At 40.0% G+C, this 288,358-nt stretch overlaps 1 protein-coding gene and 1 long non-coding RNA gene across 9 annotated transcripts; one reads left to right on the top strand and one right to left on the bottom strand.

The window, feature by feature from the left end:
- Positions 1–5,539: 5,539 nt before the first annotated feature.
- kmt2cb (lysine (K)-specific methyltransferase 2Cb) lies at positions 5,540–193,347 on the bottom strand. 8 transcript variants are annotated; one of them, XM_062022642.1, is made up of 60 exons: positions 192,590–193,347; positions 135,234–135,422; positions 104,558–104,646; positions 94,793–94,949; positions 93,068–93,265; positions 89,189–89,295; positions 86,961–87,082; positions 86,363–86,525; positions 86,086–86,257; positions 85,884–85,998; positions 85,602–85,777; positions 81,798–82,150; positions 70,493–71,151; positions 69,205–69,327; positions 66,249–66,368; positions 65,955–66,059; positions 65,699–65,803; positions 63,849–64,030; positions 63,591–63,755; positions 63,412–63,518; positions 63,250–63,321; positions 56,206–56,418; positions 55,713–55,835; positions 55,356–55,481; positions 55,131–55,267; positions 49,124–49,316; positions 47,155–47,247; positions 46,222–46,269; positions 44,734–44,874; positions 44,615–44,647; positions 44,379–44,525; positions 40,262–40,403; positions 39,940–40,169; positions 39,787–39,860; positions 38,276–38,377; positions 36,006–37,940; positions 35,407–35,720; positions 33,804–35,317; positions 32,833–32,944; positions 32,593–32,659; positions 32,451–32,511; positions 32,085–32,317; positions 28,012–29,634; positions 27,197–27,382; positions 26,895–27,059; positions 26,680–26,809; positions 26,428–26,575; positions 25,096–25,280; positions 24,884–25,020; positions 24,071–24,335; positions 23,694–23,833; positions 21,980–22,087; positions 20,781–21,897; positions 20,575–20,711; positions 20,346–20,488; positions 20,085–20,259; positions 15,187–15,303; positions 15,029–15,102; positions 14,495–14,603; positions 5,540–7,392 (listed from the first exon to the last, which is right to left on the bottom strand). In XM_062022642.1, exons 2-60 carry the CDS (start codon positions 135,419–135,421, stop codon positions 7,297–7,299), a joined length of 14,571 nt encoding a protein of 4,856 aa, XP_061878626.1. In that variant the 5' UTR covers position 135,422; positions 192,590–193,347; the 3' UTR covers positions 5,540–7,296. The 8 variants fall into 8 exon arrangements, with proteins under 8 accessions (XP_061878626.1, XP_061878623.1, XP_061878622.1 ...); XM_062022639.1 differs by having other exon boundaries at positions 26,680–26,806; positions 38,177–38,377; XM_062022638.1 differs by having other exon boundaries at positions 38,177–38,377.
- A 234-nt stretch (positions 193,348–193,581) lies between these two features.
- On the top strand, positions 193,582–205,707 carry LOC133631334 (uncharacterized). Its single transcript, XR_009821446.1, has 3 exons — positions 193,582–193,777; positions 204,991–205,257; positions 205,361–205,707. It is a non-coding gene; the product is annotated as an uncharacterized LOC133631334 (long non-coding RNA).
- Positions 205,708–288,358: the final 82,651 nt, after the last annotated feature.

Here is a 288,358-nt window from a genome sequence, read left to right on the forward strand (position 1 = left end):
CGAATGTCTCTTTCTGAAGGAGCTTGTGGAGTCCTTCAGTTATTGACAGAAGTGACTGAAACATCAGTAGTGTGTAGACTGCTGAGAACTTATAGAGCTTTGTTCTGAGACCAACAGCTATGGAGGATCCAATGGCAGAAAGGCACTCCAAAATGGCAGGCAATGTCCCAAGAACTGCACTGATCGATCGCAACTAACATGCCCAGCGAGTGTTTGAAAGTTGCGCAAGCTCACTTTTTGTCAATCCAAGTCTTGCCTGAGCCTCCATGAACTTATGATGATTCACTAGGGAGGTGCTGAAGAAAGAGTGCACACACTCCAACAAGCTGGGATGGCCTTGCAAGTATGGCACAACACCAGGTTAAGTTCCTCCCTCTGAAAATCCTATGAAATGTTTAACAAGCCATCCAATAATAATACAACAGCCACTAATGTAACAATACAATAACACAAATATATTTAATGATATTTTTTTCATTATTTTAACAATAGGCTAATGTATATTACTTTATATAGATTCTACAAGAAACACAAAACTTAAAAACTAAATTATTTACAATTGCAGACACAAGGTTTCGTGCAGCTTCACTCATTGTAAATGAAGACGGAAGTCCACGCAGGAGAAAAATTACTACAAAGATGGTGTCTGGGTTTTTCTTATACATACAGTATATACATATTAAGTCTTTCATACATATACTGTATATATATATACATATATATATATATATACTGTATATATATATATATATATGTATATATATATATACTGTATATACATATATATATATATATATATATATATATATATATATATATATATATATATATATATATATACTGTATATATATATATATATATTAAAGTTTTAAGATTAAATATAAACATATATATATATATATATATATATATATATATATATATATAACTATATATACATATATATAAATATAAATATATATATAAATATACATACATATACATGAACATATACATATATATATATAAATATATATATACATATATATATAAATATATATATATACTGTATATATACAGTATATATGGAAGACTTAAAGGTATACTAGAGGATGTTGTGGATCATGTTGACTATTGGTCCTCCTAATTGTCAATCATTCTGGTGATGTTACGTAAGGATATACAAATTAAGTCTTTCATACATATACTGTATATATATATACATATACATATTAAGATTAAATATATATATATATATATATATATATATATAACTATATATACATATATATAAATATATTGATTGATATATACATATATATATATATATATATATAAATATATATATAAATATACATACATATATATAAACATATACATATATATATATAAATATATATATACATATATATATAAATATATATATATATACTGTATATATACAGTATATATGGAAGACTTAAAGGTATACTAGAGGATGTTGTGGATCATGTTGACTATTGGTCCTCCTAATTGTCAATCATTCTGGTGATGTTACGTAAGGATATACATATTAAGTCTTTCATACATATACTGTATATATATATACATATATATATATATATATATATATATATATATATATATATATATATATATATATATATATATATATATATATATATATATATATATATATATATACTGTATATATATATATATACTGTATATATATATATATTAAAGTTTTAAGATTAAATATAAATATATATATATATAACTATATATACATATATATAAATATATATACACATATATATATATATATATATATATATATATATATATATATATATATAAATATACATACATATATATAAACATATACATATATATATATAAATATATATATATACATATATATATAAATATATATATACTGTATATATACAGTATATATGGAAGACTTAAAGGTATACTAGAGGATGTTGTGGATCATGTTGACTATTGGTCCTCCTAATTGTCAATCATTCTGGTGATGTTACGTAAGGACACATATATATATATATATTTTTGTATTTATTACTGCGTGAACATACGTAACATATATATATATATATATATATATATATATATATATATATATATATATATATATATATATATATATATATATATATATATATTTATATATATATATGTCTAAAATAAAACAAATGGCTTATCGATAAGCCATTTTTTTATTTTTTTATTTATTACAACGCCAAAATAGGACTAACAATGCCAATGGTTGTAATTCTGTAGCACTTGGAGATTTGGAATCAAATGTAAAGTAGATTACAAATACAATCTGTTATATAAATAATATATATATATGTATATGTATATATATATATATATATATATATATATATATATATATATATATATATATATATATATATATATATATATATATATATATATATATATATGTATATATATATATATATATATATACTATATATATATATATATATATGGTATATATATATATATATATGTCCTTACGTAACATCACCAGAATGATTGACAATTAGGAGGTCCAATAGTCAACATGATCCACCCAGAAATAAATAAAACAAATGGCTCATCGATAAGCCATTTAAAAAAAATGTTTTTAAAATATTTATTTATATGTATCATTATTCTCCTACTCACCTTTCCAGTAGAGGCCTCTCCCCTCTCACTTTCTGTGCTACTCTGCCCTGACTCCTACAGGTCAATAGGGGTTGTGGAGTGCCCTGTTCTCCTCCATGTGTAAAGTGAGAAACACAGCTGATGCTCCAGAAGGAAGTAACTCCAAAGATAGCAAATGGTAAAAAAAGAGTGCACATTTAACTTTATAAATAACCAGGACCTTCATGATGCATTTCAGGCTAACTAGCTAACTAAGTAGCAGCATTGTTTTAGAGCAGCAATGTAACTTTTGCCTGCAAAACAACGAATGTACGACGTGCACAGAGGTTGTCTATAGTGTGCTAGACAGGTTTTTATTTGTCAAACACAGACCTGGTGCAAAGTGGAGCTAATACATTTGACTATACAAGCAGTGATGAATACTTACTTTCTTATGTCCATTTTGCATCCGTTCATGTTCTTGTTCTGCAGCACTGTGTGCTTCAAAGTTGCACACCTGCAGGACCGCAAGCAAGGTCGCAGAGAAAATGTGGACTGGATTTTGAGTGATGTGGGCATTTTCTATATGAACAAGTACGCTGTTATGAACAGACACGCTGTTTATGTGGAAAAAAAGCGGACGTGACGATAGGCTGTCCTCACTCAGGTCCGCATGGACCTGGAGGGGGCGTGCCTTTTCGTCCGGCTGGAAATAGGGAGAAATTCGGGAGAATGGTTGTCCCGGGAGATTTTCGGGAGATGCACTGAAATTCAGGAGTCTCCCGGAAAATTCGGGAGGGTTGGCAAGTATGCCACCAACACCATGCTTGACGGTAGGTATGGTGTTCCTGGAATTAAAGACCTCACCTTTTCTCCTCCAAACATATCGCTGGGTATTGTGGCCAAACAGCTCAATTTTTGTTTCATCTGACCACAGAACTTTCCTCCAGAAGGTCTTATCTTTGTCCATGTGATATCACAAAAAAATAAGAGTTGTAGAAATTATTGGAAACTCAAGACAGCCATGACATTGTTCTTTACAAGTATAAGTAAACTTTTGACCACGACTGTGTGCATATATACATTATATATATATATATATATATATATATATATATATATATATATATATATATATATATATATATATATATATATATATATATATATATATATATATATATATATATATATATATACTGTGTACATATATATACATAAATATATATGTGTATATATGTAACGGTGTAGAAACAGACGTTCATTATGCTTGATTAAATTATGAATGAAGTGTTGCAACAGCGCCTGTTGCTGGCGAGAAGTGGTATGTACTTTACCTGCGGGAAGTGCTCAGAACTGTGACGCCTTCCAACTGGTGAGACACGTTTTTGCATTGTCCGGGATTGTTTACTAATTAGTGAATATTGACTGTTTATATTTTGATTAGTACTTTGTAATGTACACATAAAAAGGTTAGCTAATTGGTATTGACCAAAACTGTATCTTAGAGTGATATTTTGAAGACAATAACACAACTTTTACTGTGTAAACTAATTGGTGATTGTTGATGTGTTATTTAGATAATCCCGTGACCCAAGTGGACTCACAGTCTCACAATTTGCACTGTTTTGCAGGTAACATTATATTTCATGCCACTGTGATTGTTTGGTTGTTTATATAGCTGTCCTCACCTATTATTATGATGCTAATGGTAGCTTGGCTAGGCCGCAGCCTGGTTTATCAACCGCATGGTTTGAAGCAGCCATTTTGGATGCGAGGTGCGTTCAGGGACATCCTGTAAAATGTAGTAACTCAATTTACTGTGTATTTTGCATATAAAAAAAAAGGATTATTGTAAATTTAAGTATACCAATATCAGTACAGGTGAAACCAATTGAGAGAAATGAATATGATAATTAGTATGAAGATTTGGTTTAAACACTATACGATCACATCCAAATGTAACATGTTGTTTGTAAAATGAAACTGTGGTTTTATTATGTCAAACATCGGAACTGTGACGCCTTCCTACTGATAATCCCGTGACCCAAGTGGACTCACAGTCTCACAATTTGCACTGTTTTGCAGGACACTGTAATAAAAGAAATTCATAATCCACCTGGTGCCAGTGATATGTTGAAGCGACAGCAGTGTGGAGCTGAATTTTGCCACATACAGCTGTGGACCGTCACATACACACACACACACACACATATATATATATATATATATATCTATTAGGCTATAAAATAGGCCAATGATTGGCTAACACACTGATTTCCAGTTTAACATTAAAAACACACACTCAAAAAATAATTTTTTTTTCCCCTTTAGGAAAGTCTATCTTTAAAACTACTTCAGCCCGAAATACACATCAATCAATGTTTATATATATAGCACTAAATCACAAGTGTCTCAAAGGGCTGTCGAGTATCAGCTACATTTGGGGCAACTTTAAGATTTAAAGACACCAATAGGTTTACATAACTTTAAAACAAATAAAAATAAAAGGAACACACCAATTTTTACACCTAATACTTGAAAAGAAAGAAATTGGTAGCAAAGAGTGTGAAACGATGCTTTGAATGGGGAAAAAGCGACATCTAGTGGACATATATAAAACATTTAATTAGAAATCATGTGGTCTGAATTGGGGAAAAAAATTAAAAGGTTTGCAAATCACATTTTCAACTGTTTTACTGGGACATGGGGAACACGTGTCCGTTTGTGCGCACCGTTGACATTTCAGACGGACAATTAAAAAATAATCTGGCATAAAGTGGATTGGAATTTTTTTAAGTGTATAGGTTCCATTTAAAATAAAAGAGGCTCTTCTATTGGGCAAAACAAGCGTTTCCTGTATTGATTAAAGATAATAAATATATAGGACTCTTGATTGGCTATACAAACATACACAATATGTTAACATGTAAAATAGTTTATTTTTGTAAATGTTTCTAAATTCAATTCCACAAACTCCAAACCCCATACTCTGTACACTTCAAAAGGCATTTTCAAAAAACAGAAAAAAAGGGAGGGGAAAAGAAAAGAAAAATAAACAAAACGGGACTACTTTACACGACCAAGGAAATGTAGCACAAACACACTGGCAGGATGATGTCATATACAAGAGAAGAAAAATAGTCAAGAAACAATTTTGTTACAACCATTCATTGAGAAAATATATACAATTGAGCCTTCGGAAAGTTAAAAAAATACATGCCATATACATTACAAGTTCTAAGACTGTCTCCAAAATTGTTTTTTTTTTACAGTCGACTTCAAATTGTGCACGCAAAAAACTCTTCCGTTTCTACGCATGTGACTTGTGACGTGTCCGTATAAGAAATAGTTCTGGATAAAGACATGTTTTTTATCCAAAGAGAAAGACGAGCGACGGATGTAAAAATTCCCCCGTGATTCTTTCTGACACACACACACACACACACACACACACACACACACACACACACACACACACACACACACACACACACACACACACACACACACACACACACACACACACACACACACACACACACACACACACACACACCTGTCTAACTCATCATGATTAGACGCTGTTTAAAAGCAACATTAAAACAACAGCTAATATACGTCGGTGCTCCTATTTGTGTTAAAAAGTAGTTTTTTAGGGGGTGTTTAAAACTTCATTCACAGTTGTTTAAAATCAAACCTGATTAACAGCACACTTACTTGACGAGTTCCTTCTCGGATTCGGTAATCGATCATTGGTTAGGTTAGTCAACAAAAATAGTCTTCTCTCGGCGAGTGGTTAAAGGACGTGTGAGTCACAAAAACACTACAGCTACAATACCTTACTCTTACAACAAAAATACTTTGTGAATTATTGTGGTTATATTACAAATTCTGTACAGAATAATCATAATATATACTCTCAAAAACAGAAATAACGCTCCATCTTAAATAAATTTCAATGACGAACAGAACGGGGGAGGGGGAGAACAAATGTAACACCCAACATCGAGAAGGTTAAGGTAGTATTTGGTCGGTTATTCCTATACTTTTCTTTATGTACATTTTATACAAAAAAAGGTAACAGCATGTCTTCTGTTGTCAGTGATCTCGCCTTCTTCAGCTCGTGGTTTGAAGAATAAAATCCATTCACGCAGTAATAAATACAAAACCTCTCCACACACGTCACATGACAATGATAAAACTGACTCATGGAATCAAGTATTTTTTACGTTTTTTGTGTGTCTGTGTGGGTTTTTTTTGTCGGTTTTTCATTTTTGTTTTTTTAGTGCAAGTTAATATTCCCTTCGCAGTATTCATTGCTGTACATTCCTCATTCAGTGATGTCTACATTTAGTCGTACATTATGACACGCAGGCGCACACACACACACACGCACACACACACACACACAAAGGGCCTGCCCTTAGTAAGCAATAAGGCCGCACCCCACACAGTGCTTTCTCATTCGTTGGTGAAGTCCACACCAGACACACACTTACAGGTAGAGCAAAGAGGCGGGGCTTATTACAGCCTCACTCCCACATATGGCACAAGTCGCGTCCTGCTACTGTGTACCACTAATGAGCCAAAACCTCTTCCGTGTGAAGTCGGTCACATCCAAACACTGGAAGCAGGGGAATGCGTTTAGGGTTTGTCAGCCTCCTCCGTTTTTTCCTTCAGTTGATCCATTTCCGGCATTCCGGCGCTCCGCAGTGGCAGGCGACCTTGTGCCCGCCCCCGCAGACGGGGTCGAAATGGTGGTCGAAAAACAACTGGAGAATGAAAAAGCAAACATTTTGTCACGCTTCCTGTTGAAAAATCTGAACTTCGCCGGCATGTGTGGATAATTAACAGTTGTTTTTTTAGATAAGAGCTAACTCTTGGCTAGTTGTTACGCTTTAAAGGGAAACTGCACTTTTTTGGGGAATTTTTCCTATCGTGTACAATCATTATGAAAGAACAAACGTATTTTTATTTTTTTTAGGGGTTTCAAAGATGATAAAAACAATGTGGCTAATGCAAGTCACCGCTGTAGCCTTCAAAGTCCTCTAAAACAACTTCAAAACCCTCCAACAACTTTGCACAGTATATATACAAAACCCAAAACCAGTGAAGTTGACATTATGTGTAATTCGTAAATAAAAACAGAATACAATGATTAGCAAATCCTTATCTTTTTTTTTTTTTAAATGTCCTGCCCAGCTTCTCGGGCAAATCACATAGCAGATGTAGATGCCCATATCGGCTGTTCAGATTTACTTTACAAAAGAGAAGTGTAGGATACTTCTCTTGTTGCCTTACTTGTATTTTGACTTTATTAAATGTATTTATATTATCATTTGGTGCAGCCGGGCCGGAGCAGGAGGGGATAGAAAGAGAGAAAAAGGAAGACAGAGGGGGGAATTGTGGGGACAAGAGGGGGATTAGACAGAGAGACAAAAACAACAACAGCAAACACAACAACAACAACAACAACAGAGCAACATCAGCAAATACGACATGTACAAATATGATGGTAAAAGTAATAGCAAATAAGCAGTTAGCGAAAATAAAAATAAAAATACAGAAATGACAATGAGCATTATTACACTAAAAATGGAGCAATATGAATACCAATAGAAATAGTGCTATTGATAATAAACAATACCAATACTTTACCTTTATTATCAACAATACAATTGTTCAAATGCAACAATACATATACGTAATGATAACTTGAGATACGAAAGAATGCAGAAAAATGGAGGGGAAGAAAGAAGCAATCTACATTAACCTTGTAGATTGTTATAGTAACAATAGGTTAAGCTTTGTCAGTGTGCCATGTGTTATACCCAGTTTACCCTAGGGCAACAACGTTAATATATGTTTGATGAAACGTGATTATGTGCATGAGTGTATGTGTGCATATGTACTTGTATATGTACAGTATGTGTATATGTGTGCTTGTACAGTGAATGTATATGTACAGTATGTGTATATGTGTGTACAGTGAATGTATATGTACAGTATGTGTGTTTGAACAGTGAATGTATATGTACAGGATGTGTATATGTGTGTTTGTACAGTGTATGTATATGTACAGTATGTGTATATGTATGTTTTTACAGTGAATGTATATGTACAGTATGTGTATACAGTATGTTTGTATAATGAATGTGCGTGTGGATGTACGAACTTTGAGTGTGTAAATATGTACTGTATTTATTTGTATATGTATGTGGGAGCGTAGGTACCTATGTATGTCTGTATGTATGTGTGTGAGTATATGTGAATTTGCATGTACAATACATTTGACTCCCAGTGTGTGCGGGAGCCAGAGTACGGCCCCAGCCTCCCCGAGAGCCCATCCCACAAACAGTAGGTGTGGTGCCCAGGGAACCAGGGGCCACCGCCCCACGCAGCCAAGCCGGCCAGCGACAGGAACCCGAGAGCCTGGCCCACCGCGCCGCCCACAAGGGCCAGCAGCAGGCCGCAGACAGACGCACCCGGCAGAGGACAAGGCACGAGAAAAGCAGGGGGAAGCCAGACCCCAAGCCAGCGAGAGACCACACCCCACACGGACAGAAAGGCGGGACGCCCCGCCCGAGGGGCCCGGAGACCCCCCGCAACCGGACGGGAAGACCGCCCCCGTCCCACCGGCAACAGGGCCCCCACGAGCCCCCCCCCCCACCCCCGGAGAGCGCGGCGAGGCCAGCCCACGGCCACCCCACCCAAGCCGGCCGCCACAGGACCACCCAGCACGGGGCCACAGGAACCACCCACCCCACCCGCAGGGACCCCAACGATGGAGATGGAACAACCAGCAACCGCCCCGCCGAGTCCCCCCCCCTGAGGTAGGGGAATAAATAAATAAAATAAATAAATACATAATAATAATATTAATAAAATATATTTAAAAAAAAAAGAATAAATAAATAATTAAATCTATTTATAAAATCAAAAAAAATAAATAAAAAAGAATTAAAAGAAGATCACAGACATGCTGACACACAAGGTCGCTACCCCAACAACTGGCCGACTCGCAGCACCTCGGAATATGCAAATCCTTTTCAACCTATGTGCAAAGACAAGATATTTAATGTTCGAACTGAGAAACTTAACTTTTTTTTTTGCAAATAATAATTAACTTAGAATTTCATGGCTGCAACACGTGCCAAAGTAGTTGGGAAAGGGCATGTTCACCACTGTGTTACATGGCCTTTCCTTTTAACAACACTCAGTAAACGTTTGGGAACTGAGGAGACACATTTTTGAAGCTTCTCAGGTGGAATTATTTCCCATTCTTGCTTGATGTACAGCTTAAGTTGTTCGACAGTCCAGGGTCTCTGTTGTGGTATTTTAGGATTCCTTATTGCGCCACACATTTTCAAAGGGAAACAGGTCTGGACTACAGTCAGGCCAGTCTAGTACCCGCACTCTTTTACTACGAAGCCACACTGTTCTAACACGTGCAGAATGTGGATTGGCATTTTCTTGCTGAAATAAGCAGGGGCGTCCGTGAAAAAGACGTTGCTTGGATGGCAACATATGTTGCTCCAAAACCTGTATATACCTTTCAGCATTAATGGCGCCTTCACAGATGTGTAAGTTACCCATGCCTTGGGCACTAATACACCCCCATACCATCACAGATGCTGGCTTTTGAACTTTGATCTTGGTTGTTTTCCTCTTTGGTACGGAGGACACGACGTCCACAGTTTCCAAAAACAATTTGAAATGTGGACTCGTCAGACCACAGAACACTTTTACACTTTGCATCAGTCCATCTTGGATGAGCTCGGGCCCAGCGAAGCCAGCGGCTTTTCTGGGTGTTGTTGATAAATGGCTTTCGCTTTGCATAGTAGAGTTTTAACTTGCACTTACAGATTTAGCGACCAACTGTAGTTACTGACAGTGGGTTTCTGAAGTGTTTCTGAGCCCATGTGGTGATATTCTTTACACACTGATGTCGCTTTTTGATGCAGTACCGCCTGAGGGACCGAAGGGCCGTAATATCATCGCTTACGTGCAGTGATTTCTCCAGATTCTCTGAACCTTTTGATGATATTACGGGCCGTAGATGGTGAAATCCCTAAATTCCTTGTAATAGCTGGTTGAGAAATGTTGTTCTTAAACTGTTCAACAATTTGCTCACGCATTTGTTCACAAAGTGGTGACCCTCGCCCCATCCTTGTTTGTGAATGACTCAGCATTTCATGGAAGCTGCTTTTATACGCAATCATGGCACCCACCTGTTCCCAATTAGCCTGTTCACCTGTGGGATTTTCAAAATGGGAGCAGTGAGCAGCAGCGATGGCCGCGCCCGGGAATAATTTTTTGGTGATTTAACCCCAATTCCAACTCTTGATGCTGAGTGCCAAGCAGGGAGGTAATGGGTCCCATTTTTATAGTCTTTGGTATGACTCGGCCGGGGTTTGAACTCACAACATACCGATCTCAGGGCGGACACTCTAACTCCGAGGGGGTGATCAAGGGTGATGGGTCAAATGCAGAGAATAATTTCGCCACACCTAGTGTGTGTGTGACAATCATTGGTACTTTAACTTTAAATAAGTGTTGATGAGCATTCCTCAACTTTCTCAAGTCTTTTTTGCCAATTGTGCCAGCTTTTTTGAAACATGTTGCAGGCATCAAATTCCAAATCAGCTACTATTTGCAAAATGGGACCCGTTTCCCTCCCTGCTTGGCACTCAGCATCAAGGGTTGGAGTTGGGGGTTAAATCACCAAAATGATTCCCGGGCGCGGCGCCGCTGCTGCCCACTGCTCCCCACTGCTCCCCAAGGGGATGGGTCAAATGCAGAGGACAAATTTCACCACATCTAGTGTGTGTGTGACAATCATTGGTACTTTAATCTTAATCTTAAAAAATAAAGTTTAACAGTTCAAACGTTAAGTATCTTGTCTTTGCAGTCTATTCAATTGAATATAAGTTGAAAAGGATTTGCAAATCATTGTATTCTGTTTTTATTTACCATTTACACAACGTGCCAACTTCACTGGTTTTGGGTTTTGTACATTGAATATTTCATGACTATCATAAGGCTAAAATAATACATTAAAAAAAACCACCCTCCTGTTCCCTCTCCATGACATGCCTGTCAGTCTTCTTTAAAGGGTCATTTTACTTTATTTTAGCTGTACAGGGAACCTCGATTAACGAACCTCTCATTATACAAACTCTTTGATTTACGAACTATTGTGTGTCTGCAGCACATCTATTGTGGGCGGCCTGATGGATCTCCGTCAGCAGAGCAGTGTTGTCCTTAGCTGCTGTTCTAATTGCTAGTTTGTGTGATTTCTTTTTTAGCTTTTTAACAGCATTGTTCTGATTTGCACACTATGGGTTTAAAGAAAGCAACGAGCAAGCCAAGTGTGGTTTGAAACATTAAGGAATTATCCACAGTGGTGTCAACACTGCTTCCACCCTATGCCACTTTCTTTTGCTACACTACAAGAACATTAACTGACAGGGTAAAGGGGATTTGTTTTTTTTTATGCCTAATCTTTGTAGCGACCTGGTTCTTAAAGTTAAGGATTTTTGTGATTTCAAAGAGTGAGTGCACTCCAGGCCTAGTGACTGTGTGTGGGTGCATGTTGGCAGGGCAGCTACTGATGCGGACAGTTTAGCTGGTTGTTGTTGCTTTGACTTAGTTATCACCGTAAATTCCAGGCTAAAAGCCACTACTTTTTTCCTACACTTTGAACCTTGCGGCTTATAAAACAGTGCAGCTAATTTATGGATTTTCCCCCGCTGACGGCCATAATACAAAAAGTTAAAAAAACAAAACAAAAAAAAAAACAAGCAAATACACTGAGGTCTTTTTGTTTGAGCTATCTTCTTTTGTATGAATTTTCTCACTGCAGGTGATGCAGTGTCTTTCCGTTTACTGCTTTCAACCGTAAATAGAGTGCTGTTCAGTCTTCAAGCCGTCCATAGCTTTTAACGCATATGTTTTTTTTTTTTTATTTATAACTCCAAGCAACATTTGTAAGTTTTATAGTAGAACTACAATGGTTTATACTTACTAAACTGTTCCATGTGTGATGACTGTAGGAGTGTTTTCATGCATATTTGTACGTGCTACCGTATTGTAATGATTAGCTAATATGCTAACACGTTTACGAGTGTCTGTGTTAGTATTACTTACAGCATTTTTTTGCATTGTTTCAGTTTCACAAATCCCTCAGTAAATTCAACACAATGTTACTAAGGAGTTATTGAGTCTGTTTAGCTAATGAGAGAGCTAACTTGCGCAGCTAGTGGGTCCATGATGATGACTTCTGTTGTGTTTGATCAGCCGTTTTACTGCCATGTTACAAACACCGTTTGGAAACAATTAGGTATGAAAATAAACATTTACAAAATCTTTCTGTGTAAATATTTATTTTGCAACGTATATATCTGTTGCTTATAGTCCGGTGCGGCTAATATATGGAAAAAAATATTTATTTTCCCTAAAATGTAGTGGGTGTGGCTAATATACCACACCCTATAGGGCTCTATAGTCTGGAAAATACAGTAAATAGAAAGTTAATCCATTACCCCATTGTTATGTTTGTTTGATATACATTACTCTATAGTGCGTTATATGGTGTTCAAAGTATGCAAATCTTTACTAAAACATCGGCTTTTGTCGAGGCTGGAACCCAATATTCATGTTAACATTGTTTTTTTATGGAAAAATGTGCTTCAATACACGACCCTGAAAGGGACAAGGGGTAGAAAATGGATGGATGGATAGATAGATACAAACTTTTCTATGTACGAACCCTGTTCAAGAACCAGTTAATAAGTCGAGGTTCCACAGTATTTAGTTTGATGAATACAGTGGTTTGCTTTACGTTATACTCCTATGCTACTGAAGAATATCAAAAAAACACCTAAAGGGGTAAATTATGATACATTTTTTCTACATTTAAACACTCCCTTGTGGTCTACATGACATGTAATGCTGGTTCTTTGGTCAAAATGTTGCATAGGTTATGTTTTACAGACCGTTTTCAAGCTGCTTTCTAACCGTCTCTGTGGGCAGTCTTATTTACATGCCTCCACTTTGACTTAATCTTCATCCATGATGTAGTTTTTAGCGCTTCCATCGCAAGACCACTTACAGATAAGTTAAAACTATATGCTCTCTGTACTAGGAATGGCAACAGCGGAGTATGCATGTGTGTGTACGTGCCAGTCTGCCCCAAAATGACTACAATGACGGCCTCGCGCAAAACTCTTTGGGTAACTTCCGACAATATATGGAGATATGCGCTGACGTCAAAATTGTGAAAAACGTCACCAGTGGGGTAAATTCCAAACAGCTCGTTTGGAGGACGTATGAAGGAAGGCAAGATTGTTTTAAAAAAATCTCCTCACTGACTCCATTGTTTGATTTCAAATGTTTGAGACCTACGAACATCTCAAATACACAACAGGTACCAATAGGTAAGAAAAATTGGTTTTATAAAATAAGTCTCGTTTAAGAAATTGCCTTAACAGTATAAAATAAATTAATTCACATTTCCTAGGGTAAGAACTGTTGTGAAACTATAACTTAGAAGTAATCTATAACATACCTTTTAACATTTGCATTTAAAAAAAATAAGGATCATTTCAAAATAGAAGAAAATATTCCTCCCCCGTAGCAAGTAAAATGGATAGTGATACAGTATACTGATGTTTTTCTCGTGATGCCGAGCACACCAAAAGGTTTTCACGATATTTTTGATATGTAAAATCACGAAGACGCCTGGAAAAAAGTGTAAAATATAACATACAAAACCAGAGTCCCAGAACACATTGTTCATCTTTCGAGGTTCCATTGTGCAGCAAAGTGCTATTTTTTAAATGATTTTAATAAAAAAAAGCAAAGAGTATCCACCTCCTCTCCTTTTTCAACACGTCGAATGCAGCTGATGATGATTTTGTAACCCCTTTCAAACGTTACCACCTCAGCGACGCAGTTTGGGGCACAAGAGTGATTGATGTACCTGTTGATCAAAGAAAAAAGGGCTTAAAAAATGTCAGTTGTACATTTTAGTCGTACATCTGTTTACCGTATTTAGAGAAACGGATGACTGAGCAGACTTACCTGGCAAGTAGAAGTATATGCTTATTTTTTTTAATAAGTGAGAAATCTTTGATTCAAAACATTATGGAAACAGATGTAAGAAATGTCAACAAATAAAATAGTCAACTGCTGATCATGTACAGTACAAAATACTTTGAAATGAGTAGCCTGGGGCACCCTGGCCACACAGCCAAGGTTATAGTCACGAGTGCATTCAAACCAACAAAGAAAGGCCAGAGGCTTCACTTTAAGCATGCTTGAACAAACTGTGTATGGCAGGGATTCTTTTAGCGAGTTCTCTTTACTAAGAGGAGGTGCAGAGCCAGTAGAAGAATCTCACTTTACCTTGCGAGCCCTCCTGTTCTAGTTGCATCGACAATGTGCTCGCTGTCGATGCGGAACATGAACACCGCTCGATTCTGGAAAGGAGACGGGGGTGAAGAGAAACAATTGGTTAATTTTGGATAAAGTAAAGGGTTTATGGTGTACAAACAGATGCACACCTGAGATCTATAGGCCTTATCCTTCCTGATGGCAACCTCGTTTCGGAGAACGGTTCCAGTGTACTCAATCACCATTGTTTGTTTCTCCATGTCTCGAGCAGCAAACAGACCTAGACCCTGTGAAATAATTACAGGAGATATTTACTGTGTACCTTGGAGTCTTGTTCACGAGTGAGGGAAGAGTGGATCGTGAGATCGACAGGCGGATCGGTGCGGCGTCTTCAGTAATGCAGACGCTGTATCGATCCGTTGTGGTGAAGAAGGAGCTGAGCCGGAAGGCAAAGCTCTCAATTTACCGGTCGATCTACGTTCTCATCCTCACCTATGGTCATGAACTTTGGGTTATGATTGAAAGGACAAGATCACGGGTACAAGCGGCCGAAATGAGTTTCCTCCGCCGAGTGGCGGGGCTCTCCCTTAGAGATAGGGTGAGAAGCTCTGCCATCCGGGGGGAGCTCAAAGTAAAGCCGCTGCTCCTCCACATCGAGAGGAGCCAGTTGAGGTGGTTCGGGCATCTGGTCAGGATGCCACCCGAACGCCTCCCTAGGGAGGTGTTTAGGGCACGTCCGACCGGTAGGAGGCCACGGGGAAGACCCAGGACACGTTGGGAAGACTATGTCTCCCGGCTGGCCTGGGAACGCCTCGGGATCCCCCGGGAAGAGCTGGACGAAGTGGCTGGGGAGAGGGAAGTCTGGGTTTCCCTACTTAGGCTGCTGCCCCCGCGACCCGACCTCGGATAAGCGGAAGAAGATGGATGGATGGATTTACTGTGTCTAAGGAGACATTTGAAATGGAGAAGCCACAAAAATGTAACATTATAATTAGGGATGTAACAGTATTGTAAATATCGCTGTGTTTCGGTTTCAAAATGCCAGCAATAATATCTGTGGTATGACGGTAACAAATGAGAACTTGGAGTACTCAAATTAGTGTTTTTTTCTGGAGCTATTGAGTGGGCAGTTTTCAGAAGCAAACTACATCTCCAACACTGCACACCGCGACGTCTACAACAAGTGGGGGAATACGAGTAATATGAAAAGCCACTTGATGAACCGCACCCAGAAAATATCCTTGATGCGAAACCAAGAAGCCAACGAGGCCACACATCAATTTGTGAGTTATTTATATTGTTAGACATTAATTTTCCAGTTATCCTCCTGAGAATTAGCATTAGCAGTCTAAGTTGTAAATAAAGTCTGCTATAATTGAGTCAATGGGGGCTCTCTCTTCCACCCACAAAAACATCTAAATAACCATCCAAAACCCACCAACAATACTGTGTTTACATCTTGTGATCTGAATATTAACTAAATATTAGCAATATTGTTAATATAAGCACTAATGCAGACAAACTATTTTTAGCGGCGCAATGATAAGAGAGGTAACTAGCTTGTGCTGTAGCATTGAGCCAGCCGATGTATTGCTGCTGCTGCCTCGCGTCTCATCAAATGTTTTTCCAGATAATAAATCATGCCTGTCATCTGGATAATATGAGGATTTAGCCATAAATCTAGCATTTGTTCATCTGTGACATGCAATTTATACCCGGAGATGGAGACAAGGACATGACAATAGTAGACGGTGTCCTGAGAATTAGCATTCTCCAAACCAATACAAAAATGTCCATCGAGAAGGACACTGGTTCTCAGGAAGTTAAAAGTTGAAAGACACTAAACTGAACATTATTGTTTTCCACTTGTACACTGAATGTTTACATTGACAGTTTAAAGACATTCAACGAAATGTTTTCTTTTTAATATTTGGCATATTCCTTTGCTATCAAACAAGCAACAGACATGTACCACTTTTTATGGGCATTTTAGAAGCAGTCTATTGCATTGCACCATGAAATCCAATCAATCAAGACACAAAAAATTAAACTTACAGGACTTTTTTTCATAAATGATTTTTGTTAATACATATTCTAAATGAACCAATGCACCAGTTTGCAGACACACGCAAAAAGTGGTTTATAAGCGTGACTGTGGAGCAAATCTAACACAAAGCATATCTAATATATATTATCTAGTCCACAAGAAAGTGTGTTAAAGTAAAAAGATGAGAAACCGCAAAAAAAAGAAAGATGAGGATACAGATTCTGTCAAAATGCCTTCAACTCCTCACTCAGATCTCACCCCGAGTGTCTCCAACACCTCTTCAACGCCAAAAACAAGTTGACTTTATAGTCTTAATTGTGTTTCATTGCATCCACTAAACCATATCCAATTGTATTTCCAATTAACAAAGTATGTGAAAATATCGTCTAAACATCACAAAATGCCACAATTCTAGAAGGCCATTTTGAATATTTTGCTCCTTAATGTCCATACTTGCCAACCCTCCCGAATTTTCTGGGAGACTCACGAATTTCAGTGCCTCTCCCGAAAATCTCCCGAATTTCTCCCGATTTCCAGCCGGACTTAAGGCACGCCCCCTCCAGGTCCGTGCGGACCTGAGTGAGGACAGCGTGTCGTCACGTCCGCTCTTTACTTCATACTTCAGAACCGACTCCCACCCTTGCCGTCAGGGTGCGCAATATAACGTAAACCGTTGGCCAACCAAAAAGTTACTTTTTGGTTGGCCAACGGTTTACGTTGCGCAATATAACGTAAACCGTTGGCCAACCAAAAAGTAACTTTTTGGTTGGCCAACGGTTTACGTTGTATTGCGCACCCTGACGGCAAGGGTGGGAGTCGGTTCTGAAGTATGAAGTAAAGAGCGGACGTGACGACACGCTGTCCTCACTCAGGTCCGCACGGACCTGGAGGGGGCGTGCCTTAAGTCCGGCTGGAAATCGGGAGAAATTCGGGAGATTTTCGGGAGAGGCACTGAAATTCGTGAGTCTCCCGGAAAATTCGGGAGGGTTGGCAAGTATGGACATTAAGGAGCAAAATATTCAAAATGGCCTTCTAGAATTGTGGCATTTTGTGATGTTTAGACGATATTTTCACATACTTTGTTAATTGGAAATACAATTGGATATGGTTTAGTGGATATGGTTTACTTCATACTTCAGAACCGACTCCCACCCTTGCCGTCAGGGTGCGCAATATAACGTAAACCGTTGGCCAACCAAAAAGTTACTTTTTGGTTGGCCAACGGTTTACGTTGTATTGCGCACCCTGACGGCAAGGGTGGGAGTCGGTTCTGAAGTATGAAGTAAAGAGACGTAACTTCATCACCTCGCCTGGTTATTGACTCCAACCCAGAATATTACACTGCACATACCTATGCTCTTTCAAAGGCTGTGCTACTGGCTGCAAAGGATTGCACTTTCAAATACAACAATGAGTAGAGAGGAGTGTTATGTACTGTATGTATATGTGTAAATAAATGAACACTGAAATTCAAGTATTTATTTTATTTATATGTATATATATATATATATATATATATATATATATATATATATATATATATATATATATATATATATATATATATATATATATATATATATATATATATATAATAAAATACATATTTATAGCTAGAATTCACTGAAAGTCAAGTATTAATTTTATATATATATATATATATATAAGAAATACTTGAATTTAAGTGAATTCTAGCTATAAATATACTCCTCCCCCTTAACCACGCCCCTGGCCCCGCCCCCTCCCCCACCCACCCCTCTCCCTCCCCCAAATCTCCCGAATTTGGAGGTCTCAAGGTTGGCAAGTATGTTAATGTCTTTGGCAATTTCTGTAGATTCGGGGTCAGAAGACGTCACAATAGGAACGCTTCTGCACTCATACCAGAAGATCAGTCATACTGGAAATTAGAATATGATGTGCTGTCTATCATTCACAATCCCTATGTAAGACAAATCATATGTTTTTCTTTATTTATGCATTGTAAGTTGTAAATAAATAAATAACGTCTGCTAATAATTGAGTCAATGAATAACTTAGTCGATTCCGCCCACAAAACCATCTAAATACCCATCCAAAACCCGCCAACAATACTCTGTTTACATCTCGTGACCTGAATATTAACTAAATATTAGCGATATTGTTAATATATGCACTAACACAGACAAACTATTTTTAGCGGCGCAATGATAAGAGAGGTACACAAGCTTGTGCTGTAGCATTGAGCCGGCCGACTGCTGCTGCTGCATCGCGTCGTTTTTTTCCAGATTATAAATCATGTCTCATTTGGATAATAAGAGGATTTAGCCATAAATCTAGCAGTTGTTCATCTGTGACATTCAATTTATACCCGGAGATGGAGACAAGGACATGACAATAGTAACAACTTTTCCTTTTACCCTTTGTGTGGATTATGATTAATTCTTCATCTAAACAGAAAGATATGAACATCCTATCAGTCGACATCACAGTGAGAGCAGACATTATGCAGTAAGTGATTGTTTTATTATGTTCGTAGTTTATATTTCTTGTTTAGCACTTAGCAATACTGCTACATGATGCTATAGTGTTTCACTACACCTCGATCTGTTCATCACACAGCTTCTAAAACATGTAGTTTATCCTCCATATATTCAGCAAAAAAAATATAGGGTTCTGGATCATCCCGTGTCACAAGGTAATCGTTGTTGGCTCTCACAAAGTGTACATGATTTGCATTGTTGTTGTTGGGGAAGGGATCTGTGGCTCCCACCTCTATGTCACGGATCATATGACTGGTTTGCTCATTATCTCTCAAAATGGCTTGGGAATTTCTGCGAGATGAATACTATTTTCGATCATATATATTTAGTCACAAAATTTGTAAGTCTTTTGGTGTTACAAATCAGATATATATAATAATAGCTTCAATCTAAAAGCAACTTGTTTTTCTATTCTACTGGTACTTTAAATGTAGATTCAAATCGTAACAAGTCCTGTTTTAAGTTCCAGAATATGATTATACATATTAGAGTAAAAACTCACTTGAATGCGGGAGCGAGCCAGATAGACGTTGGCTCGCCATTCGCTCTTCATCCACCGATACTGAGACGATCTCGGGTGCACTACCGGAGGCTTGTTGTGGGGGGCGCCGCCTTCTCCCTGAGCCACATTCTGGTTAGACCTGGCGCTGCCTCCAGAAACAGCTTGAGGCTGCGGCCTTTTTTTTTTTTTTGTTGAGATCAGGTACATGTCATCAATGCAAAAGTAAACAATTATAATATTGATGGTTTCACCGCTTGTTACCTGATGACCAGTGAGGTGCGAGAAGAAATGGTTCTAGGCTGGGCCCTGGCACTGCCGGCCGGATTAAACACGAGAGGCAGTGCCACTAGATGGTTGCGTCCATAACGGAATGAGTACCTGTCACAAGCCTCCACTCCAGGGAGCTACAATTTATCAGTAAAATAAGACATTGTTATTGTTTTATGATGTATATTACAGTCACAATGGTTCTCAGACAGCTCCTACAAACCGATTCAGTGATCCTGACAACAGCTGATGCTGTTAACCCAAACAGGTCCTCTCCTTTAAGGTACACTGGGAAGAGCTTCAGTGTTCCTGATTCATTCCTTCTTTCAGCAACAGGACCAAGAACCTTATCCCACACTCCTAAATGGAAGAGAAGAAAGTTAAAAACAAGTTGAGAAATCTGACTCAAATCTATCTGCGAGGACTAACCCTTTGCAGATGAGTCAGTCAGGACCAGATCTTGATAGCCCTGTTCAATAACTCTGATGGTAAACTCTGGTTGTCCTTCTTTTTCCTCGACAGCGCAGACATATCGGCAACGGCGATTGCCATGGCGCATGCTCCAGTAAATACGACAAGCCTCATAGCCGACTGGAAAGATGGCGGTTGAGGAGTGGAAGGCTGCCATTTGTACGGGGATGAGTTGGCCGATGGCATGAAGCACAAGGCTCCCTATTCTCAAGGTGTAGCCCAACTCAGGCTGCTGCACAGCTGTGGCCATCTGACGCACTTCATCTCTCTGGACGTAGACGCGGCGAAAGACGGCGAAGCAGCGTAGCTCGTGCTCCAGCGCAAGCCCAGCTGTGCCACGCGGCCTGTGTGCATGACATAGCATAGTCTTGTCTTTGAAGAAGGTGCAGTGAGCTTGCAGGGCACACGTGAAATGGTAGACGTTGGTACAGCGCAAGCGATGGCAGCCGCTTGTGGCGCCAATCTGCTGGCAGTAGACACAGCGCACCGTTTGGCCACGACGGAGGGCGAGCTCCACGTTGATGAGGGCGCCGGCTTGTGTCTCGTACACCTCTGTGGACCACAGGGCACAGTTGAGATGCACCCAAGCATCCAGGTCAAGATTAAGCAACCGAGCAGGACCATCGGTCATTCCGTCTCCAAACTGGTGGCAGAAACAACATCGCCGGTGATCCCGCAATGATGCAGGGGGCCTTAAGGAGGCACCAAGTTTCTTCAAGAGGTCATCAATCTTATCTTCATCTGGGAGCTGAGAGTTTCCTCTTGGCATCACAATCTGGACAGTCCACTTCCTCCAACGAAGACCCTTTTGTCTCTTTACCTGGTGCCAGCTCTCGTGGGATCTTGGCCGGGCTTTTAGCTTTACGGTCACTTTGATGGCGTCAGACTTTGTTTCCATCTTAGGTGTCTCACCAGCCATGGGGAAGCGGATTGGAGAGGTGGATGGGGGAGAGTGTTTGGGCTCAAGCTGGGCTAGACAATGAACATCCATTGAGGACATGTTGTTGTTGTACTGGTGCTGGGCTTTAGAAAAGCCCTCCGTCTGATCTGAGGCCGAGAGAAGGCTCAGTGATTCCTGAAAGAATGAGAATGACAACCATGATGCAGTGCATTTATCCCACACTCACTGTGTTGATCATGCATTATGTGCTACAAACCTTTGATTCTGTGGAAAATCTGGACCGCACTGGTGACGAGGAGCAGTAGAGTAGGAAGCAGTTCTGACTGCAGAAGACCAGTTCATCTTTGAAACGGCCTTCAGGTTCCTAATAAGAACAATATTTTTAGAGCACTGAATATATGTAAACTTTCAAGCTCAACTTGCATCAAAAGTCTGTCACAGGGCTAGTCAACTACAATTTTCTGGGGACACATTTCCAGAAAGCTAAAGACTGAAGGGCCGGATTTCTGTCCTGCCCTCTACAGTGAACATTTTATTGTGGTCTATTTAGTCAAGAGTTACTTGAGCCCTCTGCTGTTTTAAGGATATTCTGCAAAAAAGGTAGTCAAAGATCATCTCTATGACAGCACTCTAGTATTTTTAAGAATCTGTTGCAAAAAGTTATTTTAACTCAACTCACAAGCCACTAGTGTTACCACATCGGAGTTATTGTGCAGAAATATGGGGAAATAACTACAAAAGTACACTTCATGCACTAACGGTGTTACAAAAAAGATCAGTTAGAGTAATACATAATGTTGGATATAGAGAACATACAAACCCTTTATTTATTGAATCGAAAATACTGAAATTACACAACATAGTGAACTTGCAAACAGCTAAAATTATGCACAAAGAACATACAACAATTCTTCTCAACAAAAGGGAAGAAATACAACCTTAGAGAAGAAACTTAATTTAAAGCATTTGTATGCACGCACAACATCTAAGACCATTAGTATATCAGTATGTGCAATTCAATTATGGAATGGATTAAGTAAATAAATCAAACAATGTACTAACATGATAAACTCCAAGAAACTCTTCAAACTTAAAAGTGTTTACAAAGTACAAAGAAGAAGAACCATAATAAACATTCTGATTTTTTTTTCTAATTTTATTTATAATATAACTTACTTCACTAATTATTTATTTAATGTTATTACTTATGGAGTATATTGTGAATAAAGTGAGAACAGGAAGTTAACAAAAGTGTTAGCAACTGCTATGTAAAGGAAAAGGGGTAGGAATAAATAAGCTATTCTTCTTTCCACTCCTTTTCGAACATGTTGAAAAGAAAAACTGGAAATTGTCAAGTAGCATGTTGTATGCATGCATGTTTGAAATAAACTCAAACTCAACTCAACTCAGCTAGCTAAATTGCCCAAATGGCAAAAATGAGAGGTCCAAAATGGAACCTTGAGGACCACTGCTAGTATAATAAATAAGTTAAACAAATGCCTACTTACTGCACCTGAAGTAAACAAGCTACAGCAACACCTTAGATACATAAATCACATTGTGGAAAACAATGTGTAAACGAATAGATGCAAGGATCTGCCAATGTGTTTATTGTGATCCTTGTTCCTCTGTGCAACAGGTATACACTAGTGTTTTTAGGAATTTGCTGCAAAAATATTTGTCTCCCAAGTTTTGAACTGAACTCTGGGCACCAGTATGGTTTCACTTCCGCAACAAATTTGGCCCACGGGCTACCAGTTGAATAGCCCTGGTCTATAGACTATACAAACACATGAAAAGTGTATTAGATATAGGCTATAAAACAAATAAAAAGGCTTACCAAACACATCGAGACATTAAACATCTAACACATGCAATTTAAAAAATATAATATCCTCTCGACAGAAGTCAAGGCATTTGTTTATTTTTTATTAATTTACGCCAACCCTAACAACACAATGATGGGGTACCTTCATTTGAGACGGGAGATCTTTGAGGGATTTCAGCACTCCATTGCCCAGAACAACAACTTTACAGTTGCGGCACCACTGAGGTTTACATCCAGGGCTGCCAGGAGTTCGCCGGTCGGGTCCTCGAGCCACAGCAGAGCCTAGAGTAAAACCAAATATTACAATTAGTTCACAAAACATCAACTGAAGTTAAAGTGCAGTGGTGTGATAGGGTATAAATAATCCATAGTATCACTATTATTACAACAATGGTATATGGTAAAAATCTATCCATAAATCAATGTATTTGAAACTAAAACAATTAACTGCAAAACATGTTTTTTAAATGTATTTCATTGCTCCTCAAAAAGGATAGGGATGATTGCCTTTTTCTGCACCTGGACTGTTGGGATGGAAGCGAAAATGATGCGAGTGCTGTTGCATCATTCCCTGTGGAGCACTGGGCCTGATCATCTGTCCAGGCCGACCATGAAGGCCTCCATTGTCTCCTTGTCCATAAAAAGGCATGGGAGGGCGAATGTCCAGCCGAGGGCAAGCTAGCATTGGGATGGGCCCCCGGTCTGGGGTGCTACTGACCTCGTAGCTGCTAGGAATCTTGACACACAGCAGCTCGGAAATGGCTGCCACCACACCAGTGATGTTCTTGGGGAGAAACAAAAAGACATCAAGTGTTCAAATCATACATTTTGGTGAGAAAATGTACAGTTTTAAATGGTTAGAAATAATATAGTGTGTTCCCCTGCAGGGTTTGTATGTACTAGCCAAGTTTGAGGTAATTACAGTGGGAATATACGTGTTAAAGCCAATAAATTCATCAAAAAATAGGAACACAACAATAAACTGAAAATGATAATCAAGGATATCCAGCATTTGGTCTTTTTTCCTCTTAGGTGTGTGGTTGTTTATGCGATTTTCCTCAAATGTTTGCCATATTTAGTTTTTGCTTTGTTATTGTCAATAGTGCTGTCTGTGTGTGTTTTCTTCTCTTCTATTATTATGTTTGTTTGTTTTGTTTTGTACAGCACTTTGTGTTTACCACCTGCCTGTGTTTGATTCGATTACAAGAGCTTTGTATTCTGATTCTAAAACTAGTTATGGTATGTATCCTTTATGTTAACCAAGCGAACTTTAGACAATACAAATTAAAAGACAAATCAAAGCTAATTTCCACTAAATTGACGTAGTTTTACCTCTGCTGCAGCCGGCCTCAACGTGATGGCTACAGAAACCAGCCCTGGTTTAGCATCATTAGACATGGGGCCAAAAGGGGATCCAAAGAATGTTCCTGAAATTTCCGTCTTTATCTCCCGCAATTTGACCTCTGATGCTAGGAGGCGATATTGTCACAGGTTGTTATAGATATTGCATAAGCAAATACCTTTATTCTGAGAGTGGCACCTACCTTTGCCATCCGGCGCAGGGAGCATGGGGAGAACAGGGGAGAGGCAGGGGGAAGGCGGCTCTTGCTTCACCAGTGACAGGTCTGGATAACGACTGATTTCCATGCCAACCACGCTCTCGGGGGATGAGGATGGAACAAAACTGTCAGGTGTGTCCCTTTCTTTGCAAAGCTCCTGTCCTCGGTTACTGTTAGTTTGCAGGGAGAAAATAATCACACACCATGGAAACATTTATGCTAGTGATGGCTCAAACGACACTAAAGCATTGATGCCTTATTAAACACAAGGAGGAGAGAGCGACCGATATGTTTTTTTTCAGGGCCGATATCGATTATTAGTAGTCGAGGAGGCCGATAACGGAATAATACAGATGACCTTTCTACGTGTGTCTAAGAGGAGCATTAACATTTGCATTTAAAAAAATGGGAAATCTCCTGGAAAATTTGGTGAAAAGATGGAAATTCTCTACATCACAATAACTCAGAATCTACCCAAATGGGGGTTGGCGCTGGGTAAATGGGTAAGCGCTGCGGTGAAAAATAAAAAGGCACCTCTTCACAAGCAGGGAAAATGGGCTGGTGCTTGAGCAGTGGCCATTACTATCTACTTGACTAATCATTTGTAGTTTAAAATACTAAATACTGGTATCATACATGTATATATCGTATCTGCTGATGTAGTTGAAAAAAAAAAAATACAGATTCCAATAAAAAGAGGCCGATACTGATATATGTTAAAAACAAGGAGTGATACTGTGTCCAGGGTCTACCCCGCCTTCCGCCCAATTGTAGCTGAGATAGGCTACAGTGCCCCCCGCAACCCCGAAGGGAATAAGCGGTAGAAAATGGATGGATGGATGGATACTGTGTCTCTCACAGCCTTGATGCGTGTGTCACTTTAAGAAAAAAAAACATGTGACCTATACAGCTGCTGTGTCATTTGACTGCGAAGCACCAGACTGTGATCATCATTTCACTCACAAGGGACAGCTCGTAATAACTGTAACTAAAAAAAAAAAATCCTGAGTGTGTGATCATTTTGATCTTATATCACAAATTAAGGTAAATGTTCTTCTTCTCCTGTTTACGATTTGGCTCATTGACCAGAGTTGTGCATTTCATATTCCTTTCCAAGCAAGTAAAACAAAATCAATTATTTTTTTTGTAGATCAAACGTGGTGACTTTTTTAATCCAGCAGTTGGCGGATGACCAATATGAAACACCAACACAGTATCAATACGATGTTAATACACACTCACTGAGGTGCCATTTACCCATCGCTCATTTGTGCACGTAAGTGTATGAAACACGGAAATAGGGTATGTATCAAATACCTTAGCTCCTCCTGGTTGTTGTGTGGAGGGGTAGGAAGGGAGGCGGGGACATCCACTGTTTTGGGTCCCTGGGCAATGGCCCGGGCTAGTAGATCTTCTTCAGTCCTAAACGGGACATGCAACGGCTTTGGTACAAGGCTTTTTGACACTGCAAAAAGAGAAGAAGAAGAAGAAGAAGAAGAAGCAGGTCGTCATACTACAATCGGATAAAAGCTCAGCCAAGTCAATGCTTTAATATGCGGTGTATTTTACCCATGGCAGCTGCTTTGCTAGCCAACTCTTCTGTTGTGGCAAAACCATTGATAATTTTCTGCCTATTCACAGGTGGTGGCGTGGGAGGCAGCGATGCCGGAGGGGTTGGTGGATTACTCAGGTTACTCTGCTTTAGGGAAACATGGTCAAGTGAAGGTAAGTTCTCAATTCTACTTGTGCTGTCTGAAAAATTCATAAGGATGAGCAGATCTCACCTTGTAGGCCAGCTGCGAGTAATAGTCAGACACTCCATCCAGCGAGGCACTGCCAAAAGTACCAGATAGGAGGTTCTCGCCGTTGAGCTGGCCGCTTCCGTAGGGAGCAAAGTGGGCAAAGTTGACACCAATAAGGGGCTCCATGAGGGGGAGCAAAGAGAGTTGCTGTGCAAAACAGACGAGGATGAGAATAAAACAAGTTAATAAAGGTCAGAGCTTCCAACATCCGGTGTGATGCTTTATGCCTATGCCACTTTTTCACACCTACCACCATCCTCAATGATTCATGTAAACCAGTGTACCTGTTTGATTTGGGTCATGACGGTGTCAGGGTGCACCAGTTGCCTCTCATCACCTTCCTTCTTCCTTTTCTTGTAGCGAGATGGAGGTTTCTCTCCTCCTTTTGGGGTTCTTTTATTCCTGCCTTTTTTCTTCTCCTGCTCGTGCATTAGAGGCCCTTGAATGTCTAGTGTGCCATCAGAATACGCCTGAGGATGAAACCGTACCAGAAAATTATTAACATTCATTATATTAAAGTGCTCTCATAGTTTAGGCTAGGTCGAAGGTCCCAAACAGGCGGACTGTGGTCTGTATCTGGACCCAGGCGACCAATTACATCTATTTTGACTTCAGTGTGAACAGATAAGATATGAAACAGCAAAATAATTGTTAAAGCTGTTTAGATACAAAGTATACTGTAGTTCAATCATATTTTTTAAAATACATTAACATATATTTTGTGTTGTCATTCAGTTTCAATAGGTTGTACAGTTTAACGTATTATTGTAAATGCTGGAATACTATATAGAACTGTATGTTTTTTGTTTTTTTTACATCTTATTTTATCGTGACGACAAAACATTTGGGACTGATTTATAATGCCGGTTCTACTTGATGATGTTCCGGTCCACCGCTTTAAGAGATACTTTTAATTTAGGACTTCTGAGGTTGAGGTTTTAAAATACATCAGTGAGTCATTCAAAACTATGACAGGTATGACTAATAACATATGATTTAGCACGCCTCTTAATCACTTATCTGGTGGATGACTCACTGTGCCGCCCACCCCCCAGTGCGCTACAACTACATCACACACACGGCTAACACAGACACTGACCCCATTGCTGTCCACAGAGCTTTGCCTGAGCAGGGCTTTGCAGTCAGCAGGTTCCTCCTCCTCTGATCGCAGGCTCTCCTCTGACTGCTGCTGGGAGAACCTTGGTGGAGTGGTACTCTTGTTCTTCAGAAGGTGTTTCAGTAGTTCATTGCCAGCTTCACCCTTGTTTGGTATTTGACCTAAAGGGAAAGGAGACATGCTCCCTTTGCTGCCTTCCTCCTTCACAGAGCTCATCTCTGAACTGACAGGCCCTTCTCTTGAGCCGTGACACTCACTGGCGTCAGTCTGCTCCAGCTTGATGTTGCTGAGAATCCTGTCGTGCTCCTGAGCCTGAGCTCTCGCTGCATCCAGGGCAAGTCCACTTTGTCCAGAATGCCCTCCAGAAAGTTGTCTCTCTAGCTCAGAATTACTTGGAGTAGAACACCCAAGGGGTGATCTTGACAGGTCTTGGTCTCCAAAGAGATGGGGGTTCCTGGTTGGCGTTGACGAGGTGTCTGAGATGCTCGGCGTGAGTGGGGCAGTGAGATCCGAGTGAGGAGTCGAAGGCGTTTTGACAGAATCTGTATCGTCGTCCTTCTTCTTTTTGCGGTTTCTCTTCTTTTTCCCTTTCTCATCTGGGATGATGTTGGAGTACAGCTGGATTAAAGATTGGCCTGAGCCAGGAAAGTTAGACGGAAGAGGTGTAGCTTGGTCGCCCCCAAATGGTGGGCATTCGCCTGGCATCTGAAGCATCATGCCTGGTCCACTAAACGGACGAGGCCTGGGCTGACCCTGTGGAAAGTTAGATGCTTGTAGCCCGAGATGATCAGGCCCCATTTCTGGAGGCATTATCCCATTTCCCATCGTAGGCCTCCTTTCACCTTGCATAAAGACCCCAGTTGATGAGCCCATGGCCTGCGGCTGAGGGAACATCGGTCCAAGCTGTTGCTGCTGCTGTACAAGAGGCCTCTGGGGCTGTATGAAGTCCGGCGGTAGCTCCGAGTTAAAGAACGGCATCTGAGAGAGCGGCGCCATGTTCCCATCTGGACCCATCATACCTTGCTGCTCCATTTCCATGCGGTGTTTGAGGGCTCTCTGCCGTTCAACCTCCTGCATGAGCTGCACCCGCTGTCTCTCCTGCTGTTCCCTGAGCCTCTCACGCCTTTCCCGCTCCTGGAAACCCTCGCTGAATGGATTGTTGTCATCAAACTTCACACCGCCTGCTTGCATGGGTTTGACAGACCCTTGAGGTGCTGGTGGCACTTGTGGCTCCACTGGCATTTGGGAGTGCTGAAGCACGTTACCCATTGGCATCTGATGAGGCTGTGCTGGATGTCCCACGTGCACTTGAGGGGGCATTATAGGTGGCATTCCAGGTCCGCCCATGGGAATGGGAGCCCCAGGGTGCCAGCCCGGTGGTGGCGGGTTGGGCATTCTTGGAGCAGCGTTTGGCGGGCCAGTATGAAGTGGCATTTGCATAATGGGGTTCACCTGAGGCTGGACTATTGGCGGCCCACTGGGAACCATGCCAGCAGGACCCGGCGCTGGATGCATCCCAGGAATTAAGGGTGTCATGTTGTTTTGTTGCTGTTTCATCCGGTATTCTTCTATGAGTTCAGCATGCTCCTTCTGTTGTTTTCGGATCTAAAGAAAAAAAAAAAGTGAACATGGTCAAATTTCATGTGTAAGATAGGAGAACTATGGTTTACAAATCTTGGGGGGTGGGGAGGCTTTGACACAGCAGTTGAAGATTAGAGAGGTCAAGCTTAGAAGTCATTCACGTTTATGTCATAGATCAGCAATTTCCGAAGTGCAGGGTCTCTGCAGGTTTCAACAAGTCAAATTTAAGACTTTTAAAGACTTTTTTAAGACCGGAGTGAATATAATTTAAGACAATTTCACATCCATACGGACAAAGACAAAGGAAAATCTGAGGGCCAGAATGAATTGTAGGTATATGAATTCATTCACTGCTCTTTCACATAAGAAAAGAAAAATGGTTAAACTAACTAAATACCCCTGGAGCCTCTCTATTGTAAAGTAATTTAAAAAAATATTAGCAAACATCATGACAGCCTTTTTTCAGATTTGCCATAGAATTGTTTTCTTGCAAAAGGTGCAGTATGCTTCATATAAAGTGTTTTCATGTAACAACAACAACCAGAACGTCAGCAATGGAAGAAGAAATCACAACAATATATTGTCTGTGAGAGGGACTGTTAGCATATTGGCTAAAGCCAAATGGTAAACTTTTGCAGTGTTTTTGCAGCTGTCAGAATTGAGCAAACATAAAAACATCTACTGTACTCCTACTGTATCTGCACAAAGTTGTAAAAGCCTCAACCATTTGAATGGGAATAAAGTGGATAACATTCAAATTGGCGAAGCTCATTTTGTATCTAGTGTGTATAAATTAATGTTTACCGTTTTTTTGTGACTTTTTTGAAAACATATTGTTAATACACAAGGACACATTTTTATTTAAGCATGACAAGCTAACATTCACAAATCTTGCTTGCTTTTGCTCACCCAAACATAAACAGAGTGTAAACACTAAACAGACAACTTTTATAGCCTTTATTGTCAGTTGCTGTATAAACCTGGAGAAAATATTAGGCATGAGAAGCTGACCTGAAATTATTGGAATAAATAATAGAAATAATATAAGAGAATTATGTTTTTTTCTCATTTTACTGCTGTGAATACAATACTACCACAAAGAAATGAGTGTGTGCTTACTATATGTAATAGTCTGATTTCACTAATAAAATCTCATATTGATCTCCTTCGGCAATTTGCGCCACTTTACCCACAAGTGTTTGAGGCGTTTCAGCATCTTTTGAAACAGACTTATCCCGGATTTTTGACTTTTACATTATCATTCCATTCACTTTCATCGCAATGTTTACAAACGCTTCCCTCCTCAATGTCTCCGCATCCGAGTCCTGAACACTTTATACCTTTTCATCCACCGGCTTCAAGCATGCATTAAATTTATTGTTCTAGAGCCACAAATCGTTGAACTTGTACTTAATAATCTTATGCAAGTAATTCAGCTTTGCTTTAGGCTTTTGTTAAGTTTAATTTGCTGCTATGCTAAACTGTAACCATACACCGATGCACGCGCATTTCACACTAGGTAGTGCGCGATTCATTTTGACCGGGCAGCACAGGTACTTTACTTCTGTTTTGTAGTTACATTACAGCGTACCCAAAAATCTAAACATTTAAAAGCAAGACTGAAGTTTATGCATGTTTTAAATAAAATTAATGTAAGTAGATTTTTAAGACCTTTCGAAATCGTATTTAAAACCTTTTAGGAGATTTTAGGATAATTTGAAACATTTTTGGCTTTAAATTGAAATTGTTAGATCTAAGACTTTTTAAGATCCCGCGAATACCCTGGAAGTGTAGTGACATGACTATTGGCTCAGTCATATTCTACAAATTAAAAAAACAATAATAATAAAATAAAAAAATACAACAAAATATGGTAAAAATAAAGAAAAAAGACCATGTAAAAAAAAAGGTAAACTATTGATTATTTTAACTAACAAAGATTTGTCTTTGAATACATATTGTAAACTCTAATGTTTTTAGTATTTAGCATCTCTCACATCCCCTTTAATATTCAGCCTTTAGTGAAAAAAGTTTCAAATTAAATATATAAATGAACAACCTTTATTGATTGTATGTTACACTTATACCACTTATACTTTTAAAGCTAAGGTTGCTGAAAAAAATACACATTTTTATAAGTAGTGTTGTATTATTGTATTACGACAAATTCAAAATCGAGTGGTTTGTCGCATGCCCACTATTTTCTAATATAATAAATTGCGCTGTGCATTGCAGTAGCTTGGTATTTATTCGAGCAAGTAATGTTAACGATGAAATGTGTTCTGTAAATTACAGATCAGTTCTTTTTGTGCAATGGGATTTAGATCAACAATTTTAGGGGTGAGATTTCATTCATCCATTTTCTACCGCTTGTCTCTCTCAGGGTCGTGGGGGGTGCTGGAGCCTATCTCAGCTGCATTCGGAGAGAAAAAAAAAGCATTCTGTGAAGGAGCTTGAAAGGCCTGAGCTCTTACCTGTTCCAGTTCTTTCTGCACAACACCCTGTTGCTCTGTGACATGCTTGAGCTGCTCTGCATCCTCCTCTGGGAACTCTCTCCCTGCCTTCTTTGCTGTTCTTTGCTTGGCAGACAAAGCTTTCTTTGACTTCCTGTGAGCTCCGATCTTCTCCTCCAGAAACTTCTGCTGCATTTGAAGTAGTTGCTGAGTTTCCTGCAGCCACTCTTCATACTGTGCCCTTTGAGCGTTGTCTGGAAAGAAGAAGCTCTTTTGTTAGCAACCCAGACAGAATAGGAGACATAAATACCGGTAAATACATTTCTAAATCTGACAATACTTCTAGACAAGCGATCATGCAAATCCATTTTTGTTTTTAAAACTTACTAACAAATCCAGGACCAAAATTGGGAGGATTTGGTCGTGTTACTTGTGTTAATTTGCCATCCTGATGGAAAAGGTAATCGAGAAGTTTGTTAATACATTATTTACCTGACGTAACATATTTTCATTTAAGAAGTTCTACTACCTGTCCTAAAACTTGTGGGGGAAGTGGTGTGCTTTCAGGACAAGGTGCTACAGGACCAGGTGGAAACCTGAGAGACACAAGCACAAAAATAGTATTTATGAATAATCTCTCCATGATTACAGTATTCCATTGTTTAGCCATGATTTGCTATCATATCCTCAACATTAGGAGAACGGAATTAACTTCTTTGTGTGTGTGTGTGTGTGCATTATGAGTTATGCACAAAACACAGCTTCTTACCTGTTCATAACTATTGGAGACATTCCGATGTTGTTCTGAACCATGACTTTGTTGATGCCTTTAAGGGCAACCATCTTGGCTTTCATGATTGGGTCAGTGATGGCATCAAAGTCTGAGAAAAGCAACAAATGTTATTAAGAATTAAAACTAAACTGACACTGCATAGCCTAGTAGTGTATACGGGGTGGACCAAAATTATGTATATACACTAAAGTGGGCCAAAAGTGCAGATCAGAATTTGTGTTGTGCGTGGCAGTGTTCTGAAAAAGTGTGAGCAAAGTTGTAATTCAAACATTTACCGTATTTTTCGGACTATAAGTCGCAGTTTTTTTCATAGTTTGGCCGGGGGTGCGACTTATACTCCGGAGCGACTTATGTGTGAAATTATTAACACATTACCGTAAAATATCAAATAATATTATTTAGCTCATTCACGTAAGAGACTAGACGTACAAGATTTCATGGGATTTAGCGATTAGGAGTGACAGATTGTTTGGTAAACGTATAGCATGTTCTATATGTTATAGTTATTTGAATGACTCTTACCAATAACAGTATGTTACGTTAACATACCAGGCACGTTCTCAGTTGGTTATTTATGCGTCATATAACGTACACTTATTCAGCCTGTTGTTCACTATTCTTTATTTTAAATTGCCTTTCAAATGTCTATTCTTGGTGTTGGTTTTTATCAAAAAAAATTCCCCAAAAAATGCGACTTATACTCCAGTGCGACTTATATATGTTTTTTTCCTTCTTTATTATGCATTTTCGGCCGGTGCGACTTATACTCCGGAGCGACTCTTAGTCCGAAAAATACGGTAATAGACAAAACTTGTTTCAATATTTTGGGTCTTGGATTTAAAAAAAAAAAGTATTCTTGTTTGATGCTACTATCCACTATGCTGCTGTGAAACATGAATATTCCCATTGCAGAACTAATAAAGGCTTTAAGTTAGAGCAAGAAGTACCTATGTTAGGAAAGAAAGAGTCAGTGGAGCGCTGTCGTATCATGGCTTGCATTTGTCTCTGCTGCTGCTGCTCTTGCCTCTCCTGGTCCAAGAGGTCCTGCAACAGCAGAGGTTGTTCCTCCAGCAGAAGAGGACGGTGTTGGCTGTTCTGACCCAAGACCTGGTTTAAAACCTGCTGATCCACTCCTGAGACAAGCCCCACTTGTTGGTCCGCGTCAAACGCTGTCATGGACGACTCTCCGGCAGCGGTGCCGCCGGGCATTGCTTGACTCACTGAAAGGACTGGTGTATGCTCACTGTCAGTGACTTGGTTCTGCTTGGGCAGGGTGTTCGTGCCTTGAGTGACAGATTCAACTATTGGGTTTAATGGCTGCTCTTCAGGCTGCTGCTTAATGAGTAGACTGGAGAGGACAGGGGTGGAGTCAGACAGGGCTCCTTGTTGGTTTGATTGGTTTGTTCCAGTGACTTCTGGGGATTTCTGACAGTCCTTGACCTCTGTTTTTATTTCCAAAGCCACAGATTCCTGACTCTCAGCAGTGTCATGTTTGATTTCTGCCGGTTTTTCATCAGTAACATCTGCTTTTTCCAATATGGTTGCTGAACTGGATGAAGCTTCAGTATTACTGGGATCCAGACTTTTGTTCATCTCTGCAGTGTCAGCACTATCATCCATAGGATCACTCAGATCTAGTTCTTCATTAAACATGTCTTTTTTAATGTCGTCAAGATCAGGATCCGTGTAAGCAATGATGTCAAATTTCCCAGATGTCAAAAAGTCATCAAGGTGTAGGTCATTTGTCTCAAGATCCAGATCTTTGCCATCTTCAGGATCTAAATTAAGGTTTTCCAAGTCAGAATCTACCAAGTCCTTCACCTCTACATCTTCGAGGTCTTTCACTGCCGATTCCTCGGCATCCAGTTTCTCCTCTCCAGTTTCGCTTGTGGCTACTGAGACAGTCTCATTCTGGCCAGCAGGGGGAGCAGAAAGGATAATGGATGTAGATATGTTTTGGGTCTCATTTGGAGAAGGCTGGCTCATGGATCTCATCAAATGAGACTGTTTAAGCTGAATATTTTCTGACATTTGGGCTTGCTGATGAAGATTGTCCATGCTGGTTGAAAAGTGCATGTGGCCACTCTGGTTGGTCATTGGGTCGACCATCCTGGGCCCCTGCATTAATGGAAACCTGTTGTCGAGCGTGCCTGGAAAGCCAGTAGGTCTTTGAGCATGCATGTTGGGATCCATGTTGGGGAATGCCATGCGTGGTCTGTTTTCTGCTGCTCTGTGTCGAAGCTCAATGAAGGGCTGGCCCATGATGTTATGCTGCTGAACTGGCATACCGCGTGGCGGAAAATGCTGGTGAACTGCCATTGGATTACCACCAATCGACTTTGCCATTTCGTCAGACATGGAACGTCTCATCTGAGGCGGAACATCCTGCAATGGATGTTGTCTACGAGGAAACATTTCTTGGGGTGGATGAGGTCCTAGAGCGCCAGCTGGAAATGAAAACCTACAATAGGATAAGAACATGTAAGGACAACGGCAACATATTTAGAGCAAGCGAGTGACAATACAAAGCAATTAAATTCTATTACAAACCTTGGTCCCTGATGTCTAAAATTAGGATCTCCAGGGTGTGGGCCCCTAAGCATTTGTCCTTCATTCGTGAATGGAACACGTGGATCAGCTTGAAAAGGTCCAGGACATCTCATTGGCCCTCTTATGGGTCCTTGTCCGGGGTAAGGTGGTGGAGGTCTGTTAAACATGTTCCCCTGTTGCCCTTGATCATCCTGGGGCCAAGGTCTTGGTGTTCCAGGAGCCATGTTGCCAACAGGCTCCTGAGGGCACCTCTCTTGTCGAATGGCACTCCTTTGTTGCTGCTGCTTCAAGATGAGCTCTCGAATTCGTTGACGCTATTAAACACAAGAGTGGAACGGTGTTAAATAATAAAGGTTTCATAGATCACCCATGAATTACTATATAGACAAAAACTGACGGTTAAAATCAGAACAGCCCATGCCCAGTGTTATTATCAAATATACATGCTTCCTATAAAACCGCAGCGGCAAATGTTACCCTTTTATCAAGAATATTGATGGTATTGATTGACAGTATTGATTTCTATCATTGCTGCTAAAAGGTTTTCTACAATAAACTCTTGTAAAAGAGTAAAGAAAAATAGGAAATAACAGAAGTACCTGTCTGAGCCTTTCCTCGTTTTCAGCAAGGGCAACACCCTGAGCCTCAGAGGATATGGCAGGCAGTTGGGGGTTGTTAGGAAGCTGACTCGGGTCTTGGAGTGCATTGTTACCCAGGCTTGATTGATCTTTAATTTCCATTTTCTCCGACTGTGGCCGAGGGGTCATAGGGGCTTGCTCAAATGGGTCATGACCAGGTGTTTGACTAGGTCTTCTGGAGGGTGACCGTGTAAATCCATCTTCCGGTATGCAAGGATGTTTGGGTGTTTGTGAGCCAGAGTGAGAAAAGGTTTCCTGAAGCCTGCCTTGAGGTGCAGAGAAGGGGTCCTGAGTTGCCATAGATCCAGGTCTTAACCCCTGTCTATTGAGCCCATCTGGTCCAGGACGTGGTGTTCCTGGCGCCTGGGTGTAGGGGTCATTCATCATTGATCGGGTGTTTCCGGGTTGGGAAAACATGTCGCTACTCCCTGGTCTTGATGGCCCAGGTGTACCGGTAAATGTCTCAATAGGTCCTCTCTGGTTACCTGGCGACTTAGCAAAGCGCTCTACTGCAGGGGGTCGTGGAGTACCAGGTGGCTGAGAATAAGGGTCTACAGAGTGGGAAGGTGACATCCTCTGGACAGGGTGTGGCTGATGAGAAAACTGGTTCATCCCACTGGGGTGAGGGGTGGCAAGAGCATGCGAGTAGGGGTCAGAGGATGGGCTTGGGATGTTTGAAGGTGGATTGTAGTTGTCATGTGGACGTGGGGTGCCAGGGGGTCTGGCATATGTCTCAAAGAATGGTCGCGGTTGAGCACCAGGTTCACTGACAGAGCGAGTATTACCTGTAGGCTGAGCAAATGGGTCATATGTGAAATGGTCTGGCCTCGGAGTCGAAGGAGCATGAGCATAAGGATTTCTAGACATTTGCCCTTGCTGGGCAAATGAGTGAGCTTGAGGGTGATGTTGGCCCATACGAGGAGGACTGGTAAAGTTGTCATTACCAGAAGTCCTAGGGGTATGTGTGGGCTGAGCATACGGATCCGCTTGTTGATTCTGGGAAAACCTGTCTGTAGGATGCTGACCTCCTCTGTATAAGGCATCGTGAGCCTGTGGTGGGGGCATGGGTGTTTTGAACAGGGGTACTGAGCCAGACTCATTGCTTCCAGGGATTGGTGTCAGTAAAGGTCTTGAGTAAGGGTCGGACAATATCATCCTGTTCTGGGCCATGCGTTGATAGGCCTCGTTTCTTATCATTGGTCTAGAGTATGGATCTCTGCCTGGCGAGCCCATTGGGGGTCTTCCCTGAGCAGCGTGGCTGGACCTCGGAGGCCCCATGGGCTTCAGAAAAGGGTCCATTTCCCCAGATGGCCTTGGCGTGTCAGGAGGTTTAGAATAAGGATCATTGCTCATGGATGTTGGCGAGCCAAAATTGTCATGGGCAGGAGAGGGCCTCCCTCGGTCCTGCTGTTCCATCAAAGAGTTGGGAGATTTGCCAGATTCTATGGGCATTCTTCGACAGGCATTTGGCCCCAGAGTTGGTGGTCTTGGAGTTCCTACCATCTTGCCATACGGGTCCCATGGAGAAGATGGTCTAGAGCCAGAAGAGCCTGGTGAAAAAACCTGTGGGGACTGAGGTTGGGATGACGAGCCAGATGGAGGAGGAGGAGGTGGTCGTAAGAACACATCATCGGAAGGACCTGATGTAGGTGTCCCTGGTAACTGTGGCCTGGCAAAGTTGTCCTTAGCATTCAGCTGCTGTATCGGGGATGTGCTTCCATTGCTAGGCAGGGAGGCCGGGCTTTGGTTCCCACTGTTGTTGCCATCTCCTTCACCGTGGATGTTGGTGTGCTGCTGATTCTGTTGTTGTTGCTGCTGCAGTTGCTCGTTCTTAACTTGCTCCAGTTTCTGAGTAGCTTCAATTTTTGCTTGCTGTTTGCTTTTCTGCCTCAATTGCTGTCGGAAGAACAAAATGAAAAGTTTTTGCATTAGACAATATGTTGACGACGGCAAATGTCATTTGCAAGTGGCATGCAAAAAAAAGGGAACTGGGCCTACTAACCACCACTGTCATCAGGGTTAATGCGAAGGGATAGTGCAGTTGTTTTGGGATGTTTTACTAATGCGCCTCTTAGATGTCTAAATAGAAAGTGGACCTGCTGCTGCCCTGACTTAATTGCATACCCTCTTACCTGTCTAAACTTCCACTCTTGTTCATGCTCTGACTCTTTTGGTTTCAAAGGGTCTTTAAACAGCAGTTCAGTGTCTAGTGGTATGTTGGGATCAAACACCTCAGGGGGCTGTGGATGCTGTGGATGGTGCCTCTTCACTGTCTCATTCGACATCTGGACTTTGTTGATGCGCAGGGCTGCTCGGTTATCTCTGGCCTTTTGCTGAAAGACAAACATTCAATACACAATATAAATAAAGTGCCATATACAGTATGAACTCATACAGGTAGTTTAGAAAGATAACCTGCAGGACTTAATTAGTATTACTATAGCGATCACTAATGTTTAGAGATGGGAATTGTTAAGATTTTTATGATTTGGATTCCATTTTCGATTCTGCTAAGCGACTCGGGTTCTTTATTAATTCTCTTATCTGGGAAAAAAAGTACAACAGTTGATTAGCATCAACTTTGTTTAGAAAAAAGAAACATGAGTGTACAAACACAAAAGTGAGGTCTTTGGAGACCCACAGTCTCGATGAGGTTTTGTTTTGAAAATAACATAGTAACGTAATAATAATCATAAAATTATTACGTGACAAATGATAACTACGGAAGAATGCTCAGTAACATGTTGAACATTTCAAATAGAAACTTATATGACTGGGGTTTTTTTATACACAAGTGTAGCATGCAAACAATGACAATGACAAATACAAGCAAGTCAAGTCCAATTAAATTGTGCATTATGCAATTTTGCAACATTGACCATTAACATTAACCATATATTTGCTGTGAAATAAGCATATCTGCTTTTTCAGGAAGCATACGCAATATTTTTGACCAATTATGGCACCTCCAGCTGTGGAGAACACTTCTTATACAGAAGAGGAGGCATGCACCCTTTGAGCCAGTTGGATGCTGTCTCGTTAAGTAATGTATGGGATTCCACATTAACAGTTAATAATAGCAGGTTTTACAATGACGCGCTAACATGATAGGCAGTGTTAGTTACCTGCAGTATTAACAGCAGACATCATGCTGCTGGTAGAGATATACTTCAGCCCGTAGGAAAACCAAGTAATTCATTTAAAGTTATCACATAATGTCTGCCAATGTTTCTGGTAGCATGTTGTCCCTTTGAAGCAAGTATTGTAAGTTGACTCCTTGTCATTCTTTCTTGTGAGTAACTCTCCAGCGTTTGTGCCACTGATCGGCAGTGTGCGTGTAAACGTGATTTGCGGCCACATGAATCATTGAGGGAATTGTTAGCAAAATTGGCAAATGATTCCCAGGAATTGAAACACTGTGAGCCAGTTTTCAACAAGAACCGGTTTTTGATTCCCATCCCTGCTACTGCTAGATATTTTTTCAACTCAGGCAAATAGGTCAATGCACAAAGACACACTTAAAGTTAACTGCATTAGCAAGACCATTGTGGACCGTGAAAAGCTGTTACCATTTAATTAGTTCACCCTTAAATGGCTGATGTTGCTTTGCAAAAGAGGTCTGATGCATTACAGAAGAATGCAGAAATTAATAGTTTATGCTAGTATGCACCATTTTTTGTGTATATAGCACATACTTTAGATGTTGTAGAAAACAAAATGTAAACATGCATTGTGAGCTTACCACATATGGGGCCCTGTCTTGTGAACTAGCTTTCCTCCAAAGTTTTGCAATTTGCTTTACTCTGGTGGACCAGTCTGTTGAGGACAGACCAAATGAATTAGGGAGGCTGCTTAAAGATCAAAGGTTTTGAGTGCTTTGTGGCCAAGTACTAACCTGGGTATTCCTCTTTGAGGTTAGGGAAGTTGATGTTGGTATAAAGGACAGGTGCTACCGTTGCAAGCTCCCCGAGCGTCTCCTCCTTCTCCCACTTAAGCGTACTACGTTGGGCATTTGACATGGCTTCAGTTTCCCCCTCGGGCAGTGAGCCAGAGGGTGTGGGGCCAGGGCCATGGGCAGGGGACGGCCATGGACCAACTGCTTCTCTAGGCATTTGATTAAACTTCCTATCCATGTAAAAGGAAATAAATTATAGATACATACAAAGACGAATAAATGATATACAAGTAGAGATTACATGTTGGCGGCAGTACATTACCTGGGATTGTCACTAAAAGGCATACGGTTGAGGGGGGCGAAATTTTCCGGCATTAAGGGCCCTGCTCCTGAATTCGAAGGGAAACGGTGGCTTGGTCCTATGATTCCATTCATCAATGGCATCCTGGGAAACATGGGATTACCTGCAAGTCAAGAAAGAGAAAAAGAATGGGTTCATGTAGCTGAGCTTTACAATGTGACAACAAGCCTCATACAGTGCATCCAGAAAGCATTCACAGAGCTTCACTTTTTCCACATTTTGTGATGTTACAGCCTTAAATAAATTTTTGCCTTCTAAATTCTAGACACAAAACCCCATAATGACAGTGTAAAAATTTGGTTTTTTTTCTGTTTTTTTAAGAGAGATTTTGGCAAAAAAACAAAACAAAAAAAACAACAACAATTCACAGCCTTTACTCAATACTTTGTTGATGCACCTTTGGCAGCAATTACAGCTTCAAGTATTTTCGAACTTGATGCCACAAGGTTGGCACACCTATCTTTGGGCAGTTTCGCCCATTCCTCTTTGCAGCACCTCTCAAGCTCCATCCACCAGGTTAGATGAGAAGCATTGGTGCACAGCCATGCTTCAAGAGATGTTCAATGGGATTCAAGTCTGGGCTCTGGCTGAGCCACTCAAGTACATTTACAGAATTGTCCTGAACCCATTCCTTTGATATCTTGACTGTGTGCTTAGGGCTGTTGTCCTGCTGTAAGATGAACTGTCGCCCTAGTCTGAGTTCAAGAGCGCTCTGGAGCAGGTTTTCATCCAGGATGTCTCTGCACATTGCTGCATTCATCTTTTTATCATCCTTATTAGTCTCCCAGTTCCTGCTGCTGAAAAACATCTCCACAGCATATTGCTGCCACCACCATAATTTACTGTAGGGATGGTATGGCCTGGTCAGGGGCGTCACTAGGTTTTAAGAACTGAGTTTTAGAGCTAAAACAAGTGACATAAATCAATCACCATCTTGCTAACAATTTGACTTGGTTTGCTAGCCGGGTTTTTATTAATTTATCAAAATGGGCAGCACCTGGTCCATTAATTCCATGACAATGTTAGCTCTTAGCTGGAGCTACCTGTATATGTTACTTCAAGCAGTTGTAAAAACGTACTTTCTTGAAAAACTTTTGTATGTCCATCTTGTAGGCTAGTCCTCTTAATACTGCTGCTCTCTGTCTGCCTCTACCTTACTAAGGTAACTTGGACTGGCGTTTCAGTAATGTAGGCGTTACTGGTGGAACGGATTGATTTGCATCAGAAGCGCTGACAAAGGGTCTCCACAAGTGTTCTGAGCAAACGCACAAGCTTCCTGAGCCTTTTTTGGAGCACATGTGAGCAACATCACATGTGCACATTGTCGCCACACCAGCATCACCCAAATCTGACATAACAAGTTCAATGTTTTATTATATTAGCAGCCATTTCCGTTATATTATTTCGTAACATAAATGGTTTGGCCCAAAGACAATGGAAATAAAAAATCTTGTTTTTCATGAGCTGTATGTTGAATGTCTGGGTGGGGGTCCTGCTGTGGAAGAATTTGAGACGTACCCCTTTCAGAGATCCCATTTTCTTTCACCGTAGAACTTTCACATTTTGTAAAATGAGATGTATACTGTGGCACAAGCATGAGATACAGTAAAACATTTTCTGTAAAATATATCAATACAGTTTTTATTATCATTTATCCAATCTAGTGACTGCATTTCATGATTACTATCAATATTTTAACATTCTTAATACGTAGCACTCGAATAAGCAAAAGTCTGATTGTAGAGTCTGGGTGTACATGTAGTGCCCGTTCTTTTGTCAAAATATGAGTTCGCATGCAGTATTTAACTCTTTAACTGCTATAAACTAACCTGCAAAACAGCAACACTCACATCCATCCATTCATTTTCTATACTGCTTGTCCCTCTCTGGGTTGCAGGGGTGCTGGAGCCTATACCAGCTGCATTGGGGCGGAAGGCGAGGTACACCCTGGACAAGTCCCTACCTCAATGTAACACGCTGTTAATGACATCGATTGGCTGCGTGTGAACTGCATCGGTGTGTCGACTGGGTAGTTACAGGTAATGTGTGGTGTTGGAGTTGTCCGACTGTTTTCGTGGCCGTGAAGGCATCACCGGCTGAGCACAGTGTGTGCATCTTTTGGCGCAAATGAAAGAGAGGCGGCCTCTGTCAATACAACATATGATTTGTTTTTCTTGGTGCTATTATGGCAGAAAATGTCAATTTTTGCTCGAAAGCGGTTTTGTTACTGACTTTATTTTTGTGTAGTGACGGCCGATAGTAATCGCAGTAATGCGCACCTGTCAAGTGAGGGGAAACCAAATGATTTATGATAATAGTTAAAAATGAAAGGTTATGTTATTTTTATTTACACCCATCCTGCATATTTATATTGAACTTGTCTGCACTTTTTTGTAAAAAAAATAAAAAGTCACACCGAATTATTAAGGGGGGCTTAAGAATATTATAGGGGGGGCTCCACCCACTGCGAGGCCACTGTGCTCGTTGAGATCTTCAAGGCAGCAGGTATTTTTCTGTACCCTTTCCTAAATTTGTTCCTCCAGACAATACTGTCTCTGAGGTATACAGACAACTCCCTGGACTTCATGCATGGTTTGTGCTCTGCCATGGGCTGTCGAGTGTGGGACCTTGTATATAAACAGGTGTGTACCTTTCCAAATCATGCCATTCTGAGTGTTAACTTCCAAATGGTGAACTCCAATTAAGCTGTAGGAACATCTCAAGGATGATCAGCTGAAACAGGATGCACCTGAGCTAACTTTTGAGCTTCATGGCAAAGGCTGTGAATACTTATGTACAGTGGTGTGCCTTCAGGGCCAGCAAGTCCTTCTCTGCTGGCCTAACAAAACCAGAAATCATGATCATAACTAAAGATAAAAGTAATTTAAAATTTACTTTCCCTAAATATGTAAGCGTATTCATATTCTCTTCATGTCATATTAAGCTCCTTCCAGTGCTGTTGTTTTTAGGTTAGAGTTGTTATCCAATTAGAATTCAGCTAGCTTATGTTGCAATACTGTACCAAATCTCCCCTGGGCCTTCAGAATCAACAATGCAGGCGTCACTGAACTGTAAGTGAACGGGCACATACAGATGATAGATAATTGCGATAGCCAATCAGATCACGAGTTGTTGTCAGTAAGGCCTTCTAGCTGGCCTCACGTTGAACGTGACATTTACACATCCTGTGATTGGATACTCACCGGGAGCATTAGCGGATGAATTTGAGAACACATACAGTTGATAGACAGTTGCGATAGCCAATCAGATCACAAGTTGTTGACAGTAGCCTATCCAAGTAGCCTGATGTTAATGAGACTGTGATTGGATACTCACTTGTCATTCCAAAGTGAGTGTCCAATCACAAGTTGCAATTTAGCAGGAAGTAGATAGTGTTGACCCACAAAGAAGGAGAACAAAACGTTGATTAGGTGGCAGATATAAATTTGCAAGACCATTTTCAAGAAAGATATTTAAAGAGAAACTACATCTTGTGACACGATGTCGGCGATGAAATGGGGAAATGCCTGCCATTTCCACTCTAATCAACCGACTACGAGGGGTTATACGGCATCGAATGGGTTCTACAAATTGTGAGTTCAAATATTTTATTTCTTCACATTTAATATGGTTTTTGCAATTTTAATATTGACAGTACCACATGAGATATTTTTTAATTGCTGATGCGGGTTTATTGATTTTAAATGTGCCAGAAAATAACCCGTTTTGTACACTGGTGAGGTGATTTAATGCCTAGTAGGGCGTAAATGTGTTTCTGTATAGTATGTGGTGACATAAATGATGGTATTTTGAGAGGTAATTATTGAAGTCGGACATCACTGAAGGCCTAGGTGGGAAACGCACAGCCCGCCACTGCTTATGTACATGTGATTTCCTAGTGTTTTATTGTTAATACATTTGCAAAAATCCATTAAAAAAAACTCTCTCATTGTCATTACGGGGTATTGTGTGTAGAATTTTAATAGATGTATTCCATTTTGGAATAAGACTGTAAAATAAAATGTGGAAAAAGTGAGGCACTGTAAATACTTTACAAATGCACTGTAGTTACGAATACCTGTGTTGGGATGAGGAACGCTGGAGCCAGGTGTGGTAGCAAGAGGCACTGGACCGTGGGAGCGAGGCAACTGTGGCGGTGGGGGTTGACTTGTGCTCGGGCTAAGGACTGCTGTAAAAAGATCCTCTACATCTTTTCCCTCTAGTTCTGTAACACAGCACATAAAGCCATGTCAGTACATATTGTACACGTTACATTCAAAGTCACAGGCACTATGGACAGCCGCATTTACAAACCTGGGATTTTGTAAAGTTTGCTGAGGATTGATTCTGGAAAAGAAATACGAATTTGTATTTTTTCCTGGTATGAGGTTTTACATTCTGAGTGTTAACTTTCCAAACGATGCCACACTCACCATCTGTAACCATCTTGTCCAACTCTGGACTGAGAATGCCATCCAAAGGTTCTTCTGGAAGGCTTCGAGGTGTCCTACGACCAGCCTGAGAATGAGGCGTCACTGAGGAACAGTCTGTCAGGGGGCCCATGTCCAGACCAGCTGTGCAAACATGGAAATAGAAAAACAATTCTAAAATGCTTCATGACATACATAATAAGTGCACTTTGTCGAGCTGAACATTCCATTTGTGTAAATTCTCTTGGAAAAGCAACACATTAAAGACAACAAAATAAACTCTTTCACTCTACAAAATATTTGTTAGTTGTGTTCAGCGAATACATTTAGTAGTTGAAATACGAAATTGGTCTGGGTATAATGTGGATACTTTCTCACTAAATGTTTTCATTGTATCCATTTTGACAGAAAACATTTTATGTAATACAGGAAATTTCATATGTTTTATGCTCATGCAACAAACATTCAATTGTTACTGGTGTGAATCTTTGGGCACCTCGCCATTCAATTCCAATTCTTGGGGTGAGGATTTGATTCATAATTGATACTCGATTCAACACAATTCTCGATTCAAACTGATTTTACATTGATACATTTCAAAATGTATTATTTGGTATAATAATAATAACACCTTAACAAAACAGCTTATAGGTTACAAAACCTATTTTTGGTTGCTGACGTATGACAAAAGCGCACCAAGAAAGTAAAATGTTTTTTTTAATTTGTCGAAAAAAATAGATTTTTAAAAATTAATCATTTACAATCGAGATGAATAAGAATCGCGATTCATATGTGATACAACATTTCTATTTAGCACCCCTAATTATCATATACCGTATTATAGTTTGTAAAAATAACAAGAAATACTTAAATATCTGCTTGTCACCCTGACTTATGATTTCAAAGGAAGTTATCCATCAATTTCTACGTACAATAATCAAATAACCAAATGCATAGGCAATTGTGCAATAACATAATCATACTTTTATATTTTTAAATTCACTGTTACAAGTGGCCCTCTGAGGGCAGTCGTGACTGCGATGTGGCCCTCGATGAAAACAAGTTTGACACCCCTGCCTTAGGGCCACAGTTGAACTAACCAACTGTTGGGAATTAAGGAAAGCAGCAAATACTGCAGTGGCACTTTCCGTTTGAGTCATGGAGTGGCAGGGAATAAACATTACAGCTCTTCAACAACTAACCGGCACTTTGGTAAAAAGGTGCTTCTAATTCAGCTATAGCTAATAACATGACATACTGTATACATAAGTTAAAGTACCACTAATTAGACTACACTAAGACTAAGAGTTTTTGTGGTATTACCCCAATGCATTTGAGTAGGTTCAAAAAGATTAAAAACACCACAATTATTTAGATTAGAGTATGAGGAAAACACTTTACAGGCAAAGTCAAACAGACATACAGTGTTAGAAGTGTTAAAAAGAAAGAAAACATTCAAGAAAAAGGATTAGCAGGTCATTGCACCCTTACCAAAAGGAGGAGGTGAGCTGTCTACCTGGAAGGGGCAAAAATCAAGACCTACAAGAACCCAAAACCAGATAACATGAGTGAGAAAAAAAAACTGAAACAACAAAATATGATTTGGACAATGCAAAACAGGAGGACAAAAGCGAATAATGGATATTTGATTTTGTAAAACAATTATTTTTCTATCTGACTTTGATCAATTTAAACTATTATACAAAATTGTCTTTTTAGTGTTATGATTTGACCATCGAATATTAAAAAAAATCCATCCTTTTGAAGAGACACCTCTGTAAAAAGGCAGGCTTCACTACACATTTTGAAATAAGCCTGGAGCTCTGCCAACTATCCGTCAGTCAGCTACAGACGTGAGAGCTGTAGCTTTGGTAATTTAGTTTTTAATCAGCGAATAGACTAACCTAGCATGATGTTGCTGTTAAAATGTGATGTAATGATTGTTTGCAGCACACATAGTGTCGCTATGCTAGTGTTGCTAACGTTTGTGTTCTCTGGTCATGGACAAACATAGTTTATTTGCACTAAACTGTCTGTTCCCAGTTGGGCTTATTTAAAGCACTTTTAATCGGTAGAAAATGGATGGATAGATTGATGGATAAATTTAAGACAATAGAATTGTTGAAAATAGTGTAATATGGAACATTTGATCAAAGACACCAACATATAGTATTTACAAATGTGGTACTAAAATCACAACATATATTTTATTTTTTTTAAATATTTAGTGCAACTATCGATATCATGCCAATGCAACATGGTGGCCTGCAGGGTCATGATATTTGTTTAAATATTAACAAAAAAGAAAATGTATATGGGGATTCTAATATCATACAAAGCTTGTCTGAACACTGAGGATTCCCTTTAACATCTGGGACTGGAAGCTCTAGCACCTACAAAGCGCCTATGGAATTAGAGACGCACCAGAGTCTCCGCTTGACTTTCCGAGCATTCCCAAGATGTCTGCATCAGTATTGAAAACATCAGCTAGATCAACTAATGGCTCCTCAGAAGTCTCTGTGAATGGGGGGAGAAAAAAAGAAATAAAAAAATAACAAATGTCACAAATTATAACTGATGACAATGATAAAAGGAGATGAGAGTGGGAAAACAATAGAATATAACAACAACAAAAAACCCTGGTACTTTGCGATACAGTGCTACCTCAACTTACGAGTATTTTGAGATACGAGCGGTCTCTCTGCTTTTTGTTATACTTAAAAATTATGAGCATAAATTTGAGTTACGAGCCTACCAACTGCTGGTGGGTTTAGTAAATATCAAATAAACCCAGCCCAAAAACATCTGGTCTACCTCGCTAGCAATAGCCTACAGCTATCTATGTTTTTCAACCATGGTGTGTGTAAACAACAGAAGAAGCATATCAATTATAGGGTACATTATTACTGCATTAAACTACAGTAGTTACTTGTAGTACATTCTATTGTATTCGGAGAGCTTGATTCATTCCTGTCATAAGAAAATGTAGGCGTCTATAACAGCATCAGAAAAAGGAGGACAATAAAACAGTTAAAATAGAACATAAAAATAGAGTATATGCAGTGATACAGAGGTCCTCAAACTTTTTCATTTTTGAAAACACTTAGCTTTCAAAGTACTACTATCATAACCAACATGAACATACAGTAGCATAGTAGGCCCAAGTATTCATTAAAAACAAGTCAGAGGTTTTATTTCTCAAGAATATTTCATATTTTTGGCCACTGTAACTGTACACACAATTTAAACAGTAATACTGTGTTTTATGTATTTAATTAAGTTATTCTTTGGCGTACCACTAGATAGAGCCTGCACGCATGCTCAATGTGAGGCAGCTAGTGATTTTGATAATACATAATGAATGGTAAATGGGTTATACTTGTATAGCGCTTTTCTACCTTCAAGGTATATTCACACGCTGATGGCAAAAGCTGCCATGCAAGACCCTAACCACGACCCATAAGGAGCAAGGGTGAAGTGTCTTGCTCCTGGCCCCACCTTTACAGAACGTAGGTGTCCCTGGTAACTGTGGCCTGGCAAATATGTCCTTAGCAAAAGACATGACTCAGAAGCCGGGGATCGAACCAGGAACCCTCAGGTTGCTGGCATGGCCGATCTAACAACTGAGCCATGCCGTCCCCAATATCTGTAATGTTTATTATACAATATTTCTCAGCTAAATGCTTGTTTTTATTTTTAATGGGAATTTTACATGTTAAAAGGGAGGTGTTTTGTGGGGGCAAAGCATGCATTGAATTGATTGATTTTTTTGAGTTAGTAGCTCTGTAGTGGAAGCAATTGAGCTCGTAAGTTGAAGTACCACTGTATATATGTGAGTGCTAAAAAAAAATGTAAGAAGTCGTCGTAGATCATCAATTATAAATAACTGAATAAGGGCAATCATTTAGAATTTTGAAATATAAATGGTAGCAACTAGCTGGGGGTGCAATTTAGGTGCAATTTAGATCAAAATTTGCTGCCTTTATGTTGCTTGTAGGAATTGAAACACGCATTAAGATGGTGACTTGTCCAGGGTGTACCCCGCCTTCCGCCCGATTGCAGTTGAGATAGGCTCCAGCACCCCCCGCGACCGCTTATCCCGCGAAAGGGATAAGCGGTAGAAAATGGATGGATGGATTAAGAAATCAGGGTTAAGTTTAGTTTGAAATGGTACTACAACTAGGGGCAGTATTGCATTACCATAGAAACAAAGAGTTGTATTGTAGTTAAGTGAGTGTGGGAGCAACATAATATAAAACAATGAATAAATCAAAATAGAGTAAAGACAGCCCAGCATCAACATTTTTGCAAGATGCCCAAGTATTTGAGTTAATTCGGATGTAAAATGACGATCACTGGTCGGCGGTGACATATACAGGAGTACTGTACGTACGTGCTACAACTGGTCTGTTAGGGTGGGATGCGGCAGGGGCACTGAGCAGAGGGTCTGACGATGAGTCCAGGAAGCCGGTGGTAAGGTGCTTCCTCTCAACTTGGCTTTGCCCTTCTTCGAGTAAGCCCGACTCCACCCCTTGTTGCCTGCTCTGCTTGCTTTTGTCCAGGAGGTCCTTTCCAAAAAACGCCTCCTGAGCATGACAAGGCAAAGCACTTTGTTGACAAGTTCTTCAAGATCCGTCACCCCCTGACATCATTATAGCACAGACACCTTCTCCATAGAGATCCTTCAAACATGCACTCAAAGACCATGAAAACATAAACCGACAGAAATAATGCAGATGACCTCACTTTTGTCAGCACCTATGTACCCACAAACCACTTATTCCCACAAGTCATCCACAAGACATGTAACTGTGGCAGTCCCAGCTGCATAGCAACACATTAAAAGCCCAATGTGTTACTGGTTCAATAATTAATGCAATGTGCTTGACTGAGTTGGACCTTTAGGTTTGACAGAGCACCGCCCTCTTCCGCTGTGGTGGGATAAAGAGCGGCACTGACAGCTGCCTGTGGCTTTCTACACATCACGTATCTGTGTTTTGGCCAACAGAAGGTGACAGTGAGATACTGTCTTGAGACAAGGAACGTTGAAGTCGTCTCCATTTAAGCCTTTTTTTTTCCTGGTCACTTCAAAACCCAGACACGGGGCCATTTAAAGGGTATGATACAAGAGCTCTTTCTGCCTTTATTGGGCGGCATGGCGCAGTGGGTTGAGCGGCCTTGCCAGAAACCTGAGGGTTGCAGGTTCGCTCCCCGCCTCTTACCATCCAAAAATCGCTGCCGTTGTGTCCTTGGGCAGGACACTTCACCCTTGCCCCCGGTGCCGCTCACACCGGAGAATGAATGATGAATGAATGAGTTGTAAAAATGAATGATGGGTTCTCACTTCTCTGTGAAGCGCTTTGAGTGTCTAGAAAAGCGCTATATAAATCTAATCCATTATTATTATTATTATTATTTATACAGTCGCGATCAAAAGTTTACATACACTTGTAAAGAACATAATGTCATGGCTGTCTTGAGTTTCCAATAATTTCTACAACTCTTATTTTTTTGTGATAGAGTGATTGGAGCACATACTTGTTTGTCACAAAAAACATTCATGAAATTTGGTTCTTTTATGAATTTATTATGGGTCTACTGAAAATGTGACCAAATCTGCTGGGTCAAAAGTATACTAATAGCAATGTTAATATTTAGTTACATGTCTCTTGGCAAATTTCACTGCAATAAGGCGCTTTTGGTAGCCATCCCCAAGCTTCTGGCAAGCTTCTGGTTGAATTTTTGACCACTCCTCTTGACAAAATTGGTGAAGTTCAGCTAAATTTGTTTGTTTTCTGACATGGACTTGTTTCTTCAGCATTGTCCACACGTTTAAGTCAGGACTTTGGGAAGGTCATTCTAAAACCTTAATTCTAGCCTGATTTTACCATTCCTTTACCACTTTTGACGTGTGTTTGGGGTCATTGTCCTGTTGGAACACCCAACTGCGCCCAAGACCCAACCTCCAGGCTGATGATTTTAAGTTGTCCTGAAGAATTTGGAGGTAATTCTCCTTTTTCATTGTCCCATTTAAAGCACCAGTTCCATTGGCAGAAAAACAAGCCCAGAGCATAATACTACCACCACCATGCTTGACGGTAGGAATGGTGTGCTGGGATTAAAGGCTTCACCTTTTCTCCTCTAAACATATTGCTGGGTATTGTGGCCAAACAGCTCAATTTTTGTTTCATCTGACCACAGAAATTTCTTCCAGAAGGTCTTATGTTTGTCCATGTGGTGTCAGATGAAACACCTTTAATCCCAGGAACACCAGCCCACTGTCAAGCATGGTGGTGGTAGTATTATGATCTGGGCCTGTTTTGCTGCCAATGGAACTGGTGCTTTAAATGGGACAATGAAAAAGGAGAATTACCTCCAAATTCTTCAGGACAACCTAAAATCATCAGCCTGAAGGTTGGGTCTTGGGCGCAGCTGGGTGTTCCAACAGGAAAATGACCCCAAACCATACTTGCCAACCCTCCCGAATTTTCCGGGTGACTCCCGAATTTCAGTGCCTCTCCCGAAAATCTCCCGGGACAACCATTCTCACGAATTTCTCACGATTTCCAGCCGGACTTAAGGCACGCCCCCTCCAGGTCCATGCGGACCTGAGTGAGGATAGCCTGTCGTCACGTCCGCTTTTCCTTCATATAAACAACGTGCCGGCCCAGTCACGTTATAACATCTACGGCTTTTGGCGAGTGCACAAGTGCACACACAACAAGAAGGAGACGGAGCAGAAGAACGAAGAAGACACAGTCATGGCGACGATGAGTGACAGAGAATAGAACGAGGATGGACAATTCAACCCTAAACTCACTCCTTTCCTGCAAATTAAATTTCACAGATGCTGCCTGTAATAGAGTGATCTAAGTTGTTTGTTGCCATCTCCTGGTGAATGTTGGATATAGTGTTCTGTGGTTACTTTTTGGTTGGCCAACAGTTTACGTTGTATTGCGCACCCTGACGGCAAGTGTGGGAGTCGGTTCTGAAGTATGAAGTAAAGAGACGTAACTTCATCACCTCGCCTGGTTATTGACTCCAACCCAGAATATTACACTGCCCATACCTATGCTCCTTCAAAGGCTGTGCTACTGGCTGCAAAGCATTGCACTTTCAATTACAACAATGAGTAGAGTGTTATGTGTGTATATGTGTAAATAAATGAACACTGAAATTCAAGTATTTCTTTTATTTATATGTATATATATATACATATATATATCTATACACTACCGTTCAAAAGTTTGGGGTCACATTGAAATGTCCTTATTTTTGAAGGAAACGCACTGTACTTTTCAATGAAGATAACTTTAAACTAGTCTTAACTTTAAAGAAATACACTCTATACATTGCTAATGTGGTAAATGACTATTCTAGCTGCAAATGTCTGGTTTTTGGTGCAATATCTACATAGGTGTATAGAGGCCCATTTCCAGCAACTATCACTCCAGTGTTCTAATGGTACAATGTGTTTGCTCATTGGCTCAGAAAGCTAATTGATGATTAGAAAACCCTTGTGCAATCATGTTCACACATCTGAAAACAGTTTAGCTTGTTACAGAAGCTACAAAACTGACCTTCCTTTGAGCAGATTGAGTTTCTGGAGCATCACATTTGTGGGGTCAATTAAACGCTCAAAATGGCCAGAAAAAGAGAACTTTAATCTGAAACTCGACAGTCTATTCTTGTTCTTAGAAATGAAGGCTATTCCACAAAATTGTTTGGGTGACCCCAAACTTTTGAACGGCAGTGCATATATAGTAAAATACATATATATATATATATATATATATATATATATATATATATATATATATATATATATATATATATATATATATATATATATATATATATATATATATATATATATATAGATCAAATTTATTGAAAGTCAAGTATTTATTTTATTTATATACTGTATATATATATATATATATATATATATATATATATATATATATATATATATATATATATATATATATATATATATATATATATATATATATATAAGAAATACTTGAATTTCAATGAATTCTAGCTATAAATATACTCCTCACCATTAACCCCCCCCCAATCTCCTGAATTTGGAGGTCTCAAGGTTGGCAAGTATGCCCCAAACACACGTCAAAAGTGGTAAAGGAATGGCTAAACCAGGCTAGAATTAAGGTTTTAGAATGGTCTTCCCTAAGTCCTGAAGAAACAAGTCCATGTCAGAAATCCAACAAATTTAGCTGAACTGCACTTGTCAAGAGGAGTGGTCAAAAATTCAACCAGAAGCTTGCCAGAAGCTTGTGGATGGCTACCAAAAGCGCCTTATTGCAGTGAAACTTGCCAAGGGACATGTAACCAAATATTAACATTGCTGTATGTATACTTTTGACCCAGCAGTTTTGGTCACATTTTCAGTAGACTAATAATAAATTCATAAAAGAGCCAAACTTCATGAATGTTTTTTGTGACCAACAAGTATGTGCTCCAATCACACTATCACAAAAAAATAAGAGTTGTAGAAATTATTGGAAACTCAAGACAGCCATGACATTATGTTCTTTACAAGTGTATGTAAACTTTTGATCGTGACTGTATAAAAAAAAACTTTGCAACTTTGCACTATGTGCTTCAAAGTTCTGAAAGTGTTTTTTCCAGGCAATGTATTTTAAATTAAACACCTTTCAGACAGGAGTGAATCTTAGGACACCGCAAGGCACAATTAAATAATATTTGCAATTGAATTAGCTTATGTGACAAAACAATTTAAATGCAGAGCATGAACTACGCTAATGCGGCGATTATCAAAGCAAAATAAGTGCTTGCCTTAACATGAATTAACAGTACTGTATTTTTCGGACTATAAGGCGCACTTAAAATCCTTTAATTTTCTCAAAAATCGACAGTGTGCCTTATAACCCAGTGCGCCTAATGTACGGAATAACTCTGGTTGTGCTTACCGACCTCGAAGCAATTTTATTTGGCACATGGTGTAATGATAAGTGTGACCAGTTAGTAGTCGCATATAAGAGACATGTGTTGACTGCAATATGACGCTAGTAAACAACACCAAAACTTTAAATGTTCCATAGAAAATAAAGAACATTACACACGGCACTCAAAAATCTGTCAAAATGTTTTAGTAGAACTTTGAAGCCGCACCGCTTGATGGATTGTCAGCCCATTACGACTACCGTAGTCAGAGATACAAGTATTATTATGGTGTGTGTATAAGGACTGCAAAATGGCACCCATTAGCAGATATAATATTTGCCGTTTTGTTTCACAATATTATGCAAAACCAACTTTTCTTACCTTCTGGTACCTGCTGATGTGTATTTGAGATCTGCATAAGTCCTGAAAATTTGCGTAGGTCCGCCACTGTAGTCCGTGTCGATGCCGTAATCGATAAGCTTCACCTTTTTCACTATCTTCTTGTTATGGGGCATTCACTCTCTGCTGTAGCCATTTCTAATATAAAGTAGCGTAAAGTTCTGAGTTATATCTCGCTACGGAAGCGCTAAAAACTACCAGTGTAGTGAGTTTACATAATTCACCCAAGGAACTTTAGTTACTAGAGAGTTTCGATCGGACAGTTTTTCACGAGACACATTTCCGGCGTTGTTATGCACTAGGGACGGCATGGCGAAGTTGGTAGAGTGGCTGTGCCAGCAATCGGAGTGTTGCTGGTTACTGGGGTTCAATTCCCACCTTCTACCTTCCTAGTCACGTCCGTTGTGTCCTTGGGCAAGACACTTCACCCTTTGCCTCTGATGGCTGCTGGTTAGCGCCTTGCATGGCAGCTCCCGCCATCAGTGTGTGAATGTGTGTGTGAATGGGTAAATGTGGAAATACTGTCAAAGCGCTTTGAGTACCTTGAAGGTAGAAAAGCGCTATACAAGTATAACCCATTTATCATTTATCATTTAGTGAGCCACGGATGAGAAGATGCTGCTCCGTTATTGATTTAAGTAAAGTCTGAATGTCATTAAAACAGTTAGCTCCATCTTTTGACACTTCTTTAACTCCCGTCCTTGCACGCTACACCGCTACAACAAAGATGACGGGGAGAAGACGCTATCAAAGGTGAGCCAAGTAAATAAGACTCGCCCACAAAACGGCGCATCCTAAAGCGACTGTCAGAAAGTGACTTGAAGATGATCTGTAAAACATAATCTATGCAACATTTTGACCAAAGAACCACCATTACATGTTATGTAGACCACAAGGTAGTGTTTTAAATTTAAAAAAAAAATCATAATTTGACCCCTTTAATGCGCCTTATAATCCAGTGCACCCTTTGTATGAAAAAAGACCTGAATAGACCCGCTCATCGGCAGTGCGCTTTATAATGCGGTGCCCCCTATGGTCCAGACAATACGGTACTAATGGACTCTCTTTACCTGTAGGTAAGTGGGAAAGGCTTCTTCCAGTTTGGTTTTCTTCTTCCGGTAGCGCTTTTTGATTTTTTCGGCAACCTCTGCTCCAGGAGGCGTCTCATCTATAGGTGTGTTAGGGAGCGTCTCGTTCCACGCCCCACCTAAAAACGAAAACATTCATTACAACAGTTAATTGAAAGCACTTTTACCTAACAAGTATGTAAGCATATAATACAAAGCTGCACACACCCTCATCTTTTCCAAGGTGACATTCTGACACTGAGCCAGATGAATCCTTCCTGCACAGGGTTCGTTTAGCCTTGCCTGGGCCTTGACCTGGGCGGCTTCTCTGGCGGACCATGAACCCACCAATGCCTTGAAAAGATACAGATCATCTTCCGTGGTCAACATTTAGATATGCGGTTAATGCATTAATAATGCTGGCTCTGAAGTGCATCACTCTAGTCATTGTTGTCAGCTGAGAAATGCTACATAGAGCCCTCTGTCCATCAGAGATGTCAGTGCTTTGCTACAGACATCGTATCAGGCTTGTTCTGCCACATTTTACGCCTCAGAAGAGCTGTCTCCTTCAATCAGGTGCCCTACCCGGCCGGTACGGTTTCCTCTTCCTCTTCTTGCTGCTGTCGACCCCCTTGGAGTCGTCCTCTGCGGGCTCGCGCTCCGGGCTGGAGTCAGACTTCCCCTCGCAATCTAGGAGCTCTGTCTCCGCTAGACGAAGAGAACACTGATGATGAGTGACAGCCCAGCGGCAGAGAACACCGCTACCACGCCCGCCTCCCTCATACACAGCAGCGGGGTCAAATCTATCTGAACCCCACTCAGTGGAAGGACATTAGCCTGATTGGAATCAACTTCCATTTCATTTGCTCATTAACTCCACTGTGGCTGCTTCCTGATTTAATCTCTCAGATCATTTTCCTTATCTCTCAAGGGTCCAATGTGGAGGTATCGCATAGTTTCACTCAAACTAATTATCATTAAAAAAATTATCATTCAGAAATTCTATTTATCATCTCACAGATAAATACTATACCACTGTCAACAGAAAACTTGACTGCTTGCGAGTGAAGTCAATTACCTCTGTTGTCTTCTATGTCCTCGTCACGAGAATGCTCTGAGAGCAGGTCTGAGGGTGCCTGAAGGACTGCCACACTGTTCTGGTTGATGATCTTTAGCTTTAGCTTGGGCTTGGGTTTCCTGCGACGCGATGCGGTGGCAGACAGGCTCTGCAGCTGACAAAGTCCCGACTCGGTCAAACAAACACCATCCTGTGTGTAGGTCCTGGACAGATCTGAGAAAGACCAAGTTATTGTGACAGAATGTTATAAAAAAAAACAAGTAGAATCAATAGGAATGTTTCTCACCTAAAATTATGCCTCAAAAGTCAATAAAAAAAGAGGATCAAATTAAAACCAGAGGAGACACTAGAAAATGAGGTGAGACTTCATTACAGTGAGCATCGAAAATAATTAAGCGACCATCACAGGAGGGTAACTTTGATTCTAAAAGAAAGCTTGGTGATGACCATAAAAATGAAATAAAGTGCATAAGAGCAAAGCCTGTGTCTAATCAACACAATAATATTACAATTAAAACAATACCACAAGCTTGTAGTAATACTTATAAAGCACTGCTGGGTGGCAGTATTGTTCAAAAAACACCAGAGTCTTGTTTTGAGAGAGTAGGGACAACTCTGTATCAAGTGATTGCCTCAATGATTGGGCAAAAGGCACTCGTGACAACAAGGCGTCATGTTATGTACCAGTTTGAAGCCACAGCTAAGCACACTGCACTTCCTGATTATACATTATTTTAATCGAAAAGTGTTTGCCATGTAAACATGCCCTGTTGTGCGGCATGGGGATGCGCCATTCGCAAAAAAGGCGGGTAGCAATTGCATTGCCGCAACCCAGAAAGAAGAGAAACATAGGAAGTGAAGGTTCCCTAGGAAGGCTGGAGAGCTGGTAACAACAGTTTATCGCACTCTCAGTAACAGTGAATGAATACACTTTACTGGACAAAACTTTGCTTCAAAATTGCACCTTTTCTGCATGTGTCACCAATAATCCAAACTTAATTAATGTATTTCAGTAAAAAGCAGCATTAGTTCAGTATTCAAGGTATTATGGTGATAATGAAATCAGGAAGCCATGACTTGCCACAGCAAAACCTATGGAAAATATTCGTAAAAGCAAAAGAAAAGCACAGAAATATGTAGTGCAATGATTACAAACAACACATTGGAGGCAGACACCACAGTTGACATACTTCTTACCAAAGTCATAATTTCTCCATACATAACTGTTGGTTCAAAGGTAATGAGAATTTTGGCAAAATAAAGGTAAAATGTTTTTGGTCGTGCATTTTCTGACGTATATTTTGCCAAAGGGAGAATCTTAGAGAGCCGCTGATCGCTAAGTGGAGTGCATCAAAAACAGCCGCAAAATTGCCCCAAAATTATTATTTTATATACTACTTTGACGAAATAAAAGCGTGTGATATTGTAAGTTTATGAACTGGAGTATATTTAGAACAATATTATTCTTCTTCTATAGAGGCCCTATTCTCCTTTTTACACTTCAGTGCTTTGCTACACGCTTAAAGGCCTACTGAAACCCACTACTACCGACCACGCAGTCTGGTAGTTTATATATCAATGATGAAATCTTAACATTGCAACACATGCCAATACGGCCGGGTTAGATTAGTAAAGTGCAATTTTAAATTTCCCGCGAAATATCCTGCTGAAAACGTCTCGGTATGATGACGTTTGCGCGTGACATCACAGATTTTAGCGGACATTTTGGGACATCATTGTGGCCAGCTATTAAGTCGTCTGTTTTCATCGCAAAATTCCACAATATTCTGGACATCTGTGTTGGTGAATCTTTTGCAATTTGTTTAATGAACAATGGAGATAGCAAAGAAGAAAGCTGTAGGTGGGAAGCGGTGTATTAGCAGGCGGCTGCAGCAACACAAACACGCGGGGATCCACCTCATTCATATCGTGTTTCATTGTTTACATTCCCGAACGATGACAGTCAAGCTTTACCATTGGCCTGTGGATAACTGGGACAACAGAGACTCTTACCAGGAGGACTTTGAGTTGGATATGCGGTACAGTCAGTACGCAGCTGCGGCTTCCAAACATTTGATCGCTTGCCTGTATGTGCGTGCCGCTATGTGCATGTCACGTACGTAACTTTGGGGAAATATATGCTGTATGAACTTTGGGGAGGTGAACGGTACTTTGGGCTGTAGGATTGAGTGTGTTGTGCGGGTGTTTGATTTGTATTGGCGGGTTATATGGACGGGAGGGGGGAGGTGTTTGTTATGCGGATTAATTTGTGGCATATTAAATATAAGCCTGGTTGTGTTGTGGCTAATAGAGTATATATATATGTCTTGTGTTTATTTACTGTTTTAGTCATTCCCAGCTGAATATCAGGTCCCACCCGCCTCTCACAGCATCTTCCCTATCTGAATCGCTTCCACTGCCCTCTAGTCCTTCACTCTCACTTTCCTTATCCACAAATCTTTCATCCTCGCTCAAATTAATGGGGAAATCGTCGCTTTCTCGGTCCGAATTGCTCTCGCTGCTGGTGGCCATGATTGTTAACAATGTGCAGATGTGAGGAGCTCCACAACCTGTGACGTCACGCTACTTCCGGTACAGGCAAAGCTTTTTTATCAGCGACCAAAAGTTGCGAACTTTATCGTCGATTTTCTCTACTAAATTCTTTCAGCAAAAATATGGCAATATCGCGAAATGATCAAGTATGACACATAGAATGGATCTGCTATACCCGTTTAAATAAGAAAATCTCATTTCAGTAGGCCTTTAAAGGGGAACTGCACTTTATGAGAGACAAGAACACACGTCTTTTTTGGGGGCGATGTTAAAGATGATAAAAAACATTCAGAAGATGCGGCTGATGGGTGTCACCGTTGTAGCCTTAAAACAGGGGTGCTCACACTTTTTCTGCAGGCGAGCTGTTTTTCAATTGATCAAGTCGCGGGGATCCACCTCATTCATATATATAGTTTATATTTACTTATTTATGAAATATATGTTTTTGTTAACAAGTTAGAGGTGTTTAATGATAATACAAGAATGTTTAATACATATAGTTAATATTGTTAACAAGTTAAAGGTGTTTAAAGATAATGCAAGCATGTTTAACACATATAGTTAATATTGTTAACAAGTTAAAGATGTTTAAAGATAATACAAGCATGTTTAACACATATAGTTAATATTGTTAACAAGTTAAAAGTGTTTAAAGATAATACAAGCATGTTTAACACATATAGTTAATATTGTTAATAAATTAAAGGTGTTTAATGATAATACAATAATGTTTAATACATATAGTTAATATTGTTAACAACTTAAAGGTGTTTAAAGATAATGCAAGCATGTTTAACATATAGTTAATATTGTTAACAAGTTAAAGGTGTTTAATGATAATACAAGCATGTTTAACACATATAGTTAATATTGTTAATAAGTTAAAGGTGTTTAAAGATAATACAAGCATGTTTAACACATATAATTAATATTGTTAACAAGTTAAAGGTGTTTAAAGATAATACAAGCATGTTTAACACATATAGTTAATATTGTTAACAAGTTAAAGGTGTTTAAAGATAATGCAAGCATGTTTAACAGATATAGATTCCTTTCTTTCATGAAGACAAGAATATAAGTTGGTGTATTACCTTGTTCTGATGACTTGCATTGATAGGAATCAGACAGTGGTGCTGATAATGTCCGCATTTTCAAATGGAGGAGAAAAAAAGTCCTCCTTTCTGTCCAATACCACATGAAAGTGGTTGGTTTTTGGCATCTCATTTGTCCATCTTCCGTACTCCTTTGTATACACTTAACAAGAAATACATTGGCGGCAAAATCCGTAGCTTGATAGCTTTCTGAGACTCTTATTTTGTTAGCGCAGGCAGGATGAAGCAGAGCTTTTATTGTGCAACTGTGCAGTCGGACTTTGGAGTTTTGACGACGGGTACGGCGCCAGAGTCTGTTGAAATAAAAAGTGTTTCTCGCCTTCCTGTCGGTAATTTTTTCTTAATAATGAGCTGGCAGCAGCCAGCGTCATCTCAGAAGACCCTCGGGTGCCGTGAATGTCAATGAAGTGACGAAAGTGACGTCATAGTGAAGATTTATCATGGCTCATTTTTAGGACTATTTTTTTAATGCCTGGCTGGCGATCGACTGACACCCTCCGCGATCGACCGGTAGCTCGTGATCGACGTAATGAGCACCCCTGCCTTAAAACAACTTCAAAACCCTCCAGCAACCTTTTATATACACACTGCAAGTATACATATCATGTAATAAGAGACACGTTCATAACAATATGCAATATGTACAATATTTACCGTATTTTTATCATTTTAATCTATGCCAGGACAAATTCTTTGGCACATTTATTTCTGTTTACATAGCCGTGTGTTCCTACTTCTGGATACAAAACGTTTGTATGTTCCAATCATGGCAGACTTAGTAACAAACAACGAAGACGATTATCTTGGACAAATGAGGATTCACAACCTTGTCTTTTTGAATCTGCATTTATGGAGGATGAACTACTGCTTTTAGAAGCTAGTACAGAAGAAGAGTGAAGCGTTGGAGCAGACGGAAGCCGAGAGAGTGAGGTGAAAGTGACTCGAAGATGCAAAATGTGGAAGTTGAAGCCAAGCTATTTCGACATAAATGAAGTCCTTACCCATAATTAACCGGAAAAAACGTCCCTGGCCAGCTGGACCAAACAAGACAACTGTCCATCGAGTGAGTCACACTTTGTATATTGATTATGATACATGCAGCACGTCATGCGTGTGTCATGACAGACAGCATATGCTGTCTGGCTAGTTGTGTACAAACAAAACATGAAATGTGGGCTAATACTTAACAGATACTGTAATATGATTGTTCATGTTTTTCAGTCACTACAGATTGCTGTCTTATCTAATTGTGTTGTGCATTACAAACTCAAACGCCTTTCGTGCAGATGTAGAAGCTAGCATATCTCTTGCCATAGTTAGCTTCTATGGCTAATACTATAGAACGCCGATGTGTTACTACGCTAAAAAAGAAGCTCCTCAGTGTTCGCTCATACAATACAAATGTCGCTACAGTTTGGTTTTTGATACAGGTTACGGAACATAAATTAAGTATTGGTGAAGGTTTTTGAATGCATTTTTAAAGCGATTTAGAGGTAGAATTGATTGCTTCCACCTAAAACAAGATAATTGTTACGTGTTAAAATGCAAAAAAAACCAACAAACTTTGTCTTCTTGTCTCTCATAATGATTGTGAACGATACGCCAAATTCCCAAAAAGTGCAATTCCCTTTTAAAGTTACGCATGTTTCACTTATTTGTATTCTTTCATTCAGACTCCCTACACACCCACTCTGCGTAAAGGAGACAAGTGCAAAAGTTGTGAATGAAGATCTGTGGTTCATTAGGAGGTGGACATTGCCTTGACGTCTTTTTTTTCGGCTGTGTGAAAATTGAACATGAAGTTTTCCTACAGTAACACTTCCAAACGTCATTGAAATCCACAAAAAAGATAATACTTTAAATTTGAAAAGGTCCAATCTGGGCCGTGCTGGATGTCATGTGTGTCGTCATGGTGATGTAGTGTGTGTATAATACATACTTTTTTGTGGTAATTTGTTTCATGTTTGAAATAATTGTATCTGTGTTGGCCCTGCGATGAGGTGGTGACTTGTCCAGGGTGTACGCTGCCTTACGCCCGAATGAAACTGGGATACGCTCCAGCATCCCCGCGACCCCAAGAAGGACAAGCGGTAGAAAACGGATGGATGGATGGATGGAAGTCAAATTGCATCATGGAATGCCTTTAGAGGTTCCACTCAACAGGTGGTCCTTGTATTACGAGATTTTGTTATGTACGCACTAGCATAAATTATTACTGTATAAAAAAAGAGAACTAGTTAAATCAGAGCTGGGCAAACATTTTGACTCGGGGGCAACATTGAGAGAAAAAAATGTGTCTGGGGGGCCATTGTGTATGTGTGCATATATTATATGTACACATTTAGCTGTAAAAATCTGCTATAAAGTATGTGTTTGGGTCGCTTTTTTTCCCAGGAACACTAATACTAAAAGTCACAATGTCCTATAGAATTCTAAAAACGTTATGACAGACCACCTAAAAAAAACGGAATGGAATTTTCCAGTGGGATTAAGAAAGTGGGATTTACAATATTAACTATGAACAATAAAACACTGAATATTAACAACATATGAACATCGCTCCTCTTTTACTTCTCAAACCAGCTCCTAAATAGTTGTGTATCTTTTACAATCAAGCAAAACACAACAAAAATGTGACAAACAGCAAAATATGAATGCAAAAGGTAATAAACACCTACAATATGATATATTATCACTTTTATGCAGACATTTGTTGTAAAAATCTGCTTCTCCATCTGTTCCTGACACATGCGTTTCGGGCTGGCTGCTTTGAAAACAAACCCCGCCCACTCTGCTTTGTTCCTGGTCTGAGCTGTTGTGACGTAGATTACCGTAATAACTCCTATAACACTCAAAAGCGCAGATTTCAACCATTGAAATACTTTCTATAGTTCAAGACTTACATCAATTTAAAAACAGCACTGCACATCATAATAACGGTGGCAGTTTTGATGTTAAAGGTCTAAAAAATTATGTAGAACGTCCGGCGGGCCGGATTGAAAATCAAAACGGGCCGCATGTGTCCCGCGGGCCGTATTTTGCCCAAATCTGAGTTGAATGCTCATGGTGGAGGAATATGTGGGTGGAGGAATACATACACGCACGTCGCTACATGAGAAAGGGCAACAGTCAAGCAGTCTTTCCCCCTTACAGTGTGCAAGCCAACCGCAAGGATAAAAACGTATTCTCTTTTTTTATTACAGTTTTATAAAAATATTCTATCTTACTACTGTATATCATTAATCATCATGTGTTCTGTGTATAGTGTGAGTGACTTAGGTGTTAATTCAGGTATAATTCAAGCACAAGTTCTGACTTATTGCCGTCATTTGGCAACTAAAGACCTCTGGTATGTCAATTTATTTATTACTTAACTTACCCATTTCTCTTGCTTTGGTGACAATCTGTGTCATGACAGCCGGCTCAATGGTGTCTCTGCTTTTAGTCACAACTGCAGAACAAACAAAAGACCATTAAACTGTTCATAAGATCACAGGCAAAGTCGATTCCCGGTACAGTGGCAGTACATGACTGCTTGTACCTTTTGTGGTGTTGAAGTTTTGGCACATTGTGCAATCAAAGCAGTTGTCTGCAGCTCTCTCAACATCTTCCTCTGAATGCAGACCTTGACAAGAAGCATGAAACCACCTGTGGATGGAAAAAAGGGTTTAGAAAGTGTCCCGTTGTATCGCGGCGACGTTCAGAAATAACACTGCACACCTGTCACATTGTCTGCACTGGACAATGATGGTACCCTCACTGTAGAGGACTTGGCAAACAGGGCATGCTGACAGGCTGGCACAGGGAGCACACTGGGTGTAATTATTCTGCCACTCACACCTCAGACCGGGAGTGGTGGCGCCACACTGCGTACACGACACACACCTGCAGGAGATGAGGACAACAGAGGTCATTCTTACCGGGTTCACTTCATAGAGGAGTTCAGGCGTACTTTGTGACAGTATTGACATGACTTGCCATTTGCACTTCCAGCTGTCTTTTGGTACGTTCTGCAAAGGCGGGTCCAGGCAGTAGGTGTGATAACTGATGTCGCAGTCGTCACACAACAGCAAGCGGCCAGGGTCGGTGGCCTGGCCGCAGGCCTCACACACTGTGCACTCCAGACAACGCCAGCCTTTACTGAGGACCACTTTGGTGATCTGAGGAGGGATGTGATTCGACGTTTGTGAATGCAATGTTCCATTTAACGTCAAGGTTTATCCTTTTTACATATACAAAACCAAAAACCAGTGAAGTTGGCACTTTGTGTAATTCTTAAATAAAAACAGAATACAATGATTTGCAAATCCTTATATTCAATTGAATAGACTGCAAAGACAAGATATTTAATGTTGGAATTGAGAAACTTAATTTTGTTTTGCAAACAATCATTAACTTAGAATTTAATGCCAGCAACACATTGCAAAAAAGTTGGCACAGGAGCATTTTCAACACTGTGTTACATGGCCTTTCCTTTTAACAACACTCAGTAAACGTTTGAGAACTGAGAACAATTTTTGAAGCTTTTCAGGTGGAATTCTTTCCCATTCTTGCTTGATGTACAGGTTAAGTTGTACAACAGTCCGGGGTCTCCATTGTGGTATTTTAGGCTTCTTATTGTGCCACACATTTTCAATGAGAGACAGGTCTGGACTACAGGCAGGCCAGTCTAGTACCCGCACTCTTTTACTACAAAGCCACGCTGTTATAACACGTGACTTGGCATTGTCTTGCTGAGATAAGCAGCGGCGTCCATGATAACTTTGCTTGGATGGCAACATATGTTGCTCCAAAACCTGTATGTATCACGGATGTGTAAGTTACCCATGCTTTGGGCACTAATACACCCCCATACCATCACAGATGCTGGCTTTTGAACTTTGCGCCTATAACAGTCCAGATGGTTATTTTCTTCTTTGTTCCGGAGGACACGACGTTCACAGTTACCAAAAACAATTTGAAATGTGGACTCGTCAGACCACATAACACTTTTACACTTTGCGTCAGTCCATCTTAATGAGCTCGGGCCCACCGAAGCCGGCGGCGTTTCTGGGTGTTGTTGATAAATGGCTTTCGCTTTGCATAGTAGAGTTTTAACTTTCTCTTACAGAAGTAGCGACGCACTGTAGGTACTGACAGTGGTTTGCTGAAGTGTTCCTGAGCACATTTCACTTTACACACTGATGTCAGTTTTTGATGCAGTACCGCCTGAGGGATCAAAGGTCACGGGCATTCAATGTTGGTTTTCAGCATTGCTACTTACGTGCAGTGATTTCTCCAGATTCTCTGAACCTTTTGATTATATTACATACCGCAGATGGTGAAATCCCTAAATTCCTTGCAATAGCTCGTTGAGAAATGTTGTTCTTAAACTGTCGGACAATTTGATTCAGCATTTGTTCACAAAGTGGTGACCCTCGCCTCATCCTTGTTTGTGAATGACTGAGCATTTCATAGAAGCTGCTTTTATACCCAATCATGGCACCCACCTGTCACCTGTTCCCAGTTAGCCTGTTCACCTGTGGAATGTTCCAAATACGTGTTTGATGAGCATTCCTCAACTTTCTCAGTCTTTTTTTTACCACTTGTGCCAGCTTTTTTGAAACATGATGCAGGCATCAAATTTCAAATGAGCTAATATTTGCAAAAAATTAAGTTTCTCAGTTCGAACGTTAAGTATCTTGTCTTTGCAGTCTATTCAATCGTATATAGGTTGAAAAGGATTTGCAAATCATTGTATTCTGTTTTTATTTACAATTTACACAACATGCCAACTTTACTGGTTTTGGGTTTTGTAAATAGTGCGTGAAGTACAATATAGTGCACACCTTTATGCCTACACAAAACGGATGATAGCACTGGCCACACTGAGCACAGGCTAAAAGGCGGCCTTCTGCACCAAGGCCAAAACTCCCACACACCACGCACATGTCCTGCAGGGAAGAAAGCCCTCATGAGTCACCCATTTCTTTGAATGAAGAACTGAGAAAGCTAGAGCTAGAAAAAAAGTGAAGTTTTCAATAATGTAATGTTGTGTAACGCTATCAGTAATGTATATAATAGGTAAAGGGTATGTTACAAAACCTGCTTGAGTGTGAAACTGTCATTGCTGGAAAATATGACAACTGTATTGTGCATGGCGTTCTCCTCATCCTCCTTGATTGGGTACGGCGTTTCTATTGTGGTGATCTATTGTGGAAAAAATTACATGTTTTTGTAGCCCACCATTATACGCACAAACCTTGGTAAATACCAGTTCACAGACGGTATGATTATTCACAACAGAGGTTTTGAGGGATAATATGAAATGTGAAATCTTGGTGACACAAGGATGACATTGGTTACGACTTATAATACCATTTATTCAAGACCACATACCCCAGGGCTAATGATGCTCGGACAAACTCCACTCTTGCCCCTGGCCCTGCCGCGTCCAGCTCGACCCGACAAGCCGGCCCCTCTTGGCCTCCGCCTTCCCGGGAAGCCTGAGCCTCGACCCTGTGAAGGCAAGGTAACAATCAGGAAACAATCACACACAAATACGAGTGTGAGGCGGATATAGACCCACTGCGGGTGTGGGAACAACCATGTTCGATATCCTTGCTGACTACACCCTGAAAGGATCACCAGTGAAGCACACAAGGAGCAGGAATTGAACCATGCCAGCAGCAAATTCAGGTATGTGAACCACTACACAACTGGCATCTAGGGCCCTTCACTCCAAAGATGCAAGGTACAATTGCTGAAACAGTGGAATAGTTTTAATGCTTGTTGCAGTGATATTAGATTTGGGCATGTCGGTAAGTTCCAGGTGCTAACTTGCCTATAACACTCAATCCTGAATAGACTTAGACAAATATGCCTTGACAGTCTGCAATATGAGAGAATAATGATGTTGTATAGTGTTCGGCAGAAAATAAAATAAATATATTGTAGAAATTAAAGTTTTACAGTAGGTCTGGCAGATTTAATGTAAATTATTTCAAAACTTCCAATATGTGCCTTATAAACCTTTTACTCCACAACTTGCTTCAATCCCAACACTCGTACGCTCCACTGTACCTCTGACAGACTTTCAATACTATATGGTCAAGCCAAGCTGGATTTGAGTCAAAAAATAAACACACAAGTATCTAGCATCCAAAGACAATTGACTAAATCAGATGAAAATAAATGTTGTAAATAACCCAACAATTGAGTAAGGTTAATTAGAGTTGCTTTTAATCATCTCGTGCGCAGTTTACAAAAGCAAAAAAATAAAACAAAGCGCCATGGTCTTTTAGTGACGGTTCCAAAAACTAACATGTGTGGCTGTAGGCAACCTCCTGATGTAGTTTTTAGTAACTCTAAACAAAGCCAGTAGCTGCATTTGAAGTATCATAAGTGGTCAGCATACAACATACACATCTACACACACTTTAAAATGAGTTTGGCTTCTCAGCTGTTGGCGTAAAACTCATGTGTCTTACACTTGCCACACTGTTGTTTACAATGAACTCAACACGGTTACAACATTGGTTCTACACTTGCCATACTGTTGTTTACAATTAACTCAACAACACGTTTACATTTGTTTTACACTTGCCATACTGTTGTTTACAATGACCTCAACAACATAGTTACATCACTGGTTCTCCACTTGCCATACTGTTGTTTGCAATGAACTCAACACGGTTACATTTGTTCTACACTTGCCATACTGTTGTTTACAATGACCTCAATAACATAGTTACAACATTGGTTCTACACTTGCCACACTGTTGTTTACAATGAACTCAACAACACGGTTACAACATTGGCTATACACTTGCCACACTGTTGTTTACAAGGAACTCAACAACACAGTTAGAACATTGGTTTGACACTTGCCATACTGTTGTTTACAATGAACTCAACAACACCTTTACAACATTGGTTTTACACTTGCAACACTGTTGTTTACAATGAACTCAACAACATGGTTACAACATTGGTTCTACACTTGCCATACTGTTGTTTACAATTAACTCAACAACACGGTTACAATATTGGTTCTACACTTGCCACACTTGTTTACAATGAACTCAACAACACATTTAGAACATTGGTTTGACACTTGCCATACTGTTGTTTACAATGAACTCAACAACACATTTAGAACATTGGTTTGACACTTGCCATACTGTTGTTTACAATGAACTCAACAACACATTTAGAACATTGGTTTGACACTTGCCATACTGTTGTTTACAATGAACTCAACAACACGTTTACAATATTGCTTCTAAACTTGCCACACTGTTGTTTACATTGAACTCAACACGGTTATAACATTGGTTCTACACTTGCCATACTGTTGTTTACAATGAACTCAACAACACGGTTACAACATTTGTTCTACACTTGCCATACTGTTGTTTACAATGAACTCAACAACACGGTCACAACAATGGTTCTACACTTGCCACACTGTTGTTTACAGTGAACTCAACAACACATTTAGAACATTGGTTTGACACTTGCCATACTGTTGTTTACAATTAACTCAACAACACGGTTACAACATTGGTTCTACACTTGCCACACTGTTGTTTACAATGAACTCAAGAACATGGTTACAACATTGGTTCTACACTTGCCATACTGTTGTTTACAATTAACTCAACAACACGGTTACAACATTGGTTTTACACTTGCCACACTGTTGTTAACAATGAAGTCAACAACACGTTTAGAAGATTGGTTTGACACTTGCCACACTGTTGTTTACAATGAACTCAACAACAGTTACAACATTGGTTCTACACTTGTCATACTGTTGTTTATAATGAACTTAACAACACGGTTACAACATTGGTTCTACGCTTGCCACACTGTTGCTTACAATGAACTCAACAACAAGGTTACAAAATTGGTTCTGTTGCTGCTGTGTTGAGCAATATACCGGTTCGTTAATGACCATGGTCAAAGAGAGCAACACTTTCTTCTTCACTTTCTCGTGCACTCCAAACCATTGAAGTAAATAAAGAAGGTATTAGTGTTTTGACATTTTAGCAAGAACAGTCTCTCTATAATTACCACCTGCTTCTAAGACATTTTATCAAGAACAGTCTCTCTCTAATGAGCCACCTGCTTCCAATTAACAAATGGAACTGTAATGGCCCCTCCAAACCCAAAAGGCTTATTATTGTATTTAGTGTTTGCATTTCCATTGGCCCCCCCAGTCGCTGCCTTTCAGCAAAATGTTGGGAATTAACGTAGGAAATCATATAGACGATAGTGACATTCAGGAACACTCAGGGAGTGTGCGTCACTACAGTAACCAGGAAATCATCTGGTGAGCTATAGTATTTACCACTCTGATGCTCCAGCCGGGGCTGCCAGGGTAGTGCCTGGTCTTTGGGACATCCCACCCGTCTGGCTGGTCTGGGGACCAGGACAAGGTGGAACTCACACTGCTATGGGGGCTCCATGCACCCTAAGGCAGGGGAGGGGAGGTGAGAGAGTGAGAGAGAGAGAGGGTAGGAGGAGGGCGACAAAATGCAGCAACGTAAAAACAAAGCCAGCAAAGAAACAAAATGTACAAAAGAATGATGTTAGAGTGAGATGTTGTGAGTTTCTAATGTATTATAATTATTCATTATCTATTCAAAGGTTTATGTGCAAATGTAAGGCTGTTAGGACTGCTGTGTTAAAGCGATTAATTCGTGTTCCATGCATGTTGGAGTTTTTTTCAAGTACAGATGCAAAGCCAAACTGTTAACTGTCATCCATGCAGTTAAGGCATTGTGGCAAGAAAGAACCCTTGAAATAATAGTTTTACTTTTACAAAAAAGAAGGGGTGGTGTCAGCAGGGCACCGCACACAAACATGCTAATCTGATAAAAGACATGAGGTAGATGTAAGACTAACACATTTGTTTGAGATATTTATCCACTATGGTTGGGCATTTGACAAAATAACCAATATTGGTAAAATATCTGAATAATCAACAGCACCTCTGGTAATTGCAACAAAGTACTGCACCTCATTTTGCTTCAATTGATCAACAATGCCCATCACTAATATCTATTGGATAAAGTGCATCTGTTATCACCAGCATCATTAATTCCCAACGCTAAGTCTGTTATTATTCAGTCCTAATGCCATAGTTGCACTGATATTAGTGCTATTCTTCAAGCAAACAACTACATGGATGAGGAAAAAACTGGTACATGATAATGAAAGTAGGGGTTATTAGGGACTACAAACTTTCCCTTTTCATCTCTAAGCAACAAGGTACCTAGATGTTTGTAATGTGGACATGAAATGCACAGATTGATGAAGTTGGGAGTTGGTTGGTGAAGAGTTTGGGTCAACGTTTTGTCATATAAATGGACAAAAAGTGATGTGACAGCATCCTTCTCCATGCTGTTCTCCATCCTTTTTTGTTTTTCACATAATGTTCTCACAAACTGGACTAAGGAGGGTTTGAAGTAGGATAATTCACAACCCTCAACAAAAGTCACAGCAGACTCTTGTAACTACGTCATATAGTAGAGTTTAGAAGGCACCCGCACGTAAATCATAAGGTTTTCTATACCAAATAATAAATTGTAAAAATAAATAATTCAGTGTTTTGTGAAACAGAAACAAATTCCAACCTGTTTGACTCGTGGCCTCCCAGGAGAGAACTTCCTCTTGGTGATGGCTGGCTTTCCCATTCCAATCTTCGGGGTAAGTGGTATTAGGGTGGTGGTGGGTATTAAAATGCCGTGGTCGCCAAACGTCATAGGTGTTTCCCGAGACGCTATGCCTCGGGGCACTGAAAAAGAATGGCAAGGAGCTATAACCATCTCTGCCAACTGCTCTACAGTTGTCTTGAGTGGTTTCTCCTCCACGGATAGGGTGGGAAATGAAAGATGTAGCTTGTTCTCTGACGCACGGCCAAGCTGCACTGAGGACTGATGAAAACTGACCCCCCTCCTGTCCTTAAGGTCTTTTGGAGTACTTTCCAAAAAAGAAGCCATGGCTACATCCAGACACAGAGGCTGGGACAGTGAGACTTCCATTGATTGGTCCGTGAGCGGAACTGATAAAGTACTTGATTCTTTGGTGGTTGAGATGATGGCCTTATAATCCTTTGTGCTGGGGGTGACCATGCCCTGCTTGGAGGAGGTCTCTGTATTTGCTGGCTTTGTTTGTAAAGTGATTTCCTGTTTCAGTTGTGTCTGTATAGGAAGTCGAGACTCCTGACTTAGAACCACTGAATCCATGGAACAGTCCGCCAATATGACCTGGGTTCTTCGCGCTGGATGGATTTCTGAGGGAGAAAACATATATTTACGACAATTGATTTGGATATCAGCACATCATTCACAATAACATGAGATACCACAACACAGTTGGTTGGAATTCCGCCGGTCCATAAACATTTATGTCTCGCCCCACAAATACTTCTCCATAAAAAAGAGGAATATATTTACACCAGTGTTTGCTTTAGAAACGTTAGGCCTGTCAAGAGTAACGTGTGATTTGTTCATTAATAAACAAGAATCTTGTAGGCACTCCTGGACTTTGTCGATTTATGACCCTTAAACTCATGACTTTAGTAATTTAACGTGTTTTGGTTTCAAGCATCGATTTATGACCCAGGAGACTTACGACCATAGTCATTTACAGTCTTACGCTTCAACAATCTGTTGATTTTGGCTCTATTTTTTTATATACAGCACTTTACGAGCGGATAAGCTTTAGTATGCTCGGTTCGGCAAGAGAAAATCACTTGTGTTGATGCCTAATGTAAACTACTGTTAAGCGTTGCTTGGAAATCAAATCATTTTAAAGGGGAATTGCACTAGTTTGGGAATTTTGCCTATTGTTCACAATTAGTACGAGAGACAAGACAGATGTCTAATTAGTGATTGTACTGTGTAAGAAAGATCACTCCCTATATCAGGGGTGGGCAATTAATTTTTACCGGGGGCCGCATGAGCAACCCGAGCACTGCTGGAGGGCCACATCGACAATATTTCAATAAAATTTTGCTCAATATTATTTTTGATGTATACCGTAAGATAAATAATAATAATAATAATAATAATGAATAATAATAATAATACTTTCATTTAACCTAACTTAACTCTATACCAAAAGCACTGCTTTGGAATTCATTTGTACCCCTTTCAGAGATCACATTTAGTTCCCCTTAAACATCCTCATGTTGCACAATGAAATGTAAGCATAGGATGAAGTGTGCATTCCTGTAACTTTCTCTAGTAACAGCATTCCATGATTAATATAAATAAATTAACATTAATAATAAATGACAGTAAAATAAGCACACGTATGACTGAGGAGTCATAGTGTAACTCTGTGTGGTGTTTGAGTTGCCCGACTTTTTGTGTGGCCATAAACGCACCAGTGGTTTAGTGGTATGCGTGTTGGTGACAGATGACAAGTTGGTTTTGGCCTGGTTTGTACGGCAGAAGATGACTAGTTTTTCGACATAGAAGTGTTTTACTCATGTTTTTTGTGTGTTTATGGCCGAATATAAACAGTTTTGCTCAATAAAGTGATCGATATAATACCTGGCCTCGAAGCACCTCGATAGACGTTACAATAATTGAATGGTGTTCAATTGAACGGTGTTGACGAACACCGTTAGGGCCGCTTGTTGTCACTGTCACTCAAAGCTGCACTGCAAAATTACACAGAATAAATGTGTTTATTTTGTTTAGAATTCAGATGGGATTTGATTTGGTGCGCGGCATATATTTGCTGTGCGCAGAGGACGCTTGAGCAGTACGCAATTGCGCAGGCGCGCACCTTAGAGGGGACGTTGCTTGGCAGTCCATGTCTTGTTGAAAACACGCCATTCGTCATCAACTTTTCTCTTTTTAGCGTCTCGGGTGTAAACCGTGCATCACTTGTCGCTGTGCACCTTCACTCACAGGTTACACACGGACATACGCACATGAATAACACTTTTCAGAATAAAAGCAGCACAGTTGTATTGCGCGCACGACATAGATGTTTTTTCAACTTTATTTTGTAATTTGTGGTTGCAGCTGTTCACATTCACTCACAATCACGCATGTGCATACGTCCACACGGAAGTAATACAAATAACGCTTTTCAAAACAAAAGCAGCACCGTTGTATTGCACACTCGACATAGATACTTTTTTAAATGTATTTTGTAATTTATGATTGGCCTCACGCGGGCCGGACAGGGACGCACAAAGGGGCCGCGAATGCCCAGGTCTGCCCTATATGTTCATAGTTTTTTTTCTATCTATTTATTTATTATCTGTTCATAATCATATTATTTTTAATTTATTATAATATATATCATAAAAAATGCCTCTCACCTGGCTTACAAAGTAAAAGGATTACGACATAATCTGACAAGTTGGTCAACTTTGACATCCGATTTAGACCGGTCAATGGTGAGAAAGACACAAAAAAAAGCTTGGTCCCAGCCACCGTTTGTCTTTGCAAGGATTATGAGTCATTCTACATCTAAACAGGAATATATCAACATCCTAACAGTTGGCATCCTAGTGATGGCAGACCATGTACAGTACGTGATGTTTGTTTGTTGGCTCTCTTTAAGTCTGCAGTGAGTAGTAATCAGTGATGTTGTTGAAGGAAAAAGCGAACGTTGTAATGCGTTTTGGTTTTTTTAAAGAATGTGCCTGTTACTATTAAATGATCAAAATACGTAATTTTTGTTATTATTAATGTGCCTGTTACTACATTACATATATACTTACAGTGTGTATATAAAATGCTGATGGAAGTGTTTGGATGTTTTAAGCGCTTTATAGGCAGAATAGAGCGACTCCCATTGGTTCCATTGTGAGCTGACTTTTGATCACATTTATTTGGTAGGTAGAATGCGTAAAAAAAGAAAAACGTATATGTTCTTGTCTTACTTACATAAGGACTGTGAATAATAGGCAAAATTCTAAAAAAAAAAAAAAAAAAAAAAAGCAGATACCCTTTAAGACTGCAACAGAAGAACATGGTCCTAAATCAGTAGTTACCTGGACATCAGTAATTCATTTTTATCATCTATCAACTGTGGCTTTGTGGCTATTCTTAGTGTTGTAGAGTCTTAGTGTTCCTAATGACACATCATTATTGGAGTGAGCATGTAAAACTTCTACAGTATAGCTGGTAAAGAGCGATCAAATTACAATAATTCTACAAAACACAAAACCACTGAAGTTGGCACGTTGTGTAAATTGTAAATAAAAACAGAATACAATGATTTGCAAATCCTTTTCGACCTATATTCAATTGAATACACTGCAAAGACAAAATATTTAACGTTCGAACTGGTAAACTGTGTTATATTTTTGCATATATTAGCTCAGTGGTTCTCAAATGGGGGTACGCGTACCCCTGGGGGTACTTGAAGGTATGCCAAGGGGTACGTGAGATTTTTAAATATTCTAAAAATAGCAACAATTCAAAAATCCTTTATAAATATATTTATTGAATAATACTTCAACAAAATATGAATGTACGTTCATAAACTGAACATCAAATCAAGTAGGCTATTCCATTCATTACAATGCAACAATGCAACAATGCAATATTCAGTGTTGACAGCTAGATTTTTTGTGGACATGTTCCATAAATATTGATGTTAAAGATTTCTTTTTTTGTGAAGAAATGTTTGGAATTAAGTTAATGAATCCAGATGGATCTCTATTACAATCTCCAAAGAGGGCACTTTAAGTTGATGATTACTTCTATGTGTAGAAATCTTTATTTATAATTGAATCACTTGTTTATTTTTCAACAAGTTTTTAGTTATTTTTATATATTTTTTTCCAAATAGTTCAAGAAAGACCACTACAAATGAGCAATATTTTGTACTGTTATACAATTGAATAAATTAGAAACTGATGACATAGTGCTGTATTTTACTTCTTTATCTCTTTTTTTCAACCAAAAATGCTTTGCTCTGATTAGGGGGTACTTGAATTTAAAAAAAATTCACAGGGGGTACATCACTGAAAAAAGGTTGAGAACCACTGTATTAGCTCATTTGGAATTTGATGCCTGCAACATGTTTAAAAAAAGCTGGCACAAGTGGCAAAAAAGACTAAAGTTGAGGAATGCTCATCAAACACTTATTTGGAACTTCCCACAGGTGAACATTAAATGCTCAGTCATTCATATACAAGGATGGGGCGAGGGTCACCACTTTGTCAACAAATGCGTGAGCAAATTGTCCGACAGTTTAAGAACAACACTTCTCAACGAGCTATTGCAAGGAATTTAGGGATTTCACCATCTACGGTCCGTAATATCCACAAAACGTTCAGAGAATCTGGAGAAATCACTACACGTAAGCGGCAATGCCGAAAACCAACATTGAATGCCCATGATCTTTGATCCCTCAGGCGGTACTGCATCAAAAAACATCAGTGTGTAAAGGATATCACCACATGGGCTCAGGAACACTTCAGAAAACCCCTGTGAGTAACTACAATTTTAACATAATTGAAACATAGATTTAAAAACCATAGCAGAATTTCTACCACGACCAGGATTCGAACCCAAGACCTTCTGCTTAGCAGAGCAAGTACAAATGACGCCTGCCACAGGGCCACTGGAAGTGAAAGTGGAAAATTTGTCTTTATACTTTAATCAGGGACAGAGCATGACGTGGCCAGGAATACATTTGGGCAAAAAGGTTCTATGAAGTGTCTTATCATTTCAAAAATAACATTTTAATCCGCTTCTTCATGCAAAAAGGGCCCGCCCACCGATCGTGAAACCTTACGCAAAGCGTGTGTTCTGCATTTACGTTGGGGCGGCACCTGACTGACACGACAGCTTTTTCACATCAATTTCACATCTAAATCATGTGAAACATACATTAGTTACGTCAGTTTGATTTAATGTTAATGTTAGGTCGACAGCACATTTCGGATTGGATAATATTTTAAGTAAAAGTGGACTACATTGCTTTACGTTGTTGGAGTTGTAACGGGCTGTGTATGACCGAAGATCGTATACTATGAGGGGATGATCTACTGCACAGGTGTCAAACTCAAGGCCCGGGGGCCGGATCTGGAAATGATATGTGTCAATAAAGTACTTACTGTAATATTTTCTCACTAACTGTAATTGATTTTTTAAATTTTGACAGAAAAAATATATGTACTGCTTGAAATTGCATACATTTTAATAGTATCCATTAATGCAACAAATATCATACTTTCCAAACATGTTTTTGTCTAAATAAAAATACTTAACTACTACAAACTACCCATCCAATTAATAAAAATGACAATACATTTTACGGTGTTCTTTACAGCATATTACTGTATATTGAAAAAAAACTATTACTGTTTTTTGCGTTAAAATTCTGTTGACTGAGCTGCCAGTTTTCGACTGTAAAATCTACGTTTGTTGTTTTTAATGGTGTATTACTGTAAATGGAAAGACATTTGGTAAATTTGTTTTTACGGTAGTAAAACTGGCAGCTAAGTTGCCAGAGTAAAAAAATAACTTGTACTGTTTTTCCATTAACAATAAAATGTTGTAAAAAACAATGTAAATTTAACACAAAAATTCTGGCAACTAAGCTGCCAGCTTTTTCCGCTTGCAGTAAGACATAATATCTTCTTTTTGTCACTTAATAGAAATACTGAGGACAGGACCTCTGTGTCCTCAATGGTAGTTACGGCCATGTGCGTGTGCACAAGTTCTTGTTGCGTTTGTCAAAATTTACCTCCCTTAAAACCTACTTGCCCCCCAAAGTTGTACTAGGACACTCAATGTTGTTGGTCTATATCAGATCTGGGCAAATTAAAGGCCTACTGAAACCCACTACTACCGACCACGCAGTCTGATAGTTTATATATCAATGATGAAATCTTAACATTATAACACATGCCAATACGGCCGGGTTAACTTATAAAGTGACATTTTAAATTTGCCGCTAAACTTCCGGTTCGAAACGCCTCTGAGGATGACGTATGCGTGTGACGTAACCCGGCGAACACGGGTATGCCTTCCACATTGAAGCCGATACGAAAACGCTCTGTTTTCATTTCATAATTCCACAGTATTCTGGACATCTGTGTTCGTGAATCTGTTTCAATCATGTTCATTGCATTATGGAGAAGGAAGCTAAGCAAGCAAAGAAGAAAGTTGTCGGTGCGAAATGGACGTATTTTTCGAACGTAGTCAGCCACAACAGTACACAGCCGGCGCTTCTTTGTTTACATTCCCGAAAGATGCAGTCAAGATGGAAGAACTCGGATAACAGAGACTCTAACCAGGAGGACTTTTGATTTGGATACACAGACGCCTGTAGAGAACTGGGACAACACAGACTCTTACCAGGATTACTTTGATTTGGATGACAAAGACGCAGACGTGCTACTGTGAGTATGCAGCTTTGGCTTTTTTTTGCGTATGTACGTAACTTTTTTAAAATATATAAGCTTTATGAACCTTGGGTTAGGTGAACGGTCTTTTGGGCTGAGTGATTGTGTGTGTTGATCATGTGTTTGAATTGTATTGGCGTGTTCTATGGAGCTAGGAGCTAGCACAGGAGCTAGGAGCTAGCATAACACGTACCGTACCGTACGCGCGCGTCACGTACGGTACTGTTTAAAAATATATAAGCTTTATGAACCTTGGGTTAGGTGAACGGTCTTTTGGGCTGAGTGATTGTGTGTGTTGATCAGGTGTTTGAATTGTATTGGCGTGTTCTATGGAGCTAGGAGCTAGCAGAGGAGCTAGGAGCTAGCATAACAAACACGCAGGTGTTATTATGCAGGATTAATTTGTGGCATATTAAATATAAGCCTGGTTGTGTTGTGGCTAATAGAGTATATATATGTCTTGTGTTTATTTACTGTTGTAGTCATTCCCAGCTGAATATCAGGTACCGTGAGTATGCAGCCTTGGCTGCTAAACATTCAATAACTTGACCGTATGTGCGCGTCACGTACGTAACTTTTTAAAAATATATAAGCTTTATGAACCTTGGGTTAGGTAAACGGTCTTTTGGGCTGAGTGATTGTGTGTGTTGATCAGGTGTTTGAATTGTATTGGCGTGTTCTATGGAGCTAGGAGCTAGCAGAGGAGCTAGCATAACAAACACGCAGGTGTTTTTATGCAGGATTAATTTGTGGCATATTAAATATAAGCCTGGTTGTGTTGTGGCTAATAGAGTATATATATGTCTTGTGTTTATTTACTGTTGTAGTCATTCCCAGCTGAATATCAGGTCACCCCCGGCTCTCACAGCATCTTCCCTATCTGAATAGCTTCAACTCCCCACTAGTCCTTCACTTGCACTTTACTCATCCACAAATCTTTCATCCTCGCTCAAATTAATGGGGAAATTGTCGCTTTCTCGGTCCGAATCTCTCTCACTTCATGCGGCCATCATTGTAAACAACAGGGAACTTTGCGTATATGTTCAACTGACTACGTCACGCTACTTCCGGTAGGTGCAAGCCTTTTTTTTTATCAGATACCAAAAGTTGCAATCTTTATCGTCGTTGTTCTATACTAAATCCTTTCAGCAAAAATATGGCAATATCGCGAAATGATCAAGTATGACACATAGAATAGAACTGCTATCCCCGTTTAAATAAAAAAAAATCATTTCAGTAGGCCTTTAAGGCCCGGGGGCCGCATGCTTAAGTTAAGCTTTTCAATCTGGCCCGCCGGACATTCCCCCCCAATTTTTTTTTAGATCTTTAAGATCGAAACTGTAGCTGCCATTATGATGTGCAGTGAGGTTTTCAAATGACTGTGAGTCTTGAACTATACAAAGTATTTCAATGGTTGGAATCTGCGCTTTTGCATGATATACTAGTTACTATGGTAATTTAAGTCACAGCAGCTCAGACGAGGCACCAAGCAGTGTGGGTGGGGAGCGTTTCCACAGAGTGTTTCCAGAGTGAGCCTGAAAATGCGTGTGGACAGACACGGAAGGAGATTTTTACAACCAAGTTCTAAAGTTTAGTGATATATCAGATATATCAGATTGTAGGTGGGTTTATATTTTAATGTGCCCTTTGCGTTCATATTTCACGGTGTTTGTTGCATTTTTGTTGCGTTTTGCTTAATTGTAAAATATTTTGATCGAGAGGGGGTGTGACATTCATATGTTGTCAATATTCAGTGTTTTATCATTCATAGTTAATATTGTAAATCCCATATTCTTTATTTTCATGTACATTCTGGGTGTCTCAGTAAAAAAAAAAAAAAATTAAATTCCGTTTTTGAAGGCGGTCTGTCATAACGTTTTTAGCATTCAATCAGACATTATTGTGAGGTTTTGAATTAGTGCTGCTAAAAATAGATATATACCTGCCCCAGACACATTTTTTTCTCTAAATTTGCCCCCCTGAGTCAAAATAATTGCCCAAGCCTGGTCTATATAGTCGTGTCACAAGAAGCCCAAATTAAAGACTGGAGATAGAGAGTGTAATTATTTTTCCTCCATTTAGTCAGGTAGCGTTTATGCCTTTCAATTATTGGTTCAGTATCAAAGAATGAATTGAACTGTAGCAGTCAGCTTTCAACACACATCCCTTGAGTAAAACATGCAAACAGTACAGATAGTCTCGTCTTAATAGGGGGGCACCCATCATTTCCATTCACAAGTTCCCATGTCACACTGACACTAACACACACATACGCACCTGCAGAAGCATCTCTGCCAAGAAAAGCAGTAACCATGACAACCAACCACATCCCAGGGCCTGTGCTCTGGGGCTCATGACTGTGCAGCTTGCAGGTGCTCATCCGGTACCCATGCCAGAAAGTCATTTAGTAGATGGCCCCTCCAACCCTCTTCAGCGTTCAGCCATTGACCCAGCTGAACACACACTCTCATTCATATTAATGCACCCCCCACCCGACCCACACCCTCTTCCCTACAACTCCTACAGTGAATGAGGTGATGTTTAGATAAATACATTTCTTTGATTAACGTAGCAAATACTTCACCGCAGGCTTCCGGTGAAGTTTCAAATTCAGCTGCGTCTTATTTCTGTTCAACATTGAAGATGCAGTATACCAATGGACAAGGCATTACATGCGCTTGATTTGACATCAGAATGATGCAACTGATGACCATAGACATTTTTCAGCATGGTAAGTAAAGTTAGGGAGCAGTCATGAATGAGCCAGCCTGTCTCCAAGGCAGGTTTGCAGACAGATACTACCGTCGTCATCATGATACTCCAATTCTCCTCGTCAGTGGAGTCTAGACAGTGTGGGCAGTGCAGCTTTCACAGGCATCCCCAGCACACCGTTCTTTCTTGATGCTGCTCTGCCAAAATCCTATGCTAGGTTACTGCCATTTCTTTGATGATGCAATGGAATGAAGTGTCACAGCAGAGATGAATTTCCTCTTTTCTGACTTACAATGTTGGATACTCATGTTAAACAATTCCAAAGCAACACAATTATATAGTTCATGGATTTCGCTGTGAGCTTGCACGCAGTTTTGGATGTCTCTGAATGCTGTGTTTTGGAGTCATCCTTGCATGATCTTCTTCCACCTCTGCTAAGCCGACTCAGCCGAAACTTCTGCCCTCAGTCTCTGACGCTATTTCTTCTCCTCTAATTCCCTCCCACATGCTCTTAAGGCTATAAAAACGGCAACCAATTTCACACTGTTGTGCAAATGGAATAGACAGCCCGTAGTGTGTTTTTCTACTTTAATTTGGACTCTGACTCCAAATCCAGACCTCCATAGGATTATAAATTTGATTTCCATTGATCATTTTTGTGCGCTTTTGTTGTCAGCACACAATTAACTACGTAAAGAACAAAGTATTTAATAAGAATATTTCATTCATTTAGATAGGGCTGCAACAACTAATCGATTAAAATCAAAAATAAAAATAGTTGGCGATTACTTTAGTCATCGATTCATTGGATCTATGCTATGCGCATGCGCAGAGGCTACTTTAAAAAAAAAAAAGTTTTATAAACTTTTATTTATAAACTGTAACATTTACAAACAGCTGAGAAACAATAATGAAAATAAGTATGGTGCCAGTATGCTGTTTTTTTTCTCAATAAAATACTGGAAAGGATGGAAATGTAGTTTGTTTCTTTTATCCGATTATTAATCGATTAATCGAAGTAATAATCAACAGATTAATCGATGATCAAATTAGTTGTTAGTTGCAGCCCTACAATTAGATCTAGGTTGTGTTATTTTAATGTGCCCTTTATTTTTTGAGCAGTTTATATTTGAAAGTATACATTTAAAAAAATATGAATGTTGATACTTTTGGAAAGGGAACGTGGAGGATTTCATTTGCATCTAAGAACAAACACCTCTGCAGAGACAGACACAAAAAGGGGAGTTTGTAAAAAGTGACTGTGGAGCAAAATTGACGTAAAACGTAAACAAAAACATATCCAATATGTATTATCTAGAGACCACAAGGAAATGTGTCAAATATAGATTAGAGTGCCATTAAATGTCAGATATGCATAAGGATTATACATTGTTACATCTAAACTGCAAATAAAAATGAACAGGACTGCCAATTATGAAGTGGAAAAATAAGAGTTCGGATTTCAATTGAAATCCAGCACAAGCATCCTCTAAAGATTCAAGCAAAAATATGAATACAATTTTAAGACAATGGAAATCCTTGAATCTGCTGCTTGTAAGGCACCATCTGGTGATGGGACAGTCCTCAAAAAATATACTAATGGTCTTTTTTTAGGTGTTAGTCCAACCTGTGACAAGTGCAAACTTTAGACTCAGCTCTGAAAAGAGACTATATGGCCCAAACTTATGCATACTGCATTGCTTGATACTAAGAAGATGTTTATGCATAATGTGTGATTGCTTTGTTTTTGAGTTAAAAAAACCCACATGGGTAACATTCTGAAAAAGATTAGAATCTCATCAAATCTACAAAATCAGGAATTGGGAACAAGTACTCACCAGGCTCTTGGGCTGACGAGGAAAGCTTCTCTTCCTGGACGGTATCCTCAACAGGCTCTGGATCCGAGTGCAACGGAGCAGCAAGTAATTCCGGTTTGGGGTCATTGTGCATTTCAGGAGGCATCCAACTGCCAGGTTCTTGGTCCGTGTACTTTTCAGGCAGCTGTGGGCCAGTCTCAGAGTCTGTGTGCGTCAAGACTGGCGAAGGGCTAAGCTCTCGGCCAGTGTCCATATTCTCTGCTTGGGACGCATGCTCTGCAGTGGGAGACCTGCAGTTGGTACAAACAAAGTCCTCTCTGGGGTGGATTTCTGCTTGGCCTGAGTTGTGACGCTCACACTCGAGGTGTAGCCATCTGAAAGGATTGCAAAGGAATTAACAACAAGGCGGTTTAGGCAATCCTTAAGTATGACATCCTTAAAATCATATATGCGTAGTAAGTAACAATGTAGGCAATGACACACTTTTTGTGTCTTTTTACACAGTGAAATCAGAAAGGATGCGCATTTCTGGAAGTCCGCATGTTCACGGGACACAGAACTTTTTTTTTTTTTAACCGACCCTGCTTTCTTGGGTCAAAACTCCGGTTTGCTGGTTTTTTTTATCGGTTATCGCTTTCTGCCGGTGTTTTATTTCGTTTATATTTGCCGGTGTTGTACCAAAATGTGATTGCCTTGCAAAATGTCAGGGTTTCCCGCAGCGTTTTGTTGTTAAGGCAGCCGCCTTAACAACAAAGAGCCACCGCGTAAACTAACGTCTTAACAAGATCTCTAGCCACACGTGCACATTTAAAAAACTATCTCTGTCCCCAAGCAAACACATACACTGAGTGTCATACGCATGGCAAAATACTGGGGGCGCTGTATACTAGGACTTAAGACCATTTTAGCCAATCAGAAACATCCAAAACGTCATTTCCGGAGGCGACATATAGCAAAAATGGCAGATCACGGCAAGAAAGAATTATATATGTGGACAGACAGAGAAGAAGAGCTACTTTTAAGCATCGTTTTGCAGTTTAAAGTTAACAAAACTCAACAAAGTGTTGACTGGGAAACTTGCCAGTCCAAGTATGGTGACGTTCTTACCCTATTTTGGAACGGTACGGACTTGGAGGGACATCTGAGGAATTTCCTCATTGGAAAGAGGACATCACAAAAACAACTATCGGCACTAAACTGAAAGTGATTCGTGGAAATTACAGACAAGCCGTCGACGCAGGTGGAAGAAGTGGTTACGATAGAGTTGTTTTGCTGTACTTCGAACTATACGAGCAGATCTGGGGCGGTTCTCCATCAACTACATCCATTCAATTTGGAATAGAAACATCAGATATTGACACAAGCTCTCACTGGAGTTCGGATTCTCCATTCACCCTTGACAGCCTGGTCACAGACAAAGACTTGACGAATGATGTACAAGAGCAGCAAGATTCCAATAGGAGCAATCCACAACCTTCTGTGGTGAAAGAGAGAAGAGCTCTACTTCAGGTATGAGGGCGCTAACTTCATTGCTAGGAAGTAATATTGTTAAAAGGCAGATAGATGTTGTATATCTGGGGCATCAAAACATTTAATATCAACTGCACTGCAATTACAAATGCTCTCAGATGACCTGTTTAAAACAATGTGGAATCATATTTTGCCCATTTGTTTTAACATTATCATTGTTTGACAACAGTGCGACAAAAATACTTGCTTTGGAATCAGAAGTCAAGATGGCAAGCATATATTAAAGTTCAGCTGTTTTAGATGTATTTAAATAGGGTTGTATTAAAAATGCTTTGAGTAGTTTCTTGCAATAAATAATATTGAGTTAAGTAACACTGCAGTTGCGTTAAATATATTTTTTTTTCTGTCAAAATTAAAATACCTCAAAGTGCTTTATTGACATACATTGTTTCCCGACGATGTTGAGGGCCGTTTGACATGTAAATAACATGTCACTATGTTACACCTGTGCTAAAGTGGGTTTATCCCAAATAACGTATTCATGATTATTGAATGTAACTTTGTAAAAATCCTTATAAAAATGTTTTTTTTTTTTACTAGGCAAAACTCAACAGCCACAAGCATGACAGACTAAAACGAAAACTTCCAATCGAGACAAAGTTGCTGAATGCAGTAGAATAAGACGTCCAGATAAAGAAGAGACTTCTGGACATGATGGAGACATCAGAGAAGCGATCGTCTGACAATTTAGACAAACTAACTTCAAATTACTAAGTCAAAATATTGACTTACCGTACTAAGTCATAATAATCACATACTTAGTATCTCAGGTAACTAGGACTGTTTTGTGTTTTCTTTATACTTTACGAAAAAAATATCGAGATATACATCGTATATCGCCTTTCTGCAAATGGAGCAGAAAACACAACCAAAAATTGTAGGCTTCTTTATTTCTTTAATATTTTTATTTATTATAAGGTATTGTTATTTGGTTATTTTTTAATAAACAATGTGTTCAATGTAATCAGAGTCTGTAGTCTATTGCCCCCTCAGGCTGTGGTGGCAGCGATGAGGTGGAGACGTGATGGCGACAGGCCGAGTTACACTGTTCCTTCCACCCACCCACCCCCTTCCCCGTCCTGCCGCCTATCCCGGGCGACGCCCCCTCCCACCACCTTAACTCTTAACTAACACATTTTCTGGGGGAAACACGGAATGTATTTATTTCACGGGAGCGCGCACCGCGCGCTAAACCTGCATTGCTTGGCTTCGTCCGTCCACAGCGGATGACTAGGTGTAAAACAAACACTTAATCTTCGTGGTTATTGTTACGCTATGTGTTTGACATTATTTAAGCCTTTATCGTGTCCGGAAAATGACAAGTTTTCCTTTTCTGTGGTATTAATGGGATTTAAAGGACAGTTGTTAGTCTGATGTTGATGTGATAAAACCTCTTTCTTGTTTGGAAGATACATACAATTGTAACTGTTATTACTTCATGCACATAATAAATATTCATAAAGTGTTTGAATGTATTCATTTATGTAAGATTTTCATTAAATGTAATATTGCATGACAAAAAGTGATTAAATTTAATATTGTGATATTTACACACGCATATTTTACCAGAATACCCTTGTTAGAATACCCATTACATATATCAAAATCAAGTAACTACTGTACTGTTTACTTATTGAAATACCCTTTACAAAGCTAAAAACTACCCAAACGACCACTTTGCTGCTGCCAAAAATTTACTTCAAGTAATATTTTGATACTGACACATCTCATCTCTGCATATTGTAATAGAATACCCTCATGGGCATTACATATAGCAATAATCAAGTACCTACTGTACTGTTTACTTGTTGAAATACCCTTTAAATCAATTTTTGGCCGGAGCAAAGGGGTCGTTTGGGTAGATTTTAGCTCTAAAAAGCGTATTTCCACAAGTAAACAGTAAAGTAGGTACTTGATTTTGCTATATGTAATACTCATAATGGTATTCTAGCAACATTTGCAGAGATGAGATGTATCAGTGGTCTTCATCAGCCAGAGAACTTTGATTTTGGGGCGGCTTCGGTGAAGTATAGATCATTTTTTTAATGAATTAGGTCAAATTAAGTTCATGACAACCTTTTTCCAAAACAACATAGAATGTGAGATATAACAGGATAATGCATACATTTATCATTTGTTTTCAAAACGGTTACAAAAAAGTGGGACCCCAAAAATGTACTGTGGGACCCCATTTTCATGACTTGATGGGGTCCCTGGTACCCCATTTTGAAAATTCCTAGCGCCAACACTGAAGTAATATGAGCGTAATGGATTAAAAGTGGAGCTTGAACTTACCTCTTACAGGTGTGGCAGTGGACTAGGTCTTTATGATGCTCAGGGTCCAGGATGCAGGCGCACACAGGGCAGCTCAGAGCGGGGTCCTGGTTTTGGACACAGTTCTCACACAGCAAGCTGTTGTGGTGCCACAGTCCACTGGTTCGAGTTCCACACTGGATGCATACTCTGCAGTTCTGTGAAACAAAATTAAATTAAAAAAACAACAACTATAAGGTGACATGCTTCTATTTCTGAAGTGATATTCCGGGACACAACTGTGTAGAATGTGGATTCTCCTACCTTACATCTCCAGCCATTTGTGGGAAGCACGTCCATTGCAGGTTGCAGACAGAACGTATGGTAGCCTTTGTCACACATGTCACATACAAGCATTTTAGTGTCCTCTCCTGGGTTCCTGCAAACCATTAGACAATTATTTCAGCACATTCTTTTTGGTCCACTTTATTAACACTAATACAATATTTTTTGAAAGGTGACCTACTTGCACGTCTGGCAGACTTTGCACTCAGGGCACTGCCACCCTGCCCTCCTCAGAGGGGTCACGGCCATATCCAGACACATTCCATGGTAATGCAGCCCACAACTGGTGCAGAACAGTTGGTCGAGTAGATCCCCTGGGCTGTCGCACAGCGCACAATTTACGTCGTCATCAACTGCGGACATGGAAATAAAAGCGTTAAATTGCACGGGTCAAGTCACTGACTGCTTGTTTGTACTCAAATAGTGATTTTAAGTGTGTCAAATTAAACACATCTTACATTTATGTACGGCCAAATCAATGTGTTCTGGGCAGAGGAGCAAGAGACTCCTGGTATCCTGAAAGGCCCCTGCTGCCCCCGCACAGGGGTAATGGTAGAATTGAGTACATCCTTCAGCACAACACTTAATGGATGCTCCAAGGCGCTTACAGTATGCACAGTGCTGCAGGAAAAGACAAACGATTGTGAAAAAAAAAAGCATGTCTGAATCTATTCAATGTCATATATTCTTAACACTTCTTCTTAAAACTTTGTCAGCATTAATAGCCTTTTTTTCTATGGTTCTACAAGTGTGTTTAAAGAGCCATTTGGTGGGTTCAAGTGGAAGAGTTGCGGACAGGCTTCACAACACAACACAAACCAGAGCACTGTGCTTTTGCTAATGCTAGGAGGCTAGCTGCTCTGAGAGTTCAGCGCCGTTGAGTGGCGTGACCTTTTCCCATTTCACAACTGACAGATCCACAGTGCGGAAGCTGACCTTTACCAGCCAGCCTGATCCATCAGCTTTACTGTGCCTTAGTGAGACCAGGCGGTCCTACCACAACACATTAAGATGGTGTTAAAAGCTATTAGGGCACGGACGCTCCCACTGACTCACCTTTGTGCTCCCTGAGTCAATGGCTCTGTCCACATTAAGCAGAGATTGTCCCTCGCCCTCGCCCTCGCCCTCGCAAACACCTTCGGACCATGAGGCACAACTCTGATGTGCCCAGCATTGCCCTGTTATTCAAAAACATCACAAGGATGAAGACCGAATGAAGATTAGAATATATGCAACTACTACTTAGAATGGGTTTAATAAAAGTGACTGGTCGATTGTGTGCAACTACTACTACATCTACTACTTGACTGCAACCAGAAAAGTCGAAACTGCACTGTTTGCAAAACATGACAACCATAGAAAGATGAGCTACATACATGTAGTAGTTGTGCTTTGGCACAACTACTGGAGTTAAAAATCTCAATATAAGAATAATAGCTATATTGCAAAGGTGCAAACTTATAATTTTGTGTGCGCAGTTAATATGTGTCAATAAAGTAGTTCATCTTCCTTACTAAATATATTTATTCTTTCCATTTTGACAGAAACAAATGTATGTAGTGCATGAAATTGCAAATATTTTAAACTTTAACACTGCTATAATATGTGATCATGCAACAAATATATTTTTCTACACCACAGGTGTCAATCCCAAGGCCCAGGGGCCAGATGTGGCCTGCCACGTCATTTTATTTGGCCCTCAAAATCCTGGAAATAATACGTATCAATAAAGTAACTGTAACTTGTTTTACTAAATGTATTCTTTCTGTCTATTTTGGCAGAAAAAAAATATATGTACTCCATGCAATGGCAAATTTTGTTAACTTAAATATTGTCTAACTATGCAAACATATACTATCAAACTTTCAAACCATTTTTTAAATATAAATAAATGCTAATAATAATGATTTCAAAGCAAGTTATCCATCAAATGTAATGTAAAAGTGACAATAGATTCAATGGTAAAATTGTGAAATTTACTGTGGTTTTTACAACATTTGTCTCTAAATGAAAACAACAGTACTCTTTTTACTGTAATAAACTATGGTGCCGTTTTGGCATTCACAGTAACACACAAAAAAATCTACAGTTGTTAATTTGCGGTAAAAAAAACAAAAAACAAAAACACACTGGCAGCTCATGTGCCAAAATTTTACTGTAGTAATGCAGTTTTTTTATTTACAGTAAAAAAAAAACATTTTACAGTAAAATTCTGGCAACTGACCTGCCTTTGTTTTCTTACCATAAAAACAGCAGGACTGTTTTTCCATTTACAGTAATACACACTAAATTTTAAGGTGAAATTATTGCAACTTACCATATTTTTTTTACATTTTAGTTTCAAAAAAATATACTAATAAAATGCATTAAAAAATTATGTAATATAGTGTTCACTGGTAAAACCGGCCCCATGGGGCCAAAATAAATGACTTTGACACCTCTGTTTTACACCATATTATATATTTAAAAAAAAAAAAAAAAAAACTTAATTATCTGCTTGTCATGCTGACTTATGATATACATTCACTATTACTAATGGCCCTCTAAAAGTAGCCATAACTGCGATGTGGTCTTCAATGAAAACAAGTTTGACACACCTGAAATATGGCAGTCAGAACATTGATCAAAACTATTTTTTGGGGAGATTTTGTAGCACGTCCACTGTAGTCACAAAAACATTACAAGCAAAATTGCACATTTTAGGAACAGCGGTATGTCGATTTTCATTTTTCTTTTCAATTTGGTGTTCGACTAACATTTTTGCCGAAATCGTGCCTTGGTTTTAACATAAACTAGTTTGTTTGCTTGTGCATCATTTAGCGGAATCAAGTTGCCATATTGGGAAGTCAGTCTGTGTTTTTTTTTCCTCCATTGATTTTGACTGCTAAATAAGCCACTGTGGGGCCAAAGAGAGTTACATGGGCATTTATTTAGATTAAAAATGTGAGAAAGTATTGAACTTAATCAAAGTACGATGTGGGCTGTCCGTCTTCACTCTCTGCGCTGATTGCGGTCTTTGCCAACAAGAGATTTCAATAAAGCTACCAGTTGTGTTAGATATTCTTTTATGCATTTCATTCATCATTTGTATGTATTGGTTTTTGCGTATCTGTAAAAATATGTTTAGTGTTAAAATTTTGGCGCTCAAATTAGTTGACATTTTATCTCGTAAAAAAACATGCTTCGGTTTTCTTATGGTTCTGTGTTTACCTGACCTTTTGGAACTGATTACTAACAAAAACCGAGGCACTACTGTTTCTTAACTGGAATGAACTTAATATTACCTGACTCAAAGAGAGACTGGACGTTAAGATCGTGTGGAAGGCCGACATGAGAAAGCTCATCCCAAAATCGACTCGTGTCTGGATCTCCTTCGCCCTTTTCAGACCCGCTGGAACAAAAGGATCAGAGAGGAAGGTCAAGCATAGTTTTGTTTTTCCTATAAAATCAACAAGGACAAAAGAGAATGACATGCAGGTTTTTCTATAATTAAAGGTGCCATATGTAATAATTTAATGTCAAGTCATCATTAAAGGCCTACTGAAACCCACTACCGACCACGCAGTCTGATATTTTATATATCAATGATGAAATCTTAACATTGCAACACATGCCAATACGGCCGGGTTAACTTATAAAGTGCAATTTTAAATTTCCCTGGGAACTTCCGGTTCAAAACGCCTTTGGAGGATGACGTATGCGCGTGACGTCGCGAGGTCAACGGAAGTGTTTGGACCCTATTGGTCACAATACACAGAGCTCTGTTTTCTTCGACAAAATTCCACAGTATTCTGGACATCTGTGTTGGTGAATCTTTTGCAATTTGTTTAATGAACAATGGAGGCTGCAAAGAAGAACGTTGTAGGTGGGATCGGTGTATTAGCGGCTGGCTGTAGCAACACAACAAGGAGGACTTTGTTGGATAGCAGACGCTAGCGCCGGCGACCTCACCTTGACTTCCTACGTCTCCGGGCCGCCGACCGCATCGTCGATCGCTGGAACGCAGGTGAGCACGGGGATCGCTGGAACGCAGGTGAGCACGGGTGTTGATGAGCAGATGAGGGCTGGCTGGCGTGGGTGGAGCGCTAATGTTTTTATCATAGCTCTGACGAGGTCCCGTTGCTAAGTTAGCGTCGTTAGCAACAGCATTACCAGGCTTCGACAGGCGGCACAGCATTAACCGTGTATTTACATGTCCAGTGTTTGGTTCGGTGTCTCCTGATAGTAGTATTGTTGATCTTCTGTCTATCTTTCCAGTCAGGGATTTATTTATTTTGTTTCTATCTGCATTTGAGACAGATGCTATCACGTTAGCTCATGCTAAAGAGCTTCGTCGATGTATTGTCGTGGAGATAAAAGTCACTGTGAATGTCCATTTCGCCTTCTCGACTCTCATTTTCAAGAGAATATAGTATCCGAGGTGGTTTAAAATACAAATCCGTGATCCACAATAGAAAAAGGAGAGAGTGTGGATTCTAATGAGCCAGCTTGTACCTAAGTTACGGTCAGAGCGAAAAAAGATATCTCTTGAACTGCATTCTAGTCTGTCACTCTAACGTTCCTCACCCACGAATCTTTCATCCTTGCTCAAATTAATAGGGTAATCGTCGCTTTCTCGCTCCGAATATCTCTCGCTCCATTGTAAACAACGGGGAATTGTGAGCAGCACTACCGCTTGTGACGTCACGCTACTTCCGGTAGGGGCAAGGTTTTTTTTTTATCAGCGAGCAAAAGTTGCGAACTTTATCGTCGATTTTCTCTACTAAATCCTTTCAGCAAAAATATGGCAATATCGCGAAATGATCAAGTATGACACAGAATGGATCTGCTATTCCCGTTTAAATAAAAACAAATCATTTCAGTAGGCCTTTAAATGGCCCTGATATGTCAATAGGCATTAATAAATCATGTTCTTTTCGAATACCTCTATAACTCATAGCAGTAGTTCAGCCGGGATATGCTAATTTCAAAATTAAATTTACATCCCTGAAATATTGTTATTGTTTTCATTTCGATGCCTCGACTCCACCGTTTGACCAATTAAAAAGTCTGTGAGTGTGTCACATCCAGGTTGCCAGTTACGCACCGCCCTCTTCGTCGGGCTACTGCCACTGGTAAAGTTACTAAACATGTCAGACCTTAGTAAATCTAAAAGGCAACGTTACGCTTCTCAACTTATTTATGACAAAGCCAGGAACAAAACAAGGAATTGTATCGGGGATGCCTTTGAAAGATGGAGATGATTGAAGGCGGAGAAGATTTTTTTTCATCTGACGCCAAACTTGTTAATTTCCTCCTTGATAGGTAAGTCAGGCATTTACTTTTTCTTATTACTGGTAATAAATGGAAATGGACATTTCGTATGTAAACTATGATGTCCAATACAGTCTATGAACTTGTCTAACAAAGCTAGTATGTTCATGCAACAAATGCTTAGCATGCTAGCCCGGTCAATGACACATCGACAAATAGGCTAACGGGGGTAATATATGCATGTTAGCTTGTATGTCGATGTGTCATCCAGCTGACAGGGCAAAATATATTTTCGACAAATAAACCTATGTGGATATGGGTAGTGACAGTGCCTATTTCGTTCTCAATATGCTGATACACTAAGGAAATGCGTTCCAACATTAGCACAGCTAATTGCGGTTTCTGGTACTGTGCATCGGGCACATATGGGGTGGTATTTGCTTGGCACCATATAATGCAGGCCTGGGCAAATTAAGGCCCGGGGGCCACATGCGGCCCGTTAAGCTTTTCAATCTGGCCCGCCAGACATTCCCAAATATTTTTTTCTATCTTTAAGATCAAAACTGTCGCTGCCATTATGATGTGCAGTGATGTTTTCAAATTAGCGTAAGTCTTGAACTATACAATTATTTATTTTAAAAAAAAAGAAAAGTTTTTTTATTTCCATTTCATTTTTTAATGCGGTCTGTCATAACGTTTTTAGATTTCAATCAGACATCATTGTGAGGTTTTGTATTAGTGTTCCTAAAAATAGATATACCGGCCCCCAGACACATTTTTTTCTCTAAATTTGGCCCCCCGAGTCAAAATAACTGCCCAGGCCTGCTATAATGCATTACCGGTACATGTAATGATTTTCTACTTTGTGTATTGACATGGTAGTAGGCTATATGATTTTTGCGTAACGTGGTTTTTGCGTAACGTGGAATTGCATACCGCACTGAAAGATGGTGATGTGCATACACGGAAGAGAATGCAGTGCGTCAGGTTGGATGCAATATGGAGTTATGTTGAACGAAATGTGGCGGTAATTGCAATCAAAGTAGGCCTATGCAATATATAATATATTATATATTGTTGTACATCATTATTTTGATGGTGTTCCGTGCGTTCTAACTAGACATTTCAGCAGGGTAAAGCCAACAATCTGTCCCAACTCCCGTTGAAAATATTGCTGCGTAAATTTACAAATACATTTGGCTAATTGACATCAGTAAAATGTGGCATAATTACTTAGTAAACCATCTTGCAAGAAGCATAAACAAGAAAAAACCTACAGGTTAGGACTCGTCGATTGCCATTTGAAGTTCCTTGGAGTAGGATTCGGATTCGGCTGCGTATCTGGCAACCTCAGTCATGGAGAGTGGGAGGGGACTATAGAATTTTGACCTTGAATGCAGTACCATTTCTGGCCACATTGCTACACATGGCACCTTTAAGTGATGAAGACGGATAGAGCGAGCTATGTAACAACTACTGGTGCCATAGTGTCTGGCATATTCACAACGACACTTGTTGAGTCTCAAGTCATCTTTTCAGGGTGACACTCTTTATACCAAAAGACTTTATACTGGTCAACAATTGTGAAGGGAGACATAAAAAACCTCTCAATATCCCGAATTATGACAGTGACTGAACATTTCTATTAAAAAAAAAATTCCAATCGTGCACCCTTCTCTGCTGTTGTCTTAGCCAAGCAAGGGGCAGGCCTTTGTTGACCAATCACACAGCAACACAACACAACGTTTTGGCTTGGCTAGCTGCCACTGCATATTCAGGCTACCACTACCCATTACGTCACTTGGGGATCAAGAGTGACACCCAATGTACCAGAACAAATTAGGTAGAGGTCCAAAAGAGTCAGAAGGGTCTTTTATCAAGACAAATAAACCCCCACAAAAAACATGTACTTAGTAATTTCCCGTTGTCCTGAGGTGGTCACTCCAGCCGTGTTTGGCTCAGTGGTTGATTCGCCGTCGCTACGATCGCTCGTGGGGTCGTCTCCATCTTTGCGTCTGATGAGTGGCAGTGTGGTGCTGAACGCGTGCAGTTCCCCCTGACCCAACAGGCTTCGACTCCCGCAGTAACAGAAGGCACAAAGATGGTCACTGAAATAAACCAAGACCGCAGTTAAGAAAATGCGCACTGACTGAAAATACAGCATGTACAGCAATATAATTAAACAACAATTTTTTGAATATTTTAAAGAAGTATTAGGGCAGGGGTGTCAAACTCGTTTTCATCGAGGGCCACATCGTAGTTATGGTTGCCCTCAGAGGGTCGCTTTTAACAATGAGTAATGTATGAATATGCATATATATACAGTCGCGATCAGAAGTTTACATACACTTGTAAAGAACATAATGTCATGGCTGTCTTGAGTTTCCAATAATTTCTACAACTCTTATTTTTTTGTGATAGTGTGATTGGAGCACATACTTGTTGGTCACAAAAAACATTCATGAAGTTTGGTGCTTTTATGAATTTATTATGGACCTACTGAAAATGTGACCAAATCTGCTGGGTCAAAAGTATACATACAGCAATGTTAATATTTGGTTACATGTCCCTTGGCAAGTTTCACTGCAATAAGGCGCTTTTTGTAGCCATCCACAAGCTTCTGGCAAGCTTCTGGTTGAGTTTTTGACCGCTCCTCTTGACAAAATTGGTGCAGTTCAGCTGAATGTGTTGGTTTTCTGACATGGACTTGTTTCTTCCGCATTGTCCACACATTTAAGTCAGGACTTTGGGAAGGCCATTTGAAAACCTTAATTCTAGCCTGATTTAGCCATTCCTTTACCACTTTTGACGTGTGTTTGGGGTCATTGTCCTGTTGGAACACCCAACTACGCCTGAGACCCAACCTCCGGGCTGATGATTTTAGGTTGTCCTGAAGAATTTTGAGGTAATCCTCCTTTTTCATTGTCCCATTTACTCTATGTAAAGCATCAGTTCCATTGGCAGCAAAACAGGCCCAGAACATAATACTACCACCACCATGCTTGACGGTAGGAATTGGTGTTCCTGGGATTAAAGGCCTCACCTTTTCTCCTCAAAACATATTGCTGGGTATTTTGGCCAAACAGCTCAATTTTTGTTTCATCTGATCACATAACTTTCCTCCAGAAAGTCTTATTTTTGTCCTTGTGATGTCAGATGAAACAAAAATTGAGCTGTTTGGCCACAATACCCAGCAATATGTTTGGAGGAGAAAAGGTGAGGCCTTTAATCCCAGGAACACCACACTTTGGTCCCCGGGCATTGAGTTTGACACCTGTGTGATAGGGCAACGATAAAAAACAGTAATGGCAACATAAGCTCCCTGTTAAAGCTAAAAAGTGTCAGATAAATATTCAACACATTTGTTTAGGATCCTAAGACACGCGTTGTTAATAGGATCCCAGGAGGCGCTCTTGTTTTGCCCTCCATCACCAGCGTCAATAGGTATGGACAGGCAAAGATTGATAACAGCCTCTAGCACTTTGGCACCTGGGAGAAAAAGCTGCCAGTCAGCTGATGACTCAGTTACAATTTATCCATGCATATGTGTAGAAGTGTTTCACGTCGTTGTGGAGTTATACACCAACTCTTGCCCCAAATACACGTTGACAGTCAAGGGATTTGTTGTTGCTTACCTGTTTTTGACTCCTCTACTTGCTGGGACAGACGGCCGCGCTAAGTTGTCGGCTGGAGGGCTGTGGGCCGAACGAGGAGGAGGAGGAGAGGGCGTGTCCTCTTCTGGCACATCACTAGTCAGCACTTCCACAGTCTCTTCTGGTTGGATTTCTGTTTCTAATGGCAAGCAGAAATGAAACATTACTACTTGTATTGTGTAGAAAAGTATCTATTCATTCATTAGTATACAGTATGTGTTATGTTGCAGTAATGAAACTGTGTTTGAGTGACATTGTTGTTAAGAGTACCGTATTTTTCGGACTATAAGGCGCACTTTAAAATTCTTTCATTTTTAAAAAAAATCAACAGATGCTGCTCCGTTATTGATTGAAGTCAAGTTTGATGTCATTTAAACAGTTAGCTCTATCTTTTGACACTTCTTCCACTCCTGTCCTTGCACGCTGCACCGCTACAACAAAGATGACGGGGAGAAGACACTGTCGAAGGTGAGCCACGTAAATAAGACCGCCCACAAAACGGCACATCCTGAAGAGACGCTCAGAAAGTTACTTGAAAATGGTCCGTAAAACAATCTATGCAACACTTTCACCAAAGAACCACCATTACATGTTATGTAGACCACAAGATAGTGTTTTAAATTTAGAAAAAAATCAAAATATGACCTCTTTAATGCACCTTATAATCAGGTGCGCCTTTTGTATGAAAATAGACCTGTAAAGACCCGCTAATCGGCAGTGCGCCTTTTAATCCAGTGGTCCGAAAAATACGGTACTTTTTCATCTGGTTACTTGACAGAACATAAAAAACATCTCCTATAGTCGCCGCTAAAGAAGTCTTAAAATTCAATAACCATCAGGGTCTTCGATTTGTGCTGGGTCAAAAAACATTGGCATTAGCAACTGTGACTGTAGGCAAACACATGGTTTAACTTTTAAAAATCAAACTCCACAAGCGGAAGGGAGCTGCTTATCTATCTCTGCATGCACTTTAAAATGTAGGACTACTGTACTTAGCTGTTGCTGTTACACTTTCTGTACTATTTACTCTTTAGGGCTGAGTAAAATAATCGATTTGTTCGATTATGGATTGACATCTTTTATTTTTTAGAACTATTAATTCACAAGACATAATACCAAAAAAGTGTACACTTACGGGCTTCACAATACAATTTATGTGTGTTAGATCCTGTCTGACTAGGCTAACAAAAGACTCCCAGAAAAATAACTTACATGTTTACTGTAATTTTTCTGCACTTAAAAAAACAATACACTTTCACATGCAATTTATTTCTGATTTAAACATTTTACTTTTGAGATTTTGTAGGAAGTTTATGCTGTTCAAAGTTTTTTTTATGATGAAGAAAAAACTAAGTACATTTGTAATTTGTAACACATCCGAAAGGGACAAGCGGTAGAAAATGGATGGATGGATTTGAGCCATTTTCAATATTCAATATCCTGATACCCAGCCCTGGCTATTACGCCGATTGAGCGGTTTTCTCCTTACTGCTTTTACAACATTGGTTTTATATACTTGTTAATAAAATGACCAAAAGAGAGTTATGTTTTTTGTTTTCACTTTCTCATGCAGTACAAGCATTACTAAGATTGGAAAATACAGTTGTTATGCAGTGATGACTTCTACGGATGGGCGATAAGGCCTAAAATCTATATTGCGACACATATAAATAACGATACATATCCTGATATATTATTTGTCATATAAATGTTAACGGAACCATTTTAAAAGGGGTTATAAAGGCTCCTAATATGGCTGATGACTATTACTATTAAAAAGTAATTAATTGTAGTAAATTGTTACTTTACCAAAAAGTAATTGAATTCCGAATGGATTTACTCTTAAATAAATTTAATTAAATACTAGGAAAAGCATTTATACTTTATTTAAAAATAAAAAAATAAAATATCTGGCATTTGCAGTTGAACAACATTTCTCACAGAGCACATTAAACAATGTGTGCATGTGTCTGTGCTTTTAAAAGGCGAGGCCTGTTGCCAAGTCATTGAAGGTTTCAACGGAGCTGTTTTTGTTAGCTTTAGCCGTTAGCAGCGGCAGGGTGTCGGCTATGACGCCTCCTTTTGAATTGTGTTACCTCGGGTTAATAAATAGATTGAATGTGCTTTGAGAGCTGTCATATCTTCTTGTCAACAAACGGTGTATTGTATGGATGGCAAGTTTGTCACTACAATCACCAAAAATGTTTTCGTTATTCCCATCGTGTACTTGTGCGTATGTTGTTGTCTGCTGTGTCACAGTGTGATGGTGCTACTTCCTAATTGATATCAAGTTCACTTTAGTGTGGTGCTGCTTGTAACTTTCACTAAAAAAAAGATATTTCCTGCATTGTACTTGCTGCACTTATGACGCCGTCTTGTTATTGAAATAAATGAAACCACATCAAAAGAAGCGTGCCACATTACATCCAGCTATTGCGTTGTATTGGACCTAAAAGTAATTAGATTACTCGTTACTAGTAAAAGTAACTGCGTTACTAACGCTATTATTAAATAACGCCGTTATTCCGAATACTGCTGCTGATGTATGCGATAATATATCGCGCCTTTTCTTTGTGTTATTTTCTCAAAACTATTATCAATCTACTTGCTAATTTACTGTTCATAGCTCGTTACTTTCTGTTGTAACATGGTTCTGTCTACACTTCTGTTAGAATGCAAAACACTTACTATTCTGTTGTTTGGCTACTTCATATTAGTTTTGGGTAGGGATGGGAATCAAAAACCGGTTCTTGTTCAGAATCGGTTTGCAGTGTATCAATTCTTTGGAATTGCTTGCCATTTTTTTCAAACCATTCCCAACGTGCGCAGTGACGTCACATCGCAAAATGGCTGTGCCCGGGCGCAACAAAACGCTATAATTATAAGGCTGCTAGTTCATCAAGAGGAGGACATACGAGCAATATGCTGAAACATTTGAAGACACAGCATGCAATATTTATAAATAAAAGTCACATTTTTAACCGCTCCAATCTAATCCCACAAGCAGTAACGCTAGCGCGTCATCTGAATACAACAGGTACTAACTAACACCTCCTATCATGTTAGCGCTTTTATTTGTTGAATTGAAATGAATGCCTTCTCATTTAGAGGAGGATAACAAGAGACAAATTCTGACTGGGTCCGAAGCAGGAAGCCCCAGTCCACGTCTGCCACTAGACGAATGTCACCGAGCAGCAACTAAGTTTGTGGTCCAAAGTTCGCATTTTCTGTAGGTCAAGGGTCGGCAACCCAAAATGTTGAAAGAGCCATACTGGACCAAAAATACAAAAAAAAAATCTGTGTGGAGCCGCAAAAAATTAAAAGCCTTATATAAGTCTTATAATGAAGGCAACACATGATGAAAGTGTCTATATTAGCCTACTATCAAGGGCTGACGCAAATCTTCGTTGACAGAAATGTTGTATTTAAATTTTTACTCTACACATTTTTGCAACATTGGAAATCATTTGTAAAATGGAGGCTCCTCATAGGATGAGATAACTTCTGGAAATTACTGGCGCAGAATGGCCAAAGGTATAGATTAGGGATGTCCGATAATGGCTTTTTGCCGATATCCGATATTACGATATTGTCCAACTCTTTAATTACCGATACCGATATCAACCGATATATACAGTCGTGGAATTAACACATTATTATGCCTAATTTGGACAACCATGTATGGTGAAGATAAGGTACTTTAAAAAAAATAAAATAAAATAAGAAAACTAAATTAAAAACATTTTCTTGAATAAAAAATAAAGTAAAACAATATAAAAACAGTTACATAGAAACTAGTAATTAATGAAAATGAGTAAAATTAACTGTTAAAGGTTAGTACTATTAGTGGACCAGCAGCACGCACCATCATGTGTGCTTACAGACTGTATCCCTTGCAGACTGTATTGATATATATTGATATATAATGTAGGAACCAGAATATTGATAACAGAAAGACATGGGGGGAGGGAGGTTTTTTGGGTTGGTGCACTAATTGTAAGTGTATCTTGTGTTTTTTATGTTGATTTAATAAAAAAAACAAAAAACAAAAACGATACAGATAATAAAAAAACCGATACCGATAATGTCCGATATTACATTTTAACGCATTTATCGGCCGATAATATCGGCAGGCCGATATTATCGGACATCCTAGTATAGATGTGTGTGTCCAAGTTTAAGGAAACGGCAGGCTGTCTTCTTCTAATGGCTTTATTAAAATCTTTGCAAGATGAGTAACGTTTGCTGTGGTCTGGAACAACATGACACACAAACAACTATGACAAATGCAGTCAATATTACATACAGATAATGTGTCATGAGACATGCAAATATACATTAAATACACAGAGGACATAAATAAAGGAAATTAAATGAGCTCAAATATACCGACAAACGAGGCATAATGATGCAATATGTACATACAGCTTGCCCAAATAGCATGTTAGCATCGATAAGCTTGCAGTCATGGATTGACCAAATATGCCTGATAAACACTCCAGCAAATCAATAAAATCAACAAAGTTCACCTTTGTGCATTCACGCACAGCATAAAACGTTTGGTGGACAAAATGAGACAAAGAAAGAGTGACATAAAACACAACTTTCTGTGGCATCATCGGAGAAATTTGTACATGTAAACAAACTACGATGAGTTCAAGGATCGCTGAAATTAGTAGGACAAAACGGTGCAGCCAAATACTCTCATCAGGGAAGCATGTATAACAAACAGTGGGATTTCTAAAAATTAGGAAGGTCTGTGTCATGTTTGTTCTCCTACAGTAAATATATTAAAATAAAAAATATATTTTTTTCTTCATCTTTTTCCATTTTCACACATCTCTGAAAGAGGACTGGAGAGCCACTAGGACGGTGCTAAAGAGCCGACCCCTGCGGTAGGTGAATGTTCGATTGTAGTCAAGAGAAAAGTTCCATGTTTTCTTGCAACCAGATTTTCTCTCTGTCATTATACTTCACAGGTAAAACTCATAAAATTAACTTCAAATGTGAAACTAATATGTGATATTAACTTGTTACATGCAGTGAGATATATCAAGCTTTTAATGTTTATAATTTTGATCATCATGGCTTACAGTTTTTGAAACCTTACAGTTAGTTTTCATAAACTGTAAGCACTAATAATCAAAATGATAGGCAATAAAGGATTAACATATTTCTCTTTGCATGTAATAAGTTGATATCAAATGTTACTAGATGTTAAATTATTGTGTAATTTGCACATGATAAAAATCTACAGGAGACAATTAATTTATTTACAAAAAAGTATTTTATTTTTCTTTTGTGCTACGTATGTGCCTCTTGAGACCTCACTGTAGGCGTTGTAAGGTCATACTACTTCTAAACTAAACAAAATGAAATTGATGCTAATCCACCCTTTTTCCCCAAATAAGAATTGATAATAGAACCGTTGAGGAACCGAATCGTAAAGCAGAATCGAAAGTGGAATCGGAACCGGACAAATCTTATCAATTCCCATTCCTGGTTTTGGGCATTACTAAATATTTGGGTATCGATCCAATACCTAGTAGTTCCAGGGGCAGTATTGGCCATACCAATGTTGATACTGATATTTCACATTTTGAAGATCATAGAATGATTACACACTTGATTACAATTTTAATCAAACAAAAACAATATCAATAAATATACACATTTCCTAATATTAGTTTTGGCCCTTAAAGCCGATTTGCCCTTATATCCCTCTAGTGTCCAGGAACTTATTTCCAGACTTTGTAAAACAATAAAAACGACAAAAGTGTTTTTGATAATAAAAAAGCGATCTAACCACTTGTTAGAGCCATTTCAGACATAACTACACATATTTTTTATGTTTACATATACTGCTTTGTTTAAAGTTAATTTAATTATACAGTAATAGCTTAAATTACTGTATATTTGGTATTTTGCTATATTATTGGTATAAAGTTTAAAATATTGTCTTTCACTTCCTATCAATGTAGTTGTGCTCTATTAGTTTGCTCTGTTTAGACTGGGTGTCGTAAAGTGCCAGTAACTGTCGTAAATTGTCAGCAACTGCCGTAAATATGACCATGTTTTGTTTTGAAAGGTCGAACAGTGCATGGAGCAACAGCTTTTTTGACCGTGTTAAACATATGTAAATTTGACTAAAGACGTCCTAAAGTCATGTTTGTGCTAAGCTAGGGTTTCAAAGGGGTGGAAAGTTTCCGGTTAATTTCCGGAAATTTAAGCTCGGGAAGTTTGGAAATATTGACCATTTTTTGATTATTCAAAGTTGGACACCGTCCATGGGAATTAATGGGAATATATGGGAATTACAATAATGATATATTATTGGGCACTTGTCTATATGCTGCTGCATCTTTGTGGCATTTTTGACGTAGCTCTTTGCACAGTATTTACAAATGTACACAGCCTTTCCGCCTACATTGGTTGGGGTGAAATGTCTCCACACATCAGATGGTGTACGTGGCATTATTCTGTTTGTATTTGTTTATTCTTGTAAAACACTAATGCAATGCCACACACAGACATAAAAAGTCAGCTAAACAATTGGCGTAGTCTTTAAAAATATTTTACTGATGGACAAATTAATAGAAATAGGCTAGATGAATGAATGAACACTCAATCAGCATCCCAAATCAAACTATAACCTACATTCTTGTATGACAACAGAATGGTTAGCAGAACAGAAGGCAGAGGAAACTACACGTTTTGATTTAGTATTTGCTAGTTGAACTTTACAGATAAAAAAAAAGGTAAATTCGGATCGCTAACGTTGTCAGCATAAATGAATGGGATTTAACATAGAGAAAATTAGCATCACGGCTAACGGAGAAATATTTCCGGTTAATTATGAGACAGTGGTGGTACATAAACCTAGCTAGCTAGAGATATTGGCCCCAAAATCATTTAACAAGTACAGGAACAGCTAGCTAGCTTGAGTGGAAATCTGCTGGAGTAGTCTACAGTCATACAGTAACAAGCAATTACACCTCTATTAAACTTAAATACCATAGATCAAATATATTTACCCCAGTAATATCATCAAAACTCACCTGACTGGATGAAGTCCTTGGGCTCAAATACTAGTGTGGCCTAAATAGTCCTGCTGTAGTGTGTAGCATGCTGGGAATTATCTGTGCATGTGATGGACAAATGCACTGCACATGTGATGAGGAATGCACCGTGCAGGGTTGAAATTCTACTGAATTTGCATTAAATCAGGTTGTTTTAGCTAATAATCATGCTGCAAGATCTAGCATGTTGCGTTCAAATTTTTTTATATAGCAAAAGACCTAAAGCAGACCTGGGCACATTAAGGCCCTGGGGCCAGATGCGGCGGGTTAAGCTTTTCAATCTGGCCCGTCGGACATCCCTAAATCATTTTTTAAATATTTTTAAGATGGAAACTGTAGCTGCCATTATGATGTGCAGTGATGTTTTCAAATTACCGTAAGTCTTGAACTATACTAAGTATTTCAATGGTTGGAATCTGCGCTTTTGCATGATATACTAGTCACTATGGTAATCTAAGTCACAGCAGCTCAGACGAGGCACCAAGCAGTGTGGGTGGGGAGCGTTTCCACAGAGTGTTTCCAGAGCGGTCAGCCTGAAATGCGGGTGTGAGGGACAGACGCGGAAGGAGATTTGTAAAACAAAGTTCTAAAGCTTAGTGATAAATCAGATTGTAGGTGTTTTTTTTTTTAACCCTTCATGTTCATGTTTCATTTTTTTTTTTGCGTTTCGCTTGATTGTAAAATATGTCGATCGAGAGCGGGTGTGACGGTCATATGTGGTCAATATTTAGTGTTTTATCGTTCATAGTTAATATTGTAAATCCCACATTCTTTATTTTCATGTACATTCTTGGTCTCCCATTCAGTAAAAAAATTTGAAATTCCATTCCGTTTTTTAAGGCGACTGTCATAACGTTTTTAGCATTCAATCAGACATTATTGTGAGGTTTTGTATTAGTGTTCCTAAAAATAGGACCTAAGTACACATACTGTACAGCAGATATTCACAGCTTACATATACATATATACTGTATATATATACACAGTAATGTTAGCTAGACTGATGTTACCTAAGCATAGTCAGTGGCTAACGGTAACGTTAACGTTAGCCTTTTTGTATGTGTCTGATAACATTAACGTTATCTTGTAGCCTACACCACTCCAGAGTTTGCAGGTCTGTCTTAATAAACTACTGCTTTCTTTCTTTCTTTAGTTTATTTCGTACACGATCACACTTACAGTGTAACACAGGGGTGCCCACACTTTTTCTGCAGGCGAGCTACTTTTCAATTGATCAAGTTGTGGGGATCTACCTCATTCATATATATAATTTATATTTACTTATTTATGAAATATATGCTTTTGTTAACAAGTTAAAGGTGTTTAATGACCATTAACATATATATAATAATAATAATATAACATAATAATAATATAACAATATAACACATATAGTTTATTGTTAATAAATTAAAGGTGTTTAATGATAATACAAGCATGTTTAATACATACATTTTCAGATGAAAATTCTCTTTTTCTGGCCATTTTGAGCGTTTAATTGACCCCACAAATGTGATGCTCCAGAAACTCAATCTGCTCAAAGGAAGGTCAGTTTTGTAGCTTCTGTAACGAGCTAAACTGTTTTCAGATGTGTGAACATGATTGCACAAGGGTTTTCTAATCATCAATTAGCCTTCTGAGCCAATGAGCAAACACATTGTACCATTAGAACACTGGACTGATAGTTGCTGGAAATGGGCCTCTATACACCTATGTAGATATTGCACCAAAAACCAGACATTTGCAGCTAGAATAGTCATTTACCACATTAGCAATGTATAGAGTGTATTTCTTTAAAGTTAAGACTAGTGTAAAGTTATCTTCATTGAAAAGTACAGTGCTTTTCCTTCAAAAATAAGGACATTTCAATGTGACCCCAAACTTTTGAACGGTAGTGTATATATACCACATCGAGAGGAGCCAGATGAGGTGGTTCGGGCATCTGGTCAGGATGCCACCCGGAAGACAATGTCTCCCGGCTGGCCTGGGAACGCCTCGGGATCCCCCGGGAGGAGCTGGACGAAATGGCTGGGGAGAGGGAAGTTTGGGCTTCCATGCTTAGGCTGCTGCCCCCGCGACCCGACCTCGGATAAGCGGAAGAAGACAGATAGATATACCGGCCCCCAGACACATTTTTTCCTCTAAATTTGGCCCCCCGAGTCAAAATAATTGCCCAGGCCTGACCTAAAGGGAGTGACATGCACAGAGGGCTTAACAGACTTATCTGCAAAAATTAACCTGTTGTTGATGCGAGCTATTCCTCTCTGCACAGTGTACAGAACATGTAAACGGAGGGAGATGAATGGGCGACAAAGATCACATGATGAGATGTACACACATTAAAAAAAGCACATAAATTGGTCCAAAGAGACTGACGGGATTTTAAAAAGCTCTTCGGGGGCATTAGCCTTGGTCTCTTGCCCACTGCACCTCAATGCCAATCTTAGAGCAGTAGAGGTGGAGGCAGTAAGGGAAAGGAGGGAAAAAAAGTGCAAACCTGCTGCAGCTCAAGCTAAACCCTTTCATTTATAGCCCTGAAAAGGAAGGACAGTGGACCAAGAAAAAGCTCTCATCCAACCATCCTCATACTCTACTGAATGATCCTCCGCATGAAGCCACATGCAATACAGTCACTAATGGAAGAGGAGAATAAGAGCCACGGTCTCACCTGTGTCCAGAGGGCCAATGGACTCTGTTATCTCGGTTCCATCCATGCTGTCCTCCTCGTCCACGATAGCCCTACCTCTGGTGCGACCCCTAAGGCAAGAAAGAAGAAAACTAATAAATAGAGGCAATGAAAATTAGATGTAGCCACAGCTGTCACTGATTCTTTTTGTGAGGCTGGGAGGGGGTGGTAAACACTAACCGGTAGTATTTACTGTCACAGGTTAAATCTGAGCCTGTGTATATAAAACTATATAACAAACACAATATAAAATGTCAGTTGATTAGGACTTGAATACCCATTCTCCGCTTTTCAGTCGTATTATATTTAAAAGGGCCTTAACTAACAATAATAGCATGCATTGTAAAAGAAACAAACATTAGGTAAATTCTGAGAAGCTTCATGCAATAAAAAGACAGTCAACACAAAACAACACTCCAATAATCCCGTCAACATCACCGTAAAATCTATATAGCATTCAACTCCTAAAAAGTAGTATAATTTAACTTTTTTTTGAATTGCCACAAATAGATTTGCCGCGACCTGTTCATCTGACATAAACTCATTAAAATGGGACTGTTTGTGGATGTAGCTTGACATTATAACTCCATACAGTAGGTGGCGGTATGCATTGTCACGCTGCTTTGAAACGCCTCATTTGGGACTTAACAATATGAAAATTTCATATCACAAACATTGCGACCAAAATGATCACTCTTCTACTTTTTATTAGGACGGTATTGTTGAAAGGGCTCAAAAAGTGCTTATACACATACACAAATATATTAACCTAATTTTTAAAAAAGAAATACAATTAAATAAACAGACCGTATATACTTTCTTGCTAGAAAAAAAGTTATATATATATATATATATATATATATATATATATATATATATATATATATATATATATATATATACACACACATGGCACATGTATAAATATAAATATATATATCTACATAGTAATGGTAGTATAAATACAGCGGTATTTCGGTTTCAATGTATTCTCAATATGACATGTGATAGTATCAAACCAAAACTTGGTGAGTGTAGTTTTTTTCTGGTGTTTTAGCATTGGCTGGGTCCGTAAATAAACGACATCTCCGAGAATCCTCTGCGCAACGCGGGAACTGCAAGGTGGGGATGTGGAATGCTGTAAGCAGCAATTGAAGTGTGTTCATACTCGTTGTTTGGGACTTTAAATCTGTCCTTAACTGGTTGAGTTATGATGCTAAGAAACAGACAAACAAGCGCGGGCCAAAATATTACCTCTTTGGCGGAGGTACGAAAGTCTGCGTTCTGCAAAGCGAAGTGCGCCACTTTCAATTCTAGTGTTTATAAGCCGACACTGAGCCAGTCGGTCTCGTTGCACGCATGGTGGGAAATCACCCCAAAAAATGTTCAACGTGAGAAATACGAGTAAACTAAAAAGCTACTTGATAAATCCTCAATACATCCATCTATTTTTCTACCACGTGTCCCTGTTGATTTCGCGCTATTACAGCTGTACTCGGGCAGAAAGCAGTGTTGGACCGCCAACTCAAGTCACCACCTCATAAACTATCACACAGAAAATATATTTGAAGCCAGCAAAGCCAAACATCAGTTTGTGAGGTATTTACATTATTAAAAGTTATATTGTTAGTTTATTTTTCCAAATCGATATAAAAAAATACCACTGTGGAGGACACTGCTTCTCATAATGGAACATTTGAAAGACACTAAATTGTACATTATTGTTTTACACTCCTAACACTGGATATTTGCAATGTTACTTTAAAGACGTCAACAGTAAGTTAATATTTTTAATGTTTGCTTGAAACAGTAGATGTTACTGCACAATTATTAGCACTTATAAATACTTGTTTGTAGTAAAAAATATGATTAGAATATTTTAGCATTATGTTTGTTTTAAATTACAGTGAGTGAGTTTATCCTAAACATTGTTGCCACTTTATTTTACACGTTATGTTATTTTTACCAAGCTTTTTTGGGGAGGACATATACCGCAATAATATCGTATTGTGGCCTTAATACCGCGATAATATCGTACCGTGATAATATCGTGCCGTGAAACATATTTGTTTAGCTTTTTATGTGTTTAACTCCCTTTTGGTCTGTTCCACAACATCATTCCTTTCACCTACACCAGGGGTCGGCAACCCAAAATGTTGAAAGAGCCATGTTGGACCAAAAATGCAAAAAAAATATCGGTCAGAAGCCGCAAAAAAATGTAAAGCCTTATATAAGTGTTAAATGAAGGCAACACATGATGTCTATATTAGCTATATTAGCCTACTATCAACATACTTGCCAACCTCGAGACCTCCGATTTCGGGAGGTGGGGGGTGGGGCGCGGGGCGTGGTTAAGAGGGGAGGAGTATATTTACAGCTAGAATTCACCAAGTCAAGTATTTCATATATATATATATATATATATATATATATATATATATATATATATATATATATATATATATATATATATATATATATATATATATATATATATATATATATATATATACATATACATCCTGAAAATATGCAAACAAAACTGTGTTTAGATAATTGATACCTCAAACTTGCATAAATAAATCTTAAGGAATATAACATAACTTGGCTTCTGAGAGCTTCAAAATGTAATGAATAAAATGCTAAAGTTGTTGATAAACAAGCAATTATTTTAATAATTAAATATGGTCATTTTAAATGAATTATGATCATTTAAAATGTATTATTTCAAATATGTTTATTTTAATGTATAATTCTATGGCTGGATGTAATAAGGAGTCAGAAAAATACAAATAAAAATTCAATAAATTTTGATGTTTTTAGCAAATGATAGTAAAAATGTATTCTTTATTTATTTTTTATTAATAAAAAAATATATATTTTTAGGTAAGATAAACATAATAATACAATTTATCTCTAGTCTGGATGATTTAGTTCTTGTCACCCTGTTGTCCTCCCGTCTCTTCCCCAAGGATGGCTCCATGAGCTGGGCAAACGCCTGGAGATGCCCTACGTCAACAACACGGTCGGCGGCCCGTCGGTGCGCAGCTCGTACATCGCCGCCCTCTACTTCACCCTCAGCAGCCTGTCCAGCGTCGGCTTTGGCAACGTGTGCGCCAACACGGACGCCGAGAAGATCTTCTGCATCTGCACCATGCTCATCGGCGGTATGCCGGAAGCCTCGTATGGAATAACGTGATTGGGCAGGCACACTGTTTATATTGTGGGAAAGCGGACGTGAAAAAAGGCTGTCCTCACTCAGGTCCGCATGGAGCTGGAGGGGGCGTGGCCTCCAGTTCCGGCTGAAAATCGGGAGATTTTCGGGAGAATATTTGTCCCGGGAAGTTTTCGGGAGATGTGCTGAATTTCGGGATTCTCCCGGAAAATTCCGTAGGGTTGGCAAGTATGGCTACCAAAGGCTATTTTAATTTTTATTCTACACATTTTTGCAACATTGGAAATCATTAGTAAAATGGAGGCTTCTCACAGGATGAGATAACTTCTGGAAATTACTGGCTCAGAAGGGCCAAAGATATAGATGTGTGTGTCCAAGTTTAAGGAAACGGCAGGCTGTCTTCTTCTAATGGATTTATTACAATCTTTGCAAGCTCGGTAACGTTTGCTGTGGTCTGGAACAACATGGCACACAAAAAACTATGAGAAATGCAGAAAATATTACATACAGATAATGTGTCATGAGACGTGCAAATATACATTAAATACACAGAGGACATAAGTAAAGGAAATTAAATGATCTCAAATATGCCTACAAACGAGGCATAATGATGCAATATGTACATGCATGTTAGCATCGATTAGCTTGCAGTCATGTATTGACCAAATATGCCTGATAAGCACTCCAGCAAATCAATAAAATCAACAAAGTTCACCTTTGTGCATTTACGCACAGCATAAAACGTTTGGTGGACAAAAGGAGACAAACAAGGAGTGGCATAAAACACGTCTTTCTGCGGCAGCATCAGAGAAAGTTGTACATGTAAACAAACTATGATGAGTTCAAGGATCGCTGAAATTAGTAGGACAAAACGGTGCTTACCGAATACTCTCATCAATGAAGCATGTATAACAAACTGTGGGATTTAAAAAAATTAGGAATGTTTGTGTCATGTTTGTTCTCTTACAGAAAATATATTAAAACAAAAAATATATATTTTTCTCATCTTTTTCCATTTTCACACATCTCTGAAAGAGGTCCAGAGAGCCACTAGGGCGGCGCTAAAGAGCCGCGGGTTGCTGACCCCCGACCTACACAGTTACAGTTATGCATCATTGCCAAATATGCCAATTCTGCACACTTAAATTTTACTACATGTGTCATGTCAACATTTCTAATCATCTGACACAATGCTAGCTCATACAAAAGCACACACTGCTCTATTCACATAATACAGTTCATAGAGAGGGAGACAGGCCTGTGTCATCAACCTTCCAGGAGGCTCGAATGATGTCATCTTGGTAGACGGCACGTGGAGACTGTAATTGTTCTCTGATACAAATTAAATAGCTACTGCAACTGTTAACATGCTAAGTGGAAAGAGCAAAGGCTGCCCAAATGAGAGCAGTTGTGTCTCAGGGGGTACTAGGGAGGGGATGGATGCGGGCTGGTATCGTTTTGATGGCACTGCATAGCGGAAAAAAAAAAAAAAAGAACAAGCGGCTGGATGCCAAACAAACCACACCCTCTAAATAACTTCCATGTCAAGATAAGGAATAACCCTAATGCAAAGGAGAGAGTAACACACTTACAGTATTTACAATAATTTACAGCAGGGATTTCCCAAGTGTGAGGCGGTACTCCAGGGGAGGGGGGCACAGCAGCTTGACAAAAATAAAGAACAACATAATTTACACCTGCCGTGTTATATTAAGTGGTGATTAAAAGGCTAAACGAAGTAGGGCTGGGCCGATAAAACGATATCGATATACAGTACAGGCCAGTCAGTGGCACTTTTATTAACCCAGTTAGTCAAAATGGGTATTAACAGCACATAAAATAAGCTGTTTAAGTAGCACAGAATTACATAACAGAAATAAAATATAAAAATATTGTTTCTACATAAAATAAATAACATAGCTGTGCAAATAATACAAAATGTATCAAACTCAGATAAAAACTAAATTTGCAGGCAGTCACTTTTTAATTCCCAGTCGACGATGTAATGGAGTGTTACACACGTACAGTTCTGGTCAGCGCCAAGTAAGTGACTTGACTTAATTGTGCAGCTATGATCTTCCTCACTTCGGCATACATTTTTGGCAGCATTTCTCGAGCGAAATATGCCCGCTTGGAAACTCGAGAACATTTGGGTTAACATGGTTAACAACTCAAACCTACTTAGTGGCCTAGTGGTTAGAGTGTCCGCCCTGAGATCGGTAGTTTGTGAGTTCAAACCCCGGCCGAGTCATACCAAAGACTATAAAAATGGGACCCATTACCTCCCTGCTTGGCACTCAGCATCAAGGGTTGGAATTGGGGGTTAAATCACCAAAATGATTCCCGGGCGCGGCCACCGCTGCCGCTCACTGCTTCCCTCACCTCCCAGGGGGTGATCAAGGGTGATGGGTCAAATGCAGAGAATAATTTCGCCACACTTGGTGTGTGTGTGCCAATCATTGGCACTTTAACTTGAACTTAAATGAATGTTTTATCCAGACGCATACATTTGTCCAAATGTGGCCAAGTAGACACATTGTGGGTTTCCTGGACATCTAAGGAAGAGAATCCCTCTGCCATCTTCCACTAGTTTTTTTTAATATATAAATCGCGCGCTTAAATATTCCCTCTTCTCTTCTACGACTCTCTTGTCGTCATTTGGGATATCTGTTGGGATTTCCCTTCCTGCATGGGTCCATGACCCACCATATCTTGCCTCTGATTGGCCTGTCTGTGATTTTTTTGCTCTAATCTTAACCAATCCTGACTCATCATAGTAAACAACCAACCAACCATGGATGTTCTTATAAGTGCAAACCAACTAATCATGGATGTTCTTATACGTGCAAGCACATCTTGGAAGTAGTAAGAGGAGGGGTTTAGTTACCCATGGATTTTGAGAGGGAGTGGGAAGCGGGGAGAACAAGGAACACAACAAATAAGCGGTGTTTGGTCATTTTAAAGTGAAATAAATTATATCGATATTTTCTTAATTCATATCTTGTTTAAAAATATATCGATATATCTTACAAACTCGATATATCGCCCAGCCCTACATTGTACCATTTCGTAACGTGGGAAAATATAGTTGTGTTCAGTTACTGTTGAGCCCAAAGCGGGGTAAAAATATAGAACAGAAATGGACAAAGACAAGGGTACATTATGGAAAGCCCAGGTCTAAAACCATGGCGAGTTCTCCTGACAAAACAAGACTATTCTCATCCATGAGCTGTCATCACTGCATCACTAATGCCTGCTGGTGCGCCTGTATTCAGAAGCTTTACATGTTTAAATTACAGTTTCTGCATTGATAACATTAAATGTAGATTGTTACTGTAACTGGTTTAGTAAGATGGGATAAATAGCTCAGCAGAAATGAAAGACATAGACACACACTTTCGGCTTCACAATAACAGCAATACGCGTCACATCCGGTCTAACTACGCTAACAAAATGAAAAATGTCTTACATTACTTACTTTGTCAAAGATGTTTTGTAATGTTATGCATAATATTTCTACCGAAATAATTGCTAGTACATCAGTTAAGGAATATAAGTAAGGGGGAATGGATTTTTCTGGCAGGCTGAAATATTGTGTATATTCCTTTGTAACATGTTCTGGTTGATAGTCGACAGTTAAATCATGTATAGCAGGCTGAATATAAAATTGTATTTATAAAAAGAGAAGTTTAAGACATTGTCATAGAGCGATACGAATACAATTAACTTGTACAACATGATATGAAAATAATATCAGAAGCATTTATTAAGGTAGAATATCACAGATTACATTACCAAACATCTCTGACAATCAAGTCATGGTCGTAACAATCCACATTTTGTGTTAATAATGCCTGAGACTGATAGCTAAACATGGAAGTGTAACTCCTCTCCTCTGAATGCAAGTGCTCCTACAGCAGGAGTACACATTCTGTATCCTTACAAATACAAAATCTGTCAAGACACCAACAACAGTAATAATAGATAAGAAAATGAGCTGGAAATCTCACCTAAAACACAACATAAAGTGGCAATAAATATTTTTTATAATGAATAAAGCAAAATACATGTATGTTCTAGACCAGAAATCACCACATATTCTTTACTGCTTGCTAGTGTTACCATATATGAGTTATTGTGCGGAAATATGGGGAAATAACTACGAAAGTACACTTAAATCAGTAACCGTGTTACAAAAACGATCAATTAGAGTAATACATAAAGTTGGATACAGAGAACACACAAACCCTTTATCTATTAAATAAAAAATATTAAATTCAATGATTTGGTGCATTTGCAAACAGCTAAAATAATTAACAAACCAAATTATAACCTGCTATACCCAAGAATGTACAACATTTCTTCTCTACCAAAGAGAAGTACAATCTTAGAGAAAATGCAAACTTAAAACATGTGCATGCACATACAAAACTTAAAACCTTTAAAATATCAGTATGTGGAATTAACGTATGGAATGGCTTAAAGGGGAACAGCACTTTTTTTGTAATTCTCCCTATCGTTCGCAATCATTATGATAGACATGACGACAGATGGATTTTTTTTTAATGCATTCTAAATATTAAATAAATGTGATCAAAAGTTTGCTCACAATAGAGCTTATGGGAGCTGTGCAATTCCGCCTATAAAGCCCTTAAAAAAACATCCAAACACCTCCATTGAGGTTATATATACATATTTGTAGTTATATATACATATTTGTAATTATATATACATATTTGTAATTATATATATATAATGTAGTAATGGGCACATTTTAAATAACATTTTATGTTTACGTATTTTGATCATTTTAAGCATATGGTGCGCATTCATTTAAAAAACGCATCACAATATTTGCCTTTTTTTACTTCATCACTAATTACTATTCACTGCAGACTTTATGGGAGACAACAAACATAACAAAACATCGCTTACTGTACAATGTCTGCTGTCATTAAGATGCAAAATACAGAGGACAAATTTCACCACATCTAGTGTGTGTGTGTGTGACAATCATTGGTACTTTAATCTTAATCTTAATATTGCTAAAATGTTCATATATTCCCATTTAGGTGAAGAATGACTCATAATCTTCATGAAGAAACGGGGTAGAGGGACCGGGGGACGGACAGACGGACGGATGACCAAGCAGCTTTTCATTTTGCTCGCCATTTTCAGGTCCTAAATGGCTGTCAAAGTGTACCAACTTGTCAAAATACATCCTCAGACTTCTTCTGTCCAGGTGAGATGCATGATTTATAATATACATTAAAGTTACAGGGCGCAACGACGTGAGGAAGCAGCAGACCACTCAATGATGTAAACATAGGCACACACGGTAGGGATCACAACGCCGCTATAAATATTTTGTCTGCGTTACAATAACAATATCACCAATACTTGGTTAATATTCAATCCACCAAATGTAAATGGAGTATTGTTGGCAGTTCCTGAATGGTTATTCATTGAATTGTATGGGCGAAATTGAGGAGCTACCATTGGCTACGCTGTAAGCTGACTTTTATTTACGTTTATTTAATATTTAAAATGCATTAAAAAAAATGTTTATCCGTCATCATGTCTTTGATAATCATTGTGAACGATAGGCAAAAGTGCAGTTCCCCTTAAACTATTTATTACCAGAACAGTAGTATTTAGAAATATTTGATGTAAATTGTGTTACAAATTGAGAACCAGATTTAAATATGTGTTAGTTACTAATTGCTATGAAGTGGGAAAGGGGTAGGAATAAATAAGCTTGGCTTCTTCCTACTCCTTTTTAAGGCATGCTGTAAAGGAAATGTGATGTTTCATATTGAAACTGTATAGATGTTTGAAATTAACTTCTACCAACCAACCAACAAAGCACTGCAGGTAATTTTTTTTAAATTGTCAATTAAAGCGTGTTTATGTCCATCTTTGGTTGAGTGGTTTAAAAAAGCATAATGTTTAAAAAACATTTAAATAAAACTAATTGTCCAGTCATGGTATTAGTCCCTAAATTATCTGTCTATGGTAAACATATTAATGATGAAAAAAATATAATAATCGTAATCTATTTTGAGTTAACTATTAAAAAATTATAATAATGGCGATTAAATATTTTAATAATTTGACAGTCCTAATAAAAACACAATGCTGTCTGAGCTATTCAATTGTGTACATTGAACCAACAAGCTGAGCTCTCTTTGAACAGAGTGACCGTTTTGTACTCAAAGGAATACGAGACAGGTGTTTTCACGGTGCGTTAAAGCACCACTAAACAGAGTAGGACACCACAATGCCCGCCAGAACTAATAAATAATAATAATAGATTTTATTTGTTATGCACTTTTCATTTAATAAAATCTTAAAGTGCTACAGTACAAACCAATATTTAAAACAATAAAATATTAATACTAAGATTTAGCACTATCAGTAAAGCATAAGAAACACAAAACATGCAAAATAGTGGGTTTTCTAACACCGTCTTATTTATTTTAATTGTTAAAAAAAAATTTTTGGTCAAAAGATTTCAGTGTGTAAGTACTTTTTGAGCACATTCAACAAACACAGGATAAGAATGATAACCGTGAACAAGTGGACCAATGACAGCCTCAATACATCATTTTGAGACCAATACAGTCCAATAAATCCATTCATCCATTTTCTATACCTCTTGCACTACTAGATTCACAGGTAAGTTGCCAGCCAATCGCAGGGCTTATTTATTCAAGCGACCATTAACATATATGGATTGATTTGAGTCATGTGCATATTTCTCACAGACAACTTACACACACGGGGAGAACATGCAAAGTCCATACAGAGATGCCGAAACAGAGATTCAAACCGTCAAACTCATGACTGTGAGTAAAACATGCTAAGCACTAGTCCACTGCGTGGCCGAATGATGAAACGAGAGTGATAAATAATGGTAGTCACACAAACATGAATGTAATGTTTTTGAGGGCCATCTGGAATATTACAAAAGGACAACGTTGTAAAACATGTAAACATTTTGAAACAATTAAGTTTAGTAAAGGAGCAAGGAACAAAACACTTCAGCTTCTGATATAAACTATTGAAATGAGGATTACTTCTGTGATAGTGGTATTCATAGTACATGGCTCGCGAAGCCGGAGAGCTTTGCAGAAATCGGCTGTGACTTTTTCATCCATGCACCCACAACCAGCCCCCTCCCCAGTCCCACCACAGCACTAGAGAGAAAAAAAAGAAGGTGAAAATAATGCTGTGGTAAGTAGTCCCGGCTTGCTGAGCTGCCTGCAAAACCTGACAAGGAAGGCAAGGATCTGGAATGGAGTGGCAAGCAGATGGAGTGTGGGCAAATCGGGGATATTTAAACAACGCATTTCTGACATATATATCTTCTTTTTGGACAAATTAGCTACAATACCAATGTACTACCGGGTTAATGTTTAAAGCGGAACTGCACTTTTTTGCTTGGAATTTTTCCTATCATTCATAATCCTTATGCAAGACAAGTGTTTGAGCAAAACATTCAAACACTTTCATCAACATTATTTTTAAATACATGCTGTAAGTATATATGTAATGTAGTAATTCATAATAACATGTAAAATGTAAGTATTTTGATAATTTTTAGCATACAACGGCACATTCATATCACAAATGCATCACAACGTTGGCTTTTTTCTTCAACTACCTCACTGATTACTACCCACTGAAGACTTCATGAGGGCCAACAGACATAAAAAATCACTTACTACACAATGTCTGCTCTCACTGCGATGTTCACATATTCCTGTATTGATGAAGAATGACTTATAGTCCTTGCGAAAAAAAAGGGGGGTGGAACAAAGCGTCTTTTTCGCCATTTCCAGGTCTAAGTTGAATGTCAAAGTATATCAACTTTTCAGTTTATGCCGACATCATGTTACTATCCAGGTGAGCGATGAGGCTGCACAATTAAACCGACATTTAATCAACATCTAGGCTTTAATTAGTGCGAGTATGTAACAGCAAGAGACCAAAGTTTTTTTTTATTTTTCCCTGCGCCGACACAGGCATTTGAGTGACAGACATGTCCGCCAATCAGAGTTGTTGAGCCTCGCGTTTGATTGTCTCTCGCTTTAAACAGGAGGAAAGACGTCTCACTCCGTGCCTCGCTTTCAGCACCTGAGCGCGTTTATTTAACAGTAGAAACAGTGGAACCCTCTTTTCAGTCATTGTTTATAAGCGTCATCCTGCAGTCTACACGTATCTCTTATGTGTGACTGGTCACACTTATCAATACACCATGGAACAAATAAAATAGCTTTGAAGTCGGTATCCACAGCTAGAATTATTCCATACATTCGATTTTTGAGAAAATTAAAGGCTTTTAAGTGCGCCTTATAGTCCGAAAAAATACGGCACAAAGTCAAATATCTCGTTGTGGTAATATTTCAGCATCAAATCGGATGGCCAATATAAACCCATCAATGCGGACGAACGAGCGAGAATGCCGTGATCACATGATGACAACCAACAAAAAGACAACTTGACCTAATTTTTAAAACTGGGAAAAAATGCACTTTAAGATATTAAATATTCAATTATGTTAAAGTTTCGATTACAAAAATGCTTCCATTTTATTTTTTGTTTATTTATTTAGGATACCAAAGCTATTTATCTTCCAAATACAGTACAATGGTAAACCACTCTACAGTTATGAGAAAACAAGTTTAAATGCTTTAAAATTGTTACATGCATTACTATATGTTTGGATTACATAACGAACACTGTATAGTTTTTATCAATTATTTTTTCAGTTAAAGAGCATGATGTAGACAAAATCACTGAATCTGTCTGCCTAAAGACAAATATTTTTGAAAGAAGATTATTGAAAAATTGTTCTAATATGAGGCACTTTGAGACAAGAATATGTTGATTGATTGATATTCACTCGTTATTTTCACTGTTTTATGCATTTTTATGTATAAATATTAAAATCACAATCTTGGTTAAAAAAATCGCAATTAGGTTTTTCACCAAAATTGTGCAGCCCCAGTGAGAGACATAATTTATATGTAGAATTAACTTTCACAAGCACCGAGGCGAGAAAGCAGCTCACCAGCTCATGATGTCAATACAGCAACATAATAAAGTTGCCTATCTCTGATCAAAGTGCCGCTAAATGTAGGTTTGTAACGTTAGCGCTTATAATACCAATATCATTATTACTTGGTAAGTATTCAGGTCACGAAATGTAAATGAAGTATTGGTTACAGCTTTTTGGATGGTTATTAATTGGGCTTTATGGATGGAATAAACACAAAAGATGCAATGACATCATGGCTCCCATTGGCTCCATTGTAAGTGGATTTTTATTAACGAGTTAGAATACATCAAAAAATTATGTGTTCTTGTCTCTCATAAGGATTGCGAATTAGAGGCAAAAAAAAAAAAAGTGCAGTTCCCCTTTAAAGCATAGATATAATGACACTAAAGATGAGTATTCCAAAGTAATTTCCTAATTTATGGTTAAAATAACCATCTTATTTATTTTAAATTATTATTTATTTTAAATGAATACTAACTACTAATGTTTGTTTTACTCAAACTTCCAAGCTTAAAGGCCTACTGAAACCCACTACTACAGACCACGCAGTCTGATAGTTTATATATCAATGATGAAATCTTAACATTGCAACACATGCCAATACGGCCGGGTTAGATTAGTAAAGTGCAATTTTAAATTTCCCGCGAAATATTCTGCTGAAAACGTCTCGGTATGACGTTTGCGCGTGACGTCACGGATTGTAGCAGACATATTGGGACAGCATTGTGGCCAGCTATTAAGTCGTCTGTTTTCAACGCAAAATTCCACAGTATTCTGGACATCTGTGTTGGTGAATCTTTTGCAATTTGTTTAATGAACAATGAAGACAGCAAAGAAGAAAGCTGTAAGTGGGAAGCGGTGTATTAGCGGCTGGCTGCAGCAACACAACCAGGAGGACTTTGAGTTGGATAGCAGACGCGCTACCGTGAGTACCCAGCTTTGGCTTCCAAACATTTGATCGCTTGCCCGTGCGTGCGTGCCGCTATGTGCATGTCACATATGTAACTTTGGGGAAATATATGTGCTGCATGAACGGAGGTGAACGGTACTTTGGGCTAAGGGATTGAGTGTGTTGTGCGGGTGTTTGAGTTGTATTGGTGTGTTATATGGACGGGAGGGGGGAGGTGTTTGTTATGCGGATTAATTTGTGGCATATTAAATATAAGCCTGGTTGTGTTGTGGCTAATAGATATATGTCTTGTGTTTATTTACGGTTTTAGTCATTCCCAGCTGAATATCAGGTCCCACCCGCCTCTCACAGCATCTTCCCTATCTGAATCGCTTCCACTGCCCTCTAATCCTTCACTCTCCTCATCCACGAATCTTTCATCCTCGCTCAAATTAATGGGGTAATCGTCGCTTTCTCGGTCCGAATCGCTCTCGCTGCTGGTGGCCATGATTGTAAACAATGTGCAGATGTGAGGCGCTCCACAACCTGTGACGTCACGCTACTTCCGGTACACGCAAAGCTTTTTTTTTATCAGCGACCAAAAGTTGCGAACTTTATCGTCTATGTTCTCTACTAAATCTTTTGAGCAAAAATATGGCAATATCGCGAAATGATCAAGTATGACACATAGAATGGACCTGCTATCCCCGTTTAAATAAAAAAAAATAATTTCAGTAGGCCTTTAAAATTATTTTTCAACAATGCAACTTTAACTGCCTTGATTAAAATAAAATTTTTGATTAAAATAACATTTTGAAAACAACTGAACTAAAAGATAATGTAGCCTGAGGCTTTGTGCTAAATAACAGCCACATGCATAACCAGACTACTGACTCTTGGTGAGCATCTAAACATGTAAACACAACGGAGTGGCAACTACAGGTGGAGAAAATTATCGATTCTTTGATGCATTACGATTGAAACGTAAACGAGTCTGAATCGATGGACAAATGTCCAAGTATTGATTATTCATGCACGTTAAATAATGTAGTACAGACGGTTCTAAAATGCAGATCTAGTGTGCACACAGATGGAGGGAGAAGGAGAGGACAAGCTATGCAAAACGCAGTGCTAAGCCAGCTTGAATGTGAAGTTGTAAACCAAGAAAATAATAAGTGGTTTGTACACTTCAACTGAAGTCTGACTGGAACCACATTGCCGCAAAGCTAAAAAGAGGAAATTAGCAAGTAGATGAACAAGTCAGGACAGAGAATAATATCACCACAGTGTGCGACAAGGCTGTCAGCCAAATATATCTATAGGCAGATGGTAGATATAATACTGCACACAAGTGTCTCGGTATTCCGTGGTTTTACACACACACACACACACGCACGCACGCACGCACGCACGCACGCACGCACGCACGCACGCACGCAGTACAGGCCAAAAGATTGGACACACCTTCTCATTCAATGTGTTTCTTTATTTTCATGACTATTTACATTGTAGATTGTCACTGAAGGCATCAAAACTATGAATGAACACATGTGGAGTTATGTACTTAACAAAAATAGGTAAAATAACTGAAAACATGTTTTATATTCTAGTTTCTTCAAAAATATCCACCCTTTGCTCTGATTACTGCGTTTTTACTACTCTTGGCATTCTCTTGATGAGCTTCAAGCACACCTATGAAGTGAAAACCATTTCAGGTGATTACCTCTTGAAGCTGCAGGCGTTACGAGCAAAGTTCAACTCCAAAGTGTCGTTGAAAGAGGGAGTATTGTTAGAGCGGCTATCACTGTGATGTCCTCGCTGGGATGTTTTCAGAAGAGCCTTTGTCTGTTGTGAGCAGCGTCAAGACCATTTGAAGGAGTCGAATCGTAGATAAGGATTGTTGTTTTCCGAACGAGCAGACATTTCTATGGCTTGTCTGATCTAATCGTCCATTCTGGCTCTCAGTTAATCAATCTTTGCATTTCAGTAAGCCTTTCAGTGACGTTGTCCAACTTATGATTCAGTTCTGAAATTGCCCCAGTCTGTGTTCCTACAGCCTGACCCATGCCTTCCATTGCGACGGTCAGCCTTTGAGATCTTTGAACGGCTGCCATTGTTATCCGAATTTGACAATACACCAAAGCAATGCTTAGCCCAACCAGCAAATGCCCTGCGATCACAGTTTCAAATAGACCAATGTCTTCCACATCCTCGATGGAAAGTAAGGAGAAGCACAGGAGTCCAGTTCCCCCACAAGTCCCTCACATACCCAGCAATAAACGTTCCGTCAGGGCAGCCAGGTTCCCTCGAACCTCATTTCCTCATCGAGAAGATTTTGTCAGTTGATTCCAGAGTGCAGCTTATCAATTCCATGTTTCAGTGTTTAGATTTTAGAGGACACCGCAGAAAAAGAAGCTCTTAAAAGTATAGACAAGACAAAGACAAAAAGACAAGCGGGCAGAAACAGAGATGGGAGTAGAATACGACCGTCTTAACCAAGTGTCAAGGAAGAAAAAATAAATAAATCTAATCAAATCGTTCTATTTAAAAAATAAATAAAAAAGCATCGTAACCCTTGTATCGAGATGCAACTTGAATCGTCCATCACAAAGACATTTACATCCTTAGTTACAATCAAATCACAGTAGTAGTAGTTGATTTTTCAAACATGCTAACAAATGATTTACTTTGCGGTTCAACGTGTCCATAAAAGGAGTAGGAAGAAGCAAACCCTATTCAATCCTACTTCTTTATCTTATCACATCCCAGCAATTATTAGTAGGTTTGTACATGTCTGGTGCTCAAAATGGACTGCTCTAAAAAGATAAAAAAAGGCTGGACACACAAGGCCCCCAGTTAAACCCCAGAATGAAGCTAAAACTCACCATGACCTCCGAAGACGAACCCAACCCAGCACCCCCGAATCCCTAAGCACACACGTTCTGTCTCCAATGCTCCAACAACCCCGAACAACCCGCTGGCTTTCCACGAAGAGTCGAGCAATAAACCGTCATGGGTGTGATACATCGATGGACCAACAATGTGCCTGTTACATCAAAATTGTTAGCTTAACAATCCTACTCCTCACTCCGTCTTGGCATTGTATGACCAAGACGACACAGAGCACTGACCATCAGCACCTCTACCTTTCAAGGCTCCCGCTAGAACCCTCCTCAAGGTAAGCATTCACTTACCCCGGCGTGCCACACAGAGCCACTAGCGGTTGTTGTGGTCGCCCCTCTAAGCTCCACCAGGAAACACCCAGCCACAGAATAACGCTATAACACAGAGCAACCGGACGTGCACACTTGGAGCCTCTAGAACAGTGGTTCTTAACCTTGTTGGAGGTACCGAACCCCACCAGTTTTATATGCGCATTCACTGAACCCTTCTTTCGTGAAAATTAAAAACAATTTTTTTTTCAAATTCAAAACAAAGTCATATGTTTTTTTAGTGGTGCACAAAATTAACCGTGCATGAACATCACCTTGTTCAAAGAACAAAACCAATACAGTACATTAACTCACAACAAATTACACACCTGTAAATCACATGGAAAATTAGAGGGAATATTGTTTGGGGGTATCCATAATATGCCGATAGGGAGACGTTCTTTATTTACACGATGAGTCGGGTGTGTCTTGACCTCCGCCGAACCCTTGAGGCCGACTCACCGAACCCCTAGGGTTCGATCGAACCCAGGTTAAGAACCATCTAGAAGACAAGGCCAAGCCCGCCCAAAGAGCATATCCCGTCCCTCCCGAATTTCACCCGAAGCTCACCTGAAGTGCATGACAAATATGCATTTTTAGGGTTTTAAGGATGTGTCCAATATTTGCATTTTTTGGTCATTTACGTGGGGTCTTGGAACTTATTGCCGGAAATATCATAACATTGCAGGGTCATATTGACATGCCAACCTCCCGTCAATATGTATATATGTAGAGTGTTGATGGACTATCACTGTACAACATTTACATTTTTGTGATCAAAATGGCCCCATACTGACGAGCTCCTTACTTTCAGTTTTAAATAATTGAATTTGGCCTAAATGAATTGAAAGCAGTAAAATGCAAAACACACACACAAATCGGTTCACCACCCAACTTCCACAATCGACAAGATTCCTAATCCATAAATATATCATGCCCATCCCTGGCATCTCTGATGCTCTTATATAAAGTAGTCAGTACAACCCAAACAGCATAATCTTAGCAATGAATCACGCATTTTACAAAGCCCACAACGCTGTGATTAAGGTCGAGAGTTGATGCAGGTAGATAGCAGTGATCTGCATAAATGTGTCAATATCAAGTAGGGATGTAATGGTAAACAGTATAAAGATAAACTGTGGTAAAATCCCAGACGGTTAGTAATACCGTTTAAATTTGTAATTACCGAAAAACCATCATTTATTGATGCATTTTAGGCAACACTGCTTACTTCCTGTAAACAGAAGCGCACGCACACTAGGGCCATTAGACTTTAGAAAAAATGGGGGCAACTTTGCAGACTTTGCTCGAAAACTTTGCTCTGGAGAGTAAACGGAGCCGATTGCTTTGTTTCACTGAGGACGACAGGTGTGGACAGTATTGGAGAAAGACACATTTGTCCCAGATTAAAAGTATACCTTGAGGGAGACAAATATTTGATGTTGCAGATTCATTTTGAAAGTGCAACATGGGACTGGGACTAGAAGTTACCATACAGCAGGCGATGTGTCGGGAACGTTGCCACAACTTGTTTATAAAGTAATCAATTTGTTTACTGGGATGGTCACTCATCCTTTATTCAACTGCTAACTATTTCAGTGTTCCAAAAACATCAGTACATCTCATCGAATTGAACGCAGGCTGTTGTCAGTGAGCAAAAAAGATTGTGTATTAGATGTGAGAGGAATTCCTCCTGTTTACTTTTGTTGCTCAAAGGCCTACTGAAACCCACTACTACCGACTACGCAGTCTGATAGTTTATATATCAATGATGAAATCTTAACACTGCAACACATGCCAATATGGCCGCGTTAGATTAGTAAAGTGCAATTTAAAATTTCTCGCGAAATATCCTGCTGAAAACGTCTCGGTATGATGACGTTTGCGTGTGACGTCACGGATTGTAGCGGACATTTCGGGACAGCATTGTGGCCAGCTATTAAAGGCCTACTGAAATGATTTTTTTTTATTTAAACGGGAATAGCAGATCCATTCTATGTGTCATACTTGATCATTTCGCGATATTGCCATATTTTTGCTGAAAGGATTTAGTAGAGAAAATCGACGATAAAGTTCGCAACTTTTGCTCGCTGATAAAAAAAAGCCTTGCCTGTACCGGAAGTAGCGTGACGTCACAGGAGCTAGGATTCCTCACAATTCCCCGTTGTTTACAATGGAGCGAGAGAGATTCGGACCGAGAAAGTGATGATTACCCCATTAATTTGAGCGAGGATGAAAGATTCGTAGATGAGGAACGTTACAGTGAATGACTTGAGAGGCAGCGATGGACGTATCTTTTTTCGCTCTGACCGTAACTTAGGTACAAGCTGGCTCATTGGATTCCACACTCTCCTTTTTCTATTGTAGATCACAGATTTGTATTTTAAACCACCTCGGATACTATATCCTCTTGAAAATGAGAGTTGAGAACGCGAAATGGACATTCAGTGCCTTTTATCTCCACGACAATACATCGGCGAAATGCTTTAGCTACGAGCTAACGTGATAGCATCTTGCTTTAACTGCATATAGAAACAAAATAAATAAACCCCTGACGGGAAGTATAGATAGAAAATCAACAATACTATTAAACCGTGGACATGTAAATACACGGTTAATGCTTTCCAGGCTGGCGAAGGTTAACAATGCTGTGCTAACGACGCCATTGAAGCTAACTTAGCAACCAGACTGCACAGAGCTATGCTAAAAACATTAGCTCTCCACCTACGCCAGCCAGCCCTCATTTGCTCATCAACACCCGTGCTCACCTGCGTTCCAGCGATCGGCAGAAGGACGAAGGACTTCACCCGATGCGTTTGGCGGCCCGGAGACGTAGGAAGTCAAGGTGAAGTCGGCGGCTAGCGCGGCTAGCGCGGCTAGCGCGGCTAGCGCTCCAACAAAGTCCTCCTGGTTGTGTTGCTGTAGTCCGCTGCTAATACACTGATCCCACCTACAACTGTCTTCTTTGCAGCCTTCATTGTTCATTAAAAAAATTGCAAAAGATGTCCAGAATACTGTGGAATTATGAAATGAAAACAGAGCTTTTTGTATAGGATTCTACGGGGTACCATAACTTCCGTTACTCGGACTTCGTCACGCGCATACGTCATCATACCGCGATGTTTCAGCCGGATATTTCCCGGGAATTTTAAAATTGCACTTTATAAGTTAACCCGGCCGTATTGGCATGTGTTGCAATGTTAAGATTTCATCATTGATATATAAACTATCAGACTGCGTGGTCGGTAGTAGTGGCTTTCAGTAGGCCTTTAAGTTGTCTGTTTTCATCGCAAAATTCCACAGTATTCTGGACATCTGTGTTGGTTAATCTTTTGCTATTTGTTTAATGAACAATGAAGACAGCAAAGAAGAAAGCTGTACGTGAGAAGCGGTGTATTAGCGGCCGGCTACAGCAACACAAACACGTAGCGGCTACGTCGTACCTGGTGTTTCATTGTTTACATTCCCGAAATATGAAAGTCAAGCTTTACCATTGGCCTGTGGAGAACTGGGACAACAGAGACTCTTACCGGGAGGACTTTGAGTTGGATACACATTGGCCTGTGGAGAACTGGAACAACAGAGACTCTTGCCAGGAGGACTTTGAGTTGGATACGCGCTACCGTGATTACGCAGCTGCGGCTTCCAAACATTTGATCGCTTGCCCGTACATGCGTGCCGCTATGTGCATGTCACGTACGTAACTTTGGGGAAATATATGTGCTGTATGAACTTTGCGGAGGTGAACGGTACTTTGGGCTGTGGGATTGAGTGTGTTGTGCGGGTGTTTGATTTGTATTGGCGGGTTATATGGACGGGAGGGGGGAGGTGTTTGTTATGCGGGATTAATTTGTGGCATATTAAATATAAGCCTGGTTGTGTTGTGGCTAATAGAGTATATATATGTCTTGTGTTTATTTACTGTTTTAGTCATTCCCAGCTGAATATCAGGTCCCACCCGCCTCTCACAGCATCTTCCCTATCTGAATCGCTTCCACTGCCCTCTAATCCTTCACTCTAACTTTCCTCATCCACGAATCTTTCATCTTCGCTCAAATTAATGGGGTAATCGTCGCTTTCTCGGTCCGAATCGCTCTCGCTGCTGGTAGCCATGATTGTAAACAATGTGCAGATGTGAGGAGCTCCACAACCTGTGACGTCACGCTACTTCCGGTACAGGCAAGGCTTTTTTATCAGCGACCAAAAGTTGCGAACTTTATCGTCTACTAAATCCTTTCTGCAAAAATATGGCAATATCGCAAAATGATCAAGTATGACACATAGAATGGATCTGCTATCCCCGTTTAAATGAGAAAATCTCATTTCAGTAGGCCTTTAAACTGATACACTGAAGCACACGGTGTTGTTGAAGAACATCCATCCATCCATCCATCTTCTTCCGCTTATCCGAGGTCGGGTCGCGGGGGCAGCAGCTTAAGCAGGGAAGCCCAGACTTCCCTCTCCCCAGCCACTTCGTCCAGCTCCTCCCGGGGGATCCCGAGGCGTTCCCAGGCCAGCCGGGAGACATAGTCTTCCCAACGTGTCCTGGGTCTTCCCCGTGGCCTCCTACCGGTCGGACGTGCCCTAAACACCTCCGTAGGGAGGCGTTCGGGTGGCATCCTGACCAGATGCCCGAACCACCTCATCTGGCTCCTCTCGATGTGGAGGAGCAGCGGCTTTACTTTGAGCTCCCCCCGGATGGCAGAGCTTCTCACCCTATCTCTAAGGGAGAGCCCCGCCACCCGGCGGAGGAAACTCATTTCGGCCGCTTGTACCCGTGATCTTGTCCTTTCGGTCATAACCCAAAGCTCATGACCATAGGTGAGGATGGGAACGTAGATCGACCTGTAAATTGAGAGCTTTGCCTTCCGGCTCAGCTCCTTCTTCACCACAACGGATCGATACAGCGTCCGCATTACTGAAGACGCCGCACCGATCCGCCTGTCGATCTCACGATCCACTCTTCCCTCACTCGTGAACAAGACTCCGAGATACTTGAACTCCTCCACTTGGGGCAGGGTCTCCTCCGCAACCCGGAGATGGCACTCCACCCTTTTCCGGGCGAGAACCATGGATTCGGACTTGGAGGTGCTGATTTTCATCCCAGTCGCTTCACACTCAGCTGCGAACCGATCCAGCGAGAGCTGAAGATCCTGGCCAGATGAAGCCATCAGGACCACATCATCTGCAAAAAGCAGAGACCTAATCCTGCAGCCACCAAACCAGATCCTTGACTGCGCCTAGAAATTCTGTCCATAAAAGTTATGAACAGAATCGGTGACAAAGGGCAGCCTTGGCGGAGTCCAACTCTCACTGGAAATGTGTCCGACTTACTGCCGGCAATGCGGACCAAACTCTGGCACTGATCATACAGGGAGCGGACCGCCACAATAGGACAGTCCGATACCCCATACTCTCTGAGCACTCCCCACAGGACTTCCCGAGGGACACGGTCGAATGCCTTCTCCAAGTCCACAAAACACATGTAGACTGGTTGGGCAAACTCCCATGCACCCTCAAGGACCCTGCCGAGAGTATAGAGCTGGTCCACAGTTCCACGACCAGGACGAAAACCACACTGTTCCTCCTGAATCCGAGGTTCGACTATCCGGCGTAGCCTCCTCTCCAGCACACCTGAATAGACCTTACCGGGAAGGCTGAGGAGTGTGATCCCACGATAGTTAGAACACACCCTCCGGTTCCCCTTCTTAAAGAGAGGAACCACCACCCCGGTCTGCCAATCCAGAGGTACCGCCCCCGATGTCCACGCGATGCTGCAGAGTCTTGTCAACCAAGACAGCCCCACAGCATCCAGAGCCTTAAGGAACTCCGGGCGGATCTCATCTACCCCCGGGGCCTTGCCACCGAGGAGCTTTTTAACTACCTCAGCAACCTCAGCCCCAGAAATAGGAGAGCCCACCACAGATTCCCCAGGCACTGCTTCCTCATAGGAAGACGTGTTGGTGGGATTGAGGAGGTCTTCGAAGTATTCCCTCCACCGATCCACAACATCCGCAGTCGAGGTCAGCAGAACACCATCCTCACCATACACAGTGTTAATAGTGCACTGCTTCCCCTTCCTGAGGCGGCGGATGGTGGTCCAGAATCGCTTCGAAGTCGTCCGGAAGTCGTTTTCCATGGCTTCCCCGAACTCCTCCCATGTCCGAGTTTTTGCCTCTGCGACCGCCGAAGCCGCACACCGCTTGGCCTGTCGGTACCTGTCCGCTGCCTCAGGAGTCCTATGAGCCAAAAGAACCCGATAGGACTCCTTCTTCAGCTTGACGGCATCCCTCACCGCCGGTGTCCACCAACGGGTTCTAGGATTACGCCACGACAGGCACCAACTACCTTGCGGCCACAGCTCCAATCAGCCGCCTCGACAATAGAGGTGCGGAACATGGTCCATTCGGACTCAATGTCCAGCACCTCCCTCGTGACATGTTCAAAGTTCTTCCGGAGGTGGGAATTGAAACTCTCTCTGACAGGAGACTCTGCCAGACGTTCCCAGCAAACCCTCACAATGCGTTTGGGCCTGCCAGGTCTGTCCGGCATCCTCCCCCACCATCGCAGCCAACTCACCACCAGGTGGTGATCGGTAGAAAGCTCCGCCCCTCTCTTCACCCGAGTGTCCAAAACATGAGGCCGCAAATCCGACGACACAACTACAAAGTCGATCATGGAACTGCGGCCTAGGGTGTCCTGGTGCCAAGTGCACACATGGACACCCTTATGTTTGAACATGGTGTTCGTTATGGACAATCTGTGACGGGCACAAAAGTCCAATAACAAAACACCGCTCGGGTTCAGATCCGGGCAGCCATTCTTCCCAATCACGCCTCTCCAGGTTTCACTGTCGCTGCCAACATGAGCGTTGAAGTCCCCCAGTAGAACGAGGGAATCACCCGGGGGAGCACTCTCAAGTAGTCCCTCGAGTGAATCCAAAAAGGGTGGGTACTCTGAGCTGCGGTTTGGCGCGTAAGCGCAAACCACAGTCAGGACCCGTTCCCCCACCCGAAGGCGGAGGGAAGCTACCCTCTCGTCCACCGGGTTGAACTCCAACATGCAGGCTCTGAGCCGGGGGGCAACAAGAATTGCCACCCCAGCCCGTCGCCTCTCACTGCCGGCAACGCCAGAGTAGAAGAGAGTCCAGCCCCTCTCGAGAGAACTGGTTCCAGAGCCCTTGCTGTGCGTCGAAGTGAGTCCGACTATGTCTAGTCGGAACTTCTCCACCTCGCGCACTAGCTCAGGCTCCTTCCCCCCCAGCGAGGTGACGTTCCACGTCCCAAGAGCTAGCTTCTGTAGCCGAGGATCGGACCGCCAAGTGCCCTGCCTTCGGCTGCCGCCCAGCTCACATCGCACCCGACCTCTATGACCCCTGCTATGGGTGGTGAGCCCATTGGAGGGGGAACCCACGTTGCCTCTTCGGGCTGTGCCCGGCCGGGCCCCATGGGGACAGGCCCGGCCACCAGGCGCTCGCCATCGTGCCCCACCTCCGGGCCTGGCTCCAGAGGGGGGCCCCGGTGACCCGCGTCCGGGCGAGGGAAATCTGGGTCCATAGGTTTTATTTTTCATTGAGGTCTTCTTCGTTGAAGAACAAAGCTTGTTTATTAGACTTTTTATCTTCATTAGGCAAACTGCTTTGTGTTTTATATTGACAGCAAAAAGTAAACACCAGGTTTTAGTTTTTTTACATAACTTGTAGGTTTTTTTAATTTCACAAAGTTATAACTCCAAAAAGCATTCATGTGACATGGCATTTTGTTAATGTTTTATGGTGTATAATTAATTCCTATATGACATATTTCTGCTCAAACTCTTAATGGATCTGTCCCAATACAACATGTACATACATTAGTACATGTTGTACATAAAAAATAAAAAACCTCTCTGTATGAAAATTTAAAAATAGAGATAAAAGCATCATGTAATGAGAAAAAGCTGACACGTTGATACGAATAATGAACAAAAACACAAATATTTGTCTTTAAATATATATGGATAACGTTTATCCATAGCAATTTTTTAGACATTACAAATTACATGATGGCGTCACGTTCACACCCCACACTGTTTTAACTAACATAATGAATAATCGTGAATATTGATAAAAAATAATCTTAATTATTTTTTGGTCATAATCGTGCAGACTAGATCTCATTTATGAACACTATTTTCATCTTCATACACAAAAAGTGGAGTTACGTCTTTATAATGCTTGTGTTGCTTTTCTTATGCACATTCAATTTCTACTTGCGGTACATACATATTGAATGTGCGGTGTTTTTTTTTTTTTTGTTTGTTTGTTTTTTTAATACAACTTGGTTAAAACATTTCAGTATAAGTAATTTTTGAAAATGTTGAGCACATTTAAAAATACTGTGAGAATAATGACAACTGTGATAATTTTGATCACAATAACCGTGAAAAGGAATTTCCATACCGTGACGTCACTGATATCAAGCAAAAAAGGCTAAATAATTACAATCGTAGTTTGCTCCTGACCATTTCATCCACATGAAGAAACTTAAGCAGGCCCTGGTTCATCATTGTAGCGTGGCATTAACACACTGCCTGAATGGGTGAAGATTAAACCATCCATTGGGAGCACAGGATTGAGATTGATTAAGACAACACGCTAAAGCAATGACAAGAAAAAAATAGTGGACATTACGTGCTATTAACACCATTGCCTTTAAAGTTAACCTTTTTTGCAGTATTATATTTGATATAATTAATTCAAATGTATTTATTATTATACCAGTGCAGAGTTTTCCCCAGTAATCCTTGATGAGGTCCAAGAGATCTCCAACTAAAGAACAGTTTGCTCCTTCCTAAAACTTTATCAACTAGCAGCAACATTTGTGTCTACATATTTGTGTTTCTGGGAAAATCTCTCTAGAGTTCAACTGCACCCGAAATACCAGCCTCTAAAATATGCAGCGAAATAAAGCAACACTATAGATTGCAGGGCTGTTTGACTCTACGGCATTGGGATTCACTGTCACTGTTTAATGATGTATTTTTTATTTTGACTAATAATCAATATAGGCTCCTCATCTCAGGAGTGTTTTCCATTACTCAATATACATTTGCGTCATTAGCACTGGTCACCTGCCTACTTTAACACATCACAATGTGTTAAAAACAGACCCATTTACAGTGCATGCAGAAAGTATTCACAGCGCTCCACGTTTTTTATGTTATAGCCTTACTCCAAAATGAAATGAATTTGTTTTGTCCTCAAAATCCAACATACAATACCCCATAATTACAATGTGAAAAAGTAATTTTAGAACTTTTTGAAAATATATTACAAATACTAATACTAAAAACTAAGAAAACCTATGTACATAAGTATTGACAGCCTTTGCTCACTACTTTGTTGATGCAACTTTGGCAGCAATTACAGCCTCAAGTCTTTTTACCATGATGCCACAAGGTTGGCACACCTATCTTTGGGCAGTTTTGCCCATTCCTCTTTGCAGCACCTCTCAAGCTCCATCCGGTTGGATGGGAAGCATTGGAGCAAAGCCATTACCAGATGCTTCAAGTCAGGGCCACTCAAGGACATTTACGGAATTGATATCTTGACTGTGTGTTTAGGGTCGTTGTCCTGCTGAAAGATGTCGCCCAAGTCTGAGTTCAAGAGTGCTCTGGAGCAGGTTTTCATCCAGGATGACTCTGTGCATTGCTGCATTCATATTTCCCTCTATCCTGACTAATCTCCCAGTTCCTGCCGCTGAAACGTATGGGACCTTATAAAAAGACAAGAGTGTGCCTTTCCAAATCATGTCCAATCAACTAAATTTACCATAGGTGGACCCTAATTAAGCTGTAGAAAAATCTCAAGGATGATCAGTTGAAACAGGATGCACATGATCTCACTTTTGAGCTTCATGGCAAATGCTGTGAATACTTATGTAAATGTAATTTCTTAGTTTTTTTTTTTTTTTAAATACATTTGCAAAAATCTCAATCTTTTTTTTTTTACGCATTGTCATTATGGGTTAATGTGTGTTGAATTGTGAGGACAAAATTGACTGCATTCCATATTGAAACATATAACAAAATGTGGAAAAAGTGAAGCGCTGAGAATACTTTCCGGATGCACTGTACAACTGTTTCTAGGATCAATTGAGATAGCCATCTATCATGCTTGTCTTCAGGTGTACCTGTTCAAGGCCATTAGAATTGGGACGGACTTGGGCATGATTCTCTCTCCCTCTCTGGCCTATGCTCAACCGTCACTTCTTTATTGATGTATTACCATAATTCCCGTGGCTTTGTGGATTATTTTAAACACCTCAGTAACAAAAATCATAGGGCTGGACAATTAATAAAATTTTGGTTTTGATTTTGACTCAATAATTTAAAAAAAATACAAATACAAATTAATGGGCCGCGCAAAGTGCATGCAAATTCCTGAGCTTGTGACCATGAAACAGATGAGGAGTGAATGAGTGGAAAAAAGTGCATGTCTACAAAAAGTTTGGGATGTTACTATAGTTGCTACTTTTTATTTTACACAGCGCTAGTATGCCTAATCAATAATCACTAAACTCAACAAAAAAATGTAAGTCAATTGATTTCCGCAATAACTTAATCGCGGACGGAGTCACATAATCGACCAATGAAACTGAACCGGCAGTTGAACACAAAATATCAAGAAATTGGCATTCCTGTAAGTGAAATGTTGTCATTGTGAGGAGAAGGAACATTTGTTTGGGAAAATAATGTGTCCGGTAGCGCTCATTCATCCCCAACACACTCAGTCGCCCTGACCTAAACTAAACAAGCAAGACAGTCACTTAAAGGCCTACTGAAACCCACTACTACCGACCACGCAGTCTGATAGTTTATATATCAATGATGAAATCTTAACATTATAACACATGCCAATACGGCCGGGTTAACTTATAAAGTGACATTTTAAATTTGCCGCTAAACTTCCGGTTCGAAACGCCTCTGAGGATGACGTATGCGCGTGACGTAGCCCGACGAACACGGGTATGCCTTCCACATTGAAGCCGGTACGAAAAAGCTCTGTTTTCATTTCATAATTCCACAGTATTCTGGACATCTGTGTTCGTGAATCTGTTTCAATCATGTTCATTGCATTATGGAGAAGGAAGCCAAGCAAGCAAAGAAGAAAGTTGTCGGTGCGAAATGGACGTATTTTTCGAACGTAGTCAGCCACAACAGTACACAGCCGGCGCTTCTTTGTTTACATTCCCGAAAGATGCAGTCAAGATGGAAGAACTCGGATAACAGAGACTCTAACCAGGAGGACTTTTGATTTGGATACACAGACGCCTGTAGAGAACTGGGACAACACAGACTCTTACCAGGATTACTTTGATTTGGATGACAAAGACGCAGACGTGCTACTGTGAGTATGCAGCTTTGGCTTTTTTTTGCGTATGTACGTAACTTTTTTAAAATATATAAGCTTTATGAACCTTGGGTTAGGTGAACGGTCTTTTGGGCTGAGTGATTGTGTGTGTTGATCATGTGTTTGAATTGTATTGGCGTGTTCTATGGAGCTAGGAGCTAGCAGAGGAGCTAGGAGCTAGCATAACACGTACCGTACCGTAAGTGCGCGTCACGTACGTAACTTTTTAAAAATATATAAGCTTTATGAACCTTGGGTTAGGTGAACGGTCTTTTGGGCTGAGTGATTGTGTGTGTTGATCGGGTGTTTGAATTGTATTGGCGTGTTCTATGGAGCTAGGAGCTAGCAGAGGAGCTAGGAGCTAGCATAACAAACACGCAGGTGTTATTATGCAGGATTAATTTGTGGCATATTAAATATAAGCCTGGTTGTGTTGTGGCTAATAGAGTATATATATGTCTTGTGTTTATTTACTGTTGTAGTCATTCCCAGCTGAATATCAGGTACCGTGAGTATGCAGCCTTGGCTGCTAAACATTCGATAACTTGACCGTATGTGCGCGTCACGTACGTAACTTTTTAAAAATATATAAGCTTTATGAACCTTGGGTTAGGTAAACGGTCTTTTGGGCTGAGTGATTGTGTGTGTTGATCAGGTGTTTGAATTGTATTGGCGTGTTCTATGGAGCTAGGAGCTAGCAGAGGAGCTAGGAGCTAGCATAACAAACACGCAGGTGTTTTTATGCAGGATTAATTTGTGGCATATTAAATATAAGCCTGGTTGTGTTGTGGCTAATAGAGTATATATATGTCTTGTGTTTATTTACTGTTGTAGTCATTCCCAGCTGAATATCAGGTCACCCCCGGCTCTCACAGCATCTTCCCTATCTGAATAGCTTCAACTCCCCACTAGTCCTTCACTTGCACTTTACTCATCCACAAATCTTTCATCCTCGCTCAAATTAATGGGGAAATTGTCGCTTTCTCGGTCCGAATCTCTCTCACTTCATGCGGCCATCATTGTAAACAATAGGGAACTTTGCGTATATGTTCAACTGACTACGTCACGCTACTTCCGGTAGGTGCAAGCCTTTTTTTTATCAGATACCAAAAGTTGCAATCTTTATCGTCGTTGTTCTATACTAAATCCTTTCAGCAAAAATATGGCAATATCGCGAAATGATCAAGTATGACACATAGAATAGATCTGCTATCCCCGTTTAAATAAAAAAAATTCATTTCAGTAGGCCTTTAAAACAGCGACTAAACTACGAAGCTAAAGCTAACAAGAACAATCCATACACACACAACACATCTAATCTGCGTGTGTTGTTGTGAACAACATCATCGATAAAACATGTAACATCAATTGACAAACTGCGGTAGCAACTTGAGAGGCGTTCTCTCTCTCTTTTTTTTTTTTTATTGCCTCTTTACTCGTCAAGCTGTGAACAGCAGCACAGCACACTTCAAAAAAGTACCTAACAGAAGCATCATGTACTTAAAACACATTTACACAATTATTATACTTTGACATAAAATACTGGTATAAATTGTCCAAAGATGTATTGCACTAATAAATGTGAGGATGTTTACAATAAATTAACAAACATTTTATTACGTTTTATTCAACACAAAAATCACACCCAGGTGGTAAAAATAAGTGTAAAAGGTGAAAAACGTAATTTAAAATTTTTTTATGCAAAAACTTAATTTTATTGTTTTATATCAGGGGTCCCCAAACGGATAAGGCCCACCAGCGTCCAAAATCTGGCCCGCGGGAAGTTCCAAGTCTTAAAACAAACAACAAAAAAAACCTTGTATTTTTTTTAAAAATGTTTTAAATCTGTCCTTTCTTATCCATTTTCTACCGCTTGTTACTCTCTGTGTCTCCAAGCCACTCAGGCAAATCATATTGTCTAAAAATGCATTTTCCCATCGATAATGTGACATCATCGCGTACGGTATGAATATATATATATATATTTACTATACATATACATACACATACAGCCCGGCCGCCGGCCAAATTCTTTTAACCCAATGCGGCCCCCGGGTCAAAAAGTTTGGGGACCCCTGTTTTATATACAGTACATAGTTATTGCTATTATTATTATTATTTTACTTGTGTTTTATTCATTACTAATTCATATCCTTTTTTTTTCAACTACATTTAAAGTTGAGTTTTAGTGGTAAAATAAATACTCTTTTTGTTTAAATTAATGAATGATCGTGTAATAAACTGTGATTACAATATCAATCAAAATAATCTGATTATTATTTTTGCCATTATCGTGCAGCCTTAGAAAATCACATTACAGGGGGAAAAAAATTGTAACTCCAAAACAGGAGAGGACTTAAAGGGTGCCTTGAGGAACACTCCAGTTGTAAATCACAAGTTTGGACCCCAGTGTTGTGTTTGCTAGCAAGGTTAAAATGTCAATACAAGGATCTGCCAATGTGTTTACAGTGGTCCAAGTTCCTATTCACAACAGGAGCACTCTCTAGTGTTTTTAGGAATTTACTGCAAAAATTTTTGTTTCTCAAAATGTTAACTGACCCCAGTTGAAAAGCCCACCTATACAGTTTGTAAAGTAGCATATCTTTTCAATCCACTGAAAATTACCCAACACAGCCATTATTGTCTAAATAGCTGGCAGTTTAGCTTGGCTTGTTCAGGTTGTGTACCAAACTATACCGTAGTAGAAAAGGTACTGTACATTGGAGAAATAGCCAAGTACGAAAATGACAAACCAGTTACCTGTAAAGTTGTTCTGCTGTTAAATACGTTTAGAAAACGTGCTTCGAAAGTCGTAAACAGCTAAAGTATGGTTTCCACCTTGTTAAATTGGCAGCAAATAAAATAAGGTTAACATATCAGTGCATTTCAAACAAAAATATATATTTTACATAAATTGGAAACATACTTTTTTCTGTTCTTGGAGGAGGCTGAGGGTTGCGCCTGTAGTAGGCAGGCAGCAGCACCAGCAGCATCCTTGCGTGGCCTGCCACGTGGTCGCTTGTCGGCATGAGCCGGACTCCCTGTGGATGTGGCCCCTGCACAGCTGGAGGGTCCCTGGTCAGAGGGTTCCACAGTCTTTTCCTCTGATGACATTCTGACACAAACATAAACAAAAGATGCTATCATGGTATTGTATTTCGGATGCGTTCTGATGGGAATGTTGTTTTTTTTTACCCCCCACCAGTAAAGTAATTAAAATTTTGGTTTCACTTTATTACCTCAAACAAGATCCGAAACGTAAAGTAGGATGGCTTAGACTGCAAGCGCAAATTCCAATTTATTCACTTGAATAGTCAGCAATATCAATTTTTGATTGATATTGTAATCAAGATTTATTATTCATTGATTTGAAAACAGTATTTATCGTACCACCAAAACTCAACTTTAAATAGTTATAAAATATATAAATTAATAACGAACAAACCACAACAAGTAAAATAACAGTAATGACAATATATTAAAATAACAATAACAATACAAAAAACCCCCCCCAAAAAACAGTTTTTCCATTTGAATTGTTTTCAATTCCGTTTTTACCTTTTACACTTATTTTACCACCATATGATGTGTGCTTTTTGTGTCAAATCAAACTTCATAAAATGTTTATTAAATGCAAAAATCCTCACAATTAGTTCTTGAAAATTCTGAGCACATTTAAAATTACCGCGATAATAATGATAACCGTGATCATTTTGGTCAAAATAACGGTGATATGAAATGTTCATACCATGACATCCCTAATATACGGTATACATTGATAGATATATACATACACACACACACACACACACACACACACGCATGTTGTGTATTTGGGATCTTCATAAATCCTGAAAATTTGAAATCAAAGCGTGATTGCAGAGATATTTTTAAAACAATCTTGCCTTCCTTTGAACTTCCGCCAAACAAGCTGTTCAGAATGTGCACAATTGGTGACGTCACAAATTGGGAACAGCTTCAGCGGATTATCCATAAATGGCAGTGCTAATTAACTGGTGACCAAATCCGGCCCGGGATTGACACCAAATTGGCCCCCCCAGTTCAGATCAAAATTTGGGAGACAAAAATCTTTGAAGTTAGTTGCTAAAAGCACTAGCGTACAAGAGTACCAGTGTAAACACAGTGGCAGATCCTTGCATCAAAATTTTAACCTCCTCATGGACAACGTCCACTACAGCGGACAGTATTTTGTAGGGCTGCGAATCTTTGGGTGTCCCACGATTCGATTCAATATCGATTCTTGGCGTCACGATTCGATTATAAATCGATTTTTTCCGATTCAACGCGATTCTCGATTCAAAAACAATATTTTTACGATTCAAAACAATTCTCTATTCATTCAATACATAGGATTTCAGCAGGATCTACCCCAGTCTGCTGATATGCAAGCAGAGTAGTAGATTTTTGTAAAAAGCCTTTATAATTGTAAAGGACAATGTTTTATCAACTGATTGCAATAATGTAAATTTGTTTAAAGGCCTACTGAAACCCACTACTACCGACCATGCAGTCTGATAGTTTATATATCAATGATGAAATCTTAACATTGCAACACATGCCAATACGGCCGGGTTAACTTATAAAGTGCAATTTTAAATTTCCCGCTAAACTTCCGGTTGAAAACGCCTTTGGATGATGACGTATGCGAGTGACGTCACTAGTTAAACGGAAGTATTGGTAGCCCATTGAAGCCAATACAAAAAGCTCTGTTTTCATCTCAAAATTCCACAGTATTCTGGACATCTGTGTTGGTGAATCTTTTGCAATTTGTTTAATGAAAAATGGAGACTGCAAAGAAGAAAGTGGTAGGTGGGATCGGTGTATTAGCGGCTGGCTGTAGCAACACAACAAGGAGGACTTACTTGGATAGCAGACACGCTAGCCAACGCTAGCCGGCAACCGCATCTGTGATCGGGTGAAGTCCTTCGTCGCGCCGTCGATCGCTGGTACGCAGGTGAGCTCGGGTGTGGATGAGCAGATGAGGGCTGGCTGGCGTAGGTGGAACGCTAATGTTTTATCATAGCTCTGTGAGGTCCGGTTGCTTTGTTGCTAAGTTAGCTTCAGCGTCGTTAGCAACAGCATTGTTAAGCTTTGCCAGGCTGAGAATTATTAACCGTGTAGTTACATGTACATGGTTTAATAGTATTGTTGATCTTCTGTCTATCCTTCCAGTCAGGGATTTATTTATTTTGTTTCTATCTGCATTTGAGCCAGATGCTATCACGTTAGCTCAGTAGCTAAAGAGCTTCGCCGATGTATTGTCGTGGAAATAAAAGTCCCTGTCAATGTCCATTTCGCGTTCTCGACTCTCATTTTCAAGAGGATATAGTATCCGAGGTGGTTTAAAATACAAATCCGTGATCCACAATAGAAAAAGGAGAGTGTGTGGAATCCAATGAGCCAGCTTGTACCTAAGTTACGGTCAGAGCGAAAAAAGATATGTTTTGCACTGCGTTCTAGTCCGTCACTCTAATGTTCCTCATCCACGAATCTTTCATCCTCGCTCAAATTAATGGGGTAATCGTCGCTTTCTCGGTCCGAAACGCTCTAGCTGCGTTGAAAACAATAGGAAAATATGAGGAAGCGAACAACTGACTATGTCACGCTACTTCCGGTAGGGGCAAGGCTTTTTTTTATCAGAGACCAAAAGTTGCGAACTTTATCGTCGTTGTTCTATACTAAATCCTTTCAGCAAAAATATGGCAATATCGCGAAATGATCAAGTATGACACATAGAATGGATCTGCTATCCCCGTTTGAATAAAAAAAATTCATTTCAGTAGGCCTTTAACTATTAAATGAACCAAAAAGATGACTTATTTTATCTTTGTGAAAATATTGGACAAAGTGTGTTGTCAAGCTTATGAGATGCAATGCAAGTGTAAGCCACTTTGACACTATTGTTCATTTTTATTTTATTTTTTAGGGGGGAGTAGCACACGTGCAAATACAGTTTTTGACCATTTAATTAGCATTTTTCTCCTAAAATAAATCCATCCAAATTTGATCAATTTACAGTGATTCACTGTGTGTCCCCCTACCTCCTGCGCCATGCTCAGAGGGGAGCCCCGCTCCTCCTAGCAAACACACTTACCCCGGATTTTCACTGAATCCGAAACGGCCGCGGACCGGCTTCACTGCGGCAGTGCGCCGCCATCTGCCGTTTGGCAATTCCCACCGCCGTTCTCTTGCGGCTCCGTCGTGCAGCGAAATAGCACTGACTTTTACGAGATCTCGTTGTTCCGCGCATAATCACGTGATAAGGGACGTACTAACAATGCGAAAAACGTAACATTTCTTCCGTCCTTCCAGGGAAGCAGAAAGTTAAAGTTAAAGTTAAAGTACCAATGATTGTCACACAGGTGTGGTGAAATTTGTCCTCTGCATTTGACCCATCCCCTTGTTCACGCAAATAAACTTAGTCCTGCTTTGATAAAACACTGTTGTATTGTTGCTTGCTGCAAAAAAAAAAAGTATCATCATCCCTGGTGAGCGTGTCACACAATCAGTCCTCTGCCTTCCCGGTCACCGTATCAGCTGATATTTGACACAGGCCCCCATTTTGGACCTCCAGAATCAGCATGTCCTCATCCATTTGTGTCAACAAGATGAAATGAAGTCTGAGAACCTTGGCCGTGGTCACCTATTAGGACTTTTCAAAGTAAAAAATACGATCTGCCTTGAAGACGGAGCATTTCATTTTGAAAGAAAACCGCATACTTTATTTCGTGTTTGTGCATGACTTACTGTCCAACACTCGCAGATTTTACTGAGATTGCACGGAGTTGTTGCATCATCTGGCAAAAAATACTGTGTATATTTAGCGCTGGAATGCGGTACGGCAGCGGCATGTCCTTACGTTCAGCAGGCGGTGGAAATTGACACATTGACTTGAATAAAAACGGAAAGATTCCGTGGCTGTTCCGCATTCAGTGGAAATCCGGGGTTAGTCTTCCAACACGGAAGAAACCAGATCTTAGTTGGAGGAACAGGTCAGTAAAAGACAACGTTTTTTCCCCCAACACATTAAAACTTGACACAAAGTGCAATGCGCACTAGTAACTATGAGAGGTCAGAGGGAAAATTGAACAACAAATCAATGATTGAAGTGACAAACTTGTCATCCATACAATACCATGTGTGTTGACAAGAACATACAGCCATGGAAGCACGTTTAATCTAGGTAACCAAACCAGTGAAAGATTCAAAAGGGTTGCAGTCAGAGCTGACAAACTGCTGTGCTCGCCTGCTAAGCTAACAAAATCAGCTCAAGCTAAAATGCCTGTAAAACTGAGAGTTGACTCCCTGACGTCACACACACAGACGCACACACTGCTCTCATATACATATGCATATACACAGTACTTTATACAAAACTTATCTCAACTGCATTATGCCAGATATTTGAAGTTTTTATGGTTTTTTTTGTTTTTTAATCAATGTATTAATTACTTTCACTAGCAATTAATTGTATTTATTAAAGAGTAATTGTGTTAGTAATTCAATTACTTCTTTGGTAAAGTAACGAGTAACTAAAATTAATAACTTTTTAAAAGTAATTTTCAGAACACAGCCCGATGTCGATTTTTCTTATATTTTAAAGACTTTTCCTTTTTTCTTAACTGAAAACACCTCTTAAGTTGGGATCCTATTATGCAATACCTACTTTTCTAACTTTTTGGTACCTTAAACTCAAGGCATGGTGGATATATTTAGTTATATCAACTGATATTTCTATTAATGGGTTAGTTAATGGGCCAAACTATATCGGGATATAAGTTTTGATCCATATCGCACAGCCCTACACTCGTGGTAACGGCAGTGCTAGCATAGTTTAGGGATGTTCTCTGAGTTTAATTGAGCGTTGCAGTAGGTCTTATGATGGCATTATGTTTATATGTATGAGGGCACATGTGTACTTTGTATGAGTGTTAATAATGATAATGTGATATTTAAGTCATTTCATATTGCTCCTAATTTTTTGTATGTGCTACAAAAAAATTTCTGTGCTACTAATTTTTTTCATTACGAAGCACCGGTGGTACTAGTAAAAATTCTAAGCGCTAAGGACTCGCCTTGCACGCATCCACCATTTTTATTTTATGCAGCAGCATTTGTAGTCCCCACGACAACATGCCCAAGATACGACACAAAGAACAAAAATGCTCTGTTATTGGTTGTATTACCTAACTCAGGACACTATTCAAATCTCTAGTCTCATCAGAAGAAGTAAGAAGTGCATGGCTAACTGTTTTGTTTTACGGCAATGTGCCTTTAACTTGGAAGGAGTATCTCTTCGGGTGTGCAAAGCAAACCACTTCAAAGATTCCTGCTTCACAAAACTGCATCAGTATACAGATGGATTTTCTCAGAAGCTAATTTTAATGGCGGGATCGGTGTCCACTATTTATGGCAATGGAAGAGACAATAAAACGGTAATTACTAACAGTAGGTGAGAAATGTGTAACTGACACGTTAGCAATGTTAGCTCAATTTGTTGTGTATCTAGCTTAGCCTTCTAATGTAAGACAAATAACTTCACCCTAACCGGGAAGGCGCCATCTCTCTTTCCAAAAATATAAGTTACTATTTGAGTCACGCTTGACAAACTACACTATAGCAATCTTGGACACAAGCAATTACAGTGTTTGTTAGCCCGGGTGAGGAGTCAGTTAAGCTCAAACTAACCAGCGTTCGGCTGGAAAATTCCTGCACACACAGCATTTCATGTAGAATAATACAAAACTCACAATGTTTTTTCTGTAGTGACTGTGCCAGAGGTAGACACTTTCTACAGAGGTGGCAAATTATGACGCGTTAGAACTATTGCAGGACCAAGCAAATAATCTCAAGATCCCCATCCGATCAATTCCGAGATATGATCAAAACTATTTAGGGCACACTGCGCAAAATAGACGTATCATTATTAATATTAGTATTACGAATACCATTCACAAAAATGCCTCAAAACAGCCCATTACCTATAATATTGGCTTTTTTTTAACACCAGATCATTGTCTCTCAAAACGTTATAGATTAATGAGGTCATTAGAGACAACAATCTTAACGTCATTCATCTCAGTGAAACCTGGCTCAAACCAGATGAATTTCTCCCGCTTAACGAGGCATCTCCTCCTAACTATACGAGTGCACATATTGCCCGTCCCTTTAAAAGAGGTGAAGGGGTCGCTCTAATATCCAATGAAAACCTTAACCTTAGCCCTTACCTAAGTAATAAATATAAATCATTTGAGGTGCTTACTATGTGGTCTCACACACCGCTACCTCTCCATCTGGCTGTTATCTATTGCCTCCATAGGCCTTATTCTGACTTTATCAGTGAATTTTCAGAGTTTGTCGCTGATCTAGTGACGCACGAAGATAATATAATTATAATGGACGATTTTAATATCCATACGAATACCCCGTCAGACCCTCCGTGCGTGGAGCTCCAGACTATAATTGATAGCTGTGGTCTTGTACAAATAATAAATGAACCCACGCATCGCAACGGTAATACGATAGACCTAGTCCTTGTCCGGGGTGCCACCAACTCCAAAGTTATGATACTCCCATGCACTAAAGTAATGTGTGATCACTACCTTATAAAATTTGAAGTTCTGACTCATTGTCAACAAGCTACCAATTACCGATGCTTTAGCAGCCGCAACATTAATGCTGTCACAACTACGACTCTTGCTGGTCTAATGTGGAAATAGTGTCAAAGCGCTTTGAGTACCTTGAAGGTAGAAAGGCGCTATACATGGATAACCCATTTACTGCCTTCGGTAATGGCACCATTCCCAAATTATGTGGGCTCTATCTATAACCTCACTAACAACTATAACGATGCCCTGCGCAACGCCATTGATAGTATAGCACCGCTAAAGCTAAAAAAAAAAGGCCCCTGCGTATCCCCTGGTTCACAGAAGAAACCAGGGCTCTTAAACTATCATGTAGGAAGAAAGAAAAAAAAATATATATATATATATATATATATATATATATATATATATATATATAAAATAGCTGCACTGTTTTATAAGCCACTGGGTTTAAAGTGTAAGACAAAAGTAGAGGCTTATAGTCCGGAATGTACAGTACATCATATTGCTGGTATACTTTAGGGAGCTATTTATTTATTAAACAGTGTATTTAATTTTACAAGAAATACAACTGCCCCAAAAAACTCCCTACACTTTTTGTTTTTGTTTTTATTAACTTTTTAAAAAATAAACATGCTTTAGTAGGGGTGTAACGTTACGTGTATTTGTATTGAACCGTTTCGGTACGGGGGTTTTGGTTCCGAGGTGTACCGAACGAGTTTCCACACGGACATATTAAGTAGCGCAGTGTTTTTCAACCTTTTTTGAGCCAAGGCACATTTTTTGCGTTGTAAAAATCCGGAAGCACACCACCAGCAGAAATCATAAACTCAGTTGACAGTTAAAAGTCATTGTCGCAATTGTTGGATATGACTTTAAACCATAACCAAACATGCATCACTATAGCTCTTGTCTCAAAGTAGGTGTACTGTCACCACCACTGTCACACTTACTTTGACTTTTTTGCGGTTTTCCTGTGTGTAGTTCTTGTCTTGCGCTCCTATTTCGGTGGCTTTTTCTCTTTTTTTGGTATTTTCCTCTAGCAGTTTCATGTCTTCCTTTGAGCGATATTTCCCGCATCTACTTTGTTTTAGCAATCAAGAATATTTCAGCTGTTTTTATCCTTCTTTGTGGAGACATTGTTGATTGTCATGTCATGTTCGGATGTACATTGTGGACGCCGTCTTTGCTGTCGTCCAGCATTCTGTTTTTGTTTACTCTGTAGCCAGTTCAGTTTTAATTTTGTTCTGCATAGCCTTCCCTAAGCTTCAATGCCTTTCTTTAAGGGCACTCACCTTTTGTTTATTTTTGGTTTTAGCATCAGACACCTTTTTACCTGCATTTACAAAGCAATTAGCCACCGGCTGCCACCTCCTGATATGGAAGAGTATTACACGATTACTCTGCCGAGCTCTAGACATCACCGACACTCAACAACAACACATAATTTGTTGACTATAATTACTGGTTTGCAAAAAAATGTTTTCAACCCAAATATGTGAAATTAGATAATCTTCCACGGCACACCAGACTGTATCTCACGGCACACCGGTGTGCCGCGGCACAGTGGTTGAAAAACACGGAAGTAGCGTACAGCACGTTGTGTAAACAATGCACACCGAGGCACAACACATGGCATGCTAGCAACGACCGGGCTAGGACAACATGCAAAAGCCAGAGCTGGAAGACCCTCCTGCCTCGTTAAGATCTCCCGTTTGGGAACACTTTGGCTGCGCGATACAACAATGGAGGACGGAGGTTTGCCGACATTGTTCAGCAGCTGCTTCTGACAACACGTCAAACATACTAACCCATTTGAAGCGTCACCACCGCATTCAAGCAGCCTCTCCTCGGCGAGTCAGGCAGGTGTTATGAGTAGGGATGATACTCGAAACCGGTTTTCTCGGTTGTTCGATAAGAAAAGAACAGAGTCCTCGGACTCGAATCCCTTTTTGAGAACCGGTACCCGTTATCGAGACCACTATAGTAAAGAAAAACAGTTGGTTCTTTATTCGAATCCCTGGGACCAATCCCGTCCCGACCAGAAATGCCCCGTGAGACATCACAAGAAATGGCGTCACGTAGCTCAGTCATTAGGCGCAGATAGGGAAAGCAGGAAAAACAATGGACCGGAAAAATCGCTCCAAGGTGTAATAAAGTTCAAAACAAAAAGGTATAATCCAATGAATAACTTTACTGAGAGATTTGAGCAGGGTACAAACACATGAAGAACACTTTTACGACCAACCGGAAACATAGCAACCAGGCTAGCAACGCACCTCCTTTACGGCAGCTGTCGCAACGTTCCTAAAGCAACCGCAGCTCATACATATATATACGACATATATGACATCTCCCTTTTTTAACTTTTGTTTTCTTTCCTTGTAAACAAAACAAAATCACACTGTATATGTGTTGTCTGTCTAATTATAAATAATGCAGACGAGGCGTGTTGGCTGAGTTCTTGACGTTTACTTTCACAGCGTGCTCATAACCTCATTCTTAGCTGCCGGGTGGCGACATGCAACAACACTTTTCGGGGATACCGCGCATGCTCGTCACTCCCGTTGCATGCTGGGTAGTGTAGTTGTTATATTCCCTAGCTCATAACATCACATCTTCCCCCCATAAAGAAATAATGTTAACTCAATAAAGTGTATTTCTTTTTTTAGCTTTAACTTTTCATTTTTTAGCATTGTAACCACATTTGCAAACAACTTTTTTCTTCGTAGAATTTTCCTTCAATAAAGAAATAAAGTGCAAAAATGTCAACTTATCATAACAAACAGTTATGTTCCAATAGCAGCAGAAGTGCACTTTTTGGAGAGCTGTATTATTTTCAGTTTTGTGCCCAAGGGACTGATTTTATTTAACACTATATTATTATTAATACACCTATAGTGATCACAGAGACAGGTTGTTTTTGTGTTACTGTATATATTTGTTTTACTTAAAAATTGGGTAACAACAGTCAATATTAATTAAAAAAAAAAATTTTTTTAGGGGGGTAACAGTCAATATTTATTTATTTATTAGATTTTATTTTTTTCTTATATAATAAAAGTGAGCTTTTGTTAAACCAAATATTGTGTTTTTGTCCATGTACAACAACCTATCTGGACTCGATATGAGAATCGATAAGGAATCGGTTCGATAAGAGGATTCGATAATAGGCTCGAACTCGATAATTTCTTATCAAACATCATCCCTAGTTATGAGAGTAGCGTATGTGTGTGTGTGGCCATTTAATATGTGACAGCATGTGAGGTGAATGACGTATGTGAGTGTGTGGGCGAGAGAGGTGAGAGAGCGGTAGCATGAGTGCGGGGAGTGGCTATTGTTTTGTTGGATTGGCTGTGTGCAAGACCTCAATAAAAGCCACGATTTGCAACTAATCGCCGGACTTGTCATTTACCCTGGAGTCCGGAACTGTCGGGTAGAGTGAAAGGTGTTGCCCCCGAGAATACATCGGCCCTGGAGAAGTGTCTCCCCTGCGCTCCTCGACTACGGTCTGGGAGCCGGAAGCGGGAAAGGTGCAACACAGGGCTAAAGCAATAACAAATGTTTTTATAGCAGCAGATTTAAGACCATATTGCATTAAAAACTAGATTTTGAACCACTTCTATGGTGGATGAACAATAAGCCCATATATCCTCTTACTGCCAAGTTAGCCAGGCTGGGGGGGAAAAGAAAAGTTAATCTGAGGCTGAGTTGACTTGAAACTGTTTAATGTTGCACTTTTTATATGTAGAAGAAAAGTTTTGTCATTTTATTTAATCTGAGCAACAACTTGAGGCCGTTTAATGTTGATTAACGTGGACAAGTTGAAAAACTTATTCAGGTGTTACCATTTGCTGGTCAATTGTACGGAATATGTACTGTACTGTGCAATCTACTAATAAAAGTCTCAATCAATCAATCAATCAATCAAAAAAAGCACTTTATATGTAGAAAGGTTTTGTTAAGAAACCCTTCTGAGCCTTATATTATTTAGTCTTTATTTCATATATGTTGACCACATTAACCCTGGCAATGGACCCTGTGTGTATATGTACAGTATGTTATGCCGTTGTTTACAAATTTGGTAAATAAATAACCAAACAATTTATATTTTGTTGTTTTCTTACTGTACCGAAAATCAACCGAACCGTGACCTCTAAACCGAGGTACGTACCGAACCGACATTTTTGTGTACCGTTACACCCCTATGCTTTAGGCATTTAAACAAAGTCAAATGTTAGAGTTTGTAATAGTATTATTTAAAATTTTGACGCCAATATTTCATTGTTCCTGTAAATGAATATTGGCTTTAAATATCGGTTATTGGCCTCCCTTTTTAATAAAATCTGTATCGGCCCTGAAAAACCATATCGGTTGATCTCTACTTAAAATGACCAAAATACGTAAATACTATATGTTATTAATGTGCCTATTACTACATTACATGTATACTTACAGCATGTATATAAAACGTTGATGGAGGTTTTTGGATGTTTTTAGAGCGCTTTTTAGGCAGAATAGAACAAATCCCATCTATTGTTGGCGGACTCTTACTTGCATTTATTTACGAGTTAGACTGCTTAAAAAAACAAAAAAAACATGTGTTTTAGTCTCACATAAGGATTGTGGATGATAGGCAAAATTCCCCCCAAAAGTGCAGTTTCCCTTTAGGAGCAGCAGCACACTTCCAGTCTTCACAATAACAGTGCTATGCTGACAAAATAATGGTTTCGAAAATGTACTTTGCATAAGCACTTCGTACTTCTAGCACTCATTAGTACATTTACGTTTCAAAATGCTTATACTTTGACTTAAAATACTGGTCAAAATGACCTAATGATTTAATTAATGGATATTTTATTACTGAATTATTATTATTATTAAAAAAATTATAACACAGATTTCCTTGTTATGCTCAAGGGCTATAAAAAAGTTAAAATTAATTTTGAACATTTACTGTAGGAGGGCGTGTGTGTTCCTCATAGAATAGTCATGGAAAACTGGAAAACAAACATCATGTTTTCTTGTTAACAATAATTTTGCTGAGGTGAGCCTGAACGGATCACAAATTGGGAAAATATTTTAGTCATAAATTATACTCATTTCAATGTGAAATATACATGCATTGCTTGAATGGCATTGGTAGCATCGGTTTTACCTTGCTACACAGTGTTATAAGAAAAGAGAAACATAAAATACTCATAAATTGTCATAGAGTGCGTGGGTGGAAATAATGAGTATGTCCCGCTTCAACAAATCAAAACATTAAAATGTACATGCTAGACATACGGCGAAGGCTGTAAAAACATATTGTAGATTTACGTTTCTGTTACTCTGTCTAGTAATTACCAGTGCATATATTCACTGGCCACAATTCTGATAAAATCTAATATAAGAGCAGTATCAAAAACTACCTGACTGATTTCAATAAAACTCTGTCAAAAGGTGGAGCTTACACTTTCATATTTTAGTGCAGATGCAGAAAGAGGAATGGAACTCTGATTGTATTATATTTGGCCTTGGTGAAGGTCTGCACTCTGAGTGCAAATATTACAGCATTGTTCTTCTTTTTGCTTTCAGCAATATTTTGACACAAATACAGTCTAAATTGACAACGTCAAAGCTTATAGAGGAGTTCACAGACATCATCTCTCACTGCCTTGTCTCGTTGTTTTCTTGTGTGTCTTCATTGGCCTCAATCTGCCTACGGGTTCTTAAGACAGATGGTGGTCCAATAACACAAGTCATTAGAAGAACATTACTATTATACTAAGTGTTAGGGCCACAGAAAATTAAACTAATAAGATTAAAGAGAATGACGTCGCAATATATGAAGATTACAGTTCTAATTTTAGGATAAATATTAACATATAGTCAAAGTTTAAATCATTGATACGAGCAGTTTAAGCAATTGTGCTACTTAACACATCAGAGTAAAGAACTGCAAAAACAAAAGAGCCCACTACATTACACATCCTAAAAAGAAGCCCAGAGATCTGCCAAATGTCAGTCAGCTACAGGAATGGTAGCTCTAAGTTTGATCATTCTGTTGTTCTTCAGTGAATAGGCTAAGCTACCATGATGCTACTTTTTAAATGTAACTGTAATGCTGGCACACTCACTGTCAGACAGGTCAAGACAAAAACAGCCCATTAGCATTAAAACTACAGACACACAAAACGGTGTGTTTACAGGGCTTACAAAAAGCCATTTTAAATGGACTAAATGGCATGCTTACCCAAAATTAATAGGGAAAAAACTTCCCAGGCCAGCTGGTTCAAACAGACAAATGTCCATTGAGTAAGTCACTATAATATTGATCCTGATACATGCAGCGCATCATGCGTGTTATTACAACTACAACAGATATGCTGTCAAGCGAATTGTGTACAAACAAAACATGAAATGTGGGCTAATACTTTACAGATTCTGTAATATGATTGTTCATGTGTTTCAGTCAGTACAGATTGGAGTCCTATCACATTGTGTTGTGCATTAAAAACTCAAAAGCAATTCGGTTGTTGACACAGTAGCGAGCTTACCTCTTGCCATAGCTAGCTAACGTCTAATTCCGTAGCATGCCGTCGCAAAGCGACCTGTTACTATGTTAGAAAGATTATTCGCTCTTACAATAACAATGTCGGTACAGCTTGGTTATCATACAGGTTACGAAACGTAAATGAAGTAGTGTTGGCCCCAAAAACGTGATAGGGCAACATACAGACTTCTGAAACACAAGGCAAAGTCATTTAATCAGAAACAAAGAAATACAAGAGATGGATCCAAGGAGGCTGTGGAAACTTAAGAGGCCAGGCGCCAAAACCATCAACAGGGATGAGGGGGACTACATGCTTCTGAACACCTGGGACGATGTCCTTTATTAGCAGAGAACAGATACTGTATGAATGGGGCGGGGAACTTTATTTAGCGGGAGAATCTACTCTTAAAATGTTGGTTGCTGTACTTTTATTGAAAATTGCTTGAATGTTTGAGCAGAAAAGGTTTCCTCTCGTTAATTCAACCTAGAGTGTTGGTTGCACTTTATTCAAATAAGATTAAGTTAAAGTAGGGCTGGGCGATATGGCCTTTTTTCATCTCAATATTTTTAGGCCATATCGCGATACACGATATATATCTCAATATTTTGCCTAAGCCTTGAATGAACACTTGATGCATATAATCACAGCAGTATGATGATTCTATGTGTCTACATTAAAACATTCTTGTTCATACTGCATTAATATATGCTCATTTTAAACTTTCATGCAGAGAGGGAAATCACAACTAAGTCAATTTAGCAAAAGTGTATTTATTAAACAGTTTTTAAGCAGTGGCACAAACATTCATGTAATTTCCAAAACAGAAAGTGCAAGATTGTCAGAGACATTTTAAAACAAGCTATAAGTGCACTTTTGTGAATGTCACTAAGATGACATTTCAAAACAACACTAAATTAAAGTGCACTTTTTGTACAGAACGCCACTACAATAGTTTAAAACAAATAAAGCGCACTTTTGTGCATGATGACACACAAGATATTTCAATAAGTGTCACATAAAAATGAGCTGCATATCAAATAGTATATGTCCTACGGTGTTGATGTGGAAATAGTTGCTTCGGCATTTAGTTGGTGTGGCACCGAACGGAGATGTTGACATGTAAAGACATATTCCCGCTTGAAGCCAAACCACCGTCAGACAATGGACCCCGTGCTGTTTTTCTTGGGAATTAATTATTCCTCCATTTGTTACCAGATTCGCACATTCTTTCTCTCGTATTACCACTCAAACCCATACTTGCCAACCTTGAGACCTCCGATACCGGGAGGTGGGGGGCGTGGTTGGGGGTGGGGCAGAGAAGTGGTTGGGACGGGGCGTGGTTGGGGGCGTGGCTAATGGCGTGGTTAATAGGGGAGTAGTATATCTACAGCTAGAATTCACCAACTCAAGTATTTCATATATATATATATGTATAAAATACTTGACTTTCAGTGAATTCTAGCTATATATATATATATATATATATATATATATATATATATATATATATATATATATATATATATATATATATATATATATATATATATATATATATATATATATACATATACACTACCGTTCAAAAGTTTGGGGTCACCCAAACAATTTTGTGGAATAGCCTTCATTTCTAAGAACAAGAATAGACTGTCGAGTTTCAGATGAAAGTTCTCTCTTTCTGGCCATTTTGAGCGTTTAATTGACCCCACAAATGTGATGCTCCAGAAACTCAATCTGCTCAAAGGAAGGTCAGTTTTGTAGCTTCTGTAACGAGCTAAACTGTTTTCAGATGTGTGAACATGATTGCACAAGGGTTTTCTAATCATCAATTAGCCTTCTGAGCCAATGAGCAAACACATTGTACCATTAGAACACTGGAGTGATAGTTGCTGGAAATGGGCCTCTATACACCTATGTAGATATTGCACCAAATACCAGACATTTGCAGCTAGAATAGTCATTTACCACATTAGCAATGTATAGAGTGTATTTCTTTAAAGTTAAGACTAGTTTAAAGTTATCTTCATTGAAAAGTACAGTGCTTTTCCTTCAAAAATAAGGACATTTCAATGTGACCCCAAACTTTTGAACGGTAGTGTATATATATATACATATATTTATTTATTTTATTATACATATAAATAAAATAAATACTTGAATTTCAGTGTTCCGGAGGCTATCCAGTAGATGGGAGTATTGTCCTGTTTAACTTCTCCGTTCATGACTGAGTATATCATTTCGGCCACCGTGTTCAATGGAGAAGTCTGTTCTACAAAATGTACAGGCAACATAATTACATACCCCTTCCCATTGGCGTTGTTAGGCCTATTTTAGGGGGGCTCAAGCCCCCCTAAATAATTTGGTGTTTTTAAAAAAAAAAAAAACTTTTTTTTTTTTTGCAAATACATATTCATTATAAAGCAAATACATATTCATTATAAAGTGGCCCGAATATGAGTTAAAATAAATAATCATATAACCTGTCGTTATACACTCAGTTTTCCCTCACTTATAGCGTGAGGTAGAGAGCCCCTTTAGTGCGTCGGTATCCAATCCATTCCACTTGTTCATATGGAAAATGCCGACATCACTCAAAATCCAGTACGCATTTTTTCTGCGCCCTTGCTTGCGGTCCTGCAGGTGTACGAAGCACATTAGCACACAGCACTGCAGAACTAGAACCTTGTGTCTGCACTTGTAAATAATTTAGTTTTTAAGTTTTGTGTTTCTTGTAGAATCTATATAAAGTAATATACATTAGCCTGTTGTTAAAATAATGAAAAAAAACATAAATATATTTGTTTTTTTGTATTGTTACATTAATAGCTGTTGTATTATTATAGGATGGCTTGTTAAACATTTCATAGGATTTTCAGAGGGTGGAAAAACCAAGACATTTAATATAAAATGCAAAATTAATAAATACATAAAAAGAAAAGAAAAAAATGGTTAAAAGCTGTCGTCCCGGGAGCATTTAATTTCGTCCCGTGCATTTTTTTTACCGTCCCCGGGACGACGGGACTACGTTAATCTCAAGCCCTGGAAGTTACATTTTATTGTTTGCATTATTTGTTTCAGCATTGCACTTTGAAGATGGTCCCGCAGCTCTTTGACAGCTTTGGCTCTTTTTCAGATCAGCAGACGGACTCTTAAGTCTTTCTTATTTACAGTATATATAAAAGTTTCTCATTTCTATTCAGACTTAATTTAATTTCCTTAAAGGCCTACTGAAACCCACTACTACCGACCACGCAGTCTGATAGTTTATATATCAATTATGAAATCTTAACATTGAAACACATGCCAATACGGCCGGGTTAAATTATAAAGTGCAATTTTAAAATTCCCGCCACACTTCCGGTTGAAAATCTCCTTTGGATATGATTTATGCGCGTGACGTCATAAAATGCACGGAAGTGTTTGGGCCCTATTGGACACAATACACAAAGCTCTGTTTTCTTCGACAAAATTCCACAGTATTCCGGACATCTGTGTTGGTGAATCTTTTGCAATTTGTTTAATGAACAATGGAGGCTGCAAAGAAGAACGTTGTAGGTGGGATCGATCGGTGTCTTAGCGGCTAAGTACAATACTTACAGCAACACAACAAGGACTACTTACCCTGATAGCAGACGCCTAGCTGATGCTTGCCGCCAAACCCACGGATGAAGTCCTTCGTCGCGCCGTTGATCGCTGGAACGCAGGTGAGCACGGCTGTTGATGGGAAGATGAGGGCTGGCTGGCGTAGGTGGAGCGCTAATGTTTTATCATAGTTCTGTGAGTTCCGGCTGCTAAGTTGCTAAATTAGCCTTAGTGTCGTTAGCAACAGCATTGTTAAGCCTTACCAGGCTGAGCATTTTTAACCGTGTAGTTACATGTACATGGTTTAATAGTATTTTTGCTCTTCTGTCTATCCTTCCAGTCAGGGGTTTATTTATTTTGTTTCTATCTTCATTTGAGAACGATGCTAGCACGTTAGCTCAGTAGCTAAGTGTGTCACCGATGTATTGTCTTGGAGATAAAAGTCACTTTAAATGTCCATTTCGCGTGCTCGACTGTCATTTTCAAGAGGATATAGTATCCGAGGTGGTTTAAAATACAAATCCGTGATACACAATAGAAAAAGGAGAGAGTACATAGTTCTGTGAGTTCCGGTTGCTAAGTTGCTAAATTAGCCTTAGTGTCGTTAGCAACAGCATTGTTAAGCCTTACCAGGCTGAGCATTTTTAACCGTGTAGTTACATGTACATGGTTTAATAGTATTTTTGCTCTTCTGTCTATCCTTCCAGTCAGGGGTTTATTTATTTTGTTTCTATCTTCATTCGAGAACGATGCTAGCACGTTAGCTCAGTAGCTAAGTGTGTCACCGATGTATTGTCGTGGAGATAAAAGTCACTTTAAATGTCCATTTCGCGTGCTCGACTCTCATTTTCAAGAGGATATAGTATGTGAGGTGGTTTAAAATACAAATCTGTGATTTACAATAGAAAAAGGAGAGAGTGTGGAATCCAATGAGCCAGCTTGTACCTAAGTTACGGTCAGAGCGAAAAAAGATACGTCCATCACTGCCTCTCAAGTCCTTCACTGTAACGTTCCTCATCTATGAATCTTTCATCCTCGCTCAAATTAATGGGGTAATCATCACTTTCTCGGTCCGAATCTCTCTCGCTCCATTGTAAACAATGGGGAATTGTGAGGAATACTAGCTCCTGTGACGTCACGCTACTTCCGGTACAGGCAAGGCTTTTTTTATCAGCGAGCAAAAGTTGCGAACTTTATCATCGATTTTCTCTACTAAATCCTTTCAGCAAAAATATGGCAAAATCGCGAAATGATCAAGTATGACACATAGAATGGATCTGCTATTCCCGTTTAAATAAAAAAAAATCATTTCAGTAGCTTTAACAGCTTGCCATAATATACTGTATATATATATATGAATATATTATAAACAAGCCAAATTATCCCGATCCAGATATTACTTTAATTCAAGTAATTAAGTAATATTTCCAGGGCTTGAATTTACAACCATCACATATGTGCCCAAAATGTAATATGTGCAACTTCAGAATATTTGGGAACAAACAATTATTGTATTGTGAGCTAAAGTGGTGGCATTAGCCTCTATGTTGTGAATGAATAACATAGGGGCTAATGCCATGATTTTCATTGTGTTTCAGTGTATCTTGACGGATCATGCGAGTAATTGTTTCTTGTTGATGCTGTAAACAAAATGTCACTGTGCAAACCCATGTTTGTTGTTGTACTGAACACACATTGAAAATAAACCCACTGAAATAATAATAATAACAATGATTAATTTCTAAGTCTTTATTAGCTGTTTGTGAAGTTTTGTGCTCTTGTGCTACGTTCGTTTGCATCCTGTGCATCTCCTGGGGGCTAAGCCCCCCCTGTCCTTAAAAGCTAGTGACGCCCCTGCCCCTTCCCCTTCGAACTGTCCTGGATGAACTAAAATTCTTGTTTCCATTCGTTTTGGAACTTGCAAGCGTATTTCTTCATCTTGCTCGTCGACGGCGTCGCCATGTCTGTAACTTCCTCATTCTTCTGCTTCGTCTCCTTGTTGTGTGCGCAGTTGTGCACTCTACTCTCTAAAAGCCGTAGATGTTATGACGTCATTGGGCAGGCAAGCTGTTAATATCGTGGGAAAGCGGACGTGAGAACAGGCTGTCCCCACTCAGGTCCGCATAGAGCTGGAGGGGGCGTGGCCTCCAGCTGCGGCTGAATACCGGGAGTTTGTCGGGAGAACATTTCTGCCGGGAGGTTATCGGGAGAGGCGCTGAATACCGGGAGTCTCCCGGTAAAACTGGGAGGGTTGGCAAGTATGCTCAAACCACACCGCTAGCTGTTAGCATCACAGCTAACGTTACCATGTCGCTACCTGTCTGCTCCGCGGGAGCGTGTGACGTTGCTCACGTGACAGTATGTGACGTATGTAAGAAGGTGCGCTTGTTTTAAGTCTCTGTGAGAAGGAGAGACAGGAAAGAGTGAGAAACGCATGCAGTTTAATGCCCCGCAGCTAAAAGCAACTGTATACGTATACTCGAATATCACGATATAGTCATTTTCTATACAGCACAGAGACAAACCCGCGATATATCGATATATCGCCCAGCCCTAAGTTAAAGTACCACTGATAGTCACACACACACTAGGTATGGTGAAGTTACCCTCTGCATTTGACCCATCCCCTTGTTCCATCCCCTGGGAGGTGAGGGGAGCAGTGAGCAGCAGCGGTGGCCGTGCTTGGGAATCATTTTGGTGATTAGACCCCCAATTGCAACCCTTGACGTTGTTTACTTGCGAGTAGATAAAGGGCAATGCACAGTAATTATCAACACAACTGTTTGTTTATACAGTAGAACTTTAAAGGCCTACTGAAACCCACTACTACCGACCACGCAGTCTGATAATTTATATATCAATGATGAAATCTTAACATTGCAACACATGCCAATACGGCCGGGTTAACTTATAAAGTGCAATTTTAAATTTCCCGCTAAACTTCCGGTTGAAAATGTCTATGTATGATGATGTATGCGCGTGACGTCAATCATTGAAACGGAAGTATGCGGGCACATTGAATCCAATACAAAAAGCTCTGTTTTCATCTCAAAATTCCACAGTATTCTGGACATCTGTGTTGGTGAATATTTTGCAATTTGTTTAATGAACAATGAAGACTGCAAAGAAGAAAGTTGTAGGTGGGATCGGTGTATTAGCGGCAGACTACAGCAACACAACCAGGAGGACTTTGAGATGGATAGCAGACGCGCTAGCCGCCAACCTCACCTTGACTTCCTCCGTCTCCGGGCCGCCGACCGCATCTGTGATCGGGTGAAGTCCTTCGTCGCGCCGTCAATCGCTGGAACGCAGGTGAGCACGGGTGTTGATGAGCAGATGAGGGCTGGCTGGCGTAGGTGGATAGCTAATGTTTTTAGCATAGCTCTGTGAGGTCCGGTTGCTAAGTTAGCTTCAATGGCGTCGTTAGCAACAGCATTGTTAAGCTTCGCCAAGCTGGAAAGCATTAACCGTGTATTTACAGGTCCATGGTTTAATAGTATTGTTGATTTTATGTCTATCCTTCAAGTCAGGGGTTTATTTATTTTGTTTCTATCTGCATTTAAGCACGATGCCATCACGTTAGCTCCGTAGCTAAAGTGTTTCGCCGATGTATTGTCGTGGAGATAAAAGTCACTGTGAATGTCCATTTCGCGTTCTCGACTCTCATTTTCAAGCGGATATAGTATCCGAGGTGGTTTAAAATACAAATCCGTGATCCACAATAGAAAAAGGAGAGAGTGTGGAATCCAATGAGCCAGCTTGTACCTAAGTTACGGTCAGAGCGAAAAAAGATACATCCTGCACTGCACTCTAGTCCTTCACTCTAACGTTCCTCATCCACAAATCTTTCATCCTGGCTCAAATTAATGGGGTAATCGTCGCTTTCTCGGTCCGAATCGCTCTCGCTGCATTGAAAACAATGGGGTAATGTGAGGAGCCTTTCAACCTTTGACGTCACGCTACTTCCAGTACAGGCAAGGCTTTTTTTTATCAGCGACCAAAAGTTGCAACTTTATCGTCGATGTTCTCTACTAAATCCTTTCAGCAAAAATATGGCAATATCGTGAAATGATCAAGTATGACACATAGAATGGATCTGCTATCCCCGTTTAAATAAATACAAATTCATTTCAGTAGGCCTTTAAGATTTATTTCAATGAAAAGTGTTTAACAAATAAAATATATTCTAATTATGTATCACTCCTGGCGCGCGTTGTGTCTGTCCTACTCTGTTCAGCTGTACTTGAACGCACCATAAAAAATACCTCAGCTCTGTTCCTCTGAGGAAAGATCTATCATCATAATTTGTGCTAAGAGAGCACAGCTTGTACGTTCAATGTGTACAACTGAATAGCTTAGTTGCTTCCAAGCCACTTAATAAAGTGTTTATAGAAGTTTAGATTGTTGTTTTCATGTTAGCTATATAGCTAGCGAGCTGGCACCAGTAAGTCCACCGTGGCCCGTGAGTAGGGCTGGAACAATTATTTGACATTGTTGACAATAAAATCTGTCGCCGACAATTATGTTTGTCGACAATAGTCGTGACGTCAACACTCAGGCTTTTCTAGCTGGAGCTGCGTCACTCGCAAAGATAATGCCAGTGATAACATGTAGTGCGAAGATATTTCCTCTTATTCTTGTTAAAAACATGAATACCTTGCTCGTATTGCAAAATGTAACTTGTTTGTATGGTTGTACATCTGTGATACACGAGCATTTAAAGCGGAGACATGATTTCGGACATTTGGAGAGAGGATGCAACCTCAGTGAGACTACTGTTAGCTTCTACCTTCCTAACTAGCTAACAAGCGTGAGAAGAAGTTGTGTGAAAAATAACTATCATTTTAGCCAAAGTCAGCCAGCTAAGCTCTGCCTACATCAATTCAAGTACGTTTTTTAAAGCATCTCCAATTTGCAATGCCGTAAAAAGGCACTTTAACAAACGCAAACTGTATTGAGTCTATTAGAGTGCTAAAATTGTCAAGAGTTAATTAATAGTCAAGTTACCAGTGTGTGGCTTTTTAAACTTCACACATTGCTTTTTTTTGAGTAGGTTGGTGTTTTGTTTTTTGTAATTGCTATTTTAACTGGGTTTTTTTTTATAAATAAAAAAGGTTAGTTGTTTTTTGTTTTTTTTAGCACTTTTCCTTTTCTTTCTTTTAAATGGACAACATTTAACAGTCATTTTAATTTTTGTAACAGCTGAATGAGCAGCACAGTTACAGTATGAATAAATATTTATTAATTAATTAGTCATTGTTGTTGTTTGGAAGCACTAGCCTAAAATAACTTAAAGGCCTACTGAAATGAATTTTTTTTATTTAAACGGGGATAGCAGATCTATTCTATGTGTCATACTTGATCATTTCGCGATATTGCCATATTTTTGCTGAAAGGATTTAGTATAGAACAACGACGATAAAGATTGCAACTTTTGGTATCTGATAAAAAAAAAGGCTTGCCCCTACCGGAAGTAGCGTGACGTAGTCAGTTGAACATATACGCAAAGTTCCCTATTGTTTACAATGATGGCCGCATGAAGTGAGAGAGATTCGGACCGAGAAAGCGACAATTTCCCCATTAATTTGAGCGAGGATGAAAGATTTGTGGATGAGTAAAGTGCAAGTGAAGGACTAGTGGGGAGTTGAAGCTATTCAGATAGGGAAGATGCTGTGAGAGCCGGGGGTGACCTGATATTCAGCTGGGAATGACTACAACAGTAAATAAACACAAGACATATATATACTCTATTAGCCACAACACAACCAGGCTTATATTTAATATGCCACAAATTAATCCTGCATAAAAACACCTGCGTGTTTGTTATGCTAGCTCCTAGCTCCTCTGCTAGCTCCTAGCTCCATAGAACATGCTAATACAATTCAAACACCTGATCAACACACACAATCACTCAGCCCAAAAGACCATTCACCTAACCCAAGGTTCATAAAGCTTATATATTTTAAAAAAGTTACGTACATACGCAAAAAAAAGTTGCGCACATACGGTCAAGCGATCAAATGTTTAGAAGCCAAAGCTGCATACTCACAGTAGCACGTCTGCGTCTTTGTCATCCAAATCAAAGTAATCCTGGTAAGAGTCTGTGTTGTCCCAGTTCTCTACAGGCGTCTGTGTATCGAAGTCAAAAGTCCTCCTGGTTAGAGTCTCTGTTATCCGAGTTCTTCCATCTTGACTGCATCTTTCGGGAATGTAGACAAAGAAGCGCCGGCTGTGTACTGTTGTTGCTGACTACGTTCGAAAAATACGTCCATTTCGCACCGACAACTTTCTTCTTTGCTTGCTCAGCTTCCTTCTCCATAATGCAATGAACATGATTGCAACAGATTCACGAACACAGATGTCCAGAATACTGTGGAATTATGAAATGAAAACAGAGCTTTTTCGTATTGGCTTCAATGTGGAAGGCATACCCGTGTTCCCCGGTCTACGTCACGTGCATACGTCATCCTCAGAGGCGTTTCGAACCGGAAGTTTAGCGGCAAATTTAAAATGTCACTTTATAAGTTAACCCGGCCGTATTGGCATGTGTTATAATGTTAAGATTTCATCATTGATATATAAACTATCAGACTGCGTGGTCGGTAGTAGTGGGTTTCAGTAGGCCTTTAAACTGCATTTAGAAGTCGATGAAAAAATTAGAGTCATTAAATGTGTATTTTTTTCAGGGAAAAATAGGTCGTTGACGATAATCAATCAATCAATCAATGTTTATTTATATAGCGCTAAATCACAAGTGTCTCAAAGGGCTGCACAAGCCACAACGACATCCTCGGTACAGAGGCCACATACGGGCAAGGAAAAACTCACCCCAGTGGGACGTCGGTGTGAATGACTATGAGAAACCTTGGAGAGGACCGCATATGTGGGTAACCCCCCCCCCCCCCCCCCCTCTCTAGGGGAGACCGAAACCAATGGATGTCGAGTGGGTCTAAGACAGAATTTTTTAGTCGACAAAATCAACATTGAATCTGATCGAGTTTTGTTTTTGAAAAGTCGGATTAACACACCTGGATTATGCGATTGAAAACCAGATCTCTCAACTGCCGGAGGGGACTGCGCGGGATATAACCCGAAAGCAGATATCATTCAATAAAAACAAACAACAAATGTAAAGAAAAGGACACTGTTTATTTGCTTCACAAATTAAAAGAACATAACATTTTAAAGTGCATCGATTGGAGAAAAAAGAAACAGATTTATTTAAGAAGGTAGCTAAGGAAATGTAGAGTGTCGGCTTCATTCGGACTCCCGAACAAAATACCAATGAGATGTGTGCAGCTGAGATAGGCCCCAGCACCCCCCGCGACCTCGAAAGGGACAAGCGGTAGAAAATGGATGGATGGATGGATGAGAGAATGAAGCAGGCATATGAGTAATATAGCGTACACAAACCTCTTCATGCTGCATTTGTGCACTCCAAAATGATTAGCAATAACTCTTGATTCCACACAACTTGTTACAGCTCAGGCTCCTGCCAACGCCTCTCATCCGTCTGTGCGCTCCATTGAGCGCACCTCGGGACACGCCCACGGGCGTGCACATCCAGGAGCGCGCCCCGCGCGTCTCCGCCCCGCGCGTCTTCGCCCCGCGGCAGCCGCCAGCTGCAAACGATCACCGGCTATCAGCACACCTGCACGTAATGAAGGACCTGCCTTCATAAGCTCGCACAACCTGCCAGGGGGCGCCGGAGTATAGTCTTCTTTACCCTGTAAGCATCCTGTATCTGGTTTCCATCCCGCGAACTCGCTCCTCCCCTGTGACTTCTATGTTTCCGTTGTTCTGATGTTCTTGTTGTCTTCCCGCAGCGCTTCCCGTGTTCCCCTGTGATCCCTTGTTGTTCCCCTTGCCCCCCGGACTGCCTTTTGGATTCTCAACCTCCCGCTTGGACTTTCTTCTCTGACGCTTCTCTCTTGCCCGGATCACCTGCCTGCCCCTGGACTTCCTCATATCTCATTCAACACACATAGTATTACTTCACACTCTTGTATTTTGGTCACACACTCCATTCTATAGTTTAGTTGTATTATTGTTATTATATATACATATATATATATATATATATATATATATATATATATATATATATATATATATATATATATATATATATAATAAATTAGTGAACATTACTGCCTCTCTGGTGTCTGTTTTCCGTCACCTCCCCTTTAGTCCAAACACAACAGTATACTCCGGCCAATTGATTAGGGACCCTGTGACTTTAGCCCCACCCTCAGTGAATTTTTTTTTTTTTCCCCTCCTATTTTTGCCCCATTCACCATGGCCTTTTCTTTTTTTCGCTTCAAACCGGAGGATTTGTCTTGTCCTGCCGAGCTGTCATGGAACGGCATGTTCAGTAGCGATATGAGCAAGGAGGAATTTTCTCATCGCCTGGACACCCTCCTCCCACCCTTAGAGACTCAGTCAACAGGAAGCGTCTGGCATCCACTTTCAGAGGGGGGGAATAGTACTGGTGGCTGTGCTGATGGGGTGGCGCAGTCGCACCCAGACAGGCTACCCCCGGCCAGACTAATTCCACCTATTTTTCGTTTTTCCCAGCCACAGCCACCAGCCCCTCGGCTATCCCCTGAGCTAGCACCAGCCCCTCGGCTAGCCCCTGAGCTAGCACCAGCCCCTCGGCTAGCCCCTGAGCTAGCACCAGCCCCTCGGCTAGCCCCCGAGCTAGCACCAGCCCCTCCGCTAGCCTCCGAGCTATCACCAATCCCCAGGATAGCCCCCGTGTCTCCACCAGCTCCCAGGCTGGCCCCGACCTTCGCCCCTCGGCCAGCAGCGCCGACTTCCGCCCCTCGGCCAGCAGCGCCGACTTCCGCCCCTCGGCCAGCAGCGCCGACTTCCGCCCCTCGGCCAGCAGCGCCGCCTTCCGTCCCTCGGCCAGCAGCGCCGCCTTCCGTCCCTCGGCCAGCAGCGCCGCCTTCCGCTCCTCGGCCAGCAGCGCCGCTTTCAGCACCTCGGCCAGCTCCTCAGCTGCCCTCCCCGTCTCCGGCTTTGACTTCCGCTGCAGCTTCCAAGCCGCCGAAGACGTCTGCCGCTTCCACGCCGCCGAAGACGTCTGCCGCTTCCACGCCGCCGAAGACGTCTGCCGCTTCCACGCCGCCGAAGACGTCTGCCGCTTACATGCCTCCGACATCATCCTCTTCGCCTCAGACATCACCTCCTCGTTTCCGGCGAGACGCACCATGGCGCCACTCGCGTCTGCCTTCCCGACGGCCAAGATGGTGGCTGTTCCTTGGTCGCCCGCATCGCCGGCCTCAGCGGCGTTCTACTCGCCGCCGTCACCAGACTCGTCCCCGGTGGATTCGAGGACATTTCGGCCAGCGACCCACCACCAGTTCGCCCCTCCGCCCTCCCTTGACTGTTGTTTGGGGGGTTCTACTTCCAGGACATCTGGAAGCTGTCCATAAGGAGGGGGGTACTGTTACGGCTCAGGCTCCTGCCAACACCTCTCATCCGTCTGTGCGCTCCAGTGAGCGCACCTCGGGACACGCCCACGGGCGTGCACATCCAGGAGCGCGCCGTGCGCGTCTCCGCCCCGTGGCAGCCGCCAGCTGCAAACAATCACCGGCTATCAGCACACCTGCACGTAATGAAGGACCTGCCTTCACAAGCTCGCACAACCTGCCAGGCGGCGCCGGAGTATAGTCTTCTTTACCCTGTAAGCATCCTGTATCTGGTTTCCATCCCGCGAACTCGCTCCTCCCCTGTGACTTCCATGTTTCCGTTGTTCTGATGTTCTTGTTGTCTTCCCGCAGCGCTTCCCGTGTTCCCCTGTGATCCCTTGTTGCTCCCCTTGCCCCCCGGACTGCCTTTTGGATTCTCGACCTCCCGTTTGGACTTTCTTCTCTGACGCTTCTCTCTCGCCCGGATCACCTGGCTGCCCCTGGACTTCCTCGTATCTCATTCAACACTTTGGTAACACACACTTCAGTTAAATTACACACATAGTATTACTTCACACTCTTGTATTTTGGTCACACACACCATTCTATAGTTTAGTTGTATTATTGTTGTTGTTGTTGTTGTTGTTGTTATTATAATATATATATATATATATATATATATATATATATATATATATATATATATATATATATATATATATATATATATATATATATATATGTATTATACATATATAATAAATTAGTGAACATTACTGCCCTCTGGTGTCTGTTTGCCGTCACCTCCCCTTTAGTCCAAACACAACACAACTGCCAAGATATTCCAGAACAATAGCAACTTTCATCTGGAACAGTATAGTATCGGCCGGTGCAAGAACGGTCTTTTCCTTAGGATTTAAAACTCCTTCCATCAATCATTTTTGTTTCCATTATTCTCTGTCTGAAAATACCTTACAAAAAAAAAAAAATCTGCCTCAAGTCTTTTTTTGCTTCGGACCTGCATCTGCGATACATTCTTGGCAGTAGCGTCATGTTCGTAAGGCAATCCAAAATCATTTCTGGATGTGGTCTGTTATTTAACATTAGCATATCCATTAAAGACGTAATATTTCTAATATGTCTCATTATTACAGCTGACATCAGCTACTACAGAGCTTAACTGTTTACATAGGAGTCATAGATGCCTGGTGTGACATCGTAGGTCAACCGGAAAAGCAATACGTTTATCTGCACTAAACGGAAATAGGCGCCTTCCAGTGTAAAGGAGGCACACAGCTTATGACCATTAGTCGCATTAGAGAGAGTGCTTGGACACTTGGACTTCACATGTCGGTGTGAAATTGCAAAAAAAACTATTTGTGAAATCAGACTAATTCAGTGCATGGAAACGTAGTGACTAGAGGTAGGCACCTCGCGATTCGATTACGATTACAATTCAGGAGCTACGATTTGATTAAAAAGCGATTATTGATGCGGCTTTACATTTCTTTTCGTTTCATTAAATAAGTGTTTTTATCACTTGCGACTTTTAAAAACAGTGCATTTGTGATAAGAAACAGTTTAGTTAGTTTCCAATTACAATTATTAAATTAATAAAAATGTGTGCAAAACTGTAACATAAATGCCCTAAAAAAAAGGAGATGGTCGGATCTCTCGGTGAGGTGGCTCGCTGCGATCAGCCAAATTTTAGAACTGTCTGGTTCACTTTATTCACGATGAATAAATCGATTATTAAAGTTTATTAATCGATTATATAATCGTTAAGGGTGTAACGGTACGTGTATTTGTATGGAACCGTTTCGGTACGGGGGGTTCGGTTCGGAACGGAGGTGCACCGAACGAGTTTCCGCATGCACATATTAGGTAGCGCACCGCACGTTGTGTAAACAATGCACACCGAGGCACAACGCACGGCATGCTAGCAAGGACCGGGCTACTGCAGCATGCAAAAGCCAGAGCTGAAAGACCCTCCTGCCTCGGTAAGATCTCCCGTTTGGGAACATTTCGGCTTCGCGGTGCGATACAACAATGGAGGACGAGAGGTGGACAAAGTGAAAGCGGTTTGCCGACATTGTTCAGCAGCGGTAGGGTATGCTTCTGCCAACACGTCAAACATGCTAACCCATTTGAAGCGGCACCACCCCCAAGTGAACATCGCTTCAACGAAGAGAAAGACGAACAAACACAGCTCCCCACCGCATTCAACCAGTCTCTCCTCGGCGAGTCAGGCAGGGCTAAAGCAATAACAAATGCCGTTGGTGTTTTTATAGCAGCAGATTTAAGACCATATTGCATTAAAAAATAAATTTTGACCCACTTCTATGGTGGAAGAACAATGAGCCCATATATCCTCTTAATGCCAAGTTTGCCAGGCACTACCTCGCCATACCTGCTACTTATAATACCCCAGCGAAAGGGTATTTTCCACAGCTGGAGACATTGTAACTGCAAGCAGCTCTGCTCTTTCTGCAGACAATGTGGATAAACTGATGTTTCTGGCAAAAAACATGAAAATTGAGTGAAAGTCACCAGGGTTAAAGGCTGGGGGGGAAAAGAAAAGTTAATCTGAGGCTGAATTGACTTAAAACTGTTTAATGTTGCACTTTTTGTATGTAGAAGAAACGTTTTGTCATTTTATTTAATCTGAGCAACAACTTGAAGCAGTTTAAAGGCCTACTGAAACCCACTACTACCGACCACGCAGTCTGATAGTTTATATATCAATGATGAAATCTTAACATTGCAACACATGCCAATACGGCCGGGTTAACTTATAAAGTGCAATTTTAAATTTCCCGCCACACTTCCGCTTGAAAACGTTTTATTATGCTGACGTATGCGTGTGACGTCACGAGGACAAGGGAAGTATTCGGAGCCCGAAAAATCCTATACACAAAGCTCTGTTTTCATTTCATAATTCCACAGTATTCTGGACATCGGTGTTGGTGAATCTTTTGCAATTTGTTTAATGAACAATGGAGGCTGCAAAGAAGAATGTTGTAGGTGGGATCGGTGTATTAGCGGCTGGCTGTAGCAACACAACAAGGAGGACTTTGTTGGATAGCAGACACTAGCGCCGGCGACCTCACCTTGACTTCCTACGTCTCCGGGCCGCCGACCGCATCGTCGATCGCTGGAACGCAGGTGAGCACGGGTGTTGATGAGCAGAGGAGGGCTGGCTGGCGTAGGTGGAGCGCTAATGTTTTTATCATAGCTCTGAGGAGCTCCCGTTGCTAAGTTAGCGTCGTTAGCAACAGCATTGCTAGGCTTCGACAGGCGTCGAATACACATTAACCGTGTATTTACATGTCCAGTGTTTGGTTCGGTGTCTCCTGATAGTAGTATTGTTGAACTTCTGTCTATCCTTCCAGTCAGGTATTTATTTATTTAGTTTCTATCTGCATTTGAGACAGATGCTATCACGTTAGCTCATGCTAAAGAGCTTTGTCGATGTATTGTCGTGGAGATAAAAGTCACTGAATGTCCATTTCGCCTTCTCGACTCTCATTTTCAAGAGGATATAGTATCGGAGGTGGTTTAAAATACAAATCCGTGATCCACAATAGAAAAAGGAGAGAGTGTGGAATCCAATGAGCCAGCTTGTACCTAAGTTACGGTAAGAGAGAAAAAAGATATCTCTTGAACTGCATTCTAGTCCGTCACTCTAACGTTCCGCATCCACGAATCTTTAATGCTCGCTCAAATTAATGGGGTAATCGTCGCTTTCTGGCTCCAAATATCTCTCGCTCCATTGTAAACAACGGGGAATTGTGAGCAGCACTACCGCTTGTGACGTCACGCTACTTCCGGTAGGGGCACGGCTTTTTTTTATCAGCGAGCAAAAGTTGCGAACTTTATCGTCAATTTTCTCTACTAAATCCTTTCAGCAAAAATATGGCAATATCGCGAAATGATCAAGTATGACACATAGAATGGATCTGCTATTCCCGTTTAAATAAAAAAATAATATTTTCTGTAGGCCTTTAATGTTGCACTTTATATGTGGAAATGTTGCACTTTATATGTAGAAAGGTTTTGTTAAGAAACCAATTCTGAGCCTTATCTTATTTAGTTTTTATTTTATATATGTTGACTGCATTAACCCTGGCAATCGACCCTGTGTGTATATGTATGTTATTGTTATGCTTAGCCATACTTGCCAACCCTCCCGTTTTTAGCGGGAGAATCCCGGTATTCAGCGCCTCTCCCGACAACCTCCCTTCTCCCGACAAACTCCCGGTATTCAGCCGGAGCTGGAGGCCACGCCCCCTCCAGCTCAATGCGGACCTGAGTGGGGACAGCCGTTCTCACGTCCGCTTTCCCAGCAGCTTGCCTGCCCAAAGACGTCATAACATCTACGGCTTTTAGAGAGTAGAGTGCGCAACAAGCAGAGAGAGTTCTCGGTTTCTTATGTGGGTTTATTGTTAGGCAGTTTCATTAACGTCCTCCCAGCGCGGTAACAACACACAACAGCAGTCACGTTTAGTCTACTGTAAAGCAGTTCGTCTGCCATAAACAGCAATGTTGTGACACTCTTAAACAGGACAATACTGCCACCTACCGGATAGCCTGCAGAACACTGAAATTCAAGTATGTCTTTTATTTATATGTATAATAAAATAAAAAATAAAAATAAAATATATATATAGCTAGAATTCACTGAAAGTCAAGTATTTCATACAGATATATATATATATATATTATATATATATATATATATGTGAAATACTTGATTTGGTGAATTCTAGCTGTAAATATACTCTCCTCTTAACCACGCCCCAACCACGCCCCCCGCCCCAAACACGCCCCCCCCCCCCCGACCACGCCGCCCCCACCTTCCGATATTGGAGGTCTCAAGGTTGGCAAGTATGTGCTTAGCATTCATGACTGCCTGCTGTTGCACTGATCAGCTCACATCCATCACACTCAGAGCTATTTTAAAGCAATGTTAAAAGGATAAAGCCATTGTTTACAAATTTTGGTAAATAAATAACCAGAAAATGTATATTTTGTTGTTTTCTTACTGTACCAAAAATGAACCGAACTGTGACCTCTAAACCGAGGTACGTACCGAACCAAAATTTTGGTGTACCGTTACACCCTTAATAATCGTCCATGTCCAAATTGCGATGCATCTAAAAATCGATTATTTTCCCCATCTTTAATAGTGACGGTTTCATTTTTTTTTTTGTTAAAAAGATACTAAATCGATTTCCACTGACTGAATCTTTTCGGATCGTTTAAAAAAAAAAAAAAAAAAATTCCTGAGTTGTATCGGGAACCACAAATATCAAATGGAATCGTTGATAAAATGAATCGTTACACCACTACTAATAAGACTTTGTGTCAGTGTGAAGTGAACTCGCTTTACTCACAACCGATGCTATTGCGCTTCATTAATCGTCCACCGAGCGATCCAGTAATCTACGGGCCAATATCAATCCACTCAAAAAAGTAAAACTAATTAAAGTAATATAATAATCCCAAAAGTTGCTTTGAAGCAACGTGGCATCCACTGACCGGTGTCTTGTCGTCTTCTGACATCACTCTATCGCGTTGTGTTGGCGTGGCATAAAAAAACACATGGCTTAAATGTTTCTCACTTCATTTTGTCTCTTGACTGTACAAACTGGATGGTTGAGCATTACCCTTGATCACGGAGTGTTTTTATTTCGTACACACTACACAGATGCATACATTGATTGCTGTCAATACTCAAACAGCCTGCGGTCAGTCATTCAAATATGTCTGTGGGCAACATAAACACACATAATTCCTATTGTTACAAAATGCACACCCACTCAACATGCTAATTAACTGTATTGATTTATATTATATGGACAGCACGGTGGAACAGGGGTTAGTGCATGTGCTTCACAATACGAAGGTCCTGAGTAGTTCTGGGTTCAATCCCGGGCTCGAGATCTTTCTGTGTGAAGTTTGCGTGTTCTCCCCGTGACTGCGTGGGTTCCCTCCGGGTACTCCGGCTTCCTCCCACCTCCAAAAACATGCACCTGGGGATAGGTTGATTGGCAACACTAAATTGGCCCTAGTGTGTGAATGTTGTCTGTCTATCTGTGTTGGCCCTGTGATGAGATGGCGACTTGTCCAGGGTGTACACCGCCTTCCACCCGAATGCAGCTGAGATAGGCTCCAGCACCCCCCGCGACCCCAAAAAGGACAAGCGGTAGAAAATGGATGGATGGATGGATTTATATTATATATTTTATATGATACAGTATATCATGTAAATGGTCTGTGTGCTGCACGTGAATGCCATACATAAATATTTCCAGCTGAGTGTAATTGTGTTGAATAGAAACAGTTTGGTCTTTACAAGATGACATAACAACTGCATTGCACCCGGAACTGCAAACATAGTTGACATATTTAAAAATTAAAACGCAGGTGTTGAGAAAATACTTCCCTGCTCTGAGATGTTCCATGCTGTTGTTTTTTGTGCGAACAAAAACGGTCATGAAAAAATGCATTTTCCCCACATCTTTATTTACACTAATCAAATATAAAACGGATAACATTACTGATAAATACTGGTATAGATAAGGAATATCGATATTGGTAATGGTATCAAACAATAAAAACAATATACATAGTGATGTATCATATTGTAATTGTATGCATGTTTGAAATAAACTTAAACCATAACCATAAATGCTTTGAGTTTCAAGTAAAAGAAAGCACACAAAAAGATGCATCAGTTATTTATTCAACAATGGTGGTCAAACTATAGTATTAAAAGCTGTCACGTTATCATTAACTTACGAATAAAGATGTTTAGCACAGCATCAGTGATCGCGTCCACAACTAGCTAGCGTTGACACTCGTAGTAGCATGCAGTTTTTCACACAGCTTTTGGACGACATTTTATCATCATATTTGCAAAAGTAACATATCACCAGACACGTAAACAAACGTCTTTTGGGAACTGTTCGGCTCTCTTTTGTAGATTGAGGTAGCTGCATATCCGTACGAAGGCACAGGGATTGCCTGAGAAGGGTGCAGGGCCGCCAGCCAGAGTGATAGCTTGAGTCCATTCACAATTCCGTTGACACGTATATCATAGGGCCCTGGATTACTCCAAGTTTTGGCTGACATTTATTTTGCCCTCAGCTGCGCGTTTAGCTCCAAATTCGGTCATTGTGCTCATATCATTCTGCATAGTTCTGCGTACTTTGTAACCGAAAGTGGGGCTGCAAAAGGTTGACCTTAATTGGCTGTTGTCACGTCCATTTGATCGAGACAAGTTTGATCGAGTTTATATTAGGGCTGATTATACAAGACCCGAAACCAGTTAAGTTGGCACGTTGTATAATACGTAAATAAAAACAGAATACAATGATTTGCAAATCCTTTTCAACCTATATTCAATTGAATAGACTGCAAAGACAAGATATTTAATGTTCGAACTGAGAAACGTAATTTTTGGATTTTTATTCTTTTGTCATAAAAAAATACAATCATGCGTGCTTACGGACTGTATCCCTGCAGACTGTATTCATCTATATTGATATATATATTGTAGGAACCAAAAATAATAATAACAGAAAGAAACAACCCTTTTGTGCGAATGAGTGTGAATGAGTGTAAATGGGGGAGGGAGGTATTATTTGTTGATTTAATAAATTAAAAAAATAAATAAATATATATATGTATTTTTTTGTCTTTCTTGTGGCCCAGAACCAATCGTTCCACGGACCGGTACCGGGCCGCGGACCGGTGGTTGGGGACCACTGGTCTACATAACATGTGATGGTGGTTCTTTGGCCAAAATGTTGCATAGATTATGTTTTACAGATCATCTTCAAGCCGCTTTCTGACAGTCGCTTCAGGATGCGCCATTCTGTGGGCGGTCTTATTTACATGGCTCGCCTTCGACAGCGTCTTTTATCCGTCATCTTTGTTGTAGCAGTGTAGCGTGCTAGGGCGGGAGTGGAAGAAGTGTCAAAAGATGGAGCTAACTATTTTAATGACATTCAGACTTTACTTAAATCAATAACGGCAGCATCTTCTCATTCGTGGCTCACTAGTGCAACAACAACGCCGGAAATGTGTCCTGTGAAAAACCTTCCGACCGGAACTCTCAAATAACTAAAGTTCCTTGGGTGAATAATTAACTCACTACACCGGTATGTTTAAGCACTTTCATGGCGAGTTTACTGACAGATATAAGTAATAACTTTACACTACTTTGTATTAGAAATGGCAACAGCGGAGGATGAATGTCCCATAACAAGAAGATAGAGAAAAAGAAGAAGCTTATCGACTACAGCGTCGTCACAGACTACAAAGGCGGACACGTGCACATTTTCAGGACTTATGCAAATCCCAAATACAGATCAGCAGGTACCAGAATGTAAGAAAATTTGCTTTTGCATAATATTGCGAAACAAAACACCAGATAATATGTCTTACCTTATAAACACACCATAATAATACTTGTATGTTGAAGCACAGTACAATCCGTCAAGCGGTGCGGCTTCATAGCTTACCAAAGTTGTACTAAAACATTTTGATAGATTTTTGAGCGCCATGTGTAATGTTCTATATTTTCAATGGAACATATAAAATGTTGGTGTTCAGTGTTTCCCATAAACTGCCAAGATACCTGTGGCGGTGGGGGGCGTGGATATGGGCGTGTCTATGGGCGTGGCCACCATGACATCATCGAGTAATTTGCATAATTTACTACAATGACATGATTTTCTCTAAAAAGGCTCAAAAAATTTATACTTACTAATTAATAATAACAGTTTTGTTTTAAACGTCCATCCATCCATCCATCCATTTTACAATATAATTACAACACTTCATGTACATATTTATATACAGATTTGAACAATAAGTTATTCACTGAAATATATTTATTAATTGTGGTTCTTACAAAAAATATATCTTATAAAATATAAAAGCTAAAATGTCTCTTAAAGCTCTGCCCCTTTAATTAGTGCATACTAAATAATTTAACTTTAGCCTACTACTACAACCATATTATTTACCAGCAACATAAAGTGAAACAGAGGCAGAGGTGTCCTGCCAAAGTCAGTAACAAATAAACAGAAAACAGAAGTGGTGGTAGATAGACACAGAGCTTCATCAAACATCTAAACGACTGAACAAAGAGCTCCAAAAATTTTGAACTTTAGACTGCCATCAGTTTTACTCCCTACACTTAACCATGTGTTTCCTACTGCCTGCAGACTTTGCACCCTTTGTTATATACACATGTTGTGTTTCTAATATAAATACATTTAATAAAGTCAAATACAAATAAGGCAACAAGAGAAGTATCCTACACTTCTCTTTTGTAAAGTAAATCTGAACAGCCGATATGGGCATCTACATCAACTATATGATTTGCCTGTGAAGCTGGACAGGACAAAAAAATGAAATAATAATAAAATAAAATAAAAAAATAAAATATTTTTTTATTTTTTTATTTGTGGCGGACGTAATTCTTTCGTGGCGGGCCGCCACAAATAAATGAATGTGTGGGAAACACTGGTGTTGTTTACTTGAGTCATATTACAGTCTACACGCACAGGTATCTCTAAATGTGTGACTGTCATCTATTGGTCACACTTATCATTTCACCATGTACCAAATAAAATAGCTTCGAGGTCGGTAAGCACAACCAAAATTAATCCGTACATTAAGCGCACCGGGTTATAAGGCACACTGTCGAGTTTTGAGAAAATTAAAGGATTTTAAGTGTGCCTTTCGAGCTTAATTTAATTTTTTTCTTGTTTGCACTTTATGATTAATGATCACTTTATTTTAGTTAGCCCTTAATATTGATGAAAATAGTTGTGATGAATATGTTGGCCATATTTGTGCAACCCTAGATTATATATGCGATCACAATCATACAACAGCCCAATCCTATTAGCAGCTAATTATGTGTCGCCATACACAGTGTGGAGCCGCTACCCTTAATTAATCATTATCACCTCCTTTACAGCAAATAAACTGCTTTTCTTTGTATCCATCCATCCATCCATTTTCTACCGCTTATTCCCTTCGGGGTTGCGGGGGACGCTGGAGCCTATCTCAGCTACAATCGGGCGGTAGGCGGGGTACATCCTGGACAAGTCGCCACCTCATCACAGGGCCAACACAGATAGACAGACAACATTCACACTCACATTCACACACTAGGGCCAATTTAGTGTTGCCAATCAACCTATCCCCAGGTGCATGTTTTTGGAGGTGGGAGGAAGCCGGAGTACCCGGAGGGAACCCAAGCAGTCACGGGGAGAACATGCAAACTCCACACAGAAAGATCCCGAGCGCAGGATCGAATCATATGTATCATTGTCATGTATATTATTACTGGAGGACAAGGCTATACATGTTACACACCGAGAGAAAGCCAAGAGCAGGCATGGTAATAGCTTAGCTAAACTAGCTTCAAACAACACCAACAAATACGTGCTTAGTAACGTTTAACACAGGAGTTACACTGGATGCGTAATGGCAACCTAAATAAAAATTGAATGAGTCCGCCACCATGGAGGCACCGTTCTGCATCTCGTGGAAATCTGGGGTGAGGGGTTTAGATGGAACCACCTTACAGCAGAAAGTAAGCTGATTTCAACAGGAAATCAACAAGTATATTATTAAAAGTCTAGAGAGGCGATAATATAACAATTGTTGGTGTGTCAGCATTGTCACAGTCAAACCACGACACAAAAGAAGAGGATCGGATTGATTCATCATTTGGTGGTGTCGATAATAAGGGTAGTATATAGGGGTGTAACGGTTCGTGCATTTGTATTGAACCGTTTCGGTACAGGGGTTCCGGTTCGGAGGTGTACCAAACGAGTTTCCACACGGACATATTAAATAGCGTAATGCACGTTGCGTAAACAATGCACACTGAGGCACAACACACAGAATGTTAGCAGCTAACGGGCTACGATAGACTGACCATACGTCCTCTTTTCACCGGACATGTCCTCTTTTGCGGAGTGGGCAGGGCGGAGTTTCTTAAATGCCTCAAATGTTCGGCATTTTGAGTTAGGGTTCCGTGTATTTTCTATGTACATTCAGGGTTAAGAAGGGGTTAAAAACAAAACAAATTGTGCGCGCAGCAGCATTCATGAGGGAGGGGCAGAGATAGAGAGAGCGAGAGAGTTATGATAAACGCGCATGCGTCGCCAGGCTCTGCTTTTTATCCATAGATTTATCAGATTTAATTTTTTATCCTCTATAGCAGTGGTGTCAAAAGTGTCCCGGAGGCCATTTGCGGCCCACAGCTAATGTTTTAAAGGCCTACGGCACATTCTAAAAATACTATTAAAATAAACAAAAACATAAAAAAAGTGAAATAAAAAAGCTTAAAGGTTAAATGTAATTTAGAAAAAGTTGCAATGTTGACTAATCAAACAAAGCTGTTTTTTTTTCTTTCAAACTGTCATTGCTCCAAACATAATATTGAATCAAAATCAATGTTATTATGAATTATTGACCTATCCAAGGTTCCGATTACTTCACATCAAATATTCCACTAAGAAAAATATTTTTGGTGGAAGATTTTGCAAATTTGGTAAATAAATAACCCAAAAATTTATATTTTGTTGATTTCTTACTGTACCGAAAATGAACCGAACCGTGACCTCTAAACCGAGGTACGTACCGAACCGAAATGTGTGTGTACCGTTACACCCCTAGTAGTATATATGATGGATATTGGAGGGATCAGATTAGAGCTGGGCCTTATACTGGTATTATAGTGTAGAGGTTGCCCTTTAGTGGGTTCTTCAGACCACCCCACATTGCCAGGAATTCAGGGTAAAACACTGTTTTATTTTGTTCTGAAGGTGCGAGCCTTTTGCTTCCCAGCAACAAGTCTTTTCTGCGTCTGCCCAGCAGCACCTCCAACCTTAACTACTCGTCTCATCACGGCTGCTGCTAATAAAGGTGACAGGTGATTAGATAACAAGGTCCACCTGGGCCATCTACGCACCTGTCGCTGTCTTCGAGGCCGGTCGTGGCAACACCCCGTTCCGCGGCAGGCCCGCAGGCCACGCCCCCCTCCACATATAGTTAATACTTGTATATTTTAGAAAGCGATATATATTTGAGACAATACCGCCATACCGGTATCTTTTGATGTGCCTTTGTTACGGTCATTTGCTCTTCTCTGAGCCTGACAAACGAAGCACAATGCATTCTCTTTTGGCTCAACCCTGTCCCTTGCGTAGGCTTCTCTGATGCACAATGACACAACCCAACAAACTTTTCAAATGAATATGGTGGCTCGCCGTCTCCGGTGAAGACTTCTCGACTCCTGGGTGATGCAATGCTTTAGTCAGCAACTGCATTTGGCTATTGGTGAATGGTACAGCTTTAGCTACACATACTCCAATTTGCTTGAGAACCTACATCTCTCCTTGTAGTGACTTTTTTCAATAATCGTATCTGTTGATGTTGTTCAGTTCTGTTACCGACTTAGCACAGCAGCTAGTGATAGCACCTCTCTGCTGTTCGCTTGGTGTGTCAAATGTTTAGCTACTCCTAGGATTGAAAGGGCATCTCCCTATAGCCCGTGCGGACCAACATAATGCAGCAGGTGGGTGACTAAAGAGTAGTTTCAAACAGAATAGCCAGCAACCTTCACAGTAGAAGCTCCATCTTTCCTCGCACACAAGCGTGAGGCTATAAACCTAGCGTTAATTAACTAAATTAACGAAAACAGCTTTGACATTGTAACGTCTAACTAATTACTTTCTAAGAATAAACAACACGTTATGTTACTACTTACAACAATAATCAGAGTACTCTCAACACTGGTTATCTAGCCATAAAACACTTTGCACATTTTGTTTAAGATACCGGTAGATACCGTATATCGCCATTCAGCCTAAAAATACTGGGATATCAATTTTGGATTAAATAAAATGTAATTAAATTAAAATGTGTTAATTAAATTAAAAAATCCTCACATTTATTGGTGCAATACATTTTTGGACAATTTTGACAGAATTTTAGGTCAAAGATTAATACATCTGTAAATGTATCAGTAAGTGATTTTGGTACATTATGCTTGTGTAAGGTACATTTATTTATTACAATAATTATGTTAGTGCAGTGAGACCGGATCTGGCGCACTGCGCTTTTATTGTGAAGGGAGGAAGTGTGCTTTTCTGTTGTTTTTAGCTTGATGAGTAAAGAGGCTTTAAAGGCCTACTGAAACCCACTACTACCAACCACGTAGTCTGATAGTTTATATATCAATGATGAAATCTTAACATTGCAACACATGCCAATACGGCCGGGTTAACTTATAAAGTGCAATTTTAAAATTCCCGCCACACTTCCGGTTGAAAAACTCCTTTGGATATTATTTATGCGCGTGACGTCACAAAAGCAACGGAAGTGGTTGGACCCCATCGGACCCGATAGAAAAGCCTCTTGTTTTCTTCGACAAAATTCCACATTATTCTGGACATCTGTGTTGGTGAATCTTTTGCAATTTGTTTAATGAACAATGGAGACTACAAAGAAAAACGTTGTAGGTGGGATCGATCGGTGTCTTAGCGGCTAAGTACAATACTGTAATATCTGTGATATTTGCATTAGTGTACTGTCTTTAAGGGTTTGGGGAACGCGCATGCGCGAGTGAGTTGGCGGAGAACTTGTGTGTGTGAGCGTGAATTTTGGCTAACAGCAGCTCGTGTATGTGTGTGCGTTACTTTTTGAACTACAACCAGTTACCGCTTTTTAATAAAGCGATTGAGCAGCGCTTCCTCGTCTGTGTGACTCCTTCTCCACTGCGGGGCATTACAATACTTACAGCAACACAACAAGGACTACTTACTACGCCTAGCCGATGCTTGCCGCCAAACCCACGGATGAAGTCCTTCGTCGTGCCGTTGATCGCTGGAATGCAGGTGAGCACGGCTGTTGATGGGTTTCTATCTTCATTTGAGAACGATGCTACGCGCTAGCTCAGTAGCTAAGTGTGTCACTGATGTATTGTCTTGGAGATAAGTCACTTTAAATGTCCATTTCGCGTGCTCGACTCTCATTTTCAAGAGGATATAGTATCCGAGGTGGTTTAAAATACAAATCCGTGATTCACAATAGAAAAAGGAGAGAGTACATAGTTCTGTGAGGTCTGGTTGCTAAGTTAGCTTCAATGGCGTCGTTAGCACAGCACTGTTAACCTTCGCCAGCCTGGAAATCATTAACCGTGTATTTACATGTCCACGGTTTAATAGTATTGTTGATTTTCTATCTATCCTTCCAGTCAGAGGTTTATTTATTTTGTTTCTATCTTCATTTGAGAACGATGCTATCGCGCTAGCTCAGTAGCTAAGTGTGTCACCGATGTATAGTCTTGGAGATAAAAGTCACTTTAAATGTCCATTTCGCGTGCTCGACTCTCATTTTCAAGAGGATATAGTATCCGAGGTGGTTTAAAATACAAATCCGTGATTCACAATAGAAAAACGAGAGAGTACATAGTTCTGTGAGGTCTGGTTGCTAAGTTAGCTTCAATGGCGTCGTTAGCACAGCATTGTTAACCTTCGCCAGCCTGGAAATCATTAACCGTGTATTTACATGTCCACGGTTTAATAGTATTGTTGATTTTCTATCTATCCTTCCAGTCAGAGGTTTATTTATTTTGTTTCTATCTTCATTTGAGAACGATGCTATCGCGCTAGCTCAGTAGCTAAGTGTGTCACCGATGTATTGTCTTGGAGATAAAAGTCACTTTAAATGTCCATTTCGCGTGCTCGACTCTCATTTTCAAGAGGATATAGTATCCGAGGTGGTTTAAAATAGAAATCCGTGATCCACAATAGAAAAAGGAGAGTGTGGAATCCAATGAGCCAGCTTGTACCTAAGTTACGGTCAGAGCGAAAAAAGATACGTCCATCACTGCCTCTCAAGTCCTTCACTGTAACGTTCCTCATCTACGAATCTTTCATCCTCGCTCAAATTAATGGGGTAATCGTCACTTTCTCGGTCCGAATCTCTCTCGCTCCATTGTAAACAATGGGGAATTGTGAGGAATACTAGCTCCTGTGACGTCACGCTACTTCCGGTACAGGCAAGGCTTTTTTTAATCAGCGAGCAAAAGTTGCGAACTTTATCGTCGATTTTCTCTACTAAATCCTTTCAGCAAAAATATGGCAATATCGCGAAATGATCAAGTATGACACATAGAATGGATCTGCTATTCCCGTTTAAATAAAAAAAAATCATTTCAGTAGGCCTTTAAAAAAAAAAAAAGAGCGCCTCTCAAGTTGTGATTGCCGTTTGAACATTGTTGTTACGTACATGAATAATGTCGTTCACAACAACACAAGCAGTTGAGATGTGTTGTGGGTACATGGATTGTTCTTGTTAGCTTTAGCTTCGTGGTTTAGTCCGTGTTTCAAGGGGCCGTCTCCATATTGTTTCGTTCAGGACGGGGCGGTCGAATGTGTCAGAGATGAATGAGCACTACCGAAGACATAATTTTCCCAAACAAATGTTTCTTCTCCTCACAATGACAGCATTTTACTGACATTTATGTTAATTTTCGCTGATATAGGCTCCAGCACCTCCGTAACCCTGAGAGGGACAATTGGTAGAAAATGGATGGATGGATGGATTCTGTGTTTAACAGCGGATTCCGTTTTATTGGCCAATTCTGTGACTCCGTTTGCGGTTATGCGTATGTGGAAATCAGATGCCTTACTTTTTTGTTGAGTTTAGTGATTGTTAATTAGGCATACCAGCGCTGCGTCAAATAAAATGTAGCAACTATAGTGACATCCCAAACTTCTAGTATTTGTGCCGTTTTTTTCACTAATTTGCTCTTCATCCGTTTCACTGTAACAAGCTCCGGAATTTGAATGCACTTTGCACGGCTCATTAATCCCTTTTTTTCTTCTTCAATTATTAGTATATCGTAAATAGCCATAATCGAAATCAAAATTGTATTCATTGTACAGCTCTACAATGTACAAAACATTTTTTTTAGTGTAAGTGTTTTATTCAAAACAGAATTTTCATGTTCACACTTTATTGATCTGATTGATTATTTATTATTACTATTTATTGATTGCCGGAATCTTTTTCATTTATTGGAGTGTGTTTATTTGCATGCAATGTGCAATGCTACATTTTTGTTTACAGAAGTGTTTTATTCAAGACAGAAGTCTAAAGTTTGCACTTTTTAAATTTCAATGTTGGAGATTATTATTTATTTGCATGCAATGTGCAATGCTAAATTTTTGTTTAAAGAGGTATATTATTAAAGACAGAAGTAATTCCTCTAGTTTGAAAATGATTTCAAACTAAGTGCAATTTATATCTGGTCTAAAAAGAACATCAGTGTACAACATTGAATTTTGTGTAGGATGCAGAGCAGCGTCATTTCAAACTACTAGTTTTTGATCAAATATATGTGAAACTTGTTTTGAATTATCCCTGTCATTTGTATTTATTGGTTTCTTTAAAAAGTAGGGGTGAGGGGGGAATCGGGAAAAATCGTAAATCCAATTTCTGGTTAAAAATAAATAAAAATCTGAGGTTTTATTTTTAGGCCATATCGCCCAGGCCAATTGATATGTATGCTCTTAGTGTTGACAAACCAGGAACAGCACCGTGTAATTATATCTTAACTCCTTATTGGTCGAACGACACAACTCTTGTATTCATTAACAGCTCAGACCCTAGTCAACAGTGCTAAGCCTCCTGGGTAATATATTATATAAACATTTGGCACACCCACATCATCACGTCATTGATTTCATTGACAGAGATTTATACGTGTGATGATAGTTATGACGTGGACAACAGTGTAAACGACAGCAAAATAAGGGAGATTTTGGTGGGGTTTGTATTTATATTATAGTAATTTGGCAATGGGTTTAGAGCAGTGAGTCTCACACGTGTACCACTAGTGGTACATGGGCTCCATCTAGCGGTACGGCAAAGAATCAAACAGACAATGTTACTGTTCAAACTGTGTGTAATGTAGCAGTGGACAAAAATTCTAAATATACTTGTTAAATAAAACCTATGCCTTGATTTTAATTAATATTTAGACCTACTACGCTACTGTATTTTAATGTTGGCCATTATGGTGGTACTGGGAGAGCCAAGTGTTTTTTGAGGTGGTACTTGGTGAAAAAAAGTTTGAGAATCACTGGTTTAGAGAATGTGCTGTTACGGTCAACCAGTGTTTATATCAGGGGTGCCCTTACGTCGATCGCGAGCTACTGGTCGATGACGGAGGGTGTGTCAGTCGATCACCAGCCAGGCATTAAATAAATAAACCTAAAAATTAGCGATCACCAATCTTCACCAAGAAATACGTCAATTTCGTCACTTGATTGACATTTACGGCACCCGAGGGTCTTGTGAGATGATGCTGGCTTCTGCGAGATCATTATAAAGAAAAAATGACCGACAGGAAGGCGAGTAACACTTTTTATTTCAGCAGACTCTCGCGCCGTACCTGCCGTTAAAACTCTTAAAACCGACTGCATAGTTCCTATCTTCACAATAAAAGCGCTGCTTCATCCTGCCTGCGCTAACAAAATAAGAGTCTCAGAAAGCTGGCGTGCACAAACTAGCAAGCTACAGACTTTGCCGCCAATGTATTTATTGTAAAGTGTATAAAAACGAGTATGGTAACTGGACAAATAAGATGTCAAAAACATACCACTTTCATGTGGTATTGGACAGAAAGGAGGACTTTTTTTCTCCTCCAATTGAAAATGTGGATTTTATCAGCACTACTGTCTGATTCCAATCAATGCAAGTCATCAGAATCAGGTAATACACCAACTTATATTATTGTCTTCATGAAAGAAAGGAATCTATGTGTTAAACATGCTTGTATTATCATTAAACACCTTTAACTTAACCAAAATGTATCTTTCATAAATAAATCAATATAAATTATAAATTATGGATGAGTTGGATCCCCTCAACTTGGTCAATTGAAAAGTAGCTCGCCTGCAGAAAAAGTGTGGGCACCTTTGCTCTACAGCAGGGGTCACCAACCTTTTTGAAACCAAGGGCTACTTCTTGGGTACTGATTACTGCGAAGGGCTACCAGTTAGATACACACTTAAATAAATTGCCAGAAGTAGCCAATTTGCTCAATTTACCTTTAACTCTGTTATTATTAATAATTAATGATATTTATCTTTGTGGAAACACTGATCATCTTAATGATTTCTCACAATAAACATATATAGAAACAGATAAATATCAATATGCAACACTTTATTTTTATATTTTCTCTAAGAGCACATTTTTCAAATTGAACATTTTCAAATGATCACTTCTAAGACAGTCTTGTGAAATCACAATATCCCATTTTAACTAGCTAGCCACTAACATTTTTTTAACAAATCATGAATTACTTTGCACCATGTTTGTACAAATAATAACTCATGTAAAATACAAAAGTAAACTCTCAAATTTTTAAATCATGTCACACTTTGAACTGGACACCAAATCTGTTATCTGTTTCTTTGTCAGTTAGTGGGAAGCCTGGCATTGCATGCTGTTAACTAGTGTGTTGTACTCTGGTGTGTAACTTGACACTGCAACTCTGAGTGAGTCTTGCAGATGTGCATCAGTGAGGCGTGTTCTGTGTTTGTTCTTGATGAAGTTCATGTCAGAAAAGGCTGATTCACAAAGATAAGATTTTTCCTCATTGTTTGCGGAACCTTCTTAATCTTTTGGACATATTTTCACAGCAATCTGGCCTTAAGCTTAATTATGATAAATGTAAAATGTTAAGGATCGGAAATCTAAAGGGAACGTCCTTTCGAATGGAATGCAAAGTGCCTGTTTTGTGGACAGATGGACCAGTTAACATACTTGGTGTTGTTGTCCCAGAAAATCTGGAAGATCTAGGCTCAGTAAATTATGATAATCGACTAAGAAAGCTGGACAAAATTATGCAATTATGGAAAGGGAAATCCCTAACCTTGTATGGTAAAATGTCTATTGCCAACTCGTTAATTATTCCTCAATTTATTTATTTGTTTTTGTCATTACCAGCTCCATCACAAAACTTTTTTAAGATTTATGAGCGGAGGGTCTTCGATTTTGTCTGGAACGGCAAACCAGAAAAGATTAAAAGAAAGGTTTTGTACAAAGAGTATGAATATGGGGGCCTGAAACTTCTCAACCTTGAAGCTATGTGTCTGTCTTTAAAAGCATCAATTGTTCCAAAGATGTATTTAAACATTGAGTGGTACACATATGTCCTGTTGGACAAAAAACATGTACTGTATCAAAAGAAATTGTATCCTTTTTTACAAGTGATCCCCTCCCAGAGAGTCTGCTGGGAAACATGGCGGGGTTCATAAAGGAAATAATCCACTCATAGTGGTGTTTTCAATTTTATGTGCCAGAAAAAAGAGACGATATTTTGCAGCAGTTAATATGGATGAACTCTAATATTGTAATAGATGGAAAGCCTTTCTTTTGGAAAAATATGTTTGAAAGAGGAATCATTTTTGTCAATGATATTATCAATGAGAATGGTAAAATTATGAAGTATGATAAATTTAGAGCTATGTATGGTGATGCTTGCTCGAGCTCTTCATTTTATCAACTAACTGGAGTAATTGGGAAAAGATGGAAACAAATAATTAATTATGGAACTACTAAATTAGTAGTTTGTAAACCTCTAATAAGAAATTCTAGTTGGCAAAAAGGAACTAAAATAAATAGAAAAATATATAATTTTTATTTAATAAAGAAATCTTTGAAGGCTGCCTCATACAACACAAATGGAAAATGGGAGGACTTTTTTGACTGCCCGTTGCCATGGGATGCCATATTCAAACTAATCTATAAAACCACTATCGATGTGCAAAATCGTTATTTTCAAATTAAAATTATTTATAACTTCTTACCCACAGGGAAAATGTTAAAATTATGGATTATGACAGAGTCAGATGATTGCCGAATTTGTTGTCAGGAGCCTGAATCCACCCTGCATTTGTGTTGGTATTGTCATATTGTGTCTTTGTTTTGGGTGGAAGTTGAAAAAATGTGTTTAAGGATTGGTTTGTTTATGAAGCTTAATGTGGTTTCTGTTATTTTAGGAGAGTTCATTGACAATCATGATTTAGTCAATTTAATTATAGTACTCGGTAAAATGTTTATTTTTAAGGCCAAAAACAGATATTCACTTAGTATAACTTTCTTTAAAACATTTATTCAGTATTTTCTAACTTTAGAAAGTTACATGGTTGAAAACGATAATGATGCCAAAAAACATTTAAAAAAAGATGAGAAGTCCTCAAAGGCTTATTTTGAAAGTATAATTATGTTTATAGATTATATGATATCTGTTGTTGTGTTCCCTAATTTGAGTGACCTGGACATAATCTGGACTGTACATAAATGCTTATTTTGAAAATGTAATTTTGTTTATAAATTATATGCAATCTGTTGTGTTCCCTAATTTTTTTCTGTGTACATGAATGAAGGTGTGTGTTGCTGAGTCCGACTTGGACATTATCTGGACTGGGCCTGGTTTAAAAAACCCTTTAAACAAATCTAATTTCATTGACAACCTGGTCTGTTGAAGATAAGGCCATTTTTTAAAAAATAAAATAAAATAAGATAAATAAATAAAAAACATTTTCTTGGATAAAAAAGAGGGTAAAACAATATAAAAATAATTACATAAAAAATAGTAATTAATGAAAATGTTAGTGGACCAGCAGCCTATACAATCATGTGTGCTTCAGGGACTGTGTCCCTTGCAGATGTGTTGTCTATGTTGTGGGAACCAGAATATTGGTAGCAGAAAGAAATAACCCCTTTTGTGTGAGTGGGTGTGGATGAGTGTGCATGGGGGAGGTTGTTTGGGTTGATGCACTGATTTAAAGTGAATCTTGTGTTTTTTCTATGTAGATTTAATTTTTTTTTATTATTTTTATTTTTCAAAATTTGTTTTTTTTTAGAACAGGCCCGCGGGCTACTCATCTGGTCCTTACGGGCGACCTGGTGCCCGCGGGCACCGCGTTGGTGACCCCTGGTCTACAGTATAGTGTCGACTTGGAAGTTAGGTGTTGTTAGTCTTTGTGGTAATAAAACAAGTGAACAAGTGAAACATCACATTATTGTTTTTTTAACATTGCACACATTTGTGGGCAATTAAAGCATATTCTGTTCATTGTGTTGCTTTTTGTAGTTGAGGTTACTAAAAACAATTAAAACATTGATAATTTATTGGAATGCAATGTTATTGAAAAAAATAAGCCCTGAAACCATCGCAACTTTTGCCAAAACATTTAAAAAAAAGTTGATGCAGCTTAGGGTTGCGCAATATAGACAATATCAATTATATAAATGTGGTCGATGATAGAGATTTGAATACGTGATAATGCATGTTGAGGACACATTCCAGATGTGTCTCCCAAATTTGACATCGGAAAGCAAACAAACGCATCCTTAACACAGTGTAGCATTCTCACTAGTGTCTAATGTCCTTCCACAGTGCAAAACTACATCTAAGTGAGTAATCCTCGCCTCCAACCTTGCCTGCTAACTGCTAAACTAAAGCTCTTGAATGTAAACAAAGGGCAGATTGATACAAATAGACAGTAACGATAGCAAGTATAGCATCAGTATATGGTCGATACTACAGTGGTTAGATGGATATTTTTATTATCATAAACTTTTTTGCCATTTTTATAATTTTTTTGTAAACTCAGGAAATGAGTTCCTGGACACAGGATGGCTTTAAAGGGGAACTGCATTTTTGTTGGAATTATGCCTATCGTTTACAATCATTATGAAAGACAAGAAGACAGATGTGTTTTTTATGCATTCCAACTTGTAAATAAAAGTCTGCTTACAATGTAGCCGATGGGAGGTCCTCTATTCCACCCAAACACCCCTTTAAAAAAACATCCAAAAACCGCCAACAATACTCCATTTACATTTTGTGACTTAAATATTAACCAAGTATTAGTGATATTGTTATTATAAATGCTAATGCAGACAAACTATAGCAGCGCCGTGATCACAGATAGCTAACTAGCTTGTGTGGATATGTTGACATCGTCGGCTGGTGAGCTGCTTTCTCACCTCGGAGCTCGTAAAAGTTTATTCTAGATCATAAATTATGCCTCTGACCTTAATAGTAGAAAGAGGAGGACATAATTTGAAGAGTTGGTCAACTTTCTCATCCAATTTAGACTCAGAAATTGCGAAAACAAACATGAAGTCACTTGGATACACCCCCTCTTAGCGAGGATTATGATTAATTATTCGTTTAAACAGGAACATATCAACATCTTAGGAGTCTGCATCCTAGTGACAGCAGACAATGTACAGTGAGTGAGGTTTTATTATGTTTGTTGGCTCTCATGAAGTCTGCAGTGAGTAGTAATCAGTGATGTTGTCAAAGGAGAAAGCGAACGTTGTGCTTTTAAATGAATGCGCCGCCCGCCGTATGCTTAAAATGAGCAAAATCTGTAAATATTACATGTTATTATATATGTGCCTGTTATTACATTACATATAAACTTACTGTATGCATATAAAACCTTGATGGAGATGTTTGGATGTTTTAGAGCGCTTTATAGGCAGAACTGAGCGACTCCCATAGGCTTTATTTATTGTAAGTAGACTTTTGATTGCATTTATTTTCTAGTTAGAATGCATGAAAAAAAAAGAAAAAGAAAAACATTTGCGCTTGTCTTACATAAAGATTGTGAATGATAGACAACATTTTTTTAAAGTGCAGTTCCCCTTTATGGACAAAACCAAAGGATGTAAATAAGCCAATAGTATGAAATTATTGAATTAATATTGATCCACTGCCATCCTGTGTTTAGTCTGATTATTATTGTGAACAAAAAAATGTATCACTCATTGATCTTGAAAATTTTAAAGGCCTACTGAAATTTTTTTTTTTTTATTTAAACGGGAATAGCAGATCCATTCTATGTGTCATACTTGATCATTTCGCGATATTGCCATATTTTTGCTGAAAGGATTTAGTAGAGAAAATCGACGATAAAGTTCGCAACTTTTGCTCGCTGATAAAAAAAAGCCTTGCCTGTACCGGAAGTAGCGTGACGTCACAGGAGCTAGTATTCCTCACAATTCCCCATTGTTTACAATGGAGCGAGAGAGATTCGGACCGAGAAAGTGACGATTACCCCATTAATTTGAGCGAGGATGAAAGATTCGTAGATGAGGAACGTTACAGTGAAGGACTTGAGAGGCAGTGATGGACGTATCTTTTTTCGCTCTGACCGTAACTTAGGTACAAGCTGGCTCATTGGATTCCACACTCTCCTTTTTCTATTGTGGATCACGGATTTGTATTTTAAACCACCTCGGATACTATATCCTCTTGAAAATGAGAGTCGAGCACGCGAAATGGACATTTAAAGTGACTTTTATCTCCAAGACAATACATCGGTGACACACATAGCTACTGAGCTAACGTGATAGCATCGTTCTCAAATGAAGATAGAAACAAAATAAATAAACCCCTGACTGGAAGGATAGACAGAAGACCAACAATACTATTAAACCATGTACATGTAACTACACGGTTAAAAATTCTCAGCCTGGTAAGGCTTAACTATGCTGTTGCTAACAACGCTAAGGCTAATTTATCAACTTAGCAACCGGACCTCACAGAACTATGTACTCTCTCCTTTTTCTATTGTGGATCACGGATTTGTATTTTAAACCACCTCGGATACTATATCCTCTTGAAAATGAGAGTCGAGCACGCGAAATGGACATTTAAAGTGACTTTTATCTCCAAGACAATACATCGGTGACACACTTAGCTACTGAGCTAACGTGATAGCATCGTTCTCAAATGAAGATAGAAACAAAATAAATAAACCCCTGACTGGAAGGATAGACAGAAGACCAACAATACTATTAAACCATGTACATGTAACTACACGGTTAAAAATTCTCAGCCTGGTAAGGCTTAAAAATGCTGTTGCTAACGACGCTAAGGCTAATTTAGCAACTTAGCAACCAGACCTCACAGAACTATGATAAAACATTAGCGCTCCACCTACGCCAGCCAGCCCTCATCTTCCCATCAACAGCCGTGCTTACCTGCATTCCAGCGATCAACGGCGCGACGGAGGACTTCATCCGTGGGTTTGGCGGCAAGCATCGGCTAGGCGTAGTAAGTAGTCCTTGTTGTGTTGCTGTAAGTATTGTACTTAGCCGCTAAGACACCGATCGATCCCACCTACAACGTTCTTCTTTGCAGCCTCCATTGTTCATTAAACAAATTGCAAAAGATTCACCAACACAGATGTCCAGAATACTGTGGAATTTTGTCGAAGAAAACAAGAGGCTTTTCTATCGGGTCCGATGGGGTCCAACCACTTCCGTTGCTTTTGTGACGTCACGCGCATAAATCACATCCAAAGGAGTTTTTCAACCGGAAGTGTGGCGGGAATTTTAAAATTGCACTTTATAAGTTAACCCGGCCGTATTGGCATGTGTTGCAATGTTAACATTTCATCATTGATATATAAACTATCAGACTGCGTGGTTGGTAGTAGTGGGTTTCAGTAGGCCTTTAAGTATCAGCATTGGTAGAAACCAATACTGCCCCTGCAACTACTTGGTATTGGATCGATACCGACATTTGTAGTATTGCACAAAACTAATGTAAAGTATCCAAACAACAGAAGCATACGTGCTTATTACATTTGAACAGAAGTGTGGATAGATCCATGTTATAATAGAAAGTAACCAGATATTAACAGTAAATTAGCAAGTAGATTAATAATAGTTTTGTCAAACTAATGCAACTGGAAATTAAGCAATATGTTGCCGCATAGGTCAGCTAAGGCTGGGTTGATATATTTGATAAGTTAATTAACTAAGGATAAATGAAGATGAAGTTGGTATATTTTCCAGTGTCTATAACCGCAATTAGCAGGAGCGGTCAATCATTTGCATGTTTCAGCAGCTGCGGCGTTTGTACTATATGCACAGAAACGGCAATAATGATAACCGCTTTAAAATTCCCGACGGTTAGTGATACTGTATTAAATAAAAAATTATCCATAACCATGATTGATAACTGCACTTTGATAAACTTATGGAAGGAGTAGCGTTAGTTTGCCAGCTGGCTTAAATGCTAACATTTAACAAGCGACGTCTTTTCCCCTTAACAAAAATGTCTTAACTGGTATAAACACATTACTGTCTAAACAGCTAAGCTACAGTATTCAAATTGAACATAAAGGCTGTGCTGTCTTTGCATTAAATGATCGATATAAACTCTACAGTGTCGTGTTGAAACTGACCGATGTCTGTAAACAGGAAGTGAACTCGCGTGACGTCACACAAACGGAAGTGAAAATAACTGATCACCTAATTTGCATTTTAAAAAACAATCTGAACATTTACAATTTAAAATGATAACAATATTTAAAAACAAAACAACAGACAACATTTAATGGTTCCTCTTCCAATTAAGTATATTGTGTGGCTATCTATTTTAGTTATAAAAAATACAACTAGGTTAAAAGAATTTAGTGTGTTTGTAGGTACTTTTTGAGCACATTCAACAATACCGTAATAATGGTAAGTGTGAACATTTTGGTCACAATACCTTTATTTAGCAGTTTTATTTATTGTTTACATTGTTTATATTTGAGGGTCCCCCACCCCCTCCTGAACAGAGACAAAACCTATGGTAATACTTTTGTTTGTGATTTTTATTCAAGTAAAAATTTTGATGACAGAGTATATTTGATTTTTATTATTTGGTATATATATATATATATATATATATATATATATATATATATATATATATATATATATATATATATATATATATATATATATATATATATATATATTATTTTGTATGATCAATACATGAGTCACTGGTTAATTTGGTCTCAAAATTATGTTGACAATAATATCATATACCAGCAATGATTTGTAGGTCAATATATCGTTTAACACAGGGATGCCAAACTGGTTTTCATTGAGGGCCACATCGCAGTTATAGCTGCCATCAGAGGGCCGCTTGTAACACCGAATAATGTATGAATTTGCTTCTGGATTTCATTATTAATTAAATAAATTGCTTTTAGTAGACTGTCGATTTTAAAGTAAAAATTTTACATTTACAAAATGTTACTGTAAAATATAGTGCGTTTTTTTTTTACAACATTTTATGGTAAATGGAAAAACAGTACCACTGTATTTTGGTGGGTTGGTTTACGGGAAAAGCTGGCAGTTTAGTCGCCAGAATTTTCGTGTTAAATTTACATTGGTTTTTACAACATTATATTGTTCATGGAAAAACAGTACAAGTTCTTTTTTTATTCTGGCAACTTAGCTGCCACTTTTTCTACCGTAATATCAAAGGTACCGTCTTTCCATTTACAGTAATACACCGTTAAAAACAAAAACCGTAGATTTCACAGTCAAAAACTGGCAGCTCAGTCAACAGAATTTTTACAGAAAAAAACAGTAGTTGTTTTTTTCAATTTACAGAAATATGCTGTAAAGAACGTCAAATGTATTGTCATTTTTATTAATTTGATGGGTAGTTTGCTGTAAAGTAAGGTATTTTTATTTAGACAAAAACATGTTTGGAAAGTATGACAATATACTGTTATATTTGTTGCAATATTGGATAATATTAAAATTTAAAAGGAATGCAATTTCAAGCAGTACATATATCTTTTCTGTTAAATTAAAAAAAAATATTACATTTAGTGAGAAAATATTAAGTACTTTTTTGACAGATATCATTTCCAGGTGTTTGCGGGCCAGATAAAATTATGTCACGGGCCAGATCTGGCCCCCGGGCCTTGAGTTTGACACCTGTGCTTTAGCAAAATGTGTTATCGGCCCTGGCCTAAAGTCATCAGCCCAATTAGGACTCATTTAAATATGGCTGTACTAGGGCTGGGCGATATATCGATATACTCGATATATCGCGGGTTTGTCTCTGTGCGATATAGAAAATGACTATATCGTGATATTCGAGTATACATTCTCACGCAGTTGCTTTTAGCTGCGGGCATTACACTACAGACTCTTTCTTGTCTCTCCTTCTCACAGAGACTTAAAACAAGCGCACCTTCTTACATATGTCACATACTGTCACGTGTGCAACGTCACACGCTCCCGTGCAGCAGAGAGGTAGCGACATGGTAACGTTAGCTGTGATGCTAACGGTGAGGTGCGGGTGGTAATACGAGAGAGAGAAGGTGCGAATCTGGTAACAAATGGAGGAAGAATTAATTACCAAGAAAAACAGCACGGGATCCATCGTCTGGCGGTGGTTTGGCTTCAAGCGGGAATATGTTGAACATTTATGCGGCAAAAGCGTTGCTACAAAAAGTAGCAGCACTGCTAATGTAGCATTATTTGAAAAGTCACCCGCTAGAGAATGAGGAGTGCTTGAAACTCTGCATGCCAACATCTCCGGCCGGTGCCACACCAACAAAATGCCGAAGCAACTATTTCCAGATCAACACCGTATAAAAAAAAAAGTCAACAACTGAAGGAGATAACGTCTGCAGGAACCTATTATGCAGCTCATTCTTATTTGACAGTTATTGAAATATCTTGTGTGACATCATGCACAAAAGTGCACTTGATTTGTTTTTAACTATTGTAGTGGTGTTCTGTACAAAAAGTACACTTTAATTTAGTGTTGTTTTGAAATGTCATCTTGGTTACATCATTCACAAAAGTGCACTTATAGCTTGTTTTAAAATGTCTCTGACAATCTTGCACTTTCTGTTTTGGAAATTACATGAATGTCTGTGCCACTGCTTAATAACTGTTTAATAAATACAGTTTTGGTAAATTGTCTTAGTTGTGATTTCCCTCTCTGCATGAAAGTTTAAAATGAGCATATATTAATGTAGTATGAACAAGAATGTTTTAATGTCGACACATAGAATCATCATACTGCTGTGATTATATGCATCAAGTGTTCATTCAAGCCTAAGGCAAAATATCGAGATATATATTGTGTATCGTGACATGGCCCAAAAATATCGAGCTATTAATAAAAGGCCATATCGCTCAGCCCTAGGCTGTACTATCATTTCTAAATAAAATAATATAGTGTTATCGTAGGAAGATGCAATATATATCGCGATATAGATTTTAGGCCAGATTGCTCATCCCTACTGCAGATTGAAGTTTTAGGCTGCCACAAACACAAAAAAAGCTTGCAAAATCTTAGAGGGACCGATTTCCACACAATGTTACTACTTTTACAATTGCAGCGTGGGTCCTGAAACACCTGTATTACGCACACTGGCTATGAAATCCGTTTGAAAATATAGAAAGGACTGAAGACAAGTTCTCTGGAAGGGAACGATGGTATTCATTAAAGTTGTCTATGGAGTGTTTGCACAGACTTTCCCTGTGGTTCTCCACAGAACCAGAGTGAAGATTGCCGGTTGAGAGCATTTGAGGTGATCACCACCACCACCACCACCACCAACGATGGATGGGCTCCAGTGGACACATGGTAACGTTAGCTTTTGTTAACTCAAGCTGGGGCACAAAGCACTTGCTCACACACACACACACACACACACACACACACACACACACACACACACACACACACACACACACACACACACACACACACACACACACACACACACACACACACACACACACACACACACACACAATACACACACATTGCTAACCAATGGTAGCTGCTAGCCTGTTGTGTTCAACTCTACTACTTAAAAGTAACCAAGAGATGGTCTTAATTTGGGATAACATAAAAAAGAGACTTGTGTGATACGACTTGATGTTATTTTTGGAGAGACATTAGCCCAATGTGGGGAGTTTTAAAAGTCTTAACCTGCTTATTGTGCACTTCTGCAACTCATCGTTGCCGCTCGTAAGTCATGGACCTGTGTTTACATAATAAATGACATGGGGATGATGGCACATAGACTTTCCCTGTGGTTCTCCACAGAACCACAGTGAAGATTGCCGGTTGAGAGCATTTGAGGTGATCACCACCACCACCACCACCACCAACGATGGATGGGCTCCAGTGGACACATGGTAACGTTAGCTTTTGTTAACTCAAGCTGGGGCACAAAGCACTTGCTCACACACACACACACACACACACACACACACACACACACACACACACACACACACACACACACACACACACACACACACACACACACACACACACACACACACACACACACACACACACACACACACACACACACACAATACACACACATTGCTAACCAATGGTAGCTGCTAGCCTGTTGTGTTCAACTCTACTACTTAAAAGTAACCAAGAGATGGTCTTAATTTGGGATAACATAAAAAAGAGACTTGTGTGATACGACTTGATGTTATTTTTGGAGAGACATTAGCCCAATGTGGGGAGTTTTAAAAGTCTTAACCTGCTTATTGTGCACTTCTGCAACTCATCGTTGCCGCTCGTAAGTCATGGACCTGTGTTTACATAACAAATGACATGGGGATGATGGCATAATTAAGCAGACAACTTCCCAGATAAAGATGAAAATCTGTCTCTCACACACACACACACACACACACACACACACACACACACACACACACACACACACACACACACACACACACACACACACACACACACACTCAGTCTCTTGAAAGGAGCGCAACTGTGTTGGTGAACTACAATGCTACACAAGTGGAAGGGGTGCATGGCTCGAGCAATTATTTCACCCAAAAACGAGCCTTGCGTGTGAGTGACTGTGTTGATTGTGATATTTGGCAACATTAATGTACAGCAAGCATGATAAAGTATGAGCAACATAGGGTTTCGTGTAATAGTCCGAGTCATGGACACCCCCTCACCCTCCTCCAACATCAGCCAGGATGTGCATATTGTGCACAACAAAACAAATATATAGATGTAGATTTCTGGGCCAGATTGCTCATCCCTTGAAGTTTTGGCTGCAACAAACACACAAAAAGCATGCAAAATCTTGGAGGGACTGATTTCCACACAATGTTACTACTTTTACAATTGCAGAGTGGGTCCTGACACACCTGTATTACGCATACTGGCTATCGAAATATAGAAAGGACTGAAGACAAGTTCTCTGGAAGGGAACCATGGCATGCGTGAAAGTTGTCTACCACAGTTAAGATTGCCGGTTGAGAGCATTTGAGGTGATCACCACCACCAACGATGGATAGGCTCCAGTGGACACATGGTAACGTTAGCTTTTGTTAACTCAAGCTGGGGCACAAAGCACTTGCTCTCTCTCTCACACACACACACACACACACACACACACACACACACACACACACACACACACACACACACACACACACACACACACACACACACACACACACACACACAATACACACACATTGCTAACCAATGGTAGCTGCTAGCCTGTTGTGTTCAACTCTAAAAAGTAACAAAGAAATGGCCTTCATTTGCGATAACGTAAATAAGACAGACTTGTGTGACTTATACGACTTGATGTTGTTTTCGGAGAGACATTGGCCTTAGTGGGGAGATTTAAAAGTCTTAACCTGCTTACTGTGCACTTCTGCAACTCATCGTTGCCGCTCGTAAGTCATGGACCTGTGTTTACATAATAAATTACATGGGGATGATGGCATAATTAAGCAGACAACTTCCCAAATAAAGATGAGCATCTGTGCCCAACACACACACACACACACACACACACACACACACACACTCACACACACACACACAAAGGCTCCGTCTATTGAAAGGAGCGCAACTGTGTTGGTGAACTACAATGCTACACAAGTGGAAGGGGTGCTTACATAATTGCGTGGATCGAGCGATCATTTCACGCAAAAACGACCCTTGCGTGTGAGTGACCGTGTCGATGGTGTGGTATTTGGCAACATTAATGCACAGCAAGCATGATAGCGTATAAGCAACATAAGGTTTCGTGTAATAGTCCGAGTCATGGAGGCGGCGACACCCCCCACCTCCCCCCACCCTCCAACATCAGCCAGGAGATGCAAAACAAATATTACATGCACAATAAAAAAAACTCTTATTCGGCTTACCTTCCAGCCCTAAGAGTAATGAATGATCCTCTTCATGTCCAGAACACTGGAGGGGATGAAACGTCAAGGGTTGTTTTAATCAACCAGCTAGCTAGCTAGCTAGCTAGCGAGCTAATCAAGCTAGCTAGCCTCTCTCCGGTGAAAGCGCAGCTCTCAAAAACGCATCATGGTACTCCAACGCTGCGAGCTTATTCCCAACTTTGCCCATTTGATGGAGGGGGTGAAGCCTGTTGTAAATCCGACAGAAGCACCCCGCTTCCCTTGCATTTGGGAGGACCGAGGAGGAGGAAGAAGGGGGGGATCACTTTCCTTTCTCCAATGACAGCTGTCGTCGCATGAGTTGGGGTAATGCAGCTAGTTGCTGTTAGCCACCCAAGCAATGTTTTACCATTCACCTCCGGGGAAAGAACAAATCCAAGCAGGTTAGTCACTATTCCATGACAGCGAGGCACCAGGCGAAGGCTTGCGGGTAGAGAGCGAGGGAGAGGGGGGTGCCGCCGCCGCCGAAGGCTTGGTTGGCAACTGGTTCTATTTTCTTCAGCTGCGACAAGCTGCAGGACCCAGCCAGGAGACTCTTGCTGCCACCCTGCCACGCAGTAACAGTCGCCTCGCCACGCATGAACGAGCGAACATAACCTCCACGCAGAGTAAACGGCGAAAATATCGTTAAAAAAATTAAGTTGATGCTTGCGCCTCGGTCCAGTCCGTAACTGTGGCCATAGCTAATGATAAGTGGCACCGAAGCACGACCCTCATCTTGACTACTCAAAAACTAGACCCACCTCTTCTTGTCACAACTGCGACCTATACGTGTTTATGAATTGGCTTTTACACCCCTAATTACACAAGTAGTGGTGGTGATAATCCAGTCGATAAGAAATAAAGGCGAATAACGCGCTATTAACGTGATGACAATTTCTTCAAAATACTCTCTGACCCGGCGGAGCGATATTGGCATTTAGTAAATAAAATAATGGTGGGTCGGACGGGAAACATGGCACCCGGAAGCACTTCTGTCCGGAAGGGAACGTGTAATTTGTTTGAAATGGTCAGAACAAGTGTTTTAAATGTCCCACCACGGACACAAAGCATCTTTTAAAACACTTTTCTGTACACATAACTGCACCAGGATGTGTGACTTTCTCGACATCTGGTGGTTCCGGCTCATCCACATGGCTCCCCTTTAAGGTGCGGACTCCTCATACATATTAACCCAGAGCATATTCGCTTAGAGCTAAGATAACCATCGCTTTCTCTATCTTTTCCCTCATTCCAAAGCAACACATGCTTCGTTTTTTGTATCGCTGTGCTGCTTCTTTTTGCAGAAGTAACCAACAAATACAGGCGCGCGGGGCTGGACGCGAAGGGGTTAAAATTCAAAACGGCCTGGGGGGGGTTCGGCTTCTAGAGGATACTCTACACGTAAAATGCGAAATGAATTGACGCGTATAATTATCTTACAATATTCTACTGTCCCAACTCGTTTTGTTCGAGTGTAAAGAGTAAATTGGAGGAACGGTTTGATTCATGTCTGTAAACAGCAGGCGAAATCAGCAGGCATAATCTTACTTAGACCGCGAGCTCCCCCTAGAGGACAGACTACTAAAACATCAAGCTGTTGTGCATTTTATTTTTATATTTCTCTAATACTCCATCCATCCATCCATCCGTTTTCTACCGCTTGTCCCTTTTGGGGTCGCGGGGGATGCTGGAGCCTCTCTCAGCTGCATCACTTAAAATGTTGTTCAAAAATACCCTTAAAGATCATGTTAACGTTATTATGATAAAATTAAATATAATACACAGGCTCAAATGTCTCAAACTAGCTTTTTTATCTTATGTTGTATTTTTCCTTTGTATAATGTTTGGTAATGCATGTATTATTTGTACTTTTATTTTGTATACTCCTATATGGACCCCAGGAAGACTAGCAGTCGCCTTGGCGTCAGTTAATGGGGATCCATTCAATAAACAATAAACAATCAAATGCCTGCAAAAAAGGACAGTTGCATTGTTTTCAAAGGAATTTTTTTGCAACATTAACAGTATAACACTTTGGGGGTTTTTTCTTCCTGCTGATGTGTTTATGTTTTTTATACTTGAATTCTGGAACCTGATGTGTTTATGTTTGTTATAATTGAATTCCGGAACCGTGCATTCAACCTGACGCTCGCACAGGGAACGCAGCTGCTCCATCTCGCCACAAGATGGCAATGTCGGGCCAGTTGTGCACCCCTATTTTGTTGTTGTTCAAAATCCCAAACAGCCGATGACGTAACCGTGTGGCCTTATGGAGTCAGGCATTGGAAAGCCATAAAGCCAAAACCTCCCTGCTTCCTAGGATAATCAAAAAACGGCTGATTTTGCTTACTGTAATGCCACTGCATGTGCATTTATATAACATGTGAATCCAGGTTTGATCAGTCTTAGTGCTTGTTTCTGCATCAGAAATTTTAACAATAGGAACCTGTTATTTGGATAATTGTGTCGGCCAGTTTTGCAATGGCAAATGTGAGAGACGACACCCACAGGTGTCACTTTCTAAATGACAGTGTGCAGTTGCACCACAAACCACCATTGACCTAATTATCTGGAAGAACACCAAGCAGTACCGCATCTGCTTCTTTTTTAGACTACAGACCAAAAATGATCATGTGGTGCTGTAACTGTTGTATCTGTGAAGGCTTCCAAAACTGCCCAATTTGGCCTTTGTTTTGGAGACTAGACTGAGGAACAATATAGCAGGCAGCCGCAGAGGGCAGCATGGTTCTGTTTTATACAACACTTCAATAAGACTAAACCGCCCATACATATTTTCATCAAAAACATGCACCAGGGGATAGGTTGATTGGCAAAACTAAATTGGCCCTAGTGTGTGAATGTGAGTGTGAATGTTGTCTGTCTATCTGTGTTGGCCCTGTGATGAGGTGGCGACTTGTCCAGGGTGTACACCGCCTTCCGCCCGAATGCAGCTGAGATAGGCTTCAGCACCCCACGCAACCCAAAAAAGGGACAAGCGGTAGAAAATGGATGGATGGATGGATGGATGGAGGGATCATTGTTCTTCCTTTGAATATGTCCTGCTCAAATTTGAAGAGGCTCATGCTGAGTTGCAATACCATCATGCTGGTTCAGCGAAAAAAAAATATTGAATTAATTACATGCTGATTAGATACGGGCTTAAGGAGCTCTAGCTTACATTGATACACTTAATTAATGCCCATTGGCTGTTAGCATTGAGAATAATGTTTTTTTCCCAGAGCCATTGTGGAACTGACAGACTAAACTGGCCCTTTTGCAAGCTCCATGCAACTAGCCATTTATTAAAGTGTTAGAAAATATTAAACTTAGCTTCGCTTTGCTTTCATAAATATTTGTTGATTTACCAAAGCCTTTGCAATGATATATGATTCATCTGTAGCTGTACAAAGTTGGAGTAAAAGAGCAATAACAGTGTGTAAGGTTGAAAACCACTCAGTGTTGCAGACTCGCACGACAGACAGCTGCCAGGTGAGCATATGGATTATATTCATAGAGAAACATGAAACCAGATACTGGCAGCCGCTCTTTGTGTGCATGAGAATAGGTATTGTATGAATCAGGTGCGTGATAATTACCTGGACTCGAGCTAATCATTTTCCGTGCTTTATCACAATGTGTTCGAAAACATTACGCTCAGTGAAGACCTCAGAGAGTCAACAAAATCCCCAAAGCCTTCAGGATAGTGAAGCTATTTTAATCTTTAATTTTGGGGAGAGATAATGATTGAATATTTCAAATACTTTGCCGTCGTTAATTCCCTCTGGTGACTGGGAGTTTAAGCTCAACGGAGAATGACGTTAAGTTACCGTTTTTAAACGTGGAAAGTTTTAGTGAAAAGCATACCAAGGGGCAAGGAAATTTCTGAATGATGAAAATACAAGTACAACTTAATGAATCCTAACATTTTCAGAGGTATGTTGGCGTCTGTCATGACAACCTTGGAGTCAGATAAATGCAGGAGAATTCAATCAATCAATCAATCAATGTTTATTTATATAGCCCTAAATCACAAGTGTCTCAAAGGGCTGCACAAGCCACAACGACATCCTCTGTACAGAGCCCACATAAGGGCAAGGAAAACTCACCCCAGTGGGACGTCGATGTGAATGACTGTGAGAAACCTTGGAGAGGACCGCATATGTGGGTAACCCCCCCCCCCCCAATTGACACCGTCCGCTTGAACTTAAAAAAATAAAGCCATTTTGTTAAAAAGCTATGATTGTATTCTACAGCGAAACACAATAAACTTATTTATTGTTTACTGGATGTGCTTTTTTAACTGGTCCATTTGTGGACTTTATCATATTATAGTATGAAATACTTTAAGTGTTAGGGTTTGTTTCTATTGTACAAACCCCAAAACAAGTGAAATTGGCACGTTGTATAAATCGTAAATAAAAACAGAATACATTGATTTGCAAATCCTTTTCAACTTATATTCAATTGAATAGACTGCACAGACAAGATATTTAATGTTCAAACTGGAAAACTTTGTTATTTTTTGCAAATATTAGCTCATTTGGAATTTGATGCTTGGAACATGTTTCAAAAAGCTGGCACAAGTGGCAAAAAAGACTGAGAAAGTTGTGGAATGCTCATCAAACACTTATTTGGAACATCCCACAGGTGAACAGGCTAATTGGGAACAGATGGGTGCCATGATTGGGTATAAAAGCAGCTTCCATGAAATGCTCAGTCATTCACAAACAAGGATGGGACGAGGGTCACCACTTTGTGAACAAATGCGTGAGCAAATTGTCCAACATTTTAAGAACAACATTTCTCAACTAGCTATTGCAAGGAATTTAAGGATTTTCCCACCTACGGTCCGTAATATCCTCAAAAGGTTCAGAGAATCTGGAGAAATCACTGCACGTAACATTGAATGCCCGTGACCTTCGATCCCTCAGGCGGTACTGCATCAAAAAGTGACATCAGTGTGTAAAGGATATCACCACATGGGCTCAGGAACACTTCAGAAAACCACTGTCAGTAACTACAGTTGGTTGCTACATCTGTAACTGCAAGTTAAAACTCTACTATGCAAAGCAAAAGCCATTTATCAACAACACCCAGAAACGCCGCCGGCTTTGCTGGGCCTGAGTTCATCTCAGATGGACTGATGCAAACATGCAAGCTCAACACAGAAAGAACTAAAGCAAGGGAATCGAACCCAGGACCTTCCTATTGCGTTTGTCCTAAATACCAAAATTATTCAGCTTGTTCAATGTTCAGTTGCAGTTTAATGTAATGCATCACATATTTCCAGTTGTTTCATTACAGAACGTCCGAAAAGGAGTAGGAAGAAGCAGAGCTTATAGAAGAGCTGTTTTCATCATCTATAAATTGTGGTCATTTTGATGTTCTTCCTTGCAATATGCATGTTAAACCAATTAATGGTAATGGTGTTCTTGATGTATTTTTTGTTTTAAAAACTTTGAGCAAGTTGCAAACAGCCCCTTTAATTCAATCCCCGCTTGCTAGTGAACTAAAAGCCCCATAAGTGGCCTATAGCAAAACACTTTTCAAAAGTCAAAGAATAAGCAAAATACTTTCAGGTCTGATGTAAACTGTTTCCGTTCTGTTGTCTCTTTCATGTTTTTTAACATTTACTTAGGGTACGCTTTTCTTTCCCTACAAAAAACCACGGAATCTTAACAGGTTGCCGTTGTAGCTCACAGCATTCAGGACCCTTGTTATGACTATTTTTTCCAGAAAATATCAGTTCAATTGTACGACATCAGGGGGATTTGACCTTAGAGATTCCCTTTTATTGCACATGTTTTTTCGTACTGTGCCTTTCCCTACACTCCCTTTTGAATGCTGCATTGAAATCCCATATGTGACAATGAAGTTTGTCACATCCGCAACTCAATGGGAGATATCATTGTATTAAACTAAATCTGTCTTAAAAGAACATGAAATTGTGTGACCCAAGATAGCGAGACTATCTCCTGAGCCATATGCACCAATAGGAGAGAATTTGTCGTTCTTTTTCTCCCATGAGCCTTTCTTGTACTGTAGTACAGCTTTTTCGGTGTTCTTCCAAACTTGATGAACAATTATTTTGGCCACGACTGAAGGTGCTAATTAGAATCTATTTATAATCATGGGGGAAGATAGCCAAATAAGAGCTACAGGGATGGGGGAGCAGGGTGATCACTTGCCTGTCCAAAAAAGAATAAAACAGTCTTCATGCAGAGATATTTGAAATCATGAGTCTTTTTTTCTTAAAATTGGATAGTGTTTGTGTTGTCTAGCTATAGCTAATGGAATAGAGCAACAGTTCAGGTGATGGTCTAAGCCCCAATAGGCTACTGTTTATTATCAGATTTAGGTTTATTTTGAAAGGTTTAAAGGCAAATATAAAAGCGATCATGAAAATATATTAAATAGGATGGAGTGGATTTTTACACTCTTGAAAAGAATATTTAAAAAAAAGTTTAAACCATTTATCATCACCAAGAGGTTATTGCTACCTCACTTAACGTGAAACTTACGGTATCAAGTGATCGGAGGCACATCATGTCTTAACATTCGAGGGGTTCACAAATTAGGCATTATTCCGTGAAAGACAGAGTTGGATTTATTCGTACATTCATTGACGTAACGAGTGCCGTTCTGCTCTGATTGTGACGCTAATGAGAAAAAGGATCGATAAGTTTGTTTTCAATTTCCTGCTACAAATATTAGTCTCATCTACAATTCATGTCTGCAGTTTTTTTTATGGTGTGAAGTTCATATTTTGTCTCAATTTTTAGCTGTATACGTCCCCATTGTTCGGCAACGTTTGCTAGCGATACCAATATTCAATATATGCTGTTGAGCCTACGAGAGATGTATTCATCTACTTTATTAATATTATTAAGGATATTTTGTTGATGCTAACAAATATCACCAAAGACACTATAATGTGATCATCCGTGTCGAATAAAGCACTTGCCTTTCCTTCACAACAACTAAGTTCTTGTTTCTGTTATGAAAATCGACAACGAATGGTGGATTGGACCAACAATCACATTATTTATTACTAGGACTTAACATGACGTTAGTTTATTTGCACAACCAGGTCTTCGCAGTTATACTTCAGGCATAGCAACCACAAAAGAACAAAAAACTAATGCGATCTCTTGTCCTTTTCTTACGTTTAGTTCTGCCATCAAACATTACTAATATAGCCCGATTGCATCACAGAAAGTTTCTCAAACAAATCAAATGTTCAAACAAACATTTTACAAATTTGTCGCTAGCAGACACAAGAATGGTCCGGTTGTATTTCACAAAATGATGAAAGTGATATTTTTAAAAGCCATTTCCTTCGACGCACTTTTGTTTTTTCCCTGACTTAATTACCTTTATGAACCACTTCTTTCGGGACTCTATGAAAACTATTTCGTATCTCTCTGTTTGAACGACTGGAACACCCAAGAACAGAACGGCAATACGGCATTTTCTGATCAAACTACACTCACTCTCACTTGCTTTATTGCTACGCAAACGCTGCTTGACCATCGTGAGAATTAAGCCGCGAAGAAGAAAAACGAACTTGACGTCATATTCAACCCTCCTATGGTTTCTGTTCTTTCATAGAGTCCTGAAAGAAGTGGTTCATAAAGGTAATAACGTCAGGTAAAAAAACAAAAGTGGGTCAAAGGAAATGGCTTTTAAATATATTTATTTCACCATCTTGTGGATTACAATCAAACCATGCTTGTGTCTGCAGCGATCACTGTAAAATGTTTGATTGAACATTTGATTAGTTTGAGAAACTTCCGGAGAAGTCACTTCACTTCTTCTATATCAGTAGTGTTTGAGAGCAGAACAGACAGCGAGGTAAATAAGTGAAGTGAAGTGAATTATATTTATATAGCGCTTTTCTCTAGTGACTCAAAGCGCTTTACATTGTGAAACCCAATATCTAAGTTAAATTTTTAAACCAGTGTGGGTGGCACTGGGAGCAGGTGGGTAAAGTGTCTTGCCCAAGGACACAACGGCAGTGATTAGGTTGCCAGAAGAGTGGATCGAACCTGGAACCCTTAAGTTGATGGCACGGCCACTCTACCAACCGAGCTATACCGCCCCAAATAAGGTTTAGTATGTGTGCTTCACAATACGAAGGTCCTGGGTTCGATCCACAGACTCGGGGTCTCTCTGTGTGAAGTTTGCATGTTCTCCCCGTGACTGCGTGGGTTCCCTCCGGGTACTCCGGCTTCCTCCCACCTCCAAAGACATGCACCTGGGGATAGGTTGACCAGCAACACTAAATTGACCCTAGTGTGTAAATGTGAGTGTGACTGTTGTCTGTCTATCTGTGTTGGCCCTGCGATGAGGGGCGACTTGTCCAGGGTGTACCCCGCCTTCCACCAGAATGCAGCTGGGATAGGCTCCAGCAACCCCCGGAAGCAGTAGAAAATAGATGGATGGATGAGAGAAGAAGTAAATGTAAGAAAAGGACAAGAGATCACATTTGTTTGTGTTCTTTTGTGGTTGCTAAGCCTGAATATAACTACCAACTACGTCATGTTAAGTCCTAGTAATAAATATTGTGATTGTTGGTCCAATCTACTGTATTTTCGTTGTCCATTTTCATTACAGAAACTAAAAGCTTAGTTGTTTTTGTGCAGGAAATCCAAGTGCTTTAGGTCATAGTGACTTTGGTGCTATTTGTTAGCATCAAGAAAATATCCTTTATAAAATTAATAAAGTGGATAAATAAATCTCTCATAGGCTCAACAGCATATATTAAAGCTTGATATCGCTAGCAAACATTGCCGAACAATGGGTACATATACAGCTAAATAATGACAAAATATGAACTTCATATTATAAAAACAACTTCAAACATAAATTGTAGATGAGACTATTTTGCACAGGAATTCAACTGCAAACAAACGTATCCTTTTTCCCATTAGCGTTAAGATCACAGCAGCACGGCGCTCGTTATGTCAATCAAATTCGTTACTTAGCAATGCACAAATAAGTCCAACTTTGTCTTCCTCCTGATGTAATAACATGATAGGCCTTGAATCTTTTCTTCTCTAAATACCGTAAGTGTCAAATGAACTGAGGTCTTAGCGATCTGTAACGTCTTGGTAATGAGTGTATAAATCCGAATCATCCAATTTTAAATATTTTTTTCATAATATACACCCAAATCTGCACTGATTCAGGTAAATAAACAGTAGCCTAATGGGGCTCTAGACCATTGCCTGAGACCCAGAGGTGCCCGGATGTGCCTCACGGTCACGTGATTGCAACCCACCTGTAGCAATCTATAGTCCTGGTCACAATAATAAACTGCAACCAGTGGTGATGTTCAGTGCAAGAGCTCTGAAGATCTGGGGAAAGTGGAGTTACCCCTTAATCACCATCACTCCGAGGTTTACACTGACCTGGAGTGATAGTACTGTCAGGGATGCCCCTCATGGACAATAGTGGACCTTGATGTTGGTGACCAGTCACAGCTTCCATCCCAGCGTATACACCCAGCCATCTTGACTTTGTCATACAGGGAGGGTCTTACTTGAATGTAATTTACATGCTAGTCATCTTAATCACGATGCATGAAGATGGTCCTCTTCCCCTTACAGTAGGGAGGACAAACAACATTCTATAGAGCAAAGTCATTTTCATTAGGACTTGGACCCAACAACATCCCAGAAGACCGAACCTTACTGAATCCTAAGTCTTCTTCTACCATTAGATCCACCCAGGTTCAAATATCCTGGATTTTTTCCTTTGGTTCTGAGAGCCACCAATATGAAGATTTCATGGAGCTCCACTTCAACAGCATCTGTTAGATTTTTGAGCTCTGTGACAACACACTTCACTTCCATTGCTACAGTACTCCTTGAATATGTTTTTCATGGTCGCTTTAAAGCTGCAGTGTAGTTTGTATGTGAAAGTCACTTCTTGATTCATATGAGGTAAAGAAAGCATATATAAGCAGTTATATAGCATAGATTATCAAGGGTGAATACTATGGAAACGAAACATGAGTAACCTTACAGAAGTCACTGTGAAGCTGGCATACATAACACAGAGCCATTACAGTGGTACCTCAGGAGATAAGAGTTGTCTCTCAGCTAATTGTTATGCTTGGTTGCAAATAAAAACTTGAGTTACAAGCATCACCGCCATTAATTGACAAAGCAAATGTCATGGATAGGGTTGGGTATCGTTTGAATTCGAACGATTCCGATTCCTGACGATTCTCGACTCCGATTCTTTTAAGAGGCAGGGTCAAAAAAAAGTTTAGGATATTTTAAATGAGCTAGCTAACCTACAGTCTTTCTGAATGAAATAGTCTGACATTCTCCATCAATTTTAATTCTATTAACTTTTTATGAACTTTAACTAGAATATAAACTAGAATATAAATATCAAATCTATGAACTTGAATATAAATATTATAAATTATGAATACATTTTCCCAGGGGTACACTTTCCTCAAGAGAGCTTTATTTTTGAAAACCTCATGAAAACACATTTACACATAAGTATATGATGCTGCAGGAAACCTCATGAAAACACCTTTACACATAAGTGTATGATGCTGCAGGAAACCTCATGAAAACACCTTTACACATAAGTGTATGATGCTGCAGGAAACCTCATGAAAACACATTTACACACACAAGTGTATGATGCTGCAGGTACTTAAAAATGTTACCGTGCTCCCACTGATGGGCTAACCTGGTGGAGAAAAGCAAATAAACAATAAGAAACAACTTGCAAAACCCAGTCCAGATTAGCAGCAGGTACAGTATAAAATCAGAGACAGTTCTTGTTTAAGAAAATGACCATATCCGCCTTCTCAGGCAGGATGCGTGAGTGTTCTGGACAGATAGTGTCTCCTGCTGTGGAAAATACACGTTCGCTGGGTGTGGAAGAAGCTTGAACGCATAAATAGAAAGCTAGATCTGACAGCAAAGGTTAAGTCTTTTGTTGGTTCCACCAGACCACCACCATGCAGCAGGGTCGTCAGACATAAGTATCGGTGGAACGTCCTGGTACATCTGCAGCTCTTTCTCCACTCGTTTCTTGATGGACATGGAGCTCTGTTATTTCGCGGTTATTTCATTTTTTTTTGTAAAGTAAAGCCACTTTCGACCGCCGACGCCCGCTATCCATGCTTGAGCTTGACTGACTCGCTCGGCTATGCTAACACTTCCGGCGGTGGGCGCTTCTTCGTTGGTGTTCAGCGGCTTCTTCTTCCGGTTTGGCGGGCATATTTTTTTCCGGTCGGCGGACTGGGTATCGAAAATAGGAATCGAAATTTAAACTTTTGAACGATTCCGGGAGAATCGGAAAGTTAGTCCCGGTTCCAATCGATACTCGATACCCAACCCTAATAATGGATGTCAGGCTTGTCACTGACAGTTTGGTTATGTTTGTGTTTTCCTCTGTGTTTGTGTTTATTTCCTGTCAGTGCTCTTATTTTGGGTTCCATTTTCTGCATGTCTCCCTGAGCGCTCGTTTCTCTCACTTGGCTACTATTTATGCCTGCCTCGCCCCAGTCAGGGCTCGATTATTGTATCCTGTTGCCTGGTCTTGAACCCCAAGATGCAGAGATGGCAGGCGTAGCGCAGGAAAACATGACTGTAATGTCAAAAAACAAATAGTGCACATGCAGGGAAAACAGGAACTAGGAAACAGGCAACAGGATAACAGGTTACAGGAAACAGGCAACAGGATACAGCCAACAGGAAACAGGATAATAGGTTCCAATCATCGAGCCCTGACTGGAGGGCGAGGCAGGCATAAATAGTAGCCTGATTGGCAATTGCAACCAGGTGTGCCAGGCTGCCAATCAGGGACAGGTGAGGGAAACGAGCGCTCAGGGAGACATGCAGGAAATGGAACCAAAATAAGACCTGTACATTATCATGACATTAGTGTACTCTAGTTGTTAGTATTACATTCTTTTGTATTGTTTTCTTACAAAATGTATTTTCTAAAAGTTTGTTTAGTTTTTTTAGAGGCATGTTGCATGTTAAAATGGTGCTGTTTTAGGGGGTAAGTACCAATTAACTTGATTTCAATTCATGTCAGTGGGAGAGGTGGATTTTAGATACAAATGTTTTGAGTTAAGAGCTCCGTCACAGAACTAATTAAGCATGGAAGTTGAGGTACTACTGTACTGACTTAATAGCTAGCAACACAAGTAAGTAGCACGTATCTTGACTACATGTGTATGTACAAACCTTGTTGTCTGACTTTTGGCTTTCCTCAGAAAGTTCAAAAAGTACAGTGGCCATAGAAAGTTAAAAAGGTGTGATTTTTGGCAAAGCTTTACATTAGAAAAAGCTGCTAAACTCTCAGTAACATGATGTCTATGAATATTCTCATTCATCCAGGGCATTCAATCGATCCCAACAGGACTGTTTTGTCATGATGCGGAGTCGAACCCACGTTTCCTCTGCAGCTGGAGCTGCAGGCACTTCTGTTAACCCCTCTGCTGGCAGCACACTCAGACACACCTCTGCTCGCGCTGAGCACAACACGCCCACACAGCAACAAGCCTGCAAGCAATCAGTCATCAGAGCACCTGGACCTGACGAGGGGGAGCGGCATAAAGACCAGCGGACCCAAGGAACCTTTGCCAGAACGTCGCTAACCTTCCAGTAAGCATCACGTCTGGCATTCCTTTCCCAGTGATTTCCTCGTCCTTGTTTTGCTCTCTCTCCGTGTTTTCCCCCTGGTTCATGCCCTTTTGTATTTCCACAGTGACTCTCCTGACCTCCGTGATCGTGCCTTGTCACTCGACACCCATCCGGATTTCTAACTGCCCTCCTCGATCCACGACCTCCCTGCTCGGACCTAGACCACGCTGCCCTGCTCTTGCCCACGACCACTTGCCTGTCCACGAACTGCCTCTTCGCCTTTCCCCTTGGATAACGACGAAAGATACAACCAACATTTACAGACAACAACCCTTGGTAACATTTACATTATTAATTTTACACATAGTCAACACTCACTCACTTTGAGTAGCATACACACGCCACGTATTCATCAAAGGTTTCAAATAAACCTTGTAAACCTCAGTCCTGCCCTGGTTGTCACCTCCTTCCCTTCTCTGATACACAACAGTACGTTCTGGCCAACATGTCGGAACCAGGCGACAGCAGCAAGCCCCAGGCCCAGATAGCCATATCTTCCGACCTAGCTATCCTTAGCTCCGTCGTTAGCGAACACCAGGTTCGGTTTACTGCCTTTGAGGATCATCTTGAGAGAGCTTTTACCAGACTTTATTCCAAGCTGGACAACATGTGCCCCGGGGCCAGTTCTGGACCGGTGGTACCTCCACGTGCTTCTCCAGTTCCTGGACCCGAATACAGCATTCTGGAACGAGAGCCCAGGATTGCCAGCCCTTTGAAGGGGACTTTGAACTTTGTAGAGGGTTTTTGGTACAATGTGACCTCATTTTTCAGCACCAGCCCTCCCGTTATTCCTCAGACGGCGCCAAGATTGCATTTATTTTCTCCTTACTTTCCGGCCCGGCTCTCAAGTGGGCTACTGCTGCAGTCGACAGGACCATTGGGCTCAACGCCGACTATTCTGCGTTCCGTGCAGAATTTCGGGCTGTCTTTGATCACCCCAAGGATGGGGGGGACGCGGCTGGACGTCTACACTCCATTTCGCAGGGTTCACGTTCCGCGGCAGCCTATACCCTGGAATTCCGGACCCTGGCGGCGGACAGCGGTTGGGGGGACCGGGCGCTCCAAAGCGCATTCCGCCGCGGCCTCTCTGAAGAGATTAAGGACGGTCTACTGAGAGACAGACCTACTTCCTGCAAGGACCTCATCGAACTAGCCCTCCAATTTGACCTAAGACTTTGTGAGCGAGCAGCAGAACGAAACCAGAGAACTACCTCAATGGCAGTCCTGGTGAGCCATACTTTATTTCCCCGTAATGAGGAAAACCCAGACATACTGCTACCCGCTATTCTGGCCTGGGACCTGTAGTGGATTGTCCGAAGCTTAAGCAGGCAACAAAAGTAGTTTAGTACAACAAATTTATTTACCCATTATCAGAAGTGCAGGTTGAATTAAGTTGTCCGTGCTAGCAGACACAATGTACTCCAGAGCACACAAGACACACACAAGCCAAAATCACCCCCGAGTTCCGGTCTTCTGCCATTTTTTTATATGTCTGTTGTGCGTCATCGTTCCTTATCGAGTGCGTCAAATGTCTTGTTTGCTTTTCCTATCTGTTCCATAACAACTGGAATCCTTTAGACAGTCAACACATTCTGTAGACAGGTTGGCACGACTTAATATTCACTTTTGTCCCACAACTGGTCCATTCACTGGCACAAAATACAAGAGTATTGAAAATGAGCGGACATTCTTAAAAGACAAGAAATATAGGTCAAAAGGTCAGAAATTCTACTACATACCCGCCTTCCAGGGTCTTAAGACCCTGGACCAAAACAATTTCTGATATAGACCACTAACTTAAATCTCTACCGCAGATAGAGGCAAAAACCTCAATGTTTTTATACGAGGCAAAAATTCCGTCTACCGTCTATGACCCTCCTTCAGAGCGATCGCTGTTACCAGCCTGCAGTAAAACCATCTCACAGAATACAATTAGTGGCCTACCCTTTGATTTAGTAAAGGAATAACAAATACTTTGATCATGAACATCATTGAACATAAATAGATGAATGTATATAGACTTATGACTGTAAGACATTTGCAAAATATTTTTCCCGGCATTTGCAATGAATGTAGTTTCCAATATTGTTAATTATCAATTGATTTTGAACACACAACTGAATTTCGTATGAGTCCATGTTCGATTAATGCTCGTATAGATGGCTCGGTGGTGCCTCAGGCTGGTGGCCTGCCGACACCTCGTTGGGCTTTCGGCTGCCCTGGTGAAGAAAGAGATCCACTCAAACAGTCTGTCTCTGTCTCTTCTTGGGGTGTGGTTCAGTCCATTGGGCAGACTGTTCAGTGGCATGTGCGTACTGGCCGAAATTGGGGAAAACTCAGGTAGAGTTGGAGCTGTGGGGGCTTTGGGGAAGGCTGGGGCAGAGTATGGGGCGTGGGGCTTTGGTCCAGGCCCTCACCCTTGCTTCAGGCCTCCTCGCTGCTTCGGCACTCCCGACACTTCTTTCCACAGCTGCTGGAGTCCCGGTGGACCCGTTGGCTGGCAACCTTAGTTGTTCTCGTCATCGCTGGCAAGGTGTTGTCTCTGCTCTCGGTTCCTTCTAGTCAGGTATCGGGTGTTGGTCCTGGATTGGCTTTGACCGTGCCCCTCTTAGCGAGTGCAAGGGAATCTGGAGTGGCTGCTTTCATCCTCAAATCTGCACAGAGGAACTGGCACACAAATTCTACATTTTGCAAACTTACCATTTTGGTCTCATGGTCTTTCCACCTTCCTATGAAGCTGCTGGTCCTGAGAAGTGCTGATCTTGTGACTGAAGAAGATTAACCTGTTTTCTTAAAATAGGTGCCGTTGTTTGACCTAATCTTTTTGGGGAAACCATGTCGGGATATTAGATCATTCACAAAGCATTTAATTACTGAATTGGCACCCTCCTTTGAGGTTGGGGTTGCTTTCGCCAACCACTGCAATTGTCAATCTAAATCATTACGTTCCTTTATCCTTGTACCGGATTGATCATATCGATTTAAATAAAACCTCAACACGCTCAAACTTGACCCAATCCAAACTCACCTCCCCCCTCTGTCCCTCTCACAGGGACAGTGTTAGTCGTAGTAATAGTATTAGTAGTTTCAGAAACATCCAAGAAAAAGAAAAGACAGCTGATAGTCAAGCGCAGCAAGAACAGAGGCGGAGGACAGGTCATGTTTGAGGTCACTGTTCGCTTTTGCAATAGTACTTTGATATTTTACAACACCTAGTGAATTATTGTGGCCTCAATAATTCACTAAATAGTTGTATTTAATTTAGTCTATCTATGATGGGACAATGCACAGAAACATTAAGTTCAGAAACAGATATGTTCTGTACCAGATTATATCTAAATAGCTACTTTCCATCTGCAGTCCCTGGCTACCTAAATTAAGGGGATCCACAAATCAAGCAACAAAATTATGACACTAATTAATCATAATAAATATATACATTCATAGTAATCAATAATTAATCAAAAAATAATCATACTGTAGCATGTAATCAGATTAAGAGAAGTCCTAAAATACCCCTTCATGGACACATACTTAATATACAATACAACCACACCTTATTTACATCATCATACAAAGACAATACATGCTCTTGTTCACATCTGTCATCATTCGTAAAATCAACCAAGATTTTAACAGCCATACCTCACAATTTACAACAAAAATGCTCTCATGGATAAATATAATACTCATTAAATTGATGTGTCAACATAATGCCCCTCTTAGTGACCGTGTGAGCAGCCTTGATTGCTCCAAAGCCACCTCCCAATTTCAAATCTTCTATTCCTTTTGTTATAACGTGGAGAAGGCCAATCGGTCTGTACATGTTCTGGTCCTCTTTATTTCCTGCTTTATGGATTTAATCATAGTAGCAGTTTCTCGACGTGGTAGGTAAAGTGTTTTCCGTTTAATTTATTTATCAATCGTTGTTATACGAGCAATAATACAATCCTTATATGTTTTTAGGAAGATAGTGTCCAACCCATATATATATCTCTAGATCGTGAGTCTGATAATGCAGTGAAGATTTTGTTTAACTTTGTTTCATTTGTTAATTCTAAAATTAGTCCATCCTGAATAAATGACAATTATTTGCACTGATTTTGAGGGATTTTTATTCAGGGTTTGTACAGACTGATGAAATGTTCATTAAAATTATTACTTATGTCCAGACTGTCTGCGATAGTAGCGCCATTGATATTTAATGTTATAGTGTTGTTTCTTGTTTGCTCTCTTCTCGTAAGTTTGTATCTGGTTTTCCATAACTCTCTATTGTTCCCTTTTGCAGCTTTGATTAATTCTAAATGAAAGTCAGCCTTAGACTTCCGCATAAACATTGTTACCTTGTTCCTCCAAACTTTTAAAACATACGATCTGTATTTAGACCTGTTATAATTGCTCTTTTGAGAGCTGAGTCCCGATGGCTTTATTAGAATCCAAATTGTTTTATTAATCCAATGGTATTTTTATTTTAGCTCTTCTTTCTGGTTTTGTATTCGTGTATTTACAGATGTTCTCTTTGCTTTTTGTCATCCAATTGTAATTCTAGTATAGGGCTGCTTATCATTTGTATCATGTAGAAGCCGTTTATAATATCCTTAAGTTTCTTTCTACGTGTTTTATTTAACCAGTCCAGATTAACGTCCCCCATGACGTTACTTCTGTCATACTATGCTGTTTGAGGATGTCTGAAAATTAATCAAGAAAAATGTCTTTAGCTGTGGTTGGTCGGTATACTACAATTACCTTGAAATACATTTCTGAGGAAAATGTAATTTTAATTTCAACATACTCAAATTGATCTACTTTTAATGTTTTCCCTTTCATAAATCATAATTCCTCCCCCCTTTGTCACTCGATCTGTCTTTTCTGTAATCTTGTCCCCCGGGACATTAATTAGAACGAAAGGTGTTGTGGGTTTTAACCATGTCTCTGATAGACAAGGTAATCCGGATTAGAGTCTGACAGTAACTGCTGTATTTGTTCAGTATGTTTCCTGTGGTAGAAAGTTTAATAATGCGGACACGTTTGTTACTGAATACTTTCTACAGACTTCTGTCTCTCTGCGACTTTGTGTATGTAATAAGCAACTACAATTATTTGATATGCTTAAATTTTGTTTTAGCTCAGCTGTTGTGTAGCTGCTAGCTCCTTGTAGCCTACAGCAGGAATGTCCAAATTGCAACCAATAGCTATGTTTTTAACAGACAACCGAAATAATTGAAAATGTGGTATTTGCGTGTCGGTTCAATCAGCGGCAGCTACGCCCTGTTTTATCATTTGACCTAAATTTTTGGTTTCGTAGGCAGGACAGAGGGAACAATGTGGGTCATTAGTTGTCCATCTTACACCATTCTAATTGTTGTAAGGATAGTTCACATGAGCGGCCATACCTTGAGTCCCACCATATATAAGAGTCAAAAGGCTCCTATTACGAGTCGTCTAATTGGTGATCATACACTTTGGCGGTTTGGGTGGCAGGACACACGGACGCACCTCAGTCAGCTAGTGCTAGGACAGTTGGAGCAGTCCCCGTCTTCCACTCATTCCTGGGAGGCGTCCCTAGTAGTTGTCAGCTGATGTCGTGCTGTCAGGCAACATCAGGAAGTTCCTTCTGTGCAGTATTGAATTGTCAGGGCACAGTTCGTAAGCAGGTCATTACAAGGTGTGTGCAGGTTGACCACAAAGGAATGCTTCAAAGATTGTGTTGAACATTGTCCGTTGACACTTATGTCCAGCAGGGGTCTGTTTGTATCCTGCTGTTCGTCCGGCTGTCACACCTGTATTTTTTGTGAGCATGTTCTGGCTACAACTTTGGAGCTTGTCTTGTTCAGAGAAGTTGGCAGTCCCCCGGCTGCACATCCTTTCCACCCTCGCTTGACCTAGCACAACCGTGGCTACCACCCAAGTCCGTCTGTATGGTTTTACGTTTTGTTGAGGTTTTTTTTTTTCCTCCAGAATTTGGAACTCAAAACATGTACACCCATCGTTTTCATATCCTCTCGGTTAGTTCAATTTTGTATATCACGTTTTAAAATTACAGTCTTAACTATCCCATTAATTGCTAATCAATAACCTTAATTCAAAGATTATACGTACTACTTCATGTGTATTTAAGTACCCTTTTAATTCACTTAAAGATTATCTATAAGTTAATTTAAACTATCATTTGTCTATCAGTAGGCGCGAGCAAGCTGTCATGCTTGCACTCTGACCTCCTGCTGTGCGTGATACTCTCCAAAACAAAGGAATGTTTTTATTCACGTTTCTCCTTATCTTTCAGCTAAATCTTTTAATCTTTTAACTTTTAACGTCCGCACTGTGTTTATTTTTATTGTCTGCATTTTAATTTTGCTTTTATTTTCTTTCATTTCACTTTGTTGCATGAAAAACGCCACACAAACATATCCTTGCCTTGCCCGTCTCCGACTGGTTATCCAACTTAGTCATAACAAACACACAAGGCCATGCTCTAAGCGCCATGCCTAATCACACTTCTCCTCTTTTTTTTTTATTTTTTTTTTTAACTTTACATATCGGCTCTTATTCTAATTATTAATGTAGGCTGTTATTTGTAATTATTATTCAACACTATTCACAGCAAACAGTTGTAAAGTTATAGTTATTCGCATTATACTCTCAAAATCTATAGCTAACTGAAAGCTGTTGAGATTTGGCTTGCCTCCTTAATCTCAGTGGCCTAGTGGCTAGAGTGTCCGCCCCGAAATCGTCAGGTCGCAAGCCCAAAACCCCGGCCGAGTCATACCAAAGACTACAAAAAATTTTGGGAGCCAAATCACCAAAAACGATTCCCGGGCGCATGGTATGGTGCACTGCAATGTCCAAATAAAACTATAAATTACTCCAAACTAAAATGTCAGACTGCACTTTAAAGTTACTTTTATTAAATTAATTTCCAAACTAACCACCACCACAGCAGACATCTTCCTCAATCCTATCCCAATACTTCCATAAATTAGAAAGGTGTTTCACAACAGTGGTTAAGTAGTTATTTTAAGTAATAGATCTCAATATGTAGAAATTAATAAGACTAAATTTGCCCTAGTGTGTGAATGTTGTCTGTCTATCTATCTGTGTTGGCCCTGTGATGAGGTGGCGACCTGTCCAGGGTGCAAAGTCAAATTGTGAAACACAAATTAAAGTTGAATCAAGTGGAAATTGACAGAGTATATGAACTACATTCTTGAGAATAGTAATTGATCATTAATATGTTGGAAGCCGCATATTGAACATATTAAAGAAAAATATCCAAATCCATTGCTATTCGGTATAAAGTTAAACACATGCTGAATAAGAAATGTCTGCACATGTTATATTATTCATTTATTTTTCCATATGTAATATTGTTTTGAAGTTTGGGGAAATGTTTATAGAAGAAATATAGACCCAATACTTAAAATTAAAAGGCTCATTTCAATATTACACAAAGCATTATTATTATGATCATACCAATCCATAAGTCATAATGTGTTAATTGTTCAGATAATTTAATTTTAAAACAATGGCAATTATGTTTCCGAGTAAAGAACAACAGCCTTCCAGTTTGTATTCTTAGCTTGTTTACATTATGAGGAGACACTATCATTTACGGGGGATATTGATTTTTAAAATAGGTCAAGTAAAATAAAAATAAAAACACAAATGTATTTCAGTTTTAGGAGTTAAATGATGTACCATCCTCAGTGATGAGCTGAACACATGTAGTTTTTTGTTATGGTTTTGGAGACCCTTGAAAAGTAAAGTTTTCTCAACATTATAAAATATAGTAACAATTACTTTCATCTTTTAACGTTGATGTTCCAGGTAATTAAATGTTCAGTAATTGTATATCATAGGCCAATATAAGCTTTGGCTTCCGCCTATTCTTTTTTCGGTTTTCTTTTTTGTTCTGTGTGTAAATGTGTATGATTGTTAATATGTCTAATTTACTGTTAAACTGCTCACACAAATTGGTTGATGGTTGATTATATGACCAAAATAAACTTATTTCATTTATTCATTCATTATCTATCGCACTCATAGTTTTATTCCATTTTGCATGTAATTATTCCTATTGATTTCTTCCCATTTCACTCAAATAACTAAACAAACAAATAAACAAACTTGCAGCTAACCACAATCAACAGCATACCATTTACGAATACCTTCATTTGTCACTTTCTCATCTTTTCTTCACTTTCGTTTTCCTTTACAAACAACATCCTGTATCCATCTCTTCCTTACACTTCACACAATGTTTCTATTTTCTGTTCTCCTAGAAACCATTCACATAACGTAAGGTTATAAACATCCTTTTCCCATATTTACTCAAACCATCCTCTTCACCCTCAATCTGTTTTTTCACCTGCTCTCTCTTCCTCTCTCTCTCACTTTCTCTCCATCTCTCACAATACAAACACAATAATCCAAAATAATCAGTCTTATAAAATAATTTTAGCTTTAGATATGATTTAGGGCAGTGGTTTTCAACCTTTTTTCCCAGTAAAATAAAGAAATAAAATACAGCATAATGTCATTATTTTCTGATTTATTAAATTGTATAACAGTGCACCATATTGCTCATTTGTTGTGGTCTTACTTGACTTATTTGGACAAACAAAAAAAATAAGAATAACTAAAACGTTTTAAAAATTAAACAAGTGATTTAATTATAATAAAGATTTCTATACATATAATCAATCATCAACCTTCTTTGGATATTGCAATAGAGATCCATCTGGGCTCGTGAACTTAATTCTAAATATTTATTTTGTTGAAGAATTATTCTTCTATAATTATATTTATAACGGATTTTGAATTGTCGCTATTTTAAAATATTTAAAATCTCAGGTACCCTTTGGCATACCTTCAAGTACCCCCCTTTTTTTGTCCGGGCGGAAACACCATACCCTCCTTTGAGAACTACTGGTTTAGCCTATAAAAAATCCTTTGTCTCATACATCATTACACTGTACAACTCCTCTTTGGGGGGCTAGGATGACAGGGAATGCAAAACAATAACAGTGCAATACTTTTTTTTATATCATGGTCGTTAATGCCTAGTTTCTCTTTTAATAGAATCTATTTTGTTTCCATTTATACCCTTATTAGTTACTGTTTACTTTTTAGTTCTTCTTCCAAAGGGAACTCTCCTGAAGGAATCAATAACGTTTTATCTGTCTACCTATCTATCTATTACTAACCCGAGCACAATTCATGACGTCATGCTCATCTTGCAGACAGTTATTTCCATTTAGTTTTTTTCTCTATTTGTAATTCTACATGCACCAATGTCACATGGAAATGTGCTTTCTTTGTTATTTATTTACATTATTATTTCTTGTTTACTTGCTGTCTGTTTACTTAAAGGCCTACTGAAATGAATTTTTTTTATTTAAACGGGGATAGCAGATCTATTCTATGTGTCATACTTGATCATTTCGCGATATTGCCATATTTTTGCTGAAAGGATTTAGTATAGAACAACGACGATAAAGATTGCAACTTTTGGTATCTGATAAAAAAAAGGCTTGCACCTACCGGAAGTAGCGTGACGTAGTCAGTTGAACATATACGCAAAGTTCCCTATTGTTTACAATGATGGCCGCATGAAGTGAGAGAGATTCGGACCGAGAAAGCGACAATTTCCCCATTAATTTGAGCGAGGATGAAAGATTTGTGGATGAGTAAAGTGCAAGTGAAGGACTAGTGGGGAGTTGAAGCTATTCAGATAGGGAAGATGCTGTGAGAGCCGGGGGTGACCTGATATTCAGCTGGGAATGACTACAACAGTAAATAAACACAAGACATATATATACTCTATTAGCCACAACACAACCAGGCTTATATTTAATATGCCACAAATTAATCCTGCATAAAAACACCTGCGTGTTTGTTATGCTAGCTCCTAGCTCCTCTGCTAGCTCCTAGCTCCATAGAACACGCCAATACAATTCAAACACCTGATCAACACACACAATTACTCAGCCCAAAAGACCGTTTACCTAACCCAAGGTTCATAAAGCTTATATATTTTTAAAAAGTTACGTACGTGACGCGCACATACGGTCAAGTTATCGAATGTTTAGCAGCCAAGGCTGCATACTCACGGTACCTGATATTCAGCTGGGAATGACTACAACAGTAAATAAACACAAGACATATATATACTCTATTAGCCACAACACAACCAGGCTTATATTTAATATGCCACAAATTAATCCTGCATAATAACACCTGCGTGTTTGTTATGCTAGCTCCTAGCTGCTCTGCTAGCTCCTAGCTCCATAGAACACGCCAATACAATTCAAACACCCGATCAACACACACAATCACTCAGCCCAAAAGACCGTTCACCTAACCCAAGGTTCATAAAGCTTATATATTTTTAAAAAGTTACATACGTGACGCGCACGTACGGTACGGTACGTGTTATGCTAGCTCCTAGCTCCTCTGCTAGCTCCTAGCTCCATAGAACACGCCAATACAATTCAAACACATGATCAACACACACAATCACTCAGCCCAAAAGACCGTTCACCTAACCCAAGGTTCATAAAGCTTATATATTTTAAAAAAGTTACGTACATACGCAAAAAAAAGCCAAAGCTGCATACTCACAGTAGCACGTCTGCGTCTTTGTCATCCAAATCAAAGTAATCCTGGTAAGAGTCTGTGTTGTCCCAGTTCTCTACAGGCGTCTGTGTATCCAAATCAAAAGTCCTCCTGGTTAGAGTCTCTGTTATCCGAGTTCTTCCATCTTGACTGCATCTTTCGGGAATGTAAACAAAGAAGCGCCGGCTGTGTACTGTTGTGGCTGACTACGTTCGAAAAATACGTCCATTTCGCACCGACAACTTTCTTCTTTGCTTGCTCGGCTTCCTTCTCCATAATGCAATGAACATGATTGAAACAGATTCACGTACACAGATGTCCAGAATACTGTGGAATTATGAAATGAAAACAGAGCTTTTTCGTATCGGCTTCAATGTGGAAGGCATACCCGTGTTCGCCGGGCTACGTCACACGCATACGTCATCCTCAGAGGCGTTTCGAACCGGAAGTTTAGCGGCAAATTTAAAATGTCACTTTATAAGTTAACCCGGCCGTATTGGCATGTGTTATAATGTTAAGATTTCATCATTGATATATAAACTATCAGACTGCGTGGTCGGTAGTAGTGGGTTTCAGTAGGCCTTTAAGTTCTCATATTTTGGTCTGTCTTCCTTCTGATTAGAATTTGCTCAACGCTTCTCCACGTTTTGTTTTGACAATGGCGCTGAGTGGCTCTTATCTGTACTTCTTCAGACTCTATGCTTCACAGATGCCCCTAGATGTATTAGAATATAAATTTAACTTTTATTTTATTGTGTGTTTATTCCTAAAAAAATTAAAATCCATCCATCCATCCATCCATCTTCTTCCGCTTATCCGAGGTCGGGTCGCGGGGGCAGCAGCTTAAGCAGGGAAGCCCAGACTTCCCTCTCCCCAGCCACTTCGTCCAGCTCCTCCCGGGGGATCCCGAGGCGTTCCCAGGCCAGCCGGGAGACATAGTCTTCCCAACGTGTCCTGGGTCTTCCCCGTGGCCTCCTACCGGTCGGACGTGCCCTAAACACCTCCCTAGGGAGGCGTTCGGGTGGCATCCTGACCAGATGCCCGAACCACCTCATCTGGCTCCTCTCGATGTGGAGGAGCAGCGGCTTTACTTTGAGCTCCCCCCGGATGGCAGAGCTTCTCACCCTATCTCTAAGGGAGAGCCCCGCCACCCGGCGGAGGAAACTCATTTCGGCCGCTTGTACCCGTGATCTTGTCCTTTCGGTCATAACCCAAAGCTCATGACCATAGGTGAGGAAGGGAACGTAGATCGACCGGTAAATTGAGAGCTTTGCCTTTCGGCTCAGCTCCTTCTTCACCACAACGGATCGATACAGCGTCCGCATTACTGAAGACGCCGCACCGATCCGCCTGTCGATTTCACAATCCACTCTTCCCTCACTCGTGAACAAGACTCCGAGGTACTTGAACTCCTCCACTTGGGGAAGGGTCTCCTCCGCAACCCGGAGATGGCACTCCACCCTTTTCTGGGCGAGAACCATGGATTCGGACTTGGAGGTGCTGATTCTCATCCCAGTCGCTTCACACTCAGCTGCGTACCGATCCAGCGAGAGCTGAAGATCCTGGCCAGATGAAGCCATCAGGACCACATCATCTGCAAAAAGCAGAGACCTAATCCTGCAGCCACCAAACCAGATCCCCTCAACGCCTTGACTGCGCCTAGAAATTCTGTCCATAAAAGTTATGAACAGAATCGGTGACAAAGGGCAGCCTTGGCGGAGTCCAACCCTCACTGGAAACGTGTCCGACTTACTGCCGGCAATGCGGACCAAACTCTGGCACTGATCATAGAGGGAGCGGACCGCCACAATCAGACAGTCCGATACCCCATACTCTCTGAGCACTCCCCACAGGACTTCCCGAGGGACACGGTCGAATGCCTTCTCCAAGTCAACAAAACACATGTAGACTGGTTGGGCAAACTCCCATGCACCCTCAAGGACCCTGCCGAGAGTATAGAGCTGGTCCACCGTTCCACGACCAGGACGAAAACCACACTGTTCCTCCTGAATCCGAGGTTCGACTATCCGGCGTAGCCTCCTCTCCAGCACACCTGAATAGACCTTACCGGGAAGGCTGAGGAGTGTGATCCCACGATAGTTAGAACACACCCTCCGGTTCCCCTTCTTAAAGAGAGGAACCACCACCCCGGTCTGCCAATCCAGAGGTACCGCCCCCGATGTCCACGCGATGCTGCAGAGTCTTGTCAACCAAGACAGCCCCACAGCATCCAGAGCCTTAAGGAACTCCGGGCGGATCTCATCCACCCCCGGGGCCTTGCCACCGAGGAGCTTTTTAACTACCACAGCAATCTCAGCCCCTGAAATAGGAGAGCCCACCACAGATTCCCCAGGCACTGCTTCCTCATAGGAAAACGTGTTGGTGGGATTGAGGAGGTCTTCGAAGTATTCCCTCCACCGATCCACAACATCCGCAGTCGAGGTCAGCAGAACACCATCCTCACTGTACACAGTGTTGATATTGCACTGCTTCCCCTTCCTGAGGCGGCGGATGGTGGTCCAGAATCGCTTCGAAGCCGTCCGGAAGTTGTTTTCCATGGCTTCCCCGAACTCCTCCCATGTCCGAGTTTTTGCCTCCGCGACCGCCGAAGCCGCACACCGCTTGGCCTGTCAGTACCTGTCCGCTGCCTCAGGAGTCCTATGAGCCAAAAGAACCCGATAGGACTCCTTCTTCAGCTTGACGGCATCCCTCACCGCCGGTGTCCACCAACGGTTTCTAGGATTACCGCCACGACAGGCACCAACTACCTTGCGGCCACAGCTCCAATCAGCCGCCTCGACAATAGAGGTGCGGAACATGGTCCATTCGGACTCAATGTCCAGCACCTCCCTCGTGACATGTTCAAAGTTCTTCCGGAGGTGGGAATTGAAACTCTCTCTGACAGGAGACTCTGCCAGACGTTCCCAGCAAACCCTCACAATGCGTTTGGGCCTGCCGGGTCTGTCCGGCATCCTCCCCCACCATCGCAGCCAACTCACCACCAGGTGGTGATCGGTAGAAAGCTCCGCCCCTCTCTTCACCCGAGTGTCCAAAACATGAGGCCGCAAATCCGACGACACAACTACAAAGTCGATCATGGAACTGCGGCCTAGGGTGTCCTGGTGCCAAGTGCACACATGGACACCCTTATGTTTGAACATGGTGTTCGTTATGGACAATCTGTGACGGGCACAAAAGTCCAATAACAAAACACCGCTCGGGTTCAGATCCGGGCAGCCATTCTTCCCAATCACGCCTCTCCAGGTTTCACTGTCGCCGCCAACATGAGCGTTGAAGTCCCCCAGTAGAACGAGGGAATCACCCGGGGGAGCACTCTCAAGTACTCCCTCGAGTGAATCCAAAAAGGGTGGGTACTCTGAGCTGCGGTTTGGCGCGTAAGCGCAAACCACAGTCAGGACCCGTTCCCCCACCCGAAGGCGGAGGGAAGCTACCCTCTCGTCCACCAGGTTGAACTCCAACATGCAGGCTCTGAGCCGGGGGCAACAAGAATTGCCACCCCAGCCCGTCGTCTCTCACTGCCGGCAACGCCAGAGTAGAAGAGAGTCCAGCCCCTCTCGAGAGAACTGGTTCCAGAGCCCTTGCTGTGCGTCGAAGTGAGTCCGACTATGTCTAGTCGGAACTTCTCCACCTCGCGCACTAGCTCAGGCTCCTTCCCCCCCCAGCGAGGTGACGTTCCACGTCCCAAGAGCTAGCTTCTGTAGCCGAGGATCGGACCGCCAAGTGCCCTGCCTTCGGCTGCCGCCCAGCTCACATCGCACCCAACCTCTATGACCCCTGCTATGGGTGGTGAGCCCATTGGAGGGGGAACCCACGTTGCCTCTTCGGGCTGTGCCCGGCCGGGCCCCATGGGGACAGGCCCGGCCACCAGGCGCTCGCCATCGTGCCCCACCTCCGGGCCCGGCTCCAGAGGGGGGCCCCGGTGACCCGCGTCCGGGCGAGGGAAATCTGGGTCCATAGTTTTTATTTCTCATTGAGGTCTTCGAGCTGCTCTTTGTCTGATCCCTCACCTAGGACCAGTTTGTCTTGGGAGACCCTACCAGGGGGCATAAAGCCCCCGGACAACATAGCTCCTAGGATCATTGGGACACGCAAACTCCTCTACCATGGTAAGGTGGCAGCTCAGAGAGGAGAAAAAATTAAAATGTCAATGTATAATCAATTTATCTTTCTCAAATTTAAATTCAATATTATTAATTTATTTGTTGTATAACTATTAATTCCAAAGTTACAGTGTGTCCTAATCTATGATGTTCGTGCGTGTGTGTTTGTCTCAACTTCCACACAGAAACTGGATGGATCAGATAAGCAACAAGGCTGTACCAAAAAAAAAGTATACTAGACATATAAATGAATGATGAATTAAACAATGTTTCAATGTCCCACAATCCGTATTTATTTATTGATATTTAAACGTGTAATTTTCCATATATCTATTATTTTACTGGACTTAGCAAGCACCTACTCTACTAGCACACTCTACAGACCGAGAATAACTGTTCAACCACACTTAGTAATGCCAAGCTAGATGCTAACTTAGCCTTACTATGCCTCAGTAAGCAAACTTTTGCTAACACAATGCTAACCTAGCTCAATGCTATCCTAGCTCAATGCTATCCTAACATTGTCACACCTCTTCGGCCCACGCCTCGTACAGCTGACACTCACACAGCCTCGCCACACGCCCACACTCTTATCTCAAAATGTCTTCCAGCTTAGACTCCTTTTTTTTTTTCTTTTTTTTTTTTTTCTTTATATGCGTCACACAGTCACTCACACAGAGAATTTACCAGCACAGTTAAAAGTAAATGCAATAGACAACTATTTTTCTCATCCAGAAGCACAGCTGTATCATATCAGAACCTTAATAATAACAACATTTATCATTCACTCTTAGATGGACAAATAGTCAAGTTTCCCTGCTTAGGCTGCTGCCCCCGCGATCCAACCTCCGAGAGCGGAATAAGATAATTAAATGGATAGATCACACACTCATATGTTTTCTGTACATAAACGTTGTCTACTTTCTCACACGCACACACATTTTGGACAATTTCGCAACTTTTGCAGATCAGCGTGGGTGCGAAAAAAGCGTGAGGGGAGAGGTTGATTTTTTTCAGAGGGGAATTAAAACAGATAAGAAACCAGGTGCTACACAAATGTTATTACAATACGCAGATATATATATATATATAAATTAAAAAAAAACACAAATTTTTATCCCACAAACCACTCCCCCCTGGTCCGGACCAATATAAACAACTAATGCACGCGTGCTTTTGTGGAATCGGCCGTCTCATATCACAAAAACCAGGTTCCATCATTGCTCATAAAACGGCGATTAACCCGTTTCATTGGAGCAGCACCTGCGTTATCCCTGACCAACACGGAAAAACCTGGCCTAACGCCCAATAGGACCACTGGAAATCACCCAGCATCCTACAGACTCGTGTCTGGTCAGTCCATACAGTTTCACCAAGTTTCACCAAAGCTCTACCATATGCAGCCCGATCAATACCTGTCTATTTGCAGCAAATTTCCAAATTCGTCGTGACAGCTATACGCTCAGTTGATCTCCTTTACCGGAGTCAATGAGCGGTCACCTATAAGAGGCTTTTCCCACCGCTGCAGTTTCCACATAAACAGATATGTCGCACCTTCATAGACGTCATCAATTTGTATGGGCCAAATGTCACACCAGTTTAGCAACTCTTGCCTATAATTTAGCTGTATCCAACTCCGGCTAACCTAATGTACTTGCAGAAAGAAGCATCCTCTGCCAACAACGACAGAGGATGAAGAGGTTAAAAGAAATGTTTCGTCTCACATCGTCTATGCTTCTACACTCCAAACCACCAAAATTCTATCAACAATCCCCTGATGTTAAAAACAAGAAATCACAAGTTTTCAACAAACACACAGACAAATGATCACATATAAAACAACTCAATCCAACCATAATTTACCCCATTCCAGGTTGTTTTTGGAGAACCTGACTAAACCTATCTTTTATCAAAAATAGATTCAGCAATTAGTCTTATCGATCCGGCTGTCTCCAGGCAGAAAATGTTTACACTTTAAGCAAAACGCTTACCTTGTTATGCGCGCGTGCAGCACACTGTCTGCCTGACTGAGAGAGCGAGAGCGGCTGTCGACCTGTAGCTTCTAAACCATCCTGTTCGTGACGCCAATTTTTGTAGTGGATTGTCCGAAGCTTAAGCAGGCAACAAAAGTAGTTTAGTACAACAAATTGATTTACCCATTATCAGAAGTGCAGGTTGAATTAAGTTGTCCGTGCTAGCAGACACAATGTACTCCAGAGCACACAAGACACACACAAGCCAAAATCACCCCCGAGTTCCGGTCTTCTGCCATTTTTTTATATGTCTGTTGTGCGTCATCGTTCCTTATCGAGTGCGTCAAATGTCTTGTTTGCTTTTCCTATCTGTTCCATAACAACTCGAATCCTTTAGACAGTCAACACATTCTGTAGACAGGTTGGCACGACTTAATATTCACTTTTGTCCCACAATTGGTCCATGCACTGGCACAAAATACAAGAGTACTGAAAATGAGCGGACATTCTTAAAAGACAAGAAATATAGGTCAAAAGGTCAGAAATTCTACTACAGACCAGAGGAGCATTCAAGTACAGGCATTTGTGGACTCTGGAGCTGATGAAAGTCTTTTGGACTACAAGTTCGCCCGGCAGATGGGCATTCCCCTGATCTCTCTGGACAAGACGCTGCCAGCACAGGCCCTGGATGGACGGCCATTGGGCCCCATCAATTACCGCACTGAGCCCCTTTCCATGACCATTTCTGGAAATCACAGAGAGACCATTAGTTTATGGGTGCTGGAAGCTCCGGTAGCCCCGCTGGTACTTGGAAGATCTTGGCTTCGTCACCACAACCCTCATATCTCTTGGTCTTCCGGCAAAATTCTGGCATGGAGCACACCCTGCATGGCCAACTGTCTTGGATCAGCATCTCATCCGGTCTACCATTCCACTACCACAACTCCCCAAGTAGATCTATCTCTGGTTCCAGCTTGCTACCATGACTTAGCCGAGGTCTTCAGCAAGGTACGTGCCCTGGGACTACCCCCTCATAGACCTTATGATTGTGCCATCGAGTTACTCCCTAACGCTACTTTACCGTCTAGTCGCCTATACAATTTATCTCTGCCAGAGAAAGAAGCTATGAGGAACTATATCACAGAGGGCCTTGCCTCAGGCATCATTACACCATCCAAGTCTCCACTGGCGGCGGGATTCTTTTTCGTTGCCAAGAAGGACGGATCCCTTCGTCCCTGCATTGACTACCGTCACCTTAACAACATCACAATTAAGAATAAGTACCCTCTTCCACTACTCAACTCATCTTTTGAACCTTTGGCACCTGCTACCATATTTACCAAACTGGATCTTCGTAACGCCTATCACCTGGTCCGGATCAAAGAGGGGGACGAGTGGAAGACGGCTTTCAACACTCATATGGGGCATTATGAGTATCGGGTGATGCCTTTTGGACTCACCAACGCACCTGCAGTTTTTCAAACTCTTGTCAATGACATTCTTCGGGACATGCTGGACCAATTCGTGGTAGTATACCTCGATGATATTCTAATTTTCTCCCGTAACCTCTCTGATCACCAGAAACATGTTCGACTTGTCCTGCAACGTCTTTTGGAAAACTGTCTATTTGTTAAGGCTGAAAAGTGCTGCTTCCACTCCTCTTCGGTGGAGTTCCTCGGATTCGTGGTTGAAAAGGGTCACATAAGGCCAGACCCGAAGAAGGTGGAGGCCGTGGTGAAGTGGCCGCAACCCACTACTAGGACGGAACTTCGGAGGTTCCTCGGCTTCGCTGGCTTCTACCGCCGATTCATTCAAGACTTCAGTAGAGTTGCGGCACCACTCCATTCACTCACGTCTACAAACGTTCCTTTTGTGTGGACTCTTTTGGCGAGGAAGGCCTTCGAGGAGTTAAAGGAGCGTTTTGTTTCTGCCCCCATTCTAGTCCATCCCGACTTAGATACTGCTTTTTTGGTGGAGGTTGACGCCTCAGACTCGGGAATTGGGGCTATTCTCTCTCAACGGTCAAAGAATGACAATTTGGTTCACCCTGTTGCTTTTTTCTCCAGGCGCCTGACCACGGCCGAACAGAATTATGATGCTGGGAATAGAGAATTACTGGCGGTCCATGAGGCCCTGGTGGAATGGAGACACTGGTTGGAAGGAGCTAGACACCAGTTTCAGATCCTTACCGACCACAGCAACCTCCTACACATCAGAGCTGCCAAGAGGATCAACAATCGCCAGGCAAGGTGGCAGCAATTTTTCTCTCGCTTCAATTACGTGCTTTCTTTCAGACCTGGGTCCAAGAACACTAAGGCTGACGCACTGTCTCGGCTATTTCTGAAAGAACCTACCGGTCCGGCAGTGGCAGAACCCATCCTTCCTCCCACTTGCATCATAGGGATGGTAACTTGGAAAGTGGAGGACCTGGTTAAGTCTGCACTGCATTCCAATCCAGGACCGGGAGGTGGACCTCCCAACAGACTGTTCGTCCATCGGGAGCTACGACCCAGGGTCCTGGATTGGGGGCACTCAAGCCTGTTCTCATGCCATCCTGGCTTTCAACGAACCCTATCACTGCTGCGAAGATGTTTTTGGTGGCCATCCATGGCCAAGGACACTCGGGAGTTTATCGCTGCTTGTTCAACTTGTGCCCGCAGTAAGACGTCACACAGGCCTCCTGCTGGTCTTCTTCGCCCTCTCTCCATTCCTGCCCGTCCTTGGTCGCACATCGCCCTGGATTTTGTCACGGGATTTCCAGCTTCCAGAGGTAACACCACGATCCTTACAATTGTTGATCGTTTCTCCAAAGCAGCCCATTTCATTCCGCTGCGCAAGTTACCTACTGCTTCAGAGACTTCTGACCTCCTCACACTTCACGTCGTCAAGCAGCATGGTATTCCGGTGGATATCGTTTCTGACCGAGGCCCTCAGTTTACGTCGCAAGTATGGAGAGCTTTCTGCAAGGGAATCTGGGCCTCGGTCAGCCTCACATCGGGATATCATCCCCAAAGCAACGGGCAGGCCGAGAGAGCGAATCAAAGCTTGGAGACCATGCTCCGATGTGTCGCCAGTCGTCAACCCACATCCTGGAGCAAGTTTCTGCCATGGGTGGAGTTTTCCTATAACTCCTTGAAGAGCTCCGCTACCGGTATGTCTCCATTTGAGTGCTCATTAGGTTATCAACCCCCTTTGCTTCCCCAACAAGAACTGGAGATCGCTGTACCGTCTACTAGAGCTCATATTAGACGGTGTCAGAGGGTGTGGAGAGCCGTTCGTGCAGCTTTGGAAAGAGAATCCGAGAAAATGTGTCGCAACGCCAACCGTCATCGCATTCCAGCTCCGTCCTATAAACCAGGACAACAAGTTATGCTTCTCACTAAGGACCTCAGCCTCCAGGTACCTTCAAAGAAATTGGCTCCACGTTATGTTGGTCCGTTCTCCATCATGTCTATCATAAATCCTGTATCAGTTAAATTGGCTCTCCCACCCTCGGTCAAGCAGCATCCAGTGGTCCATGTTTCCCAGATTAAACCGGTAGCGGAGAGCGCTCTGTCCCCTCCTGTCCCTGCCCCCCCACCCTCTAGGTTCTTACCCAATGGAGATCAGGTTTGGTCGGTTAAGGAGATCCTCAGGGTCCGTCGACAAGGTAGGGGGCTCGTTTATTTGGTCGACTGGGAGGGATATGGACCTGAAGACAGATCTTGGGTGCCAGCCTCCTACCTTGCCGATCCCTCACTTCTAGAGGATTTCTACCGTGCCAATCCTGATGCTCCCCGGCGCTCGTCGGAAGCCTCGCATAGGGGGGGGGGGGTACTGTCATTACGCGGAGTCGAACCCACGTTTCCTCTGCAGCTGGAGCTGCAGGCACTTCTGTTAACCCCTCTGCTGGCAGCACACTCAGACACACCTCTGCTCGCGCTGAGCACAACACGCCCACACAGCAACAAGCCTGCAAGCAATCAGTCATCAGAGCACCTGGACCTGACGAGGGGGAGCGGCATAAAGACCAGCGGACCCAAGGAACCTTTGCCAGAACGTCGCTAACCTTCCAGTAAGCATCACGTCTGGCATTCCTTTCCCAGTGATTTCCTCGTCCTTGTTTTGCTCTCTCTCCGTGTTTTCCCCCTGGTTCATGCCCTTTTGTATTTCCACAGTGACTCTCCTGACCTCCGTGATCGTGCCTTGTCACTCGACACCCATCCGGATTTCTAACTGCCCTCCTCGATCCACGACCTCCCTGCTCGGACCTAGACCACGCTGCCCTGCTCTTGCCCATGACCACTTGCCTGTCCACGAACTGCCTCTTCGCCTTTCCCCTTGGATAACGACGAAAGATACAACCAACATTTACAGACAACAACCCTTGGTAACATTTACATTATTAATTTTACACATAGTCAACACTCACTCACTTTGAGTAGCATACACACGCCACGTATTCATCAAAGGTTTCAAATAAACCTTGTAAACCTCAGTCCTGCCATGGTTGTCGCCTCCTTCCCTTCTCTGATACACAACATGTTTGGTTTGTCTTGGAAGACGTTTCGCCTTTTATCCGAGTAGGCTTCATCAGTTCATGCTCATAGACTTAGATTGGTCACATCGAGTCTTTGATTTAGATTGATTAGATCTAGTCTAGATTAGATTAGTCTAATCTAAACTAATCTGTTGAAAATCTAGTCCTAGACTTAAATTGGGTAGATCTAGTCTAGATTAGATTAGTCTAGACTAGGGTTGTCCCGATACCAATATTTTGGTACCAGTACCGGTATAAAAATGTATTTCGATACTTTTCGGTACTTTTCTAAATAAAGGGGACCTCAAAAAATGGCATTATTGGCTTTATTTTAACAAAGTATGCAATAACATATTGTGTCATTTTCCATGTGTGTCATAATCTACTTGTTAATTTACTGTTAATATCTGGTTAATTTCCATTTCAACATGTTCTATCTACCCTTCTGTTAAAATGTAATAGTCACTTATTCTTTTGTTGTTTGATACTTTACATTAGTTTTGGATGATACCACGAATTTGGGTATCGATCTGATACCTAGTAGATACAGGATCATACATTAGTCCTAATTTAAGTCCTCATGAAGTATTTCCTGAGTTTATAAACATAATATACATTTTATAAAAAGAAAACTATTTTGTGATGCTAAAAAAATATCGATGTAATCATAGTAGTATCGACTAGATACGCTCCTGTACTTGGTATCATTACAGTAGATGTCAAGTGTAGATCCACCCATGGCATTTGTTTACATTGTGATGCCGATGAGCTACGGTGTGTAGTGAAGCATGTTTAGCTATTCCTCGTCCTGCAGGGATGATACTTGTAAGAAACTTACTTTATTTGTCGCCTTGGAGTCAAGGATTAGTTTTTTAGAAGTAGCTAATACACTGCCTACTGTGGCTGGACGTTAGCTGCTAGCTAGCTAGTCATGTCTTAAAGCACCTCTACCTCAGGGCGTTTCAGTGTTATACTTCATCTTTATTGTTAGTTTTTAAGCCAAAATTTGTCCATTCTCCTTTTTCTGTCTACACACTGTGTCTGCTTGTAAGTACTCCGTGTGTGTGTGCTGCCGAACATGCTCCTCTGCTCGTAAAACCAGCAATGTCAGGACGTGATGATGCGCCTTCTTGCCCGTAAAAAAAAAAAAAGGGGGGTGGGGACCAGTACTTTAGAGGCGGTATAGTACTAATTATGATTCATTATTATCGAGGTACTATACCATACAACCCTAGTCCAGACTAGATTTTACCAATCTAAATTTAAAACTAGATGTAGTCTAGATTAGATTAGTGTAGACTGGATCTGACCAATCTAAATCTGAGACTAGATGTAGTCTAGATTAGATTGGTCACATCGAGTCTGGACTAATCTAAATCTATGAGCATGAACTGATGAAGCTTACTCGGATGAGAGGTGATTTCGTCTAAGACAAACCAACCAGTCCAGTTGCGATCGACTGAATGTCCTGAGATTATCAGCAACAAGATCCGCATTTCACTCCAACATGGTCACAAGAGCCAGCTGGTATTAAACCACAATATATAATGTTGATTACCCTAACAGCTTTTTTAATAGTTTTTTTTATCGACGTCCCACTGGGGTGAATTTTTCCTTGCCCGTATGTGGGCTCTGTACCGAGAATGTCGTTGTGGCTTGTGCAGCCCTTTGAGACACTTGTGATTTAGGGCTACCGTATTTCCTTGAATAGCCGCAGGGGCGCTAATTAATTTAAAACCTCTTCTCACTCCTGCGGTTACCAAAACCATGCGGAATGAGCAAGCATGCTCTAATTATTTTAAAACCTCTTCTCACTCCGGCGCATACCTTATCATTAAAAACACATTTAATAAAAAAAACGTTATTATGATCTTACCTTTACTTGTAGATGGGTCCATGTGCAGCTGCTTCTGATCAAAGGCAGTCTTTCTCATCTTTCTTCTATTTTAAAAGTCTCTGGAGATATTCCTTTAATTATTACCTCCTGCTTCGATTGAAAGTCCAGTTTAGAAAACGGTTTTATTTTAGATATGTAATCCTCCATGTTAAAAGTGCAAGCAAACAATTGCTGCATGCTTGCTGCTTGTTGTCTTCTTCTGCAGTACCTGTCTCCTGCAGTACTGGTAGTCGCAAGAAGGATCACTAGCGCCCTCTACCACCTGGAGGCGGGAGTCATTTAATGACTCATATTTGACCCGGCGGAAGTGCCAAGCATGCGCTAATTATTTTGCGAAACGAGTTTGACCCGGCTGTAATTCTAGGCAGGCGAATACTATATTCCCGGCGCCAATTCAAGGAAATACGGTATATGAATAAACATTGATTGATTGATTACCCAAACTAGCTTTTTTTTGGCCACCTTGATAATATTAAAATCGTAAATCCTTGTCCTCCACTTGTGTTTTGTCAGTTCACTGATTGGATTTACCAGCCAGTTTATAACAAATTATACTCTGAGGTTATTACAGTGCATCTTGACCTCACTCAGGTTGGCACAGCTTTCCTATTTGCCTCACAATAAGCTAATAAATGCTATTTCTTAGTTTTTACACACCAAAATCAGAGCGGAGAGGAGAACATAGCATATTCAATTTAGGTCAGAAGGATTTCACCAAGTGACTGTTTTTTTTCTTTTTCCAGAGGTAGGCAGGCGAAAAAGTGTTAAATCCTGTATCTCAGGGCACCACAAAGCAGCCCATTTTGCCGCATAACTCGGTTATCTGACTGCGCTTAATGCCATGTGGAAGTTCTCCAGCCTGCTGCAGCTGTGGAGGAGATGAATTCACGGGGCTCAACTTTTTTTCCTGTAAACTCGTGTGGACGGGTTGTGGGCTGTAAGACACCAGAACAGATGCCATGTCCTTCAGCTATATCTGCAAGTAAAGTGAATGTGACACTGAAGACTGAGTATTAGCTGGATCTCACATGGCAGGCATGTGCCGTACAAATTCACTGATTAATCAGAAAAAAAATGCACCAATCTGTGAAACTGACGGATTGCACTACTTGCTTGCAACCAGCAGAAGCGCTCTTGATTCGGTCCCAACAAGTTTCCTTTACAAAGAAGCACAGACATACACTGGGTTGGTTTCCGCTATGGCACAACTTCTTAATCATGCGTTATTTAACCAATATAACAGTTGTGGTAAAACAGGAGTTCAGAACTTTTTCGAATTTTCTTGTAATCAGATAATATTTTCGGTATGTTAGATGGAATCTTTACCTGGCATGTTTAACTGTGACGTGTTGCCTTTCAGCTGTTCTTATAGGCGTGGCCAATCATGCAGACCTGTCAAGTCTACCTGGTTGGTTCCCTGCCCCCACCGATTGATGGTTAATGGAGGAGGGAGTCCCAAGTATGCGAGAGCATGAATGCTCCCTCATCCCGATTGATGGTTTCCTTGGGCCGCTTCCTTAGTTCGATCGTCTCCTTAATGCATCGTTTGAATTTGCTACTTTCTGTCCTGATTATTTTGCCGTTGTCCCGGTCCATGATGTGGTTATTTATTTTTGCAATGATCTGTAATGGCTGATTTAAAGATTTCCTATTCAGATGTTTGTTTTAGGCTTCTTGTAAACCTTCCAGTTGTCTTTTTTTCGCATTCTTTCTGATGTTCTTTCTACCTTGTGTTGAATGTCCTCCCTGTTTCTCCAATGTATGATTTTTTTGCATGATTTACACGGGATTTTGTGAATTACGTTGTATTTCTTGTCTTGTTCTATTTTGTCTTTTGGATGTACAAGTAACTGTCTTGTTTTTGTGTGAGATTTAACTGTTGTGTTTATTTTGTGTTTTTTCATAGTTTTGGTTCAGTTATTCCACTAATGTATGTTAAGGTTATGGCCTCTTTGTTCTTTATTTTAGGTTTTTTTTGGGTTTCTCCTTTGTTCTTTTTTCCTTGTTTGTTACTTCTTGTTCCCATTTTTTGATGGCCCAGTTTGGATATTGGCAGTTTTTGAGTGCATTTTTGATGTGTTTCTCTCCTTTTTTTCTGTCTTGTTCTTCTATTATGATGTTGGCCTGTTCATAGAGTGTTCTCACGACTGATAGTTTGTGTGCTGCGGGATGTTCGGAGGTCCAGAGTAGATATGATTATAGTCTGATTACAAGAACATTTGAAAAAGTATATGAATAAGAAGACATAATGAACCTTTTTGAGCAACTGAAAGGAGTTCAGAACATTCAGAAAGTCTCTCTTCTTTACCAATAATAGAGTCGATGTAGGTAAGTGTCAGTTTTTAAAGGGGACCTATGATGATTTTAATCTACATTTAAACCACTTTCTTGTGGTCTAGTTATTATGTACTGTAATGGATATGCTTTTGTGTAAATTGTGCTCCATAGTCACATTTATAACCCGTTTTTGAAATCTGTCTGCAAGATGTACATTTCTGGAGGCATTCCCAGATTGCAAATCAAACCACGCCCCACCCTCTCCGAAAGTATCATAAATTACCTTTTGAAAATGTACACTGTTTGAAAATATAAATGGTCGTCAACGCAATTTTTTTTTCCAGACACAGTCAAAAATAAACTTTGTAAATACCGGTAGTATATAGATTAACCCAGTCACAACATTAAGATTAACGATCGATTGAGATCTGCATAAAAAAGCAGCTTTTAGCAGAATATATGTGACTGCGTGTCGCATATTGGTGTTATAATGCACATGCCAAGATTAGATGAAACTAATACAAAACCCAGACCTTTGTAGTTAGCACGTTGTGTAATTCGTAAATAAAAACAATACAATGATTTGCAAATCATTTTCAATTTATATTCAACTGAATAGACTGCAAAGACAAGATATTTATTGTGTGAACTGAGAAACTTATATATTTTTTGAAAATAATCATTAACTTAGAATTTAATGGCAGCAACACGTTGCAAAAAAGTTGGCACAGGGGCATTTTTACCAACGTGTTACCTGGCCTTTTCTTTTAACAACACTCAGTAAACGTTTGGGAACTGAGGAGACCAATTTTTGAAGCTTTTCAGGTGGAATTTTTTCCCATTCTTGCTTGATGTACAGCTTAAGTTGTTCAACAGTCCGGGGGTCTCCGTTGTGGTATTTTAGGCTTCATAAAGCGCCACACATTTTCAATGGGAGACAGGTCTGGACTACAGGCAGGCCAGTCTAGTACCCGCACTCTTTTACTATGAAGCCATGCTGTTGTAACACGTGACTTGACATTGTCTTGCTGAAATAAGCAGGGGCGTCCATGATAACGTTGCTTGGATGGCAACATATGTTGCTCCAAAACCTGTATGTACCTTTCAGCATTAATGGTGCCTTCACAGATGTGTAAGTTACCCATGGGCACTAACACCCCCCCCCATACCATCACAGATGATGGCTTTTAAACTTTGCGCCTATAACAATCCGGATGGTTCTTTTCCTCTTCGTCCACAGTTTCCCAAAACTATTTGAAATGTGGACTCGTCAGACCACAGAACACTTTTACACTTTGCATCAGTCCATCTTAGATGAGCTCGGACCCAGCAAAGCCGGCGGTGTTTGTGGGTGTTGTTGATAAATGGCTTTCGCTTTGCATAGTAGAGTTTAAACTTGCACTTACAGATGTAGCGACGAATTGTAGTTACTGACAGTGGTTTTCTGAAGTGATCCTGAGCCCATGTGGTGATATCCTTTACTCACTGATGTTGCTTTTTGATGCAGTACCGCCTCACAGATCGAAAGTCACGGGCATTCAATGTTGGTTTTCAGCCTTGCTGCTTACGTGCAGTGATTTCTCCAGATTCTGTGAACCTTTTGATGATATTACGGACCGTAGATGGTAAAATCCCTAAATTTCTTGCAATAGCTGGTTGGAAATGTTGTTCTTAAACAAATCTGCTCACGCATTTTTTCACAAAGTGGTGACCCTCTCCCCATCCTTGTTTGTGAATGACTGAGCATTTCATGGAAGCTGCTTTTATATCCAATCATGGCACCCACCTGTTCCCAATTTGCCTGTTCACTTGTGGGATGTTCCAAATAAGTGTTTGATGAGTATTCCTCAACTTTCTCAGTCTTATTTACCACTTGTGCCAGCTTTTTTGAAACATGTTGCAGGCATCAAAGTCCAAATGAGCTAATATTTGCAAAAATAACAACGTTTTCCAGTTCAAACATTACATATCTTGTCTTTGCAGTCTATTCAATTGAATATAAGTTGAAAAGGACTTGCAAGTCATTGTATTCTTCTCTGGTTTTGGGTTTTGTACTTTATCCTACCTTTTTATGTGTTTCCTCATAGCCAGAAATTATGTATCTTTATTGTTATTATCGATGTATATTTTGTTATTAATATTATTATTGTAGTAATTGTATTATTAATTTATTTCATCAGTCATTCGATTTTTTAGTAATCTATCAATTAATTTGTTCAAGTAATCGGATAAAACTCACTTTATAACCTCGATGCATATTTTAGGGAAACAAGTTGAAATACACAAAACATGTTCTGCTTGCCAGAACCTTGATTTTTTTTTGTAAAACAAATGCACATCATTGACAGAAATTGCAATTTTAGCTTCCTTTTTAACTTCTAGCTTTTTTCTAATCAGTTCAATCAATGAATCATTGCAGCCCTATTTTTAAAATTTGTATTATTGTTAGTATTATTATTTTTTAAGGTGTGAAGTAGGTTATTTTACACATACAAGGCTACAAACAACTAGCACATCTGGCTTATGCCTAAATTAGTGTTGAAATGGAATTCTTCCTTGGGTTGTTCCATGTCATGAATCCCAATAGTGTTCTGTATATGCATGAATAATCTCCAAACAAATAACAACACAAAAGCAGTTTTTGTTCCAAGAGTTTTGTTTCAAATCTACCCGATGACATTTAAAAAATACCGCAGTTTAACACATGAAGAGCATCCCTGGTGTGTTTCTGGGACAACAGTTTTTAGAAATGGAGGGTTTATTAGCTCCCAAAGGGAAAACACTCCGTGCTATGTTTAATTCTTTTGAAGCATTGACTGTATTTTCTCCCCTCTTATTCTTGCAATGTTAGAAAACGCTGTTTAATCCAAACCGTCCTGTCTTTCTAATGGATTTGACAGACGACCAGTCAGACAGATTTGACTATGTCTGAGTCAAGATGATGAAACATTCATTTATCTTGTCATCTTTTTTCCATCCAACGTGTCAAATTGAATTAATTGTTCTGGTTTCCTCAATGGAACGTATTTTTCCTATGGGAAATACTGTTACTTTCTTCTGTCGTGAATTGATAGACTCAAAATGAGTTGGATTGGAATTTATTGGAGTGATCTTTGCAAAAGGCACCGCTACAGGCTAGCATATCTACAGGTTCAGGATATATGTATTTATTCCTGATTCCATTTGGTAAATAACAAATGCATTGTTTCTGAGGGCACCTCTTTCCAGGCGTGATGTTCTGTCTTATATCTGCTCCCCCGTGCCGTCCTGCATGACTCTTCCCAACTGTGATTCGGAATACAAAACAGAAAAAAACATGCAACTCCTGCTTTATCTTGTCACACTGCAACATTTGTTTGTCTAAGAAATGATTATGACAAACCGGAGGAATGTTTACCTTCTTGCGTTCTTCGTCTTAAAGCTAAAACAGTGTCAGAAAGAATGACAAATGGACGGCCAGCTTTGGAATCAAATACAACAGATCAAAAACTTCTCATATGCTTTCTTTTTTGTCTTATCTAGGGAATATTTTTGAGTTGTGTACTATGTCAGTAGCGAGCTGTCATATCTTTGTTACCTCAGCATTCATTGCATTCTTCCTATAGGGGTCTAAAGGTACATGCATTCGTAATCGGATTTTTTGGTATGGACCTTTCAGTACACTACAAAATACAACAGATGTCCCACACGGAACACATTGAGCGAGAGACAGGAAGTGTGCTGCACCATATTGTCACGTATTTACTCTGTGAACAAATACAGGAGTTATGGAAGTCAAGCCAGAGGTTAAAAATAGTCTTCCTTTGTTGAAGTTTCCTGTTTGGGAACACAGCCTTCACAGAGAAGACAAGACAAGACAGTGTGCAGTGTTTGCTGAATTTGCCATGACCCGTGAACCTGGAAGAGTCCCATTATAATGTGTTTAAGAGCGATATAAGTACAAGCTAAGTTGGTATTATACTGTTATAGGGTTGTACGGTAAATCGATACTGGTATAGTATCACGGGACTAATGAATCAAAAACGGGACTATACTTTGTTTGAAAAGTACCGATTCCCGGGTATGGCGGCGCGTCGTCACGTTGTGACATTGCTGGTTTTGCGAGCGGAGGAGCATGATCGGCAGCGCACAATCACAGAGTACTTACTAGCAGACACAGTGTGTAGAGAGAAAAGGGAGAATAGATGCATTTTGTCTGAAAAACTAACGATAAAGGTGAAGCTGTAACACTGAAACGCCCTCAGGAAGAGGTGCTTTAAGACAGCTAGCTAGTGTTTCAGCTACTTCTAAATCACTAATCCTCGCCTCCATGGCGACAAATAAAGTGAGTTTCTTACAAGTATCATCCCCATAGGACGAGGAATAACTAAACATGCTTCACTACACACTGTAGGAGGATACCGGCGTCACAATGTAAACAAGTGGATCTACACCGGACATCCACTGTATTGATAGTACAGGAGCGTATCTAGTCGATACTACTATGATTACATCAATATTTTTTTATCGTCACACAATCTTTTTTCCTTTTTTTTAAAATTCATATTATGTTTATAAACTCAGGAAATACGTCCCTGGACACATGAGGCCTTTGAATATGACCAATGTATGATCCTGTAACTACGTGGTATCGGATCGATACCTAAATTGTGGTATCATCCAAAACTAATGTAAAATATCAAACAACAGAAGAATAAGTGATTATTACATTTTAACAGAAGTGTAGATAAAAAATGTTAAGACAGAGAATAACCAGATATTAACAGTAAATGAACAAATGGATTAATAATACATTTCTACAGCTTGTCTTTTATAATTTTGACAAAATAGAATGATAAATGACACAATATGTTACTGCATATGTCAGCAGACAAATTAGGAGCCTTTGTTTGTTTACTTACTACTAAAAGACAAGTTGTTTAGTATGTTCACTATTTTCTTAAGGACAACATTGTTCTTTGATTGCAATAAGAAACATATGTTTAATGTACCCTAAGATTTTTTGTGAAAATAAAGCCAATAATGCCATTTTTTGTGGTCCCCCTTATTTAGAAAAGTATCAAAATACATTTTGGTACCGGTACTAAAATACTGGTATTGGGACAACCCTATACTGTTATCTAATGAAATCAACTCAAAAGTCTGCATCTTACATGCATATACTGTAGAGTGGTACCTCGAAATGTGAGTTTAATTGGTTCTGGTATCTTAAAAAACTCATGTTACAAAATATTGTCGGCCATTGAAATTAATTGAAATCAACTTATTACACCTGTGTGGAGTTGGCCCCTGTTACCATGGCAAATATTAAAATAACACTGCCATTCGTTTGGGCCGTTACAGTTTTTAAGTTGTTCTACAATACATTTCTTGACGATTGACATTATCCAGCCTTCCAAACTTGTCTATTTCCTTTGTACTGGTTTGTGCAGCAAGGCTTTTTTTGTCTAACTGTTATAGTTTTTATCTTATTAACTACAAGACACTTTTCAACCTTAAAGTGTTTACGAAGTACAAAGAAGAAGAACCATGATAAACATTCTGAATTTATTTAATTCATCCATTCATTTTCTAGATAATCTTACTTATCTCATCATATGAAACATAACTTACTTCACCAATTATTATGTATTTATTTTTATTGTTATTACTTATGGAGTATATTGTGAATAAATTGAAAACAGGAAGTGAACAAAAGTGTTAGCAACTGCTATTTAAAGGAAAAGGGGTAGGATTAAATAAGCTCTGCTTCTTCTACTCTTTTTCGAACATGTTGAATAGAGAAACTGGAAATTGTGATGTATCATGTTGTATGCTTGCATGTTCCAAATAAACTCAAACTCAAACTATAATAATGTTTTATGTTATCAACATGGTATTATTCATAATCAGCCCCATAGCATAAAAACTATAATAAAAAGACCAAAAATTTTGCAGTGCAAACAAATAGGACATGTTTGAGGAACTTTTGACAAGGTGGAAGGCCGGTTATGAATAAGAACCAGTAATAACATAAAAACTACAATAGCCTAAAAACTATAATAGTTAGACAAAAAAATAGCAGCACAATTGTAGCACAAAGTTTTGGGAGGTTTTGACAAGGTAGGGAGGCTGGTTATGAATAATAAAACGTTAATGACATAAAATCTATAAGAGTTCAACAAAAACTTTTAGGACAAGTTTGGGGAGAATTTGACAAGGTGGGCGTGCTGATTATGAATAATAACACGTTAGTAACATAAAAACTATACTAGTTGATAACATAAAATCTATAATAGTACATTTTTGCACATAATAACATAGGGCCCTTTAGTACTGACATTTGTGTGGATTGGATTAGTTCTCGCGGAAGAACAGGCAATAAAATTGGACCTTGGTATGCAAATGTGATGGCCCTGTCTGTGAGAAGAGACTCCATGTTTAGCTTGATGACAGCATCCAAAATACGACCTGCATCTGTTGTCTTCCCAGACACTTACACACGAACACCTCCATTTATGGTCAGGGTGTGCTGTCCTGACTTAGCACACACCCAGAGACAGAAAGGAGGAATATAAAACTCGCGGTTTGGCTTCTCCAAGTTAGGAGTGCTTCATTTTTGACCTGACTTCCTCCGGGAAGTGCAGTCCTGTATGATGACGCTCGCTTGTAATAAAGCAACTTTTGGTTCAGTAAAGCGTCTCCGACGTCTCTTTTGATCCAGCCGCACTGCCGTGTCACCCTTCTGTCCGGACGAGAATGACAAGACTAGAAATACACATCATCAGAAAATGTATTTCAGAATGGTTTAGAAAACGGTAATGGCACAAACCAAAAAAGTTACAGCACAAACAAATTGGCAGTGTTATTTTATTTATTAGTCGCAAAGATAACTAAACTCCCCCCCCCAAAAAAAACTGCGCAATTTCAACATTTAACATGCATTTTAAAAAGAAAAACAAATTGAAAAACAATGTGCTCCTACAAACAACTACAGTAGTTTTCTGAAGTAATGTAATAATAATGTACAGCATTTACCTTGGAGAGTGGAATTCTACGATATCCTTTGAGCTGCTTCTCCATCAAACACACCATCAGCAGCTTCTCCATATTTTCATGGGTAAATGTCCGCCGTTGGGCCGACATTCTCAGCTCATTGCGCTTTGGTACGGCGCAGACTGTGATTGCTACGCTCGAACTGCTTCGCCTGGTCGGCTGATTTATTTCTTTATGTCAATAAACGTGCATTGACATGAAGAACGGGTAGCGACAAATCTATTTGCACCAATCCGAAGGTTTTAGAGAAAGGAATGATACCAGATGAGTTGGACTAGAGGCATTCAGCCAACCTAAAGTGCATGCAATCAAGCATTTCATATTGCAGGGAGACAAATGCACCTCCTAAGGACCATAAAGACTTAAACGTCATAATAGACCTGTTCTTCATGCAGCTTATACTGTACATTAGCAATGTGAACATTTGCATACAGGGAAATATTTATTTGGAGGTTTGTATCCATTCTCCTCAGGCTATAGCAGATTTAACGACCACTACACAGCCCATTATATATTAAAATAGGAGCAGAACAGTATTTGCAAGGAGCCCTTATGTTAAACTATTTCTTTGGCACACCTTAATATATCTGGGGTTTTTAGAAATGTAGTGCTTATTGTTTACGTTTTAATAGTCCCTCATTCACAATAACACTAATTAGTTTTTGTTGTTAAATCGAAACAAACTCATTAAATTAGAGAAAAGGTTCCAATTAAAAACACTGTAAGGACAAAATTACTGAATTTCCTGAATGAAGCAACATGTAATGATTGAGCTCAGCTATCATTATGGCTATTGTTGCTCATTTGGCTCTATTGTATGCAGAAAACAAATAAGTCAGTCAAACAATTCTCTTGTTATAGAAAGTGGAATTTTTCTAATATGCTGATAAAAACCACAGCATGCCCTAATCCTAACCTCAGTCTTTCCTTCCCTGTTGTTATCCTTTTTAATTAGCCTAACTTTTAGGATTATGGGTACTTAATAAGGTTGTTATCACTCTTCTTCTTCTTTTCCCAGATTTTTGAAGTTCCAAATGGATTCTCTCCAAAGGGAACAAAGCATCCTTTTGAAATAGTCCGCTTTTGTTGAACCGGAGGAGATGCAGCTGTCCTAAATCTCTCAGCTGGGCTAGGTAGTGTGGAGTGCAGCTTTTAATAATTAAGCTTGTGCTCATTTAGAAAGTGTGTTGCAGGTGTTGCATCCAGCATGTGCTCTCGTCAAGTGTCATCTTATTTAAATCATGTTTGTCATTGACTGCATTATAAAGGCAAAACTTTGATTAAACTGTAACCGGAACTTAATAAACAATGCAGGCATTTCTCAGGAAAAACCTTGTTGTTGCTGGTTGTAATTAACTCACAAAATTAAATATAACCAAAGTACCTTTATTTTCCGGACCATAGGGCGCACCGGATTATAGGGCGGATTTGAGGTCTCATTTTGATTTATTTTTTTCGAAATGTAAAACACTTCATTGTGGTCTACATAACATGTAATGGTGGTTCTTTGGTCAAAATGTTGCATTGATTATGTTTTACAGATCATCTTCAAGTCGCTTTCTGACAGTCGCTTCAGAATACGCCGTTTTGTGGGCGGTCTTATTTACGTGGCTCACCTTCGACATTGTCTTTTCTCTATCATCTTTGTTGTAGCGGTGTAGCATGCAAAGACGGTAGTGGAAGAAGTGTCAAAAGATGGCGCTAACTGTTTTAATGACATTCAGACTTTACTTAAAATCAACAACGGAGCAGCATCTTCTCATCCGTGGCTCACTAGTGCAACAACAACGCCGAAAATGTGTCCCGTGAAAAACCGTCCGACCGGAACTCTCTAATAACTAAAGTTCCTTGGGTGAATAATGTAAACTCACTACACCGGTATGTTTTAGCGCTTTCATGGCGAGTTTACTGACAGATATAAGTAAGAACTTTACACTACTTTATATTAGAAATGGCAACAGCGGAGGATGAATGTCCCATAACAAAAAGATAGAGAAAAAGAAGAATCTTATCGACTACGTCGTCGGCACGCACTACAAAGGTGGACGCGTACAAATTTTCAGCACTTAAAAGATCCCAAATACAGATCAATAGGTACAAGAAGGTAAGAAAAGTTTCTTTTGCATAATATTGCGAAACAAAATGCCAGCTAATGTCTTACCTTATACACACACCATAATAATACTCGTATCTTGAAGCACAGTACAATCCATCAAGCTGTGCGGCTTCATAGCTTACCAAAGTCGTACTAAAACATTTTGATAGATTTTTTTGAGCGCCGTGTGTAATGTTCTATATTTTCAATGGAACATATAAAATTTTGGTGTTGTTTACTTGAGTCATATTGCAGTCTACACGTATGACTGCCATCTACTGGTCACACTTATCATTACACCATGTACCAAATAAAATAACTTCCATGTCGGTAAGCACAACCCAAATTATTCTGTATATTAGGCGCACCGGGTTATAAAGCACACTGTCGAGTTTTGAAAAAAAAAAAGATTTTAAGTGGGCCTTATAGTCCGAAAAATACAGTAAATCATGTAAGTAATTGACTGCATTATAAAGGCAAAACTTTGATACAAGTCTGTAACTGGAATTTATTAAACAATGCAGGCATTTCTCAGGAAAAACCTTGTGCCACTGGTAGTTGTAATTAACTCACAACATTAAATATAACCAAAGTAAGTCACTTATGAGGTAAGTGACGAGCAATGTAGGATGCAAAGTGTCCCAATAAAAGGTGCTGACCTGGCTGAACAAGTCATGTGACCCATGTCCATTAGGTAAGTCCAAGAATTATTTTTACAGTCTTGAGGGATCACCTCAAAGTTGGTCATATGTAGAAAAGTGCTCTAACAGTCCCAGCCCAAGTGCTCCCTGAGGGTCGGATCATGCACGAGGCTATATTTCAGATGTAACACGTTTACTAATCTTTAGCGGCCGAGGCTATTAAGCTGCAAATTATGCAAGCAAAATGTGTCTGGAGTAAACATCATTTACCTCCAGGCGTAGGCAATACCTCAGGCTACCGAGTCACAAGAAGTCTCTACCCTAAACCAGCTGTCATTTTGTATTCGACTATCCTAAACCTCACTGGACACATGAATTAGTACACCTGTACTCAACATTCTGCCTATGACTAAAGAATCACATTTACCTGATGTATTCATTTAAAGCTCCCATAATCTACTGTTTTGTTTTTTTAACAATGTCGAATAAAACTCAGGTGCTCGATATACAGCAATAGATGATATCTGTCTATTACCTGACCGCTTTATTTTTTGTTAGTTACCTCTCTTTGTTTATAATGTATATTTTCTGCTGGGTCTACTCTCTATTTTATGCTGCAGCTGTTACATATACTGTAATATTGTACATGGTAATTGGGATTTGTTATATATTGTATATATTATATACTGTATATATAATATGTAAATATTATATATGTTATATCTATATTGCTGCTATGGTACATTTTCAGTCTACTTTATACCTTTTGTTTTTGCCCTCTTTTTGTGCCGTTGTGTGCATTATCCTTTTCATCCTTTGTAACTGAACTACTGTGTGGAACAATTTTCCTTGTGGATCATTAAAGTTTGTCTAAGTCTAACATGCAATTGTGCGTGTTTGTAGCTTTAATGCTAATTAGCTGTGTTTGTCCATGTCTTACAGTGATACCATTAAAAGACATACAGTATTTTAACAGTAACATCATGCTAGTTTAGCTCATTTACTGAAGATCAAACTTACAGCTTTCACGTCTGTGTATGTATGATTGCAAAGCTTTAATTTAGGATGTGTAGTGAAGCCTGTTGTTATCATAACCTGCCCTTTGTAAAGTATTATCTGGGTAAGAGGCGGTATCATGTCCATTAAATAGTTGTTGTTTTTTCCTTCATGTTGTTAAGAAAGCTCTGCATATCAAAATATTTGTCTTGTATTGGGCGCTCATAAACAGGTTCTATGGCAGCATTTTTGACTAAATTGTTTTTGGGGCCCACATTTCCAGAAAACTAAGGACTGAGGGGCTGGACTTCTCCCTTCAATATTAGGCTACGTTCACACTGCAGGGCCGCATGTTCAATTCTGATTTTTTTCGTCAAATCCAAACTTTTTAGTGGCCATTCAGATTCAAAAAAAAAAAGTGATTTCTAATGTGAATGCAATCTGACCCACATGCGGACTTGACGTCGCACGCTCTGCAGTGTTTATGGAAGTAAACATGGCTTCAACTCTAGTTTGTCTCAGTCCTGGCGCATTTGTGGCAATTTCAAGGATTTTGTGCAATCAAAGTCAAGATTTTCTGAACCGAAATATTGTGTGTAGAAGATAAAGAAGGAAGAAGACAAGTATTTTGGCTCTTGTAGTTTTATGGGATATTTTGCTTCGATGTCTGCTTGAAGAGTGCGCGAGCAGTCGGAGACAGGAGGGGTGGAAATTTCACGTGAGTTTCTAAAATATTATATTTTCACCTGTTTTCTGCTTTGTTTTCAACTATTTATTTTGTAATTGTCTATTTTGGCAAATAATTATGACACTTATCGCTTTTTGATGACGTTTTGGTCGGATAAATGTGACCTTGGAGCGTTCACATTGAGGACACATCACATACAGTACAGGTCAAAAGTTTGGACACACCTTCTCATTCAATGTGTTTTCTTTATTTGCATGACTATTTACATTGTAGATTGACACTGAAGGCATCAAAACTATGTTAGGAGTTATGTACTTAACAAAAAAGGTGAAATAACTGAAAACATGTTTTATATTCTAGTTTCTTCAAAATAGCCACTCTTTGCTCTGATTACTGCTTTGCACACTCTTGGCATTCTCGTGATGAGCTTCAAAAGGTAGTCATCTGAAATGGTTTTCACGTTCGCCGCTAACTTGCTAGCCATGTCTTAAAGCACCTCTTCCTGAGGGCGTTTCAGTGTTCTAGTGTATAGTTATACCTTTATCGTCAGTTTTTAGGCCAAAATGCGTCCATTCTCCTTTTTCTGTCTACACACTGTAAGTACTCCGTGATTGTGCGCTGCCGAACATGCTCCTCTGCTCGCAAAACCAGCAATGTCGACGTGACATTGCCAAACAGACTCCAGCAGCCTAGTCTGAGGCAGCCTAGCGCGTTGAGGAAAGTATGTCTCCCTCCATTTAGCGTGATGAATAGTTCCACTGTCTTTGTCAAAATAACAAAGCACACACACAAAGGACTATGATGATGAATAATTAGGGTTTTTTTCAGCTTGAATATACAGACCTGTGGGAATGTATGTGTGTGTGGGGGTGAAGGGTATTTCTGTCATGATGGGCTTTTTTCCTCTCACACCCCCCCACCGCCCAAAATCTACCCATGTGAAGCACATAATGGAAGTCGATGCATGAAGGTGGAGGTTGTTCTCCCTTGTCTTTGCAGTTAGGTTTAAATGAGGGAACTGTTATAGTTGCTATGGCAAAAAAAATTACCTTCAATGCCACTTAGGCTGGCAGATGGTGCAATTCAACTGTGCAATATGTCGCTAACGCCGTTCACTATTTTAGCTCTTTCGTGCAGAGGAAGAGAAAGTCAACGTGCTTTTCAATGCGCTGACTGTTATTGTCTCGCGAGCTCTCTTTTGAAGATTTTTTATTTATACTAATGACAGCACACGGTGTACCAATGAAAGCTGAGAGGTTCTAAAACAACAACACATTACCAATGTCCACTGTGCACTCTTTCTAATGTAGCCCGATGGCATAGTTGCACTGCTGATGACGAACCTCATTCAGTTCCATCGCTTTTTGCTCTGGGCCAACTGTGGTGCTCATTTGAATGGTACTTTTGGGAGCTAATAGTACAAATGCAAACCAGTAGTGATGGGTCCGGCAACACCGATGCATCGGCGCATGCGTCGAGCTCATAGAGCGATACCCTGTGTCGGTGCGCGTATCGCTTTTAGAAAGTCACGTGACCGAACACGAGCTGTTTTGGTCACGTGACCGCTCATGAGCTGTTCTGGTCACGTGACCGCTCATGAACTGTATCGCACTGACGCCTGCGCGCCAAACTGTGTTTATTAGGAAGCGGCGCAATGCGTGTTGTTGACGAACACCATTAGGGCCGCTTGGTGTCACTGTCACTCAAAGTTGCATTTCAAAATTACACAGAATAAATGTGTTTATTTTCTTTAGAATTCAGATGGGTTTGATTTGGTGCGCGGCATATATTGGCTGTGCGGCGCACGGTGTGCGCGGAGGACGCTTGAGCACTGCGCAATTGCGCAGGCGCGCACCTTAGAGGGAACGTTGCTCACAGGGCACAGAGGAGGCGTCAGTGCGATACAGTTCGCGTATCGGTCACGTGACCAAAGCAGCTCATGATCGGTCACGTGACTTTCTAAAAGCGGTACGCGCACCGACACAGGGTTTCGCTCTATGAGCTCGACGCATGCGCCGATGCATCTGTGTTGCAGGACCCATCACTACTGTTACTAGAGAAGATACAGGAATGACGGCATGGTGAAGTTGGTAGAGTGGCCGTGCCAGCAATCGGAGGGTTGCTGGTTACTGGGGTTCAATCCCCACCTTCTACCATCCTAGTCACGATACATGTTCACATTATTTGACTGTATCTAAAAAAGATAAAAATATATTTTTATTTAAATGAAGATATGAAATAATCCTAAATGAAATACAATGACTTGGTTTATATTATTGTATATACTAAGTCATAAAATCAGTGTCAGTTGAGTCGGTCCAAAGGTTGCCTGTAGGGATTTTTAATGTCCAGCAGATGTCAGTATTTAGTGACACAGTATCGACACAGTATCAATACAGTTTTGCTATGTGTCGAAACGCTTCATGAGGCCTCATCAACCCATCACTACAAACCAGCAAATATAGATGCTGGGTCGCGGATGACCACAATGTATGCTGCAGGGCGTAATCTAGCTTTAGGTGTCATGGCCCAGGCGCATGCCAATGCTCTGTTGATTGCGCCTCCAAGAGCGCATCTGTGGTTGTCACTCCGGCTGCAGCCGGCAGCTGCAATCAATCTGCAATCTGCACACCTGTCGTTGATGAGCTCCCTGGGCTTCTTAAGCCAGTGCAGCCCTGCGTTCCTATTTACGACCTAAGCCAAACCTGTCAAGCTCCTTGTGCATTCTCTCGTTCAGTGTCCTCCCGCTTCCATGCTAATTTGTGCCATGTCTTCTCCCTTGTGCCCAGCAATGTTTTCTTCTGTTGCCTTGGATTTGAGCTGTGTTAAGTTAAGTTAAAGTTAAAGTACCAATGATTGTCACACACACACTAGGTGTGGTGAAATTTGTCCTCTGCATTTCACCCATTCCCTTTCACCCCCTGGGAGGTGAGGGGAGCAGTGGGCAGCAGCGGCGCCGTGCCCGGGAATCATTTTTGGTGATTTAACCCCCAATTCCAACCCTTGATGCTGAGTGCCAAGCAGGGAGGTAACGGGTCCCATTTTTATAGTCTTTGGTATGACTCGGCCTGTGTCTTGCTTCTTTGGACTCCCCCTGCATCTCGACTGCCTTCCCGGATCTCGACCCCCTCGCATGGACACGGACTCTGACGCCTTGCTACCGCCCCGACTACCTGCTTGTCTCACAGACCCTCTTGCCTGCCCTGCCTCTTTTGGACTTGCCTCTCGCTCAACACTACCGGTAGCACTCAACAGCTAACCACCACACACCTTTTGGATTGCTGTCAACTCCTCCCTGGTACATAACAATAGGGTTATTAATAGTATCACCGACATCTGCTCGTGTGTCCGTTGTCACCGTATGGATTTCAGTGTGGTTATCGTCTTAAAAGCGCTACACAGCTGAAAGACAATACAAGAGGAAGTCTACGTGATATTTTTGACCACAGCATGGCCATGAAAACTAATGCAGCGTATCTTAGTGTAATTTTAAACTGAAGAGGATTAGCTACCGGAAGAGAATTACTGTGGTATTTTGCAGCAATGCTTTGTTGCATTGCCTCATACTGGGTTGCAATATTTAGCTACTTTGAAACAGCTCTCGGAATGATGCACAACAATCACACTCTATGACAGACCTGGGCAAAATATAGCCCACGGGACACATGTGGCCCGTTAATATTTTCAGCCCGGCCCACCGGACATTCTACATAATTTTTTTAAACCTTTAACATCAAAATTGTCGCCGCCATTATGATGTGCAGTTCTGTTTTTAAATTACCGTAAGTCTTGAACTATAGAAAGTATTTCAATGGTCGAAATCTGCACTTTTGAGTGTTATAGGAGTTATTACGGTAATCTACGTCACAGCAGCTCGGACCGGGAACAAAGCAGAGTGTTCAGAACAGCCATGCCAAAAGGCGTGTGTCAGAAACAGATGCGCAAGCAGATTTTTAAGTGATAATATATCATAATGTAGGTGTTATTACACTTTGCATTCATATTTTGCTGTTTGTTACATTTCTGTTGTGTTTTGCTTGATTGTAAAAGATACACAACTATCGAGGAGCTGGTCGGAGAAGTAAAAGAGAAGCGACTTGCATATGTTGTTAATATTCAGTGTTTTATTGTTCAATATTGTAAATCCCACTGTCTTTATTTTAATGTACATTTTGGGTGTCCCATTCAGTAAAAAAAACTGTAAAATTCCATTCCGTTTTTTTGAGGTGGTCTGTAATAACGTTTTTAGAACTCTATTGGACATTGTGACTTTTGGTATTAGTGTTCCTGAAAAAGGGCCCCAAACACACATACTGTACAGCAGATTTTTACAGCTAAATGTTTACATATAATTTATACACACGTGGCCCCCTAGTCCAAATATTTGCCCAGCTCTGATCTATAAGGACAATGTCATGTCTTTTGTTTTTGTTACTTCTTGTGTTAAACAAAAACGTCATATCCAATTACCATTAAAGTTTAAAACTTTGTTGAACTCCGTAGAGTCTACTTGCATCGGGACCAAGTGGTGCACAGCCAGCAGAGGGAGCTATGTAAGTTTTTGATTTTTCAATCAAATTGACATGTTAAGGATCGTTGTTGGGAGACCTGCCGTTATGATAACAAACAAGCAAAAAATGCTAGGGAACTTATCTTAACCTAATCATGCTTGTATTGTATTTGCACTTATACCAGTTCAGAGCATGCACACATGCCTCAAGGATCTTTTTCTCGTTCTGCAAATGAGGCATATTTGACTATACACTGTATGGTGCGTACTTGTTTTAATGGACCTCTCACATCGGGCTTTATGATCATTCTGCTTCTCGTTACAGGTTTTTTGTTAAGTGGCAGGCACCCTTGTCACTCATCAAATCAAGACAGTCCAAATGGATGTCAGTGAGCCACTGAATGGGCCTGCGCTATTGCAGGCAGCTGTGAAAAGTCATGCCTGGCAAAGTGAGGTGAGGGGTAGGAATGGATGTTAAAAGTGGTGTTTTTTTCAGCATCCTTGAGTATTGATGGATCGATTTATATTCTTAAGTGTCAAGTACTGTATTTTTCGGACCATAGGGCGCAATGCTGACAAGCGGGTCTATTCAGGTCTATTTTCATACAAAAGGTGCACCGGATTATGAGGCGCATTAAAGTGGTCATATTTTGTATTTTTTTTTCTGAATGTAAAACACTTCCTTGTGGTCTACATAACATGTAATGGTGGTCCTTTGGTCAAAATGTTGGATAGATTATGTTTTACAGATCATTTTCAAGTAGCTTTCTGAGCGTCTCTTCAAGATGCGCCGTTTTGTGGGCGGTCTTATTTACGTGGCTCACCTTCGACAGCGTCTTCTCCCCGTCATCTTTGTTGTAGCGGTGTAGCGTGCAATGACGGGAGTGGAAGAAGTGTCAAAAGATGGAGCTAACTGTTTTAATGACATTTAGACTTTACTTAAATCAATAACGGAGCAGCATCTCCTCATCCGTGGCTCACTAGTGCAACAATGCCGGAAAAGTGTATCGTGAAAAACCGTCCAACCGGAACTCTCTAATAACTAAAGTTCCTTGGGTGAATAATGTAAACTCACTGCACCGGTATGTTTTAGCACTTTCATGGCGAGTTTACTGACAGATATAAGTAAGAACTTCACACTACTTTATATTAGAAATGGCAACAGCGGAGGATGAATGTCCCATAACAAGAAGATAGAGGAAAAAAAAGAAGCTTATTGACACCGTGGTGGCGCGCAAATGTTCAGGACTTGTGCAGATCCCAAATACAGATCAGCAGGTACCAGAAGGTAAGAAAAGTTGCTTTTAAGTAATGATTGTCACACACACACTAGGTGTGGCGAAATTGCATAATATTGGGAAACAAAATGCCAGATAATGTCTTACCTTATACAAACACCATAATAATCTTCGTAAGTTGAAGCACAGTACAATCCATCAAGCGGTGCGGCTTCATAGCTTACCAAAGTTGTACTAAAACATTTTGATAGATTTTTGAGCACCGTGTGTAATGAAACATAACATTTTGGTGTTTACTTGAGTCATATTGCAGTCTACACATATCTCTTATGTGTGACTGCCATCTACTGGTCACACTTATCATTTCACCATGTACCAAATAAAATAGCTTCATGGTTGGTAAGCACAACCAAAATTATTCCGTACATTAGGCGCACCGGGTTTTAAGGCGGACTGTTGAGTTTTGAGAAATTGAAAGGATTTTAAATGCGCCTTATAGTCCGAAAAATATGGTACTCCTAAATGGCGTGTGCAATAACAATAACAAACATGGCTGTAGGCACAACGTTAAATCATGAAATGCAACCCTATCCGAGCAAAAACGATGCATATTTATCCGGAAGAGTCCTAATACCGATTCCCTTGACCCAGCCACACACAAAGAAGTTATAGACCTCCATGTTTTCCAAGTTTTCATCTGTTTTGTCATGTAGAATGAAGTCTGGAGCACAAGATACTTTGTCAAGTCTGGGAACTTCACAGACGGATAATCCTTGATATCACTCGACAAACCTTTTTTTGATAAAGTATCTATTCTATTGCATAGTTAGATTTTTTTGCTCGTATCCGCTTTCAGTGGCAAGATTTAGGCCCCTTGGGTGCTCAAAGAGTTCGCACACAGCCATCATGGTTTGGTTGACCACCACTGTTTTTTCACTAATTCCGGGGAGAAGTCACGTGACGGAATACAAGCAATACACAGCCCTGCTTTGTCATGCACATTACTGCCACCTACTGTATAGGACCAGAGAGGAACAGTATGCTTTTACACTGCATGACTTTGCCATCAAAACAAGTCTGTCAGTGTTTAGGGCAGGTGTGTCAAACAAATTTTAGCTCAGGGGCCGCATGGAGGAAAATCTGTGCACACGCGGGCCAGACTATTAAAATCATGGCATTAAAACAAAAAAAATAAAGACAACTGCAGATGGTTTTCTTTGTCTTACTTTGGCGAAAAATAGAACAAACACATTCTTAAAATATTACAATAAAAATATAGAAAAAAATACCAACAGTGGTAAAGTTTAGATCCATGAAGGAAAGAAGAAAGTGAATTAATGTTTATAACTGAATACATACAAAAATGTGTTTTCTTTTGTATAATTTTTTCAAATGAATTAAGTAGCGTTTATGACAACCTTTTTCCAAAACACAATATAGAATGTGAGATATAACTGGATAATGCATACATTTATCATTTGTTTTCAAAACGGTTACAAAAAAGTGGGACCCCAAAAATTTACTATGGGACCCCATTTTATGATTTGATGGGGTCCCTGGGACTCCATTTTGAAAATTCCTAGCGCCAACACTGATGGAGTATTGCCGCGTGCAAAACAGTAGCAGGGCGACTGTGGCCTGCGGGCCGTTTCTAATAATAATCAAATATCATCCTGGGGTCCATAGATAATTTATTCTTGACTTTGACACATAGGATTTAGGGGATCAGAATCGGATTTATTGGCCAAGTATGCTTCATTTTTTTCTCCACTAATGCTGTATTGCGGTGTAAATCCGGGTGACAAATTGGATTTTTCGGCAATTATTTATCCTATTTTGTTGTAATTAATGCAGAGCAAATTAATGAGGCTCATGCAAATCTAATATCACTTTCAGACTGGCTGATGTGTGGCTTCGAATGTGTCCTCTTAGTACTTCAAATTGTAATTTTTAAAAATACTGCAGTCAACATTTATAAATGAATGCAATGAGTGCAAAGAGATTTATTTCGTCATCATCAAGAGAACAGGCTTAGACCACAGGGACTGGAAGAAGATCTGCGCTGGCGTTTACAGCTCGCTATCATATGATATTTATTGGTAACTGATACATTTTCATGGTTAGCCTATTTTTTTTTGCCTAGGTTGGATGTATTTTTATGTTGTGAAACTCTTATAGTCTCACATTGAGCTGAAAAGCAGACATACTGAGCACAAAGGATAGATGAGAGTGAAGTGTCATCAAACAGCCTCAAGACTTATTTCTCTATCATCCCCCACAGAGTCTTATCTGGACGTCCTCCTCAGCGCAGGTTCACAGTGTGACGTACTTGTGTTCCCTCGAAAAGTTTCTCCTTTCTGCCATAATATAACAAGCGTAATTGGCCTCATGTGACTTGAGAGCCCATTGCTCACTTTTCCATGGACAGCAGCGTGGAGCTTGGCTGCTGTCCATGGTGCTGATGGTGGCGAACGTGCTTTTATGCGCCTTACCTCCTATGCCACACAGACACTTTTTTTGTTGTATTTTCCCAATCTCTCGTGCGTTGTTTTGCAAGCAGGATTGCACAAACACTTAAAAACAGAGCAGTAGATCTGCGGTACAATGTAAACAAATGTTTGGATGCCAGGCTGTACTTTTTCCAATAGTTTTCTGGTTTCATCTGAACTGTATTGCATTACAGTGGTTCGCCAACTCAGGCCAAAGGGGACTCATTAAACCTAAATGCTGTTTCACTTCTGTAAAAACTGTATAATGCACCTTTTTTTGGGCACTCTCACGCAGACTAATTATAAGTAATTATCTCTCAAATCAAAACGTCTGCCTCTATAAGGACAATACCGTTTACTTTTCATGACAAAACGTATTATTATTTATGTAAATGGAACTGATCTGTTCTAAGGTCAAACTGTAGCAACCCTAAAACATTCGTGTTTTAGGCGGATATGAATTGTTTCTGCAGGTTTAAAGGCCTACTGAAATGAGATTTTGTTATTTAAACGGGGATAGCAGATCCATTCTATGTGTCATACTTGATCATTTCGCGATATTGCCATATTTTTGCTGAAAGGATTTAGTAGAGAACATCGACGATAAAGTTTGCAACTTTTGGTCGCTGATAAAAAAAAAAGCCTTGCCTGTACCAGAAGTAGCGTGAGGTCACAGGTTGTAGAGCTCCTCACATCTGCACATTGTTTTCAATCATGGACGCCAGCAACGAGAGCGATTCGGACCGAGAAAGCGACGATTACCCCATTAATTTGAGCGAGGATGAAAGATTTGTGGATGAGGAAAGTGAAAGTGAAGGATTAGAGGGCAGTGGAAGCGATTTAGATAAGTAAGATGCTGTGAGAGGTGGGTGGGACCTGATATTCAGCTGGGAATGACTAAAACAGTAAATAAACACAAGACATACACTACCATTCAAAAGTTTGGGGTCACATTGAAATGTCCTTATTTTTGAAGGAAAAGCACTGTACTTTTCAATGAAGATAACTTTAAACTAGTCTTACCTTTAAAGAAATACACTCTATACATTGCTAATGTGGTAAATGACTATTCTAGCTGCAAATGTCTGGTTTTTGGTGCAATATCTACATAGGTGTATAGAGGCCCATTTCCAGCAACTATCACTCCAGTGTTCCAATGGTACAATGTGTTTGCTCATTGGCTCAGAAGGCTAATTGATGATTAGAAAACCCTTGTGAAATCATGTTCACACATCTGAAAACCGTTTAGCTCGTTACAGAAGCTACAAAACTGACCTTCCTTTGAGCAGATTGAGTTTCTGGAGCATCACATTTGTGAGGTCAATTAAACGCTCAAAATGGCCAGAAAAAGAGAACTTTCATCTGAAATCGACAGTCCATTCTTGTTCTTAGAAATGAAGGCTATTCCACAAAATTGTTTGGGTGACCCCGAACTTTTGAACGGTAGTGCATATATACTCTATTAGCCACAACACAACCAGGCTTATATTTAATATGCCACAAATTAATCCCGCATAACAAACACCTCCCCCTCGCGTCCATATAACCCACCAATACAACTCAAACACCCGCACAACACACTCAATCCCACAGCCCAAAGTACCGTTCACCTCCGTAAAGTTCATACAGCACATATATTTCCCCAAAGTTACGTACATGACATGCACATAGCGGCACGCACGTACGGGCAAGCGATCAAATGTTTAGAAGCCAAAGCTGCATACTCACGGTAGCGCGTCTGCTATCCAACTCAAAGTCCTCCTGGTTGTGTTGCTGTAGCCAGCCGCTAATACACCGATCCCACCTACAGCTTTCTTCTTTGCTGTCTTCATTGTCCATTAAACAAATTGCAAAAGATTTACCAACACAGATGTCCAGAATACTGTGGAATTTTGCGATGAAAACAGACGCTGTTTGTATTGGGACACAATGGTGTCCCAATACTTCCGCACAATCCGTGACGTCACGCGCAAACGGCATCATACCGAGACGTTTTCAGACGGATATTTCCCGGGAAATTTAAAATTGCACTTTATAAGTTAACCCGGCCGTATTGGCATGTGTTGCAATGTTAAGATTTCATCATTGATATATAAACTATCAGACAGTGTGGTCGGTAGTAGTGGGTTTCAGTAGGCCTTTAACATATTAAATAAATTTTTTACAAACATTTTTTCTTCTATTCATCCATTGTCGACCACTTGTTGATGGGGAAGGGAACTGTGGTTTCTAATACCGCGTCACGGATCACGTGACTGGCTTCCTCATTATCTCTCAAAATAACTCGGTAGTCTCCATAAGATTGATACTATTTTGATCATATCTATTTATTCGCAAACTTTAGAAATCTTTTGGTGTCATAAATCAGAAATTTATGATAATAGCGTCAATATAGACGCAACTTGTTTTTCCACTTTATTGGTACTTTAAATAATAACATGGGGCAAAAGGATTGGGACACTTCTCAGGTTCTTCTTCTGTTAACATGCCTTGTTTTTGTTTTGGTGTAAGTAAAAGCCAAATAATAAACAAAAACCCAGACTCAGGGTTTAATGCATTATAGCTTGAGGTGTATTTTGCTGAAAATGTGTAACCTTGATGCTTATACTTGTGTTGTTATTTACCACATGCATCCAATACACAAAAAGCACTCATGTGTAATCATAACTGCAGAGGAAGACAGAACAATGCTGAAATGGTGTATTTAATTACATTATCTGTCTTTTTTTTTTTTTTGAGTAAAAAAAACAAAACTGTCCCCCCTTCCTGCGTTTAATTAGCAGCAGCGGCGGCAATTACACAAAATAATCCCTGCTCTTTCATCATTAGCATCTGCTGTGCTTGGCTTCTCTGCTTCCCGTGGTTGTACTAAACCAGACCTGGGAAAATAACGGCCCGCGGGCCACATGCGGCCCATTAAGATTTTCAATCCAGCCCGCTGGACGTTCTACATCATTTTTTGAAACCTTTAACATCACAACTTTGGCCGCCATTATGATGTGCAGTGCTGTTTTTAAATGACTGTGAATCTTGAACTATAGAAAGTATTTCAGTGGTTGAAATCTGTGCTTTTGAGTGTTATACGAGTTATTACAGTAATCTATGTCACAGCAGCTCAGACAGGAACAAAGCAGAGTGGGCGGGGTTTGTTTTGAGAGCAGCCAGCCCGAAACGCGTGTGTCAGAAACAGATGCAGGAGCTAATTTTTACAACAAATTTCTGCATAAAAATGTAATAACATGGTGTTTATTACACTCTGAATTCATATTTTGCAGTTTGTTACATTTTTGTTGTGTTTTGCTTAATTGTAAAAGATACACAACTATCAAGGAGCTGGTCTTAGAAGTAAAAGAGGAGCGATGTTCATATGTTGTTAATATTCAGTGTTTTATTGTTCATAGTAGCGTTGTACGGTATACCGATATTAGTATAGTACCGCCATACTAATGAATCATATTCGGTAATACCGCCTCTAAAAAGTACCGGTCCCCCACCCCCATGCGCCCCCGTCGTCACGTCGTGCCATTGCTGGTTTATGAGCAGACGAGCATGTTCGGCAGCGCATAATCACGGAGTACTTACAAGCGGACACAGTGTGTAGACAGAAAATGGAGAATGGACGCATTTTGGCTTAAAAACTAACGATAAAGGTGAAGTTATAACACTGAAACGCCCTCAGGAAGAGGTGCTTTAAGACATGGCTAGCTGGCTAGTGACTAAAGTCCATCCGGGGTCGGCAGTGTTGTAGCTACTTCTAAATCACTAATCCTTGCCTCCATGGCAACAAATAAAGTAAGTTTCTTGCAAATATAATCATTGCTGCAGGACGAGGAATAGCTAAACATGCTTCAATACACACCGCAGCTCACCGCCGTCAAAATGTAAACAAGCACCATGGGTGGATCTACACCTGACATCCACTGTAATGATACTAAGTACAGGAGCGTATCTAGTCGATACTACTATGATTACATTGATATTTTTTGGCATCACAACATCTTCTTTCGTTTTTAAAAAGTGTATATTATGTTTATAAACTCAGGAAATACGTCCCTGTCAACGTTCCCTCTAAGACAGTGGTTCTTAACCTTGTTGAAGGTACCGAACCCCACCGGTTTCATTTGCGCATTCACCGAACCCTTCTTTAGTGAAACATAAAATGTTTTTTTTTTTTCAAATTCAAGACTAAGTTATGTTTTTTTACTGGTGCACAAAATGAACCGTGGATGAACATCACCTTGTTCAAAGAACAAAACCAACACAGTGCATGAACTCACAACAAATTGCACACCTGCAAATCAGTGTGACTTCTGCTGTTGCCTTTGAGAGACCAGTTCAGATATGTGTGGCTTCACCTTGGTAAGTGCCACTCTTGAGTCATTTTCACAGCAAAGTCTGTTCCTTTTCTTTGTTTTCCACCTAGCTATACAATACTAGTACACAGCTCATGAAAAACATTATTTTTTGTTATTGTCATTGTAGGTGGGCCAAAACACTTGTATTAGAAAATAATATCATGGAAATTACTGAAAAACAACAGATGCCGATCGTAGCTTAGATGTTTACATCAAGCTAAACATGTAGTCTCTTCTGAGGGATAGGGCCATCACCTTTGCATACCAAGGTCCAATTTTATTGCCTTTTCTTCCACGAGAACTAATCCAATCCACACACACATGTCAGTACTAAAGGGCCCTATGTTATTATGTGAACTACCAAGTGAAATACCTACTAGTTAACCTGGTGGTTTGCTTTCTCCAAGATCAATATAAACATTCACTATATATAGAACATAATATGAGTTCATTAATTCACTTCAATCATTTATACACACATACACATTGGCCCCCCAGACACATTTTTTTCTCTCAATGTGGCCCCCGATTCAAAATATTTTCCCAGCTCTGCACTAAATCCACATTTTTACTGTCTGTGTGGTGCAGGTCCCCGTACGGCAATGCATGGAAGGAATATTGCGTAACCATGAAGTTAGAGATCTACTGTATAAGACAGGGGTCGGCAACCCAAATTGTTGAAAGAACCATATTGGACCAAAAATACAAAAATATTATCTGTCTGGAGCCGCAAACGATAAAAAGCCTTATATAAGTCTTATAATAAAGGCAACACATGATGTAAGTGTCTATATTAGCCTACTATCAAAGGCTGATGCAAATCTTCATTGACAGAAATGTTGTATTTTAATTTTTATTCTACACATTTTGCAACATTGGAAATCATTAGTAAAATGGAGGCTTCTCACAGGATGAGATAACTTCTGGAAATTACTGGCTTATAATGGCCAAAGGTATAAATGTGTGTCCAAGTTTAATGAAACGGCAGGCTGTCTTCTTCCATCCATCCATCCATCTTCTACCGCTTGTCCCTTTTGGGGTAGCGGGGGGTGCTGGAGCCTATCTCAGTTGCATTCGGGCGGAAGGCGGGGTACACCCTGGACAAGTCGCCACCTCATCACAGGGCGCTGTCTTTTTCTAATGGATTTATTACAATCTTTGTAAGCTGGGTAACGTTTGCTGTGGTCTGGAACAACATGGCACACAAACAACTATGAGAAATGCAGCCGATATTACATACAGATAATGTGTCATGACTCATGAGACATGCAAATATAATTAAATACACAGAGGGCATAAGTAAAGGAAATTAAATGAGCTCAAATATACCTACAAACGAGTCATAATGATGCAATATGTGCATGCAGCTAGCCTAAATAGCATGTTAGCATCGATTAGTTAGCAGTCATGGATTGACCAAATACGCCTGATAAGCACTCTAGCATATCAATAAAATCAACAAAGCTCACCTTTGTGCATTCACGCACAGCATAAAACGTTTGGTGGAAAGAATGAGACAAAGTGGCATAAAACATGTCTTCCTGTTTAGTTTAGTTTTATTAAGGATCCCCATTAGTCTACACCGCAGTGGAGACTATTCTTCCTGGGGTCCAGGCAAAAAACATAACACAATCACAAAACAAAAGATTACAATGCAGTACAACATGATCAAATAATAAAATGTTGTGATACAAAAATAGCAACAACAAAGAACCCAAAAAAGTAATAATAACTTCGAGTTTACATAATAATGTTCATACCAAAGATAAAAAAGAGCAATATAAAAATAGATATATTTTTGCAAAAATAAAACAAAGAACCAATGGCCTAAAATATACACATTAGTGTACCAAAGACAGGACCGGCCCGTGGCATAGGCCGTATAGGCAAATGCTAAGGGCGCCGTCCATCAGCGGGCGCCACGCCAGTGCCACAAATGTTGGAGGAAAAAAAATAAAAAAGTTGGTACTATTATTTCTAAGTACATAAAATAATCCCACGTTAATTAAAATGCAAAGTAAAGCCTATTTAATAGAAATATTATTTGTTGCAACATTACGCCCCCCCTCCCCCGGCACGGTGCGCCCCCTCTCTTCCCGCATCATGACTCTTTTTGGACGTCACCACATAAAAAATCAACACAAGATGTCAAAACGGCCAAAACTGTCAGGTGCCCAGGGAAGAAAAAAGAGAAAAGAAGAGGAGGAGAAACGAGAAAAAGACAGAGGTAGCAGGTAGGTAACGTTAGCCTACATGAAATTGTCTGTTACAGAATGTGATAGTAACCTGGCTTTTTAGCATTAAGCTAATGTTACATGATTCGGCAATTGCTAATCAATAAATAGCTAGTTTTGTTTTAACATCGGGTTAATATTGTGGAGGGGGCTAAATTGTTATGGAAAATAATAATGTAACGTTAGGTAATTACAGTACTCCCTGGTGTACAGTAATTTGTAAGTCATTCTAGTTAATGCAATATTAAAAAGCACAAATAGAGAACTCTGTAGGATCCCCTTTTTTTGTAAAATAGTTGTTAAAGTCATACTGGTTTGATATCTTGTTTTGTGCAGTGGCTTATTTATATTGTATTTTTAATTTATTTTATGCAACTTGTTGACACGTTTTATTTTGTGTTTATGTATGTAAAAAATATTATATTTCATATATTCATTTTTTAAATTTTTTGTATTCATTTATTTATCCATATATTTTTTTTATCTTGTTAACTATTCTGATTGTTAATTTGCTTTCTTTAAGTAAAAAAAAAAGGTCAAAGACAAAGCTATTCGGTTTCTTGTGAGTATATACACTTCACTGCCGATGTGGGGGGGGCGCCACCTAAAATCTTGCCTAGGGCACCAGATTGGTTAGGGCCGGGCCTGACCAAAGACACACAATAAGTGAGGAAAAAGTACCATCCATCCATTTTCTACTGGTTGTCCCACAATCAATAAAAACAGTCATGACATTAGGTACAACTACAATCTACAATAATCTCTTTCCGCAATATACTTCTCCGCTTAGTCTATTCTTAAAACCCACTATGCTGGTGATTGATACCAGAAATTGTGGAAGTCGATTCTAGTAAGTGATTGTGGCAGCGTCAGAGAAAGTTGTACATGTAAACAAACTACGATGAGTTCAAGGATCGCTGAAATTAGTAGGACAAAACGGTGCTTACCAAATACTCTGATCAGTGAAGCATGTATAACATAAACAGTGGGATTTCTAACAATCAGGAAGGAGGTGTGTCATGTTTGTTCTCCTCCAGAAAATATATTTAAAAAATATATATATTTAAAAATATATATTTTTCCATTTTCACACATCTCTGCTTCCCAAATCTTAATTGTGGGAAAACGTGCACTCCTGTGCAATGTGCTGATAAAGCGACGTGTTCTTTTGTTAGTTCCCCCCCCCCCCCCCCCATGAAACTAAGAGCAAAAAAATAAAATAAAAAAAATAGTGAGAGGCTGCAGCAGCGCTTTGATTTTTTTCTTCCATTTTTCAGAGAGCAGTAAGTGCCACAGGTGGGCAGCGTGTCGTGAAACCCCGCCGCTGCAATCACACCTGCGCGCGTCCTGGATAGTGGTGGTTTTAAAAGGCTCGTGCACGCGCACTGTGCGCTCCAGACTGCGAGGGTCGGTGAGAAGTTGGCTTCGGGATTTCGTGTCGCGGACTAAACGGGGACATGAACTCGTCAGCCGGTGCGGGGAACTACCGTCGGGCATCCACCAAGGCGGACAAGGTAGTTGCCATTCGTCTTCTTCGTCTGCTGTGCAAGGAGACATATATGCGCGTACGTGTTGATGTGTGAGTACTGACCGTGTGCATGCTTTCTTTGTGACATTTGTCTTAAAGGTGCTTGCTTTGCCAATTTTTGACCCTTTCGCTTTCACTTTCACTTTCACTTAAGCTCTATAGCAGTTGCATTAAGACAACAATGCATCCAGGACCTAACACTGGTTAGTAGATGACAGCATATATTTAAGTATATGTATGTCTATATGTATGTATTAGGGTTGTGCCGATACTTATATCTTGGTACCGGTACCAAAATGTATTTTGATACTTTTCTAAATAAAGGGGACCACAAAAAATTGCATTATTGGCTTTATTTTAACCAAAAATCTTACAGTATATTAAACATATGTTTCTTATAGCAATTTTGTCCTTAAATAAAATAGTGAAAATACTAGACAACTTGTCTAGTCTATAAAATCCGGTACACCTCCCTGATACCGAAGTACATGTCAAACTACTTCCTTAACGTAAATGACCGCCATAACCACAACACCAGGGGGTGCTCCACTAACCACGTTAAACCCAGATTCCGAACTAACAAAGGTCTTAACTCATTCTCTTTCTATGCCACATCAATGTGGAATGCGCTCCCAACAGGTATAAAAGAAAGGGCATCTCTATCCTCCTTCAAAACCGCTATAAAAGTTCACCTCCAGGCAGCTACAACCCTAAACTAACACCCTCCCCGGACTGCTAATAATCAAATGTAAACAATCAAATGCAGATTCTTTTTCTTATGCCTTCTGATCTCTCTCTCTCTCTCTCTCTCTCTCTCTCTCTCTCTCTATGTCCACTACTTGATGTCCATATCCCCACCCCCCCACCCCCCCACCCCACCCCCCCTCCACACTCCTGATTGTAAATAATGTAAATAATTCAATGTGATTATCTTGTGTGATGACTGTATTATGATGATAGTATATATGATAGTATATATCTGTATCATGAATCAATTTAAGTGGACCCCGACTTAAACAAGTTGAAAAACTTATTCGGGTGTTACCATTTAGTGGTCAATTGTACGGAATATGTACTTCACTGTGCAACCTACTAATAAAAGTCTCAATCAATCAATCAATCTTTTAGTAGTAAGTAAGCAAACAAAGGCTCCTAAATAGTCTGCTGACATATGCAGTAACATATTGTGTCATTTATAATTTCTATTGTTTTGTCAAAATTATAAAGGACAAGCTGTAGAAATTGATTATTAATCTACTTGTTCATTTACTGTTAATATCTGGTTAATTTCCGTTTCAACATGTTCTATCTACACTTCTGTTAAAATGTAATAATCACTTATTCTTCTGTTGTTTGGATACTTTACATTAGTTTTGGATGATACCAGACATTTGGGTATCAATCCGATACCAAGTAGTTACAGGATCATACATTGGTCATAATCAAAGTCCTCATGTGTCCAGGGACGTATTTCCTGAGTTTATAAACATAATATACATTTTCTTAAAAACTAACAAAAAATGTTGTGACGCTAAAAAATATCATTGTAATCATAGTAGTATCGACTGGATACGCTATTGTACTTGGTATCATTACAGTGGATGTCAGGTGTAGATCCACCCATGGCATTTGTTTACATTCAGGCGTGCTATTTTTTGTTAGCGGTAACACAGGTGAGCTATTGTATCCTCCTACGGTGTGTAGTGAAGCATGTTTAGCTATTCCTCGTCCCGCAGGGATGATACTTGTAAGAAACTCACTTTATTTGTCGCCATGGAGGCGAGGATTAGTGATTTAGAAGTAGCTAAAACACTGCAGACGGCGGATGGACGTTCGCTGCTAGCTGCCTAGCTAGCCATGTCTTAAAGCACCTCTTCCTCAGGGCGTTTCAGTGTTATAACTTCACCTTTATTGTTAGTTTTTAAGCTAAAATGCGTCCATTCCCCTAGACGGGGGGGGGGGGGTTACCCACATATGCGGTCCTTTCCAAGGTTTCTCATAGTCATTCACATCGACGTCCCACTGGGGTGAGTTTTTCCTTGCTCTTATGTGGGCTCTGTACCGAGGATGATGTTGTGGCTTGTGCAGCCCTTTAAGACACATGTGAGTTAAGGCTATATAAATAAACATTGATTGATTGATTGACATTCTCCCATTTCTGTCTACACCCTGTGTCTGCTTGTAAGTACTCCGTGACTGTGCACTGCCGAACATGCTCCTCTGCTCGTAAAACCAGCAATGTCACGACGTGATGACGCGCCGTCATGCCCAGGAACCGGTGATTTTCAAACAGAGTATAGTCCCGTTTTTGATTCATTAGTACCGCAATACTATACTAGTACCGGTATACCGTACAACCCTAATATGCATGTATATACATATACACTATATTGCCAAAAGTATTTGGCCACCCATCCAAATGATCACAATTAGGTGTTAATCAATTGGCCCAGCCACAGGTGTATAAAATCAAGCACTTAAGCATGGAGACTGTTTCTACAAACATTTGTGAAAGAATGGGCCGCTCTCAGGAGCTCAGTGATTTCCAGCGTGGAACTGTCCTAGGATGCCACCTGTGCAACAAATCCAGTCGTGAAATTTCCTCTCTCCTAAATATTCCAAAGTCAACTGCCGGCTTTATAATAGGAAAATGGAAGAGTTTGGGAACAACAGCAACTCCGCCACAAAGTCGTAGGTCACGTAAACTGACAGAGAGGGGTCAGCGGATGCAGCATGACTGTGCAACAGTGCACAAATTAAGGTCCATAATGAGATGGATGACAGAGTCTGGTGTGGCTCAACTTGACTGGCTTGCACAGAGTCCTGACCTGAACCTGATAGAACACAATTGGGATGAATTAGAACGGAGACTGAGAGCCAGGCCTTCTCGACCAACATCAGTGTGTGACCTCACCAATGCGCTTTTGGAAGAATGGTAGAAAATTCCTCTAAACGCACTCCGCAACCTTGTGGACAGCCAGAAGAGTTGAAGCTGTAATAGCTGCAAAAGGTGGACCGACATCATATTGAACCCTACGGGTTAGGAATGGGATGGCACTTCAAGTTCATATGTGAGTAAAGGCAGGTGGCCAAATACTTTAGGCAATATAGTGTATATAGCAAACATGCATTACTTATGGGTATTGAATCAAAATAGTAGCTATTGCCTTTTTTGATACTTGTGTGGCTTGCAACTGTGCAGAACATGACAAATAAGGTAAGAAAGTTAGGATGCACATGTTGATTTGCAATGTGTATGAATGTTTTAGAGGACCACGCACTTATGCATTCATGTTCACAAAAATAGAATGGCTACCAAAGTAATTATTAAGGATGTGCCGATCGGTCAGGCACCAATCAGTATTGGTCGATTTTCCTGAAAAAGTAAGTGATGGCTTTTGCAGAATACTTCCTTTTAATGCCGATCACACATGCCAATTCCCTCTGACTGACACTGTTATCATTTTTAGTCCCTCGGCTAACAGGCGCTATAACCAACTAGTTATGTGTCTCCATACACAGTGTGGAGCCGCTTCCCTCATAATAATCACCTCCATTATGGCAAATAATCGGAGCCCCTAAACCTGATCATGATGATAAACCCTTGTAATTGTTATTTCTTGATTTATTTTGATGTCATATTCTAATGATTTACCTGGAAAAAAGGTATCACAAGCTGTTACAATATTATAATCATTTTCATTTATTTATGATTTATGTGTTTCAGTGTGTTATCTTCCAATTTGAAAGATTGTTTCGAGGAATATTTGGATGTGTTCTAATACGTTTGTTAGGCCTGTATATCGCATTTGTTTTGAGCATGGTCGCCACATCCTTTAATTGAGGTGAGGCCAAAAGTCAAAGCAAACTTTATATCGTGGTCAAGATAAACATTTACTGACACTAACCCTGCGCCCCCATTTCACGAAAAGATGCATGATGTTTCCTGGACTTTGTGTAAGTGTGCGTTGATTTTAAAGGCCTACTGAAACCCACTACTACCGACCACGCAGTCTGATAGTTTATATATCAATGATGAAATCTTAACATTGCAACACATGCCAATACGGCCGGGTTAACTTATAAAGTGCAATTTTAAATTTCCCGCCACACTTCTGGTTAAAAACGTTTTATTATGCTGACGTATGCGTGTGACGTCACGAGGGCAAGGGAAGTATTCGGAGCCCGTAGAAAAAGCTCTGTTTTCATTTCATAATTCCACAGTATTCTGGACATCTGTGTTGGTGAATCTTTTGCAATTTGTTTAATGAACAATGGAGGCTGCAAAGAAGAACGTTGTAGGTGGGATCGGCGTATTAGCGGCTGGCTGTAGCAACACAACAAGGACTATTTACCCTGATAGCAGACGCCTAGCCGATGCTAGCCGCCAAACCCACGGATGAAGTCCTTCGTCGTGCCGTCGATCGCTGGAACGCAGGTGAGCACGGCTGTTGAGGAGCAGATGAGGGCTGGCTGGCGTAGGTGGAGCGCTAATGTTTTTATCAGAGCTCTGTGAGGTCCGGTTGCTAAGTTGCTAGATTAGCCTTAGCGTCGTTAGCAACAGCATTGTTAAGCTTTACCAGGCTGAGAATTATTAACCGTGTAGTTACATGTACATGGTTTAATAGTATTGTTGATCTTCTGTCTATCCTTCCAGTCAGGGATTTATGTATTTTGTTTCTATCTGCATTTGAGAACGATGCTATCACGTTAGCTCAGTAGCTAAGTGTGTCACCGATGTATTGTCGTGGAGATAAAAGTCACTGTGAATGTCCATTTCGCGTGCTCGACTCTCATTTTCAAGAGGATATAGTATCCGAGGTGGTTTGAAATACAAATCCGTGATCCACAATAGAACAAGGAGAGAGCGTGGAATCCAATGAGCCAGCTTGTACCTAAGTTACGGTCAGAGCGAAAAAAGATACGTCCTGCACTGCCTCTAGTTCTTCACTCTAACGTTCCTTATCCACGAATCTTTCATCCTCGCTCAAATTAATGGGGTAATCGTCGCTTTGTCGCTCCGAATCTCTCTCGCTCCATTGTAAACAAAGGAAAATTGTGAGGAATATTACCTCCTGTGACGTCACGCTACTTCCGGTACAGGCAAGGCTTTTTTATCAGCGAGCAAAAGTTGCAAACTTTGTCGTCGATTTTCTCTACTAAATCCTTTCAGCAAAAATATGGCAATATCGCGAAATGATCAAGTATGACACATAGAATGGATCTGCTATTCCCGTTTAAATTAAAAAAAATAATTTCAGTAGGCCTTTAAGGATAATACAAGTGCCATTGTACATTTAATGTATCGCTGTGTTACAGTGCATCTGGAAAGTATTCACAGCATGTTTTCAACCTTTTGTTATGTTACAGCCTTATTCCAGAATGGAATACATTCATTTTTCATGTACGTGATTTTTTTCCCCCATGTATATTAAAAATGAAAAAAACTAAGAAATCACATGTACATAAGTAGTCACCGCCTTTGCCATGAAACTGAAAAGGGAGACCAGGTGCATCTTGTTTCAACTGATCATCCTTGAGATGTTCCTACAGCTTAATATGATATATTGATTGATTGATTGAGACTTTTATTAGTAGATTGCACAGTACAGTACATATTCCGTACAATTGACCACTAAATTGTAACACCAGAATAAGTTTTTCAACTTGTTTAAGTCGGGGTCCACGTTAATCTTTGGTGAATTCGGTTGGTTGGACATGATTTGGAAAGGCACGCATCTGTCTTTTTATAAGGTCCCACCCGTTTCAGCGGCAGGAACTGGGAGACTAGTCAGGATAGAGTGAAAGATGAATGCAGCAATGCACAGAGACATCCTGGATGAAAACCTGCAGAGCACTCTTGAATTGTCTGTCTATATATAAGCGATCTGGTCACAAGGGCCCTAGTCAGGGAGATGACCAAGAACCCGATGGTCACTCTGTCAGAACTACAGCATTCCTCTGTGGAGAGAGAAGAACCTTGCAGAAGTACAACTATCTCTGCTGCAATCCACCAGTCAGGCCTGTATCGTATAGATGCCAGACAGAAAGCCGTTTCTTAGTAAAAGGTTGGCCAGAATGCACCTGAAAGACTCTCAGACAATGAGCAATAAAATTCTCTGGTCTGATGAGACAAAGATTGAACTCTTTGGCGTGAATGCCAGGCATCATGTTTGGAGGAAACTAGGCACGGCTCATCACCAGGCCAATACCATTCCTACAGTGAAGCATGGTAGTGGCAGCATCATGCTGTGGGGATGTTTTTTTAGCATCAGGAACTGGGAGATTAGTCAGGATAGAGGGAAAGATGAATGCAGCAATGTACAGAGACATCCTGGATAAAAACCTGCTCCAGAGCGCTCTTGAACTCAAACTGGGGCGACGTTCGTCTTTGAGCAGGACAGCGACCCTAAACACACAGTCAAGATATTGAAGGAATGACCTCACGACAATTCTGTAAATGTCCTTGAGTGGCCCTGCCAGAGCCCAGACTTGAATTCGATTTAAACATCTCTGGAGAGATCTGACGCTTCCCATCCAACCTGATGGAGCTTAAAAGGTGCTGGATACTATTAAAAAAAGATTTTAGGCTATAATGGCTGCCAAAGGTGCATCATTAAAGTATTGAGCAAAGGCTGTGAATACTTATGCGCATATGATTTCTTAGGTTTTTTTTGACATTTTTAATACATTTGCAAAAGTTTCTAAGAAATTGTTTCACATTGTCATTATGGGGTATTGTGTGTAGAATTTTGAGGACAAAAAAGAATTAATTCCATTTTGGAATAAGGCTTTAAAATACCAAAATGTCCAGAAAATGAAGCACTGGGATTACTTTCCAGGTGCACTGTATAGGCCAGTCATCTGTGGTTGCTTTACCTGGCTTAGATAAAATCCATTTGCACGGCAGGGGGGTTTTGTGGAAAGGCATTTTGTTGGGTTTTTTCACCATTTTTTTAACACTGTCGTGCAGGAATTGTGGATTTTTTAAAATACCTGTCTTCGTGCTTCGAAGAGTTCTATTTTCCGACAGGCTGAGTCTGTAAATGTGTCCTGACGTGTGACTGGATGAGTGCGTGGAAGACAAGGAAAGGAGAGCTTTCAAGTCCGAGGAGGAGGCGTCCCCCAGCATACTTTGTATTTACAATAATACATTTTGACTTCATGCATCCTCACCGCGGTATTTTGTGCAGACAGGGTTTAATAAAAGTGGTGTCATTTTTAGTCGTGTACAGTTAAATTATTGTTGCTTTTGGTGGTAATCTAGCATTTGTTAATGTTATTAATACCATTGAGGCTTCATATAAGGTACAGTTTAGAACTATGGGTGTGGATCATCCATTATTTATACTTATTTTAAGAAGTTGGCCAAATATGACCAGTAGATGGCAGTCATACATAAGAGATACGTGTTAACTGCAAGACGGCGCCAGTAAACAACACCATAACTTTACACACGGCACTCAAAAATCTGTTAAAATGTTTTTAGTACGACTTCGGTAAGCTATGAAGCCCCACCGCTTGATGGATTTTCGGCGCATTAAACATATATTATTATGGTGCGTGTATAAGGACCGCAAAATGGCACCTACTAGCAGACATTATCTGGCGTTTTGTTTCGCAATATCATGCAAAACCAACTTTTCTTACCTTCTGGTACCTGCTGATCTGTAGTTGGGATCTGCATAAGTCCTGCATAAGTGTCCGCCATTGTAGTCCGTGCCGACTCCGTAGTCATAAGCTTCTTCTTTTTCTCTCTTTTCTTGTTATGGGACATTCATCTTCTTCTAATATAAAGTACTGTAAAGTTCTTACTTATATCTGTCAGTAAACTAGCTATTAAAGCGCTAAAAACTGTAGTGGGTTTACATAATTCACCCACGGAACTTTAGTTATTAGAGGGTTCCGGTCGGACGGTTTTTCACGGGGCACATTTCCGACGTTGTTGTTGCATTATTGAGCCACGGATGAGAAGATGCTGCTCCGTTATTGATTTAAGTAAAGTGTGAATGTCATTAAAACAGTTAGCTCCATCTTTTGACACTTCTTCCTCTCCCGTCCTTGCACGCTACACCGCTACAACAAAGATGACGGGGAGAAGACGCTGTAGAACATGGGTGTCAAAATTGGCCCGCTGTGTAATTACACTTGGCCCTTGAGGTGATATCAAATTAACACTAGAGCTGGCTCGCCGATTATATACAGCGGCGGTGCCGCGGTAACACCGCATTCACCGCTAATTCTCATACTTGCCAACCCTCCCAAATTTCAGTGACCCTCCCGAAAATTGTCACGTCCGCTTTTCACCCAGTCCAAAGAGTGCTGGCCCAGTTACATAACATATGCGGCTTCTGCACGCACACACAAGTGAATGCAACGCATACTTGATCAACAGCGATACAGGTTACACTGAGGGTGACCGTGTAAACAACTTTAACACTGTTAGAAATATGTGCCACACTGTGAACCCACACCAAACAAGAATGACAAACACATTTCGGGAGAACACAACATAAACACAACAGAACAAATACCCAGAACCCTTTGCAGCTCTAACTCTTCCGGGATGCTACAAGGTGTGTGTGTGGGGGGGCGGTGTTTGGTGGTGGCGGGGGGTGTATTTTGTAGCGTCCCGGAAGAGTTAGTGCTGCAAAGGGTTCTGGGTATTTGTTCTGTTGTGTTTATGTTGTGTTACGGTGCGGATGTTCTCCCGAAATGTGTTTGTCATTCTTGTTTGGTGTGGATTCACAGAGTGGCGTATATTTGTAACAGTGTTAAAGTTGTTTACACGGCCACCCTTAGTGTAACCTGTATCGCTGTTGATCAAGTATGCATTGCATTCACGTGTGTGTGCGTACTGAAGCCGCACATATCTTGTGACTGGGCCGGCATGTTGTTAGAATGGATGAAAAGTAAGGCTGAAACGACGCGTCGACGTAGTCGACGTCATCGGTTATGTAAATACGTCGACGCCGTTTTTGTGCGTCGACGCGTCGCATAATTACGTCACACTACCGTCATGGCGGAGGGAGGGGAAAAACGCACGCCAAAAGTCGTCAAAAGTGTGGGAGTATTTCAATACACAGCCTAATAATGTTGTTGTATGCACAGTGTCGAGCGTAAATGTCCTATCATAGCAGCACAACGGCTATGAACGAACATTTGAAAAGAAAACCATCAACCATCAACTAGTCAATCGTCCGCGTTAGCATACGTTGTCATCATTACACAAAAACATGAATGTGTCATTTGTATCTGCTAGGGGTGTAACGTTATGTGTTTTGTATTGAACCGTTTCGGTACGGGGCTTTCGGTTCGGTACGGGGGTGTACCGAACGAGTTTCTAAGCTAAAGCTAACTTTAGCTGCTAAAGTCTTAACAAGTTGCTTTGCTCCTTCTGCGGCTGCCTCTGTCTCAGCACGCAGCATTGTCCCACCCATACAACCATCTGATTGGTACACACGCAGCATTGTCCCACCCATACAACCATCTGATTGGTACACACGCAGCATTGTCCCACTCACACAACCATCTGATTGGTACACACGAAGCATTATCAGCCAATCAGCAGTGCGTATTCAGAGCGCATGTAGTCAGCGCTTCAGCGTGGAGCAGATAGGTGTTTAGCAGGTGAGCATCAGGCAGCGGACTCTCCCCAAATGATAATAAACACCTCCCAGTCAACTACTAGTAACATCACTATGAGCCCGTTGACCTACTAGAAACTTAAACTGCAGCTCAGCTCACTCGCAGTCCTGGCTTGAGGTAAAGGCTAATTACCTCTCAGTTCCAGCCACATCGACCCCTTCTGAGCGCCTATTTTCAGCTGCTGGGAATATTGTAAACAAGAAAAGAAGCAAAGCAAGTAGACATGCTAACCTTTCTTCATTACAACTGTTAGTCACTCACTGGAATGAGTAGAATTGGTTATTGTGTACTGTGTTGGACTGGATGTTTATTTTGCACATTTTAAAAGCAATACTTAATGTTTACAGTGCTCCAGAATATTTAGATTGGCACTTTTTTGTATTGATGTTTATCTTTATTTTTGCACATTTTAGCAAATAAGCAATACTTTCACTTTTGTTGAAATGTTTACACTGTTACAGAAATATTTCGTTTTGCACTTTTTTGTATTGGATGTTTATCTTTATTTTTGCACATTTTAAAGCAAAATAAGCAATACTTTTACTTTTGAAATGCTTAAGATTTGCACTGGATGTTTACTTTTATATTTGCACATTAAAAAGCAAATAAGCTACTTTTAATTTTGTTAAATGTTAAAAGTTTTAAATGTTTACATTGTTACAGAATATTTTGTCATGTTGTTGTCAATGTTGACTGAATGGCCATACTTTTTTTTTTTGTAAATAAAAGCCATGCCTTTTGAAAAAACTGGCCTACTTTTATTTTTTCATCTTCATTTTAAATAAAATAAAAAATAATCGGTAAAAGGAAAAATAATCTATAGATGAATCGAAAAAATAATCTATAGATTAACCGATTAATCGAAAAAATAATCTATAGATTAATCGATAGAAAAATAATCGTTAGCTGCAGCCTTAATGAAAAGCGGACGTGACGACAGCTCGTAGAGGACGTTAAAGGCAGTGCCTTTAAGACACGCCCCTAAGACTGTGGTCCAGGTGGACTACGAGATATAATGACTGATGAACACCTTCGTTCGATAATGAAGGTTGCCTCAGCTCAAAGCCTGAGCCCTGACATTAATGAACTAGCATCCAAGAAAAGATGCCAGTTAACTGGCTTGGGCACATCCTATTAGATCAGTGTGTTGCAAACTGAGCAGTTTAAAGTCCTCAATGGTTGGTTTATTCATTGTTATTTTTCCTTTTAACAACACTCAGTAACCGTTTGGGAACTGAGGAGACCAATTTTTGAAGCTTTTCACGTGGAATTCTTTCCCATTCTTGCTTGATGTACAGCTTAAGTTGTTCAACAGTCCGGGGTCTCCGTTGTGGTATTTTACACTTCATAATGCCCCACACATTTTCAATGGGAGACAGGTCTGGACTACAGGCAGGCCAGTCTAGTACACATACTCTTTTACTAAGAAGCCACGCTGTTGTAACATGTTCAGAATGTGGCTTGGCATTGTCCTGCATGAAAAATATGTTGCTTGGATGGCAACATGTGTTGCTCCAAAACCTGTATGTATACCTTTCTGCGTTAATAGTGCCTTCACAGATGTGTAAGTTACCCATGCCTTGGGCACTAATATGCCCCCATACCATCACAGATGCTGGCTTTTGAAATTTGCGCCTATAACAGTTCAATCAATCAATCAATCAATGTTTATTTATATAGCCCTAAATCACAAGTGTTTCAAAGGGCTGTACAAGCCACAACGACATCCTCGGTACAGAGCCCACATACGGGCAAGGAAAACTCACCCCAGTGGGACGTCAATGTGAATGACTATGAGAAACCTTGGAGAGGACCGCATATGTGGGTAACCCCCCCCCCCCCCCCCTCTAGGGGAGACCGAAAGCAATGGATGTCGAGTGGGTCTGACATAATATTGTGAAAGTCCAACACATCAGCGAAAGTCCAGTCCATAGTGGGGCCAGCAGGAACCATCCCGAGCGGAGACGGGTCAGCAGCGTAGAGATGTCCCCATCCGATGGACAGGCTAGCGGTCCACCCCGGGTTGGGAGCAGAGTAGAAAAGAAAAGAAAAGAAACGGCAGATCAACTGGTCTCTTTTCCTCTTTGGTCCGGAGGACACGACGTCCACAGTTTCCAAAAACAATTTGAAATGTGGACTCGTCAGACCACAGAACACTTTTCCACTTTGCATCAGTCCATCTTAGATAGGCTTGGGCCCAGCAAAGCCGGCTGCGTTTCTGGGTGTTGTTGATAAATGGCTTTTGCTTTGCATAGTAGAGTTTTAACTTGCACTTACAGATGTAACGACCAACTGCAGTTACTGACAGTGGTTTTCTGAAGTGTTCCTGAGCCCATGTGGTGATATCCTATACACACTGATGTCGGTTTTTGATGCAGTACCACCTTAGGGATTTTTAGGTCACGGGCACTCAATGTTGGTTTTTGGCCTTGCCGCTTACGTGCAGTGATTTCTCCAGATTCTCTGAAACTTTCGATGATATTACGTGAAATCTCTAAATTCCTTGCAATAGCTCGTTGAGAAATGTTGTTCTTAAACTGTTCGACAATTTGCCCACGCATTTGTTCACAAAGTGGTGACCCTCTTCCCATCCTTGTTTGTGAATGACTGAGCATTTCATGGAAGCTGCTTGTACACCCAATCATGGCACCCACCTGTTCCCAATTAGCCTGTTTACCTGTGGGATGTTCTAAATAAGTTTTAGATGAGCATTCCTCAACTTTCTCAGTCTTTTTTGCCACTTGTGCCAGCTTTTTTGAAACGTGTTGCCGGCATCAAATTCCAAATGAGCTCATATTTGCGAAAAAATAACAATTTTTACCAGTTCCAACGTTAAATATCTTGTCTTTGCAGTCTATTCAATTTAATATGGGTTGAAAAGGATTTGCGAATCATTGTATTCTGTTTTTATTTACCATTTACACAACGTGCTAACTTCGCTGGTTTTGGGTTTTGTACATACCAAATAATATGTCTTGATAGAGATTTTAGGGCATATTTAGCCTATCCCTACTTTCAAACTTGCTCAGCCAACTTCAGTGATGTTGTTGATCTTTAGTTCTTATAGTGATTGAGTAAATAGAGTCTGGTGTCAGCAGAAAACTGCTCCAGAATATCAATATTTCAGGTAGTATAAGGAGGCCCCAGCCATATATTCTCAACACTTTAAGTACAGTATAAAGTCATATTCCTGCCAGTCTGCATCCGCTCGATTGTGTCCTACCTCTTTTGAGTGTTTAACGGAATGGATTTCTTTCCCACTCATGTAAAAAAATATGAGCTGTATTCATTCTTTTCATGTCATCATGCCCCAGCAATAACATTCCCCTAATGCCATTTTTCCAAGAATTTCTAACTTGAAAGATCCGCAGTTAACTTGAATTACACAGACAGACACATCATTTCTTGGGTTCAATAAAGACGGCGTCAATGCATGAATCATCTTTCTTTGTGGCAGGAAGGGAGTGTGACTGTTAAATCATCACAAGTCTGCCCGCCTCTGGAGGCCACGTCAGCTCGGGGCCCGGTAAAATGTAGGATATCTGTTATTTTGGAATTTCAACACATCTAGGGATGATGTTTGATAAGAAATTATCAAGTTTGAGCCTATTATCGAATCCTCTTATCGAACCGATTCCTTATCGATTCTCTTATCGAGTCCAGATAGGTTGTTGTATATGGAAAAAAACACACAATATTTGGTTTAACAAAAGCTCACTTTTATTATATAAGAAAAAAATAAAATCTAATGAATAAATAAATATTGACTGTTACCCCTCCTAAAAAAAATAAATATTGACTGTTGTTACCCAAAGTATATTAAGTGGGATTTTTCAGAAAAACAAATATATACACTAACACAAAAACAACCTGTCTCTGTGATCACTATATAGATGTATAAATAATAATATAGTGTTAAATAAAATCAGTTCCTTGGGCACAAAACTGAAAATAATACAGCTCTCCAAAAAGTGCACTTCTGCTGCTATTTGACATAACTGTTTGTTATGATGCTTTGACATTTTTGCACTTTATTTCTTTATTAAAAGAAAAGTTGTTTGCAAATGTGGTTACAATGCTAAAAAAATGAAAAGTTAAAGCTAAAAAAAGAAATACACTTTATTGAGTTAGAATCTTTCTTTATAGGGGGAAAGATGTGATGTTATGAGCTAGGGAAAATAACAACTACACTACCCAGCAAGCAACGGGAGTGACGAGCATGCGCGGTAGCCCCGAAAAGAACTCAGCCAACACGCCTCGTCTGCATTATTTATAATTAGACAGACAACACATATACAGTGTGATTTTGTTTTGTTTACAAGTAAAGAAAAACAAAAGTTAAAAAAGGGAGATGTGTTGTATATATATGTATGTGCTGCGGTTGCTTTAAGAACGTTGCGACAGCTGCCGTAAAGGAGGTGCGTTGCTAGCCTGGTTGCTATGTTTCAGGTTGGTCGTAAAAGTGTTCGTCATGTGTTTGTACCCTGCTCAAATCTCTCAGTAAAGTTATTCATTGGATTATACCTTTTGTTTTGAACTTTATTACACCTTGGAGCGCTTTTTCCGGTCCATTGTTTTCCTGCTTTCCCTATCTGTGCCTAATGACTGAGCTCCGTGACGTCATTTCTTGTGATGTCACACGGAGCATTTCTGTTTGGGACGGGATTCCAGGGATTCGAATAAAGAACCAACTCTTTTTTTTACTATAGTGGTCTCGATAACGGGTACCGGTTCTCAAAAAGGGATTCGAGTCGGAGGACTCGGTTCTTTTCTTATCGAACAACCGGGAAAACCGGTTTCGAGTATCATCCCTAAACACATCCCACTTGTCACTATTACCTACTATTATTATCAGCACAGATGTTTGCTGTGTCACATGATGTTTAATTGACATAAATGACACATGGACATATTTTAGATTCCTTCATGTGTAACAGAGTTAAAAATGCACTTTATTAATATTTCTGAATGTTTTTATTTTTTATTTAAGTATTGTGTTTGTGTGAATTTTATCTCAAAGCGTTCACATTTTTTGTTCATTAACCGTATTTTTCAGACTATAAGGCTCACTTAAAATCCTTTCATTTTCTCAAAAATCGACAGTGCGCCTTATAACCCAGTGCGCCTAATGTATGGAATAATTCTGGTTGTGCTTACCGACCTTGAAGCAATTTTAATTGGTACATGGTGTAATGACAAGTGACACCAGTAGATGGCAGTCACACATAAGAGATACGTGTAAACTGCAATATGATGGCAGTAAACAACATCAAAACTTTAAATGTTCCATTGAGAATATAAAACATTACACACGGCGCTCAAAAATCTGTCATAATGTTTTTAGTATAACTTTGGTAAGCTTTGAAGCCGCACCGCTTGACGGATTGTCGGCGCATTAAACCTACCTAAGTATTATTATGGTGTGTCTATAAGGACCGCAAAATGGCACCTATTAGCAGACATATTACCTGTCATTTTGTTTCGCAATATTATGCAAAACCAACTTTTCTTACCTTCTGGTACCTGCTGATGTGTATTTGGGATCTGCATAGGTCCTGAAAATGTGCGCGCGTCCGCAATTGTTTTCCGTGCCGACACGGTAGTCATAAGCTTCTTCTTTTTCTCTACCTTCTTATGTGACATTCATCTTCTGCTGTTGCCATTTCTAAAATAAAAAAGGGTACAGTTCTTACTTATATCTGTCAGTAGACTTGCTATCAAAGCGCTAAAAACTGTAGTGGGTTTACATTATTCACCCAAGGGACTTTAGTTATTAGAGGGTTCCGGTCGGACGGTTTTTCACGGGACACATTTCCGGCGTTTTTGTTGCATTATTGAATAGACCCGCTCATGGGCAGTGTGCCTTTTAATCCGCAAAATACGGTACTGTTATTTTTATTTCACTCTTTTTTACTTCATTTTCAAAATGAAGCCTGTAAAGAAGTCCATTGTGTGATGGCTGTCTGCAAACCCATCACAAGTACAGACACATTCATTATGTTAGTTTGCCCTCTGCTGGAGGCTTAAAATACCAAGTGATTAGTCAGAATGTTCTTTGGCTACCCAAATGCTGCACGCAGGTGTCCTTAATTCAGCAAGGTTTTCGTTTACAGTTTTGTAGCAGTGTTTACCAGAGCCTCTCGTCCTTTTAGACCGACAAAAGCTTGTCATCCGGGGGCCTGAACGTGTGCAAGGCTGTTGGCTGTTGAGCTATTTTACAGGATTTGTTGCAATCATAAGCTGCTGCTGCTGCCTCTACTTGATGTGTTGCTGTGGAAATGTTGTTCACATTGAAATGTTCCCCAAGTGGATACATTCCCCCCCATCATGTAAATGTGCACTTGGTGGAAACTAGGCTGTGGATGTGTGCGTTTACTGATATTCTGTGCCGTTACATTACCCGGGCACATCACCAGAGATAAATACATCTATTATTCACATTATATTCTAGACCACAGGTGTCAAACTCAAGGCCCGGGGGCCAGATACTTATTTTTATTTGGCCCACAAAAGCCTGGAAATATTATGTATCAAAGTACTGTAACTTTTCTTACTAAATGTACCATATTTTCTGAATTATAAGGCGCACTGCCGATGAATGGTCTATTTTTGAGATGTTTTCATACATAAGGCGCACTGGATTATAAGGCGCATTAAAGGGGTCATATTTATTTTTATTTTTTCTAAATTGAAAATACTTCCTCGTGGTCTACATAACATGCAATGTTGGTGCTTTGGCAAAAGTGTTGCATAGATTATGTTTTACAAATCATCTTCAAGTCGCTTTCTGACAGTCGCTTCAGGATGCGCCGTTTTGTGGGCGGTCTTATTTACGCGGCTCACCTTCGACAGCGTCTTCTCCTCTTCATCTTTATTGTAGCGGTGTAGCGTGCAAGGACGGGAGTGGAAGAAGTGTCAAAAGATGGAGCTAACAGTTTCAATGACATTCAGACTTTACTTAAATCAATAACGGAGCAGCATCTCCTCATCCGGAAACAACAACACCAGAAATGTGTCCCGTGAAAAACCTTCCGACGGGAAATCTCTAATAACTAAAGTTCCTTGGGTGAATAATGTAAATTCACTACACCGGTTTGTTTTAGCGCTTTCATGGCGAGTTTACTGACAGATATCAGTAAGATCTTTACACTACATTATATTACAAATGGCAACAGCGGAGGATGAATGTCCCATAACAAGAAGGTAAAGAAAAAGAAGAAGCTTATCGACTACGGTGTCGGCACGGACTACAAAGGTGGACGCGCGCAATTTTTCAGGATTTATGCAGATCCCAAACACAGATCAACATAAGTTAACCAATAGTTATATTTTTTGCTTTGGAAAATGTAACTGTGAGCAAGTTGCAAACAGATTCTTTAAGTATGAGGTTTTCAGCTGACCATTTTTCTTAGTTTGCCGTTCCAAAAATGCAAGATTTAGTTTTTTTGGGTCTCTGCAAATGTAGTGAAGGTGCAGGCTTCATTGTAGATTAAGAATGTGCCACAGGCGGATAAATGACCAACTTCAGGCAACAAAAAGCCATCTTGTGTCTTTTGATTGCCGCTGATTTGGATGTCCGTATAGTTCATGTCACCCTGCTTAATTCTGGTGAGTTAGGTAGTAACCCGTGTTTGATAAGATCTTACACGTAACCTGGGTGGGGTCTGCATGGGAGGGTGTATCAGGGGTTGAATATTAAGGTGAAGTAGGATTGAACAGAAGAACTTTCACTGACAAAATTTGTATGCATCGAGGGGCAAAATGGGAGGAAAGTCTTTCAAATGCTTTCTGTATTCATCTCGCAAGCCATGTGTTTTTCACCATCCAACCATTGAATGGCGCCCGCTTCAAATCTTTGTGGTGCTGCTCGCCGCCGCCATTAGCGCGTGCAAAATGACTTTCAATTTCCTGATGTGCACTCACACAAACACGCACACACACACACACACACACACACACACACACACACACACACACACACACACACACACACACACACACACACACACACACACACACACACACACACACACACACACACACACACACACACACACACACACACACACACACACACACGTTGATAGCATCTGTTTATTTTATCCAACGGCCCGTACTTGTGATAATACAGTTGCTCACAATGGCACATTGTTCGATGAAATGAAATCTGGAGCGATACAGAGACAAAACGAGGTGTGCCCACTAGCAAGGGACCAAAGCACCACTCGACAGCAGTCATTTGTCAGCGCTAACTGCCACACTGAGGGCCAGGCTCTCAGAGGAGGTTTTGCTGTTGATGAGAAGCATGTTTCTTGCGGCTCCCAGCCACCCTTGAGCACCTTGAGCTCCTCATTGGGGATGCAGGCGTCGTTGCCGAGTTCCCTCCTGGAATATAGGCTTCGTCTGCTGCTACCTGTGACACATTACTGCCTGTGGATATTACAGATAAAGACACATCATATGTCATTACTGCATTTGTTGCTCACTGCTTATCATTATTTTTATGACAAACAGCAGCACAGGAACATCTGGGGCTCTAATTGGAGTTGGGTTCCGGTCTGAGGAGCATACCAAGTGCAGCAGTGGAACTTTGGCTTCCTCTGGGAGACGTGTTGGTAGAGAATGCTTAGGGCCTCAGTGCCATTTGGCCAGGGAAGTGCAGTATGGTCTGAAGGGCAAGCTCACAGCTGCAAGAAGGGCACGTTAAGCTTTCAAACTGTCAGGGAGCAGAAAGTTAAGTTGTAGAGTGGAACTACTAGGGCATGGTTTCTTAACCATAGGAATGGGGCCCATTTTTGGACTGCAAACGCCCCCGAGAAGGCCACCAAAAAATATCTGTTTCTGTCTGTATGGGCCGCAGCGGTACTCAGTTGTAGGGCTGGGAATCTTTTGGCACCACACGATTTGATTTAACTGTTCAATTCAGAATCGTTTCTCGATTCAAAACGATACTCAATTCAAAATCAAGACTTATTTTAATAACATTGGGTCGCAGTTTTATGATTACCTACATTCCTTCATAAAATAGATAAACAGCTCTGATAAATTTCTATATTACTTAAAAGAAAACTGGTTATGTTTGATAAAATTTTTACTAAAGTGGCTGGACAGGACAGATTTTGGAAAAAAAAAAAAAAAGTTTTTTTAAAAAAATTGATTATGATTTGTTACACAAGAGTCACGATTCATTCGAAAATCGATTTGTTTTGACACTCTAAGTCAGTTGTAATACACTTTTACACCAATTGGGGCAGTAATAACCACATCAAACAGAAGATGTTTGGAGCTAATGTCATAGTTTTCTTCAGCGCAAAAAATTATGACTAACGTGGTGAAGCTGTGTTTTCATTTGCACTTATCTATAGATGTTCTCAATCATCCAGGTCATTGTATTCTCAGGGCATTGAATCGATCGTAACTCGACTGTTTGATTTGTCTTAATAGACGTTTAGCCTGTCATCCGAGTAGGCTTCATCAGTTCAGGCGCATAGACTTAGATTTGTTAGATCTACTCTAGTGGCTGATGCCAAAACCCCAAATATTTATACTCCAACATCTGGAGGGTGTGCCTTGGCAAGGATGGTTCCACCCTATCATAGTGAGAAAAACAACAGTAGAGAGGCCAAATCTCAGCCGTCTACCTCCACCTCGAGGAGAAAGAGCACTCCTTGGTGAACAAAAATGTACAGATTCTAAGGTTGAAAAACCATTCATGAACAGAGGAGGGGGTCTGCAACACCACCTATCTCCCACATACAACACTGTCCTTTCAACCATTCCTAAAAGACTCTGCAATTTAACCTCCAACAAATAACAGAAACAATCTGGTCACAGATGCTTCTTTGACTGAATGGAATGCTAACGTGGGTGATTCCAAATATTTTAGGCTGATAGTGGCCGATCCACAGCGATCGTTCTGCCAAACAATAATACCTCAATGCTAACGAGGGGAAATTCCACTTCAATGACAGTATGATTGCTCTTTTACATCTTAACAATTGTTGTCCTCACTACGATAGGGCGGAAGCATTCTTGCCCAGTTGCCCAGTGTTGGAGTATAAATATTTGGGGTTTTGGCACCAGTCGCTAGACTAGATCTAACCAATCTAATTCTAAGACTAGATCTGACCAATCTAAGTATGAGCATGAACTGATGAAGTGTACTTGGATGAGAGGCCAAATTTCTTCTCAGACAAACCAAACCATTTGCACTTAAATTATATAAACAGTTTATTTCAGAAACATATTATTATTATTATTATTATTGTACCGAGGATGTCGTTGTGGCTTGTACAGCCCTTTGAGACACTTGTGATTTAGGGCTATATAAATAAACATTGATTCAATCAATCAATCAATCAATGTTTATTTATATAGCCCTTGATTGATTGATTCATTTAGTTAATTTATTTTTTCTAGTACTGCGCAAATGCATGTAAATGTATTTTTCCTCAGTTTTTGTGAGTCTCTTTTTTTTTCAGTATATTTGATCCGTCACGTCCCTATGTAGAAACATCCTCCAAGCACTACTGGTCAAAAAATCTTGCGTGCAGACAAATAGTTAAAAAACAGCCAGCTGACTTTGGGGACGTGATGTCCTACCAGGAAGCAGCAAGCTGAAGAGACAGCCAAAATTAAGATTGATCCATTACTCTCTAAATACTATTTGTCTGCGCACAAGAACATTTTACTAACGTTTAAAAAAGACATAGTGAACGCAATTAATTCATCCTCCCATCACACCTGCTATACACAGCAGGTATTAACAACTCGCCTCCCTCCCACGGAGGGAGGGAATATTAATATCAGTTATGGCTTTAGAAGTTCCACTGTATTATGAATTAGTTCAGTGCATTTTAAACCTCGGACTGACTGTCTTTAACGTTGAACAACAACATAGAAACGCTACAGATATGGGTCCTGGCTGGTCCACCAATATTATACAGACCAAAATTAAGTGATTTGGGTCGACCGTGGCAATGACAGAAATGACATTGCCCTTAAAGGGAAACTGCACTTTTTTGGGAATATTTTCCTTCTCAATCATTATGAAAGTACATGACGACGGATGGATTTAAAAAAAATGCATTCTACATATTACCATATTTTTCGGACTATAAGGCGCACTTAAAATCCTTTCATTTTCTCAAAATTCGACAGTGCGCTTTATAACACGGTGCGCCTTATGTACGGAATAATTATGTTTGTGCTTACCGACCTCGAAGCAATTTTATTTGGTATGGTGCGCTTTTTGTATGAAAAAAGACCTGAATAGACCCACTCATCGGCAGTGTGCCTTATAATCCGGTGCACCCTATGGTCCAGAAAATACGGTAAATAAATGCAATCAAAAGTCCGCTTACAATGGAGTCTATGAGAGCGGTTCAATTCTGCCTGTAGAGCCCCTAAAAAACCTCCAAACACCTCCTTTAGGGTTTTATATACATGATGTAAGTATATATGTAATGTAGTAACAGGCACATTTATAATAACATTTAATATTTATGTATTTTGATCATTTTTGGCATACGCGAGACATTAATTTTAAAAATGCAATCAAAAGTCCGCTTACAATGGAGTCTATGAGAGCGGTTCAATTCTGCCTGTAGAGCCCCTAAAAAAACTCCAAACACCTCCATTAGGGTTTTATATACATGATGTAAGTATATATGTAATGTAGTAACAGGCACATTTATAATAACATTTAATATTTATGTATTTTGATCATTTTTGGCATACGCGAGACATTAATTTTAAAAATGCAATCAAAAGTCCGCTTACAATGGAGTCTATGAGAGCGGTTCAATTCTGCCTGTAGAGCCCCTAAAAAAACCTCCAAACACCTCCATTAGGGTTTTATATACATGATGTAAGTATATATGTAATGTAGTAACAGGCACATTTATAATAACATTTAATTTTAAAAATGCATCACGTTTTTTTCTTTATCACTGATTTTTGCTCACTGCAGACTTTATGAGAGCCAACAAACATAACAAAACATCACTTACTGTACAAGGTTTGCTGTCATTAGGATGCTGACTGCTGAGGTGTTCATATATTCCAATTTAGGTGAAAAATTACTCATGATCTTCACGAAGAAACGGGGGCGGGGGGAACAAGCCCTTTTCATGTCATTCTCGCCAGTTCCAGGTCCTATATGGCTGTCAAAGTGTCCCGACTTGTCAGAATTATATCTTCAGTCACCTACTTTTCAGGTGAGAGGCATGATTTATGTTCTACAATAAACCTTCAAGGAGTAAGGAAGCGAGAAAGCAGCTGTGTGCAAACATCGGTACACAGGAAGTGATCATGGCGCCGCTATAGTTTGTCTTTGTTAGCGCTTACAATATTATTACTCATATCTGGTTAATATTCAAGTCACGAAATGTAAATGGAGTATTGTTGGCACTGTTTGAATAGTTATCAGACTTTTATTTATGTTTACTTAAGAGTTAGAATGCATTAAAAAAAAAAAATCTGTCATGGGCAAAATTACCAAAAGAAAGTGCAGATCACCTGTAATACAAGCCAGCCATCAAAATGATTTATTGTGGAAATGTTACATATTGTTTCTTTAAGTGCTGCTACAAAATGCGGGCTCCTTCAGTGAGTCAAGTTTGCTAATAATGTTGTCGACACGTCAAGCTCTGAGACAAATGTTTGCTCACATTCTGCACAATCAGCAGCATGTGACAAATGGAGCAAATTAGAATATGCAGGAGCTGAGCGACGTCGTTGGGGAAAGTAAATAAGTAGTGAAATTCAAGCCTCATTGTGCATCGTTAATTTCCCATCAGCGTGATAAAACGCAGTGTCGTATCCTTGCGTGTGCTACATGGCCACAGTGAACTTTTGCACTAATTACTTGCGGTACGCTGTCAGCTAACAAAGCTCATCATCATGGGAGTATATGTCACGGTGGTAAATGTGACAAAAACGTATGCGGGAGACCAGCGTTACGGGGTTTGTCTAAAAGACCGTGGGGAAATGTCACGGCACAAAATCAGCTTGTTAACGGCAGCGACTGTAGCTATAAGCACCATGTCTTGTTTAACTCAAAGGACTTTATTATGCCCTCTTCAGTTGCTGAAGCAATTACTCTTTGTGCCAGCACCTCATCTCCTGTGGTGCACATGCAAATATATGAACTTTATTTCACCTATTTTCAATGATTTAGTTGGTGTGAGGCTGAACATGACACACGTTGACAAGCAGCGCTTATATGCAATGAAGACAGTCGCTCTTAAATTTTACAGCAACTTTCATAGTCTTGTTTTATCGGCGATGCGTATATTTTAAAAGTGCAGCTGTCGTTGCGGGGTTTTACGCAGATCAAACATGTAAAATATGAGCTGAAGCCCAGAAGCCATTAGGGATGAACTATAGCTTCTGCAGGCGGAGAAATGAAATAGGTTCATAAGTCACACTTGCTCAGCGTCTTTTAAATATGATTATTTATGGAGGAGCCATCAAATACCAAAGTGATTACTGCTACAAGAAGAAACGCATTCAACTTCATTGTGGTATTTTTTTCTGGCAAGCACAATATATATATATATATACATATATATATATATAGTATATATATATATATATATATATATACTGTATTTTTCGGACTATACAGTGCACTTAAAATCCTTTCATTTTCTCAAAAATCAACAGTGCGCCTTATAACCCGGTGCGCCTAATGATCGGCATGATTCTGGTTGTGCTTACTGACCTCAAAGCTATTTTATTTGGTACATGGTGTAATGATAAGTGTGACCAGATGGCAGTCACACATAAGAGATACGTGTAGACTGCAATATGACACCAGTAAATACCAAAACTTTAAATGTTTCATTGAGAATATAGAACATTAAACACGGCGCTCAAAAATCTGTCAAGGATTTTAGTACGACTTTCCCAAAGCCGCACCGCTTGATGGATTGTCTGCGCATTAAACATACGGGTATTATTATGGTGCGTGTATAAGGATCGCAAAATGGCACCTATTAGCAGACATTATCTGGCGTTTTGTTTCGCAAAATTATGCGAAACCAACTTTTCTTACCTTCTGGTACCAGCTGATCTGTATTTGGGCCCTGCATAAGTACTAAAAATTTGAGCGAGTCCACCATTGTAGTCCGTGACGACACCATAGTCAGAAGTTTCTTCTTTTTCTCTATCTTCTTATGTGGCATTCATCTTCTGCTGTTGCCATTTCTAATATAAAGTAGCATAAAGTTCTTACTTATATCTGTCAGTAGACTAGCTATGAAAGCACTCACGGAACTTTAGTTATTAGAGGGTTCCAGTCGGACATTTTTTCACAGGACACATTTCCGGCGTTGTTGCAGTAGTGAGCCACGGATGAGAAGATGCTTCTCCGTTTTTGATTGAAGTAAAGTCTGAATGTCATTAAAACAGTTAGCTCCATCTTTTGACACTTCTTCCACTCCCGTCCTTGCACGCTACAACAAAGATGACGGGGAGAAGACGATGTTGAAGGTGAGCCACGTAAATAAGACCGCCCACAAAACGGCGCATCCTGATGAGACGCTCAGAAAGCTACTTGAAGATGATCTGTAAAACATAATCCATGCAACATTTTGACCAAAGAACCACCATCACATGTTATATAGACCACAAGATGGTGTTTTAAATTTAGAAAAAAAATCCTAATTTGACCCCTTTAATGCGCCTTATAATCCTTATAATATATATATATATATATATATATATATATATATATATATATATATATATATATATATATATATATATATATATATATATATATATGTATATATATATATATATATGTATATATATATATATATATATATATATGTATATATGTATATATATATATGTATATATGTATATATATATATATATATATATATATATATATATATATATATATATATATATATATATATATATATATATATATATATATATATATATATATTGAAGTCACTACACTAACTTTAAAATTGTCTAAAAGAAAGTAACTTATAGGTAACATTTTAAGGAAAAAACTGTCTCTCTTATTTATTCCATATTGTGCACAACTGTGGGACTGTATGCGTGTGCTGATCATGAGTAAACAGATGCTTTCACATAATGATTTAAGTCTGCATATAAATGTGTACCAAATTAATGGGAAATTTGCCAAACATGATTAACATGTAAATGTCCGATTTGCGGGGAAACTTGCCAAACTTGCCAATACGCTGTCATGTGGGCCCGCGTGTGCCAACACACCAACACACTTACACGCACACACACAACGACCCTTTTTTGTGGGGTTCTTATCCTTTTTCTGGCTGTGAAGTGCAGGAGACACAGACATCAGCGTGGATCTACGTAGCTTTATTTTCAACAACACCGATGTAAACAACTTTCACAGTGTACGTAGCTGCACAATAGCGTACACATCATTCCATCATTCCCAGTCCTTCAACAATCGCTGTTTCTTAGGAATCAAAGTCGTAAAATATGACAGCAACAACGATTAATTTGCACACAAATAAAAGTGCAAGATTAACAATATGATCAGAAACGATCGGAGACACGTCAGTATGTTAATGCATTAATTACAACAAGCTTTAGCTAACAGACTGAACAACACATTGCCACCCCTCATCACTCCAATATGAAGTATAAGCGATGAAACATTGAATATTAAGAGTATGTGAACCACTCCTACCTTGTTTACTTCCCTGAAGACCTCCTTAAAGTTTTGTAATCCATTACAAACATCAAGCAGCTAAAATGCGTCAAACATGTCCAAGTGTAAAGAGTGTTGTGCGTTTTACCCATTATGCCTTTTAATGGATTTAAATGCATATAATTTTGAATTGTGTGTGGTGCGTAGACATTTTTTATAATGTCCACTTAGTTCATTAGGCAAGTTGTGTGTTCTGTACCACATGTAATAAAAAAGGTAATGTTGGTTTTTGATTAATCAAACCATGGGTGAGAAAGGCTGTCTGAATGGACCTAGACTATACAGTATGTTGCTTCTATGCACTTGGATTCCAATGTTACTCTCATGGTCAATTACAAACAGAAATTAACACTAAACACAGATAAATAATCACAAAAGCATATCCAATACGTGTTATCTGAACCACAAGGAAGGGTTTTAAATGTAGATTAAAGGCCTACTGAAATGAATTTTTTTTATTTAAACAGGGATAGCAGATCAATCAAACAATCAATGTTTATGTATATAGCCCTAAATCACAAGTGTCTCAAAGGGCTGTACAAGCCACAACGACATCCTCGGTACAGAGCCCACATACGGGCAAGGAAAACTCACCCCAGTGGGACGTCAATGTGAATGACTATGAGAAACCTTGGAGAGGACCGCATATGTGGGTAACCCCCCCCCCCCCCCCCCTCTACTATTCTATGTGTCATACTTGATCATTTCGCGATATTGCCATATTTTTGCTGAAAGGATTTAGTATAGAACAACGACGATAAAGATCGCAACTTTTGGTATCTGATAAAAAAAAGGCTTGCCCCTACCGGAAATAGCGTGACGTAGTCAGTTGAACATATCCGCAAAGTTCCCTATTGTTTACAATGATGGCCGCCAGAAGTGAGAGAGATTCGGGCCGAGAAAGAGACGATTTCCCCATTAATTTGAGCGAGGATGAAAGATTTGTGAATGAGTAAAGTGCAAGTGAAGGACTAGTGGGGAGTGGAAGCTATTCAGATAGGGAAGATGCTGTGAGAGCCGGGGGTGACCTGATATTCAGCTGGGAATGACTACAACAGTAAATAAACACAAGACATATATATACTCTATTAGCCACAACACAACCAGGCTTATATTTAATATGCCACAAATTAATCCCGCATAAAAACACCTAGGTGTTTGTTATGCTAGTTACTAGCTACTAGCTCGAGCTAGTTAAAGCTCGAGCGAGTTATATGGACTGGATCCCGTCCATAAAACCCGCCAATACAATTCAAACACCTGCACAACACACACACTCACTCAGCCCAAAGGACCGTTCACCTAACCCAGACCTGGGCATTGTACGGCCCGCGGGCCGCATCCGGCCCTTTGCGCATCCCTGTCCGGCCCGCGTGAGGCCAATCATAAATTCCAAAATACATTTCAAAAAGTATCTATGTCGAGTGTGCAATACAACGGTGCTGCTTTTGTTTTGAAAAGCGTTATTTGTATTACTTCCGTGTGGACGTATGCGCGTGTGCGATTGTGAGTGAATTGAACGGCGCAATTACAAATTACAAAATAAAGTTTAAAAAACATCTATGTCGTGCGCGCAATACAACTGTGCTGCTTTTATTTTGAAATGTGTTATTTATGCCGTATGTCCGGGGGGAACCTGTGAGTGAAGGTGCATAGAGACAAGTGATGAGACGCTAAAAAATGAAAAGTTGATGAGGAATGGCGTGTTTCCAACAAGACATGGACTGCCAAGTATTTCTTTACATAAATTAATGGTAAAGCCGTGTGCTTAATGTGTGGTACACAGGTTGCTGTGTTTAAATATCATTTTAATCGCCACTACACGAAGAAACACGAGGGAAAATACCGGAATGTGTCTGATGAAGCGCGCGCAAGGGAGGCTGATGCGTTGATGGTAAAACTGCAAACCCAACAAGGACTTTGTGCCATATTTCACACCCCCAGAGATGCAGCCGTCAGGACAAGTTTCGTCATTTCTCACAAAAGCGCCAGAAAAAGTAAGGCGTTTTCTGACGGAGAGTTTATTAAGGAGTGCTTATTGGACTTTGTTGCGCTGATAATGCCCGGAGACATGGACTGTTTTTCGCTAACTTTGGATGAGAGCTCGGATGCAGTCAATTAAAGAGACAACCACAGGTAATGACTTGTTCACATAGGTAAATGCGTGTTGGGACAAGCTGGCAGGTGTGACAATCCAATCCACTTTATTTATATAGCACATTTAAACAACAAAATGTTTCCAAAGTGCTGCACAGCACTATTAAAAACAATATTCAAATATTATCCGTAGCTCCACCAACGACTGAATAAAAAGAAAAAACAATTACATATAAAACCAATATAAAAAAACTATATAAAATAAATATGATTAAAAACTATTTTTAACAACAGATGGTTGTCCAAATCTGATGGGGAAAAATGTTGGATAATGCAGGATAAAGTGACCATCAAAAGCAATCTGCTTTTGTATAAAGTTAAGTTAGGTTAAATTAAATTATTATTATTATTATTGATTATTATTATTATTATCATCATTATTATTTATCTTACGGTATATCAAAAATAATATTGAGCAAAATTTAATTGAAATATTGTCGTGTGGCTCTCCAGCAGTGCCCGGGTTGCTTATGCGGCCCCCGGTGAAATTTAATTGCCCACCCCTGACCTAACCCAAGGTTGATAAAGCTTATATATTTAACCAAAGTTACGTACATGACACGCACGTACGGGCAAGCGATCAAATGTTTGTAAGCGCGCGGGTGAGACCTGATATTCAGTTGGGAATGACTAAAACAGTAAATAAACACAAGACATATATATACTCTTATTAGCCACAACACAACCAGGCTTATATTTAATATGCCACAAATTAATCCCGGATAACAAACACCTAGGTGTTTGTTATGCTAGCTCCTAGCTCCTAGCTACTAGCTCGAGCTAGTTATAGCAAGCGATCAAATGTTTGGAAGCGTACTCACAGTATCGCGTCTGCGTCTGTGTATCCAAATCAAAGTCCTCCTGGTAAGAGTCTCTGTTGTCCGAGTTCTTCGATCTTGACTGCATCTTTCGGGAATGTAAACAATGAAACACCGACTGTGTTGTGTTGCTGACTTCCCTCGCAAAATACTCCGCTTCGCACCGACAACTTTCTTCTTTGCTTGCTCAGCTTCTTTCTCCATAATGCAATGAACTAATTGCAACAGATTCACCAACACAGATGTCCAGAATATTGTGGAATAATGAGATGAAAACAGAGCTATTTCGTATTGGCTTCAATGGGGAAGCCATACCTCTGTTTCACTGGCTACGTCACGCGCATACGTCATCCTCCAAAGGAATTTTCAACCGGAAGTTTAGCGGGAAATTTAAAATTGCACTTTATAAGTTAACCCGGCCGTATTGGCATGTGTTGTAATGTTAAGATTTCATCATTGATATATAAACTATCAGACTGCGTGGTCGGTAGTAGTGGGTTTCAGTAGGCCTTTAAAGTCATCATAGGTCCCCTTTAACTGATACGTCTCCTATGCCATGAAGCCATGGATCAAAAAACATCAGCAGCTCTGGCTGTCCCTTTTATTAACATACATCAGCAAAGTATTCACGGCACTACATTTTCCACATTTTGTTATGTTACAGCCCTTTTTCAAAAAGGAATACATTCATTTTTGTCCTCAAAATTCCAGACACAATACCCCATAATGATATGTATTTTTTTATATACAGTACAGGCCAAAAGTTTGGACACACCTTCTCCTCATTCAATGCATATTCTTTATTTTCATGACTATTTACATTGTAGATTGTCACTGAAGGAATCAAAACAATGAATGAACTCGTGGAGTTATGTACTTAACAAAAAAAGGTGAAATAACTGAAAACATGTTTTATATTCTAGTTTCAAAATAGCCACCCTTTGCTCGGATTACTTTTTCGCACATCCTTGGCATTCTCTCGATGAGCTTCAAGAGGGAGTCACCGGAAATGGTTTTCACTTCACGGGTGTGCTTGAAGCTCATCAAGAGAATGCCAAGAGTGTGCAAAGCAGTAATCAGAGCAAAGGGTGGCTATTTTGAAGAAACTAGAATATAAAACATGTTTTCAGTTATTTCACCTTTTTTTGTTAAGTACATAACTCCACATGTATTCATCCATAGTTTTGATGCCTTTAGTGACAATCTACAATGTAAATAGTCATAAAAATAAAGAAAACGCATTGAATGAGGAGAAGGTGTGTCCAAACGTTTGACCTGTACTGTACATTTTGCAAATTTATTAAAAATGAAAAACTAAAACTTACCTTATGAAGCTTGAGGGGGGCTTAAAAGAGGAATGGGCAAAATGCCCCAAAGATACGTGTGCCAAGCTTGTGGCATCATATTAAAAAAGCCTTCCAAAGGTGTATCAACAAAGTAATTTGTAAATGTGCTTTTTTTCCATTTATTTTTAAAAATAAATTTACAAACAAAACAAAACACAT

This window comes from Entelurus aequoreus, linkage group LG16 (genome assembly GCF_033978785.1).
Source record: "Entelurus aequoreus isolate RoL-2023_Sb linkage group LG16, RoL_Eaeq_v1.1, whole genome shotgun sequence".
Taxonomy (NCBI): Eukaryota; Metazoa; Chordata; class Actinopteri; order Syngnathiformes; family Syngnathidae; genus Entelurus; species Entelurus aequoreus.

Coding starts and splice junctions, on each gene's coding strand:
- kmt2cb (XM_062022638.1), bottom strand. CDS start 135,421: ATGTCATCAGAGGAAAAGACTGTGGAACCCTCTGACCAGGGACCCTCC. Junction 63,519..63,590: donor CAGTGCAGACAATGTGACAG/GTGTGCAGTGTT, acceptor TTCCATCCACAG/GTGGTTTCATGCTTCTTGTC. Junction 29,635..32,084: donor TGCAGAAAGAACTGGAACAG/GTAAGAGCTCAG, acceptor TTTTTTCTTTAG/ATCCGAAAACAACAGAAGGA.